Genomic DNA, 213,012 nt, shown 5'->3' on the forward strand with positions numbered 1-213,012 from the left:
AGTGAAAATTATTCTCCCATAGATTCAAAGCTAAAAGGTGCCATCTGCCTGAGCCGGGGCTTCCCTTCGAAGTCCCTGGGAGCTGCAGGGCAGCTTCAGTCACAGCTGGCCCATATTGCCCAGGAAACAACCTGGGGGCGCATCTGGACGTTATTTCAAGGAGCTCCAAATCACACTAAAAGCTGTTTCTCTAAAGTGATGTTCTGGCCCTAAATCCTGACCTTTCTGATCTTTGAGAACCCCATTTCACAACTCAGCAAACCTAGATGTTGCTCCCATAATGCAACAGCTTCATTTAAATCAAATGACATTAATTACTCAAGTAAATACCTGTTATTGGTAATTCTAGAGCCCCACTCTCGTAGGGCCCAAACACATCTGAAAGGCGTTAATGCCTCCATCTCAGCTGCCCCTTGCTAGGACACAGAGGGGTGCTTTGCCACCTTGGCTGGAGAGGTGGTGCCTTGCTCAGGATCACGTAAAGGGAATTCAGCTGGGGGTCTCCTAAATCCTGGGCAGTGACCTACCCTCTGGAGGAGCTGCTGCCTCTTACAAGTTATGGGCTGAATGCTGGAAAGAAACAACCGCCCAGCGAGGCTGTGTCCATACGCTGGTTGGGCAGCTGGCAGCTCACTGTGCCACAGGGGGCTGGTAGCTTGGTCCTCAGCTGAATGCTTTGGCTGAAATTATGACCAGGAAATTGTTGATACATCATGTTTTAATGAGCCGGGCAGCAAGCGAGCTCGCCCATCAGCGAGGCTCTGTTATCAGCTGTCTGCAGCCGTCAGGCACCAGCTCTGCCTGGATTGATGTTGCTCACGATCAGATTTGGAGCCAAGGGCAGATAAAAAAACCTGATTCCCGCTCTGCAGAGCCTGAGAGCCGTGCTGAATTTCACACTTGTAAGCACAGAGAGAGTCTCAGTCCTGATGGAGTGCTTGCACCCGCTGCGGGAGGTCGCGGGTGGGAAGCAGCGATGGGACCCTGTAGGGATCCCTGTGGGGCCAGAGGAGTGGGCACAGGAGAGGCTGAAGCTCTCCCTTCTGCCCCTGGCGCCTGGGAACTGACGCACCCCTGTTTCAGCACACATATGTTTTTGCAGGCCTGTGAGATCTAAAGAATAGAAACTACTTTTATTAAAAAAAAAAAAGTTCTAAAATAATAAGAAATTTTAAAAATTGGAGTGTTCACCTCGCACATACATGCTAATGCATCTGGTATCTTTCATGTGCCCCTTCAAGCTGCCAGCACCGCGCTGATCCCAGCTGGGCATCCCTCTGGGGCCAGCATGCCAGAGCCGGGCTGACAGATTTGGCCCATCATTTCCCAAAGCTTTTACTGCATTTAGCCAGGAGTCATGGGACCGCGCTCCCCTGCCTCCTTCCCCCAGTATCACACTGGGAATGTCGCGGCCCTCCCCGCAGTCAGCTGGGCAGAGCAAAGGCTCTCTGAAGAAGGACAAATTGCATTACTTAGCTCAAGCAAATATTCTTGCAAGTCTGATACTTTCAAATCGCCATGGAGTGTTAAGCTAATGTTAAATTTATCAAAACCCTCTAGCTTTTAGCCCTCCATCGCTTTACGGAGCTTCTTATTAGGTTCTTCAGAGCAATTAGAAGACACACACACATTACATTTCAATTAGGTTGAAAAATAACATTTGAGGCAAAGTTAAACTCATTTTTACATTCAATGCAAAAATTCCCCTGATAAATAACTCGGGGCGGGGTGGGGGGAGCAGTGGTCTAAAGGCACTCCACATAGTCTAGAAGGGCGCAGGAGGCAGGTTTAACTTCAGTGCCCGCTCCCTTTGGGAAGTGGCCGTTTTATCCCGGCCACCTCTGATGTGAGCTGGTCTCACCTAACGCGAGTTGTTCAAACCAGGCAGACCTGCGGGCAGAGCCTCCCGGCCCCCAGCCCCTCCGGCAGCCGGGGGAAAAGAGGGCTGCCCAGCCGGGAGCATCCCGAACCGCTGCCCGGCTCCCTCTTTCCTTCCACTGGCTGCGAGTGCGGGATGACCGCCGCCTTTTCAGGCCCTCAGGATGGGATCAAACGGTGTCACCGGCGGTGCCAGCGGCTGCCGGCCCACCCCGGCGGCCGTGCGAGCTGCCGCTGCCCGCACGGCTGCCCGCACTGCTGCCCGCACCGCTGCCCGCACGGCTGCCCGCACCGCTGCCCGCACGGCTGCCCGCACCGCTGCCCGCACTGCTGCCGCTAGAGGTCAGCGTGGGTACGGAGCTGCGGGCAGCTGCCCGCGCCCAGCCCCGCACGGCAGAGCCGCTGCTGCTGCCTGCCACAGCCAGCCGCAGTCTCCGCAGTCTCCGCAACCTCCGCCCCGGCCTCTCTCCAGGGAGGTTTCCAACCAAGGGGAAGAGCCACGTCTCTGCGGCAAAACCTGGGGCCGAGGCGCTCGGGTGGGGTCCTCCGCAGCCGCCGGCCCCCCCGAGCCCCGCCGCGACCCTGCCGCTGCGGCGCCGGCCTGCACCCACGGGGTCACGGCGAGCGGGTGCCGTCCGAGCCCTCTTTCAGGCGGCGTTCCAGTTGGACGTCTCCCCACTGGTGTACAACAGGCAAGGAGCAGGCTGGCTCGGTCACGCACCCGGGCTGGCAGCGGGCACCCCACAACTCCTCCCGAGGCTGAAATGGCATTCCTGCCATTTTTGACTCATTCTGTTGATCACAAACCACCTCGGAGCCCTCAGAGAAGCGGTTCCTGTCTCTCGGAGCACGGGGGGAATGGGGAAGGGTCGCAGTGCAACTGCGGTGCAGGACATCGCGGTTGCTGGAGGCGTCAGCTAAGGTACTGCTAGGTCATGTCCCAGTCAAAAAAAGCTGAGAGCAGCTCCCCGAGCAAAACGCTGCCCGTGAAAGCAGTTCACTGTGGAACGGTGAGCGCAGGCGAGAGAGGTGATGGGAAATACTAGTGGCCTGCGTGCACCGTGGCTGACTCCAAGCTGCCGGGCAATCGCTGCAGAGGCAGCCGGCTTTATCCTGCACCGTGCTGGGTGCAGAGGATGCGCTGCGCTCCGCTGCCTTCCCTCACAGCGGGGCCGTGTCCTGGAGCGATGACCTCATTTACAGAGGCAGCTGTCTGTCCCCAAATGCCTGACCTTGATCGTTTGCAGTCTTCTCTTTTATTCAGTGGAAAATCAATGAAAATTGTACAACCTGGTGAAACATGACGCATTCAGACATCACCCCTCCCTCTTCCCCCCGCCTCCCTGTCTGTAATTCACTGCTACTGGAGTTAGCACATGAGTTAGGGGAAGACACGGTGAGATGTTAAAACCAGCCCCCCCAAACATAGCAAACTGCACCGAGAGAGACAAACACCGCCTTGGCGAGTGTTGACCTGATGGTTACAAACGGGTGAGAGGTGCTCCTAGTGAGACAACACTTCTCTGAATAAGAAAGTCTGCACTCTCCCCCTTCACACAGAAACCCTTCACCTCTTCACAACTTGTCATTGCAGGAAGAACTACTTTTTTTCAGAAAAAAACAAGCTGAGAGGAGGCCCACAGAGGAGTCAGCGTGACTGGATGAGTGTTAGGAAGCACTGAAGCTCTCGATCGCGCTGGCTGGGGCCTTAAGCAGAGGTGCCTGAATAATTCAGTGCAAATCAGAAGCTTGTGTGTGCATGTGCAGGCCTTCAGACCTCACCGGTCACCTTTTTTCTTGATTTAACAATTTCTCTCTGAGTGTCAGCTACACTCACTCTCCACAGAAGAGCCCTAATCCCAAGCCCAGCCTTCCTCTGCTATCAGCCAGCACCAAGCCAGGCCGCAGCACACCAGTTTGCATCAGGTAAGGATCCAGTCTTAGGCTGTTAAAGCGCAGGGATGCTACAAACCCACCACACTACGCCTAGATTATTCTCTTCTCTGCCTGCCCTCCTGCGGGCACAAGGCAGGGCTATTTCTCACGGCATGCCCTCGACCGCTTTGAGTAGCACAGGCACTCGGTCAGAGGTTTAAAAGATCCATGGGGAAGAGAGGATGCGGGATGACAAAATGATACCACAAACCATACCCTGCGGGCTGCCCTACTGCACATTCACATGCTGTTTGCGGGCTAAGGACCGACACGTGCGGAACAGCAGCAGCTTTAACGTGAGGATGGCGGCGCAATCCAGCTGAGCATCGGACCAGGAACACCACGCTCTCCGTAGCAGGGTTTGGTTTGAGGGCACGGGCATCAGCAGACTGTCAGCTGATGGGGAGGACGCTACCACTTCTCTGCCGCGCCACATGGAGCAGGCCGCCGCATCTGAGCTTCCCCTGCTGTGAAAGAGGCGCAATGAATTTAGTCGTCTTTGAAAGAGGAGCCCCAGCTGCTCTGGATATCACAAACAAAAGGGCATGAAGAATTAGTAACCGCATGAGTAAACAACCTTTTCTCACCTGACCGCAGCTTCTGGGAAGCTCTTCCCCGACTCGCCCTTCGCCCCGATTTCCTCGCGGGAGCGGGCACCATCCCACATTGGACTGGCGTCCGTGCCCGTCCCTCCCCCCTTGAGTCGCCTTAGCCCTAAAAACCCCACGGGGGACGCGAACGCTGCGGTTTCCCCCGCCCACCCCGAGTTCCCCCGGCTCCGGCCCGCGGCTCGCTGGCTGCCGGCGCACCCGGGGCTGAGCTGCCGGCGGCTGCGGCCGGGCGGCTGCAGCACCGCGGACAGCGGCGGCGGAGCAGGGCCCGAGCCCCGGCCGCACCGAGGGTCCCCGGGGAGCCGAGCCCCGGTCCTCGGGGCGGGGAGGCGGGGAGTCCGCGGGGAGCCGAGCCCCGGCCGCACCGAGGGTCCCCGGGGAGCCGAGCCCCGGCCCCGATGCGGCTCCCCCCGGGGGCAGCGGCGCCGCGTCCCGGTTGCGGCGGGGACGACATCCCCGGCGCTGCGGTCGGCGCCCCGGTGTCCCGCCGCGCCCCGGTGCTGCCGGAGCCGCCGCGCCCCGCAGGCGCCTTCTCCTCGGCCCGGCTCCCGGCGCGGCCCCGCTCCCCGCTCCCCGCTCCCCGCTCCCCGTTCGTTCCCCGCTCCCCGCCCGCGCCTCCCTCGCCCCGGCGGAGCTCCCCAGTTCCGGTCACGTTGCCGCCTGTTTACGGCGCGGCTGCCGGCGGGCGGCGGGGCCGGGCCGGGCCGGGCGAGGCGGGGCCGCCGCAGGCAGCGCGGGCAGCGCGGGAGCCCGGCGCGGCCCCGGCCCCGGCCCCGGCCCCGCCGCCGCCGCCGCCGCCGCCCCATGACGCCCAGCGGGCGCCCCGCGGGGCCCCGCCGCTCCCCCCAGGTAAGGGACCGGCGCTCGGCGGGGCGGGGCGCGGGGGATGGCGGCGGCGGCGGCGGCGGCGGCCCCGGGCAGGGAGCGCGCTCCCGGCGGGCGGCGGCGCCCGAGCGGCAGCGCGGGGTCCCCGGCCCGGGGAAGGGATGGGGGGGGGGGGGGGAGTCCTGCGCCTTGGGGGGGGGGGGGTGCTGCGCCCCCAGAAGTTGCCCCCAGCCCCTGCCGTGCCCGTTCTAGAAGTTGCTCCAGCCGGTACCTAAGCACCGAGGGCTCGCTCTTCCTCCTGCTGCGGAGCGGTTCCCGGCACGGCGCGGCTCTGCCTGTGGGCGCCGGCAGCCGCCGAGTTAAGTGTCTGGAGAAGGACTCGGCTGGGGACCAGAAAGCGGTGCTCCGAAATTCCCAGAGTGCGGGATGGCACCGCGGGGATCACCCACTTACGAGGATGATTGATTCAGAGCGTTGAGGGTGGGCCAAACCCCGCTCCTGACGGAGAGCTGAATCCACAGTTAATTCCCGCGGAGCCGGCAGGAGAAAGCACGGCCTTGCTTTCAGCATCTGCAACCGAACGACCACGCTTCGGCTTTGGCTGTTAGTCGGGCAGTTGTGTTTAGAGGATTGCGAGGAAGCACAGTAATTTCTAATCAACGTTCGTACTGATTTTGTCTTTAAATAGATGCGGGTAGATCATGAATAGCACGTAGGACCTCGAGTGTAATCCTGCCGCTGCTGAGATCAGGGAAGGTTTCCCGCTGACTTTCCCGAGGCCGGGATTTCACCTCCAGTTTCTATTCCTGGCATTGCCACTACCTCTGTGACCTTCTGCAAGTTTCTTAGCTTCCTGCTGCCTCATTTTCCTCACATTCGTGGCGTTGTTGCAAAGTTGGTGTTCGTATTCTTTGCGATCGTAAATACTAAGCGGTATAGATTTCTAATACGTATCAGTGTTTATTCCTGCGTATGTTTTAATGCGACGGAGAGGGGGTTGCTGGCAGCCACAGCAGGACAAATTATTGACCTGTTCCGGCAAACCTTGTTTGTGCCCTCTGACTCCCAGTTAATTTGCCATTTATGGGGGAAAATGATTACGCGGATAAGGGCTGGATCTCGGTGTGACGGTGTTTGTGCTGGGGTATGTGTACATGCGATGCCGTATCTGCCTTTCAAATGCATCATCAGGAGCTGAGGTTTTCTCTTGGGTCAAAGTTTGGGGATTCTGATTGGCATTAAACAACAGACATCAGTATAGTTTTGCCCTGGAAGCAAATCCTCAAACAATCTGTCTGTGCAAAGGACATCAGCTCTTAGTAAACTTGCAACTAAATCTGTCACTGTAGCTACTTCAAGAGGCTGCTTCAGTCTTTTTGTTTTGTGAAAGAAGGATTCTGATAAATGGGGATGAAATTACGACTCTCACTGAGGTCTTCTGATAGCACTTTGAAACACCTAGCTGAGATCAGGACTCCCAACGTGCCTTGTCCCAAAGACTGTAGTCACATGGTGTAAAGGTAAGGAGTGAGGCAAAAAAAATGTGTTTTAGAGGCGGGGGCAGGCCCCACAGGAGGGCTCAGCAGTCGAGACCATGCCCACGATCACCCAGCATGGGGAATTGCAGGGGACTGAGCCCAGTGCCGCTGCACCCCACGCCGATGCTGTGGCCGGGTGCCAGCCCACGGCCCGGGCTTGGCCGAGGGACCCCTCTGCCGAGGGACTGGGCAGGGGCAGTGGGCAGGGGGTGGCTGAGCATAGCAGGCATTGCAGGGAAGCTTTCTCTGCAGGGAGCAGCTCTCTGAGGCTCGTTCTGGAGCGTGCTCACCTATTCCTGGTGAATATCTCCCCATGTTCGTGTTCATGGGTTGCATTCATGCGGACTCCCGTGAACCGCTTGGGCTCAGCCACCCAGAAACCTCCGCTAACTTTTCTGGCTTTCACAGTCTCTCTACGTAGATTTGCAGTTGAGGGTTAAGATATGGAAAGTGCATTTTTAAAGCTAAAGATCTGGTCCCAAGTGCTCTGCTGAAGGCTGTCCTGCAACTCCAGGGAGAGGCCTGGGAGTCCTGTGCTCCAAATCTTGGATGGTCAGCAAGGGAGCCTTGTTCCTGGAAAGCTCTCGGTGACAGAGCAGAGCCCCTTGGATGTCCAGTCTCCAAAACTGGAGACAGCCTTTCAGCCACAGCTCCGCAGGGAGAAGGGGCCAGCTCAGACTGTAGGCGTCACCTTTGAATAGGGGCAGAAATCACCGTTCAGCTGATTCTGGGTAGCTGCCTTCTTTCCAGCTCTGTGTATGTGTATATATACAGCTGTCAGAAGCACGAGGGCATAGATCATCCTTCAAGCTAAAGAGGGCTATCGCTTACCCTTGGCTTTTGTTATGGATGATGTTGTTTTCTAGAGTTCTAACCTCATACATAACTCCTCAAAGCCACAGAGTATGTGGTCACTGCGAAGGCTTCCACCACCAGTTGCTTTGGCAAGTTAGAACTAGTCTGGAAAAGAAAAGTAACAGCTACAGCAGCAAGGCAGGCATCAGAGCAGGGTCACTTCCAGCCCCAACCCTACTTGCTGCAGTACAACCATCCTTTTGGGAGCTGCGCTTGCGAGGCTGGGGCGAGGGGAGCTGGTGCTTCTTGGCATCCTTGGGAGTGACAGCCCTAGTCTCTGTGCTTTGGCTCTCGTGCCTCTGGCATAGACTGAAGGTTCCTGCCTTGCTTCGCCACATAGAAATGTGGCTATCATCACTTGCCGGGTGCAGCCCTCGATGTGGGGAGCTTTGGTGTTATTAGCTGGGAGATGCGGTGGCCCTGTAAAGCGTTATTAAGTCAGCCAGCAGCAGCAGCTAATCCTTATTAACTCCCAACACCTCCCAAGTGATTGTGCTGTGTGAAATGACCAAAGGCACGCATCGAACTAAAGGTTCAAATGCTGTTGCAATCTCGGCTTGACTTCCGAAGCAATGGAGGGAAGATATCAGTTGTTGAGAGTTTGGTTCTGAAACCGTTTGGGGTAACGGGTGGACACAGCCTCAGCGCGCCGTGAGTTCATCCGCTGCCTTCTGGTAACATTAGAGACGCTCGAACGGCTTACGGATGCTGTTGAAGCCTCAGGACTAAATTGCAGCTTCGTTAATAGCTCTTGGCTCTTGCATCATCACCTGTGACACAGAGCTGTCTAACCGCTGCGGAGCGGAACGGCACGTTCCTCCCTTCGCCCACGGGGGCTGTGGGGTGGTGAAGCAGCGGCAGCCTCAGGTCACTGCCCGCGGCCCCCCCCGGGCTCCCATTGCAAGGGCCCCAGGAGCCCCAGGAGAGATGTCCCCATCCCTGCTCTCCGGCAGCAGCGCGGCCATCACCAGCGATGTCCCCATTTGCCTGTGAAGGCAGCTCCCGCCTCTGCCTGCCTCGGTGGCCTTAGTGCTGACGGAGTTTCACGCGTGGACAAAATGAGTTGCTCTCCCCCAAACATGATACCTCTGACATTGCTGCCACAAGCTGAGAGCTGTTTCTCAAGGGAAACGGTGAAAGTCGCATTGGACAGGCAAAGCTGATCTAAACCTGCTAAGGATTTCCCATAGCAACTTTGGAAACAGACTCTTTTTTCCCCCCATACACAGGTAAATTATGCAGGCTTTTTATCTTCCAAATCAGAGACAACAAACAGAACTGAATTCCAGAATGTTTTTCTTCGGCTTTGTTTACAGCTTGGTATTTATCAACTATTTATTTTTAGAGGAAAAAAATTTCATTGGTGAAAAAGGGTAATTTCCTACTTAAAGGGAGGAGGGAAAGTTTAATGGAAAATTTGCAGCCATTTCTACTAAAGACATTTCAACTAGACAGAACAAAGTGCTTGAAAATAGCACTACATATCCCCCGGGCTTCGTCCAACCTACTTTCTGACGTTTCCGAGATGAGGTGCCACAACTCCCGTCAAGAAGCTGCTCCATAGCCCAGCACATCGCGCTTTCACAGCCCCCCCCGCAGCCAGGCCTGGCAGGAGGGTATATGCCGTAGTACGATTTGTACTCCTAGCCTACGGCAGATGCCAGGTAACTTCCATAGCTGTTGCACTGGCACAAGTAAATTACGCCCCCCCACACCCTTTAACAAATCCCCATCATTGCCAGCTCTCATGGTACAAAGAACGAATGCTACCTCTCTTGTCTATTAATTACGGTGCCATCAGGAAAGGCTGGGTGACTCACAAGACTTAAAAATCATCACCTTGCCACTCAGAAGAATAGGATGTTAAGTCTAGAGCTAGATATTATTTTTTTTTTCCCCCTGGTTCCACTTTAAAATGCCCAACACTGAGGGACTGCACATCTCTGGTGTTCCTGGAAATGCCTGCGGTTTCCTTGCACAGAGCATGCACACCTTACCTTCAGCTAGGCAGGACTAAGCAGGCTGAGCCAGGGCTATTTTCACTTCTATGACATTGTTCCACAGGGAAGCTTTAAGCCGGTGTAAATCATACCTCCCACAATAAGCGCCTTAAATGAGAAGCAGGATCTTTGTATCTGTTGCTTTTATGTATCACAACAGCCTTTTTCATGCTTTCCCATAGCATTCATGGGGTGAATGTTTGGAGCATTTCATTCCTTGAATAGCAGACCCATCCTAAAACTCAAAATTTCCTTATTTCGCCTCCAGAAACGGCTCCCTGGGACGTGAAAAAGCCCCAGTGACAGTCCACCGTATACGCCAAAGCCAGTTCCCATTACCAATATTCTTACTTTAGGCTTTATGCAGAACCTCCTCGGGCAGACGCACCCCCAGGCTGCAGAGCCCGCCGCGGGAGCCCCGAGCCAGCCCTCCCCATGGGCCAGCCGGGCCAGCCCCCTCGCACAGCTTGCTCTGACCCCCTCAAGCAGGGGCAACAGCAGGAGAACACAGTTTCTATCGTTTCTACTTATTGACACGCCAGTTAGGTGTCGCAGCTGCCTCTGACCACCCTGCCTGTGCACCACCAGCATCACAAGTTGGGGTACCCACCCAGCCCACCCCACACTGGCTGCAGGAGGGGAACGGCAGCACCGGAGCTCCCCAAACGCTCGGCACTGGCCTGGGGGCATTGCAACCAAGAAATCCCCCGTGGCAGCCAGGCCGATGGCTGGCTGCTGGGTTTGCAGATGGTGCAGCAAAGCGGAGCTCCCCCCGCTCCATGCAGCACCCCAGGAGGCAGAGCTGCACCAGCCCCTTGCAGCGGGGGTCGTACCCCAGGAGGGAGGGGGGGATGGCCGGGACAGAGCCGGAGCAGGAGCAGGGGGGCTCAGCCTGGGTAGGGGGGGCAGCATGAAGGCAGCCCCACGCCGCGCCACAGCCCCTTCTCCCCAGCCGCAGGGCATTGCCCCCCTCTCGCCCCCGCGGTGGTCTCCTGTACGTAGGGGCTGACGTTCCCCGTGGATCCCACGGCGGCTGCGGCTACACGAGCGGCGTCAGCGGAGCCGCCGACGGGAAGAGTCACGCAGGTGCCGAGCACCGCAGCCGGTGAGGGTGGGCTGGGGCTGGCGGTGGGGCGATACCGCAGCAGCGGGGCACGGCAGGCGGCACCCCGAAGCCGTTAGTTCCCATTAGAGCCTCGCTGGACCCCCCCACTTCATGGAATAGTAGGACCGTGGAGACCTGACTTTAAGGTTGTCACAAATCTGGGGAGGCTTTGGCAAGAGCAAAGCTTTGAACTCGTGGCACTGCCAAGATTGCTTACTGTGGAATCGAGCTTAAATGCAGTTTGATTTGATTTTGGTTGTGGGAATTATCTCAAAACATACTACATTACCGGGCTGGGCGTGCTGTAAACAGGAGCCAAAGTGCTCGCTTAGTTCCGAAGTTTCTATAGAAATAAAACTGAAGTCAGACGCAGATGAAAGAAGGAATGGAAGCAGCTTCCCAGGGACAGGACGGTGCACGCCGTCCCTCAGGCTTGCTGGCACGATGTCTCCCCACCGTCACCTCGGTTTGCTGTCGCTTCCCCTCCTCCTGGGCTGGGCGCAGGGAGTAAGGACGGATTCCACATCCATACGAAATGGTATTTCCCAGGATTAAGGGTTCTTTCAAGGGTTTATTTTTATCTCCCTGGTGCAGCAGCACAGGTAGGCAGCTTGCACAGCTGCTTTGCTGAAGCCATTAATTAACACGTGGTGATGGACCCCCAATGCAGGCTGAGCCGCCTGGCGCAGGACTGACGGCAGCTCTTGTCTGCCAGGCGAATTACCAGGGAAGACAACAGTCTTCTGGAAGACAACATGACTCTCCTTGCCGCGTAACACTGATCGGGTTAGACGGAGCATATTGTATTTTTCATGTGTTAGATCTCTCGCTGCAGTTACTGCTTCGTAATATGTGGCTTGTCAAGTGAGAGCCAAAATCGTCTCTGGTGCAACTCCCACCTGGGGACTGCGGGGAGCAATCCTGTCCCAGATGCAATCCTGCTCAGTGATAAAACATTTCCTAGGGCCAAATTCAAAATAGAAACGAGCCGTTCCGATGCCAGGGTCCGTGCAGCAGCATTTTCTGCTCATGCAGTCTCTGAGCCTCCCAGCCCAAGCGCCGGCAGGATGGGAGCCGGCCCCGAGAGGCGCTGGAGCGGTGGGATGGCTTGGGGACCGTTCCCCAGGGACCTTCTGAGCAGAGCTGCTTCACCCACAGCCACGTCTCCGTGGAAAGGGTAGATAAGAGCCGTCGCCCACCTTGCACCCGGTGGGCTCTGCCCCTCGCAGGGGCTCTGGGGACAGGCCTTGCAAGCCCAGCGTGCCGCTGCATGTCTGATCACGAGCCATCTCCGCTCCCTGCAGGCCTGGACCGTGAATTTGGTTGCGATGGAGACCGTGTCCCTGGAGCACCAGATCCAGAGCGTGCAGCGGCACATCGCTTTCCTGAAGAAGGAGCAGATGGAGCTTCTCCATGACCTGCACCTGGAGATCCTCCGCTTGCAGAAGCACTGCTCAGGTGAGCGTTGGGGTGGCCGCGGCGCGTGGGAGCTGCGTGCCCACAGAGCACGTTGGGCAGGAAAGCTCCCACTGGCACCCCGGGGCCCAGGGCCGGTCTGGCGCGGGAGCTCGCGCTGGCGTTCGGCGGGACGCGGCGGAGGCGAGCACCAAGCCGCAGGGGATGCTGCTCGGTGTGGGAACGGGGGATCTCCATCTCCTTCAGCCTCCCACTTCTTGCGCCCCTGGCTCCGGTGCCAGCAGCCCCTCCCCAGACCGCGCTACGTGGCCGCCAAATCTGGTGTGGATCGAACTCCCTGAAATCGCTCCTCTGCGGATGGGTGCCAGCAGCTTCCTCCAGCTACAACACTGAAGAACCAGAGCGATTTTTATTCTGGGCATCAGCTGGCCGGGCGGGTGGTAAGACGGGAGGCTGTTGATAATCCATCATTAAAACCCCCTCCCTTTGTTTTCATGCCGTGCTCAGGGCACACTTCTGAACGAGGATTAGCCCCGGTAGCTCAGCACTCTCCCCGGCTGCGCGCTCCTGCACCTTGCAGTAGATGGGCTGCAGTAGTCGCTACCCCGAGGGATTCACTGGTGTAAGGAAAGGGAAAAACTCAGCCTTAGCCAGCAAGATGGTCCTCCCTTTTCCTCCTGTGATCTGTGCGCACAAAGGTATTTTGATTATGAAAATGTACAAGTAGTTCATCATTCCTCCCAGGAGCCAGTAGACTAGGGGAAAGAAAAGGGTTGAACACTGTCGATAACGGGGCTGTATGAGACCGTGCCAAGGCCACTTTCAGAACAGCAGGAAATGTGATTTTCTTGTTTATATTTTTTACTCTTTATTCTCTTGCACACACAGAGAGGTGAAATCTGTTCCTCTCCTGCCGGCCCAGCCCAGAGCAGCCCGGCACGAGCGCCGGTGTCGGAACCCCCTTGCCGTGCTTTTCCGCTGCGGTGCTGAACGAGCGCTAATGCCAGCAGGATCAGCACATCTATTCCCCCGCCCCAGGTTGCTCTCTGCTCTGGAGGGGGGGGGTCCCTGCCGGGCATCCTCAGCAGCCCCTCACGCAGATGCCGCAGGCTCCCAGCCTTTCCCAAGAGTGGGGGCTGTCACCGGGAGCCTGGCCCCTCGGGGAGGGGGCAAACAGCTCCCCAGGGTCACGGCAGCCACTGCGGCGGCCGGCCGGGGTCTGCCCGTCTCCAGTCCCTGGGAAGCACAGCCAGAAGCCTGGCGCGGGGCTCGGGGCCCTGCCCTGGCTGTGGGGTGCACGGCCGCCAGCCCCCCACCCACAGCCCTGCTGCAGCAATGTCGTCCTCCCCTTCAGCCAGCCTGGCAAGAGCGACGGCTCCCGGCCTCCTGCCCGCCACTGAAACTCATTCCAACTTGTGCCATCGCCCTCATCAATAATTCAGCCGTAGCTAATTACTCCTTGTCTTCCAGCCTGTCATCCTCCCTGATTCCTGGGAAACAAAGACGTCTCTGCACTGATAGAATTGTCTATTTTTCCACATCCTTTCGGAGCTTTTGCTGTTCTGTTTCATTTTTTTAATGGCTTCACCTATGGCCTCTCCAGATAGGCGAGACAGCACAGTTCTCGTGCCTGAATTAGGCTGGGGGCTTCTGAGTCCCCAGGGGCAGAAATGAGCCCGTTGCACGGTTGGTTATTAGCGATCTCCTTCCCAGTGCGGCCAGATGACAGCACTGTCTGACCGGACAAGTCACATCCTCGTCTGCGAGGTGTGTGATTCTGCAACGCCGTTCTGCTAGGAGCGATGAGGGCAGAGCCCCTGGTTAGTTTTAAGATGACTTTGCTGATGGTTAAATGCCATTAGCTGGTAGGGCTGTTTGCACAAGGAAAGCGGAGTCGCTACGTCAGGACTTTCCCCGTCGTGGCCCTGCGGAGCTGCTGTTTCAGACCCTGACTTTCGCACCATCCCCTCGGTCTCCCCGAGGCACCACCCTTGGAAATGCCCACCCTTCTGCAGAGCTCTGTTTCTCAGCTGCCACCTACTCAGCCCTGAGAAGCTCCGTCCGCCTGCAGCAGCAGCAGCAGCAGCAGCAGCAGCTGTTCCCAGGTGCCAGAGCCCTCTCCGACGGAGGGAGCAACTGCTCCGAGGGGCAGCCGAGCCGGCTGTGTGCAAGGGAATCCCAGGGGGAGGCACACAGCAAGCCAGCGCCTTTGGATCCGGGCTGGATCCAGCAGCAGAACAGCCGTGTTCAGAAGGGACCTTACTCAAGTCAATAAATCCCCAGGTTTGCTGCCTGTGGACCCGAGGCAGCTCCCGCTGGCTGCCCGCGGTGTCCCGGGAGCCTCCGGCACCAAGCAGCGAGGGCCGGCAGCAAGAGCTGAAAGCGGGACGGAGCCTCCACGTGCTCAGCCCCCGACACCCGGCAGCCTCGTGCCCTTCGCCGCAGCCTGGCAGGAGGAGGGGGCAGATGCTCTGGGCAAGTACCGCAGCCCTCGCTGCGGGGCCAGGGCAGAGCTGGCCCCAGCAAACCCCCACAGCCCAGTGTTCCCGGTCGGAGGCTTTACAGGAAGGTAACGCAGCCCAGAGCCCCGTGCTGTGATTCATTTATTGGAATGAGCCTGGCGTTACAGAGGAGAGTTGGCTTCCCTCCCATTCCCGTTTTATTTGCAAGGTATAAACACAGCAGAAATAGCAATAGATTCCTCTGACTCTTCTGTTTCTCCTTTTACTGGAAGATGAGCTCAAGCCTTGTGGCAATAATTAGCCTGCTTAGCGGTGTTAGCAGAGCGAGGGAGGGAAGGCTGGTGCCGGGAGCAGAGCAGGGTTTGGGGGGATCCCTGCAGGCAGCGCAGCAGATAGCGAAGCTGGCCGGAGGGGCTGTGCCGACGGTCCCTCCGCACCCTCCCACATCGGGGCACCGGGACGGTCCTCCCAGGCAGCAAAGGGGGAAGCCCAGTGTGTTGAGAGAAGCTGTGTCTTAAATAAACCCATTTCTGGATTGCCTATCAGCATCTAGCCCCCCCGAGGGGCACACAGCCACCTCCAAGAGGGTCCCGGACCCTCGGGCAGCTGGGGCTGGGGGGGTCCTGCAGAGCAGACCTCTGTGTCCTAGCCCACGGCAGGGAATACAAACCCCTCCTCGGCCACCTCCTGCACCAGGCAAGGTGAAGTGCATCCCCTGGCAGTGCCCCGTCCCCTGCCCTGCACCGGGGACACCCAAAGCACCGGGGCCGAGCAGGAGAGCCGCTGGGAGCCGGCTGCAGCCGGGGCCAGAGGCGTGGTGGGTGGGATACAGCAGTGCAGAGCAGCTGGATCCGTCCCACAGAGGCTGGGACTGCCTGAGAGCCCTGCGGGGTGCTCTCCCCTACATTTGCCCCTCGGGGGTCGTGGGGACGGTACCGGGGCAGGTTCCCACCAGCCCCTGTGGCTCCAGCACAGAAACTGGGACCCCGGGTTGCGCATCATCCCCGAGCCCTGCACTCGCTCAGCGGGGTGATATCTTCTTTGGAAACAGGCAACTGCTTTAGTTTTCGTTGGGAATATATCTGAGACTCCAAACCTATTATTTTAGCTTCAGAAAAATAACACAGTTGCCATTGATTTCCAATGGGGCAGTCGGGAGTGCTGAAAGCTTTCCAGAAACTGCATTACATTCTCGGTTACTTCTGCCTTCTCACTACAGATTTGTTTTCCAAGACAGACGGGCAGAGCTGCCTGAGCCAAGCGTTTCGTTTCAGAAGGATGGCAGTGATGAGGATTAGAGTCAACATGAAAGCAGATTAAAAGAAAAATGTAGGGCAAAGATTAACCATTTGAACTCATTTTCAGGGGAAAAAAGCCCCAAAACAACTGAATGCTGCTGCCGCTGCCTCTCTCCTCCTCCTCTCAGAGCTGCTGGTGCTTCGGTGGGCTGTGATGATTAATTCAGAAGAGACTGTCTGTAAAAGCGTGCAGGGTAAAGTGAACTCCAGAAAGTCCCTGAGCTCCCTCCCTTGCTGCCCTTTGTGAGCTGGTTCTGTAGCCCGGGGCTAGGCAGAGAGCAGGCAGAGTGCAGGCAGCGAGCAGGCAGCGTGTCAAGGCTGGGCAGGCGGGCAGGGGGTCATGCGATGGGCTCCATCCCTGCAGGACGCTGCCCTCGCTGCTGCTCCCGGGTGCAGCGTGGGCATGGGGCAGCTCTGCCTGCGGCTGCCTGCACCCGGACCCCGGACCCGCAGCACTGTCACCCCATCCTGGGCCCACGGCAGCCGGAGATGGGACAGTCGCAGGGACACTTTGCGGTGCCGGAGGTCTGCAGCCCGTGTCCTGCGGTCGGACGTCTGTATCCAGCGGCCCTGAGGAGCCTCCCTTGGGAGGCTGGGGCCGCATCCTGCAAACAGCAGCTCCTCTCCAGCGCTGCCACCGCCTTGCCCCCCCCTCTGCCCCGGGGAGATACCTGCAGCACCCGGGCTGCTCTCGGTGGCAGGCTGAGAGGGGATTTTGAAGCTACACGTTGCCCCCGGAGCAGGGCAGCATCCTTCTGCGGGCACATTCATGCAGGGACGAGGCCGTCCCGCTTGCGTCACGTGCAGAGGCAGAGATCAGGCTGGAAGCAGTAAATTATGAAATACTCCGGGTAGCAGCTTACACTTTGGTCTATTTTCAGTCCATCGCTCTGCTCTTTGTCCTGATTTAAAGCACCAAAAATGGTTCAGCAACTCTCTTAGAAAAAGAAAAGGCATCACTGGAGAAACGGAGCCTCCCGCTCCGCCGTGGGGCTGGACCCGCAGACACTGCCTTGGCCACGTCGCAGAGGCAAGCGCTGTGGCAGATGCCAGATCCCAAGGCTGCTTAATGACGTATAAATTGCCAGAATCATCTATTTTTGGCTCAGCCTGTGGCTGGTGCTCCGAGATGACTACGCTCACGCCGCGGGCTGGGCAGAGGCAGCACACTGGTGATTGCTGGTGCCCCGGCAGCCCTGGCGGGGAGCGGGGGGAGACACAGGGAGTGTGTGGGACGGGTGGGATGCTCCTTCTCAGTCCTGTTTGATTTCTCTTCCAGAGCTTACCCATGACCTGGAAATAAAAGAGCTGGAAGCCCGCCAGCAAGGTAAGAGCACAGGTTTGTGCACAAGATAAGATAAGGGTGAGCGTGTGTGGGTGCGGGGGGGGGGGGGCACCCAAAGAGCCTGTGGCCGGAGGGGGCCCATCAGGACTGCCCAGGGAGGGGACATGGACCTTGTCCGCATGGGACAGTTGGTCTGAGGGCAGGGCTGCAGCTGGGAAGTCAGGGCGCACATTCACAGGCTGTTGGCAGCCCTGTTAAATGCCTGGGCAGCCACCCAGGAAGGTTTTGCATGGGAAAGCCAGCATCCCGAGGCTGGCTTTGCTAATGCCCTGACACAGACACCCCCCCCACCCCCACCCCGGGAGCAGCTCACAGACCCCCAGGGCAGGACTCAAAGCCTGCAAACCCTTCAGCCCCAGGGAAAAGCCAACAAGGACATTATCAGCCCCCTCCCTCCAGCTCCGCTCACCAGTTGCAATCCAGATGCTGATTCAGAAAATCTCCCAGCTCTCTTGGTTCATTAAACAGTCATATTTGCCCGCAAAATAATCTTTCATATTCCAAAATAAGGGGGAGAAATGTCCTGGTGTATGAAAATGTCTGCAAGCTCCAGGCACCGTCCCAAGCCTGGAAGAAGCAGCAGAGAGCTGCCCAAAAGGCATTTCACAATGCGCTGTGTCCTGCAGCCTCTCCTGGGGCAGCCCTGGAGCTGGGACAGGCAGCCCTGCCCGGCTGGAAAGCCCTGGCAAAGCCCTTCTCCAGCCCAAAGGCAGCCTCATCCACCCGGGACAGGCAGATAGGACTGGGAGTAACTGGAAACCCGTGGGCAATTCCCGCATCGCGAGGCCGTCAGGGGCAGGACATCTCCTGCCAGACCGGCATGGCACAGGGCTCTGGCGTCTCTCGGTGCTGGCAAACATCACGCCGGCCCCTGCGAGCTGATGGCCGAGGGCAGGTTTTCAAACGAAAGCCTGTGCTGAGGGACACAGGAGCGGGGAGCTGCGCTCGCCCTGATTTCGGCTCCTCTCCTCCAGCAACGAGTGCCCAAGATGGGCAGGGGGCCTGGCTGCAGGCTGGGCTGGGCACTGCTCCCCTCCTTCCTGAGCATCCCTCTGCCGTAGCCCCCTCTCCAGAGTCAGATGCTGCCGGTCCCTACATTTCGCGCACACACACACACACACACGCAGCCCTGAGCTGCGGAGCAGAGTCCGGCCAGCCTGGCGCCCGAGTGGGCTGCATTGGGCAACTCTCCGGGCGGTGGACTCTGGCCGCTGGGGCCCACGGGCAGGAGCCGGGTGCTCTCCCGATGATGCGCCCGGCTGATCCAGCCTTCCCGGGCGGCTGCCGTCCCCTTGCCGGCAGGGCTGCGGTGCCCCGGGGTTCCCACCGCCATGGCCCCGCTCCATCCACAGCCCGGCAGGGAGGGGGTGCGTGTCGGTGTCCCCACGGTGTCCCTCTGGGCTCCGTCCTGCCTGGCCTTGCCTCTGTCCCGAGGTGCCACAGGCTGAGAGCACCCTCACCATGCTGCTCCCACGGGTCACCAAATGCCACCGCACGGCTCCAGGTGATGCGTCCCCGTCCCCAAGAGCACCCAGGTCAGGCAGGGGCAGGCAGTGCTGCCTGGGTGCCCGTGGCCAGCAGAGGATGCTCTGTGAGCAGCCCGGCTCCTCTTCCTCCTCCATCCCAGGGATGAAGCTGAAGCTCATCCCTGGCGCTGCCTGGGCACAGTCCCTGGCGTCGAGCTCCAGCCTGCACTTCGTCCTCAGAGCCGGGGCTGGCGGTGGCAGGGTGGGCGGCAGGGCCCCTCTCACCGGGGCTGTCAGGGTTCTTGTCCCTTGGCAGCACCCTCACTCAGTGCCGGAGCTGGCTCCAGGGGGATTTGGTGCTCCCAGTCCCGGGACCATCCCCAGGAGGGGGATGCGCAGCGGGCGATGCATACCCAGCCCCTCTCAGCCCACCCCAGCCCCCGGCAGACCCCTGTTCCCACCTCGCCTCCCTCCTCCCGCTGAGCCCGGGGGTCCCTTCCCCATGCGGTTGGGCTCGCTGCTCGCAGGAGGGCCTGGCATCCAGCCCGCCAGGTGCCATCGGTGTGTCACAGACCATAATGTGCAGTGAGTCCCACCCACAGGTCTCTGCCCATCCTTCAGCCTTTCAATAGCTTACGAAGAGTATGATCACATTTGCCATGTTTATGGGGCAACCACCTAATTTAAGATGCCATCAAATGATTGCTTTTCAAATGCCACTCGTAATAATTACTGCGTGCAACTGCCTCCCTTAAGATCTCATTAGAAAGCATTTTTCCTCCGCAGAAGACACTTAGGAGCTGAGGCTGTAAAGCGGTTGCAAATCATATCGTAAAAAGCAGAGATTATTGCAGACAATGGGAGCAGGCCTGGGCAGGCAGGGGTGAGCGCAGGCGGGTGCCAGCCTCGGCGGGGAGCGTTCGCTCCCCTCCCTGCGCCCCACCAAGGGCTGGGTGCAGGAGCTTGCAGCCGGGGCTGCCAGGGCCAGGAGTCCAGCCGCGGGCAGGGAGGGTGCACCAGGGTGGTCCGGCCCCCCAGTGCCCCTGTGCCGGGCTCACGGCAGGGCCACACAGCCCGGCCCTCCCGCTGCCCGCCGAGCTCGGCTCCTTCACCCCAAGGGTGCGAGTCCCCCGCTCCGGCTGCTCCGGCTGCCACCTCGCACCTGCGGGTGGGACGTGCCCCCCTCCCCGGGCGGCCCCCGTCCCCCAAACACCTCCCAGGGCTGAGCGCGGGGAATGCAGCCGGTCACGAGCTGCGGCAGCCGCAAGCGGAAATCTGTGCCTGGGCCAGGTCCCCGGGCTCCCGTGAGAGCCCCGCGCGAGCGGCGTGCCTTTCCTTTTGGAGATGATAGCGCTTTTGGGCCGAGGGCAGGAGCACTTTGAGCCACTGGCCCCCCACTCCGTCCCACCGCAGGCACACAGAGTGCAGAGGGGAGGTGAAACCCAGCTGCCACCAACACTCCAGTCTCCTCCTTCCCATTTTGGAGCATCCTTCCTAGCGCGTCACCTTCAAGACAGTTTCGCTGTCCCAAGTTCAAGGCCACCACCAGCAGAGGACCGCAAGCCCCCAGGAGCCCCCCAGCACAGCTGTGCCAGCCTGCAGGAGCATTTGCTCAGGGGGGATGCTCGGGCCAGCCCTGTCCCTTTGGGGTGCGGGGGTACCTTCCCTGGTGCACAGAAGTAGATCGCCATGGACCCACACATGGCCATGGGGCAGAGCCTGGGAGCCCTTGTACAGGGACACTTTCAGTGGGCCAGTGTGTCTCCACGGCGGATCAAAGGGTGCCTGGAGGACAGTCACTGTGAAATGAATTGGGGCGGCTGCAATGCTTCCCCTCCACCACTCACCTCCTCCACCCTTTCAAGGGCATTAGGCAGAAGGGATTGGGGAAAGGCAAAGTTTTGTTATCCAAATTGCTCGACAGGTGTTTACTCAATGCAGTCTCTTGATGCCACCATGGCAGTTGGGATGGAGGAAGGAAGGAAGGAAAGATGGGTGGATGGATGGATGGATGGATGGATGGTGGGATGGACGTCAGGCAGGTGTTATCCTCCTGCAGCAGGTGGAAGGGAGCCCATGCAGACTGGCCGGAGCAGCACAGGGTGTGCAGGAGCAGCGTGCAGGGCCCCACGTGAAGTCACACTTTTTCGGGTGCCTGTGCTGTGACTCAGAAGGGCCGGGGCAGGGAGGGCATCCGTCACCCGCCGAGGCGTGGGAAGGGCAGGGAGGGCGGTGGGAGCCATGGGGAACCTGCCGCTTGACACGGCGCCTCTGTTTTAACACGTCCTGTCCGTGCCCTGTCGCTGGCAGTCAGCTGCTGGCAGGAGCAGAAAGATGAACAGGCCAGGCGTTAGAAACCAGAGGTGCCGGTGTGGTGAGCACACAGCAGCCAAGGAGGGCTGGCTGCCCGGCCCTCCTGCCCCCCAGGACGGGCTCCCCCTGAGCCCACTCCTCCCTCCCGGAGTGGAGGTTCCTTCCCTGCCAAGCACAGCCCGAGTCCCAGGGCTTGAGGTCGACCAGCCCTCCCAAGTTGGGCTGGTGGTTTCACTGAGGCCGTTTCCTTTTCTCTCCCTGCCCGTATGCTTCTCTGCGCCCTCTGCATACACTCGAAGTCACTTTTAGGGTGAAAAACGAGTTACCTAGGGAAATTTTAAAACTGCGGCACGAGGCTGCAGCGAGGCAGAGGCGGCAGGTTCCACGGCAACGGCATCCTCCGCCGAAACTGCCTGTGCTGGCACCCCCGCCGCGTTTGGGTGTCACGCATCGCACTGTGCCCGCAGCACTGCAGCTCCGGGCGTTCAGGGGTTCCCGTGCCTGCCCGCCCTGTGTGGGGAAAGGCTCAGGCGGCTCATGGCGCGTTTGGGAGCCCTGGCCCCAAAAAGCACCCAAGCAGCCTCGATGGCACTTGCTGGCCGCGTCCCCCCTGCCCTCGCAGCCACGTCGGGAGAGTGTTGGGACCCGCCGGGGGCGGCAGGCCGAGCCCCTGCTGCCTCCCCCCCGACTCCCTTCTGTGCTGTCGTGGTTTCAGCTGGGATAGAGTTCATTGTCTTCCTAGTAGCTGGTACAGTGCTGTGTTTTGAGTTCAGTATGCGAAGAATGTTGATAACGCTGATGTTTTCAGTTGTTGCTCAGTAGTGTTTAGTCTAAAGTCAAGGATTTTTCAGCTGCTGATGCCCAGCCAGCGAGAAAGCTGGAGGGGCACAAGAGATTGGCCAGGGTAGCTGACCCAAACTGGCCAGCGGGGTATTCCATACCACCATGGGATGCCACATCTAGTGTATAAACTGGGGGCAGCGGGGCCGGGGCATCGCCGCTCGGGGCTAGCTGGGTGCGGATCGGCGGGTGGTGAGCAATTGCCCTGTGCATCGTTTGCACATTCCAATCCTTTTATTAGTGCTGTTGCCATTTTATTAGTGTCATCCTTACTAGTTTCTTCTTTTCCGTTCTATTAAACCGTTCTCACCTCAACCCACGAGTTCTACTTCTCTTCCCGATTTTCTCCCCCGTCCCACTGGGTGGTGGCGGTGGCGGGGGGGAGCGAGCGAGCGGCGGCGCGGTGCTCTGCCGGGCTTAAACCGCGACGTGTGCCTTTGCCCCCGCAGATGTGCTGGACCGGGAGCTGGAGGAGAAGTGCCGGGTGATGGAGGCCCGGCTGCAGGAGAAGGAGAAGGACAACCTGGAGCTGCGCAAGGAGCTGCAGCACAAGGAGACGCTGGTGGCCGCCCTGCGCTCCAGCCTCCGCAGCAAGGAGCGCCGGTTCCTGGAGGAGCTGAAGCGCCGGAGCCACCGCGTCACCATCCTCGACACCGAGCTGCAGAAGCAGACCGAGGCGGCCGCCTACCTCTCCCTCCAGCTCCACGCCACCGCCCAGCGCCTGCCGGGCCCCCGGCCCCCCGAGCGGCCCCCCGCCGCCCCGCCGGCCGACGCCAGGCCCCGGCGCCGCGGCCACAGGCCGCACCCCCGGCCGCCCCGGCCCCGGGACCCGGCGCGGGAGGAGCACGACGCCATGCCCGACCCGGCCCTCTTCCTCTACACGGCGCGGCCGGAGCCCCCCGCCGCGACCCCCCGGGCGCAGCGAGCCCCCCGCGGGGCCGGCCCGGCCGAGGGCGAGCCCGGCAAGAGGCAGGGCTCCGGGCCCCGCGGAGCCCCCCGGGCCCGGGAGTAGCGGGGAGGGGGCCGGGGGGCGGCCCGACCCGACCCCGAGGGGCGGGATCCCCCCCCCCACCCCGCCGCTTCATGGGGGTGCGAGCCGGGGGTGCCGGTGGGCGACCCGGCGGGGCGGCCGTGGACGCGTGGGGAAGCGGCTGAGCGCCCGTCCGGAGCGTGCGGGGAGAGGAGAGGGAAGGAAGGGGCGAGAGAAGAAGCAAGGAAACTGGTGTTTCTGCCCCGAGATCTTCCCGCAGCCGTCGCCCCTCGGAGCGGACGCCGGGTGCGTTTTCCCCGGCCGGGCTGCCGGCGGGCGGGCGTGAAGCGAGAAGCGACGGGCTGGGCGGCACACGGCACACGGCACCGCGGGGTGAGCCCAGCCAGGCCTCCGGCCCTGGGCATCGCCGGCACCGCGCCTGGGATGGGCCCGAGAGGACCCCAGACATCACCGGGAAGGTCCGCCGGGATGGAGGCAGCTGAGCGACAGTCGCTCCCGTGGGTGCTGGAGGGATCCCCCCTCGGTGGGGACGGCGCGGCCGTGGCGGCCAGGTCCCAGACCCTCGCTCCCCTGTTCGGCCGTCTACTTAACACGGATTTCCTCCGCGTTACATTTACACGCAGGACTTGGATGAGGTGGCTGGATGTGAGCCGCGAGCACCAGCCCTGCCGGACACCCCGCACGGCCGCTTGCCCGCCGCAGCCTCGCTCCGTGTGCCGCAGCCTCGCTCCGCATGCTGCCGGAGCAGGGCCGCGACTTGCTTCCCCCGCGCTGGGCGGGTCTCGTCTCGGCACCAGCATTCCGGTTCTTAGTCGCATCCACAGCCAGGTCCGGCTTTGTCGCAGACGACTGAGCAGCCCTCCAGTCCGTCCCCACCGCCTCCATACAGCACGCAGCCTTTGCCCCGCCAGGGCAGCTTTGCCCGATCTCCAAACCAAACCGTCGGCTTTATACATCCATTCCCTGGATGTGGTGAAACAGCAGAAACCGGGAGAGGAGGAGAGGAGGGCTCCGGTGGCTGGGCAGGGCGAAGGTCTCGCTTCTCGGGCACCAGTGGGACCTGTGCTGCTCCGGGCAATACCGAGGGATAGGTTTCGCCCCGGTGGTTTGGCTGCCAGCCCTGGCTGCCCCAGCCGCGCAGGTGTGCTGGTCTGGCGATGCCCAGCCGGGGGCCCCGGCCCCTGCCCGCAGCCAGTGCCCTGCCCGGCTGCGTGAGCAGCAGCCTCCCACAGGACCCCCGCCGTCTCTGCAGCTGGCGCGGGCAGGAGGAAGCCACGGGCTGCGATCGGACCCCATTTCCTTCCAGTTCAGTTTGAAACCTCTTCAAAAATGTCGCCCTTGTAGACCAGTCGGGCTTAGCTTGCCCGAGCTCACCCGTAGCGTGCCCATGCAGTCAGAGGTGTCTATTTTTGTAGTTCAATATTTATATACTATATTAAAATGCTTTTACGAGATTCTCAGCAACAGTCCCTAGGCCAGCTCTTTGGTAAAAACAACCCCCTAAGTGTACGAGCGGCACTGGCAGGACAGAAATTAGCAGCTTTTGTACCTTTTCTTTGGCTGTGATGTGAATAGTCAGGCTTCGGAGGGCGTAAGACCCTTCCTGCTCCCCCAGGGCACCCTCGAGGGTTGGGGTCCCCACTCCCCAGCTGCTACCATGGTCTGTAACGCACCCTTGAGTTTGGGAAGAAGCCCAGCAAAGCCACCCCTGGGTAGGTCCCCCCTGGCAGGGGCCCAGGGAGCCATCGCCTTGGCTGAAGCCCTGCAGAGGTGCGCAGCTCCTAGGGGCAAAGGCAAGCCTCCAGCAGGAAATTTTTGCAATCCCTGAGGCATCCGGCGCCGCAGCCTCGAGGCCGCAGAGCCCCCACCAGCTCCCGCCTGCCCTCCCCAACCGTCACCCCCTGCGGAAAGCTGCGAAGAGCCTGGGCAGGGTGCTCGCACGCCCTGGCTGCGAAGCTGCAGAGCATGGCATGCCCAAACTGCCTTCCCAAGGCAGGTGGGGGTGCAGAGGCAGCGTGGGGCGCATCGGTAACACCCAGCTGGGTTATGAGCACGTGGGTACAGTTGCACAAAGGAGAAAAGGCCCGAGTCTGGCTCTTGGTAAGGCTGCGGGATGCTTCCCACCTGTTTCCCATTACAAAGTGATTTTAAGGCAGGCTGACCCCGTGCCCCAGCTCTGGGGTGGGCAGGGTGTGCTTGGGGCCCTGCTGTTGCCCACCCCCACGGAGGCAGAGCAGAGCAGGGCAGCAAAGGGGCAGTTTGTGCTGCGTTGCACAAGCAGCACCCGGGGGTGCAGCATCGTGGCCACCCAGTTCCCGGTGGTGTCACGCGGGTGAGTTGCCATTTGGCCTTTGGAAATCACCATTTCTCTCAGGTTCAGAGAGGTTCTGCTGAGGATTTGTCTCTAGTCTCTTTTAACATGGAAGAGGGTAATACGTGTCCCCGCGCTGCTTGGCTGTTCCTTTAGCTGTGATGTGCACAGCTGCTTTCCCCTCTCCTTCCTAGACAATCCTGATAGACAGAGTATGTTGCATTTTTATTATAAAATCCTTGTTAAGATCGCAGTGTTCATGACTGACCTGAGCATTGAAAAGGGGAGGGAGAGGTATGATCCTTCTTCTGTGTAAATACCTTCCTAGCAATCATCATTTTTAGTGCCTAGTATGTAAATGGAGCAACCCTGTCTGAGCTGCAGGATCCTTTCCCCTTTGCCACTAATTAGCAGCTTGCTCAAGGAGTTGATCTCATTTCCAGTCCCCCGATTGCTTCTCCTTCCTCCCGGTGCTCCCCGGTGCTTGCGGGCAGCTGGGCAGGCCCTGAGCCCCGCAGCCCTTGGACGTGCAGGCAGAGCTGCCTACAGCGAGGGGGGCTTGTTTCCCAAAGGGACGGAGAGGGAGCACCCCAGTTCCCTGCTTCATGCCAATGTAATGTGCTTGGAAATGAGTCGTCAGGGCGAGCCCTGCGCTTTTTCCCTGGGCACCCTTGCCTCGGAGCAGGAAGGATCAGCTCCTGTGTGCTGTACCTGCTTCAGTCACTGCTGCTTTTCTTGGGGGGGGGAGGGGGGGGGAGGGAAGCTCTAGAGATACTATATATACACTTATATATATATACATACATGCACTTGTTTTGAAGGGAAAACACTGTATGATTGTAATAGAAATGATGTTGAGATAAATTATTTTAATCTTTGTATTTCTATAAAATGATCAAAGAGATCAAAATGATCAAAAAAAAAAAAAAGAACAAAAAGACAGCGTTCCTGTTTTTTAATGAGTAGGCTGCTGTTAGCCACAGCGAGCCCCAGGGAGCAGCGGGAGCCCGGGCAGTGCCTGCCCTCCTCTCCCTGGGCGGGGGGCTCCTACAGACCCCCCAGTCTTGGACTGGAAGTTAGCCCTTAGCCTGTAAGGTGTAACAGGGATCTGTAGGTGCATTTAGTCAGTGCTGCTGGACTCCTTGGGAGTCCAAAGGCTGCACACAGCTTCGACCCGCGCCGTATACCTGACGCGCATAGATGGAGGAGTGTAACCGCTGACACCTATGTGCTTTGTATGGAACAAGCGATGTTTAATGTTGACTCGTAAAGCTTAATGGTTAGACTGGAAATGGATGCATAGCAATAACGCTCGGTTGTTAAACAATGTCTTATGTGTATAAACCACAATGTGCTGAGAGCTTTCTGCGTACAGACTAACAGCCGGGCACCTCTCCCTGCACCCCCGCTTTCGTTCTGCAGCTCTGCAGGGCTCATGGGTTTGATGTGTTGGGCTTGCTAATCTCTCTTTTCCTTGTTGTTATTATTTTTCCTAATGCTCTCTGAGAAAGCGATGTCTCAAATTGTGCAGCCTTGCAGCAGGCGCGGGGCGAGCCGTGGTTAGGGAGGGAGATGTGCCCACTCCACTTGCTGATGCTGCTGCTGTGCCCGTGCCGGTGCCACTGACTCGGTGCATGCTCCCCTGGACTTATTTTCACCCTGGGCAGACCGGTCGGGAAGTTCTCCCTCTTGACCCCGTTAATTAAAAAGCCATATTTTCTGAATGTGTTTGCTGGGGCTAATCTAAGTGCTCCCGGCTGGGTCCCTCCCGTCCCCGCTGTGAGGGTGCCATTGCGAGGGCCTGAATAGCACAGCCGCTCCCAAAAACCCCCTCGGGAGGCTGCACCACCTCCCCTGCTGCTGCACGGCACTGTGCAGCGTCCTGTCCTGTCCGCGGCGGGGCCTCATCCTGCTGCCTTGGGGAAGCTTTGCCTGAGGCAGAGCCCAAGGCTTTCTGGAAACCACCTTAATGCAAGCAAGGTTAAGCACAGGGCACAGCTGATGGGTGTTCCACAGGGGCAGCCGCTGCGGTGGGGCTGAGGGGTGGTCTGTTCTGGATACCCAGGAAAGCTGGTAGTGATGCTGCAAGAAATGTCCTGCCTGAAGTGGCTGGAGAGCTGGAGCCAGCAGTGGTCAGGGATTGCTCTGCTCTGCACAGTGCATCTCTGTGCATGAGTTCCCCAAAATAAGCTCCCAGGAGGCAGAGGAGTAGCAGGACCGCAGCGCTGCCCTGCTAGCTCTCCCCACCGGGAAGGTACGTCAGCAGCACGCCAATGGACTTTCATTTTCGGGACCTAGGTGCGCGTTTTGGGGTCCTCGTTGCAGCCTTGTGAACTGGCTCCTGCTACTCCAGTGAAGCCGCAGCATCCTGCCCTTCTCCGGGAACACCAGCCCTCGCTTCCCAGCGGCCCCGACAAGCCAGTCTCGCTGTAGTGACGCCACAGCTGCCCCGGTGCACGTCTGTTCTTGTCACCCTCTTGCACTGCCGGTGCCTGGCTGCCAAGTCCTATGGGGAACGCGATAGGAGGGGAGAGAAAACTCCCTTATATCCGTAGGTTGCCTCACGCTGTGGATAAAATCAGCAGTGCCGGTGTGCTGGGCTGGGTGAGCAAGAGAAACCTGGGATCACCGAGCACAGCAGCCATGGAGGATCCCGCCAGACGACACGGCCTGTGAAAGCACAAAGATAAAAGTGCTGTGTCTCCTCGCTGGTTACAGCTGCCCTTTGCTCCCCAAAGCCAGGTTTCCGCCTCTGCCTCCTCTCTGCCCCAGGGCTGGCCCTGCGGTGACGCTGCTGTCGCAGCTCCCCACTGCAGCCATGCGAAGGGCCGGCACCTGTGGGCCGGGGGACGCGGAGCGTGACGCTTGGTCGCTGTCACCATATCGGATCCCTCCGTCGCACCCTCCCTCCCCTCACACCTTCGGGCAGGAACAGGGTCGAGAAGCTGCCCGTGTGAGAGGTGCGCCCCACGCAAACCCAAGTGGCACCTGCTCCTCCTCAGGATGCGGTGATGCTTCCTGCCTCTTTCCAATAGATTTCACTGATCTTGTGGCTTCCCCAAAAGATCCCCTTTCCCGTCATTGCGATTATAGCAGGGGTGAGACTATCAGGCCATGGGAATCCCTCCAATCTTTGTATGTCTCAAACCCCAGACCCTTTTGCCCCCAGGGGACGTGGGTAAGGTGCTGAGCCACAGTCCCTTGGGCCTGCAGGGAGGAGCACCATCTGTATTCGCCCGGGTGCTTCAAGGTCACACAGAAGGTCGCTGTCATCCCAGTCCTTGCCAGGGCTGTAACAGGCCTCCTTGGGTGGGGACATCGCCTCTGCCTGGCCAGAGCTGTGCTCGGGACCCCAGGGAGGGCTCTGGCAGAGGGACCGGGAGGGAAGCACCCCCGGGTACAGCTCCCCCGGTCCCAGAGCAGCTGCGGTTTCACTGGAGCAAAAATATTCTCCTTGGCTGAGTTTGCGGAGCTCAGCTGAGAACAATAAAAGCCTGTGCCTCGTGCTGGGGAGAGCCATTGCGGTGGGACAGATGCCAAAGGTTTGACACTGCTCTGCTTTATTTGAATGTTCATTTTACTACATGACACCATTATTCGCCAGGACAATGTTAATGTCGACTTCGCTTTTTAACCAAGTGCTTTTCAAAATGTGTTAATAATACCCAGAGACTAGAGTATGGAGCTGTACTTTAGGAGTTGTTGTAATACGCCTTTTTCTTAATAAAGAGATTGAAATCTGCAGAGGGTTGTACTGTCCTGCCCCAGCACCTCCAGCCGCAAACCACGAACATCTCTGCCTCCGTCCCCAGGACCGACGAACCCCTCCACAGCTCTGGGGAGACCTTCCAGTCCTTAACGGGGGCCTGCAGGAGAGCTGGGGAGGGACTCTTGACCAGGGAGTGTCGTGATGAGATGAGGGGTAACCGTTTTAGACTGAAAGAGCTTAGATTAGGGATTAGGAAGAAACGCTTCACCGTGAGGGCGGTGGGAGGCACTGGAGCGGGTTGCCCAGCGAGGCTGTGGATGCCCCATCCCCGGGATTGTTCGAGGCCAGGCCGGAGGGGGCTTCGAGCCTGGAAGGTGACCCTGCCCATGGAGGGGGCTTGGACCCCAATGACCTTTACGGTCCCTTCCGACCCAAACCATTCTACCCTCCGCTCTACGAGGAACTGGGCCGCGCAAGGCCGGCCGGACCCCGCATCCACCCACGGAGCCGGGTACGCTCTCCGTCCGTCTGTCCTGGAGCGAGGGGCGCGCGGCCGCGTCCCAGCTCCGCCGAGGCTGCGGGCAGCCCCCCCCCCCCCCCCCCCCCCGCACGCCTCCACCTGCAACCCGGCCTGCCCCCGAGCCCCCACTTTAGGGAAAAAGGCTGCTGTTCGAAGTTTCTGCCCGCATTTACTGGCTCCCCGCTGCTCTGGGGAACACCCCGCGGGGCCGGGGCCGGGGCCGGTCCCCTGAGCGCCGGCGGGAGCAGGAGCACGCATGGCCGTGCGTGGGCTCCCCCCCTCATCTCCGGGCCCAGCCCGCCCGGCCGGCGACCTTGCGGCCTCCGGGAAGGTCGCACGCAGCCGGGCGGGAGCGAGCGGCTGCGGCAGCCCGTGACCTTCACCGGGGCCTCCCGGGGCCGCCACCCCGCTGCCCTCGGCCTGGCGCCGGGCCGAACCACCAGCCCGGCCCCGCTGCCCCACATGGCGGCGCCCACGGCGCAGCCCCGTCCCGGGTGCGGCGGCGGCAGCGGCGGCGGCCGGGAGGGGCGGTTCGCGCGGCGCTGCCCCTTTAAGGCGTTGCCGCCGGGCGCGGAGGTTGGTCCCGGGCGGCGTGCCGTAGCGGCGCGCGGGGTCGCGGCACCACGTGGGGCCGGAGCGGCGCTGTCCTTCGCGGCGGGCGGGCGGGCGGGCGCGGGGCTCGGCGTCGGCCCCCATGGTCATTAAAGCGGACGAGATGCCGCCGGCCGCCGTGCCGGCCGCCGCGCAGGGAGGCGAGCAGCAGGAGCCGGGGCCCCGCGGCAGGAGGCCGGCGGAGACGCAGCAGCGCCCCGGTAAGGGAGGAGAGGGTGGGTGATGGTGGTGGGGGGGGCGCTGGGGCCGGGGCCTGCGGCGGGAGAGCGGGCCGGGCCTGGCGGGGCTGGGGGTGCCCGACCCCGGCGGGGTAGTGCCCACCGCCCCCTTATCGGTACCGGGGTTGCCCAGGGCCCGCTAGGGTAGGCCGCGGAGGGGCCGGGGGGGGGGGGGGGGGGGAGCGGGGACCGGGGCCGCGGTGGGGACCGGTTCTGCCAACTTCGGCTGCTCGTCCCGCTCGGGGAGACCCCAGTGGAGCGGCCCGGGCTCGACCCCGACCCGCCTGCCCCGCCGCGGGGTCGGGCTCCCGGCTTCCTCCTCCTCCCCCCCCCCCGGCCCCGGCCCAGGGTCCCGTCCCCCTCCTTCGCCGTTTCTTGCGGGGGAGCCGTACCGGGGCCCGGCGCCCGCTCCGCGGCTCGGGGAGGCCCCGCGGAGCCCGCGCCAGGGCCGCCGCGTCCGGAGGCCGCGGCGCTCGCAGCGGAGCCGGGACGCGTGGTTCCCGCTGCTCGTCCCGTGTCCCGGGGAGGCCGAGCCACCGGGGGACGGGGCCCGGGCAAGCGGCGGGGGCCCGGCCGCGCCGTGCGGCGATCCCGGCCCGGCCGGGCCTGTCCCGGCCCGGCGGAGCGAGGAGCTCCGGGCCCCGGTGAAGGTCACCTTCACCGGGCCGCACCACCGCGCGGCCGCGGGGGGTAGGGAAGAGGCCGCTCCGGGGCCCCGCTCGCTGCCCCGGCCGTCCCCGCCTCCGCCCGGGCCCGGCCCGGCAGGCGGAGCGGGTCCGGGGCGGGTGATCCGCGGGCCCGGGCCCACCCGGTGGGAACGGCGGTGCCCGTGCCCTGGCTGCGAGGAAGCGGCCGCCCTTGCCGTCCGCCGCCCAGGCTGCCCTGCCGCCGCCGGTAGCACCGGGTGGGCTGCGGGGGACCGGTCCTGCTGCCGGGGGCCGGTCGCCGGGCCGCGAAGTTCGGTGCCGGTCCCGGCCGCGTTGTGGATGTCGGCGTCTCTGTGGTGGTGGGTAGGAGAGGGCTGGGTCGTCCTGGGAGTTTGGGACACAGGAGCCATTGACACGTTTGGGAATGCTCCCGAGCAAGAGCTTGGGCTTTCTGGGGGAGGGCAGATGGCTCCTTCGAGACCTCAGCTGGAAGTGACATGTTTTAACGAGTTATTTGCTGGCTGCTCTTCCTTTAAACCAGACCCTGAGCAGCTCAGGCCAGGGAGGAGGTGCAGCCCCACATCCTGACCGTCCCCAGCACCTGGACCAGGGCTCTGGGCCCAGACCCTGCGAGGCTACCCCCTGCTCTGGGTTTTGCTGAGTTTGGTGCGCCGTATCTTCAAGAAGTTACGGTCCCGAGCGCTCCGTCTTGGACTTGGCCTTTTTCTCTGGTCTTTAACGTACAGGAAAAAAGGGTAGAAGTAGCGTGGTTTGTGGCTGGCCTTCGACCTGAGGCACTTGTATCCGCTGAGCGAGTGACCCGCCATTTCCGCCCTCCCCTGATTTTACGGTGGAGAGGTGAATTTTTGAAGTTTGTCACCTAAAGCAAAGTTCATCAGCCTTTGGTGCTGGAGCAGGCTGGACGCAATTCAAGAGTGGGGAGCGCAGTGCTGAAAACCTCCCCCTCCCCCCCGCACGCCCGTTTCTAAAGCCGGCGTCGTGCCTGCAGTGCCAGCAACTGGGTTAAAAAGTTACGCTGTGTAATCCCTGCTTCTCAGGGTGCAAGCTGATTGCCGAAGGAGGCAGGGAGGTGGAAAAATCCTCCCTGTGTTTCAGCGCTGCACGAATGCTCAGGCAGCTCATGGGTCAGGGGAGGAGGAGGAGGAAGGCTCTTGTCCTGTCTGGGAGCCTGGGGCTGAGGCGGTGCCTCTGGCCGCACGGCTCCCAGGTAGAGGTACTGTGCTGCATCGGAGGCGGGGGCAGCCTGTCCACCTTGGCATCGGCAGCGTTACGAGCTCTGGTTCCCAGGCCTGTCTTTTTGCCAGGGCAAATCGGCCTCTGCTCTGGTGTACCCGCTGCTGCCTGTGCGGCTTGCAGAGTACTTCGTCTTGGGCACCCTGTTTTGTCTGAAGGAGATTGTTGGTACCGCTGGGCAGGCTCCGAGGGGCCTTCTTGCTGAGGAGATACACCCCTCTGCTGTGCCAGGTGTCGGGACTTGGGAGTTGTTTTCTCTGCCTCTAACAGGCGAGAGGGCTGATGGCTACTTCCCTCCACCTTCAAACTAGACAAAACTGTTGGGGCCACGCTGTCCTTTGGAGTGCAGAAGCACACAAAACCATGAACAATTGGGGTTCCTGTAATGATTTCTGATGGGTGCAGTTATAGATTAAGTTACCTTTCTTACTAGCTAGCATGAGATCAGGAGACGGCCGTTGTGTGCAGCATTTCTTGGATTATTTCTGTTCCTACAGCTGTCATTGCTTTAGAACAAGTTTCTCTCACGTGCAAGTTTAGCAGTGCTTCTAGCTACCATAAAATGCTTTCCAACCTTGCCTTGCCCAAAGATTTGATTTTTCTAGCTAGGTCCCTCCACCCCTGTTCTTCCCAGCCACCCATATCTTCAGCCATGTCTTCTGTTAAAAAAAGCAGAGAATGCAAGTGTTAATGGAAAACTGCTGTGGAGGCAAGTGTAGCTGTGCATTAGTAGCAAGGTCAGAAGACTGATTCTTAATCTCGGGATTTGCTATCACTGTCTGTTGCCCGACCTTGGAGGTTTGCTGGTGTTTTGGAAAGGGCTGAATTGCTGGCAGTCGGGTTTTTTTAATATGCAGTTGTAACAGGCTTCGGGGGGAGAATCAGAGGAATATTGTGCAAGAGAAATCTGATCACCGCTACAAGGTTAAGAAGAGGAAAGGAGTGTGATAACACAGCATCTGTGCGGCAAGATGGGGGATGGGAACCCAAGGGGATCATGTCCGTACGGAGCAGTTCTGCTGGTGGGCTCAACAGAGTTGAGCTCCCACTAGAAGCTTGCTGCTCTGCCTGAGCAGCCTTGCTCGTGGGTTTCCCAGCTGAAAAGCTGAATTAAGTAGGTCAGGAACATGCACCTAGATAAATCCACCTGCAGATGCAGAACTGCCTCGTGCACACTGAAAACAGCATTGTTTTGCAGAGTCCTGTGTTTGTCTTCGTTGTCTGTAAATGACTAAACTTGGCAGTGCACCCCTCTCCTGGCGCAGCTTTCCAGTGCTCGCTTTGCTTTCTTGCATCATGCTCTATTGGTTGTACTAGAAAGTTGTTATTTCTAGAAGCTTTAGAGGTCTGAAGTTCATGCATTTTTTTTAATCTGCATTTGAGAAGTAAAACCAGTCCACGGGGCAGCGCTTGGACAGAGCGCAAAAGATTAAAACCAAAGCGTATCTACCCCCGTGGTGGCAGTGGCTGTCGCTTTTTGGAAGCAGGTCAGTTTTTCGCCAGTAGTAGCAAGGCTGTCTAAGGGTTAGCGTTTGGTTCTCACCTCCTGCAAGTGCATTGTTGATATAGCAGAGCTTGCACATACCTGTTTGCCTGTTGAGCTTTCTGTTGTGTTCTACCCCTTTAACGTTAATGAGTCTGGGATGAGTGGTTATCTGGCGTTTTCTTGACAATTTGGTATAGAGCCACTTAGGTGACAAACCTTCTCTCTTTGGGTGGGAAAATAGATCTACACTCACAGACGTAAGTTCTTTTCTCAAGCTGAAGAAATTACTGCTGTGGTTCTTGCCAGCTGCTTGACGGGTCCTGAGGGAAGAATCCCGTGAAGCAGGCCACTGAAGTAAGGTTCCCTATAACTAAGTGACATTAGAGTAATGGCACATTTTTTTTAAAAAAGCATTCCTTAGTTTGCCCTTCTCTTTAAAGAGAAAAGCTCTGCTGCGACCTGTTGACAAAGGTGCAGGCTCAGAGGAGTTTTATGCAGTTACTGTCCAACAACATAAAACTGCAGGATCGTGACTCTCGCCCTGCTTACCTAGAGCTCCTGTGGGTCGGACGGACTAGCCTGACACCAGCCCTCCTTCTCAGGTACTGTGCTAGCTACCCTCCTGCTGTTGCGGTTGGACGGGGCTGGCAATGGTAACGTGGATATTGCCTGTTAGTAAGCCGTGTTGCGCAGTGCCCTGCGAGCAGGCGCTGGGGTAAGTAAGGCTCTGTCTTTACCGCCAGCAGCGCTGAAGCTTGCGAAGCCTCTGCCAGCCTGGAAGCTCAGCGTGCAGGTTCGGCTGGGGTTAAGGTGGGTTCTGGTGCCAGCTTGGGTTATGGCACTGTGTAAAGTAGGATGGGGTTGCCTGATGTCCCTGGCAGAGGGGTTTCTGTGGGACAGGCAAGTTTCCCAGGCTCCCGCCTGCAGCACGCTACTGCAGAGCCGTGGGGAGCAGCTGCCCAGCCTGTTTCCCTGGGGCTGTGTGCGGCCCGAGCAGGCCTGGGGCAGCCGCGGGTGGCTGGCACAGGGCTGGCTGGGTGGGAGGCTGTGGGATAATCGGCACATCTGTGCCGCAGGATGCAGGAAGGCAGCAGGAGCTGCTGAGGACAACATCGCAGCTGTCTCATCTCCCCTGCGAACCCTGCTGTCAGCTCAGCAGGTCTTGGGGCTCTCAGCCAGTTTAAGATTTATATACGGCTCTCGGGACTGGCAAAGTTGGTCTTTCCAGGCTTGTGCTGCGTGGAGTTTTCTCCAGAGCTGCTGTGGTTGTGGTGACAAGCATCAGTAGTAGCACAGGGTGAAGCTGGAGTCTTCCCTGCAACACTGTGGAGCTGTGGCTCTTGCCTCCCATCACGGCTGCTTCTGCCTGCAAGCCTGATGTTCTGCTGGTCCCACTGCATGCAAAGTCTAATGGGATAGTTCACTGTCTTGGGCTCTTGCTGTCTCAGTAGCTTTCTGAAACTAAGGCATGCGCCAGAATAAAAAACACGTACTTGGAGAATTATTGACTGTTTCTTGGTATCTGTCTGAAATGCAGTTCCTTCATCTGGCTCTCTTCTCTTGAAATTTGAGAAGCATGCTCTTCCTAACATAGTTGATGTTTTTGTTGGTGCTGATCTTTGCACTTTGCCTTGGGTCCTAGTCTTTGCTCCCGATTTCTGTGATGTTTGAATTGCACGTTGTTGTAGCAGGGTCACCCAGCCAGCTAGTTTTGGGACTAAGGTTCCAAAGTTTTGGCCAGATAGAAAGTTTACAAATGGGTTTAAATGTAGTTCCCAGGTGTGGAGAGCACAGTGTGGGTAACTCGGGGTGCCAAATGCAAAGCGTGAGGCATTTCAGTGGCTTGTAGGTGCCTGAGCCAGCAGCTGTGGGACCCCACGAATGCCCTAGGGCACAGCTGCAATGCAAATGTCCCAGTATCAATAGGAATACAAAAAAGCCAAAAACTTCTAAGTAGGCTGGAATGTGGCTTGAGTTGCTTAGGTCTTTCCAGCCAAATTTTACTGCGGATGCACAAGAGCTAGGAATGAATAATTTCCCCACTTGCCATCCGTGGGTTGTTAGTGCCACAGGAGAGACGTCCAGACCAGTGAGCCTGGAGCCCTTGTAGAGAGAGCCACATGCTGCAGCCCTGCTGCGCTCTCCATGCGAGTCAGTCCCCAGTGTTGTAAAGCTGCTGAAAAATAAATGCAGTGCTTATACCTCTACCCACAGATGGGTTATAACCAATTTGAGTTTAATGATGGCAGTAGAGCAGCTCTAACGTTTCACTGTGGGCCCTTATTAAAAGAAGTGCTTGTTGCACCTAAAGTGCTGAAAGTTGCTGGGAAGCTGTGGTTTCCGCTGGGGAGGAAGAGGGAGGTACCTCCGTGCTGTCTCCCACCTCCCCTGACGGGATGTCCTGCAGAAACGTTTCCACTAGGGCTATCTCTGGAGCTCATGCCTATTCATTTAGTCAATTTATTTACATTCATTAAACTATTTATTTTGTTTAATTTATTATTCAGCTGAAATTTAATTTGCATTTGGTATACTGACACCAGCCTTCACGTGTTAAAGCTAGCATATACCACACTGTTCTGAACTTGCTTTGGCTTGAGTTGAAGAAGTGCTGCTCAGCTGTGTGAGACCTCCTGACCAGGTACTTCTCCAGGAGGAGATTTTGCCTCTTCCCAGGGGCCTCTTGATGGGGAGAAAGAGTTGAAGCTGTCAGTACATCTTAAACTCCTTCAAAAATCATCAGAAAAACGTGAGTTTCCAATGCTGATCTGATCGAAAAGTTGGTGCTGGCTCCTAAGGCTGAAGGGTGCCTGGTCTCGGGGCTCCAAGGCCTGGCGGCTCATGCACCGAAGGAGCAGCCATGGGGGTTCCTAGGGCTCCTTCCTTATTGGGGCAGGAGCTCAAACGAGGTGGAGTGGGAGAGACTTCTCTTCCGATTCCTCTTTTCTTTAAAAGGACAACGGAAGCTAGCCAGGGTTTTCTGTGGAGAGCTTTTGGTCTGTTTTTCAGCCGGTTTCTGCCTTTCTCCTGGCAGGTGGCTTGCTGGCACGGAGGCTGTGGGGGCTGCTCCTGGCCTTCCTGGGGCCGCCTTTGGAGAAGGGATTGCCCTTCCTCTGTGTGTGTTGTGTTGGCATTGAGCAAGTGGTCATGTGAGCTGTGTGGTCTTGGCTTTGTTCTAGTTTTGAGATTTTTGTGCTAGGAACGTGGCGCACAATATTTCTTCCACTCAGTGCAGAGCTGTGCCCCTTCCCATCCCCGAAGCCGCGTCGAGCGCTCGGGAGACTCGCCGAGGAAGCCTGTGCCAAAGCTTGGGCTGCCTGGGAGCGGTGGGGGTTGTCAGGTTTGCTAACCAGACACGAAGGCTTTTCCGGGCAGGTCCAAGGCTGGTCGGTTCAGGCCGCAGCTCTCGCACGTCCCATTGTGTGTTTTAAAGATCTGGCTCTTTGCGTGTGTCCCAGGAAGCCGGGACTGCTGAAGGGACCCCAGCAGCTGAATGCCGAGCGGCGCGTGTGCCAGCGCGGGATGCGTGCCGGCGTGCGGAGGGGCCGTGATGCCTGGCCGATGCCGCCGGGGGAAGGCGAGGAGCGCGCGGCTGCGGTGTGGCCTCACGGGAGGCATGCTGCGGCCTGCTTGGCTGCAGCCTCCTTGGCTGCAGGGGTGCCTGGTGCTTGCAGAAATCTCCAGCTCCGTAATCCCTGCTTTCAGTTGCCGGGATTTCTTAAATTAGCATGGAGAGAGGAGCGGTGTTAGCGGGTTGTGCGTGTGGTTTTGTGGTTTGTTTCTGTTTGATACGGCGGAGCAGGATGAGAAGACAGAAGATTCGTCTGGAAACTACTTACTGGTTCGCTGCCTGGCTGTTTTGTGCTCGCCTGCTTAGTATGGATGGCTGTGCCTGGGCCCAGGCGTGCCATAGTAACTGCCCTCGCCTTGTAATTCAATGCATCTCACTTGCTCACCGGTTTGGCAGTGCTGAAGTGCTCTAGCACTCGTCCCATGCTGCACTGGTGCAGCACTCGAGATCGGGCTATTTATAACCGCCCCTGGGCTGGGGCGGTCGGGCTGGCATCCCTCCGCGAGCGCGCCTGAGGAACCTCTTAGATACGCGTCCCGTTTTCTTCTGGCGCGGCAGAGAGAGGAGAGCTTCAGCCGCCGGGAGCTACTTTTGGGCTTCATGGGTATCGTGATGGTGTGAGCCTGGCGGTCGGGGAGAGGGGCGAAGGTGTGCAGTGGGTGAAGGTCACTGGGCAGCACTTTGGGAGAAGCGCTGTGAGCCCAGCATTTGATTCTGGTGAGGACGCGAGCTCAGGGTGCGCAGGACACCGTGCGGAGTCAGCTGCCGGTCCTCTGCCTCCCGCCACCCTGGGGCCAAGCAGGAATTTTCTTTGGAGAAGGTGGCTGACTGCGTGAGAAGGCGAGCAGGTCTGGGCTGCGGAGGGCGAGGGCTGCTGCGTGGGAGTTTGCCTTGTGGGGACTTCAGTATATGTGTGCAAACAGGAGATTTGCAAACAAAACTAACTTTTCTAATCCGGTGTTGTATGAGCCGGGCTGCTTGTGATCATGGGGAACAGCCTTTTTGCAAACTGCTGCAGGCATGTCACCGATCTAATCTTCCAGACGCGCAGCTTTAACTCGCCTGATGAGAGGTCACCCCTCTTACCAAAGCCTCCCACAAGCTGTGCCGTCTGCCCAGAGGTGCCAGAAGCTGCTCAGTGTGCTGGGCCGTATCCAGACATCATCCCCAGCAAGGCGGTGACTGGAAGCCTGCAGAAATGCACCGAATACATCCAAGACCTATCCAAGGCCAACGGTGAAGAAGGAACAGTGGCTGTCTGTGATAAGAGCTGTTTGAGACCCAGCGTTGGCGCTGCCGGCCCGCTCCAGCAGGCAGAGGCATCCTGTGCGGTGGCTGTCCTTCCAGCCGACCTTGGGGAAGGGCCGGCAGGGCTGGTCAATCACGCTCAGTTGCTTGAGGCCTGCCAGAGCTGCGTGAAACTTGAGGACAGCGGCTTAGCCGATAGATCCTGCCGCCGGGAGGAGCACGTGGCAGCAGCTGACAGGGGGAACGTGGCCCCTGGAGCATGTCCTGCCAGCCAGGGCCACGACGAGGTACATTTAGGCTCAGCCTTAGTGGTTCCAGAAGGTGTGCCAAAACACAGAGGTACTGCACCCTCCCCGGGGAGCCCTGGGACACCTTCCTCTGCTCTGCCAGCAAGTGTGGAAAAAACCCTGCCGGCCCAAAGGACAGTTGTGCCGCCCGTCCCCGCTGGTGAGGTGTCATCTAAAGCTCGGGGCACAAGTACTGGTTTTGTAATGACAGACCCCACTGTCTGCCCCAGCAGCAGGTCAAGCTGTGATCCTGACTCTCAGACGCAGGCACTGCCCTCAAAGCAGCAGAAGAAGAGGAGGAGGAAAAAGAAGCTCACACTTCTAGGTGCTCAGCGACGTGGCACTCTATTGTGCTTCATGTAGCCAAAATGCTGTATGCCCGTAATGAGGGTGGGTGGCTGCGTGTGCCTGTGGGATGGGGCAGGACAAAGGAGAAGGGGAGGTGAGGAAGGAAAAGGAGGAAGGTGGTGAGATCTCACACCCAAGGTGTGTACCACAGAGTGACCTGTCTGTGCTGTGTCCATGTTAGCAAAACAAACATAAGGGGGGGGTTTTGCTTATTTTTTTTCTTAATGCATAAGGTAGATCCTTCTCTTGTTTGTGACTGCAAACATGGCCCTTGTAAAGGATGGGAGTGGCGAGGGACCAGAGCAGCATTTGCTTGGAGCCTTCAGCCACGCGTGGTTGGGAGGAGACGCCCGACTTTCAGGGATGGAGCAGCTCTGTGGCTGCCCTGAGTGCAGGGACGGGATGTTCCTTCTCCTTTGCCCAGTGCATCTTTCCAGCACTGTGGGGACAGCGGGGCTCCAGCCAGTTGCTGCAGCATGGGAGGGGAGCAGCCACCTGTTTGCGGGGCGGCCGCTCGGCTGCATCTCACTTTCTTCCTCTCCCACTTCTCCATGAATTGGCATAGCACGGCTGGAGTCCATGCCAGTCCCTCCGATGTGGCACCAAATGGTAACTCAGAGTGGCTTTTGTCCTCGCCAGGACTTCTAGGATATGAGAAACTCAGATGATTATTTTTTAAGTCTCATGTTCAAATTTTGCCTTTCTATCACTGTATTTTGTTTTTATTCAGTCCCTGTGCAGTGGCTGAATTTTGGTCTCAAATGATGTCTTTTGGTGCACCTTCTGGCATGAGGGGGATGTGTAGGGTGACTGACCTGAGCTGGTTGCTTGCTTTCTGTTTTAGCACCTTGCTTGCTGTTTGTGTGCCAGTGGCGGGTGTTCAGGCTGCAGGCACAGCTGGTTGGGAGACCGTGCAGAAACTGCCTTATGCTGCTCAGAATTTGAAGTACCTTTGAGGAGGGAAAGGCAGAATTTGGGCCCTCAGAATGACACTGGAGGCAATAAGAAGAAATGCGCTCCTAAACTCAGTGATGGAAGAGGTAGGGTTTTAATTTTCAGTTCTGTGCCTCTGATAATCTCTGCTGTTACTCAGTGTAGGGAAGGAAACTCCTCATCTACAGAGCAGTCCCTCCAGACCAGGCTAACTCACAGCAATGTAATGTTGCCGTCTTTTTGACCTGATAATCCAAGAAAAGGATTAGTGACTGACGTTGATTTAGAACGTTTGCTTGAACATTAGTTACTAACTAACACTTCCCATGATCTATGCTGTCTATCACTGTATGCAGCCAGCAATATTCAGGTTCAGGTGTACACCCTCTTTCATGCCGGCATCCTGCTGACCGGTTGGGTTCGCGTGGTGCCTGCCACCTCTACAGCCTTGCTGTAAATAGGAAGCGTGATTAAAACAGGGCATGTCACCTTGGTGTCTGTACTCGTTGTCCAGGTGCAAAGATGAAACTTAATCCTTATACTGATCCTCTCTACCAGGTGCGAGCCACAGTCAGGCAGTCAATTGCTCCTGGTGAGGTGGTGCCTGTGCTGCTGCCTCCCCTTTTCAGTGTTTTGCTTTGCCCATTCTCCTGATGCTTTAGTCTTGCGTGCGCTCGAGATTTGTTCACGCTGTGCTCCAAGTAGCAATGAGAACATCGTGTTACAGCTCGGCTGCCAGCCAGCACAAGCTGGAGCTTAGCAGCCTCAGCCGCGCCTGCGGGTACAACCCGAGGGCCGAAAGGAGGAGAGTCCTTGCTGGGATGCTGGCACATCCCTTGGAATGACAGGGGAGACTGGAGGTCCCAGCCTTTGGTCGAGACCACAAAACCGTGTCTGGAGGCCAGCACGTACCGGGAGGGATCTCCTGCTCCATCTCCAGCAGCGTGAGCGGGGCGGTAAGCGGCAGGAGTGGCCGGGTAGTGCCCCCAAAGCAGGTGAGACCGCTTCCCTGTGACTCAGCCGCCTTCCACGAAACTGTCCAGGGTGCATCGCTCGGCACTTTATCCTGTGGGCAGGAGCTTGCAACTAAATGCCCCACTGGCCCGCTTGGGGCTTAAACTGAGAGTGAGTAACAGGGACAGAGGTCTCTGCAGGTGTCTTCAGGTGTCCCTGTTGCTCTTCCTGCCATCCCGAGTATGCTGAAATCAAGTGCCAGATGCTTTTGCCTTGCTTTCCCTGGTGATGCTGCTGAGGCCACGGCACAGCCAGCCTGCAGCAGGCAGTAAGATCCAGTGACCCACTTTAAGGCAGGCGGGTGAAACTCTGCTTCCCCGCAGGGAGAGCACACGCGGTGAGTCAGCACCCAGCAGGCAACACGTCCTCCAGGCAAGCTTGCCTGTGCTGCTGTCAGCTGGGGTTGAAACAAAACATGCTGTTTTTGTCAAAACATACCCGTTCTGTAAAAACCTCACTGGAAAGCCTTCCCTGGCCTTAAATCAGAGGGTTAACCTGCTGGACAGTTGGTCTTTCTCAGTCCAGGCTTAACGTTTGTTTCTAAGCTTAAGACGGTGCTGGCTGCAGCTGGATCTTCTGGCATAAGGAGACGTGAAGGTGTTGCCTCTACATGTCTCTTCTGTCACTAAGTGTGGAGCTGCACCAGCCTCATCTTCCCTCAGGTAGGGAAAGAGGGATGGAAAGTGCGAATATGTTGTATTTCTGCAGACAAGAAACAGTCTTCTGATTTCTGCAACATTGGTAGTTTGGGGGTCTGATACCACTGAGTAGTGAAAAGCAAAGGTGTGGTCCTGGTTGGTAACGTTCCCTTGCTTCATGCAGGCTTCCCCTGTCTTGCTTTGCTTTGCAGCCGAAGGTGTCTGCTGTGCTTGAGACCAGCGTGTGCAGGGGTTGCTCAGCTGTCATGTGAAGCCTGTCTCCTCCTGGTTTGGTTAGGCCCTATGCACTGCTTTTCTCCTCCCCACTTCCAGCTTCAAGCTGGCTAGTTAATTTGTACTTGCTGTGGAGGCATCTTCTCTGCTGGATCTTGCTGAGAAAAAAAGACATAAAACAAGATCACATTTACTCAGAGATGACAGTGTCCCTTTTGGGAATATTCTGCCAACTGTTGTGGCACAGAAGTAGCTTCAGTGCCCACCTTGCTAATGCTGAGGAGTCGGTTGGTTGGAAAGCATCCTTGGTCAAGCCTTGAGCATGACTACCAGGCACAGGAGTGTGCCTGGAGCATGGCACAGGGCAGACTACGGGAGCGTCAGGACAGCCGACACAGCTGGGAACGAGAGGAGGGAGACAGGAGCTGGCACATCCCACAGGCTGCGCCTTCCACACCTCAATTGCCAGCGAAAGTCCGCTGTTGGTAAGCAGTACCTTGAGCTTGTAATCTGTGATGCTGTTGGAAAAGGTCCTTGGTCATGGGCAGGTGGAGACTGGGGGTCTCGGCGGTGGGCAGCACCGCTGCAGCTGTGCCTGGATGTTCCCCTTGGTGTCTTGCTGCCACAGCGGTTGAAAATGGACTGTTGGGTCTTTGGTCAGTGCTACAGCCTTCCTCATAGCCAAATTCTGCCTCCCTTTTCTGGCTGCTACATCAGGAGCAAAAGTTCAGTGATCCTGCCCTGCTTGGGTGGGCTGAGGCTGGACCAAGCCTGGCTCGGGAGCCTGGCAGGTTGTGCAGAATGTGGTCTAGTAGCCCCAGGTGTAGCTTTTCTGCGATGGCTTTTCTGCTCTCCCTCCTCGTCCCCGTGTGTTCAGGCAGTCCAGGAGGAGTATGGCTCTGCTGGTTGTAGGGTGTGACAAGGGGTTCTCCCCAGCCTTCTGGGCATGGTGTGGTTTTTCTGAAACCACGTCTCTTAGGGCACTCCTGTGTGAAGCTTTTCTTCCTCCTTTCTAGCATGACTGCAGCTTGCTAGAGCCAGAGCCAGACCTCTTGTCTGGCTTGTCCATGGTTTCATCTGTCAAAGAAATGAACAGCTCGCTTGGGGACATATGCAAAGTGACAGGGTACACAAGCAGCAGCTGCTGAGATGCTGAAGGCAGCAGAGGCTTCTTAAGGTAGCCCTGTTACCTGCTGCCTTTTGGAACGGGTGTGCTTGCCTTGTGTTTCATGCTCTCTTTCACCATGTCCTAATTCAGCCTTGACGGTCGTCTCTGAGGCAGGTTTGCTGTTGGCAGTTGTAGACCGGAGTAGGAGTGTGACCCTCCAGGGACGCTTCAGCAGGGCTTGTCGCTGCAGCCTCATGTTGAGCTCCAGAGGCGTGCAAGGGGATATAGCATTTCAACCCTTTTTCTTATACACGGTGAAGGCTGGATGACTTTACTGGGCTGCCAGAGCAGTTGGGGCTGATAGGCGAGAACTAGCTGTGATAGCTCTAGGTCTTCAAGCCACAGCGCCAGTCTGTGTTTCAGAAGTGACAGAGGTTGAACTGCTATCTCCCCTGGAGCACAGCTGGGGCTGGGACTGATGCCTTGCTACAAGGTGAGGAGGAGGAGGAGGAAAGAGACCTGCCAGGTGGAGCTGGCTGGAGGACTGCAGCTTGGTGCTTAGCAGCCTTGGGGCATTATCCTGGCTTTGAGCCGCCCCGACCCTGTGCAGCCTTTTGAAAAGGCTGTTCCCAGTGCCTGGGAAAGCCCCCAACCTGCTCTGTCTGCACTGCCTGCAAGCAGCGGGTGCCTGGGAGCACCAAACTGGAACGGCCAGGTGTGATTTTTGGGAGTCCAGCAGCCCAATGTGCTGGCCGTGCATGGCCGGGATGGCACAGCCATGCTGCAAACGCACCCTGTGGGGTACGACACCTACTCCCTTCCAGCATTTGCTGCCTGGGGTAGGTGGATCAGAGTGGTACCCTGCTCCCAGGCTGGGGACAAGGGAATATCTTCCCTCTCTCAACAGCTGGCATCATCAGCTCTTTCCATGACTCCAGCTTACCCTGGCAGCAGCTCAGTCCAACAACGCAGCGTATCCTCTTTAGCGTGGTCCCCAGCCTGGTTTGGTGGGTGTAGGCTGCTCTAGCAGACCTGCAGCTTCCTAGATCTTATCAGCTCTCTGATCCTATCCACCTTATTGGAAAAGAAAACAAACCATTGTGGGAGCAGCAAAGTAGGTGCATAGAGCTCCCCTGTCCCTGTGACGCATCTGTCTAAATGAGCACTTAAAATGTCGTCACCTTTTTCTTGAATAAAATTGCTTAGGCAAAGCCTCACCCTGGCACCATGGGATCTCGGCAAAGTATTTTGGAAATGCGGAGGGTGGCCAGATGCAGGCAGGGGTGTGGGAGCTGTTTGTGTGCCTGTGGAGTAACCTGGCTGCCACGTGACACACGGCTTAGCAATGCAACTGCCGTCTCTTTCCCCTCCCTTCTCTCCTGGCTGAACAGTAGCGTACCAGGAGGTATGTTAGGAGCTGTGTAACATGTTGGTGCAGAGGTTACAGCTGCCTCCGGGCTGCAAAGCACCAACACACCCATTTCTTTTAATTAAGAGGCTTCTTAAGACTAAGCTGAATGTGTTGTACACTGACCCATCCTTCCTGCTTTCCTTCCCTCCCCTCTCTGCACAGGGTTTGTGGAAGATGCAAACCCCGCAGGCGAGCAAGAGCATGTTAATTATGCTGTGAGGGGAAGGGAGGGAAGGGCCTGGCACACCTATGTCTAGTAAACACCAAGTGCAGAATAAAATTCTTGCTGTCTATTAACCCCTGGTTCACTTCGATTGGCCAGAGGGCAGTGGTGTTGTCCAAACCAGTCTCTCTAGCCACGTGGAGAGGACGGTCCATTTGCTCATATCTTGTCTAAATCCCTCTCTTCTCTCCCAGAGCACCCATCTGGCATGCCACTAATGAATGGCAGCGGCCCGCACGAGAGTCTCAAGGGCGAGAAGGACGCCAGGCAGAACGGCCATGAGGAGACTGACCCAGGAGAAGATGGGAACGACCAGGAGGTCATTGTCATTCAGGACACGGGATTTACCGTCAAGATCTGTGCACCAGGGATAGAGCCCTTTTCCCTGCAGGTACCTCCCTTGGCCAGCTGGGGAGGGGAGCGGAGCGGAGGTAGTGCTGGAGGAAGAGGCTCAAAGGAAATCCTTTGAGCCAGGACATACACAGCACTGTCCTTTCAGCCAGCCAGGGAAGGGGACAGGGGACTGTGCCCAGGGAGGCCCCTGTTAGACCCTGCAGTCTGGACAATACCTTCAGGCTGTTCGCAGCTCCCTGACTTGTCCAAACTCCAATGGGATTAAGTGGGGGAGGAGGCAGCAAAGCGTGGAGGGTGCAGGAAAGAAGCTGCCTGACCAGTGGCTTCTAGAGAAAAAGGAAGGAAGAGGAGATGTGAGCAACATGCCTGCCTAGGCTTTGCAAGGACAAGGAAGGTGTTTTGCTCCAGGTGTGGAGCAAGGGGAGGGGGAATTAGCCAAGGTGTAGCTGCTTCTTGTCCATCACGGAGAGGCTCAGGCATGGAGCTGAGCACAGGGGAAATGGCCTTCCCACTTCTGGGCTGTTTTAAAGGAGGGATGTGAAAACATGATTTCTGGGTCTGACTCTCAGGAAGGGAAAATCCCTTGCTTGCCTAGCAGTTTTGGCATGATGGCATGATGCTCCTTCAGGCTAACCTGGGTTTGGTACAGCAACAGGCACTAGTACAACTCGGGGAGCTCAAGCACCAACCTGAAGATCAAGGGAATGATGTAGTCTCCACTTCCCCTCTGCATGGAGAGCTCTGTGTGTGTCATGTGGACAATGATGTGCTGCCAGATCAGGACGGGCTTTGACATGCCTAGCTGATACTCTGATTTAGCTTGATACTTCGCCAAACACCATTTGGATGAAGTATCTCTAATTTTGGGCAGAGGCATCTGAAGTCTGAACCCAGTGGGAAGTCTTATCTCCCCAAAACTAGCAGAGAGTGCAGCGAAATTACATCCCCCGTGGAATGAGCTGTATCGCAGCCTAGCTTTTTTTCTCCTTTAAATCCCCTTGGCTGTTAGTTTTAATAGGCTAATAATAGCAGGCCATGTTGTTTACAGCAGCTTATGTAAACTACCCTCAGTCCTCCTAGCTTGAGAGCAGTGTCAGTGGTGCTGGAGCCAGAGCAGGGAGGTAGGAGAGCAGCCCTGGTGCACAAGCCGAGGCAGTTTCTTGCGTCACGGGAGCCGTTGCGCTTGAAGGTGGTGTGCCCTGGAGGTGTGGCACTGGCATGGACACGCCACAGCGCACTGTGGATACCACAGCAGATTGAGTGGAGGAAACGGTCCGTTTTCCGCATGCATCATTCAAAGTCTCACCACAAATGCACAGTGTGAATGCATAAGGGAAGAGCCCCTGGTTTCCCCTGCCACCTTCTATTCCTTCACTGCCCTTTCTGCCACCTCTGTCCCATGCCAAGTGCTTGGCACAGCACCAGGATGTGCCACCTCTGGGTGCCAAGCCTTGTGGGATGGAGCTGGGGTGGCTGACCCTGCCAGAGATGGCAGTGCTCTCTCAGCAGGGACAGAAGTGTTCTTCCTGGGAGGGAGAGCTGGAGTGTGCCTTTCCAAGCCTGGAGAGGTACAAGAGATGTTTGATTCTGCAGCAGATGAACAAAGTTTGGCAAGAGCGTGTGTGAGGACAGAATAACTGTCTGGGTTCTTCCCTTCTTAAGGTCTCTCCTCAAGAGATGGTGCAAGAGATCCACCAAGTTTTAATGGACCGTGAAGATACCTGCCATCGGACTTGCTTCTCTCTGCAGCTGGATGGCAATGTCCTCGATAACTTTGCTGAGCTGAAAACTATTGAAGGACTGCAGGAGGGCTCGCTGCTGAAAGTGGTGGAAGGCAAGTTCCTTCAGACTTCAGGAGGGAATGAGTGAGGGTTTTCACAGGGAATGGTTTTGGCCACATGGCAGCCCTTTCCTCTGGTTCCTTTTTGAGATCTGTGTGCCAAAGGAGTAAGCAACTATGTAATTCCAGTTTCTTTCCTTCCTTTTTGCTCATCAGAGCCATATACAGTGCGAGAAGCGAGGATACACGTGCGTCACATTCGGGACCTTCTGAAGAGTCTTGACCCATCAGATGCTTTCAATGGTGTGGACTGTAATTCATTGTCCTTCCTGAGTGTCTTCACTGAAGGAGACTTGGGAGGTATGGGGCAAAAAAACTTCTCTGATGTGGTCAGTGTTTTCATTCCCTTGACTCCTTGGTTTGTTAAAATACATCATAACAGTCAGCTGTCCCATATCATTCAGGAATGCAGAGAAACACTTGGAGCACCTCTGCATTCCTCCTTGAGTAATTACTGGAGGAGGGAATGCTACATTTTTCAGCACTGACCTTCTATCTCTGTCCATTCTAGACAGTGGAAAACGGAAGAAGAAAGGTACTGAAATGGAACAAATTGACTGCACCCCTCCTGAACATATCCTGCCAGGTAGCAAAGAGAGACCCCTGTGTGCCCTTCAGCCCCAGAACAGAGACTGGAAGGTAGAGTTCTCCTGTGTCATTAAAACAGCTATTGGCACATTCCTTGCAGCAAACTGCTGTTCAGGGATTGAAAGATTGAAGTGGACTTTGGGATTTGCTCTGCTTGATGCTTAATGAGCGCTGGAATAGCACTGCTTAGCCAAAAGAATAAAGTCCAATAGCTCATGTGCAAAACACTGGACACCGAGTCTGGACATCTGCAGAGTGTAAAATGGCCAGTCTTGTTGGGAGGGGTGGCAGGGAAGGGAGAACTGCATTTCTGTGCATAGTCCTGGAGACAGGATCTGTGGATCACTACAAATTACCCTTAGCTTTCCCATACCCTCCCACTTGGATTCTGGTTTAGAAGCTGCCATTTGAAAACCAGTACAGCAAGAAATCCATGCCTTGTGCAGCCCAAAGGCCCAGGGTGTCTGTTTTTTCTGATGTCTTATGGTGTGAACGGCAGCAAACTGAGGCAAATTAGTGGACTGCAAGGGGCTCAAGGAAGGCTATGCTCTTGAGAGCAGTTTTTTTTGTAAGCTCTGTTTCTGGAACCAAACGAGGGTAGCAGGTGAAAGGAATCTGGCATGTACATTCAATGGCTCTGTAACTCAAGGGAATTAATACTTGCTGACAGGAGTTGCTTCTGTTGTGTTCTTCTGTAGCCTTTGCAGTGCCTAAAGGTATTGACGATGAGTGGCTGGAACCCTCCACCTGGTAACCGGAAAATGCATGGAGACCTCATGTATTTATATGTCATCACGGTGGAGGATCGGCATGTCAGTATCACTGCATCCACTCGAGGATTTTACTTGAATCAGTGAGTAACTAAGATTCCTCCTGTCCTGCCCTGCAGCAGGGAGCTTGCAATAGCCAACTGGAAAAGAACCCACAAACAAACAATTGTTGCTTTTTTTTTGTGTGTGTGCGTATGGAAAATAGCCTATTTTAATTCACTGCTCACATGGGTTTGTAGGAGTTGCTATACTGGATTGGGCTGTTCAGTTATGCCTGGTACCATTTCTCCACAGTGGATAAATGCCTGATGCTTTAGGGAAAGTTTAAACATCCCATAATGTCATCAGCTAATTAGAGCATTTTGAGTTGGGAAGGAATTCTTTCTTGACCATTGCATCTATCTCACTTTGCCCTACAGCAAAAGCACAGCCTGTCAGAACTGCCTAAGCTGGGCACAGATAGGACTAGATTTTTTTTGGCTTTTCTTTGGTTTTTGTTTGGTTTTGTGTTTGGTTGTTTTGGGTTTTTTTGTTTTTTTTTTTTTTTTTTTTTTTAAATAGTGGCCGTGAGAGACTGTTAAAGGGGCTGTGCTGTGCCTGTCAGAGTGGCTGTATTGAGGGAGGTGCAGGGTCCATCCAGCCCAGTAGCCTGTAACAGACCTGTTGAGTTGAGGGTGGACGGGAAAGAAGTTCAGGGCAACAAACCCTGCTGTACCTGAGCAACCATCAGCCCGGAAACATCTCTGGGTGGCCTTGATCCTGCAGTCCAGATAATTGCCTGGGCAACCATAACTGCATGTTTGAAATACAAGGTTATAATTCACAGAAGGAGAATGAAGCTGCCTGAAGAGAAGGAGAGCTTAAAATATAAAAGATAAAATTCAAGTGCGTTTCCACCTTCTGTCTTATTATGTATGAAGTGGAAGTGCTCTGTGTTAAACTGGTTTGTGAGAGAAATAATTTGTAGTTCATTGTTTTCCCCCAGATCTGTAAAAATAAGTGTTAAAAGTACTAAGTCTAAGGGTACACATCTGAGTGCAGGTCCCAGGAGACCAAGTGGCACAATGAACGTGAAACAAGTTGCCTTTCTGAGTTTGGCAAAACGTGACCCTGAGGGGGAGGATCTGTTGGTGTGTTCCTGGCAGGTTTGGTGCTCAGCCTTCCAGCCGGGAGACAAGGTATCTTGAGAGGGCACCAACTGTTTGGTATAGTTGGTGCCATTACAGTTGCGTTCTCTGTTATGCAAAGGCCGTTTTAGTGTGTTTGGGAAGCTCTGTGAAATCAATCCTTCCCAGCTATAAAAATACAAGCCTTGCTTGAACCTGGTGGTGGCTGGAGAAGGTGTAAATTAAACTTGCTGTGCAATCCATCAGGGCCCAGGTACAGGGTTACTAGCTGTATCTTACGTGGAGAGACTGGAGAGGGCTCTTGCAGCCCATCTGCCCATGTGCCACGTGGTCTCCATTTTGCAAGCAAGGGCACGTTGTGCAGGCCTTTCACGCAGCGCATATATGGAAGGCTCTCATTCATGTACCATGTTCCTAGGGTATGGGAAGTCTCAGGCATGACAACAGCTTGTGACTTTGTTTCTTTTTTCTCTTGCAGGTCTACTGCATACAACTTCAATCCCAAACCTGCAAACCCCAGTTTTCTCAGTCATTCCTTGGTGGAACTACTTAACCAGATCAGCCCTACCTTCAAAAAAAACTTTTCCGCTCTGCAGAAGAAACGGTAGCAGCACTTTTTCCTCTCTTGTTGCCTTGAGTAGTCTGTTGTAAAGTTGCTTGGTGAGGCTCAGCTATGTGGCTGGTTCTGTGGGAACTGGATGCCACTGATATAGTAAGGATTGCAATGCCTGCTTTCTCTGAGCTCACATAGTGGTGGAGTGGTTGGGACATGCAAGTCTATGCAGCAAGGACCACAAAATGCCTGACTAAAGGTCATGGCAGCACCCTGATGTAACTGGCTTTCCCTTGCTCGAAACATGGAGCTGTCAGAGCTGATGTGACTTGTCTGCTGTTGTTCAGCATGACAGTAACAGAGGCTGGTGGAAGCCCAGAGTCCTGATCCTTATCCACTGGATGGTTTCTCTTGGCTGTAACTCCCAGATGACTCTTGCTTACAGCATGTAGATTTACGGATTTTAGTTCTGCCTAAAGCAAAGGGTGGGGGGATGACAGCTTTCTGTTGCCATGGGAGTATCAGTTGTGGGTTTTACCTGGAATTCAACACGTTCTGTCCCTGCTGAGAACCTGAACACATAGGACAATTTGCACAGTGGGAGAGTGTCATGGTTTAACCCCAGCCAGCAACTAAGCACTATGCAGCTGCTCACTCACTCCCCGCTCTACTTTGCCCCCTCCTCTGCCCCGCAGTGGGATGGGGGAGAGAATCAGAAGGAAAAACATAAAACTTGTGGGTTCAGATAAGAACAGTTTAATAGAACAGAAAGGAAGAAATTGATAATAACAATTAAAAAAATGTCAATACTAATAAAAGGATTGGAATATACACAACAAGTGATGCACAATGCAATTACCCATCACTTCTCAACTGATGCCTAGTTAGTTCCCAAGCACTGATCCCTCCCTGGCCAACTCCCCCCACTTTATATACTGAGCATGACATCACATGGATATTCCATACTCTTTGGCCAGTTTGGGTCAGCTGCCCTGGCTGTGTCCCCTCCCAACTTGTGCCCCTCCAGCCTTCTTGCTGGCTGGGCATGAGAAGCTGAAAAATCCTTGACTTAATATAAACGCTACTTAGCAACAACTGAAAACATCAGTGTGTTATCAACATTCTTCTCATACTGAATCTAAGGCATAACACTATACCAGCCAAAACCAGGACAGAAAGTCCAGATGTGGACTGCAGTGTTCATACAAGGGAAACTGCTAATGTGTTGACCAGCTCCTGAGATGTACGTCTCCTTGCTGAGTCTCTGTGTTGGCTACATGCCTCCTGGGAGACTTGACTTCCTAGCTAGCCAGGCAGCAAAGAGTTAATGCAAAGCATGGGCATGTGCTGCAGCAGCGACTGGCCTGGTAACCTGATCAGTAGGTCCTACTCCCCTGAATCCGAAAAAGAGACTGAAGCATAAAATACCAGGGGAGGTAATACATGAGGGCTTTGTGTAGGCTTACGGTGGAGCAAGGATAATTATTTTAAACATGTCCATGCATGTTCATTTTCTCTAATTTCCTCTAGTGCCTATAATAATAATAATATTAATAAATGTATTGTTTTATTCTCCTGTCCTTGCTGCAGGGACCATTTATTCTGCTCCAGGACAGTGGGTCCTGTGCAAAAGCCTGTCATTCTTTAGAGTCTGCTTAATGAACTGCCTTGGCTCAGCAGGGTGCAAATTGACAGGCACATTGTGGGGCTTTCAGGAGCTCTGCTTCTGCTCTCATTAAGAAGATGAAAGTGACACTAGACAAGGGCTGGAAATTAGCAGTGGCCTCCAGCCACCACTGTGACTATCTGGCCATTTAAAAATGATTATACTGTACTGCTTCTTGGGCTAGAAGTAAATACAGATGAGACTCCAGCACCTGCTGAGAGTAGACAGATTACACGAGGGGGCCATTCAGTGAAGGTTGCTTTTTCACTTTGTTAGTGGATGTGTGCTGTAGGCTGGTTTTATAATGCAACCCTTATGGATTGATGTTAAAGCTGAGGCCAGTCTGAGAGGTGGCTAGCTGGGAATGGGCATCCTCTACTTCTGAATGCAGAGGGTGATGGGGATCTCTGGTGATACAACTGAGGATGAAACTGGCAAGGGGGATGGGGAGAGCCCCGGTAATTCTGCAGACTGATGTTGAGATATGCTGCCCATGCCAATCAGTCATCGTGGGCTATAGTACTTGTTAAACAAAAGTCCACTGTGCTGCTTGCGAGGCCTGGTCTTGTTCTGTTGTTTGTCAGAAGCTGATGTTGCAGCAGATGGAAACTTCTCTTAGAATAGAAAGAAATCTTCCTTTGGAAAATGTCTGATTGTTTTCACTCCCAAACTAGGGTTCAGAGACACCCTTTTGAAAGGATAGCCACTCCTTTCCAAGTGTACAGCTGGACGGCTCCGCAAGCAGAACATGCCATGGACTGTGTCCGGGCAGAAGATGCTTATACTTCTAGACTGGGCTATGAAGAGCACATACCTGGACAGGTATTGGTCTTGCTTTGCCTGAGAACGCTGGCAAGAGTTTTGCTGCCAGCTGCGCTGGGAACTGGTTAACTTTTAACAAGTAGACCGCTGGTATTTGTGGAAGGGTTTTGCTCATCAAAGGAAAACTTGCAGGAGTCCTTGTTCTTGACAGTGCCCTTGACTATAAGGGCTATACCGCTCAGGCTGCAACTCCCTGAGCATGTAAAGGTCTGACAGGAGCAGGTTTTGCTCAGGTGTTCACAAATTCCATGTCTCTGCTCTGCCGAGCACCAGTGCACAGAAGACAGAGTGCTCCTCCAGGCCAGTCAGGCCTGGAATGGATCTTGCGTCTCTGAGCAAAGTATTCCAAATGCTTCAGTTGCAGCTTTATAGCATAATATCTTGCAGGCTGTGAGCAATGCAGGGCTGTAACGGCTGCCCATGCGTGGCTGTCTGCCTGTGGTGTGACTACACTGCAGTGTGCTGGCTGATGAAACCTGCACCATGCTCTTCCAGAGGTGGCAAGCTGCTATTTCAGTTAAACTGCGCTGCATGAGCTGGGCTAATGTAAGATCTATCCCAGACTGCTGTTGAATAAAGTCTACTCACAAGCAGTGTTCATTCCTGCTACTAATCCACTTCCTCTGAACTCCACAGCAGCCTGAATTCTTGCCCCTTCCCCTCCCTTGTCTCACAAAATGCCTCATAAAGCAGAAATGCTGACTTGCCAGCTCCTTCCTACACAATGCATTGCTTCCCACAAGGCTTTGACTCTTTCAGACCAGAGACTGGAACGAGGAGCTGCAGACCACAAGAGAGCTGCCACGCAAGAACCTGCCTGAGAGGCTGCTGAGAGAACGAGCCATTTTCAAGGTAACTTCGGGATGTGCAGGCAACTCCTCACGCAGCCCCTTCTCTGCTGCCTGTATCGTAACTGGACACTTCTCTTGGGCTACCCTTTAGAAACTGCAAGAGGAGGATCCCTGTTTGTAAGCTAAGGGGTCTTGTTCTCTCTTGCACGTCTGCCTTCTGTTCCCAGCCCCACAGGGAAGAATTGTGCTCCTTGACCCTGTGTCTCCCTGCTGACCCTAAGGCAGCCTCCTCTTAGTCCTCTGCTGTTCTGTCTGATCCAGTCCTCCTTTGGGTGGGTGGGATGAACAGGAGGAGGGGGGACACGCTTACACTGAAGCCTTCCTCTGCAGAGAGCTAATGAGCCTAAGCCACGCTGAACGCTAATTTCTGGCTCCTGGAGCTTGTATTCAAGCCACTAGCCAGGCTCACAAAAGTAAAAGCCAGCTGACCTGCCTGCTGGAAGACTATCAGGAGGAGAGGAGTGAAGGACAAATTTGCAGGGGGTTTTGAAAGCAAAGTGCTGGGAGGGTGGGAGCCCTTCCCTTGCTTACCCAGATTTCTCTCCACCTGCCTCCAGGTTCATAGTGACTTCACTGCAGCAGCAACAAGAGGTGCTATGGCTGTCATTGATGGCAATGTTATGGCCATCAACCCCAGTGAAGAGACCAAGATGCAGATGTTCATCTGGAACAACATTTTCTTCAGCCTGGGTTTTGACGTCCGTGACCACTACAAGGACTTTGGAGGAGATGTTGCTGCTTATGTAGCTCCTACCAATGATCTCAATGGTGTGCGGACCTATAATGCTGTGGATGTAGAAGGGCTGTACACTCTGGGGACTGTAGTGGTGGATTACAGAGGTTACAGGGTGACAGCTCAGTCTATTATTCCTGGCATCTTGGAACGGGAGCAGGAACAGAGCGTCATCTATGGGTCAATAGACTTTGGCAAGACAGTTGTCTCGCACCCAAAGTACCTGGAGCTGCTGGAGAAGACCAGCAGGCCACTTAAGATCCAGAAGCACAAAGTCCTCAATGACAAGAATGAGGAGGTGGAGCTGTGCTCCTCGGTGGAGTGCAAAGGCATTATTGGCAACGATGGGCGTCACTACATCCTGGACCTGCTTCGCACTTTCCCTCCAGATTTAAACTTCCTGCCTGTTGAAGGGGAGGAGATGCCAGAGGAATGTAAGAAAATGGGGTTCCCCAAGCAGCACAGACACAAGCTTTGCTGTCTCCGGCAAGAACTTGTTGATGCCTTTGTAGAACACAGGTGAGCTGAGCTCCCCCCTTCCTCCACCTGCGACTGGTAATGGTCCAAGTTGGGACCATGCTACGTTGTCCCAGGGACATCACAACAGAGCTCCCAGAATTGGGCAGCTAATTTCCCCATTGCTTGGCTGTGCAGGTGCAACTACAGAAACTTAATTAATGAGAGGTGAAAACAGTAGGGATTCTGACAGGGTTACAGGCAGTCAGGGAAAGAGGTGGTTTGCTTTTTGGTCTCCAGATCTGTTTTTGTTGTTTCCTGTCCAAACATTTAGTTCTTCTTTCCCTGCAGATATCTTGTGCATCTGATGGCTAGGGAATGGGAAGGATTTATGCTTCTTTTTAAGGCTCTCCAGATGTCTTGAATGCTACTTTTTTTTCCTAGAGGCTGAAATAAAGTTACCTATGAGAACTGCTGTAGGCACTTTTGTGGTGAGATATGTTGGCGTGCGGGCTTGCTCAGTGCAGGCAAGGAAGTGGGAGCTCTGGGAGCAGGACAAGTGGAAGCCATGTGGTGCGGCTGTGTGGCGCTAGTGATGTTAATGCTCCTGCTTCCAATGTGAAGGGCTGCAGGTGCTCTGCTATCACAGATGGTCAGAGCCTGTGCTTCGCTTGCCTGAAAGATGAGCCCTCCAGTTGCTGACGGAGGAGTCCTGCCCGCTGAGCAACCAGTTCTGCAGCCAGCACCCTTCCCAGTTCTGCCACATGCCTGCAGGCAAGCTTTGTTCCTCCTTGGGAGAGCTTCCAGACCAGCAGCCTGCAGGACCATGGCCGTAGGGTGCTGCTGCTGCTGCTCCTTGGCTAGCAGAGGCCGGGCCTCTTTCTGCTAAGGTCTCCTGGCAAAATTCCTGCTGGTTTGTGTTTGACTAGTCCTGTGCATCTGGCAGTGAGAGTCTTCTCGAGCTGTCTGCTGATGCTGCGTGTGGAAAGCAATTTGTAACCACTGCAAGGAGATTACTTTCCCCTTGTGATGGGTAATGAAAACCCACGGTTTTTTTGCATCTTCTGATAAACTAATGTGCATTCCTTTGATTTTGGAAAGCTTGTGGGAAGAGAGTGTACATACTGCCTTTCCACAGGGAAACCGTATGGCCTATAATGCTAACTTTGTGAGGTTTTTCCTCACAGAGCAGTTGTGATCCTCTTGGATTCTCCTGCTGTGCTGAATTCCTCTTTTCCTTTACTGTAGGTATCTCTTATTCATGAAGCTGGCTGCACTGCAGCTGATGCAGCAGAAAGCCAACAAGCAGGAGAGCTCAGGTGCGCTGGAAAATGGCGCCTCTCCGGAGAACGGTACTGCAGACAGCGAGAAGTCTGAGTCAGAGGATGGTAAAATAGATGATAACGTGACTGGACTTGATCAGGTGAAAGAGCTTGCTGAGACCATTGCATCTGACGATGGAACAGGTATTTCATCCTTAGCACCAGAAGCAGCCCAGGCCTCCTGCCCTAGCTGGTGGGCTGTGTCGCTGGTAGGAGCTAAGCCAGACTGGGGCTGGTTGGGGTGATTATTTGTTGTTAAACAGGACAAGCACTGGCTTCCTCTGTCAATATTGTCTTCGCTCTTTGCATAGAGCTGTTAACGCACCTGGGGGCCAGTTGGGTAGGTGGGCGAGTGTCTCTGAATGCAGCAAGCCCATCAGCTCTGCCGCAGAAGCGAGAGCCCAGCCAGCAAGCTGTCCTGCGGGGTCAGCAGCTGGGACTAGGCTGCCAGAGGCTTCATGCAGGTGGAGGGGAGCGGGCTGTGGCAGGGCTGGGAAGTGTGATGCAGACACCTTTGGGAATCCCAGGCTTGGATTTCTGAGTATCTGTGGTTGGCGGCGTGGGGGATCCATGGGTTTTCTGGGTCATCTTATGTGCTCTCGTTTAGGCTTTGCATTCTGCAGCCATCCTCCTCTCCAAGTATCTTACAACTGATTGGGTTTTTTTAATGGCTTTCTGCAGAATGTGCCATCATTGCTGCTTTTAGTAACAAAACTTTTATCTTAATTTAATAGCTAGGCTTGTCATTTTCTGAAGTCCACATTCATTTGTATTTTATTTTATTTCCTGCTCCAGTGGATCCCAAAAGCAGAGAAGTGATTCGAAATGCTTGCAAGGCTGTAGGCTCCATTAGTGACACATCATTTGACATTCGGTTTAACCCAGATATCTTTTCACCAGGTATGTGTACAAAGAGCTGGTTTTAGTCCTCCTTCAGAGGATTGCTGTGTCCAGCCAGCCACAGACAAAAAATTGTGTTCTGTAGCTAAGAATATTGCTGGCTTTTGGCTGGCTGGGCATGCTGCAGGATTCTCCATGAAGCACAAAGATACAGGAAAGAGAAAGAAGTGTAATTGATTGCAATGCTCGAGCTACCAAATGTGGGCAGTAAGCTGTCTCCCACTGCTACGCTCGGGGGAGGTCTGCAGATTGCTGCCAAGAATCTTTGTGCGATTCTCCAACATCCCAGCTGCTAGACCGCATGAAAAGAAGCAGAGGGAGGGAAAAAATTAAATTTTATCCTAATGTAGTAGTTTACACAAAAAAAACAACAGTTGTAGTTGAACAACTGATGTTGCGTCCTCAGTGAAGGGCAGGGTTTGTTCCAGTAACATTTTGGTAAGCAGGTCACAGTGCCCTTTCAAATGCATACATCGGTTGCAGGCACGGTATGTAGCTTTCCGTGGCTGGAATCAGTGTTTTTTATTTGGAAATACAGAAGAAGCTCCCAGAGTGTTTGTGGGGGTGAATACCGAGCTGTATGCATGCAAATGGGGAATGGCCGTATAGTTCAATTTAACTTGGAATAAATGTGGACCATGTGTTTTGAAACGCCCAAGCATCTTCTAAGGCTGGTAAGGATTAGTGTTTTGGCACTGACTTTGCAGCTAGAACTTAAAACCTGATTTTAATTTTAGTGTGCAAAACCAAAAGGCTCTGAGTTTCTAGCACTTGCAGTATTTGCTGGTCCATCTGCTGAAATGTTCCTGCTCCAGTCTAGCCAGTTGACTGTTTTGCACTGATAGTGTACACAGCACTTTGCAATAGATAGAATGGATCAGATAAAGAGCAGAATTGGGGCTTTTAAAAGCTGCGTTAAGAATGAATGAGTGGGCAAGAGCAGCACAGCTACTAATCGAGCAAAGCATCTAATGCTCTTTCCATTGAAACATGTTGTAGAGTAGATGAGTTTTTGAAGAAGTGTCTTTAATTCTAGGGAGACAGAATCATGCTAACTTTTAACCTGCTCTTACTATATGCTTTCTGTATATGACTTGTTTCTTCTTTGAGTTGACGTTTTTTATGTTTTTCTCTTTTACTCTCGTAGGCGTCCGTTTTCCTGAATCTAGCAAAGAGGAGGTGCAGGATCAGAAGCAGTTGCTGAAGGATGCTGCTGCATTCTTGCTGTCATGTCAGATCCCAGGTTTGGTAAGGAACTGAGGACCAGCAGTCATGTCCCCTCTGAAAGCTTGCCTCAAGCCTGGCCGCTCTGAGCAAGCACTGACACAGTGGTACGCCAGCTTTACCTCGCCAGCAAATGCTGTCTTCTATTGGCAGCCAAGTTCTGGCACCAGTGGTGAAGTACGGTGAACAGTGCAAGCATAAGAGGGATTTTTCCATTTCCTCTCTTAGATCATGGCACAATTTTCCCACCTCAGTCCAACAAAGAATTTTTGGCACTGGTAATTAACAGCTATTGCTAAGTGTTTGGGACAATAAAGACCACATAAGTCATCCTCCCTAGCCTTGGGCATTCTGCACGACTTACTGTATTATCTGACCCTGATTGTGACTCAATTGGTGACTAATAATTTGGAGTGAACTGGGAAATTGTTCTTACTAATAGCTATTGTAAAACTCCCTCTGTAAGTCTTAAGTGTTTTGGATGCTTACCCATGCACCTGGCTAGGTAAGAAATACCAGCATTTCCTTTCTCAAGAGGCTCTCTAAATTGACTGCTAATGCATATGTTACTGCAGGCACTGTAACTAGGAGGGCAGAATTGATGATCTCCACTCCAAGAAGTTCAGGAGTTGTTGGTCTTATGTAGGAGGGGATTTTCCTTGCTGGAAAGTTTCATCTGAACTCTAAATCCACTAGTTTTGTAGTCAGCATAATCTTTAAGACCAGCTATTCAGTCTTTAAATAAAAAAACAGGGGGAGTGAATCAGAAAAGGGCTTGGTGACTCTTGTTTTACAGGATAGTTGATACACGAGTATATAAACCCAAAATGCTACACAAGCATGTGTGAGGGCAAGTTACAGGCCAGCTGCTGTAAGCAGGGAGTCCTCTGTACTCTGCGTATCCGAGAGTAACCAGTATTACTCCATGACGTGAATTAAGTCACTCTTTATCAGTGCTACAACACAACTTAAAATGCTAGTGCCATATCCCCTTATCAGCTAAGTGTGCACAACTCTGTGTAGTCTTATAATTGGAAATGTTTTTAGTTAGTGACCGTGAAGCCTTGAAGAAGGGTTAGCCTGCTAATTCCACAAGCATTAGTTAAGTAACCCATGTCAAGGGGAAAGTGGTTCTCGTTGCCTGAGCCACAGGAGACCCTCCGAGTCCCTGCTCTGCTATGTTCCTGTGTGGCCTCCGGCAAACCACTGGAAGCTGTATGCTGAATTATGCTGAACGCCTCGCTGGTTGTCTTGGGCCACTTGAGACACTGCATGCTCAGCACTTGGTTACAATCCTCTGTGCTGCTCCACGGGGCCTTTGCCTCTGCTTGTTTTGCACAGGGAATTGGATGAAGCCTGAGTTGTTTTACTATGGCAGTTGATCTCTCAACACCTCAGTTGCCCAATCCTTGTTGGGAGTGCATAGTGCTGCTCCTTCACCACCGAGACATAAAAGTAAAAGTGGTACAAGTGGCAAGGAGCCTGCACAAACTGCTTTGGGCCGTCTGCTGCAGTTGTTGCCCCTGCCCACGTAGCGTGGCGGTCCCTGGTACTGCAGCACTCCACCCACCAAAAGAGCCTTGCTTGGCATAGCTGTTGGCCTTTGGGGCGACCCTGAACCCCAGGTAACAGAGGTGTGTCTGACCAGCAGTTGGGGAACAGCGGTCCTGCCCCCCCGTGCCCTTGCTGCGCTGGGCGGGTTGCCATCCTGTTAGTGCTGGAGAAACAGCTCTCCCTCCCGCTGCTGCCGCGACGCTGCTCCTGCTTGCGGCCCCGCAGTTGCACGGGGGGCTCAGGGCTGGGGCAGCTCAGGGTTTCCTTTGTGCCGGATCCCAGAGCAGAGGAGGCACTACCCAGAGCTCCTGAGGAGTCTCTCCAGGCTTATCCGCTTTGCCAGCTGCGGAAACTACGGCCTGAGGTAGGGAGCACCCGGCAGCCCTGGCTCTGGCTGATCAGTGTTCTGTACTTGCCAGTTCTTGCTGTGCTTGTAACTTAAATGTCATCCCTGGAAATTACCTGCTCTGTAAGGCAACGCCTTTTTCCCTTCCCAGGCAGATAACTTCTTTTTTTGGTAATTTTTTTTTAAATTTAAATTCTTTCCTTCATGTTTGCTCTCAGTAACCAAAGTTTGCATCTACCTTTCAGGTCAAAGACTGCCTGGATCACACGGTGCTCCCAATGGATGGGGCTACCTTAGCAGAGGCCATGCACCAGAGGGGCATCAACATGCGTTATCTAGGCAAAGTGATCAACTTCATCACGAAGACCCCTGGCCGTGCTCAGCTGGATCACATTTTTGTAAGCATCAGGCTTAACTTCAAGCTGTCAATTAAAACTGCCTCTGGCATAATTTGTCCTGTATAGATTCCAACTTGGCCAATTGTTTTCCCTGTGTAAAAATAAACAGCTTCAAAAGTAGAGGAGGAGGGGGAAGGACCTGTAAGTGGTGGGTGGGGAATTTTGCTCCCAAATCCTTAATGGCTTTCATAATGTTAGGGAGTTTGAGTGTCCTTTGGGATAGAGAAGTGCTTCAGGGATTCCCCAAGCATAATAGCAGGTAACACACAGTTAGATTTTAAGCCATGCTTTCTTTAAGCCTTTAAGATCCATTCGGGCTCTGAATCAAACTGGAGAGTGTTGTGAGCGTGGCTGCCCATGAGCATGCACAGGGCTAGTGCTGCAGTAGCTCCTGGATGCACGGTTAGAGCTGAGCTGTGCCGTAAGGGGTGGCTTGTGGCCACCATGCACGGGTGTGCAGGGGGCTCTTCCCCGGCTCCAGGAGTGTTGTCAAATGCAAAACAGTTCTGTGCTGCAGGGTAAGGACTGGAGAATGTGTCTTCTGCAGATCTTGATAAAAGCCCACTTCAAAAGCAAAGTGTATTTTTCATTGTTATTGCCAACTGACTCTTGGTCTCTGTTCTTTATTCTTTTGGGTAGAAAATAGGAATCAGTGAATTGATCACTCGATCGGCTAAACACATCTTCAAGACATACCTCCAGGTATGACCTGCAGTCTGACCTCTTGCCTTGTGTGTCCTCTCAAATGACTTTTTTCCACAAATAGAGAGCCGTTTGAGTCCTTTCTCTCATTAGGCAGTTCATGGGCGTTGCTTAGCAACGGGAAGTACAATCTCATTAGTGCTAAAATAGGTACAGGCCTGTGTGTAAGAGAAAACAAGTTCCCACTTGAAGATAGCTTTCCCGGAGAGTAATCATTCATGCTTTTCTTCCCTAGATTCTCACTCATTATGTTGAAGGCTTTTAAAAGTGAAATCACAGCTTGTTTTCCTTGTAATACCTTTTTCTCTTAAACAGTGTTGCTTTTGCCCTTCTAAGAAGCTTTTTTTAGTAGCATGAACACTAATGCATCCTTATACCTGTCCGTACATAACATAGTAATACAGCTGGCTTTACTCCAGTCTCAAAATCTTCTTTACACTTTCTAGTTTCTCTGTCCCAGGTAGTAGCCTGAAATGGAACTATATATTTGTGTGTGTAGGTATATACTTAGCTCTTATATCTGCATAATTCTGTCTGTGCTAGTTCCACTTGCAAATATTGCCTTCCTCTCCCTCTCCTGAAAGGTTTTCCTGTTTCTGGTAGGACTGGATTTGTGTGAGGCTCAGGGTCGGAGTAGTGCTTGTGTGATGGCGGGTGTCTTCCAGGACTGATTTTGGTGTCTCGCTGTAGGGTGTGGAGCTGTCGGGTTTATCAGCAGCCATCAGCCACTTCCTCAATTGCTTTCTAAGCTCCTTTCCAAATCCCATTGCCCATCTTCCAGCTGATGAGCTGGTCTCCAAGAAAAAGAATAAGAAAAGGAAAAACAGGAACCTTGGAAATGCTGATAACACTGCATGGGCCAGCATGACCCCTCAGGAGCTTTGGAAGAATATCTGTTCAGAAGCAAAGAACTACTTCGATTTTAGTCTTGAATGGTAAGCAGTACAAATTACCCTGTCACCAAATGTCTGTAACTCTTACTGTTCTTTAATAGGACCTGCCTTTTTGACTTGTTTTCTGTTTGAATATACACTTGCACTCTTGAGGGAGTTTTACAGGCTTATAATGGAACGAAATCAGGCACAGAGTAGCAGGGGGAAGTGTAACTGAGATTTGAAATGAGGTGAAACCTCTGAGGCAAAGGCAGCTAAGAAATGCAGAGAGGAGGGGAAACTTTTCCTTAGTGGTGCAGAGGGGAGCAGAAGGCAAGAAGCTGAAGGAGTCTAGTCAAAAGATATTTTTCTATATAGATGATTTAGGCTGAAGGGAGCTTATGTTCCAAAAACATGGACAGCTTCTTCTGTGTCTGAAACAGAGATGGCGAATGAGGCTGCTGGAAGGTGCAGATGGTGAGTGTTAAACTGGAAGCACAAGCAAAGTGGCCCAAGAGAAAAACCATGACTAGTTGGCTAAATCAGTGATCATCCCTTCACATCAGGGACAGCTCACTCTTTACCAAGAGCTGAAGGCCTTCAGACTCTCGCCTAAACTCCGTGGTGAGCTTTGAAGAGAACACACATAGGATTTGAGTAAAAAGTACGGTTGTGCATCTCCGTAAGCTTTAATAGACCATTAACAACCACTGTAATGTTAGTAATTGGTTTCAGTTAGCACCTAGCTGTAGAGGGACCTGTGCTTCAGATCTTCAGATATACCACAGCAGATGGATGTCCTTGAGCAGAAACTTACCTGAGAGCTGAAGCTTGTGTGTGCTTTTTGCAGTGAGAATGCTGACCAAGCAGCTGAAGTATATAATCTACAGAAAATCACCCTGCTTCGTGAAATCTCCCTCAAAACTGGAGTCCAAGTAAGATCCACGTCTTCCCTCCCTTCCCCATCATGTTCTATACTGAGAAACATGAAGAGTAAGTGCAAACTGCTTTGGGAGGGGACAGCCTTTCAGACAGGCAGTGGGAGCCCCTAAAGGTCTTTGTGGTGTTAATGTTGAAATAAAGGTTCCATCCCTGGGGATAGAGATTTCTAATCCAGTTTCCTTTTAGAGTGAACTTGCTGTGCATCTCCCTTGGAAGATTAGCCAGCCTGAATACAGTTCCTGTAGCTTGCTCTGTCTGACAAACCAAACTTGCCTCTGAAGTTTTCATGCACATGCATACTCCCCATCCAAAGAGAAGCAGCTCTTTGGCTGAGCAGAGCAGGACTTTGGGGTTTTCCTTGCTTGAAGAACAGGGGGTTTCCTTCCCCACACCACTGCCTTACTCCTGTGGGGTGCGGGAGTTTGGCTGGATGGGGTTGCCCTGTCGGGGCTCAAATACTGGCACGACTATGCTTTGGCACTGCGGTGTGAATTTGCCACGCACACGTGGTGGTGTGTGCCTACACATGACCTTCTTTCAAAACTCTGTCCCCAGGGAGTGACGATAACAGGAGATGTTTTGACTGTGAATCCGCATGCAGAATTCAAGGCTTACTTTCCCCTCTTTCCTTGCCAAGTACCTATGAAAGTGGTGACCATGACCTCCGGTCTTTTCGGTTCCTCCAGATACTGCTGAAGGAGTACAACTTTGACAACAGGCACAAGCCTACCTTCACAGAAGAGGATATTCTCAACATCTTCCCTGTAGTGAAGCATGTAAACCCCAAAGCCTCAGATGCTTTCCACTTCTTTCAGAGCGGGCAAGCAAAGGTTCAGCAAGGTACACACCCAACATGCCTCTGCCTCTTGAGGTGACTGCTGATAAAAGAAAGAGCAGGGTATGTGTGGCATGGCCCACTGCCCTCTACCAATATACCCCCACCCACCCTGTTTTAGTAGAGAATTGTGGTCTCCAAGACCATTGGAAACACCCATGAGCTATAAAGTTACCAAGGATGAACAAGGATGGATGTAGGGCAGCGTTTTCCGTCCCCTAGGTTTTAGTCCTTACACAAGGCAGTGACCTATGGCTACATATCCCACTACTGTTTTCACTTTGTGGGCAGTGCCCTTCTCCAGTAGCATGAGGGGTTATTTAACATACATACGTATATGAATATAACTTTTTTCAGGTTTCTTGAAGGAGGGCTGTGAGCTCATCAATGAAGCCTTAAACTTGTTCAACAATGTGTATGGTGCTATGCATGTAGAAATCTGTGCCTGCCTGAGGCTGCTAGCTCGTCTCAACTATATAATGGGAGATTATTCAGAGGTAAGCAAAGGCTTGGATAGGGTCTGTTTAGTCCTCTCATTCCTTCCCTATGCTTGCTTGTTCAAGTACATGGCACTCTGTGACTTGCTCTTGGGTCTTCTGTTCTGTTTAGGCCTTAAGTAATCAGCAGAAAGCGGTGCTAATGAGCGAGAGGGTCCTGGGTATTGAACATCCCAACACAATTCAAGAATACGTGAGTACAGGGTGCTGGGAGAGCAGCATGTGGAGTCTGTGAGCCCTAATTCATGTCTGCATCTAGAAAACAGTTGCAGTTCTCCTTCCTTCTGCAATGTTCTTCCCAGAATCCTCCACTTTTAAGTTTTGTATCTTATGATTTTGTAAACTGAATACCTAAGTGTTTGCATTATAAATGTCCTGCATGGTCAGTATTTGTCCTACTCAGTTTAGAATTTTGGGGGTTTGTCTGCTGAATGTTTATTTATAGTCATTAATTCTGTTGGCTTTTGCCCTGGACTTACATCAAAAACAAAGAAAGAGAAAGAATCCTCCCAAAAGCGCAATCAGAGTATCATATACACACAGGTCAATTTTGAAATATTCCTTGAGGTGCGTAAGAGAAACTGAAGTAAAACACTTCAGCTTCCTCAGTGCTGTGTCTTGTGTGATGCCTCAGTGGAGCTGTAAATCAGCCAGCAGATTTGGACTTTTCTGAGTGGTTGAAATCCTTTTTAACCATAAAGGAAGACCTTTTTATTTGTGCGCAGCTGAGGAAAAAAGTAGAAAGGAGAGATTAGTTTGCTTTACAGTGTAGTAAGTAAAAGCCATTAATGCTGGATTACTTCTTTTGTTATAGATGCACCTTGCTTTGTACTGCTTTGCAAACAGCCAGCTCTCTACAGCATTGAACTTGCTGTACCGTGCACGCTACCTCATGCTGTTGGTATTTGGGGAGGATCATCCAGAAATGGCACTCTTAGATGTAAGTAATCTTTTAGATTCTTCAGGCTTCTAATCTCCAAGAAACCTCTTGATCTTTAAAATGCCCATAGTGCTGGCTATTTAAAATAAACATTTAGCACTGCTTCCTCTCCCCTGGGTTACTACCAGTTAGTACTATTAGAAGAAGAGAAAAAAGGAGTTTGACTCTTTGTAGCTGGTGAGGTCAGCCCTGTGTGGCTGGAGCTCTGTGCTGGGCACGCTGGAGACGTGGGTTCGAGCGCCTGTAATTCTTGGGCAAATTCCTCAATTTAGCCTGTTCTTGTTGCCTTTGCATAAAATGGAGAGAGTTCCTTATCTCTCTTTTGTCTGGCTTGTTTGGACTGAGCTCCCACGGGGGAGGATGGTCTCCTGTCATGTGTTATGTGCTACAGAGATATCCGCTGGGGATTTGTGGCTGCTACAGCCTTTTCAACAGCAAAATACCTCTGTGGCCTTGGTATTTATGAAGCAATAAATGCGTAGTTTGAATTTGCTTTCCGAATGCCTACTTGACTTCTTTATGCAGAATAACATTGGCTTGGTGCTCCACGGGGTTATGGAGTATGACCTGTCCCTCCGGTTCCTGGAGAACGCGCTGGCCATCAGCTCCAAGTATCACGGCTCCAAGTCTTTGAAAGTTGCACTAAGGTGAGGCAGGGTGGAGTGCTGGGCTGGGTCACCGTACTGTTAAAGAGAGTGAGTACATTCACTGTGCACTCATAGGGGAGGGATCTGATCTGGCTGTGTCCAGCTGTACCCTGTTAAACTAGAGATTCAGTCTTTCCCCTGCTGTCAGACTCCTTGGGACTGCTGGGCTGCATGAGTCAATGTCATGGTGCAGCATCCAAGGTTGTCGTCTTGAAAGACAGAGATCCCTCGTTTTTAAAGTTAATTGTGGGATCTGCTGTAATGCTGACTGCCTCCAAAATCTGTCAAGATGACCCTGGTCCTTGTAGACTCTCAGCAGAAAAATATATGTGGCAATTGAAGGTTGGAGAGTGAGGCTAATGTAATTATACTGGGAGACTGGGACGATACGTAAACACTTGTATTTAATTGTTTCAGCCCTCAGGGAGCTATCTTTGAGAAGCATATAATTTGCTTTTGTCCTTTACCATAAAGCCTTGTATTTGAATAAAATACTGCATGGCTTCCTTTTTTCCAAGGGAGCTATGAGTGGTCGGCACCTTTAGGATCTGCTCTAAATACCCACTGCTCTTTGGGGCTGTATGCACTGTCCTTGAATGCAAAACTGGCTCACTATCAACCAAGCAGTGGCCCACTCCTAATTACTACTACCACATTGCAACCCATCTGTTCTTCGTCAGGGTGAAAATAAATCTTATTAAGCGCCCACAAGAGTCTGATTTGTTTTCCAGCAGTTGATGGATATGCATTCTGCAGAAAGCATCTTGCCTTCCCTTAGTAGCACTGGGATGCTTGATGAGATTAATCACCTCCCACAGAGTAACACTGCCAAAACCAGAAATCTTTTTTTCATTCCAGAAACACTAAGGAAGCAAAGTCCAAGCCAAGTCAGCTCTCCCAACTAGAGAGAGCCCAGGTGACTTGGGTCCCAGCTCTGCCACTGTTTTGCTGTTTGTTTCTGTGCTGGAAGTTTTTTTTAGTCTGTGAATAATCAAGTAATTCACACGTTTGCTTTCTAAGAAACAAAAAGACCCTATTGAAGGGTAAGGGCTTGTGCCTGCTTCCTTCTTCAGTTAACAAATCTAGTCCCGAGATGTTCCTGTAAATGTGCTGTCTCCATTCAGTTCACTGCTGTGGTCTCCAGCTTTCCTGGGTGCAGGAGGAAAAAATCCCCAGTTCAGTCTTTATTCCTGTAGGTCACTTCTCAGCATTTCAACAACAATCCAACCTAAATCAGTGTAATATATTAATCTCCAAACAGAGTGGGGAAAAGCAACTGCCAGCATGCTGTATTTAGAGTCCAGTGTCTGTCTCCTTTCACACTGACATTAAGACTTTTAGTCTAAATGTTGTTATGTTAAAGTCATGCTCACTGTAGTGCAGAAATGTTTCTTCATGAAAGTACCTCTAAACCCTTTCCCTTCCCTCAGCCACCACTTGGTAGCCCGAGTGTATGAGAGCAAAGCAGAATTCCGGTCAGCTCTGCAGCACGAGAAGGAAGGCTACACCATCTACAAAAACCAGGTAATGAGCATGGGTGCCGTTAATTTGTGTCATATCACTTTACTGCCAGAAACAAGCAGTACCACTGCAAAACAGTGCTACAACTTGGAACTCGGGGAGCCCTTTCTTACAAACAGCTCTGAGCAGATGCCAGGGAATTGTCTTTCTAGGGATGGCGTAGGACTGCTGCCTTGTACAACAATTGACTGCTTTTATGCCAAAAGTGTTTGAATAGACTTCCTGTAAGTTTGTTCTTGCTGTACCTGTGTTGCTGGACAGAAATTTCTGTTGGTGGCATCGCCCCATATTGTGGCATGGCACTGAAAGAACTGGTTTGTTCTTTCCACTTTTTGCACCACCTGTCTTTTAAATACCAGATCAAAACTAGTTTGGTAGTTGAGCTGTTTCATGGGCAATACCTTCTGCTTGCTTGCAGCCCTTGCTGTTGCACAGTGAAACTTCTGCATCAGCCTGGGGTCTGCCTGAACACGTCTGCAGTTGTACACAGTGATTCAGCGCCATCTCACTGGCTGAAAGCATAGCCTGGTAGAGGGAATGCCACTCACCCTGCTAACATGCTCCTACTTGATGGAAATGTGTAATGTTGATAATAATGCTCCTAGAGGAATTTTTTTGTTTGTTTTTTGAATGCCAAGGCAGGTGAAATCCAGTTCTGATGAGTTTCTATAAGGATGTTGAGCTAGCAGAGACTAGGAGTGCACCCTGGTTGTTTGGCTCCTGTTCCGATTTGTAATGTTGTACCCTTTTTTTCTTTTTTTTTCTTTTTTCCCTTTTCTCCCCTTTTCTGATTAGCTTGGAGAACACCATGAAAAGACCAAAGAGAGCTCTGAGTACTTGAAATACCTGACTCAGCAAGCAGTCGCTCTTCAACGCACAATGAATGAGATTTACAAGAATGGCTCCAATGCGAACATCATGCCACTTAAGGTAACCTTTATGCAATGAAAGCAATTGAGGATACTTATCATGAAGGCAGAGATTTGTGTTTAGCTGCTCCTGAAGGACACATGAGTGTATGCATGCAGACATTGCCTATGCAGGAGGTGGTAATGGCTGTGCCAGTTGCAGACCCTTTGCGGGCAGGAGGTCCCTGCAAAAGCAAGAGGCTCAGGCAGACATAGCACAGTGTAACCAATGTGGACTGAACATTTGTCCCCTCCGCTTCTGAAAAGAGTGGTTCTGGGCTCTGGCCCTTTCTCCCGAGCTCAGGCAGATGGGCACAGCTGAGTGCGTTGCAGGGCACCCAGGGAACTCAGTAAGGACGCGCTGGGCAGCTCACAGTGTGGGAGCCTGGGACACCTACACACAAACCTGCCCCTCCGCTGACTCACTGGCTGCGGGCAGGTTGCTCAATCCAAAAGTACTTCAGTTTCCTCATCCTAAAAAATGCTGTCATCTTTCACCAGGTGCTTTGTTCTCCTTCCAAGGGTTTTGTGGTGCAGGGAGGCTGGGCAGCAAAGCGGAGCGTGGGGGGGGCCTGTCTTGCCTTGCCGTACACAGAGCAGGAGCAGATTGGCCTTATTGGGCCAAACCCAGCTGCTCTTATCCGCCTGTGCACCTGGCAGATCACACCAGCCCGGCTGTGGCATATCTAGGGGAGTATGCACTAACTTGTGTGATGGGAGCTCTCCCTGTCATGCTGTGCAGCTGCCAGAGGATTGCAAGCCAGTGGGTTGGGAAAGAGGCTTCCAGCTGCAGAGACTCCCTCCTGGTAGAAAAGGCAGGGAGGATAGTGCTCTGTGGGAGTGGTTGGGTTTTCTTCTCTCTGCAAAGAACTGGGTACAGAACTGAGGAGTTTATGGCAGAGTAATTTGAGCATAAGGACCTTGAGTCAAGTAAACAGTCAAGTCCAGGAAATACTGTCCAGCTAAGAGGCTCAAACACATAAAATAGTAATAAAGATTTTACCTTTGTTACAACACTTGGAGGGAAAAAAAAATAACCCAATACATTTTGAACTGACATCTACACTGCATTTAACTGAAGTCCTGCAGAGTTCAGAGGAGCAGTTGCTCACAGTGACTGGCTGGGTACCTCTGCATGCTGCTTTTCAACTTATAGGTATAAAGAGGTAGAAAATATAAATTATGCCACCTTACAGCTATTAGTGTGTCATATGGGACCTAGGTTTTTCTAAACTGTTCGTAAATGGTATCTGGACTTGCTTAGGAGCTCCGAGTTCTTCTGTCAGGGTTTTGGCTTTTAAAACTGTTGTTTTTTTTTCCTCTTGCGCTGTAGTTCACAGCTCCCAGTATGGCCAGTGTCCTGGAGCAGCTCAACATTATCAATGGAATTCTCTTCATTCCACTAAGGTAGAGTGATACCGCTGGGTGTTGTACCTTTAGAAATCAAGTAGTCTTTTTGTATTATCTTTGTCCCTGAAATAGCATAAACCCATGCTTTCCTCTGCATTGAGAGTCATGTGGCATTTCCAGTGATCTTGGGTACCTTTTCTCTTCAGGCAGCACTAGGCAAATAATGGCAGAAATTGTCACTTCTGCATAAAAACTGCTTTTGAAGGTGCTGGGTCCTCTGAAGGCACTCCTGAACACTTGTGAAGGGATGCTCTACAGCATCCCTGGGCAATCCTTAGTGGCACTATAAAAAAGCTCCTGGTTGGAAGAACATTGCATGAAACATCGGATGTTCCTTTCAAAACTGTAACCTTGAGCTTGTAGCAGCAATCTGATCTCATAAACCCCAAACTGCTCTGTGAAGCTAAAGGAAATCAGGCAAGTTTCCTGGAGAGTTGATGCATCAGTGGGCAAGACCACTATTATGTGACTTGCCCATGGGTCGCTCTGCAAGCAGCTGGGAGCTGGCATCTCCCCTCATTGCCTGTTCTCAGCCTGTCACCCCGGCAGCAAAGGGATTCTTCTGTTTAGCTCTCTTTGCGGAGTGGGAGTTAGTTGAAGCAGTGTCAGTGGTCTCTACCCAAAAGAAATGAAGTGAGCAGTGCTGGGCTGCGAAGAACAGCACTGGCTCTTCCACAGATGAGGCTGCTTAGCAGGGTAGTTGCTTTATGTACATCTTGGAGGTATTCCTTCCCCAGCTCTACAGGATTTGTTTACAAAGAACATTAGCCAAGATCATACTACTAGCTGACTATCATCATCTTTAAGACCACCCTAAACAGCACTACTCTTAATTTTTTTTTTTTCACTTATTATAAATTGTCACTTAGACTTTTAGTTGAAAATTTGATTGGGGTGGTGGTGGAAAGAGATGATCTACGCTGAGACTGTATTCTTCTAATGATATAAGTAATCACCAATAGTAAAAAATGCACCACCAGCAGCCTGGATATAGACAAGATTAACCTCAGTGTCTCTGCCCTGAGCAGCCACTGACAGGTCATGTCCTGGTGCCTCTTGGTTCAAAACTAAGCACAGAGCTTGGCTCAGGTATTGCTGAGACCTGGGACCTGGCAGGGAGAGAGCAAGTGCTAGGAGCATTTTGTATTATACTACCTTGTCTCTATGCTTCATGCTTCCTAAAGCTAGTCTAATACTTGCTACTCTTCCTGGTTTCCCCTTCAGCCAAAAAGACTTGGAGAACCTTAAAGCAGAGGTGCAGCGACGCCAGCAGCTCCAAGAAAGCATAAAAAGTGGCGAACAGCTGGAACCAGAGGACAAAGCTGTGGAGGAGAAAGAGGCTGAGCCAAGCATGCCTTCTGCTGAGATCCCCTTAACACAGAGCTCTGCTTAATGTGTACCTCGCTTAAAAAAAAAAAAAGTTTAAAACACCCTTTTCTGAATCTGACCCAGGGTCTCGGACTCCCCTGGAGCAGCTCCTCCTTTTTTGACAATGTTATTGCACTGGTACAATTAATACACAATGCAAAGAACTAATCTGAGAAATGTAATCTGTCTGACTGAGCTTGTGTCTGCCACGTGAAGGGGAAGGTGGCCAGGATGCAGCAGCATACGAAAGACCCATCCTAGGTGAGCGCAGCCAGAGGCTGTCATGCCTGCGTGTGTGTGTACGTGTTGTGTGTGTGCGCATATCATCAAGTTATTTCTACTTTGTACATATGAATTCCAAATGAACTGTCTTGAGGTATGTAACATTTCTCAGGTCATTTTTATGTTGACTAAGGACACTGCTTTGCTAAAACAGTACAAAACCAGCCCCATCCACTGCTCAGCGTTCTTGTAAAACGTGGATTCCAAGCCAAAAGATTTATTTTCCCCCCCAGTCACTATCCCAATTTGTGCTAAGGAAAACTAAGCAGCCATATTTGTATCGCTCAGATGACTGAAGCCTGTAATGTGTGTATGTAAGTGGGGGAATGTACAGCATTTTCTACATCAGGATATAGCCATTGGATTCCTTTAACCATTTTTTCTACTTTTGGTTGGCAGTTTGGCAATTCAGTGGGGTTTTGTAACATTCACATTCTAATTTTCAAGGTAAAGGTATAGATAGATAGAGAGATATATATATATATATATATATGATACTTACAGTTCCACCTCTGCTCTGCTTGCAGCTGAGTAACTTAGGATACTGTATCCAAAGAGTGAGGGCTTGATGTTTAAAAAAGCGCACAAACTTCCATTACAATGGAAACCCCAGTGCCTAGGAGAGATTGGTAATGGCATCAAACAAGGTCTGAACTGAAGTGATTTAGCAGGAAATCATGGCCCTATTAAAAAGGGGGAGGGGAAGAGGGGAGGAAAAGTCAGAAATAGGGACTTGGTCTCATTTGCAGTAGCAACTGTAACACAGAGCTGATGGACTTTAACCTGGTGGGCAAGTTGAACCAGACTGGAATCATACATTTCCCACAACCTGAAATTACTAGGCTTCGGGGAGGGGGGGGTTAAATTAAAACTAGAATTCCCACAGCACTGAAACCTATGGCTAATACCTTCATAACTAACTTTTTTTGCACACTGGTTTTTGAGATTGTTGCCAGGGGAACGTCCATTGCTGGCAATGGATGTTACTGAAATGGCAGATGCCACTCAACAAATCCTTATGGCCCCTTCCCTGTCACACACATGTCCCGTGGGGGTTGTCAATGGCTAGTGCGTGCTCCCCTGGCCACGCCAGTCACAAAGCAGGTAAGATGTGGCCACTGCGGGCCATGGTATGCCGACAGAGTTGAATGTCCTTTTTTCCAAACAGATCAAGCTGTAGAACAACTTCTGATTGCTGGTCCACAGCCACCCTGTGCTGACAAAGGAGTCCAGTCTCTCTCTCTCTCTCTCTCTCTCTCATGTTGTCTGTCATGGATAGTACCCTGTGCTAATTTGCGTTGCTTCTTTTACTGACCTTCTGGAGAACAAGTGCTGTCACTGTGCTCTGTACCCTTGGTTTCCTGTACTACGTTACAGGTATTTGTAACTCTTGGTGGGGGGGGAGGGAAGGAGGGGAGCAGCCTCCGAGTTGTTAGAGGCAACAAAGCAGGAGGAGTCTTTACTGCAAAAGACCTTGCTCCTATTAGAAAAATTCTGAATTTGCTGGAAAGCAATCAATAAATGACTACAGTGCATCTTTCCTACAAGATTTTTCTTTTACTAGTGTCTTTCAGTCCATTAAAAGGTTTTTAAATTATTTTAGGTACTTTATTTATTGGTTTCTTTGCAGTTTGGTGCAAGGTGTTGGATACCGTTACCTGAACAGCATCCCTGGAGCCACCATTTCTGTTCTTTTGAGCAGGAGCCAATAGACCAGAACAGGTACAGATTAGCTGGAGGCTTTAAACCTGTAACTGTACTGATGCCACATGCTGCAGGGTTCAGTGCCCCAGTAAGCTCCTCTACCCGCACCTATCTGTTCTCTGCGTCTAGTACCCACCTCCCCACAGCTTACTTTCCTTAGCGATGCTCAAGGTTGGTGCGTGCGCGCTGGGTTGTTTTACAGAACTCCTGTGCAGCAGCAGGGCTGAAAGCTCTGGGACTGTTTTGGAAGGTGCTGTAGTTCCTGGAACACTTCAGCAAGCTGTGAACTGTGCAGTTGTGTGCAGATAACCACTGCCTCTGCTCTGTGCACCCTTTAACAAAGTGCCCCTGTGGACAAAGGCATCGACTGCAAAAGAGCAGTAATAAAACTCGTACCAGAATCACAACCACAGTAGCCCCGACCCAGAGAAGCAGGAACTACCGTTGTCCATCAACAGATGCTTCAGAATCACTTTTGCCTCAAGGGAGGGGCACTGCTTCTCCATCTCACTCAGGGGGAGGAGGAGTGAGCAGGGCACAGGTGCTCCATGGATTTTTGTAAACATGCGAAATGAAGCTGAAAGATGCAAATCCCAGCTAATAAGGCTACACCACTAAGCAGCTTGAATGCCATCATTAGTTGTTAAATAAATGCATTTAAGAACATAGGTTCTGTAATCCTCTTCTGGGGTTTGGGTATTCTCAGGTACTCGGTTCGCAAATTGTTAAACAAAAACGAGCATAGAACTGACTCAGATTAGTGCTGAGGACACACCAGGAGGCGGCTGGACGTTCAGGAAACTGTAGCTCTCCCAGCCCTAAAGCGACTCACCTCTGTGAGGCCAACTCTGTTCCTAGTTCGCACAGTTACACGTAGTCCACCTTCTCACCTTCTCAGACAGGATTTAGCACCCCAGGTACAAGTGCCACATAGAAGCGCTGGTCCTGTAACTGGCAGGTAATGGTATGCCACTGCCTGAGAAAAGTAACTGCAGCAAAATGAAATTATTTCAGAGAGATTAAAAACATCCACAATCCTGAAGGAAGCACAGAGAAATACACTATTTTAATCCTCCCTGCTTTCTCTCCAGAGAGGTTTCCAGCACTTAATGTCATCAGACATAGGACAAAAGCTACACCCTTCTTTCAAGAAGTCCCCATTAAACCCTCCCTGCCTATAGTGGTTGTACTGTTCAGAAAGAAGCCTGCTCAACTGAATACATTATCTTCCCACCATTGACCAAAATTCCTGTATGTATTATTTCTTTCCATATTCAACTCTGCCCAAAAATGTAGCACCCATCAGTGCTATATCAAAACTGGAAACAACTGGTGGAAACTAGTCTCATACACTTAGAAAGCTGCTTTCAGTAAGGCACTCACTGCATCATCACGTCACCAAGTTGAAAGGGAAAATGAAATTCTTCAGGTACCCAGATTGCTCTTAGCTACTCACATTTTAGAATCCCTCATCTCTCCCTTTTGATAAGGGTACTATGTTTGAAAAGATATAGGAGGCTTTCCTTTCAAAACCTGCATCCTAACACCATCTCTGTACCGAACGCTCGGGACACCCTTCACCCCAGCTAAGTCATCTGACTGGCACATTACTCTGGCAGCACCTGAAATTCAGTTGTTTTTACCAAATGAAGGTCAGTCTCCCTCACCAGCCTATCCCAGGTCTGTTCCTGATATTCAGGAACACCATGCACGATGCTTACACAGAACACAACTGCTCGGAGCTGTGTTCCATCTCTCCCCCACATCATGGTCAAGGTCACATCCTTGCTCTTCTTCTATCAATGAAGAAATGCACATTTCCATTTTAGTTCACTGACCCAGTTATAAGTAGCACTCAAGGTAAATAAGGCCAGATCACAGGAAAAAAAAAACCAAACTACACACCACCTGAAAGACACCAATATGAAAACAGAGCTTCAAGAATCATTCAGTGCCTCAGCTTTCCAGGTATGCACCTCCACCTGCACAGGACTTTTCTGTTGCCTTAGACAACAGACAGATTACTCCCACGCTGAATCACTCGGGAGGATTCACCGCAGAGCCCAACCTTCAGCGCCAGCAGCTCCAACGGTACCGAGTAAAGAAACAGTGCAAGATGGTTCTTATTAGGTCTGCTGTAAAGGTTCAAGGTAAGGAAAAAAAACACCCAAACCACAACAAAACCCAGGAAAACGCAGCACCGGGACAGGGCCAGTAAAGGAGGGGGGGGGCTCCCCTCACGCACCCCATCACAGAACAAACAAGAGTCACTCGGCCTCCCCGCGGGGCAGAAAGGCTCCTGTGGGGGAGGTCACGACCCAACGCCTGAAATAAATCCTGCCCCAGAGACACCGCTTCACCAAAACCCTCTCCATCAGCTCCCGCTCCAGGCGCGCTGTCTGCGGGCCGAGGGTTGCCGCAGCACTCGCACGGCGGAGGCTTCAGCGAGACCCAGCGCGAGCGAGACGGCAAAGCCTGCGAGCCATCGGCACCGCCGCCTTCTTCACACAACACATCTACGTTCCGCACGGCGCTGGAGACGACGCTCTCCCGGACCACGTATGAACCAGCTTAAGAAGCACGCACAAAGGTTTTTATAAAATCTCACTTCACCAAACTAACCAATAAAACCTCTGACTAGTCTACCTGGAACCAATTGCCTTAAAAATGCTTCACGTTACCTCAGGCAAGCACGTTTTAAATTCAAATTAGATAAAAGAAAAAGCAGGTGTGGAGCAAAATCTGAAGGGTGAAACACCAATAGCTTTTTTCAAAATAGTTTTAATTCTTGCATCCAAGGAAACAAAAACACATCTAGTTTTATATGCATTTAATAGTTTACCAATTGGTACAATAAGATTTTTTTAATATGCAGAAAACATGAATAAATTTTGTTTTACACAGTCTGAGAGCAACAAATCTTACTGTAAAACACAGAGCAGTATTATATACATTCCTTTACTGATTTTTTTTTTTTTTAAATTGTGTCAATAGCTTCAGTTAACTCCTACAGTCTGGGAACTGTTTTCTCCAATTGCAACCTCTAACATAGTTCTTATGAAAAAAATTCAACGTTTGCCTTCATGTCTCATGTCAATGTCAGGATCAACTTCTAAAACTTGAAGATTTTGCTAACTTATCTTCAGAATGAACTTGGGGAAGCCTGAGGGATAGGTAGGACAAGAAAGCAGCTACTTACATGACACAGTGGAAAGATAAAAAGGCCAGTTAAATCCAGTTGTGACTTGTAAATCCAACTCAACCTTCCCCGCTCCTAACATGTTTATCCCTACCATTTTATGCACACATTCTTGCTAGAAGATTCTTGGGTTTGACTTTTTTTAAATACACTGGACTTTATGTACAGCTGGACAGCAAATAACTCATTCTAAGTGCGTTTTTTCCTTCACTCAACTCAGTATTATTTTTTTTTTAATATTCAAATCATTAAAAGGATTATCAAGCCACCACTGTCTACAAAAACAAAGTATAATCTTTTTCTTTTAAACAGCTTTCACGCAAGTCAAAAGCTATTTAAGAGTGGTATTATCAGGCAGTTCACATAAAAACAGGAGGAGGCAAACAGGAGAAGCAGGGTACTGACAGTATAAGTAGACTGGGCTTGGTGAGTCTATAGCCAAAGCTTTCAAAATACTACAGTGCTCCACAGCCCTTGGACAACTTGCTAGCAACTAGATTTTTTTTTTTTTCTTTTTAATTAGTGCCCCGGGCACATCATTGGTCACACCATACACAAAAGCAGGACGGTTTTTTTTTAATCTTCTAAAGTGCAAGATGCTATAAAACATCAACTTCCAGATTATGTCTAAACCACAATAAATGTTGCACTTTTTAGAATGCATCTAAGACTTCCTGGGCACGTTACATTAGTGTGGCACTGGAATGTCTGTCTGGTTTTAAGCCAAAAAGTCTGTATTGTCTATTTGGTAACATGGTCTACATATAGTTACTTTTAAGCGATGCCAATTTTAGTAAGGAAAGTGACAAAGCAGCAGTGAACCTCTTAAACCCTCTAATAAATTTGTTTTGTAATCCAAACCAGTAACCTCATTATTGTATTTATTATCACAGGAAAGGCACAGGATTAGCTGACAGAAAACATTGCAAACAGTGGAAAAAGTTCAACACAGTGTAGTATCATGGAGCGACACTGCAGGAAACCCTCACAAACCCAACTCCTGTGTTGTGGCTTTCACTTTTTTGTCTAAACAGGGCTTTAACTTTTGATCCATTCAGGACCATCCCTGAGATTATTCACTGCTTATTAAAGGAGAAGGTTGCAAATTGCATTGCAGAAGTACTTAGGAGAATGTTTCACACAAGCAATTAAATGCTGCTTACATGACTTCAGTTAGTTGTTTGTCCTTGTAAATATTGTACGCTAAAGGGAAAAAATGCAGTAGACAACTTCCACTTAATAGGTACCTTTAATTTCTCATTCATGTTTATGAATTATGTACATGAGTGTGGTTTACTTTATACTTAAATAAAGTTTATAGGACCTATCAGGAATTAAACAATGTGTTACTTTACAGTTGCAGATACACTGAGGAATTTTAAGATGCACTAACTGTGTATCTGGAATTCTCAAATAGGACAAAAAGCAGCAAGTTTTTCCAGTCCAAGCAGCTAACAAACAAAAAAATACTTTATTTGTGCATGCTTAACTGCAGAAACACACACTGAAAATTACAAACCACTGGATTTAAGAGATTAGCCTGAATCTTAAACTGGCTCCAAAAAACCCCCACATCAGAACTCCATCTCCTCCACCCCTTCCCAGAGGCAAGTCTACACCAGGATCCAATGCTGAAATCCATCTCCTCCACACAGAAGAATGGATCCTTCTGTGGGTGACTGTAGGAAATTAACCACCATACCCCTCACCGTTTTAGTGCGTACACCCTCCAGCCGACCCTATGTTGGTCAAGGATTCTTATTTTTAAAAGGGACAGTTTTAAAAGCCATGTATTAAACAAAACAAATAAAATAAAGCACAAATTCACCTGTTAAAACATCAGACTGGTACTTCATTACATTGTAAATTTCAAAGTGGGTTTTTAAAAAGACCTGGTTAGTTTGATAAGTATTGTAATTCTTAGTTATCTACAATGGAATTTGTCACAAAAATGATTAAAATATTCATTTCTAATATTTCCATTCACTTCAGATCAAAATATGTAACTTTAGGGATATGCAGATTAAAAATTGTATACACCAAACAACATAAATACTAATAACCAAGTTGGGCTAGTTTTGCTGATAGGATTTGGTTTTGTTTTTAAATGTTTACTTGATAGCATCATTCCCACAGATGGACTTTGCTTTGTTGATGGTGTTTTGTTTTCCTTTTAGAAGCCCGTATCAATCTGTATTTGCCATTTTAATCTGATTCTCAAGGTATTTAGTGCTTTCTTTAAAGCATTTAAATACTGTATCCCAAGGTATTTTTCAATATGCAAACCACAGTACATTTTCATTCAAGCCACATTGTCTTGTCAAGCTAAGTATAACCTCATTTTCAAAAGGGTTTCCAAGGAGGCACAAAAGAAACCAAGAAACCTTTGTATACCCCAACCTCCTGCAAGTAAGAGGGAAGTGTACTTTGATACTGTTGTGTAATAGGAATTGCACATCTCTAACAAACATTGAAAGCAAACAGCAAGTTGTACCATGGCAGTCATTTGGGAGATTAAGCTCTATTGGAAATTAGATCACTAAATTCTAGTGGGATGGACAACTCCTCCTGGAAGTTCATCTAGCATTAAAAAAAAAAAAAAAAAAAAAAAAAAAAACAGAAAAAAAAAACAAAAAAACCAAAACAAAACCATTTAAACTTAGTTTAACAGCACAGCTTAACCATTGAATGACCAAATAAAAAATAAATACATTTATCACATCAGCTGCTACTAAGATTTGTTGTCTTATTTCAGGTTTACAGTTAATTATATAAATATACCAACCCTTGCGTGATAGGAGGCCAAAACAAGTGTATTCTGTTGATTTGGCAAATGTTTCATGACAAATATTCCAGAGTTTAATTAAATTTCCATTAATTACATATAAGGTTCAGAAGATTCTGAATTGCAGCCTTATTATCTAGTATTCTTAGAGAAGATTTATTAAGCACACTTAAGTGATGTTACATAGATACACATTTCTGAAAGAGCCCTACAAAACTTTTCCCAAATGAGGTCACCAATTCAGGCACCAACAGACAGCAGAAAGAAAAACAGGTATAATTATCTGACATAGAACGACACTGTCAACTATTCAGTTAAGTGCCCTATTTCAATTATCCAACTTCTGCCTTCTTAGGTCTGATGTGACCAATGCCAGCCCATGTTCTTAAACCTATGGTACTTCTAGACAACGTATGTAAATTTACAGTATACAATTTGGATTCACCATGCATGAATACTTTGTGTGTAACATTTAATAAGCTCAATCTACATCCAGAATAATTTACATGAAAGGACAATATTTATTTAAACAGAGCTCAATGGGTAACCATGGTATCTGAGTGCATCCAGAGGAAAAAGGGGTCAAATGTGAATTCAATCAACGGCACTCCCACACTTTTACTGTTTGATCTACACTTCCAGTAACCACATACGGTGCCGTCTTGTGGAAATCTGCAAGGAAAGAAAAGCTTATGTTAAGAACAAATCCTAAACTTCAGCATTTTCCACTCTCACTGAATGTCATTACTTTTTCAAAACAATTATACCAGCTCAAAGACTGTATTGCAAAGCTCATCATGCCTATAGTTCTGAAGGCAAATTCTCTCATGCTACAATTTTGTAAAGCATGAAAACTACTTTCAGTTCAGTTATAAAGGAGCTTCCATGGAAAAGAAATCAAGATAAAGTTATAACAGAGAAGAGTCCAAAACATCTCAAACTGATAAAACCCTTGAATACTACCAGAAAACAGAATTTATGTATTTACAGAAGAGGTTTCAAGAATCAGAAGTCAAGAAACTTGGCTTTTTCTTTTTGCTGTAGACAATACAGGCTGTGAGCTAGTATTTATTAAAGTAAAAAGTGTACTGTTTCTCAGGAGATCCCAAAATATTTCATAGATACAAATCAATTTTGGACTGGGTCAGCAGACAGTACTGGGAAGTTTAACCAAGAGGAATCAAAAAGCCTCATTGTGTAAAAGGGCTCAGCAAAGCAATCTGTAAACTGAAGCAGCCAATTCCAAGGCTAGACAATCCATGCTAATAGTTTAATGTTCTTCAACTCATAACTTTTATTTTCCCATTTCTAATCAGCTGTCTTCAACAATCTAAGAGGAAAGTGAAGTCAGAAATCCTGCATTTTGTTTAGACCTGCAAGTCTGATTAGGAAACCTTACTAGCTAATTCCAGGTTCACTGCTAAACTAACTTACACAGCTTTACTGAAGGAGCTATAAACTGCCAGAGGAATAGAGAGAAAAAAACCACCCCAACAATAGAGAGGACTCCAGTGTAAAGCTAGCTTTGTTGAATAGGGAGCATTTTGTTTTATTTTTGCCAGGGCAGGGGGGAACTATTATCTACCAAGATCTGGTAATACCAACCAGGAATGCCCAGGAATTCAAAGCATTTTTTTTTTCTGACCATTTTGCTTTGCATCCCCCACCCCCCCTTTTTTTTTTTTGCTGGGCAAGCATTTGCAATACAGCACTCCCCAAATGCCTACAAACTCAGCGGTGAAAGCTTCCAGAACACCCAGGCAGTTAACGCCTTTATCCAGTGTGCGACACTAGCAAGAGAAGTGGAGACATCCAGCACACTCGAAATTCGTATCTGTCCTTGTTTGATTAAAATACGCATAGCACAAAACTTCACTAGAATCCAAAACAGGAATGTCTAGCTTGGTGCTCAACTTCAGCTGGTGACGATGTAGAAACTGTACCTCTGGCTTGGTACTTTGCAATAAGCACTGTAGGACAATACATACCCAAAGAGGTAACAAAGTGTTCGTGCGCATTGAGGGTTTTCATGCATCGTTTGTTCTTGAAGTCCCAGACACGTAGAGTCTTGTCATCAGCACAGCTCAAAATAAATTTTCCCCCAGAATGGAACAGAACGCCACGTACCCAGTTATCATGGCCCACCTTGTGCATAAGGAGAGATCAGTGAGCAGGTGCATGTTTTAAGGCTAAGCATTCTACAATTGATGCTATGGTAGAGTGACTCCTTGCCCTGTTCCTGCAAGGATAGCCTTTAGCTTTCTAAAGCCTATTAGAACTCAAAAATTTATCTTCAGTTTCTATTATTACATCTATATCAGCACTACCAACAATGTGAGTTCCTGTCCTTGAAGTCAAACAAACAGAAGTCCTCATCTCATCTGCACTGATTCTGCTCCCCACCCTAGCACCAACATCCAGTCCAGCCTGAATACAGACTGAAAAACAGCAGTCCATGGCCTGTGGGAAGACCCACACATTGAAAGAACACGACATTTTACAGAAGACTAAATTCAGATGATTATCAGCATTTCTGTAGACAAACCAAGCTACTCATCACAAAAACACCACCATAGTACTCCTTCACTTATAGTATGTATTTTGAGATTCTTGGTATATCTTAGCAACAACAAAATCTGAAATATAGAAGCCAATAAAACTGTATTTCCAGTGTTTGTCTTATTTTAGTAACTGTCTTCTCTTGAAAACATAAACATGTAAGATAATTAATTCCATTAAGAATGGTTTTACATATGCAGCTATGACCACGAGAAAAAAACACCAAGGAACTTACAAGTGTCATAAGGCACATGCCAGTGCTAATGTCCCACATCTTAATGGTTTTGTCTCTGGATCCAGACAGCAGAAAAGGCCCAGGCTTGCCACTCTTCTTAGTCTACAGAAAATTATGTTTTAAGTTATGGCATGTATAGGGCATGGGGGGAAAGAGGAGGAAGGAAGCAGATCGCTTCCGAGTGCTATTTCTTAGTAACAAAATTAGATCATATGACAGCTTACAGCTAATAAACACACAAAGCTGAGAGTCACAGGTATTTTGTTACTAACATGAGAAGTAAAAAAATAAAAGGAATTAAACAATCTGTTAAAAGAAATGGTTGTACGTCCTGCTGATGCACAAAGTCAAATACTACTTTGAATCCACACTTGCCTACTGCAAGAGATCCTCTTTTAATAGTAGACACAGTTCAAGTAGAGTCAGACATCTCAGGACAAAAGAGTATGAAGTTCAGACATACCTTTGTGTTCTCATTCTTCATAAAAAGTAATGAAGCAAGTTTAAGAATTTTTGAGAAGTTCCTACTCTGAACTTGTTTCTATTTGTAATCATGCAAAGTATGAAAGAAAGACTTAGTTCTCAGAACTTGAAATGTTTCAACTGTGAAGTTAACATTAACCTGCTTCTCATTCAAGCTAAGTACTGTAATGTGATGTACATAGTTGATCAGACCAGCAGAGGGCAGGGGAGACACCACTTCAGATAATTATCACTGCAAGAGGAAGTGAACCTTTGGAATTTAATTACATTTAATTAAAAGATTATAAGGATCTTTTAAGGATGCAAGTAAAATGACTGAAATAATCTGTAAAATCCATCACTAGACAAGTCCCTGTCTTCAGTGTATCTACTTTTCCCCTTGGGTATTTCTGTCCTTTCTGAAGAAGAGCGCAAGGCAGAAATGCTTAGGGTTAACTAGAAATCAAGAGTTAATTTTTAGTTCATTTCTTCCACACCTTGTTATCCTTACAAGGAAACTTTTGCTGACCTTTAGTAAGCCTTTCCTGAAGATTTAGCAACAGAGAAGATGTATCTGTGATCACACAAATGGGGATTTATTTTTGTTATAACTTTGTACACTAGGGCATGGCAGTCAAAGCTTAATTCCAGTGCAATACACCCAAGGCAGCTTCATTTCTGCATTCCTGACTTACTACCTCCCCCACAACTTTCAATTGCTTAGCATCCTTATAATCTTCATGTTATGCCAGATAAACTACCTTTCACATTTCTTTGCTGAAATATGTGAAAGTGGTCCCACTCTCAACCTTCTCAGAAATAGAGCATCTCTCCAAAGTTCGCTTTCATTAGTGCAAAGGTAGGGTCCTACTGTTAAAAAACACAAAAGCATGGATCCTATGAAGCCAAGATGGGGGATTAACAGAACACCAGGTATACTCAGCAAAAAATACTCATACACTTGCTATATCTGCCAAGCATTTTGAGAACAAAGCTTAGTTGTTCCAGTTACTATCCAGTAAGTTCTATATAAAGCATAGTAAAAATCTTACTGTATGTGCTTATTTAATAGCATTGGAAACATTACCTCTGATCCCGTAGCTTCTGATATGGTGGAGTACGAGCTCTCAGGAGCCCAGGAAATGCATTCTACCACGTGCTCATGTTCTCGGAGCTCAGCTTTGCATTCCTTTGTTGCTACCACCCAAACACGCACTGTCTGGTCATTAGAACAACTGGCAATTAAGGTGCCATCCTGGTTAGGCCGCACCATGCGCACCCATTCTCTGTGACCCGTGAAAGTCTTCACGCAGTAACTATTCAGAAAAGATAAATACAGTATGACTCAATTAACATTGCAATAAAACCACTACACGTCTTTGAAATTTAAGGACGCTTGCCCTGCTCTTAGAAGATAAAATATTTTAGCATGCACGTGTTCATCCTGGATGATGATGTACAAGGCCATAATACAGTTCATAGAAAGGAAGTTGACATGAGAAAGAAGTGACAGCTAAGAACTGGCAAATCTTTGTTAAGGTAGAAAGCAGGAAGCTTGGGGGAAAAAAAAAAAAATGAAGTTGACACGACAGCTTGCATTAAGTAGGTATTTTAAGAACAAATAGAGATCTACAGGTCTTTCAGATAGCCTCCACCTAAAACTTTTTGCATTGATGAATGAAACAATAAGACAAAACCACTCCCAAAACCACCCACCCCCCCAAAAAAACCCCAAACAAACCCAAACCAAAAGCAAAGTAGACACCTTGATCTGTGTCAAGAAAGGTAATAGATTTCTCCTCCCTCCACTCATGTTCCCTTTAAATTCAGTGGTTAACCACAAGTTTATATTCCTACCTGGTCCTGAGTTAGTGTTCTAGCCTCATAGCACCCAGAAAGATAAAGCCAGTTAGTTTTAATCAGTCGGTACTAAAACCTAAACCCCTGTGCTTAATGATTTAAGGCAGAATCCTTAAGTGAATTACTCTAAAGGGCACTATGTCATACCTCAATTCAAATAATGTTTACTGACATTCCAGATTTATGTGTCCCATTTCCTATAAATAGTGGCTTATGGTTGTTTTGTTTAGGGGCTGATGTTTAGCCAGAGGTGCACTTACCCTGTTTGGACTTCCCACATTTTGATAGTTTTATCCCTTGAGGCAGAAACTATATGATCTCCATTGGGCATGATGGCTACTGAAGAAACATTATGATCATGACCTAAAAACAAAATAAAACCTTTATTAAGTGGTACTGTAATAGTTTTTACAGAGCACACAGGACTTGCTATTCATTCGTCTTGGACAAGTAGCTACAGCAGTAGTGCATGTTTTATGGAACAGTCCAGACACTGAGCATCCTCTAAAATTGTTTCAAAAATTTCTTTAAGATGTTTTAAAAATCAGACACTCACCACTGCAAGCAACACATCTACACAGTTACAAAAGCTGGTAGTTTAGAAGAGAGAGCTGCTACAGTGACTGTCTTTAAAATTATCAGTTAGGCCCAATTACAGTATGCTGATGCACTATGCTGATCTTTAAAAAGGAAAACAGGTCTTCAGTGAGAGGCATGCCCAACCTCACTGCAGAAGCTTAATGCTGAAAGACTGAATGATTCCAGATATCTGATATTAGGTTTTATTAAAACACTGTACTGCATTGATTCAAGAACCAAGAACCAACTGTGTATACATGACAGCAACTTCTATTATTGTTGAGAGACCTGAGAGGAAGACGACCAATGCTGAGTCAGGAAAAACCATCCAGATCATTTCCTTAACACAGACTCTTTATGACCTTGTGTATGTGGTTTCAGCTCTTGACTTTACTCATCCCACAAGCAATGGGACATAAATATAAAAGGAGATAACACTCTGTGAAGACTATTCATTCCCAGTATTACAAAAAAATTAGAACTTAAACTTCCCAAAGTGGCAAAAATAGAATTAACCATTTTGAAATCTTAGTATTACCCAGAACAAGCTATTGGGTAGGGGTTTTTTGACAAGTCCGCTGTAGAAGCTTGACTATAACAGTTTCATATAATTCATGCACTTGTCTTACTTTAAGCTCTGCAATTGTCCCTACTTAAATTGTCGGGATTAGAAATGAATCTTCTGAGATCAGCGGTTTAGAGTATATATAATTTCTCAACAGATTAGAGGCATTAAACAGCGTGCTTCCTTTCATCTGGAGATCTGAAGTTCTTTTTTTCCAAAAAGTTGTAGCCAGTAAGTTCACTAAGTTGCTTTTTTTCTTGTATTGGCAGCTACATTGTGTCTTGCAAGCCACGTACCTAGGATGTACAATTTCACAAATTTCACTTCCATTTTTTCCACTAAGAACTTAGAGCCCCTGGTGAACTCCTACTAAAAAGCAATCACACCAGTGATCAAGTATCTGAAGCATTAGAGAATACTAATTTCAGAGCAAGTATGGTACTTTACAACTCCTCACTGAAAAGATTATTTATTCCTTTTTACTTGAAATTGAGTTGAAGAGATGTAACTGGCAACACACGTGAAGCTAGCTCACCCATGCTCACATTACAACATCCAGTTCATAAAAATACTGCATGTGTGTTCATATATAAATCTTTAAAGGCCAAAAAGCCTCCCCTGTAGCACTACTTTATTTTCTTGCTATCAGCCAGATGCAGCATCTGTTCTTCCTCCACAATAGCATTCTGTAGTGTTTAAAGAACTGTAAGCACAAAAGTCAACACCTTTCTGTTTTCTTTGGTATATATGTTTGTGTGTTTATTTTCGTCTCAAACATTCTCTATTCCTACTCGCCACTTCTATAAGAAGTTATTAAAAGCAACACAAGCAGCAGTATAAAAATGCTTTTACATCGAGACTATAAAATAAATAGTTGCTGTCAATATTAGAATCTTATAGTTGTGGTTGGTTTACTTTCCTATTTCTTCCTATGGCTTCTGAGCCTAATGCAAAGGGCACGTTCATTTGAAATCAGACAAATATGAAAGCAGAAGACTGCACAGTATGTACAGGACACCTTTCACACTAATTGCTTCCTTCCTGAAGCAGTACATCAGGGAAATAGAGAGGTGAAGAAGGTATTTTTTACCAATTTGAAGGCACAGTTTTATTGTCTAGTAAGCATTTAATTTTTAGCACTAAATACCTCTAACTGTCATGTCATTTCAATATCGTTATGGGGTGCTTCCCACAGCATCATGCATAGCAGATTTGAGATGCTATTCCATTCCATAGACACTAAACATATACCTTATTTACAGAGCAGAAAGCATCAGAATAACCCCCCTCTTTCTTTTGGACAATACTCTGGTTTATAACCCCTTTCCACATCAGCAGTTTTCCTGGATTAAAAAATCTCTTCCCTTTACAGACTGCTAAAACAATTCCCTTTATACCTTACCATGCATAGTTCTGATGCATTCAAAGCCCTGGAAATCCCATAGCTTAATGGTCATATCAGCAGAACAGGAGGCCAATAGTTTGCCAGTGTGGTCAAAAGAAATATCTTGCACAGAGTCTGTATGACCCTTAAGGGTTCGTTCAAAGTCTCCCGTCTCATAATCCCACACCTGACAAGTGAACAGAAAATCCGTTAACAGCAACCTATTACTCTTTGTATTCTCCAGCCTTACATTTGCACTCTGCAGGCCAGTCTGGCACCTTATTCAATAATTAATTGAGCAAGAGACAAAGAAAGACAGCCCTAAAAAGCCTAACAGTATAGAAGAATAAGCATTATTTTTAGATGATTTTGTTACTTATAAATTAACTGAATTAATGCATCTTGAAAACTGTTTTTCAGCTAACAAAGCATTATAAGCACAGCAGGAAAATAAGTTCCATTGTATTTAAAAGTCTTAGCACCCAATATACTTAAAAATAAAAAGAGATCAATTTAGAAAACATTGGACAGAACAAATCCACTTTTTACAGATTGTTTTTCTCCATCCCTTTCTATGCTAGTACCCTAACTCCAGCAATACAGCCCATTTTCAGTTGGTGGAGAAAACATCATCTTTAACAATCCCCACCCCCCCCCCCCCCAGACCCTTTCCCAAGCTTTACTATGGCTTCAGAATTTACTTGCTGCTTCAGAACCAAGTACCAAATATTCTGCATTCTAAAAAGCAATATTGAGAATGCATTGGTTTAGGGATGATAATCCAAACCACTCTGAAGAGTTTGACATGCACACATTAGTAGATTACAGAATTTGTCAGAGATTAAATAAACATTTGCAGTTAATAACTGCAAGATAGCATGAAGTCCCCATTCTCACCTCCTAATTAAGTCAGTCTTCTATCACCTAACAGCAAACAAAAGACTTTGAAATAAAACAGGCTCCAACAGATTTTATTGTGTCCGTCTCAAGCACAAAAAATTAAACATTTAATTTTAAATTATATCCTAAAAAAAACCAAACAAAAAAAACCACCAAAAAACACTCAACAACAAAAAGAATCCATCATCCCAATAGATTGCAATCATTGGGAATGCAACAGTCAAATTCAGCTACACAGCTTGACTTCAAAAATAAGGAAATTAATCCAGTGTATCCATAAGAGGGAGCAAAACTAAAGCTAATTAGGGTCCTCCATAACATGTAACAAACACAGAGCTGTCATGGTTTCAGCTGGCCCTATCTGCTTTAAGAAAAAACACCAGTCCTCTATGTTCAAGTCTGCTGCAGAAACAAGAACAGGTTAAAGCTTTTAATGAATTAGATCTAGCTGACACTTTTTATTTTAATCTTCTCCAACAGGTAGCCACTATTAGAACAACTTGCATTTTTAAGCACATTGCTTAATATGCTACTCAACATTTTTCAGAGCAGCACCTTTTCCAAACAGTTTTCAAACCAGTGTGGAAGAGAACAATGACAAGTATCCTTTATTGGGGTAATTCCCTTAAATTGTGATATTCAAACAACAGCAAAATGCACAATCATGTCTTTATTGGATGCTAAAATGAGCAACTACTTGCTCACTACAACAAATCTCTTCATGCCACTGTACATGCCACATTATTGCAGTAAAGGCTTATGAAGACTATTTAAAGTTACTGGAAGTCACAGGGACTTCATGCTACTTTCATGTCCCATTCAGAATAAATGGGAAGAACTAATTTTCAGTTAAGAATACAGCTGCATAACCACTTTAACTCAGCTTTAAAAATAACTTCAGATGACTTGAGGCAACTGTCTTCCTCCTCTTCATCATGTCACTACTCTACACACTATGCCATTCCTTCTCTATTGAGCAGTCAAAATACATTCTCCCCCCACTGATCCTTTATCTATTTCTCTAGTCTCTTAATCCACATTAGCGTAATTATTTCTTCCTTAAGTCAAAGGATAGTAAAATATTCCTGAAGATATTAACTGGACCTATTAACTGGACCAGCATAAAACTAGTATGATGTCCTCTGTAATCTACAAATTCTTTAAAGATCTGTCCCTACTGAAGCTAAAGCAGAATATGAAAAAATCTTCCATCAGTACAACACACATCCAGCTTGAAGTACTGATGTTACATATTACACATCCTCTGACTTGCTTAATTTAATTTTCTGTAGAAAACACATACCTTTATTGTGGCATCCTCTGAAGCAGAGACCATAACACTGAAAACTGGATGGAAAATCACTCGAGTGACAGGACTCCTATGTCCACTCAACGCATATTTCTCTGGAGGACGAGGAATCCACTCTTTAGGGTCTCGTTTCTGACCAAGAGGTCCACCTGATGTAAATTCTTCCTTAGCTTCATTCAGCTTCGATTCTAATTCCATTACCTAAGTTTATAAATTTTAAAGAGACCACTCATTTCTAGTTTTATACAAGATCTAATTCACCTTCACTCATTAATAATCCAAATACCAATTGGCTCCCAAACCCACAGTAAAGCAGATTGCATGGATCCAAACCGATTACCAACATTCAATAGAGTTGGTATTTCTAAAAATCAAACCTAAATTAATCATTTATCCTTTATTCTTTAATAATTTAATCATTAATCATTTATTCTTCTCCAAGTTCCCAAATATTTTGATGGGGAAAAAAAAGTTCTACAAAATCACATTCACTCAAATACTGTACAAATATGTTTGAGCTACTATTTTAACAAACTATTGAAGGAGGTTGTGTTAACAAAAAGGAATGCTACTACCGCAATAATTTTTTGTATCCCTGAGATGGCATGCATGTTAACCAACAGCAGAGAAACCGAAGGTGTAATAAAACCTTAGATATATTAACTTTCACAATAGATAGGTCTTTATTGTTAGCACACAGTTTTGGGGTTTTTTTTGCTTTTAATATACTCTAGATCCATTGAAGCATTACTAAAAAGAGTTTTGTACTGTCCACTTGCAGTAGAATCACTTGCACTAATGCACTGGAGTTAACGGTTTCTTCCCTTTAACGTAATGGCCAAAGACAACTGGCAGCACAGGTTTTTACTTTTCTAAACCAGTCAAGCCTTCTGGAGACAGCTATTCAATCTTTCCACTCACAAACTGCCTTAAGGCACCTCTTTTCCTTTCCAGCTTCAGAAACTGCACATGCAGTCCATAAACTGAAGTCAAGAAATTTTTATGAAGAAACTGAGAGGATGTCTCTGCTAGCACCAAGATAGACAAAACATTTTCTACAACATAGATTTAGCTATTTTCCTGACTCAAGTCCACAAAATTAATCTCTGAGGCATCATTTTCTAAACCCTGCATTTGTCTGACAAGGAAAATATGTAACATTCTGTTCAGTGATGAATGTTCACTTTCAGTCATAACTTTCTATACAAGTAAATCCATCAGATCTCTACTTACCTTCTTTTGTAATCTTATAACAGATGTCCATTTTTTTTCCAGAAGACCAGCATACTTCTTATCTAACTCTTCATTCTGAGGAGAAGCATTTCAATAAATTAATAAATTCTAGTTCTAAAGCCTGTAGAAGTGTTTCATCAAAGGTAACATAAACAGCTCGTTTTAATAAAAATCTCTTGACCACAAAAGGGGGATTCAAGAAAGACTACAATCAGTTTTACTAGTTAAACAATTTTAATAGCTAATTTTTAATTGCTACAATTTACATACACAGAAAACATTCTGAAATACATTTTTAAATTAAAAATACTGCAGCAGTACAGATTAATGATGCTGGATTCTGCAAATAAAATCCCCAAACTAGGGCTGAACTGTTATCTGTGCTGTTTTCTATCTTCATTACTTGAAAGCTTTTTAAGTGCTCTGCATATCTGAGAATGTTGTGTCACATTTTGTTACAGGAGTCCCCCCAAGCCTCTGCCCAAATAACTCTTACAAAAACCAGCAGAGAGCACGCACTGACTGCAAGGACCAAGACATATAGAACTGGTACTTAGTTTCTCAGACATAGCCTCCTTTTTCATATCTACCAAGCAGAGCATTAGGAACTAACAAACTCCCACCTTCAGAGTTAAAAGCGTGCTAGCACTATTACTTGTTAGCACAATGCACCTTTTCTCTTGTGAAAGCACACACTGAAAGTGGCAGCCAGCTGTCAGAGTAGTGTTACATATACTTCATCTCACTTGAAAACCAGTTAGCACCAACTAACTGATTTTTATTTTTTTTTAAACTTGGTTATAGTTAATGTCAATTTACCACCATAATACTGCATTATTTTGTGCCACCTTGTCAAAGGCAAGCTTTAAGTCCACTCTCCCTGCATCTCCAGTAACTGAAGCAGAAAGCAGACTACTACACCTGCCCTACTGAACACCACCTCATATACTGGAGAAATCAACACTGATTTTGCAACTCTAATGAAACGTTAATGAAGAATAATTTTCTTCTGCTAAATATTTTTCTCCTTTGGGCTCTAAGGAATAGCTGAGGAGCAACAATGAACAGCTGATGTTATTGTAAAAGCCAGAGGATTACTCTCTCTTTTTTTTTGCCTCCCACCTATTAACACAAGAAAGAGGAAGAAAAGCAACACAGAAAAACAAACAACAGAGGCACAGAAGAGTAAATGCTGCAAACTTTCTTTCTATGTACAAAATGACAATCTCATACTAGAATAATACTAAATTAAATGGAGAATAACAAAGGCATGGGGAAAATAACAATACCATGCCTTACTCCATAAAAGCTCTGAGGACTGGCTACCTCAGAGACCAGATGTTAACCTACTACTTCAGGGGCATTTGTAAAAGCTGGAGCTATCTGGAGGAATTATCAATACAAAGAAAGAAATCCCTCTTTGTACAGCTACACTTGAATCCTTCCAATTTACTGAAATAATTCCTGCCTTTAACTTTTTTTTTTTTTCATTTTAGTATAGCCCCATCCATTTCAGATTTTCTTGCAAGAAAGTCATGTGGAACTTCTAGCAACTGCATTTTCTATTTCCCTCAGGACCATGTAGCCTATTTAGATTGCCTTTTCAACCTTTGGGAAGAGAAGACTTAATTAGGTTGATAGATAAGGCAGATAAGGGAATGGTATTAGGATTTTCAATTACAAGTATGGTATTCAAATTTGTCATTTCTACTTATTTATTAGATACTGGAAGCAGATTGGAGAATTAAGTCAAACTTCATCCAAGCATTCTGAAAAAAGAATGATGCAAGATTTATCACAGAGAAGAGGCAAGGATTTATCAAAAGGCAGCACACAAGTTTACTACTCAATCCAGCTGTATCCAGAGAAACTTAAATTCAGATGAAATGCACACCTCATATGCTAATAAGGGGCAAGTTTAAAAATTATACCAATAATCATCTGTTACAAAGGCAAATCAACAGAATTAAGTTGTAAGAAATTACCTAAGTCACTAGTATCCATACATTCTAACAAAATAGAGTTGCTTACCAGAGCTGATCAACTTATATTAACTATTTAGGCTTACCCTCCTACTATACAGTTAACCAACTGGTGTGCAACAGTTTCAAGCAATGATTTAACTACTGACCCAATTCCAGTCACAAAATAAGACTTCCACCATTCGCTCTGTATGATAAAGCAGAGGACAAAAGCAATTCTGTTTTGTCTTCCTGTTTCTTAAACATTACCATGTGAAGTCAGCCTCCAGAGCTGCATAGTCTTACACCATTTCAAGTCTGGTTACAAGAGAAGAGTCTTCAGTTTTCTAATTTTGGATTGCAGAAAGTTTATGCTTTTATGCAGAATTCCGTGATAAGAATAAGCACAGTTGAGTTACAGGGAGGGGAGGAGGAGATGGACACAACAGCAGGAAACAAATGTTAAATTAAACACATTCTTCTGAATATTAAGCACAGGATAGTTCAGGTTGGAAAGGACCTCTTGAGATCATTAAGTCCAAACTCCCTGCTCAAAGCAAGGTCAGCTGGAGCAGACTGCCTAGGACTGCATCCACTGAGGTTTTGAATATCTCTAGGGACAGAGACTCCACAACCTCTCTGGGCAACTTATTCCAGCGTTCAGACACTCTCACAGTACAAAAAAAAAGTTTTATATTATGTTCAGATAGAGTTTCCTGTGTTTCAATTTCTGCCCACTGGCTATTGTCCTGTCACTAGCAGCACTTAGGAGAGTCTAGCTCTGTCATCTCACACCCTCTGATCAGATATTTATAAACAACGATTAGATCCTCCTAAGCCTCTTCTTCTCCAGGCTAAACAGTGCCAGCTCGCTCAGCCTCTCCCCATATGAGATGCTCTAGTCCTATATGGAGTTGCTGGAGTGAGTCCAGTGAAAGACCGTGTCTTTTTTTTTAATACCATCTTCTATCACCTTTCTTACACATTCACACTGCCTTTTGTTAGCTTTGTTTTCTAGCACCTTTCATCTTTAAGTATCTAGGCCCTCCTAGGACCCTTAAAAGGCCAACCAGAAAAAATTCAGCATTGTATAGATGAGTGGTAGCTAGACAAAAAAATTTAAAAAATTAAAAATATGCCTAAGTCATTAGTTGAAGACAAAGTTAAGAGTTTTGCTCAGAAATCGCCAAGTCATCCAATGATTTTTTTATTTTATGGCAAGGCAATAAGCTGTATGATTTTATCACCTCCAGTTCTAAAACTACATGAGCTGATAGGTAGATAATAGATATACATATTCAGAATGGATGCAAATGCCATAAAATTACAAACTCTTTACTTAAAATATAGATGAAGAATCTTGTTTGAACTCACCACATCTAACTCAGCTTCCTTTTTAAAAACCGAATATGCCTCTTCATAGCCATTAGAACGAAGGTAATCTGCTATTGCTCGATTTCTAAAAAAACAAAGAACAGTATCTTCAGCCACAACTCTGAATAAGAGTAGAACAATTGGTTTAGACATCTAAGTCTTCAATGCAATACACCACCTAGGATTATTAGGTTTGTCAGAAGCCCAAGCAAATTTTAAATACATTTGGCAAATAGATTTTGCTTCAAAATGTCAATAGCAGGATACACTTTCTATTTTAAGGTTTGGTGAAGAGGGCTTTTTTTTTCTTTTAAGTTATCAAACATTGGAGTAGTATGAGTATACTTATCAATCTGTATCATACATAAAACCCACAGCATATAGAAAAGTGACAACCACATCTACATATTAAAGTTGTTGCTTTATCTTTGAAGGAAAACTATTTTGGGTAGAACAGTTTAGGGCACAAAATTTTACTTCAGTTAAACTTGAATAAAATGCTCAGTTCAAGAGAACAAAACTTAGCTTTGTTTTTCAGAATGACACAATAACTTCTCGTTAGATTACAGGAAGGGACACTGGCTGTGACCAAAATCTACAGTGCTTAAATTTTACATCATTCTTCAAAATATTCCACACTTTGACACAAGACAATTACCAAATTGATCTGTCTGGAACCTCTCTCTCAAGATAACATGCATTTGTTTTAGAACTACTCATAAAGTTTCAATATTATTCTAAGGCTTCAATGAGCAGTCAGAACCTTCTTTTTAAGAGAACAAGACTAAGGAAACACTGCATTATCAAAATTTACTTCAAATGGGTATTTTCAAGTTACACAACAAAAAAAGTCTGCATAAGAGAAGTAAGCTCATCAGCCTCCAGAAGGAAGCCTGGTTTTCTTTTCTTATTATCACTTAGTTTCTTAGGAAGGGATCTGTGTGTGTATACATACATATACAGGGAGGTAGGGAGAAAATATACACATACTACAATATTTAAGTAAGCTGATATACAGATACTTTAAAAAAAAATCAGGTCAACTACACAAGGCATTCAAGAGAAAATGAATACCCTTTGGTAGCTGAAGAAAGAAGCAATAATGACTTTTTATTCCAAAAAGAATTTGCTTTTCACATGAAAATTCTTCCTGTGGCTTCCATCACATTCTTCTTTCCTGCCGTTTACACATATACAATCTCTCCTCAGACATTCAACTCTAAATATAACTCTGCATTCAGGCATAAATTTCAAATTTCTCCCTGTAAACAACATATGCTAAACCAAAGTACTGCGTCCTCATCAGACCTCTTAAAGTAGATCCTAAGTCTCCGGTCATTTCCCATCTCCATTTGTAACAGTTCACTACTACCATCTCCCCATTAACACATGTATTCTTTGAAGTTTTTGCCAGGAAAAAACTTCAGAGAATTGCAAAATAAAATTAAAAAAAAAAAATCACAATCCTGAATGTTTAAACCCCAGAGCTTCTCCAACTCTGATGAGCAGTTGTACAAACCAAAATTTGAAGATAGCTTCTACTCTACTTTAAGAAGTAAAACAACTGTATTTAAGTATATGAAACAGAAAAGTAAAATGCATACTATATTTAATACAAGGGGGTTGAATCATTACTGGAGAAGTGAAGAAGCTGTATTAAAAAAATAGAGAGCTTACCACAGACAAGAGAGACACCAAGTGCTAAATGATACTTGGTCCATACTTTTAAAAGGAATAAAAAACTCCACAAACTCCATGTAAGTTTACGAAACTGGGTATCATGCAAGACCTTGCCATGCTGATTGCTACCCACCACTCGCCCTTTCATGATTTATTACAGAAAAGAAAGCAAACTAAGGCATGGAACTTGACAGCCTATTCCTAGCCTTAAAATCTGGAAAGAATTCTGTATCTTAAATTGAATTAAGGTGGGGGGTTTTGTGATTTTTTTATTTATTATTCTTTTATTTGTTTGGTTAGGTTTTGGTTTCCTTTCTTTTTCCCCTTTAAATATACCCTCCATTTTAAATACAATTTAAGGAGTCAAAGAAAGATTGCAATCACAATGTAGCACATTCTCATCAGAACCTTATCTACATTCAGGAATGAAATAGCAAAAGTGTCAGAATTTACTCAAGATAAAAGTAGAATTCACAAATCAGTTTGAAGCATATATTGCGATGTGCTTGCTGCTTACTGTAACCCATTCATAACCTTGTGACTGAAGTCAAAACAAAATAGATAATAAATTATAGCAAATTTAAGAATTCATTTTTTATGCCATTACTAACTCTGAAATTGTATTTTCACGATTCTATTATCAAATACCCATGGTTGTATCAAAAGTAAGAGTACAGAGATCTAAACAACAATACATGGTACTTGATCAGCATGTGAGCAGAAACACTCTGAAAAATCTATTTAGAAGCAAAAGTTTAAATATTTAAAGTTTAATGAAAATGCAACACAAAATTAAAAATAATGATTCCTTACAGTTCGTCTCGTTGCCTTTGTGACAGCACCATTGTGGCTGCGATGTCAGGTTAACGTGATTCAGCAGTGGTTGCCTCCTCAAGATCTAAAGTCTTAGGAACCCTGGATCCACAATTCAGTCTGCCACAGAGTGGCTTGAATCAAAGTATTTTTCCACACGTGAAATCCAATAGGAAATCCGGAGGCATTCAACACAGAAGATTCAATCCATCTAGAAGGAAGAGAAAGAGACACCATTAATTTCCTTCAAATAAGCATTCAGTCCCTCTGGACTGACATGAAGATTTCTGTACTCAGATTGTGACACCACTCTAGACAGAACAAACTGACTAAAATTTTAAATGCAATTTTATTTTGCTAGTCTGGATTGTGCCCTTATAGCACATCTCCAATCTGGACTGAGTAACCTGGAGAAACTCATACACTTTCTTTATTCCCCCTTTTCCCACCATTAGTCCTTCAAGAAACAGGGAGCTGAAGGAGACATCTTAAGTCACAGCCCAGTTCTAGTTTGCAGGCAACCTCATCACATTTTCTTGTGATGAAAGCAATTTAGGCCCACCATAAACACCCTTTTTTGCACTCGCTAGTCCTATCAAAAAGCTACCCCCCAAAATCCTCTATCCTTATGCTAGATTTTTTTATCTTCTGCAGGTTTCTTGCTTCAAACTAAACCCAGCAAGGTTCATTCAGTTAATTTTCAACACAAGCCAGAAATCATCTAAGGCTCTCGTATATGTTTCAAGCTTTGGAGGAGAATTTAAGGAAAGAAGAGAACATTCCAGAAAGAGACTATGGAAGATGCTATGGCACATGTCAGGCCATAACCAACAGCGTCAAGGCACACTCAGTTTGTCACTGTAGCACATTCATGGCTTTATATCAGTCAGTTCTCTAGGATTTACCCAAACAGCATCTTTAAAGACTACAGCTATAATTCAGCATGTGAACTTTAAATATAATTGTGTAATAATCCACCCGTAGACAAATTACTACTTCTATTCTAGTAACACTATCTGAAGAAGTTCCAAAGTACCATGTTCTAAAAGATAGTACTTGCCTTCTTTTCAGTCAGGTATTAACATGGTTTACCTACAGTTAATCTTTTATCTCATTCATATTTTGGGATATAGAAAATCTTTAAACAGATCTTCAATCTTAGAGTAGCACAATTACTATAGTGCAGAGTTACCACAAGCCTGTTACTTCAGCTGGGTTCAGACAGTGACTCGATCACTACACATCTGACAATGCAAGCTAATTCAGAATATAGCTGAAAGTTGACATATCAAGACAGTGTTCAAGTCAGTCAGAATTTGTGCCTTTCACAAATTACTTATTTTTCCCTCCCACACTATTTAATATCTTCTTATTCAGCAAGATGACCTTCAGTATTCTTAGTGTACAATCTACTTCAAGTGGACAGTTTTAATCTTTGTTAAGGCGGCATCACCAAAATCATTTTAGCAGCACTGCCTTTTGCTTTCTGCACTGCAGGTACTCTTTTTGTAAGCAACATTATGAAAAATGCTGAAGATAGCAGTTCTTGCATACCTGACAAGAGTCTGTATATAACACATAATTTACTCAAGCTGTTTAGCAAGTTTGACCAACCAGCTTTTAGCAATGAGATAAACTGGACACAATAATACACAGGAGACAGCAGTAGGGTTTTCTAAACTTTTACCAACTGCTTCAGGAAACACGTGTCCCACTGCCTCTCCCCTACTGTTTCTCCACTAGATGTACAGGTATACAAGGTTCGCTATAAAAGTTGGGTAACAATTTTGGCAAGGGGCCTGTTGTAAACAAAGGCCTTTCTTATATGAAAAAATTAAAGAAAATACTAAGCTTGTATTATTAACGTCTACTTATCCATCACAGAGGATCAGGAGCTTGTTTCTAAACCTATCTAGGCTCTGTCTGCTTCAAAATAAGCTTAAGTTGCAAGTTGCTTGTATTTCACTCTGCTGGTGGATTTTCCATGGCAAATGCTGTACACTGCAAGCCATTTAGGACAGGAGCACTCTAAACAGGCAAGACATTATTTAATTAGTTTGACCTCTTCTGTAACAGCAATTTCAGAAACAATTCAGTTGAAAACTGATAGCACAGGCTGCATCCTTTCAGAGAACAGAAACAAACATTTCACTTATTCTTGTCCCATACCTCGCTTCCTGACAGGTAAATAGACAACCGGTTTTCAATAGACGCATCTCGTTCACTACACAGTAGGACTACTGCATACAAATTAATGGAAACTTAGTGAATATAAAAAAACCAAACAATTTATTGAAATGATCAGAAGAAGTGCCCTCTAGAGGGCAATGCTGTGATAAATTTAAGTACTGAAAAATAGAGGCTTATAATGGCTGAATCTCTGCACTTCAGTATGAACATAGCAATGCTTTCAGTAGCGATAAACATTGTGGACAAGAACAAAATAAGGCATTTCTTTATACATAGAAGCACTGTTTAAAGCACTGAATAGCAGAACAAAAAGATATAAACTTCAAAAATCTGCTTGTAGTACTATCATGGTAAAAATCATGGCATTAAAACCAGAAGGTGTTTTTTGTATTATGAACTACAACTAAGCAGTGAGCCTTGTAAATTCAGCATCAGTGCAGTAAGTCCAGTAAAAAAATCACACTCCAATATTTTGTCACTGCAGCTAGCAGATGCAACTATAGTACTTGCCTAAAAATAACAGCAACTGTGTTTATAAGGCAATCCTTGACATGTCATCTAGTTAGAAAGGCTTTCCCCCCCCCCCCCCTCAAATGTGAAGTAACCCCAGACTTCTCCTCCTATATCCCTAACACTTAGCAATACCTGGCCTGCTCCATTGCTCTAACTCCGAATTGTTATTCAGAAACAGATCTTGGTACTAGATAAATTTCAACAGCTACTGGGCAAAGCAGCTTTTTCTGCTATTAGCAAATTACAGCTGATCCACAATAAATTACCAATCAACTGATCTATAGTATCTCACTTCTCTGAAAAGTGCCTGTTCCAAGCACCTTTCTCAGTATTCCTGACTTTTTTAACTACCAAGGCACCTGAATATAAGGCAAAGTATTTTTAGGGCAGCCTCCTTCATATATAGCCTTTAACAAGAAACAAAACAAAACAAAAAGAATGAAAATAAACAAACAGAAAAAAACCCAAACCCCACAAACTAACAAAAAAAACACGCAAGCAAAAATGTCAAAAAGCCCAAAAGGACCCAACTTTAATTATACACCTGGACCACTTCTAGAAACAACAGAGAATGGATGAATATTGTCCATGTGCACTGCCCTTTCTCTAGCTAGGGAAGGCTTTGTGACATACAAAACTCAGTGGAGCAAGACTAACCAGTCCTCCTCCATTGCCTATCAAGGTTTATAGTCACCACTGTGTTACACACACACCGGCAAACAACCTCAGTAATGAGAGGAAGCAAGTGTTCAAAGAGAACCCTTGGGGAAAAAAAACCCAACAAACCAACAACAAAACACACAACCAAAAAACCAAAGACAAAGAAACACCACCTGTTTATTACATCTTGCCTGAAATCAGTCATTTTTAATACCAGCAGCTTACTGTGAATAAGGTGGTGTCAAGACAGCGCTAGATCTTATTTGAAAGAAAAGATGTTTTTGTATGAAAATTTTCATTTGTTCCGTATTAAGTACAGGAAAAAAAACCCCTGAACTTAAATACAGCCATCCATGGAGTAACAACTACTAATTAAATATAAAACAGGATGTGCCTTTCATTAATAGCCCCACTAACAAGCCAAAAAGTTTTAGTTTCTAACTTAAAACCTATTTGATTACATATCAATAGCATATATAAAAGCACTGAGTGGCAAACCTCTGCATATGTATGATCTTTGCAACAAAAGGGGGCTACAAGTGTTTTCAACAAGATCAGTTATCTTTATAAGCATTTTAAAAATGGGAGCTAGACTGGCTGAACACATAACACTGGAACAGATATGACAAATGAAATGTTTGCCTCTTACTCCTCCTGGCAGTACACTATCTGCTCAGTTTTCTATAACATACAGGGGCCTGGTGGGAAAAGAAATATAGACATTACCCACTGAAGTTTAAGTAGGCTACTTCTTTATGAAGCAACACAAACCATTCCAAAACTGTATGTAACATCCTCCTCAGCTCCATTAACAGTAGCATATCCTCAACAGACAACTGCACCTCATCTCAACTGCTAACTTTTCCACTTAGCTAGAGATCAGCTTTTATACTTAGGACTGGTAGAAATGTCTGAGCAATAAGGATAAAAGATCTAATTCAATCCTCAAGTGCTGTAAGACTGAAGAGTGGCATATCAAAGCATAATCTTAAAAAAAAAAAAAAAGACAGCCAAGAATCATCCCAGGCCAGAAATTTTTCCCTACACACGCCTCTAAAACATACAGAACTATTCAAAAAGAGCAACAAATCGGGCAGAAAAATCTGAAAAGCAGAAGAATCCCTCCTTGTAAGGGAAGGTAGAAACAGTACAGGTTCTTCTGACTTTCTCATAAAAAAAAAAGTGGAAGACCCTCTGCCTCTTCACGTCTAAGAACCACTTTTCATCTTCCTAAACTGGGATTCAGAGACTCCTTAGCTTCACCACATACAGCCTTTTGCTGAAGCCAGCTGCACTCACCACAAGACTCACCCACACTGCTCTGAGGAGCATTTACTCCTATTGAAATTGTTTTGAGGCTCAGAGATTCTGCCTGACATGCATTTAAAGATGGTCCCACCCTGAAGGGTGACTACATACCTTTTGCAATTGCTTAGTGTCAAGGCACCCAGCTGAGTCTAACTTCACACTTGAAGTGGACATTACAGATCTGATATTGTATAGGAACCACCCTCTTCCTGAGGGTGACTAAGACATCCTAACAATTCAAAAGACAGTTTCTTCTTCCTGACTTGAAACAGTAGGTCCTCATACTGATGTATATCAGCGTGGTTCAAGTGTTTCCTAGATTACTGGAAAACTTCACAATAACTTAACAAGAGAGACCTGCTAACCATTCATAAGAAGCACAAATACCAAAATGAAACAGTTTCAGCGATATTTGTTAGCTCTTTGAGACAGCTACATAGTAGGTATTCAAAGCACAATAGCTGAACAGATATAGTCAAAGCAATGAGGTAGGGAAAAAAAAGAAATCACTTTCAGGTAAGAGATAGCCAGAATTCCCCTCAGTTCATAATACTCGTACTGATAAATGATAAGCCTTGGCTCATGTATTTCTATGATAGTGTTCATAACTGCTTCAGGAGACGTTTCTGCTTATCAGAGTACACTGGATGCTAAAAAGTACTAAAATTTGGTTTGAATACATATGTCTGGTAAAGACTCTGTGCCCTGAATTTGACATTTAGCTTTTATCTATTTCAATCTGATAATCTACTTTGCAAACCTACAATGAGACTAAAGAGAAGTTTTCAAACACATTTGAAGACAGAAGTTCCAAAAATCAAACCCAGCCTTCTTTTAGTTTTAACTACTAAAATAGTGTTTCTGGACTTAACTCTTGACTTATTGATTACTGCTGTTAATTACTGCATAGATACCCATAGATACCACAGTTCATCCAAATATTTTAGAGCAGGATGGAAGTTTTGTTATTTTTTCTGTTTCACCTAAGCCCTTTCTTTTACTGTTGTTATGACTTTGTTTAGCAATTGTAGTAACTCATTACTACAGCTTTAATCAGAAGGTTTTATCTGTATGTGGCAGGGTACCATTCAACTTTTTCAAAGTAACACATATATTGTAATATGACAAAACTGAAGCCATAAATACAGAGGTCAAAGAAACCATCAGCTATGATAAAAATCATACCTTCAGTAAGATGCTACATTGGTCCCTGCAAGGTATTAGTTCAGTGAGGGATTTAGCATCCCAGAAAGAATGAGGGCTTTTGTCCTTTAAACTGCCTTATGGGAATCACACCATGGGAAGGAACTGCACTCGGTGCTTACCAGCTGCCAGCACACAACAACCAAGCCTATAATTTCTCCACTAATGTTGCCATCAACAAGGTGTTTCACATTAAGTTCTTATGAAGCCCTTCCAAATCCAAGCATTTTCATAAATGTATCCTGAGATACCAAACTCTGCCATCAAACCAACTTTATCATCTTCCTCAGTATTTTATCAGCAAGATCAGTTCAGGGTTCTCCATTGTCTTTCCTTTGCTGCCATCAAGTGTGTCAAAAATACTGCTTAGGCATCAACACCATAAACAAATCACTGAAATGGCTCAATAGACTAACAATACCCATTTCTGCTCTTCAGAAAAAGTTAGAGTAAAAATCACTCCCAGTTGAGATATGATCCATCTAAATTGCAGTTTGGCAAGTTAAACAGTTACATATTTTATTAGAAACAACATATACACCAGTAAACATAAATTACATAAATGGGAAATAAAGTTTGCCAAACATCTTTCATTCTGGACGTACGCTTGCTTTGCTAGACTTAGTATGCGTCTGCAGTATGAGCAAGACCCAATCTAACATGCCTGCATTAGGATCAGTGCTCTCCTTTCACTGTGAGTGACTATGTTACACAGCAAAACTATCTGTATGAATGCTCTGTTGACTGGCAGTGGTCTGCTACCATAGTAATAAGGTTTAGGAAAATCTACACAAACATCAAGTAGTGACATACAGACAGAGAGAAGCAAGCTATTCCAAGTTCATTGTGAACCAGTATTCCTTGTGGACATTCGTAAGTTCTAACCAGATTTTTAAAGTCACCTCAATAAAGCTGCAAAGAGTAACGTAGAGAAAGATGTATTACATTATAAGGCCTCTACAAGTTTCAGAAGTTCACTTTTACAGGCTTCTTTCACAGCCTAAGTTACTCTGATTACTTAAGTCAGGGCTCCCGTCATCAAGAAAATCCTCATCAGCACCACAATGAAAGATGGTCTCGCCCACTGGAACTCCAGGCTCAAAATCTTTATCATTCTGGTAATTTAAGTTCTCAAGCCTACAGAAACATTTGCTTACCAGCCACTACAAAAAACAGTCAGTCTTAATATGTTCTTAAGCACTTTTCCCATCTCCTGTAAATCCTACAGGCACATGTGTTCCTCCCATGTTTTATTTTTTCTCTCTTAATTTTTGAATTTTTATGAGTTAAACCAAGAAAATCACTTTCAACATCATTCCTTGGTTCACAACACCAGCAGCAGCAGTAAACAGTTACATCAGCACCACCCCGAGTTCACCCTGCTGCTGCTGTCTAGCAACCTAACAACCACTACTGACCAATCTGTTATTGCAGATTTTGGAATACATGCTCATAGCTCCTCCAGGAACTTAAAAATAAATTAACTAAATTTCTGCAGTTTTAATGACCGTTGCTTAGGTTCCATAAACAGTCTTCCCCACAAAAACACAAGCTACATACACTGAACACATAACTGCAGCTCATTATATCCAAAATTAGAAGACCTAGATGGCATAAATTACAGAGCAAATGTATTAGCAGATACAGACCAACACCATTCAACACTGAAAGCTTATCAAAGAGCTATGCACAGCTGTGCTTTAAGAACAGTAAATTTTTGCGCTTTTTTTCAGAATCCTGATACGTTTATAAACTCAACTAAAAGACCATTTGTTTTCTAAGTATTACTATGACAAAATCATGTATTTAATAATCTTCTAGAAGAATGTTTCTCTGAAGGAGACAAAATCTGAGATCATGTTCTCAGACTGTCAGGTTAGGCACACCTAATACTAAGTACTTGGGTGTTAAAAAGGCATATAAGCTGCTACAAACACAAGGAACACACAACTGGGTTCACATTATTAAATCAGTTAGAGTTTTAGATTGCAAATTGAGTTTTAAATTTGAAGCTGAATTTGAGCAATCATCTAAAGTTCCAACAACCTGTGTAAAACTCAAGACAGTCTTGAATGTCCAGCCACATGCTACCAGCATTCAAGCTGTTTCTCTAACACATTCTACTGTTCTTAAAAGATGATTTACCTGGAAGAAAACTCCTTATGTTTTCTTCTGAGTTTGTTAATGTATCTGAAATCCTAGTTTAGTTAGCTTCCTCTCTTCAGGTAATTTTTCAGTCCCAGTGAAAGGCAAGTCACCTATGAAGTGGTAGCAGAGACCAGAGCCACCAAAAAGACTAATTGAATTGATACAATCAGAACTAAATTCCACAATGCTTTGAAGTGGAGATGATCCATAGAAACTCTTGTTGCATTGTCTCTTGCTACAAGGCTGGCACATTAGTTGGGTACAAAGTTTTTCAACAGTGTATCTTGTTTCACAACATATTAACAAGAGGACTTAAAGTGGTTATTTGTGAGTATTTGCAGGCAATTAGAGCTACAGCTCTTTACGGCAGAACTAGATGAAATGAATCGTTCTCTTATACCTCTAGATTATACTGCTAAATTCTAGCAAGTATATAAGAACACTTACTTTTAATCTAGACTAACTTTTTAATTGTCTGATTCTATTTTAAACCCAGTAAGGAAAAAGCTGCTTTATCAAACTCAAGCCACAGAATAAGACAACTCTTACCACAAATGTACTCTAGAAACAGATTCCATAGAAGGTGCCATTTAAATACGAATCTAATTGAAAAGTGAAGTAATATCCATATTTCTTAAGGATAACAACTATGACCTGAAAAGGTTTCTTACAAATCTGTCTCCATCTATCCATGGGAAAGAAAACCAGTAACCAAATAAAACATCCAGTTCCTTCCCCCCCCCTTCACCTCACCCTCAGTTACAGCAGAAAAGCACATATACAGTATAATCACAAGAGAACAGCCATGCAGCTCTTCTTACAGTGTGGCAAACACACCTTATCCTAGAAAAGGTTAGAATTCATCACCTGCTAAGCCGGCAGGGATGAGTCGAAGAATACAAGAAAGCTACTCATTTATGAGCTGGGCTAATCTTTTCTCCACTTTTCAGCCTACATCAGTAAAGCTAACTGAAGGATTATGAAAAAGTGAGCTCCAACAACTATCTTATTTTGGAAAAACAAAACAAAAAACAAACCTGATCTGAATTACAACTCTGAGCCTTATTTTTCACTCACATGTTTAGTAAGCCTGTTATTCTGCAATTAAGTGAAGTCTTAAAATGCCCATAGGTCTTAAACACAAATGCTTTGCCAAGTATATCAATATAGTATTTCACACAATACAGCATTTTGTGCAGTGTTTGTTCACATTTTGCAATAATTTACCAAAAGTATTTTCCATTTGAGTTGAAGGTTTATCAAAGCAAACATATTTTTAACACAAAAAATTCAAAAGTCCTACATCTGTTTTCTTATCCATTTCACCTACTTTTACAGGTTAATTGAAGTGACTTTACTAACCTGATACTGTAGTTTACTTCTGAAAATAATTCAACAATAAATCCATGGGGAACTAGAAAATAATCTACAGCAGGTCAGATATAGTGCCTATGTTCCAAAGACTTGGAATGCAGGATGTAATTACATCTAAAAAAAAATAAAGCTAAGAATGTCATCAAGATGCTATAAAACAGGAGCAAGTTAACTATACTGCATGCTCCCTAAATAAATGCATTTCTGTCCTAATTAGAGATGTGCATTTTGAACTAGACTTATATGATCATCTACTTTTCCATATTATTCCAAGTTATAATCACTATTTAACAGATCACTGGCAGTCACTATCTGCCTTTAGGACTGTAAAACAACAGAAGACATTTTTGGTCTTGTTACCTTCCCATGCACCAACACTATGTGACTTTTCAATGCATTTGGACCAAATTTGCTAGAAAAATACTTTTTGGAGAAAAGAAGTCTTTAAATTAATTCAATCAACTCTCAGGAGAAACATCTCAAGCACATAGTCGCTGCATGCCATTTTAATGCCTTCTTCCAGGTCAGAGCTCACATTTGTAGTCTACGTGTAGACTTTGGTAGAAAAACAAGTGAAAACATCCTTCTTCTAGCGTGCCTGTTCAGTTCTGTGTGAAAATGCAGGTAAATTTAACTACCATAAATGAACAACCTAGAAAAAAAGCAGACTGCAGTAGAAAACAAACCTTTAAAACATGTGAAAAAGTTTTGGACACAGAACTTGTTATGCTGTTGTTTAGTACGTTGTGATAGTGATATGACAGCAAGGAATTATTTCACAAAATTAGTTTTAAATTCATATTAACACCCACTGGGTTTTCACTGAACTTCACTGGAAACCTAAATGATTTTTTGGTCAGACATGGGTTAGTGAAATTGAGGATTAGGGGGGTGGTGTGTGTGTGTGTATGTGTGTAGAAGAACGGGATTGAGAGAGGAGGGTTAGTGTTACAGTAGGCTGAAGTATTATAAGCTGCTACTCCAAACTTGTTCAGAGAAATGTACAATGCACATCATGGTTTATCTGGATGACTTCAGCAAGACATTTTTCAAAATCATGTTTGCTACGTCAAATAATACATACACATTTTGTCATAGCAATTCTAGAATAGTGTATTTAAGCTACTTTCTCTTAGCCATCAAAAGAAGAGTGCATGTACTTGGACTAGTTTCTTACGGTTGGTCAGCAGTCATGCAGTGGATTTGAACTTTGTTCTTTTCAGATCTTACCCCCATACTTCTCTGGCTTGAAGAATTAAGTAATAGACTTACAACTATAAAGGAGGTCACAGGACTATATCCAAATTTAAATATTTCATTTGGAAATGTGATGTTAAAAATGATTGTGAATTGATTAAATTTATATATGAAAAACATCTGGAAGGAAGCTTGAAGGAACACCTATGTTAAAGCTTTAGAAACAGGAGAAGATCAAAATCACAAAGAAATCCAAATAAAAATTCAGACAGAACTTCCACTCTTCAAATCATGAGAATACTCTGTTAGCACTTTAGCCATTTTCAAAGCTTGTTGACCAAAATGGCTCCAGCATCCCTTCTCAGAATCCCTGTATCTCCTATCTGTTTGCACATGTAGCAACTCTCCTGCTGGAAAGAGTAAGTGCTTTGCGTGGAGGAAGGTCCCACATCTAAGCCAAGAGCGCAGAAGACAAACACAGAATTACTTCTTTTACTGCTGAAATGAAAAACACCTTCCCATGCAGAAGCAATGTCAGGTAACACAATACAAGGCCAAGAAAGACCAGACACTAGGCAGCAGACCACGTTATTCACAACTATCTTAGCACTCATTCTTTTGATGTATAAATTTGTGATTGTGATGTGCTGTGGTACTGGAAACTATCTTCCATAAGTACTCATCCCAGCCTTATAACTTTTTTCATGGTTTTGTCACAGTAAATTCCAAGTTTGCTGGAATAGTGTTAGCTATTCACAAGATTTTATTACAAAAATGGCATGCGTGATGTTCAAACTTTAACCCCATCCTTACTGTCTGCTGCAGATGACTACTAGCATCGGAGCTCCTCTGTTAAGCTTCCCCCAATCTAGTTTGTGCTTACTGCCTACAAATTCAGATGAGCGAGAACCAAAAAATTCTACCATTACTGATTTAATAGACACCATCAGTTTCAAAATACATATACACGCTCACATTAATGACATCAACCTCTTAATAGAACGTAAAGACACTAGCATTTAAATAAACAAAATTGTTTAGCAGATCTTTTTCTTTGCTCCCCAAAACAGGTGAATCAAGCACAAGACGAACCACCAACATCGTTTCTTTATGGAAGAAACAGTCATTTATCCACAGGTAAACAGGCTAGATGTTTCTAACTGATTTTCCTCTAGTCTTAAAGAAGGATAAACTTAACACCTTTGCTTTAGCATTAAGCTACCTCCATGCAGAAAGACAAGGCAGAAGCAATCTGCGGTGGGCGGGGGGAGACTCGTCTAATTAAACCAAAAGAACTTAAGATTTGTGGAGCACAATAGGAACAATTAACATTGATACAAGAGGGAAGGTACACAATCTCAGTCATGAAGGCCACTGTGCTATCTCAGATGTAAGCTAGTATGGCATCATGCCATAAAATCTGTTACCTTTAGCCCTACCTCAAAGGAGGTATGCCAGCTGACTCACCAGCAAGCACTGGAGAACAAGAGGTGCTTCGGAAAAGCATATCTTACAAACTCACTCAAGAGGGACCTGTTTAACAACGGATCTGAGAAAATTACAGGACAGACATTTGCTGCAGCACCACCTATAAACCTCAACCATGATGGATTGTCTTGTAACTGGAAATAACTTTTCAAGACTGCAGCAACTAGTTACCAGTTAAAAATATCAGACAAGTCTTCCAGAATCAACAGAATCACAACCACAAAGATGTATTTATTACATTTATTTAATCCCAATCCTTATCCAAAAGTGCATAAGCAGCCAAGTCAAACTGCTGGGCTCTCTCAGAAGCAGTACCAATAAGGAAGAAATGGCTAAAGTACTTCTAAATGTATTAACTGACAAGTACTTTGAATTCATAATGTTGATTTTTTTTAATATAGTTATGCATGCATCAGTGCTCTTGATACTGCTTAGTATGACAATGCTGTGCACACATGATTTGCTTTCAAGAGGACTGTATGTTTATAGTACTGATGAAATGGATCACAGCATACGCTTATTTTGTAACATTTTTTCTTTGAAATTTCCTTAACACTACATGCCAGCATGAAGTGGTATGATAGGTGGCTTCCATGACAATGAACTAAAAGAAAGATAGCCCAAGTCACACCTATCTAATCCCCTAAAGAGAGAGCATGAGGTTAAAAAAAAAGAAAAGAATGAGCTTTTAAACACGCTGAATGAGACAAGCATTGCCTCATTCAAGTCCTGCCTCAATGACTATTTAGAAGAAAAGGCCCTTCTTTAAACAACTAAGAGAAGATACAAGTTGGATATATACATCTGCTGGAGCTAACCTGCAGTACCTATCTAGTTTGCCAGGTTATAACTAGAAATAAAGTATTCATTAGATAAAAATCATGGTTCTTTCAAATATTTCTAATATGTAATACTCATCAGTAGGTCTCAAAACATGGTAGGAATGAGGAAAAGCATTGTTCTAAAATAACTGTAATATAAGAAAACCAGACATTTAACTCAACCTAAGCTAAGGGCACCACAATGAAGCTGACATAATACAGCTACAGCTCAAATCACACCACTGCATTTTCAGTAATGGCACAAGCCTTCCATGCAGAAGATGACCATGTGCACAGTCCTGCTAACTTGGACAGCATTTATAGTAAGAGTTCTGAAGAAATAACTTCATGTACTTGAAAACTAGTTTTAAACAGGTCAGGATTGTGTCTTAGTGTAAATGCCTATTTTTAAAAACTTAAACTGAGGTGTAACCTACTGTCAGGCAGATCAAAAGACAAAGCAACATCACCCATTAATAAACACGTATGCTCACAACACCCAAAAGCCACATTAGGAGCCCTGTTTTCCTTGTGTCAGGTAATAAAGTAGCTACTGAGAAAGCCATTCAACCCAGGCAAGGCTTAATCAACTGAATACATTTTTAGTAGACAGGTTGTTCTGCCAATGATATTTAGGCTCTTATAAAAAGGGGAAAGAAGAGACCAGCTGTAACGTCAGTAGCAGATCTGCATGTATAAACATAGTACATCATTTACTACTTCTCTATAGTAAATCTCAGAAGAAACCCAGAACCATTTTGATTAACACACACAGCTCTGATACTTGGGAAATATCTTCAATTATCATCACAAATTACATGTTATAGGCTAGAAACTCCCCACACCCTATATGACATCTGAAATAATTATTTATTAATAATAATTACTGATTTTTATTGTCCTATTGATTTCCTAAATTTAGGCCTAAGCAGTTCTTCTTTTCAGGCTGACCAGTATTTCAGTGTTCACTTCACAGACATTTCAGCAGCCCTTCCACAGTCTTTGCCTTTAGTTTACAAAATGGGCCTGAAGTTCACAAAAGCAGGGTAAAACTGATTGAAACAAAACTATTCAAAAGTTGCTCCCCTTCAAACTACAGTAATTCCAGCCACTCTAGTTCATGAATACCAGAAGCAGCTACAGGGGGTTGAAAATAAACTTTGTAACAAACATACACAGTATATATCTGAGCTATAGAGAGGCAGGGGTTTTCCAGCTATTGTTTGCCCAGAACATTTTACAAGAAGGTACAAACACATTTTCATTAGCACTGATGGGAGTTGGTTATAGAGTTCTTGGAAGACAGACAAGGCTGGAGAGTTGGGCAAGACAGTCAACAGATGTTAATTCAATAGCTGTCCCATTGATAGCAAGTTGGATAGACAAAAAAGTTGAGAGCTGACAAAGAATACAAACTGAGCACTCAAGGCTGGGTGGAGCATCGGAAACAGTACAGGCAGAAGAGTCAGAAATACACACAAGACAGACCTCACATACAGTCATAAAGGTAAGTATTAATGTCTTTTTTTTTTTGTAGAACAGAAATTAACAAGTTACTGCTGTACAGAAAGTAACTGCCATCACTTCAAGGACAAAACTCAACCAGAGTTATAAGGAGGCAAGTATTTTACTGGATTCTTCATTGCTTTTAGCCTGGATACATTTTTAGACACAGCCATTTAGTGAACACATCCATTGAATCCTGTAACATTTACTCTAAGTGAATGAACTACATCTTATAAAAAAGCCACTACCCTTTAATTTAATTTTGGGCACATTAAAACCAAACACAGTCTTATCTGTGGCCATCTACCATCAAAAACTGGACTCCAGAACCGAGACAGACCCAAGAAAAAAGCAAAACCTCAACCTGCTTCAGAATCATTCATGTTCAGTGTTGTACTTGCTCTGATCAACACTGAATTCAGGCGGGAATGCCATGAGCCACATCTGGAACATGAGAGCACTTCTATAAGCAGCCCTTTCTAGGTGCTTCATCTGATCCCTATTGTATTCCCCAAATCCTTTGTTCTAGTGCCTTTCCTACACAACTTTAAGTCTAAGCATCAATATTACCCCCATGATGCAGCAGTACCCAAGTGGTACAGTAATTCTGTTAGAGCCATATTGTTAGAAAGGGCTTCCGAAATCTTGAGACGTTATTTTATATGAACTCAGCACATGAAGAAAGGTAATGCAATCAAGTCCATATACTAATAGGAGTTACTCTGCTGTGGTCACCAGAGAAAGCAGGGATCGTCTTCTCTTGTGCGTCCACACATAACCCAGTCTAACCAAGAAGTTACATGAACAAATAATAGCACTAAGCAACAATACAGAAGGTTCTCTGTATTTCAAAGATCTTGTGTGTAAAATACCTGCACAAAAATTACAATTCTTATCAAAAGTGTAAATAAAATAAATTCAACAAGTGAGTATCTACGTCGATAAATTGGTTATCAGACAAAAAAATTCCGGCTTTGCAACAGTGACTGGTCACTTCTCACTGTCAGACAAATCAAGATCCACCCTGCAGAAAAATAAGCCTCAAAACAGAATGCGAGATTTGTTTCATTTCAGAAGGTTCCTGCACCATTAGATTCTTCCCTAAAGAAGAGACTTCATTGTTACGGCAATTAGTATTCCTCCACCCCAGCAAAGAAAAAAAAAAAGCTATGAAAGGGTAATCTAGCCATTTCGCAGCTTTGCCTCCTTACTCCACCCAGTCTCTTCTCTGCTCAATGGCTGCACACAGCATCCATAAACATGGTAATATCAAAAGAAACACACAAAAAATGAGATCCCCAAGAATAAGCTAGAAATTTGCAATAAATCTGTTTAAAAATATTTTCTTTGTTTAGTTCCCTAACATAATTTTCCTATTTAACAAAATGACTCTAAGGGCAAATAACATTTTGATAGCAGACCCTCCCTCTTCCGAAAACCAGCCGAATGCTGCACAATCATTTACGAAATGATCACCACTGAATGTAGGTTCTTTAACCCTCATCTCCTAATACTATAAACAATACTGCCACAGGAATATACACCTAAAAGAATCTCCACATAAATGCATAATTCAGCCAGGTCAATAAGCCCAAATATTTATTTACAGTAAAATAGTGTTTATTAAAGATTTTAAATATAGCTTAGATTAACCTTCCACCATCCCCTGGTTAGGTAATTCATTATGAATTGACTTGACCTGCAACAACCAAGCCCTCTGCTGCAGCACTATCTGCAAGGAAATTTTACCAGTGATACTACGGCAAAGAAAGGGAAGGTGTCACATCATTATTGGTATTAAAGGTCAAGTTTAATTGCATCCACCTTAAACAACAACAAAAAAACCAAACCCTCACACCCACAGAACTGACTAAACCCTAAACTTTTTAAGGGAGGCACCACTCCCACCCCCCAACTTCCATCAAAAGCCCTGCCTGCGTATAACCTCCTGCTGAAACAAAACCTCAAGAGTAGCAATAAAGAGAGCATTTTAGCAAACTCGATTGCTATTAAAAGGTCTTCAAGGAAAGTCTGTGCAATTGTAGACAACTGGGCAGCGATATGACCCCAAGAAGGAGAGATTATTAGACCTCCCTCCCTCCCTCCCCCGTTTTTACTGCAGCTGGTTCTGAAGGTCTGAGCCACCTCCTATCAATGCTTTCCCTGCTAGATCACTGCAGGAAAACAGGGTGGATGTGAAACAAATTCTTAAAATAACACCTACTTCTTTCCCTTGAATTATCAATTCTCGTTTTGTTTTCTGTGCTGCGGCCGACTCTGGATATCTGGGCCACCTCCTGACAAACGCCTGCCTTGCCCTCGGAGAGGACGGGGGAGAGGAGAACAGGAGGAAACCCTCCAGGAGGAATTCGGGGAAGGGATGCTGGGTATCCTCTCCGGCACACACACACCGGCCTCCTCGCCCCAGACTATTTTTTCATCATTATTCGCCTCTGGCCCACCGCCTCCTCCCCGGCATCTTGCTAAGTCACCAGAAGAAACGAAGCGGCCTAAAGGGGTGGGGAGGACACGAAGGCCGGGAGAGCCGGAGCCCACCGCAGGGGCTCCTCTCCGCCTCACCCCACCCCGCTCCCTTGTCTGGCCCACTCCTCCCCCGCGCCCTGTTTTCCTGCTAAGTCACCGGCAGCCAGGACGGCCGCCGAAGCCCGGGAAGGGCCGGCGGAGAGGGGAGGGAACGGCGCCCGGCGGCCCCCACCCCACCCTACCCCACCCCACCCCGCCGGGGCGCGGGGACCGTCCCCCGCCTCGCCTGCCTCCCTCCCGCCCCGTCGCCCTGCCTCCCCCGCCTCCTCCCCGGCTCCCTCCTCACCAACGGGCGCGGCCGCCATTTTGAGAGCGAGCCGGAGAGAAGGAGGGAGGGGGCAGGAGGGAGAGCGGAGGGCGGGGAGCCGAGGAGAGGAGAGGAGGGGGGAGAGGAGAGGAGAGGAGAGGAGGAGAGCCGCGCCGGCCGCACGGCCCGCCGGGCCCCGCCGCCGGCCGGGACAGCCTCCCGCGGGAGGCGACGGCGGCCGGGGGAGGGAAGGCAGGCAGGCAGGCAGGGAGGGAGGGAGGGGAGGCGCGGCCCCGGCCTTACCCGAGCCGCCGCTTCGCTCTGCTCTGTGGGGCCGGCGCCGCCCGCCTCTCCCATTCACCGGTGCGGCGGGGCGGGACGCGGAGGAAAGGGGTCCGGGGAAGGGGAAGGGGGGGTGTCCCGGAGGCTCTCGCCGCTCAGCACCGCTCCGCTCCGCGGTCTGTCAGTGGCGCCCCGGCCGCCAGGAGGGAGGGAGGGAGCGGCGCGGCCCGCCGCGCCACTGCGCATGTGCGCGGCGGCGGCGGCGGCTGGAGGAGGGGGAGGCGGGGAGGCGGCGGGGGGGGCGTGGCCAGCCGCCGGCCGGCCACCATCTTGGGAGGCTGAGGCGTAAGGGCGCCGGTCCCGGCGTGCACTGCGCCGCTCGGCTCCCGGCCTGCCCCGCGCGGGCGCGCGCGCCCCGTGAGGCCTGTGGGGAGCGCCTGACACCGGCGCCGGGCCCCGGCAATGCCGGGACCCCCCGGGACCCGGTCGTTCTCCTTCCCTGGTGTCTTCCCCCCCCACTCTTCTGGTACCAGGCGTTGTAGCTCCTTGTAAGCGTCTCTTCCCAGGCGCCCGCGCTCCGGCTGCTGTGTGGCAACCTGCCGCCCATGTCACACACGCACGCACGCCACCGCGGTGGCGCTGCCGTTCTTTTCTTCGTCAGCGTTTTAATTAGTGACAAAGCTGCGTTGGCGATGTCTGTAAATGGCAAAAAACACCCGCAAATACCAGGGAAGAGGCCAATGCCACCGGAGGGGCTAGGAAGAGAAAGAAAAGGCAGAGCAAATATATACGTGTGTCAGTATGGCGTGGCCTGAAGAATGCTTTGTGGACTGTTGACATCGCTAGCGCTCGTGTGACACGAAACGTACGGTATCTGCATCGGCGCTGTGTGAAGCGATGGAGAGAACAGTGAGATGGGGCCTTGCGGTGCAGGGCGGCACAGCTTTCTGCTCTGGATAGCCATGAAGGAGCTGATGCTGGCTTTGTTCTAACCAAACTGGTGCAACTGCCAAGAAAAGTCTTAAAGTGGAGTTACACTGCTCCTTTCTGTGGGCTGTTGCGTTTGGTGTCGCCACACAGATACGCTGCTGCTGTGGCGTGTTCTGACTTGTGTGGAATCTGCTCCTGAGACAGCACTATTTATAGTGAGTAACCTCGTCCCGCAGACCTAGAGTTACCAGATTTGAAAGAAGCATGTGTGTCATTTGTGACCTTTACCTCTGTACAAGTGGAGATCCAGGAACCTGGTGTGTCCCTATGCATCTTGCTAGTGCACTTTCACGGACTCGGTATGAAAAAAATCGAGCTTTAAACTTGGAATAGAACATTTTCATAGTCTTCTACAAACCCTGCTTAGTTAAATCTCAAAATATCCTTGGTTTAATATGTCGGTGTTTCTAATGGTAAACTGAGGCACAGACCACTGATAATTTAATCCACGTGCTCACAAGAACTGACTGACAAAAGAGAGTACAGAGTCCTGGAGAACTGGACTGCCACCTCCTTCAGTTGCCATTTGACAAGCATAGTCAAGCAACTGTGTGCATCAGAAGCCAAATTCTCCTCTCAGTTTTTGATTTTGCAATCGTTATTGTCTTCAATGGTTTGAGTATTGGTGACAGCAGTCCTTCCGCAGGTGCTTTGCAAAACACTCTCTTTGGTAAATGCCAGAGATGAGTTGGCAGTGGACCCAACCAGTGTAACTGCTTAAGCGCAGTAAATCCAGATGCAAACCAGAAAGAGACCTGCTGTTACAGGAAATGGTTACATGTGTCGCTATCAAAGACCAGTGACCAAAGTCACCTTTAATGTTGGCAGGCATAACAGCATAATACAATGTTTAACGTGGGCCATAAAGTTTTCTGAAATGTTGATTTGACAAAATAAGTAATTCCACATGTAAAATTATCTGTATAGCAAAAACTTGAAGGAACTTCAAAGGACACTGAGAATTTCATGATCAAAAGATGTATAGTTTTATCTCTTTCTATTGCAAGTAGCAACTGAGATTACTCATACCTAAAGTATATGTAATGAATCTCTGTTTATGTACTGAGGGCACTTGACAGTGCTTTCTGTCAACTTCACTGTTGTGCTGTGGCTTATGGTCAGTCACTTTCTCTTTTGTTTATGTTGTTATTTTATCTAGCAGTAGGCAAGAGGGGGCTGTTTAAACTCAATACACAATGCAAAAATGCAAATGCATCCAAGACAAATTTTGACTATGAACCTGCATTTAACTTATTTTTTTAATTGACTAGATTACAAGTTTTAGATCCATTTAAGACTTGAAAATTTCTTATAGTTTATACCCAGAGGTGATGATATCACAGACCTTCCCAAATACACTGGTGACATTCAAAGTGGACTAAAAGTATAGAGTAATTCAGTTTCAATATACTGATTAATATAATTAATGATTAGATAAACGGTTGGATAAGTCAGCAGGCCAAATTCCCAGTGAGGAGGCAACACAGTGTGGATCTGATCCCTCTGTTTATGAAAAACAATCAAAACAGAGCAGCATGTGTCAGTATCCTGTACCAACATTTCAAGGAAATGTTCAGATACTTTACAAAAAAGAAGATTGGATCTGGCTATACTGTATTTTTTTCCACCCAGTATTTCTAAATTTCTGTGCTGACCACTGGCAATAGTACTCTCCTTCCATGGCAGAGATATTCCTGGTTCCCACATGAAGCACATGGCAGTGGTATTTCATAGACACGTCAACATAAGAAATGCAATGGAGCAAAATTGCAAATCTGCATGATCCTTTGTTTCGCCCAGGTATATAGAAAAATAATGTGTCCATCTGAAGATTATTACTTCCCACATTCTAAGTCCTAGGGGGTATTAGCCATTGTTCAATTTTTGCCTCTTAAATTGTTCTCTGCCAATTAACATACTTTTAATTTTTAAACATGTTAAGTAAATTTTCTTATCTCTTAAGAGGCATACAGTCATTGTATGCCACTGTATGTTTTTTAATGTGCTGATTATAAATGGACAGGCCTGGAAGTAGCTTAGAGCCTTCCACTCCTACTCTAAGTAGAGGATATGAGCCCTTTTCACATTCAGGTTAATTACTATAAACATGTTCTCAGTTATAGTTGTGCATGTATCTTACATCCTGAAGTCCCACAGACTTTGAACTGCTGTTCGCAAACCTTTGAGCCTGATGGTTCAGCCATTTTTCCCCCATCTGTACAGTCTACGTGTCCAGTCCATATCTTACCAGTTTGGCTATAACGATACTGGGAGACTATGTCAAAAGCCTTGCTGAAGTCCAAGTAAACAACATCCACAGCTCTCTCCTTGTCCATAGAGCTGGTCATCGCACTGCAGAATATCGGGCTGGTTAGGCTCATTAAGCACAGTCTGCGCTTGGTCAATCAGTGCTGGCTGCTCCCAGTCACCTTGTTGTTTCTTGTGCCGGAACATGGCCTCCAGGAGAGTCTGTTCCATAACCTTCCCAGGCTGGCCAGTCTGTAGTTCTGTAGAAGTGCCCATTACATTAACTGCAGTGAGTGAGCAGGATATCTGCAGAAACAGGGACTGAAATTTAGGGTAAGACTTGAAAATGGTACACCAAAATTACCTTTGCTTTATTTAAGTTTGTTTGCAAAGCAGGCAAAACTGCTTTGACATTCTCAAAATTCTAATATATCAAGTATTTTGGGGTGCATACTCAAGTCATAATTAGCACCTGCCCAAGAAATTAAATCCATTTCACAGAGATTAATGACTTTTCCCAACACTTTTATGACACAGGTATTTTATTCTCCTTTTACAGCTGGCCTTCCTTGTACTATTGTTGCCTGATACTGGGATGGAAGAAAAATCCCAACTCCCAGTACAGCTGAACTATGAGGAGTCTGAGAGCCCATTTTTCTTCATAGTTTCCTTGATTGCCACAATGTACCTTGATAACAGAAAGCACATACCCTCTGCCGTGGCGGGGAAATGCAGATCTTTCTGATTCCAACTTCAAATTTTTCTTCAGGATATTCCTAAAGTAAATGTTTACAACTTGTAATGCCACACTTCAGAGCGAGCCAGGCTTCTTCAGTGTATTTTTTACCATATGGGGTGGCACACACAGCTATATCTACTACACTGGAGATTACATATTTCAAAACGTTACATCAAAGCTTGCTAAAAGATTTCTGCTAAACACTGAAAACCTCATTCATTGATCGTTCATATGTTGCCTATGAATGAAAGTTGTCATTAATATTCTACGTGTGTACATATTTGTGTAGCAAAACATCCGTAGCGACTGTACCACTGTAATCAACTAATTTACATGTTGCAAGTCCATCGCGGTGCCTGACCTAGAAAAGATATGAGCTGTTACAACTACAGAGCTTTGAAAGAGAAAAAGTTGCACGAAAATGGCTCCACAGATTTGAACTGAAAGATTGACTCCGTTTTAGGTCAGGAATAAATTCTAGCGACACAAATACTGTCGTAACTAGGTGCCTAAGCACATACCAAAAGAAAATTAACTTCTAGCTCTGCCTTCCCATTCAATTTAGTGAGTCAATGGGCATGTCTACTTGTGTCATTAACCCTGTCATTGGAGTAAATCACAAGAAGTGAGAGTTTTCTCATCTTTTTGTTCACTAGTAGATAGTGACTTCTCTGTGGCTCAAGCAAGACTGCCTCTAAAACTGCAAAAGTGTCCACTTTATTGTTTTTATAGATGGAAGCACATGCAAAAGTTTCTGCCATTGTATATTTTTGAATTTTAACATCACTTGGGGTTTAACTTAAAGGTCTTGAAAAAATTACTGTTTCTGCAAACAAAACAGAGAGAAAATACCTATGTGTGGGAAAATTTTGTGTTCCCAATGCAAAACATAGCACAAAAGCATTCAGATTCCTTTTTAATGTGTATTCGGATTTTAGAAATCCTACTGCCGGTACTCCTGTGGCTTTTCCTATATATTATCAACGTAAGGATGAGGGCGATCTGTAACTGTATCCCTCTCTACCCAACCTTCTTAATAGCATTAAAAAGAAGAGAAGATAAACAAATCCGGTCTCTAATGTGTTTCAGTATTGAGAACCTTGGCCTTGTGCAAAGTCATCACCCTTCACAGTAGAATTTTTTACTGAAGTGAACCCCTTTTCAAATTTATTATAAAGAAAGTGAAGTGATTAAATTTTCAGCAAGTCTTCCATTTTTACTACTGGAAGTTCACATGCCTATATTTATTTAATTTTGCTTCTCATGTGGCCATCATGCAGAGGTTATAAAGAGTTTTTGCTACTAACAGTGACTTTCTATACTTTGATTCAATAGTCTGTATTTCTGTGGATATTTTCACATGGTTCCTTCTTTAAACTCACATGTTAGTCCAGCAACTACTTTTCCTAGAGCCAAAGGATGAAAGTCCAGGTACAAGTAGCATTTCATCAGCTTATCAGTTTTGGTTTTACTGGCTGTACCCTGACAGAGGACCTTATATAAACTTTATTGTTCACCTTTGAAGTAGGGCTTTATTGGACAGCTGTAAGCCTGGCTCACTTGTTAAGTCACAATTTATCTGCTGGCTATTTTGCGCTTTAGAGAGGGTATAATCAGTGTCTGCTGTGCCTCACATTCAACCTCCTCTGTCCCCACACAGCAAGATATTAAAAGTATCCTTTTTTGTGATGCTGTGAAAACAAGTATTGCATATAATAACCTCAACAAAGTTTTTAACATAGGAGTATTAATTGCAGGTATTTATTGCCATACAAGATGATGTTTTCTGTTCCCAAGTTTTTAAAATTTATTTGAGAATTACACTTATTCAAAGGATTAATATACTTATTTTTAGAACTTATTTAATATTTTCATCAAATTATTCCTTATATCTTCAAAATGCTTTTATGAGTTAAAGTGAATGCCAGTACCATGTAAATTCCAATTAAAAGTATAGTAAAGCAATGCCAAGATAATAAAAGATCCACCTTTCAATCGAATTGGCCATGCACTTTTGCATCCAAAAGATACACACAGCTTTCATGCTAATTTAGAGGTGTACTACAGCAGAACATGCAGATTAGGTCATCATAGAATCCTGTAGCTAACTAGAATAATTTGTGTGCATAAGTACCTGATTTGCATAGAAAACTGCTGCAAATGCACATGCAGATATTTTAGGTCAGATAAATCATTCATCAATCTTACAGATATGTTTCTAAGCATATTGCAACTGCAATTAAGCAAAGTTTGATGTACTCTGAGTGCAAGCCTTTGTTGTACCTCAGCATCACTTTTTCATTCACAGCTAAAACCTTTAGCAATCCCACTTTGGAATGAAATAAAAGAAACTAAGATTGTTGAAAGTACTGATGTAAGGTTTCTTCACAAATTTGTGTATCAAAGCAAAAAAAGCAACTATAACATTGGTAACATATAAGAGTTGGTCAGTATAAGGGTTGGGGAAAATAGTCCAAAGTATATTAGCATAAGGTAGGAGTATTAAAAGAGGGGAGAACAAACTAACATCAATGTATTCTTAATCCATAGTTATCCCAGATTTGGATTAAACTGCCTTCTGGAGGGTTTTTAGGGCCCTTTTTATATTGAAGTGTTTACCTTTAGTCACAGCATTTCTCCTTCTAATGGGTTTATATTTTAAAAAAGACTGAGATAAACTTCTCTGCCAAGTGTATCAATGGAATTGCTGCTGAGTCAAAAGCATAGTTAAAGCAAATATGTTGCTTTTTTAATTCTTTACATTCCATTCCTAATTATAGTAATGTGTAATCATGTATGTTGTTACTGCTGACACTGTCCAACCCCCTTCTAAATTCCTTTCACTATATTCCTTTTCACTTGAAATAATAAAGCACTGCCAGCAATGCTAAATGACATTGTTTGCATTTTATAGAATCATCATACAGCAAAGGGTAGTTTCACTGCACTCAACCTAATATTAAAAGATGTTCTTGTGTTATTTTCTTGCTTTTATAATTTTTTTGTTTATATATAACACATAGAAATCTGGAATTTGCTTCTAAGTTAAGACTTTCTTTCCACTAAATCATTTTCAGCCATACATATTAGTTTGTTATTGCAGAATCGCCAGAAGCTCTTTAAAGTTCTGCTTTTACAGCAGGAATCTGTTGCTCAAGATATTGTAAAACAATAGGGAAATATGGCCTCTGCCCCAAGGATGCTGCAGCATTCTAAACACAATTTTAATTGTACAAGCATCTTTATATTTAGTTGATCCATGAAAACTAGAGAAAGAAGTTATTCATAATGTCATTTCCATTATAGGCATGGGAAATGGAAAAAGCTATGTAGGAACTGTAACTTGTGGCTCTTCTAAAGAAAATTTATCAACAGTCTGTGATCATTGCATGTCTTGTTGACATAACATCTTACTGTTCTAGTCAGGTGCAACAGTAAGCTGCGCTGACTTGACAGAGTTGCTGCCTCTCCAGAAGGACGATGAACTTTGCAGCTGAAGTTATTAACAAGCTAACAGAGGAGATTTATAACATACAGGCTAAGGTATGCAGAAAGCGTGGTCAGTACCTACTTGAAAGATGATTTTTAATCTTATATGTCTTCTAAACAAAAATGTAATTCTGAACAGAAATACTTACCTCTTAAAGGGAAAATTAATGCTCTTCTTTTCCTGACGTACAATCTATGTAACTAATAAACCTTTTCCAAACTTTAATAAACTGACAATCTAGTCCTCCATTAAAATCAGCAACATTTTACAAAAATTAGAGCTATTCAGAATTGTAAATGCCATACTGATGCTTCATTTTTTAAAATTTTAGAATATTTATTATTACCAGAAAATTCAAATTTTCTTTTAGATTAGACTATTCCTAACTATTTTTTCTCAGTAACATCATGAATGTTATTGGTCTAACTAGAAGTCTTAGGAGTTGAAATAGATGTGTGCTGAGACTGCTGTCAACTTCATGCTGATTTAAAAGATGATCCAGGTTTCTTTCTAGTAGAAAGGAATATTGCAGCTTCCCTACTACCAGGAGGTAGGTGGCTCATAACTCCTTGTGATTCACATACATAAGAATGTACCATGAACAACCCATGCACAGATACTCACACGCCCTAATCAAATTATATGTTTGACACATTCTTAAAATGAAACTTTCTGAATGCAATTATACTTGTTAGTTGTGCTGTGATTCAGTATTATGCTACCTAGTAATGAAGTACTTCAATGGGATTTGGCTGTTCTTCATAGCGTATCTCATAAGGAAACAGTAACCTTAGCTTGCTTCTTCACCACTGTTTTTCCTCTGGAGGACAGGTATAATTAATAATGTTATCTAAAATGGGTTGTGAAGAAGGACCACTTAGAGATATCGCCTGTCATAGTAGGTATTTTCTAGTAAATGTACTGAAAATTGTAAATGGAAGAAAAAAATATGAGATTTAAAAGTTTTGTCAGACAGCAAATACACAGAAAGAAGACAGAATGGGGTAGAGTGCTTGCTGTTACTTTTGGGATGCTACACTACTACCCATGTGGAAGTTCAGCATTGAAAACTGTAAAGGGCAGAAGCAGTGAAATGATTCATTCTGTAGTACATGAATACATATATTTCTTTCGTCAATCCCTTCTAGCTGAAACTGTAATTCTGAATAATAAGGCAAATTGTAGAAGGAAGGAACATCTGTTCATTTTTGGAAAAGCTACAAATTCTTAACACTGATATACTGTGATGTTGTCCTGTGCTTTGGTTTCTCAATAACTCCTCTTCTTTTGGGCAAATCATTAAATGTTTTTTGAATACTTCTTGAAACATTTAAAATGCCAACATTATTAATTCATGTTTATGAAGTTTGTTTATATATATGCTTCAGTAAATGTAACCACAAGAGTAATACTAACAAGTATTGGAAAAAATCTCTTTCAAAACCAGTGGTAAAGCTCTAGGTGACTGTGATAGAATTCATCATCTAACTGGTTTGTAACATTTATAGCAGGATGTTAATGGGCATTCACACTCTACTGACTGAAGTGCTTTCTCAGACCTTTGGTATAGTTCTATTATTTGTTCTAAGCATAATTTAGGGCCCCCAGTGACCTTATTATGTTTATATATATAATTAGAAAAAGATACATTTCAGGATGTGACCTTTTTCCGTCAGGTTAGAAAGCGCACTTAATTAAAAATGCAGTGGAAATTAATGGAAAAGATGAATTGTCCCTGACTCTCTACTGTAATTTCTGTATTCATTCCAAATAGGAAACTCTAAGCAAATTTCATTAAATTAATGTGTTACCTAAAAAATCAGTGAAGACTGACTTCTGTGGTTTTAAAAGCTCTCTATGAAAAAAGGGAGTAGAACTTTACTTGAAGGTAAAAAATTAGCATCCAGCTGTGACATAACATTTTGCAGGCAAAACTTCCATTGGTTTCAATTAGAGCTGCACTAAAAGATTATAGTTAGGTAATAGAATGTTTTATTGAATAGTTTCATAATTCAATAAATTATTATATGACTGAAAGAGACATAGGACAGAGTGGTCTCAGCAGATGACAGGACATGATTGTCAGAGTCTTTACCCTTTATTTTACATCAGTACTCCATCCGGCTTATCCAGTAATGACACACAACTTTAACTAGGAACAAAGTGTGAGACTGGAATTATAAAAATTACAATTCAGTTTGTTACCATTTTAATGCATAGAGACATCCTTGGTTAGGAATTGTGTTAATAAATAATGACAATTCTTATTTGGAATTGAGAAGAATTTCTAATTGAGACTGATTTTCTAATTCTTAAAAAAATGGGAATGAACTCCTGTTTGGTTCATTTACAGAATCGCAGTAGATTTCCATTTGGCCTGGAGAGTTTTCTCTGTCCCCATTTTCAGGCTTCATTGTGTTATCTGTATTCACTTCTTTATCTTGTATGGCAGCTTTTTCATTATTAAGTAAGCTCTGTGAAGGATATACTAGATTAGAACAGTTTTGTCATCTTATGGCATGAGACAATACAAAGTACCTCCTAAGATTTCTGACATACTGATAAAGCAGATTTATTGATATGAACTATATCCAATACATCTAATCTGTAGTAGCTTCCGACCTGTTGTATTTACAGAGCTACTCTGGAATTTTTTCAGAAACAAACAAACCATTTGCCTCTTTTAAGTATTTGTTCAGAAGGATATAAAACAGCCAAAGATGCTAACAAGTCAGCAGAGACCAAGAATTGCATAAAAAAAGAAGTTTGGGTTTGCAAAGTTGTTTCTTCCCATCGCAGTATTTCCTAGGACTCTTATTTCTTAGGACTTAGAATTTATCAGGCTGATAGTAAGTAACACAGCTGAAAGAAATATCTTTTCTTTTAAGTTGGCAATGTAGCCATAATTTAAAAAAAGTGGTGGTGGGGGGGGGCAACTGATTGACATATTATGCCAGAATAATTAAGTTAGGTAAGGCTGTTAAAACGAAATTGAATTATAGTGAGACAGTAATAACTACTATGGGAGACTGGACTTTAAAATGTTCAGCTGTAATAGATCAACAGTCAGTTCTGTAAAATTCACCTTTCTATAGCCACCTACACATCTGTATGAACAGGCATTTACACAGCTGATAAATACCAGTCTAAGAGCTTGATTCTGAAGCAAATATATATGCAATTGCCATTTGTCACAGAGGCTGTTGCAGAAGCAGAAAGAAATTAAGCAGCCCAGAAACTGCTAAGAGTTACTTTAGTAAGTTGAAAAGAAAAAGTTATCAGGAAAAAACTTAAATCATTTGGGAAAAGTGGTTTGGTTTTTGGAGGGCCTGATCTTCTTGTATGGACTTCTGCTTTCTCCATCTCCTACCTTCTTCATCTACTGATGCTCAGGATACTTTCACCTTTTATTTTAATGTGAGCAGAACTGGGGTCCATGTGCTAGCATAGCTTTCAGAAGCATTCTTTGAATGCAGAGAAATACTTGTAGGCAATTCCAGCAACACAGCTTTTATTTTAATTTTCTTGACAGAAAAAGACCAAGCACTGAAAACTGCCATAATTACATTTTAATATCCAAAACAATCAGATAAGTTTTAAATGTCTAAGAACAAATGCTCAAGGGAAAATAAAACAAAAAACTTTCCACTTTCAGCCCAGTACATCAGTCTTCAGAGTGTATAACGGGCCAGATTCTATATGTTCACTGTTAGGTACTTTGTACAAACTACCTTTTTTAGTTCAGGGTGTTTTTCCCACAAGGGAATCTTTCCATGCTCCAAGTTAATTATGTTTCTCTCGTCTTGAGTTTCCTTACTACCTAGATATTTAAGCTAATGTAGTCTATTTTAGATTTTTTTAAAGTGCTCAGTGCTATGATATCTATGTACTAATCTAAAAAGATTATAAAAATCAGAATACAGGAAAGTAAAAGGACAGATCGGGATCATCCTAGTTCTCACAGAACATAGTATCTTTTGGCTGGCTTAAATAGTTGTCCTGAAGTAGTACTGCATTATGCTATGCAGAAGGTGTACAATTTAATGAGATGAGTTAATCCCTATATTCTAGGAAAAGACCTTTGATAGCATTATCTGTCATTACTTACGATACTGTGTGTATTAGAGGGCACAGAGCTATTCCTGAACTGCCAGGCCAGTTAAAGAAAAACAACCATTTACAGGGATCTAAAATTTAGTTGCTTACAAGCTACTCATCAGTCACTACAATGAGTATCAGAACCAAGAAATGACTGCAGTGTTTGTGGTGAGCACTAAAGAAGAGCAATGGGGGCACTGGGAAGGTACCAATGAACAACTCACTGGCTTTTGCAAGTTGCAGGGGCTCAGTAGCACTCAGCTCCAATTTGGGCCAATAATAGCAGTGATAGCTAAATAACAGAAAGAGGGCCACACACTTTACTAAGATAAAGCCAAGTGCTGAGGTTTTGTAATAAATCCCTTGCCCCACAATTTCCATCATCCTTGTCCACAGCTGGAAGTCTTCAAAGCCTGTTAGCAAACAGCAACAAGTATTCCACTGACACCCAAGATGGGGAAAATAAAACACCAGCAGTGCTAAATGGCACACATGGAGATGACAATCGTACTTGTTCAGCAGCCCTTTACCAGCTGAAGATTAAAAAATAATGTGGGTTCTTGCTGATGGGATGCATCACCAGTCAGAAAAATGGAACGCACTCTCGGACCAGAAAGAGCTGAGCCAGCTGAATGCGTTGGAAGGAGCTCTGTGCCAGTGAGCTGTTACCTAATAACTTGGTAGTTCGGGCTCTGATACAGTCAGAGAGCACAAGAGAGCTTTTTGTAGCCTGACATTTAGACACCTGAAACAGAAAGTCAGCTAAAATCACTGTATTTTTTTAATATTGGTAGTCCAGTGTTTATGTGAGCTGTGAGACGTAAAGGGGAGAAAAGTGAAGTTACATGTGGCTGTAAAGCCAGAATGGAGAAGTGGGGCCAAATAAGCAAGCAGGGGCCTCTCTAATGTAAATTATGAGCAGTGAGGGTTCCATAGTCCAGTAGTGATGAGACAGTTACCAGGAGCAGATACCAGTACCGTATGGAAGATGATGGAAATGCAGACAAGTCAGCAGGTAACACTAAAAGCCAAATGCACCGCAATGCCTTTTTGTCCCCACTTTTCAAAAGAGCACTGGAGTGACCCGAGAGGCAACTGGCGTGGTGACTGCAAAGGGGAGTGATGCTGCTCTGCAGGAGGAGGCTTCTGAAGGACAGGGAAATTCTTTCAGTGGCTGGTGATGTTTGTGGTTTGGTGTGTGGGTTTCTGACTCACCTATAAATTGTTACAAAGTTTGGCAGTAATTTTATTAGTAGAGACTCACCAGCTAAAGGAGAGTAAACACTGCTCAAAGGTAGTCAAAGATGGTGCTCATGCTGGTAAGGGCTCCCTAAAAAGCAGTAAGCATTTCCTGAAACCTTCTCCACCATGGATGCAGGAAAATCAGTTGCCCAGCTGAAAAAAGGTTAAAAATAATGTAAAGACAGCAACTTGATTAGTTTAACATTCATTCCTGTCTTAATGAACATCTAAAATACTTTCTTCCACCTTTAGACTGTAGAGCGATACTCTTCCTATAATTACAGGGCTATCACGAAAATTGGAAAGAAAAAAAAAAAGGCTACAAAAGATAAGTAGGTTAATTCCAGGAAAGTTCAGAGACATGGAAGCACATAGCTGTTGTACTTCTAAAAAGGTACAAGCACTTTGTCTAAATGTCTGCTTCTGACAGACAGCTTCCCTGAACTGAATTTTGGAAGCAAATTAAAACATGAACATTTTGTCTCAGCTATTGTGTTACTCAGGGCACTAACACTCTGAAACAACTTGTAGGAGGGGAATAAAAGGGAGACAAAGTGACAGATCACTAGAGAATTTGCCTGACCACCTTACTTCCTTTCCTTTCTTTTCTAATATTTTTATCTTGGACCACAAAGTGTAAACTTCTAATAACTTATTAATGCAAATATATGTGTCTATTAATATATTATTAGGCATAGACTCTGTGTGTGTGTGTGTGTGTAAATAATACAGTATAGATATGTACCTTCATGCTTATAATACTGCTAAAAGCTTGAGCTGAGCTTACCGTGTAGATTCAGAAAATTGAACACTATTATTTCATATGAAGAGAATTCTTCAGGATTAACCACATCTGCTACTTCAATATATATCACTTTGCCATTTTTCAGTGCATATTTTCAGCTCATAACATCTTTTTGCTGCTAAACGAATCCTATGAACACTTCCTTGGTGCTGCAGTTATTAGAGGTGAGCTATTTATCTTGTGGTTTCACTGTAAATGTTAACTCCTCTAAGACAGCACTTGCAGCTAAAAGAAGTGATCCCCCCTTCTGCAGTTCCCAACCTCTTCTTTCTGTCCCCATGCTGTTCCCTCCTTTTGTGTGATGACTGGATGGGAGAACAATCAAAGATAAACATAACCAAGAGTGAAAAATGACCCTACTTTTTACGTGCATAAGTTTCATGATGTGTTTCATCATGTGGCTACATGAAAACTGTGGCTGAGACAAATAAAAGGGCTGTATCAGCGTAGAAATGAGTGGATGGAGAAGCATGTGGCTGCTTCTCTCAGCACCAGTGCCAAGCTATATTGGTTTAAACGGTGATGTTAGAACTACACTATACTTCCCTCCAGTACTTGGATAAACCAAAATGTTTCTATTAACTTCAGTTAAACTATGGCTGTTGAAGAATTCAGAAGATCCACCCCCTGGGACACCTTACCTCTTCTTAGCCTCATCCAGTTCTTTAAGCTTATGGAAAGTCCCCCATTAAAGTCAACTGGAGCAGGCCCTTTAAGGTGCAAATGAATCTTTGGTTTAAATTAATGAAGTCATACCAGGAGTGAATATAGCCCTATTCCAATCAGATCTAATTTTTGTACAATGACTGCAATTAACAAAATACATTATTTTCAGATCATTCTTAATGGATGTAAGAGCTTGACATTAGCTATTTACTGTATCCCCCGACCAGCTTAAAAACATTGTAGAATCTCACCATAGTACATTTGAAATTGAGTAGAAAATTTTGGTACTTGTAATACTTTTTTTCTTTAAGATCTTGAAGTAATAAAATTCATTTTCATAGCATAACTTAGGATGTTTCACTGTGTGGTGCTGACAGTACTCTAGAATTCTTTACTGATGTATTTTTGTGCACTTCATTTTCCATTGCCTTGCTCCTTGTAGAGAAATTTACATATATGCAAAATGAATGTAAAAAAAATCATATCAAAATTGTGGCTTTTCTCACTAAGGTTTTGCAAGTGCTAATAATAAAACAGGGTGCAAGGCAAGTGGAGAATCTAGCCCTCAGGCATGAATCTGATTTCACATTATTCTTGTCCCATTCTTTGTTTTGATGTTCTTCTTAATTTTTATCAGTATTTTTACAAATTAAAAAATACACAACAAACTACACCATTCAGAAATTGTTGTGAAACTCATCAGCTAATACAAATTTTAATCTGGAGTGTTGAGAATGATGGTGAGAAGCAAGACAGGATGGAGTGGGGGTAGGGAACTTGGAATAATTTAAAGAAATTGGAGGAGAAGGCGAGAAGCTCATTTTATTCTCATCTAGTAATTAGGGCAGGAGTCTGTCTTCATCCGTTGTAGCAGACAGAGGAAAGTAAAGAGAGGAGGGGGTCATGAGTTGGGTGTTTCTTTGTGAGCATATAACTTGTGATGAGAAAGATGAATAGAGCAAAAGAGAGAAGTTACTGTCAGTATCTACAATAAAAAAATGTCTTAGCAGGTTGGCAATCAGCTTGTCAGAGATTCTGTAGCCCTCGTATTAGCCAGGTGGCCAGTTCCCCACTTAGCCTGCCAAGTGAGTTGATCATCAGCTCGGAGCCAGACAGAGTGCCAGGTGGCCAGATCCATCACTCAGCATCCAATTAACAATGACACTGGTTCAGAGCCAAATGAAAGGCAGCTATGAGACAGGGAGAGGGAGCATCGCTGTACCACCAGTCCAGTCCCTATGTCAGGTCCAGCTGCCTTTAATTTCTCTAGAAAGCTTGATTTTTTTGAATCTTTGCTTTGAGTTGTTTTGGTTGGTTCGTTGGTTGTTTGGGTTTTTTTTTTCCCCAAGCAATAAAGCTGTCTAAATCTTTTGGATGTCTCCAGTATTATTCTTTTACAGCACTTCCTCAGTGCCTAAGAGCAGAACTGTGCGACACTGTACGTGGTGGGTCTGTCCATGCTAGACAGAAACTACCCAGGTCATTTAACTTCTGAACTGCGTTTGAGTGTTAACCCAATTTAGGGAATGTTAGCCCATGACTGGTACTGGCTATCTTGGCACAGGTGGATCTCACCTGATTATATCTGAATTACTTGGCAAGAAATGATCCTCCACTCAGTCCTCATCAAGAATTTTAGATAAAAGGGCAGTTTGTTTTTCATACTGTTTCAACATAATAGAGGCAGTTATCCTTTAAAGGCTTTTCCACTTCAGTGGATTTTGTAAGATGCTTTTTATTACATACACATTACTTAGGGGGTCTACTTTTCCCATTCTGTAAATCTGTCCCATATTTTCCATAGGTTTAAATGGGAGTGTGAAATTCAATGTTTGTTGTGATTATGTGGGTATAATCATGCATTTCCTAAGAAAGCTTTGGAAGACAATCAGGATTTCGGAGGTGGGATGACCCAGTGAAGTTGATAGTTCAAATGATCCTGTGTTTGTTGGGATAGCTGTTGTCCACATTGGGACTGTCTGGTGGTCCCCACATGAAGTGCACGTGGTCTTTTCTTGAGCCTTACTGGTCTGCCATAGGAGTGAAGCCAAAAATTAAAAATGGTTGAAGCCTTTTCCACTCCCTAGAAATCAGGTTGAGACATGTAAGTAGAGAAAATCTGTCTCCTTTATACACATATTGTGAATAAATAGAGGTCTTCAATTTGTAGTATCTTGCATTAAGTACTAGGGTATTAAAAAAAATTGGAGAAAGGGGAGTATTTAAAAATTCAGCTCTCTTTAGGCCTCTCTCGTAGTCTGAAAATAGCTTTCCACCTTTAGGCTGACAGTTAGGGCAAGATAAACACTTTTGAATGAAGCAAGCCGACTGGCCAAAAGTGAGATAACTGTTTATAGAAATAGAGCTATATATAGCCTGAAGGATACAGCAGTTCGAACTATAGTCTCCAGTGACTCATGGTCAACTCAGGGAAGGTGCTGTCACGGGAGAGGCTTGTCCAAGGGCTCGGAGCTGTTGCTGCAGTTAACAAAAATGAAAGAATCCAACAGAGAATGAGTGTCAGGGTTCTGTGGTTCTACCTAGGCAGCTACAAATAATAACATTTAAAACTTAGTTCCACAGGCCAGGTATCAGATTTGTCACATCTGACTGCTTCATTATATATTAGTACAAGGATATGCACATAAGAACAGTCAGCTACATCAAACAGAGACTGTTTAAAAAGAGATGGTGGTTATGTCACCTGATTGATGAAATACAAAATACCAGTGCTCATTTCAAGTTCTCAAATACTTGATTCGGTTAAATCTTGTAACACTTCTCTCTATTAGATTTCTCAGTGATAAGACAGGAATAGCAGTTTTGATCCATAACTCCTTAAAATATCCCAGCATTTTTGGATGAAGGAGTTAGTAACCGATGTATTATAATCTTAAATTGACTTAGAGTAGCTCTGTGACCTTGCGTTAGCCTCTCTCACCAGTTTCCATAGATGCAAAATGGAGCTAACAATGCTTAATTATCCACTTTATCTACTAAATAGGGTTAAGGCTAGGAATGTTATGGCCATTTAATTACTCTTTGTAATGAGCTCTGAAAACGCGTGACTAAGAACCAGTGTTGTTGGAGTAAATCGCATAGCTGGATAAACTTTGGGCGGGTGGGCTGGGGTGGGAAGGCTGCATGCGTCCGGAGGGTTGCGCAGCAGATGCAGATGCAGATGCAGATGCAGCGTGTCACTGCCAGCTCTGCAGTCCCAGCTCTGCACACCCGGTGATGGTGACGGCGTGCAGCGCTGGGCTGTCTCTGGTGGATTCCAGCGCTTCCTCGCCTCTTACGAAAGGGTGCAGTCTAGCGATTGCTAAGCATGATGCCAAGCTCCTTGCATCATCCGCTCTCCTCCCCCTCTCTCCACCACAGCTGTGATAGTAACAATTATGCTGGGAGGAGTGTGTCTATCTGTGGCGTTTCTACCCATTTGATCCCTCTCAGACAATCACATGGAGGTGGGGTTTCCGTCTGGCTTACGTGTCTGTATTTTTAAATAAGCCTCTCCTTGTGCTGCTGCTCTGCAGTCAACATACCACCAGACGGTCTCTGCGCTGTACCTTGTATAGTACAGTGTCTGCATCAGACGATAACAACTTGTGGCTTGCAAACTGCATGCAGCTTTTCACAGACGCCGCCTGCAAAGATCAAATACCCAGACACCCTGCTTGCCTCCAGAGCACCCCGCTATTCATCTCTCCCCCCTCCTTGACTGACCAGCCAATTGGCCATACGCAAGAAGGAGGGAGATGTTCTTTCCGTGCAAGAGAACTTGGAGAGAGAAAAGGATTTATTAGGTCGAGGTTTTAATTATCGGTGGCAGGACAGGGACTCCCAATAGAGGGCATGACAATTACCAAACTGACACTGCTTGCCTCCATCACCAAACACGCTGAGCCTCACGGCAGGCGTCAGTTCTGCCTTTTACTAGTACATGTTTACACAACTACTCCAGCAAACCCGAGGATATCCATAATCTCTGGCCAGTACACAATGAACAAGTAGAACAATTTTAGTCCCTGAAATTGATTTATTTTGAAAACCAACTTAAAATAACAAGGTTTTGCTTCTGGCTAGGTCCAGAAATGCTTCACTATCTTTGTGAAATACAAAGAAATGAGGGCTTTGTGCCTTTTCCCTATATTTTAATGTAACTGCTTTTAGAATACCTCCATCATTTTGGCCCAGAAGAAAGGTGTTTTCATGTCAGCTTCCTAAGGGCAGTTAATTAATGTGGTAGTATGCATGGATGAAAGCAGTGCCCATTCAGAGGAAAAAGGTAGAGAAAGTACTGGCCAGCTTTACATATTTCAAAACAAAAAGTCCCAGATAGGTCCTTCCCCAGATAATTTTTTTCCATTTTAATTAATTCTTCAATCTTTATTGATGTTTTTTACCAGCATCATCAGGCAGTATTTACATTTGTTTATTTTTATATTAGAATGTTGATGAACAACATGTGAAAGAACCAAACCAAAATGAGTTCAAAGATATTATCACTTTGTCATTAATGTAATTTGAGGCCTGTTTATCAACAATCTCACATTCTCAGATGCCAGTTGAAAATCTGCTGAAGGAACGTACAATTGGAATGGACCGTCTGTAATTGAGTCTAGTCAGCTGCCATCACAGGGGATCATATAATCCAGTTCATAAATGTCTGTGACACCACAGAATTCTGTGGGGGTTTTTTACCACAGGAAGATGAGAGTCTTCTCCAGGTTAGAAGAACCTCTCCTGAACTTTTCCTCTCTGGTGGTTCAAAATCCATACTGCCGGCAGGCGACTATCTCCTGGATAGGCGATAGGGAGTATTTTGCAAGACATTTTAAGGGTAAAATTATTTGCTTTGATTGCGGGTGCCTTTCACTGGCAGCACTACTAAATTCATGCTAATTCAGTATGCATTTGATATGTTAAGCCCTATATATTTCTAAGGGTGTAGCCAGCAATTTCAAATTTCCTTGCACCAGTCCCTCCATTGCCCCCCTTGACAGCCACATATCCATTATCTGCCAGGGTAGACATACCATTGCACATAATCTGATCCTAATGCAGCGAGTGCAGCTATATGTGCCTGGCAGCGTGCTCATAAAGGGCCTGATGAAATACAGAAAGCCCCTGCCAGTCACCATAAACAATGTTGCCCCAAGGAAATAAAAAATTGCCTGCCTGTTTTACACCCATGTGCTTTATAGATTAGAATATGGCTTTAGGTATTTAGGTGCTTTAAGCCTGACTGTAAGATTTTTTTTTTACCCCCATAATAATGAAGTTGAACTAAATGATCTATTTTCCAATATGCTACAAGGCTGATTAAATAGGAGGCTGGAAAAGGGGGTTTGGAGTCAACATTTAGCTTTGGGTATTCTTTTGTTTGTTTGTTATTTTTTTAACAGTGGGTTGGAGAAGATTACAAAACCTGAAATGACTATAAATAGTTTCCTGATTAAAAAAAAAAAAAAAAGGCAGAAGAGGACTTAATTTAAACCTTGCCCTAGGGAGCTGGCAGCTCAAAGCCAACACTGTGGACTTGTGTAGTAGAACTGTAATGAGTAATTCCTCACCAAAAGAAAATGAAACTCATCTAGTTGATTTTGCTTCACAGTGTACTTCTAGCCTAGCTGTTTATTGTGCTATTACCAACATATTTGGACTAGGAATTAGGAAACTATTATTTTTAATAGTAGTGCCTACCTAGCTCTTCTCAGCTTCAAAATACTTTCTTAGCACCAAATGATTTCTGCAACTGTCCTGAAATGGCAGCGATCTTCACAATTTTAATAGTATTTATCTGGGAAATACTAGTAAATGTTTCCTCCCAGCACACCTGGCAATAAGCAGCCTCCCTACGCATATATGTGTAACATATGGAGGTACATATGCACTTCATAGACACAGATGCACAGACAGTCTTGTCATGTGGACCTTGCAGTCCAAAGCCCTGATCTGGTGACGGTTCCTCGTCAGCACTCCCATGTCCTCCAAGATTCCCGTTGGCTTCACCAGTTCTGAACTCAGTTGCATGATTGGAGTCAATTGTAAAGTCATGCTCCAGAAAGTTGAGTAAGGAGTACAGCAGAGAGAGGGGGAAAAAAAAAAAAGATGAAAGTGTGTAGGAGTACAGCTGCTAACAGTGTAAGCAGGGAATGAGGGAGATAAATACGGAAAGGAGTGCGGCTCAGAATTGCTGAAGGATAAGAAGTAAACTTCCATGAAGCAAGGAAGGACAGCAGAAAATCCCTCCAGGTGATTCTGAGTTATAAGGAAGAGATTCGCTTTGGCAAAAATATGACAAGTTTGGGTGGAAAAAAACTATTTTAGTCGTGGTATTTGGCATGGGCCATGGTAACAGACCCCATTGTTGGAAGGGCTGATAGAATGCAGGCTGGAAGAACCAGGGAGTCCCCCTCCTGTAGGTGAGGCAATGGAAAGCAACAGCAATCACTACTGAAGCGTTTAAATTACAGTATGAAGTTACTTCAGGTCCTATAATTTGTATTTGAACGATTATATGATTTAGGAATTTAAACTCTCTATCTTTGGCTGTGTCACACAACACTAGAAGTCCTGATCCATTTGGGGGGTCCTGGATTTACTTATAGCATTAATGTTAGTTAATAAATGTAGTAACACTGATATCCTTGTTTTTTATCTGTAAGACTTACATGGGAAGGAAGCTTAAATGTCCATTATTGATAGCTGGGTAGAACAAGGCAGAAAGGACCCGGTAAGGCGTTAGAGCAAGTCAGGAGAGACCAGCCTACTGCTTCCCAACTCCCACAGTGTGACCTCTAGACAAGCTCTTTCCATTCGTCCTAGCACTCAGCTTTTCTGACGAAATCTGGCAAAGGATCAGGCAAAGCATAATGGAAAAGCTGTTGCATACTGCAAGCGACAAACCCCAAAGCATTTTGCATTTATTTTTGTTGCATTTGGAGATGTACTAGGTAATCTAATATGTCTTTTATGTCTTATCTTGTATTGTTTCTAGCAAGATTGTTTAGTGAGCATGCCACCTTTAGGCATTATTGATGAAAAACATTTGAAAATGGAACCTTAACAGGCTGCTTCTTAAGAAATATGAAAGCACAGATAATGCTTACAGCAAATCTAGGGCTACATTGCCAGCCAGCACAAATAGCTGTGATTTACTACCTGCTGAGTTATGCTTACTGAGGATGTAGTCCACTAAAGGCATGCTGTGCTTAAATTTTCTTAATTTAAGACTTTACGTATGAACATATGGTAGAAATACAATGAAGCAGTTTGGAAATATTGGTGGAAAATAATACATCTTTACTTATCCCTATTTTCTTATTTACACATCTGTGCAACCATAAATAACATATAAATGTGTTTGTTTACATCCATATTGCATCTTATATCTGTTAATTAACAGGTACAAAATAACCCTGTCTCTGCCTAGTGCATTAGGAATTGTAGAGGGTTTTTTGACTCACTAATTAATGTAGATTTTTTATCTGTTGAGAACAGGGTTGAAAGTGGACCTAGCAAAAAATGCCCTGTGGTTGGTGTTTTTACTGTTGTTCTTTAGGGAATACCATCCAAAATGTTTCAGCACTTACTATAGTTTGCCATCTCTGCTAAGTAGTATACAAAATTATATATAAATATATAATTATACATTAATTTAACTATATATACACTTAAATCTAGTTTTACAGCACTTTGGGGAAGATGGGGATAACTCTGACCTAATTTTTCACTGAAGTGATTAGTAGTTCTATATGCCTCAAACTGAAATACATTAAAAGGTGCTGCCTTGTTAAAGTTTTATCTCTGGTGATCAAGTTTCTTTGAGAAGTCTACAGTTAACCACTCAAAAATAGATTCACTAACAGTCACTAAGTAATGTCTGAATATTTAGGTCAGTGGTTCTTCTCATTTCTAGTTTTCAGCTTTTGGGACGGAACCTGGTGCAGGTAGTCACTGATTTGAACTCATTTCTGTTTCCACTTAAGTGTGAATTTTGTCATGAACTTCAGCGGCCAGGACTTTTTGTAAAGGCTTTATCTAAAATGATTTTTACAATCTGTTTCCTCTGATCTGGGGGAAATGTTTGCAGTATTGTTCACTTTCTTTAGGAGTTAGAGGGGAACAAATACAGATACCGGATTGTCAGATTAGAAGTTACTGTAACTTTGATTTTCAAGGTGAGAGAAATATATCTATTGGTTTTTTAACCTATTATTAAAAAGTCTTCAACATGTCTGGAGAATCACTGCTACAGGTCCTTGCAGGCCAGCTGCCATGTTGCTTACCACTGACACCTTTCAGAGCTCCGACTGGAGAGGTCAGTAATCCTAACACTGCAAAGCCACTCCCTTGGACTTTGGTATGTTCACATCTCCTCTTCCCAAGTTGCTGTGCAACCTGCAGAAGGACACTGTTAAAAGGCAGTGTTAATGACACTTGCTCAGATTATCTTTCAAGCTTAAATGTAGCAAAATTTCAGCGTTGTTTCCACTGCAGTTGCGTGTTTCGGGACTGATGTATACCTTGCTTCTGTTCAAGTCCAATTGTTTTGGTTAGTTAGGAGTTCTTTTGACTGAAATGTCAGTGTAAACCCAAGATGTTTTAGGTTTTCTGGCATAAATTCTTTTCCTTCCTTTTCTGCTATGTCAACTAGATCTGGACTTGGGGATTTGCTGAGCTTTAACAATCCCATTATAATCAGAGCAATGCAATTTGCCTGTAGACAAGCTCTTAATGTCATTTGCAGTGATTATACCTGTGTTAAAATTACAGTATTGGTTCAGAGGAATCTAATTATTTTAAATAATTATTTCAAAATAACTGTAAAACAAATTGGTCATCCATTTTCATAAGATTGCTTCAAATATCTTTTCTTCAAATACCTTTCTTCTCCTCTTTGATGTATTGATATTATGAGGCCTCCTTGTTCTGTCTCAGTGACTGTCAAGTGCAGCCAAACTCAGCTCGCTTCAGTGTTATGACTATATTGTGCACATCTGGCTAAGCAGAGATGTAATCGATCTGCTCTGAGCTGCTGCGAGAGATGTGTTTGATGCTCAGTCTTTCCTGGAGCATGAGGAGCACTGAACTGCAATCAGCAACCATTCACCACAGAGCGAACGGAAGGCCAGCAAGCCGGCTGTCGCAGGGGCCGTGCAGAAACCCGGTATATCACCGCAATGAAGTCTGAAAGGTGACCTTGCAGCGGCAGGTCTCCTGCCCTGGCTTGGAGTCCCTTTTATGAGCGCTGGTCTTAAAGGGTGTTGTTCTTTGAGATAAAGAGCTTATAATGAAATGGTTCCATATAATGTCAGTTGGATAATTAAATGGGTTTGTATTTTAGGTTGAAGAAGTGTTGAAAAATTGTGCTGTTAATTTTACAGTAGGAAATAAATGCACAGAAGTACATACCATCAGGAAAATGGACCTGATCCTCATTTCATTTATTCTAGTGTGTATCATAGACTGAAAAGCAGTTACCACCATTTTTTTTAATTTTTTTTTTTTAGTTATGAGGGCTGGTAAGAATCAGGTCTGTTGTTTTTAATTTCAAAGTTGTTTTCTAGTGCTTATCTTAATTTCCAAAACAAACCCTAACGCATATGTTAAAAGAACTTTGTCTAGATTGTTTTTATATGTGATTTTGCCACTGGCTGTTTTGTTGCCATTAGTGGGACATTCAAGAGAGATTTTTTTTTGGTCCTGAGCATCATTATTGAGTATTTCTGTATTTGCTCCAAGATAACTACCCTGTCCCTGTACAGGAAGGAGTTAGGAGCTAGCATTTCAGGTTTCTGTTTTGTACTGCCTGCGACTGGCTCTCCTTGCAATATAGTTGGGACCTTGCCAAAATTGAGTTTTATAAAAGTATGATTCACATCACCTGACTGGTAGAGTTGGATTTTTTTTTTCTCCTGGATTTTCCATTTTCATTTTATGCTCTTTGGCTCAGATTCTCCATTACCTTGCACCTTGTTCAATGATTTTATGCTTATTCTGGCTGGTGGTGCTAACACCCTTCAACCTTTGCCAGTGCAACTTTTCTCACCCTTTTGAGAAACAGATCTTCTGGCCTTTAACCCTACAAAGAGGAACATTAGTTTAGTTTATCTGTTTTCTGTAGTTTGATACTTGATACTTGAAGACTTTAGGAGATAAAGAATAAAAGTTTCCCTTTCTCCTCTCCTAATTCAACAGTGTATCTTGACAGCTCCTGATTTGGGACATTTTGTGTAGCTGTGACTCTGGACACGTTTTGATCAGACAGAATCAAATTTGGAATTGAAGATCTCAAGGCATCTGTTGTCTGCACTGAAAGCCAGCCAGCTCTGACACGTCTTTATATGGGCTGTCCATGGGAGGGAGACAGTGAGCTATGCCGGGGGTGTGGAAAAGGTGCTTTCCATCCCTGGGAAAAATCGCAATGTAGCTGGGGCTAATTCAGGAACGCTTTGCAGGATGCTGGAGTCTGCATGCCGGTTCTGCGTGGAAATTCGCAAATGGCATGGGACATGACTTTACTGTCAGGAGAGGAGTGAAATTGAGAACACATGAGTTGCTATCAGATTCATAAATTAATCACTAAAAAAGAAAAAAAGAAAGTATTAAGCCAGGTACTTCTTATACCATATACTGGATAGATATGTGAGACTTGAGCAAATGCTTTCAGCATCTGAAAATATTATCGCTATGTAGTGTGCTCAGATTCATCCTGTCTTTAAAAATTTTCTAATGCCAAACAAATGCTGTTTGGGTTTATGTATTCAGACTAATAGTGACATCCAGTGGCTGATCAACCCAACCACAGGGATGGTAACAATCGTTTCAAATGGAGCGTCCAGAAGCGATGAGCTTATGTTGATTTAGATCAGATGGTGTTTGTAGTAAATGTGTGTAATATGCCACCTCCAAGCCTTTTGTGACGGCCAAAACCTTGCTGCCTCCACTCTTGTTCTTCTGGGAAGATGGCAGTGAAACTGCACAGTGTCTAGACGAGGAATTGCTGTGTGTTCTCCTGTGGTGGTGGGCAGCTTTGGACAAAAATTGACAACTGGTTTAAAAATCTCATTTTATCTCTCTGAATGAGTCTTAGTAAGTGTGTAAGCACTTTGGACATAAGCAAAGCTGATGGCTGTTCTGAGAGCTGCCTAGGCACTGGGGAATACGCAGGGCTGCAACAGCAGTAGTGGCTTAAATTGTGGAAGATTGTTTTGTGTGCTCATGAGTCCTCCAAAACCTTTAAAAGGAAACCACATTAAGAAAATACGCCTAGTAGAACTGGTAGTGCAGTGTCATAAGCAGGGTTAGGGTTTCTCTGTGCCCCTAGAGCATCTGATCAGATTATGTCATAATGGAAGGTTTTATTTATTACTGAGATGTTATTTACTACTGGCCTTGCGCCCAAAGACAGCAACTGGAGCTACTATTGTGAAGACTGACGGCTGCACCCATGGGCATGCCACAGGTGAAGAATAATCCATGGCTCATTTGTGATGGCTGCAGCACCCTTCCTGATGGTAAAATGCAATGGTGGGGTCAAAGTTTGGCATTTCCTAAACCAGTCATCCTTTTATCTTACTGCTTAGTTTCTTGAGAGTGGATTTGTATTTTGTTTCCCAGAGTGGTCTGCAAGTTAAAGGAGATTTTAATGATGCACAATTCACAGAGCTTTAGGATGTTAATTACGATAGCAATACTATGTTCTAGGAACAAAACAAGATATTTCAGAGAAACGTTGCATAAAAATGGTATCATCTCCCAGAAGAAGTCTTCTGATACTAAGCATACAAATAGCTTGATAGAATAAATGGCTGCTTCCAGCGTGAACAGAACTAATTTTAGACAGGAGTGCCTAATGTGCCTGTCAGTACTTAGAAATGAATGATTAAGGATAAAAATAGATTTATTATGTTTTCACTTGCATTGGGCCTCAGATCTGCAGGAAATATGGTATCTACTTGCTGAAAACACCCGTGTAAGACTGTCCTAATGTATTCTGAAAATGATTTCACAGTGTCCATTGAGCACAACTAATTGCATTGTCACAGTTGTAAATGTTTCCAGTCCTGGTTGCAATTACAAGAAGCACCTGGTAAATTTGTTTTGACTTTACTGTCTTCTGGTTAACTTGAAAGTGTCAGGTGGTATAAGTCCTATTTTGTGGTAAACTTCATTTTCCTCTAAGAGGCTGCCAGTGAACTGCACACATGATGAGAAATCTACTCTGTAAATTGACCTGAACACAGATGTTATTTTTTCTTCTTTGTACTGTACATAGCAGAGCTGCAGAGGCATTGCCACTCCTCTCTGTTCCAATCTCTTTTGGAGTCTGGAAGCCCAGGTCCCCTCACTGGTACACTGCAGGAATTCCACCAGCATCACTGGTGTTGCATGGTGGAAACCCGCGTAAGACTGCACTGAAAGCACTTGAAATGTGAACCAGTACTTTATCATCTTAGCTGCAACGGGCATTGGAAATACAACTTGATTTTGCTCACTATGAGCATATCAATAGCACAGGCTTTCATTCGTCTACTTAGATTAGACTTTCTTATAGAAAGATGCATGAGATGCACATTCCAGAAGCACGTATTAATGAATGTAAAAAAAAGGTATTTTCCTTTAAAAAACTTAACTTCATGTGATGCCAATAAAAGGAAATAGGTTTTTTCCCCCTCAAACGTTTAGTTTAGTTTAGTTTAGTTTAATTAATTTCCTGTATAATTGAATTTGTGATGACAGTATCCATTCAGCAAAAATTTTTCTTCTGAAATAATTCTATTTCACTTGCATCTGTCTTGTGGCTTAATTTCTAACAAATATTACCAGAAATAATATATTTAAAAAATCGTAGTACCAGTAATATAAAAATATTGCCACAATATTATTGGAAGCCTTGAACATGTACACTTGTAAATAATATACGCTTCACAAGACTGAAGCATGCCTATGGCAACTCCACCATAAGCATTCTCAAGGTTTAGCAAAAAATCTTTTTCAAAATACCTGACAAGAAGGTACCTCTATCACCCCTCCTCAAAGGGCCGAATGATTTCACTCTTTTTGTAGGCACATAATTTATCCAAAGAGGGCCAAAGAGTTAACAGATCTTGTAGTTAAGTGCTTAATTAGCAACTAAAGAGTAAAGGCAGAAAAATTCAGTTCATTATTTGTCATGGATACAGAGTACATATCACTTTACTATGTAGAGTAATACATTTATATTAAGACTTTACACTTTCAAGGTTCACAGGTCAAGATTAATCAGTTGTGACCTTGGAACACAGCTCTTCTCTTCATGAAGTAAAAGCTGAGTAAGGGAATCTGAAACGAGGGGTCCATACGTTTATATATAGCTCGATCTGATTGAATGGTTAAAATGTAATTGAGCAGCAAAAATAACATTCCTTTGCAGAGGAAGAATTAAAGACCTTTGGAAAAAAGAGAGGTGAAATACAAGTAATTTTTCAGTGCAAGTGACATTATGAATTAATCTCTCACATGACTGAGGTTGATGGTTATAGTGTTCCTTTCTCACTCTAATTCTTTCTCCAGAGCCCTTCTTCCTGCTTAAAATATTCAGCCAAGAAAGATACAAATATCAACATTTTAAAACACCAGGTGCTTTGGTAACAAAATATTTGCTGCCAAACAGAATACATGTTTGTTTCTACATAACATTTTTATTTACAAAAACTTTTAATTTTTTACCTACTTTATCTGTTTTGTAGTAGCAAAGCAGAATATAACTTGATAATAGGTTGTTGCAGTCACTCTAGCAACGTTAAACATCAAGCAAAGGTGCCTCGAAAGTAAGGACCAGTTTCTCTGCATCTGAACTCTGGACTTTGCAGGAGAGCAGGGCTCCTGTCTCAGCTTCTTGGCCCTGAGTTTACAGATCTCTGTATGTGTTAAAGCTGAAGAGGAACAACTTTGATTTATATCCTGACAGTGACTTTTCAGTGATTTTTTATGTAAATAAACTGTCCTCTTTTATGGTCCCCCCCTTTTTTTATACCCACCAAAGCATCTCAGAACTCTACCTTACTGCACCAACGCAGTTTCCCTTCAGAAGGGGAATTCCTCACTCACTGTTTCTGGCTGGTTGAAGGTTATTTCATGCTACTTGTCAGGCTTGGCACAACAGACGTTCTTGACCTGATAGTTTTGATGATTTTTATTTGTGACTCTGGAAACAAAAAGCCTTTATAGTTCCATGCATAATACTGGCATGAAAGTCTGTGTTCTGCTTGTGGTCTGGCTGCAGTGATGCTATTCAAATTGTTGTACTCAGCTCTCCTTACAATCATTTTAAAATTGTCCACTCTACAGTTTAGCAAATCTTCACCTATTTCAACAGATGTAGAAGCAATTCCAAAAAAATAGTATTTTTGCTTAGTTGCGTAGTTTTCTCTGCCCTACTCTATTCTACACATTATCCATTAAGGTTTACACATGCCTGCATAGAAAATGCATGACTGTTACCATGAAGAGTAATTATTTTGAGCCACCTTTCTTCCTATTACCTTCAGGTTTTATGAGCTTCTCTGCCAAGACTAATCAGTATGTAAACCTCAGCATGTTTGTAGCTAGTTTCATCTTTTTATATTAAAAGTTGTAGTTCATAGCTTCCAGGTCTCATAATTTCATCACAGCTTTCATGATATTCACCTTTTCTTTAACTTCTGCAGGCAAGTTTTTTTTTATTTTAAATATTCTTTTTGGTTTTGCAGTTGTTGATTAAAGCTTGCAAATATGACCCTACAGGCTTGAAGATTTCTAGGGACATTACAAAGCACAAAAGTGTAACCATTTAAAATTAGGTACTATTTTAAAGCTTAACTCAAGAAAGTCTTCATCCTGATTCACAGTTTTGGAATTGCAGGACTGTATCTAATCTACTGCTCATTCTCTCTATTATTTTATATTGATGTTCCAACCCAGAGAAAGGAATTAGGAGACACCCTGTCATGGTTGTTGGTAGCCCTGGAGTAGCCCAGCTGTGGTACCTTCACCTCCAGCAGTACACAGTCTGCTTCAGTGGTGCAGATCACAGACCTGCCTCAGCACGTGGGGATGTCTGGCAGCACCAGCATTGCCAAGGGTGACAGTCACTGAGAAGAAGAGAAGTCAGAAACAGAGTTGCAGCAATTTCAGTTCCCATTTCTTGTGCCTAGCACCATGCTTTACAGCTTGATGTGCAGTTTTTACATTGATAAGTATTGTTTGAACCTGAACTAGGATTTCTACTGTCTTTTTATAAATCCACTGAATCATTTATATTTGTATTAAGGTTTGTAATCTTGTTTTTGAAAAAGGAGCACTGACCTTTGGCCTATGTCATTTGCCAGACTTCCTCTAAGCTATGCCATCAGGTATTTCGGGGATAATGAGGTGGAACAATTTATTAATCTGTCATCCCTGAGCAAATGAGTTACATTTGTTTTGAAGCCTTAATGTAGTGGTCATAGGTTAACCATCTTGTAAAATCCCTTAGGCTTTTCTTTTCAGGTATGAATAAACTAGGATCCTACTGACTTACCATATATCAAGGAAAATAATGGGTGAAATCCATAATTAGTGTCAAAACTTTGTGGATTTTCATAGGGTCAAGAATTCACTGATGGCTTCAATGCTGCAATTCATTGCACCTACAGAGCTCTATACTGACTTGAGAAGAATTCTATCCAGCACCACAATTTGCAGGTTCATGATCTAAATTGACAAATATGTTCACCTGGTTTTGACCATAGAGCAGTCAGTGTTTTCAGACATCATACCCATAATTAAGACAATTATTGAACTGTTGATTTTTTTAATCTATACTTTTATAGCCTTACGTATCCTTTACTACAAATTTTATTGTAATTCACATAAAAATAGCTGTGGCATTGACTCGCAGATCTTTAGTGTTACTCAACAATTTGGAAATTATCTCAGAAAGAATAGAGTTTGCTTTTAACATAGGCTCAATTAATACAATAAAATACAATTCATCCCAATACACATTTAAATATTCATGCTGTGCACAAGGGGATAATAATTACGTAGTGTTGGCTAGCAAACTCTGGAAAGTATAGTTTGCCTCAATCTTAAAGCAGATTTGTTCAAAGTATTATTTTCAGTATTTATTATTTTTTGTAAGAGAGCACTGATGACCCAGTGTTTGATACCAGCTGTCTTACTTGACATTTTTTCCTATTAATAATCATGAAGAATTTTATATGTGGTGGACATTTGTGGACAAGCATAATTCTTACTGTCCTCTTCAGGACTAAATTTTCTAGTAGGTAGTAGGTCTATTCCGGTGTTGAGAATTTAACCAAAAATCCCACCAGAACATTTGATGCAAGATTATTGTCATGTGCAGAATGCTTCTGGTCACCTAACTTCTGGTCACAAGATCTTACAGGTCATGCTTTTGGTAGCTGTAAGCGTGAATTTCTTCAGAACAGCTATTCCAAAGTAAGTGTTCTTAGTTGAAGCACAGGAGCTGTTTGTATATGAGGTCAGTGCGAAACTGCTACTCCACAACTAGAATACGAGGGCAAGAATTTTGAATCAATGAAGTCTCCAGTTAAGCCTGCTTGGCAGTTCTGTATGTATTTGTTCTGCATAGAAATGCAAATTTACCATTTGAAAAATGCAAGTATTTGCAGATGAATTGAAATACCATTGTACTTTCTTTCTGAACTTCAAAGCTCTTTTTCATCATCCGTCACACACACACTTGTTTCTGTTTAACATTTTCAGCTAGTATGTGCATAAAGAAAATTTCATCATGAAAACACCTGCTACAAGTGTGTTCTGTTACTCTCAAAGCATGTGCAATTTGAACAGTATGTTATAATCCTGGATTAGCTTCCCTCTCAGCAGATGCTCACTAAACTGCTGTATCCCGTCTAGACCTTGTGTCCCACATGTTCTTGGCTTGCTGAGTCTGCACAGAAACATTTTCTGTTGGCTCTGGGCCTCTCATCATGCACTCCAGATGCAAACCAAGTGTCTGATACCGCTTTTGGCAATGGGACCTACACAGTCTGGTTGCTTAGGCACTATCATTAGTCCTTGCTTTCTAAATCTTTCGTAACAGCTATTGAATATACTCATAATATTTCACAACTGTGCACCCTCTACTTCACAGTTTTCTTTGAAACACTAACAATGGAGAATATCAGCACATTTATGTGCTAATGGCCCAGATAGCAGACGTGATAAAGAAACATATAAAAACCTAGAGAAACTTAACAGAGATCCTTATTTCATTTTTCTTATGTGTCCAAAAATCAACAAAGATTTTGTCAATGTCTTTTGACCTTCTACATGACCTAGTTATCTTTTAGTCTAGAACTATCGTCTCCCCTTTGCCTTTCCGTAAGTCTTCTTTCCAGAATACCACTTGGGTAACTTTTAACTCCTTTATTAGCTAAGCTGCTGCAAGGACAGCAGCCCACCTAAAAGAATTAATTCAATGGGGAATTATGCTGCCTACTGTCTGCAGATTTTCTCATCTGAAGAGGTGATTATCCTGTAACAGCCTCTGACCACTCTACATTTGCCATCCATTGACAGTGCTATAGGAATCACAGTTAAATGATAAGGCATAATTTTACAATCATCTCACCCGCTCTTTTAAAATCAAAATACCCCTTGCAATTAGAAGCTGACACATGCAGCCATATGCTGATTTGTCACATAGTGCGATATGTCCTTCTTTAGGATTTGCTTTTTGGAAAATAAATCTACAGATCCCCTCATCTGAGTTGACTCTCCACAGAGCAGCTGCAGCAAGTCAGTAATGTCCTTACAGTCTCACTTACTATTTTTCCATTTGTTCTTCTGTCTGTCTTCCGACGTGCCATGTCAGTTTTGGTGGTCCGCTCTTTTATTTTTTCTGAGAAGATGAAGAACCAAAAAGTCACTGTCTTGCATTGTACTCGCATCCATCTCTCGTCCCAAATAAACTGAAATATTCACCGGTTCATGTGCATTCTCTTCCCCATTTGAGTTGAACAGAGGGCAGAGCTAACAGCCCTCACGGTCCTCAGCCTTTACCGAGAGTGCTCTGTGGGCCCGTATTTCTCCCACAAGCTGTCATCTGTCTTGCCCACTTGCATGCAGTTGTCCATCTCGGCAGGACTTTTTTTCACGTGCTCTGAATCTGAGGTGGATCCAATGCAGCTGCTCCTTTGCCAGGATCAAGCTACAGCCTGTTTCACAGTCCACGTTGCAGTGAAGTAAGATTAGAGCTTTACCCACCTGATTGCCCACAGCAGTGAGTACTCCCGCAGTGCAAACTATTATTTCTCATTTTGGCAGTCTTCTGGAGTTACTGTGAATCTATAAAACTGTCTGTAGTGTCCACTGAGATATGTCATGATGCCTGTACCGCAAAAACGTCCTCCCTGTTTCAAATCCAAATTAATTATTATCTACCCCAACCTTCCCCATCATAATTCACATAGTCTCTCTTCAGCCCTCATAGGCCAAGCCAAACATCTTGAAATTTGAGATTCTCTCTCATTTACCCCAGGATGGATCTTGTAGTGTTTGCCCAGATTTAGCACAGTCTGTTCCCCAAGTTTCAAGAGCTGATGAAGCTGCAGTTCCTCTGTTAATCTGTCCTGGGTCACCTGAGTACAGGTTGTCTTTCATAGACATTAGTCAGCTTTATCATTGTTGGGGGAAGCAAAGTATTTTACTCCATAGAAACAAATAATCGGAAACTTAAGCTAAAATTTGATTCATCACATTGTTTTCCTCTCTTGATATAATCTAGAATCATATTAGAAGTGACTGATATAATAGAAACTGGATACCATGCTGGATCAGACCACCCAGTTCAGTATCCTACAGCTATTTAATTTCTTAATTTTTTTTGTTGTTTTTCTTATAATGGGAGCACATCTGTTAAAATGCAAGACCTGAAACTTCACTGGGAGCAAAAAAACATTGTATCACACTAGTGATCAGAGAAGCTGCCAGGGATAGAGTTCAGTTCTTCAGAAACATTTTCTGTTCCTGCCTTACTCATTGCAGAGTTTCCAGCTTCCAAAGCAAAGTACACAACCTGCAGGCAAGAGTGTATTTGTTCACAAGAAATCTGATTTAACCCTAGTCCAGTTCCTCCTGTGGATGGAAGGACACATGTACAAAATGCAGAATGTTTATGATTTACAGCATATACACACAGTCAGAAAAGTCTGTGTATCTGGCACCTCAAAGTTTTGTTTATACCCCAGATGTGAAGAAGAGATAACCATGAATCTAAAGAGAGTGCAGAGTTGAGTTCATTGCTACAGTTCAGTGATGAATATGGTGGGATAATCTATCAGCCCAAGGTTTTACCTGGAATTAAAAAAAAAATAGTAACAAACTTCCAGGTTAAGCCTGTGGGTACAAAATACGTGATGACCTAGCCCAGTGCAAGCAGATTGATTAAATCCTGTATGCAAGTGCTTGAATATCAGACAACTTGCGTTTTAAATATCCAATTCAAATACGCGCAGCTTATATGAAGAGTACTACCTATCATATTTGGGACAGAGAGAAAGTCTAAGTTACGATATTGCTGACACCACTATTGTACTGTGATTAAAATATGGCTTTTGATTAGTAAACAGATGGATTTTGATCTGCATCACGAGCCTGAATGAATTTGTTGCCAGTTCTTGAAGAGATTTGTGTTCTTGGAATCAAACTACCAAACAGTAACAGATGTGAGTACATTGAGCTGTCAAGAGCTTAATGAAGTAAAACCGAGATCACTAACCAGTTTTAGAGAAGGGTTAAGGGGATCCCTTTTTGAAAGCTAATTATTTAGGACAGCACACCTGTCATTAGGCAGCAGAAGATACCAAAAATTAACCATTGTCTCGCATGAATTCTCTCTCTGCCACATGTGGTTGAAATGATAGACAGAGTTGTAGCTCAAAATTAATTGAGCTTTCAAATCTGGAAAAAGTGGGAGAAAAAAATTGATCTAGGGTTATTAAAAACAGTTGAAATCACTAGCACAGCATGCCTTCCATTATCATGAAACATTGCCTTTTAATTCTTAATATTATAAAGACATTTTGGTCCCCAGAACACTGATAGTTAAATCCAGCACAGTAAATGCAACTCCACGGAGACACCTGCTTTCAGCATGGTGTGCATGGTGTGGCAATACACAGAAGAGCATGGCCTCGCAGGGAAGGCGATGGGCAGTGCAGGAAAAACACGAGTTTCTGGGTCTGCTCAGGCCTCTGACTGTGGGCAAGTAACTCAGTGGTGAATCTGGAAGAGTAACACTTCCCCTGTCTACCTGGTCTGCGCAGCCTGTGAACTCTGATCTGGCAAAAGCTGTCGTAGTGTTTGGATAGTGCCCAGCATAACTGGGCCTTCATTCAACCGACGGCTTTCGGGATTGATGTTGTGACACTGTGCCAGTGAGCAGAGATCAGTTATATGTGTAATGCCTTTGTTACGTTAGTCTGAATGAAGCGTGAGCTTCATTAGTAATTATATTTCAACTTTGGCAGTGCTTTGATGACCCAGGCCATATTGTTCAGTGAAGGCAGGAGCTGCTTCTTTCACTGACCTAAAGATGTAAACACAAAGTCACAGTTAAAACTTTGAAGATGCTGTCTATTGCTTTTTGTCCCAAGTGAAATGTGATGTAAAAGCTAACCCATGGGGTCAGGCCCGCAGAAGGGCCCAGAGTGCCCCCTCCGAATCTCGCAGTGCACCAGCTGCTCGGTGGCAGCCTCCTCTCGCTTCATGCGAAGCAGGAGGAGCACCAGCCAACGTGGCTGGGGGGGGTAAATCACCTTCGAGCAAGGGACACATATTTGCAGAGCTTATTTGATCCTTCTAGTGTGAACAATTTAGGTTAATCACCAATCTTCATTAATCTTCTTGCTCTTGTAAAAATAACCATTGTGAGAAATCAGTATCTATCTGCTGAATTAAAATCACCTTTTCTGAGTACTTTCCAGTGAGTGGTGCTTCCCATAGTCGTGCACGGAAGAAACATGATCTTTTCCAGTTCTGATTTTTTGAGGGTGTGCAGGGGTGTTGGGCATGAAGCCATCTAGAAAGATACATAGCTGTGAAATAATGCTTCTGTGTAAATCAAAATTCTGCTGACAGAAAATGTAAGTTAAAATTTGTGTCTAAAATAATCTTGTCTCAGTGGAATCCATCAAATCCATATTTCCAGCATGTCTGCATTGTTCCTGTGGAGGCTGGTGACCATGCCAGTGTCTGCCTGCGGCCGGGAGGGCTCTTCATGGTAATGATGGTCTCAGGGGCATGACTCTGTACAGGTTTCTGTATACGAGTAGTTTTACTCGTGTGACTCACACTATTAAAATCAAACACCTACTGCTGGCAAATATAGAGGCTTTAAAACACAGGCATGTCAAAGAGACACAATGGCTGGCTGGCAGTGAAAGTGTGGAAAGGAGAGAAAAATCTTTGTTAGTGTCTCTTTCTGTGGTATACGAAGGATGCACATTTCTGACCTCAAGGTTCCTTTACAGAAAAGCAGGTTTATAAGTCTTAGGAGATTGCTGTATTTTTACAGGAGATTTGGGTGAATGTGTAACTGCCTCCATAGGAGCTTTTTATCATTTAGCATCCTACTGATGTCTGGTTTCCCTCTCCACAGGAGTCCTGCCCCAAAATGATCGTAAATTACCAGGCAGAAATCTTTGATCACTTGCCAATTATTTCTCTTCCTTTCAACGTGTAAAGCTCTCCATATGAGGTAACTCTGGTAACTTCAGTACGGAGAGTAACATTTAAAATCAGCATATTGGGAAGTTGGTTACCTGTTACTTATTCTTGAATATAAAATTTCCTCTGTGGTTCTTGTTTTATACTATTCCTTTCAGTGTAAAAACAAACGTAGTGTGTATGCTTGAATAGCGTTACTTACTTTCTACACCTACTGTTAGAAAGAGTTAAATCTTCTAGCTGGACTTAAATCTTTGGACTTCATAGGTTATTTTGGTGAGAAGTAATACCTTGTCATAAGCAGAGAGATTGAAAGGGAGAGAGGACTCTCACTTCTTATCTTAAACTTTTAAATTTTTTTTTGGAAGATAGTGGGAAGCAATAAAATAACCAAGATCTCCTTCAGCCCACCAAGTAAGCATGGACTCAGCTTTAGCACTGCTCCTGACCTCAAGATCATAGTCCTGTGCTTAAAACAAAGGCACCTTGCTCAGCTGGAGCCTACGTTCTCAAAGGGATCGTATTCCTCATTCATTTTTTAGAACTGTGAAGGGAAAGATTTGCTTTCTTTTTGAATGAAGGATTTCTCAGTTGTAATTCTGCACGATTTTTATATTTTTAAAGATCTGATGATACTTTCCAAATGGCAAACTCCATGTGTAAGGTTGAGATGTCAGTATGTTTTCAGCCAAGTTACATGTAAGAGACTGAAGTCACATGAGAGTTGCCCCTTGAAATGAACTGGGGCAGCAAATCGCTATGCATTGCTGTTTACAGGATTAGGGTTTATGTTTGCAAAATTTTGACCTTCTTAGGTCAAAAGAGTTCAGCTGATTCACGCTACCTCATCAGCAGTAGCTGCTGGATGGGAGGGCAGCCAGCTTCTTGAGCAGAGTGAGGAGCAGCCTGAGAAGGACCATGAGCCACTTCCCTCTACCAGGAAGACGAAGCCAGCATTGCCGCTGGGAAAACACGACGGGGTGGCATCACTTTGACATGCGGGACTTAGTACTCCAGTGCACAGAGCTCCGGCACTGAAATAGCTGCTGTAGCACACAGAGAAGTAGGAATGGGAACCAGCAAATGTCCAGCCTGGGGAAAAAAAAGTGCTGGAGCTGCTGATGTTACATCATGCTTTAGTTCATACTGCATTTACACTTAACTTTATCAAACTTCCCATCATATGAAAATGAAAACCTGTCCTGAAAACAGGACAACATAAACTGGAAGATATTTGCTCTTCACTATTGACATTTTACACTTTTAAGTAACTTCCGTCTATAAACTATTGTTGAGTTTTAACATATTCTCAAGTTCTTATCTTGTAGTAAGTTTAGGACTTTTTTTTTTTTAAACTCTACATTATCTTACTTATTCCTTCCCAGAGGGAAGTGTCCCACATACTGAATCCAGCTGAGTGGCAGCCACAGAATTAGAGTCTTGCTTCCCCTGTGAAAACATTGCAAAGTTTCTCTTGAATTTTGTTCTACTTTTGTTAAACCTATACAGTGATTTTTATCTATAAAAGAAGTTTTACTGACTCTTGCACTCCCAAAGCAGGCATCTAAAAAAGCCAGTGATTATTAACTATCTATGTTACAGTAACTATTGAAAAGACGGGGGATCATTAGTGTTACCACTGAAACAGGCAGGTCATGTCATGGAAGACAAGCGTTCAAGACAGAAAAAAACAAACAGCACCAAAACAAACGGTGGAAGGGTAAACAGAGAAGGGTGAGAAGCCTTTCCCAAGGCCACAGCAGGTCCAGGAATGAAGCCCAGGTGTCACGCTGTGGAAGCGGGTGTATCGTGCCCTGCAGAGCACTGCAGAGACCCTGCCAGCTCTCGGAGGGCTGCCTGGGCTATGAGGGGGCAGCAGGGCTGCTGAAGCCGGGCAGGCAAGCCGCGGAGAAGTGTGGCTGAACTGCCTGCTTTTGCCAGCACAGCGACATCAAGCATGATGTGGTTGATTTTTTTAAGCTGGGCAGTTCTGCGTAGGTGCAATTATGCTCCTATAAAATGGCCTTTGATGCTGTACTTGATGTGAAATCTACCCTAAAAGTTACGCTGACAAAATCTCCTGGGTAAACGCAGCTTATGCCTGTGCTTGTACTGTCAAGCTATGGCAATCTTTTTGTTGGGGTGAACCAAAGTTACCAATTGTCATGCTAGTGGCAATGTTTGCACTTTACTTGTGTCTTTACATTTAAAAATTCATTTAACCATTTTTATGGTGGGGTGAGTACTCATACCAGATCAGTTACAGGGGGTGAGCAGAGTACATTTGGAAGTGGGAACGACTGGGTTCTTTCCAAGGCAGTAACACCAGCATCATTGTAAGAATGTTGCTTTGGTTTACATCCTTATCAAGAATTGAATCCATGCAACCATCATTTTACATTGCTCTCATTGTGGTAGGAGGGCTCTGTGCCATAGAAGAGTACTATTTTTTAACAAATAAAACAGTTCTGTTAGTTCTTTATTCTTCTTTCACTCATTATTTTACAGCAAAAAGAAAACTTTTCCTGCTAGAATGTCTTGAAGTAAATGTGTTGTAGGAATTTGGTTTTTATGGGTATTTCTTCATTCACCATCAGTAGATCATTACATTAAGCTGTCTTTACCTGGAGGGATTTGAAAATCATGTTAAACCCAAAAGTCACATAGCCACTCAAATGACATAGATCACTTGCAGATTAAGATGCTCCCCTCCTCCCCCCAAACCGAAAAGACCTTTTAGAAGGAGAGGTGTTACCATCCACCACCTGTCTCTCCAGCTGTCAAGAGCCTCAGTTAGTTCATTAAAATTGTGCAGCATTTTAAATTATGCACCTGATCATATGTTTCCTGGAGACTATTGAACTGAACTGAAGAATATCCTCTCCGTGCTTTTGGTGGCTGGGTGATACGCCTTGCTCTGGAGGAATATGCTTTCGCCATCATTTTGATCACTTTCCTTTAACTGTTCCTGATGGAGCCAGTGCTTGTGGGCACAGGACTGGCCTGGGGTCAGCTGTCTGCCATCTGAGAGCTGTGTTATCATGGGCTCCGAGAACCCAGTGAGTGATCATATCTGGTGGGCAAAAGCTGCATACTGGGTTTTACACTGGTCTGGGTTGTACACTGGTCTGTGACCAAATGCAGTTTCAAATGTCTCTTCTGTTTGGTTTGGGTTTTTTACCTTAGAAGGGAGTCATAAAAGATTACAGGTAAAAATAGGGAGAGAGTGGATTTTCTTACCTTTGACAGGTTATTTTTATTTATAGTCCAGTTAAAGTATAACAGCCCACTGAATATATAGTAGGCTATTTGCCCTTTATGCAATCTGCAAGGAAAGGAACTCTCCCTTTGTGTACATTTAGAAGTAAAAACCAACAATAACATACACTCAGGGAACAAAATAAACCAAAGGGTTGTTCAGCAGTGATCATTTCTATTCAACTGTAAAAAGTGTTTGCAAAGGCACTTGTGTTTTTTCTAGGCAACAGCCCGTGCAAGGATAACACATCTTCTCATTCAGCCAGCTCCTGGCTCTTCAGCTTTCAGAGCTACCAGCTTGATCCATCGGGTTTTGTAATATTAGTTCTAGTGTTACCTACTGGTGTTGCCTTGATGGAAAACACGTGTGGGTGAGCAAGGAGCAGCAGCTCAGGTGTACATCTATGTTCGTATATGCTGTGTGACCCCTTCCCTCAGAGCATCGCAGAGGGTTTTACATACATGAATGACCCATGCGCATTTCCACCCCACTGAGGTCTCACCCTTGTTTTACAGATGAGAAATGTACATTACAGAGGAAAGGAGTTTCTTTAAGTCAAAGGTGGCTGGAATAATCCAGCACAAAAATTCCATTTCAAGCCCATCACTCTCACTCTTCTTCCAGCCCTCCCTGCCACGCTCGCAGTGTGAAGGCCATGAAAGGATGCTGTCTGGGGTGGGCTTGCAATGCTGGTGCCAGGGGCACTGCCCAGCCCCTGCCCACGCTCCCCGTCAAGGGCTGTGGGGGCAAGGGCATTTCTCAGCTGGGGGCAAAATAAATGCAAGTTGCTCATACAGCCCTGGGACGCAGGCAGGCTCAGGAGCGCAGCAAGAACAAGAGCCAGCTAAGCAGAAATATTGGCCTACATTTTTTTCTCCTCCTGGTGGAAGGCATGCGAGTTTCTATGGCAACTTGTGTTTTCTGTTCGTCAGGCCTACTGACTCACTTCTGGGGGAGCTGCGCAGAGAAAAAAGATTGTTTTCTTTCTCTGCCAAGACAAGCGGCTCCTTTTCTGCAGCCCGTTGCTCTCGTCTGAGTTCGTCTGCTCAGTGTTTGAGGCTGGCATGGCTTTGTAGAACCAGCTTAGGGCCACAAGAAAAGACAGTCAGACGTTACAACATCCTCATCCCCTTGAAAAATCATTGGAAATTAGTTTATCTGCTTTACAAGAGGATGTCAGCCTAGCTAAAACACGGATGCGTTGGGCTGGCTCTGGTGACAGCGCAGGAGGGGAGTGCAGTGGCTCCCGACACACTGCAGTTCGCCTGTTTTGGGGAAAGGCACAAGCTGCTGTGCCTGTGCCGCGGGCTGGACCAGAGCACACACCACGGGTGCGCTTCTGAGCACTGACAGGAGAAAATGAACAGAGAGGCCTGAAGCACAGTGCTGAGAGCGGCTGTCTGCCCACGTGGCTGTTGTAAGGGGATCGGAGCTGGCGAGGGCATGGCTCAGCGGAAGGAGTGGACACGTGTTCAGAGCCCAGAGCCAAGCAGAGCAGAACACATTTGTTCCCAAGTACCTTTGTGGTGATAAGCCTTTTTTTTTCTTCTTCTTTTTTTTTTTTTAAAATACCAGTCCATTTTGTCTTTTACTGACATATGAGAATGTCAGCCTGGCTTTAAAAGCTATACCCCAAATGGCTTCCCCCACGCAGAGCAGTGTCCATTGCTAGAATATTTGATTTATGGCTTTGTGGTGGCATCTTGAGCTTCCTGGATCAAAACTTCTGTGGGAATGGACCAGTATGCCTTCCATGGTCTCACCTGATCACCCCAGTTTTTCTGACTGGGAAACTTCCATAGGTATACAAGCTTGATTTTTCAGCAGAGTCCAGGGATGCTGAGTAACCATTTTTCCTTAAAATAGAGGGGGAGCTTTGCATCTACTTTTCTCAGGCTCCACTGAAAATTCCAGCTATTATACCCTGGAGAACACTGTGAACACTCGCACGACCAGCAATTCTTCTGAAGCTTTTTCTTTTGCTTAATCACAAACATATGGTACACTTTAAGGGAGATTATCTTTACATTGTTAGCTTTAAAATGCAGCCTTCTTCTAGCTTTACAAGGTCACAGCAGCTATCCAGTTAAACGGTAGAGCAGAAATAAAATGTTCACGCAGCATGACCTTGGTCAGTCAGTTAATCTTTCTCTACCCTATTTACTCCAGCAAAATAAAAATCCATCCCCACACACTGCAAAGTGTTTCAAGATCCTGGGGTGAAAGGTACATCATAAGCCAGGGTATTAATTATTTAAGCCCTGATAGTATGCTTGGTACTGGAGGGAATACAGATGAATTTACTATTATTGTCTGTTTATGTATAGCTACTATTTACATTGATTGCAGTGATGCAGCTGTCAGTAAACCATACAGGTTGGAGTTTGCAGACACGGTATATTGCTTCTCCCTTTCTGTGATTCATCCTGCTAAGACTTAGAAATGACAGTGAGGTATGTGAGGGCTCGAGCAGCAACAGTACTACTACTTCAGGGAGCAAGAACGTTTTAAAAGACTTAGGTCAGCATTTTATGTAGAGCTCCTTATTAATTATACTGCAAGGGGGAGGAGGGTTAGGATGTAGCCAGCGCTGAGAGTCACAGTGTATACTGCCAACCCAGCATGTATCCTACAAAATGGTATATGTGCGTAACAGAGGGGAGGCAAAGGCTCGTTCCTCTTGTTCCGTGTTGCAACTGCAGTTTTTGAGGTTTTGTGGGAAAAACCTAATCTAAAATTGCTCATAAATTGCTTTTCTGGTTGTTACATTAAGCTGGGTTACGCAGTATAAAGCATTGATTTTTAGATTTTAGAATGCTGAATAATTTATGTGCACATTGCCTGCTAAACTAGATTGTGGCAGTTTGATTGCTCTGGCCCTTCTCAGAACAGATCCAGACAATGATTGTTTTAAGATACAGGCAAACTTTGAACTCTCTTCCTTTTCAGTGTCTGCTTTAAAAAAAGGGATGTGTGTGTGTCTTTTCTAACGTTATGTTATGTTATGTTATATTCTGTTACATTATGTTATTGAGGTTTTGTTTTATAGTGTCCAATAGTGTTATCCTACTGCAAGTGCAAAGCATGATTTTTTAGAGCTGTTTCTCCTTGAAACCTGCTTTTGCTATCATTCCATTTAGTATGGCCATATATTACCATATAGAAATATCCAATACAAGCATGAGTACGTATAGACAGAAAGGGAAAATTGTATTTTTATGAACCATGCAGGTGTTTATCATAAATCTAAATAAAATTCTTTTCAGAACTTTTGTCAAATTGAATTGGCTTGTGCCATTCAGAAACTTCAATTTTCACATGTATATTGTAGAGTACATTTAAAAATAAAATAGCATGTTGACACATAAGTTATTTAGCTGGGTGTTTGCACTGTCACTGTGCAGAGACTTTGTCTCTGAAGAGCTTAATACACTCCTGTATGGGTTTAAGTCATGTACAGATGTTGATGATGGGTATGTATTTTCTCTAAGAACTTCATTTTATTTTTAATATTCTGCATCTTTACTGACTGTAGCAAACAGGGCAGAATGTGTTGATTATCCTCTTGCGCTGGGTCAGCTTTGGTTAAATCATGAAAAGCAAGAAACATCCATTAAGTGTTCTTTTGCTGAGTCCTCAATTTAAATGAACTTGCAGGAAGCAGCAAATATTTTTCCTCTCATTTTCTCTAGACCAGTCTCTGCGTCCCGCAGAGGTCACAGCCTCCCCAGAGAGGAGCCTGATGTCTGAGAAACGCTGCTCTGAAGAGGTCCAAATGCTGCTATTCAGCCACACTGTAATAATCTCACCTAAATACACCAGCTTCCATCCATCAAATGATTGACCCTATATATGAAAACCCCTCAGTAATTGTCATCACACAATGCCCGCTAGCAAACTGGTCTTTACACTGGCCTTTACCAAGACAGTGCATTATCCTTACACAATAAGTTATTGACACCATGTCTGAGGCTGACATTTATAGCGGGTTTATTGACAGTGATTGTTCGGTGCTGGAAATAGGTGGCTGCTTGTGGCGCTTTGCATCCTGCCCCGATCACGCCTGCCTACCCTTGGCTTTATAAACTCGGGGGCAGAGATCACTGCCCAGGCAGGGATTGCACGGCCGAGGCAGCGGCCAGGGCTCTGCAGGGAAGGACCTAAAGCGGGGGTCAGCCCCTTTGTTACGTGGGGAAAACACAGGGCGTCCTCTCCGACGGCAGCACTGCCCTCTGCGTACTGACACCTTGCTTAGTAAATCAAGACCTGTTTTACAGTACACATCCCTCTCCGTTGCCCAGGCAGATAGGGTTCACTCACCCAAACTCTCGCATCCTCATTTCTTACTTGGCTGTTTCACCAGCATATTCTCTTTTGGTCGGTTTGTTTTTATTTTAGTTGTAGATTTACACAGCTTTTAGTGGTTTTGCATTAAAGACAAGAACTAATGTGGTGGATGCAGACCTCTCAGATGCCATAGATGAACTTAGCGGTCTCAGATAAAAACCGGTCCCCCTGCCTGTATCGCTGCAGAAACCTAAGTGCGGTACCACAAACGATCACCCGATTAGCCGATCAGTCCGGAAATGTTTGCAGAATTGAAATAACATTAGCATGCAACAGTGCTGACATCATGATGGCTTTGAGACAGAAAACGGTGGAACACCTTCATGGTACTAGACTCATTGCTAGTTATCGCTGGATCCCGAGGCCGGTTATTGCCCGCCAGCTAGGCTACGCCTTCCATAGCGTGTCTTTTCAGAGAGCTCTGCCAGCACGACCCCGGGTTGTGCTGCTGCTGCCGCCGCCTGTGATTGCGGTGGTTCCCCCCGCCCCGCCACCCCCGCAGCCCGCAGGGGCTCCCGGCGAGTCCCGCTCCCCGCGGGGGGCGGCCGGGCCGGGATGCGGCAGCGTGGGGGTCCATCTGCCGGCGGCTGCCCGGCACTGCCGGCGCCGGGCCTCGCCTTACGGGCTCGGGTCCCAACGCTGGAGAACCAGATCCCCCCCGAAACACAGCCCCGGGGGGGCGAGGGGGGCTCCCCCGGGGGCTCCCCCGGGCCGTCCGTCGCGCTCGGCGCAGCACCGTGAGGTTGCCCCCGTCCTTGCGGACTCGCCAGGGAAGCACCTTCGGCACCGGGGAGGTTAGGCGGGTCCGTGTTAAACCTTTAGGTTTTTGGGGTTCTTCGCTTAGGCAAGAGAGCACGGCCGGGTTCGGTGCGTCAAAAACCGCTCTGCAGCTTTCTCCGCCAGCGTGCCGTTCTTTGGCATAGGTGATAACACAGCTGAGAAGTGACTCCAAGCGGCGTAGAGGCAAATTCAGTTCTCGAAGGAGAATACTTGGCTTTTTCCACGTGTTTCGTAGATGACACGCCATCATTCCGAGCAGGTATTTTATCACGGACAGTGGTTTGCAGCAGATTGGGAAGATGCGTTTAGCATTCATTCCTTAGTCAGATATTGTTCCCCGAACCCCGGAGACCTCAGCACGCAGGCTATGGACTTCGGATGGACCTCCCCTCCTCCCCGCCCTCGCCATTTATCAACAATTCCAGAAGCACTTTCTGCAGCTGATAGCAGTCTATTACTGCTACACGGCATTTTCTTCGTCTGTCGTGAACAACAGAAGGTCAGGTTTTCACCCGCTTAGAAATCTGCAAAGCTAATATCAACCGCCTCGCACTTTAGCACAGGCCAATGTTGGAAGTTCCAATCCAGATCTGAATGAATGCTCAGACTGCGCAAGTTTGCTCAGATTTGCAGCACGCCCCAAAAAGCCAGCACTGAGTGTGAACATCGGGGGCCCACAAGTATTTCTGAATGCCAGAATGACTTTTCGGTTCAGTTTATCTGAACCAGTCTCTCTGTAGCAACGTATGCCATACGTTGTAGAAGTACTACGAACAGCGGTAGGGAGAATGCGGCCAGAAGGAAATGCGCAGTAACGGCGATGGCACTGTCACGCTGCCGCAGGCCCTATGGGTGGTTGCCTGGGTATCTAAGGCTGGGTTCACAATAATAATTTTACTAACGTACATTGTATTGATGTGATTGACACTAATACATTGTACAGGGCTTTGGTGTCTACAAGAGTGATTGAAAAATGGAGAGTGAAGAAAAACTACCTTTAATGCTTCTGGGAGGGGTTAATATTAATATACCTTACAGTCAGAAACTTAAAACAACTCAGTCTGTTTGGGAGGAAACACAGGGTACTTCTGCACAATCAGTTCCTTAAGATAGCAGAGAAAGCCGTAATGAGGCCGAGCGGCTGGAAGCTGAATTCAGGCTTCTTCAAAGGAAAAACTAAGCACCACTTTCTATTGGAGGGTGTGAATAGCCACTGGGAGAAGCGGAAGCACTGACTTCTCCTGCTCATGGTATTTCCAGGTGACAACTAGGTATTTTTCAGAAGATACACCTCAGCATAATACAAGCTGTCCTTATGTCATGCGGAAGTTACTGGACCAGTATGAAGATTACTGGGTAAAACCAGGAGGAATCTGGAGAGCGTCCAAGACCTTATGAATCCCGTGTCGGCACTTCCCGGTGCTGCCCAAGGGTGGATGTCAGGCACAGCTGCAGGGAAGAATGGGCAAGTTTTCAGCCATATCGGCAGATACATGTGAGACCCATTCATCACATAAGTCCTGCTTAACCACTCTTGATGATTAAATATTTACAATAAGAGTTTATTCGTCATTAAAACCATAAATAAAAGGATTACAAAGTCAGAATGGTTCAGTCGGGAAAGAGCACTAATTATTTTCACCCTTGTGGGTTTTTCTGCGTTCAATACTTTAATTTCAAAATGAAAATATTGAGATAAACTCCCGCTTTCATGTGAGTACAGTTGGTGTAATTTCTTATTCAGTGTGAAGCCTGAAAAAGGAGAATAAACACTCATCTAATCATTTATGTTCAGTCGTAATTTAGGCCCTGAGCAACAAAGTATTTAAGCAGGCGATAAAACTTTAAGCAGTCAAGTATTCCCATTGACTCCAGAAGGATTATTCAGAGGCCCGAAGTGAAAAGTTCTTTATTCGGAGTAAGAGAAGAGCAGAATTCACATGCGCTGGAAGCAGAGTCATGGTGCCCGAGCTGGGGAGATGGATGATGAGAATTTATGATCTGGGGTGCAGAACGCAGACCTGAGTCCCTGCACAGCCACCGGCTTGCCAGGGGCGATTCCTTGGCTAACAGGGGTTTTGTATGATCTAGGAAGAGTCGCATCACTTTGTCTAGAACTGCCCCAATGATCCAACCTGATGCAAGTGCGTGTGAGAGTGTGGCACAAAATCAATTACCCGAGTTGCTCATCCAGTTCTTATTTGAACATTTATAAATAGTATGAATAGTGAAAATGATTTAACTTTAGAAAGTAATTCAGCTGGGTTTCTAAGGGACATTTAAGGAGCTTACCTTACCCAAGGTGCTCTAAACCCAACTATATTTCAAATTAAATACAAATAATTTTGGCTGGGATGTAACTTTTTACCTTGCTAGTAAAAAGCTCCCATTTAGGCATTATTTCTTCTACCAACAGGCACAACTAGGAAGAGATATTCCATAAAAGCTCCTTCCTGATGAGAAAAAAATAGGAAACAGGTAAGTGACGCATGCATACCAGCCACTGCTACATGGTGGGTTTGTCCACAGCCGGCAGATGAGCAGGTAGGGTCAGGGGTGAGAGCGTCAGACAGAGATGTGGAGACAAGGCTGCTCACCAGCTGCAGTGTGCAGGCGACATGGTTTCTCCAGGGCCATAGCACAAGTTGTCAAGAATATCCTCACGTCCGCAGTGCAAACACCCAACAGCTGCTCCTCACCAGCCTCAAACCACCTCCTGCTCCAGGCACCTCCTGCCAGGAAGTGAATGTGAGTAATTTCTGAACTGGGGGGGGGGGGGGGGGAAGTATTAGTGATGAATATTGCCAGAAAGCTAAACTTACTGATGGTCACGTGATGCCAAAATTCTGAGGAAAAGCTGTTTGCTGCATGGGCGGAAAGGAAATAAGCAGAATAACAGGAAGGAGATTGTCAAGTCTTCAGCAGTATCACAGTTATTCTTCCAAATTTGCACAGCTGAAGTTTTTTGTTTGTTTTTTTTTAACATCCATCATATTCCTAGTATAGAATATGATGTTTAGGATATTGGGTGATCCTTGTGGCATTTTGTGTATAGGTGGCATTGTAAAACAGTGCCATCCCCAAAATGGCAATTTTTCATCTCCTTTGAAATCTTGCCTTTCTTTTATTGGGGGGGAATGGTGGATATAATGAAAGATAATGGGACCTATAAACAAGGTTTGTTTTCCCTGCGCTATCAATATATGAATATCACGATCATAATTATATCTAAATAAATCTAAACCCATTCAAACTTTATATAATGCCGTCAATAACCCTGAAAATAAAGAAATGCATTTTACTGAGTATAGTAAGACTTTGCATTTGTTGTGCTATTCAAAATGCTTAAACATTTTTGTGGGATTTTTTTTCCACAACCCAGCTTCATGTTTAAGATATTATCCAAATTCACTGCTGATGGTGTATGGGAGCAATTTCATTCATGCTCAACTCCATTGATTTTAAACTTACTACAGTCAGAATATAGTAGAGATCAATATCTGTACCATCTGAATATGATCCAATATTATCTAAAGGACTGACTAAACAGGAAATAATAAATTGATAAGAAGTTAAAATGCCCTCGGCATTCCCCCAAAACAGGTAAAAAGACACACCTCTGAACCTACATATGCTTGTAAATGAAACAAAAGCTTTAAAAGCTCATCTTGTAAGTTACGTCTAATCTTTGGAGAAGATGAAAAAAAACATTAGTCAAAGGATTTGACTGAAAGTTTCAGAACGACAGCTGGAAAGTGGAGAGCCCTCCTGTCCACCCCAGAGAAGGGCTGGACGCGGGCAGCTCCAGAGCTGCCCCTGAGGAATCGGCAGTGCTTCCAGCTGTGCAGCAGAAGCCGCGGGAGCCCTCTCTCCCTGGGAAGGCTGAAGGCTGTTCCGTCCTGCAAGTGATTCCTGCCCCTGGGCTCTTGTCAGGAGCAGCCCAGATAAAGAAGAGCAGTGTAAACCCAGAGCAGAGTCCATGAGGCCAGGCGGCCTGAGGGGGAGGACGGCTCTGACTTCATACCAAGCCGCTAAGCTTCTTGGTGTCCTCAGCCCCCAAAGTCTGTGTTCGGCTGGGTTGTATAGTTAGCCCAGCGCCTGCTCTTCGCAAGCGTGGGGGCGTAATGGGGTAGAAATTGGACCTCTTTGTACGTTTAGCACATACGCAAAGTTTTAAAAACTCTCCCTAAGTGTTCACAAAGTCGATCCAAATAATTTAAGTGTTCTGGTTTATTGCTGTCCCTAGTAACACGGTCAAATGATTCAGCGAAAACCTTCCTTAGTATAATCCTCCAGAGGTAGATGAGTACACAGTTGATGGATTTTGGATGTGGTCCCAAGCTGCCGCATCGGTTGGGTCCAAAAACTCACAATAAATGAATTTAATCGGGAAACACTGCTCCAATATGAATGTTTAATGGCAATGATTTATACTTTCAGCTGCCAAAGTCAGGAGCTAGCTTAGCAGTCGAGAGCCCACAGAGCTCAAGGTTTCAGAACAAACAACTCTCCTTGGAGATTAAAGTGTTGCAAAAGATGTTACCAGACAGGCAGAGGGAAAGTTTTGCCTCCTACTAAAGCAGTTAACCCAGCACAGGACTAAACTATTCAAACGCATGTGAAAATTTTCTTTTAAAAGCTGTGTTCTAACAAGTATACTCCTTTAGACCGCTGGCTGTTGCATTGTCGATAAGTTCCTCTAACAGTTCATTTTTGTTGTCTTGGTTTTTTTTCTCTCACCTGCTAAAATCCAAGAGTTTGTAGCACTTGCCTGAGTGCAGGTCCAGCAGTGGGTCTCCGAGCTGTGCTATCAAGCTGCAGGCAGGTACCCTGGCTCTCTGCAAGGGCACAAGGTCTGTGGTTAGGAGGTACTGTTTGTAAAGCAAGTTTGATGGCAGAATAGCGACTCCTTCTTAAAACTGAGGCCATCCAGAAGAACACTCTGCAAACCTGTGTGGTTTGTAGGATTATGCACGGTATGAAAGACAAGAGGGAGATGGCTGGCGAAAGAATCCGTGGTTTACTGCATGTACACATGTAGACCTGGTCTACAGAACTGCAACCCATACCATCGACTTAGACCAGAACAGACATGTGTCCCATGTGTGGATTTCAACCCTTGTTCCTCTCAGATAGACAGTCGCAGACACCTTTTTGTTGTTGTTACCTTGTCATCTGAATGCCCTGCTTTTTGAAGCGCCACACCTGAAGTCTGATAGCCCTGTAATACGCACAACAGAAATAGCAGGAGTTGCAGGCTGTCCTGCCCAGCACTCTGCTGGTGTTCTTCAGCTTTGGTTTGCAAGGCGCCAGTTGATCCTTGGCTCCTCTGCTATGATCGGACGAACCTGATTTTTGGAGGTCACATATACAAACATATATGACACATGCAAAATGTATCTAAATATGTCCCCAGGTTACAGAAGGAAGGACTTGGGAAATGTCAGGTTAAGTTTGCCCTGAAGTAGCTTTTACCGAGCTCCTTAAGGGTACATGCATTGCATGACTTACCTATATTGGTAATCATACTATTTTTTATACGGGCCCCCTGCTGAGTTCAGTACACCGCCTGGACGTCCTCTCTAAAGAATTGGGGCTGGGTGATGAAGGGCATTCATGTTGTTAAAACTCTGTCATTTATTGCAGAAGTTGTGAGGAGCGGGTTGAGGCAGTTTGCAGAAAGAGGACAGGTGACTGAAAAGCAGCCGAGAAGCTCCTTGAAGAATGAAGCGCGTCCCTCCATTAGCTACAACCGCCTGGTGGTACCAGGTGAGTAGTTACTTCAGCCTGGCTTTCGCAGCCAGTCGTTATCTGCATCTTCCACTTGTGAGCGATGACGATACGCTCATTAATGTTGTGAGGTATTCAGATAACACAGAGATGAGTTCATGGCAAAGCCCGGGAGGAAATTACTGCTTCCATCTGCAGAGAAAGATCTGATGAGCCTGCCATAAGTGAGGCCATCAGCCACACGCTGAGCGAGGAGGACGAGGCAACGTCCTGCCCAGCTGGTGCAGGCGGTGTGGAACGGGTGCACCTACAGAAGCCAGCCCCAAGCTCCACGAACCAGTACGGCCCAGCTCACGAGGGTTTGGTTTTGCCACCTTCAGTGGCCATTCCTCAGTGTAGTTTTTGGTCTGTAAATTCCTGAATTTTTTTAAGCAGAATGAAAATTCCCACGTGAAAATATTTTCTTTTTCCATCCCCTTCCTTCCGTGAGGAGCACGTTTTTTTCTACTCAGTTTCTCTTTCCTTTACTTCAGCATCTTTTCCCAGCCCAAAACACAACGTCAATCAGATGCAGATGCTTAGCACGGAAAATTTCAGTGTGGATAATTAAAGTTTAATTTAGTTTTGCAAGCTACTGGAAAAAGGGCCTGACAAAGGAAAACGTTAGCTAACGTTAACCATAGGCAGCACTTTCAGCTCTCCCGTGAGGTGCTCCGAAAGAGCGGGCGCTACACGCGATGACTTTCTGTAGACGCTTCTCCGAAGGTTCCCTCTTTCTTTGCTTTTTGCTCAATAGAAAGGGCTCGGCCTTTCCTTTCCGTGCGGCCACCCTGCCCGGCGCGGGGCAGGGGAGATGGGCGCACTTGAGCCCTTTGCCGTCCGAGACCAAGAGCGGCTCGGGAAAAGTTCTGCCGAAGCGGCGCAGCGGACAGAACTTGGAGAAGGGTCTGCTGCCAGGAGAACCGTGCCCAGATCCCAGCCCGTTGGCGATCAACGCTTTCGTTGGCGGGCGGCCGTAGGACTTCAGGTGGGCTCCGGATTTCTATGCCGGCGAGCCACGTCCGTCCGTGGGGGACGTGCGCTTCGAAAAAGGTTTTTTATTTTCTCGACTTCAGGGCATTTGGGGGCAAACCCTCCCGCCGCAGGCAGGCGCTACGGGGCGGCCCCGCCGGAGCCCGGCACCGGCAGAGCGGAACACGGGAAACCGAACCCCCTCGCTCCCGGTCCGCCCCCCTCCCGGGCCCTGCCCGCGTCCCGCCCGGGGCTGAGCCGGCGGCCGCCGGGCCGCCGCCCGGACCGGGAGCGCCGCGCCTCCGGCGGCTCAGCCGGCCGCGGCGGCGGGTGGGGCGCGGCGCGGCGCGGCCCCTTTAAGGCGCGCAGCGGCGGCGCGGGGCGCCCATGTGGAGGTGCTCCATGCCTTGTTGTCCTCCGCGCCCATTGGCCCGCGCCGCCGTGACATATTGTAATGGACCGCGAGCGCACTGCGGGGGGAGGGTCGCCCGCAAAACCCGGCGGCCGGACTGCGGCGCCGCCGGCCCGGCCCGGCCCCCGCCGCGCCCGCCGCCAACCCCCGCCTCGGCCCCCGCGCCCGGCCCCCGCCCCGGGGGCGGGCCGGCCGGCCGCGGCCGGCCCCGCGCCGCCGTCGGGGCCGTCGGGCCGCCCCCGCGGCGAGGCGGTCCGGGGCCGGCCGCCCCGTCCCGTCCCGCCCCGTCCCGTCCGGGCGGCGCCAAGCGGATCCGCGCCGCGTCTTGCCGCCGCCCGCCGCGTAGTAGCGGGGCCGCGCCAGCGCCCGCCTGTTGTGTTTCTGTTGCCGCCCGCCATCTTGTCGCCAGCGCTGCTGCCGTCGGGGCGAGCCGCGGGGCGGCGCGGCGCCTGCGGCCGGGCCCGCGCTACCGGGGAGGCGGCGGCGGCGGCGGCCGGGGCCCGCGCCATGAGCATCGAGACGCTGCTGGAGGCGGCGCGGTTCCTGGAGTGGCAGGCGCAGCAGCAGCAGACCGCACGTGGTAAGGGGCCGGGGCCGCGCCGGGGCCGCCGCCTGACAGCCCGCGGACGGCCGCGGGGACGGCGGCGGGGGCGGCGCCGGCCCGGCCGCGCCGGCAGCTTGTGGAGGAGGAAGGCGGGTGTGGGGGGGTGGGTGTCAGGCCGCGGGCGGGGGCGCGGCCGGTTGCGAGGCGCTGCCGCCGGAGCCGGGGCCCGGCCGGGGGCGGCGGCGGCGGCGGCGGCGGCGGGGGAAGCCCGGGGCGGGCGGCTGCCGCCGCGCGGGGAAGTGACAGGGCGGGGGTGGGGGGTGGGGGGGGGGGCGGAGAAGCGCAAGGCGGCCCCGGCGGGGGCTCCCCGGTCCACCGGAACGCGCTGGGGGTTATGTGTGTGGGGGGGTAGTGGGGGGGGGGGGGGGGGGGCTCCGGCCGCCCCCGCCCCTCCCGCGGGCGCGCCGCCGCCGCGCTCTGCGTGTCCCCGCGCCGGCGGCGGCGGCGGCGGCTGCGGCGGCGGCGGGGCCGGGGGCGGGGCCGCGCCGCGTGACGCGCCCAGGCGCCGCCCGCCACCACGTGCGCGCGGCCCCGCCCCGCCCGCGCGCGCGGGGAGCGGCTCCCGCCCCGGCGGGGAGTCCCGGCCCCGGCCCCGGCCCGGCGGGCGGCCGACAGACCGACCGACCGACCGACCCCGGCGCCCGTCACCCATCCCCGGCCGGGAGCCCCGGCTTCCCTCGCTCCGCCGGGTGAACCCGGCGCGGGGCTGCGGGATCCCCCGCCCGCCCGGGGCGAGCAGCGGCGCCTATAGCCGGGGAAGCCCCCGCGGCGTCCGCCCGGTTCCACCGATCCGCAGCGTCCGCCCCGGCGCCGTCGGCTCCGCCCGCCCTGTCCCTCTCCCCCGCCGGCCCCCGTGCGCGTCGTTGCGGCAGCGGGCGCCGGCCGGCCCTGCCCCGGGCTCCACGCTTCTCCCGGGACCCGCGGCGGCCGGGGCTCGGCGGTGACGCCGCCTTTGCTAATGGCTCCTGGGAAGGATCCCCGCCGGATCGTTCCGTTCCGTTCCGTTCGGTCTGCGCGCTGCAAGGGGCGACGGAGCCGTGATGCAGCATTAGCTCAGTGACACGAGCGTGTACCTGCGGCAGGAGCGGGAGGGAGCAGCAGCTCTTTGTGTGTCACTGCCGGGCTGTAGCTGCAAACCCATTGTTTCAGTGATGAGTCATGCAGGAGATAGTAGATGTTATGGAGCAAGACAGCTCGGAGACGTGCAGGGGCAAGAGGCTTCCTGAATAAGAAACAAAAACCGGGGATTTTTCGGACTACGGGGGTCCTCTTCTCCCAGCCCAGCCGAGGCGGGAGCTGCCCCTGCAGCCCCGAGCAGGGTGGGTGACGGAGCCCCGTGTGCCCCCGTTAAGCCCCTGACGATTTCATCCTCAGGCGTGCTCAGTGGGCTGTTCGTATCTGCAGCTCTGTGGCTCACAGATGGTGGCTGTGCGCTGGGTATAGCAGAGGTTAAACCTTGGACAACTGGTATTAAGCAGGGCCGTTTATTATATCTTCTGCTGCTGGAAAAGATTTTAATTATTATCCAGCTACCCCACACCGTGAGAGCGTTCTGTAAACGGATGCGACAAGTGAGGGTCTGGGACACGTAGGAAGAGGTGTCGATTGCGAGGCAGGAGGGGCAGAAGTGACCGGGCTGCATCGTGTTGGGTGGCCTCTGAAGGCAGAAATTGTTTCCAAGTGGGGTGTGGGCAAGGCAATGCACCAGGAAAAAGAAATCGGGTGGGCTTTCTAGTTGCAAGGAGCAGCACGCGAGGGTGTATGGGGATGCTGTTTTATGCCAAAGCCCGCTCCGGGCAGGAGCTGCCTGGGTGAGTTTGCACAGCACCCAGCACAGCACTCCCTTGGTTGTGACCGGGTGCTTTTGTGTTCTGCTGTGACACACACAGTTACCATTTCTGCTGCAACAGACATGTCAGGGCCGAACTGGCTGGTGGAGCAGCAGCGTCAGTGCAAACGTGGCTACTTCAGGGAAGTCGTGAGCACCAGGAAGATGTGTGGCATGAGAGGGAGGAGCCCGTCGCCTGAACTTTGGGTAACAGGAAGATGTCAGGGGAGAGCACAAGCAGAGAAATAGCTGGGAAAGACTGTTTGGGCAACAATAAAGCGTTCTAGATTGGCTTCCTTCCCTCTCCGCCTTCTTCCTCTCCCCCCCCTTCAAATGTGTGTTCAGAGAAGCTTTACGGTCTGCGTTACACCCACAGTTAGACTGCGTAACTCTGGGGGTGCAGCCTGGTCTGAAAATCCATCCAGTTTGGGAACAACATTAAAAATGTAAAATAAAAACTGGTTTAAGGCTGCTGGGTCGAAAGCTGACGGAGGTGCTGCGGAGTGCTTGGCCTCGGGCAGGAGAGCAGGACGGGAACCTGCTCGGGAATCTCTGCTAACACAACGGTGAGCGTGGTCTGTGGTCATTCCTTGTGGGTCTGCCCAGCTGGTGTGCAGGCTTTCCCGCCAACGAGGTGGTAAAATACCGTAAATATCTAAGCTGCTGCTTTTTTCAAACCTGGGAATAAAGGAGGAAAAAGTCTTCCATTCAGGCAGATGTTCATCACCCTGTCTTCATGAGGAAGAAGACGGAGAGAAGGAGAGACCAGAAAGGTTTTAGAGAGAGGAGAGCAGAATGGCTTTGGCAGGGAAGAGGGTTAAGGTACGGCCGGTCCGCTTCGTGGGGATTCCCGGCGACGTGGAGCGCTGCAGTACTTGCACATGAAAACGCAGTGTGTGAGGCATAGCCGCTCGTTCTGCCTGCCTGGAGAGCGCCGTGGCCACTTCCCAGCTGGACAGAGGTGGTGGAGGACCGTCTCTGTGTGTGGTTTGTGACTGAGGAGAGCTTTCTGAAAAGAAGAGGTGAAGAAGGATTCCCTGAAAGCATACAGCAGTTGGATCTTCAAATTCTCCTTGGACTTGCCGGGAGGTCAGGCCAGCAGCTCTTGTCACTGCTTTGTACTTCTTTTTGTGGTTGATAGTTACTGGGGTGCAGGCTGAATAATCTCAAGCTTTGGGGAGTAGTGCAGGGTACAGCTGCTGGGAGAGCTCCGTGGACTAACCTGACACGAAATCACGTCCTTCGGGGAGGAAAGTGGTGTCTGCAAAGCTGTGAGAACGACATCTACCCTCTCCTTCCACATAGCGCACTGTGCTACGTGTGACACCGGAGACCCCTGCAGCGCCAGGAGAAGGCCAGCGGTGCAGGCAGGGGGGTGCTGTCCCCGGGCACCTGCGTGCTGCCTCGTGCCGTGCATGCTGCATTTTGCAGGTCTGCAAATAAAGCAGCGCTCGACTTTGGAGTCAGGTCCTGCTGTGTTCATCGAGGTGCTGGTTTTCACGAGCGCACACGTGGCGTCCAGGCGCTTTCAAACCTGACACAAGTGCCGCAGAACATCCCATTTCCCTGGCCATGACCGCTGCCTTTGCTCACGTCTGTTTGGTTTTCTGGCAGGTACGCTTGTGGCTTTTCCTGCTCCTTCAGCCTCTTACGCCGGTGGAAAATTAAACCACATCAGCTTTGCATTTCTTAATTTATAAGCAGAGCAAGTCTTGTTCTGTGCCTTCAGCTCTCTGAGGGCCATTTATTGCTTTGGTCGGTTGTTTGCGACACACTGTTTGGGTTTGCCTGCGTGGCTGGGCTGAAGTCCTGCCATGGGCCACTCTGACCCACTGCAGGGAAACCCATGCGGCTTTGAACATGGAGCCCGCCCTGCCGTCAGCCTGTACACAGCGGTGTCACTTGTGTCCCTAGGTATTCAGGGACTGCCTACAGTATGGTTCAGACTGTGTTTACAAGATGTTTACCCAAAAGCTTGTTGAATATTACATATTATATGTATTAATATTTCAGAGAACATCATTTCAAATTGCTGAAAAAAGTAAAGTCTAAATACATCAGCTTGAGATGTACTCGTAACAGCTTGATAGAGTACAGCAACATGGTACAGTTGTGATTGGGACCTCAGGGGCGAAAAAGACTTTAGTGCTGTGGGGATCCTTGAGTTGTGCCGTTCATTATTAAAGCTGAGTTCAGACTGCTAAAACGCTTCCTGGATTTGAAGGACGCAGCACAAGTGATTGGTTTGTTATCTCCCAAGTAAACTGGGAGCAAATGAAATGCAAGTAACAGACTAAGTTAGAGGAAATTGTATGCTTATTAATTAAACAACTACCCAGACACATCTACTAATTTTTACATCTATAGAATCCTCACTCTTGATTACGCTTCCACAACATAAGCATTTCTGCTATTGACTGAGTTAAAATAGTGGGTTTTGGAGGTTCTTCTGCCTATGTGCTCGTTGCACATCCCAGTTTGATCCTGTGAGTATGCTTGGTTTTGCTGCATGCTTTGTGCTGGGCTTGTATGACTCGTAAATAGTTTCTTACAAACGTGTATGACGGATTTATGTAGATATGCAGCAATGTAACGAAAATGAAACTTCAGTGGTTTGGCTCGTCATCTGTATTCCTGTTTATAGACTCAGCAGACCCCTTCTACATGATGACAAATGTTATGCAAATTAAGACACTAGTAATAATGTTACTTGGATCTCATTAATTTGTGGGGGAAAAAACCAATGGATTTGGGGGAGGTGAGTGGGATAGTTAATGCTATGCATTTCTTCTTATAATATTAATGCCGTGGGAATGCAAACAATAACAGACACACCCTGGACGTACACCATGTTGGCCACATACTTCAGCGTTTCTAATTGTTTTGGGAGTCAGGGTTTTGAAGCATTCTTGTCTCATCCACATCTACGCTTTCATGCTTCATAATGTTGCTGCTGCTAAACCTTTTTCTGTAAGCAAGTGGCTCACATGCACATAAATGCATATGTTTGCACATACACAAACCCACAAACTGAGATCCTTTTTCTGTCTGTTACTTGCAAACTCCAGAGACATTTGACTTGAATTAGAGGGTGGCTGGTTTCTTTGAATTTAGGTTAATCCAAGAATGTTTCATGATCTAAGAAAACAAATCTATTTATAATTGCAAGTAATGAATATTTGTTTTCTTAGGGTATTTCCCATAGATACTCATCTACGACCTGCTCAGCTTGCACACTCTGCTTTGCTTGATGCTGCTCAATTATGTTTATTGGCTATCATTTTTTTGAACATTGCCAGCAAGGGTGGTGACCAAACAGTAAGCATAGTTCTGGTCTTTTCCTATCTCATCTAACCGCCGTTTATGGTGCACATCTTAATTGCATGGGATTCATAACAAGATGTGTGGTGACCAGAAAGATTTCTTTTGTCTGTAGTGCCACCCACCTCGTGCCGATGGGTGTGGAAGAGGACCAGCTCACACCCAGCATCTGTGTTTCAGCAACGGCTTGGTGCTGCACTCAGTGTGGTCCTCCTCTGGTGTCTCTCAACAGGTCTCATTAGTATGATGTTGAGACACATCTCCAGAAAATCCGTAGGGCTTCTAAGCCACAGCTGGCTTTTGTCTGGCCAGCTTGGGAGGCTCGCAGGTCCTGAGCACCTCTGGGCACCTGTGGCCATGTCTTCAGTCATCGCTGGTGTGCTGCAGGCTGAGCACATCCACCTGGATTTCTTCCAGGAGAAGTTAAAGCACCTTCTCACAAAGAGTGCGGTGTTTATCTTTTTCCAAAGGTTTCCAGGTACACAAGAGCTATGCTGCAGCTCTGCAGGACACCAGTGCCACCAGGGCAGGTAGAAATAGCTTTGCTAGACATGAACGCAAGCTTCACTTCTGGAGTCTGCATAGGTCTGCCAAAACCACAGAATAAGCTTGACAGCAGGCTGGCTTCTGGAAAATAATTGCCTCACGTAATCCTAACCTATCTTGTTACTCAAGTGCTAGACTAGCTGTTGTGCTCACCTTCTCTCCCCACCCCACCCCCACCCCCCTTTTTTTTACTTTATGAGGAGTGCAAACCTGGAGTAGGCAATTGGGCCTGGTGGTGGAGGGTAAGGGAGTCACACTGGCTGCAGCAGAGGACCCCTTCCAAATCTGATGTTGTCTGCACAATTCATCTCTCCTGATGCACTAAAGTAACTTTTTTATCTCATTGTTTTGGGAGGCAGCACTGCGTCATGGGCCAACAGCAGGGCTGGAAGTTGGGGCACACCAGTTGAATTTGGTCTATAAAATGCTGAACTCCCTGAAACCTGACGAAGCTATATAAACGTCAAAACTTTTTTTTTCCTTTTTAAATTGAAGAGAGCTCTGATCCTCTAGTGGTATCTTGTGGCAGAGAGTCCCACAGTGTAATCATATTCGATATGTGAAAGGGTTTCTTTGTGTTTAACTTGTTGCTTTTGAGGTATTTGAGATATCTAGTGCTGGGGAGCGTGCTGGCTGCCCACCCTGCACGCTGGTTTGAGGGCTCCGGTTCAGGGTAGAGCCACACGTGCAGCTGCAGTCTGAGGGAAGAAGTAAAACTGCACGTAAGTTGTCCTTCATTGCCCATCTTTATCCCCTCCTGTCTTCTCTACACATACAGGCGTCTTGGTATGCTTAGAAAGGGAATGACAATGCAAGTACAAAATACAGCATACAAAGTTTGCATGCCTTCCTTGCCAAAAGGACCCCAAACTTCCCTTCCATTGGCTGATAAATTGTTTCACCAAGGGACATCAAAGCATTTTATAGTCCTTAGTTGAATTTTGCAGCACTTCTGAAAGGTCCCAGGTGGAAGAGCTGAGGTGCCTTGCCTAAAGCTGTGCCTTGATAAGTCAAGAAGTTGAGGTTTCTGGTTCCCTGTCTGCTGTCTAGCTGGATGTGGAGTTTGGAGTGTAGAAAGCCCCAAGACTCGCTGAACATCACAACATCTCCTGACTGAAAGCTGCCTGCATTACATTGCAGAGGATGGGATAGGGATGAATAAGGAGTGTTTTGTACTGAAATCAGGTCTGTCTTATTGCAGATGGTACAATTCACTCTACTTGCTAGGTGAAGATTCCCTTAGGCTTTCCCTGTCTGTCCTTCGGCCTCTGATCTTTGTCATGGCAGCACCTGATAAAGTAAGTCATTTCCTCTGTGTTTCTATGCTCAGGGTTGTATGTAGAAGAAAATTTGGTCACGTTCTGGATTCTGTTTCCTTCATATACCCATCTTGCTTGTTAGAAGTGCGTCCTTGCTCATGAAGTCTCCAGACCAATCTCTCAGTATGTGTGCATCTCAGAAGACACCAGCTTTTCCCACTGCAGCACAAAATGCTCCCTGGTTCAGGATCCTGGCAGGATCTTGCTAATGTGGACATGCTGTAGTTTTAGGCGTGATGGGGATCGAGCTCTTGTCCATTCGCAGGAAGCTGAGCAGCCCTAGGAGATGATACCAAGTATTTTTGATGAGGAATGCACATTTAGTGCGTGCCTGGACCATTGGCAGCTGATGCCGTAGGTTCAAGGTTTTTGTTATGAAGGTGGGCGGAATTGCAGTGATGCTGTATTGTGTGCTGGAGGAGGATGTGGCCTGCTCCCAGAACCTGCTCTTCCTCTCGGGGTACTGGCACGCTGACTCCATGAGTTAGATGTTAACTTTGGGAAGAGCTCTGCTGTATGTCTGAGAGCAATGTCTGTGTGAATTCAGAGATGGCAGGGATAACATCCCTGGTGCGGCCAATTCTGGTGATCAAGGAAAGCTTCCAACTCCCGTGCATGTGTATTTTGCTATGATGGGCAGATACCCTTGGATTCTTACATCCTTTCCTTTTTCAGATATGGAGATAAGATTCTGAAGGGTAATCTGCACGTTTCCATTCATTTCCTTGAGAAGAGAGCTGACTAGTGTGAGCAGCCTGGGAAAACAACCCCTGGCACAGTGCTGGGATGAAGGTGCAGCAGCAGGCTGTTGTTCTCGTCACGGGGATCGAGGAATGTTATGTGAACTGGTGTTGAGCAAATACACTTACCTAACAGACTGGTAATTAACCAACAGATCCGGTTTTGCCATGACTCAGCGTGTGATATGGAGTCATTTAACCTGTCTTTGCTTCAGTTTCTAGCACGTGTAAAATACAAGCAGTGTGTTGTCTGACTTACAGAAGTTTGCAGACCACTTGCACACTGAGGGTCTGAGACCTGCTTGTGAGTGGTGAAGTGGGGTCTTGGAGTCTCTTCTGTGGGCACGTCAAGTGTCTGGGCTTTTTGTTTTGTTTTAAGAGTACATAGTTTGTTTATAATACAGCTTATTAAGTCAGCTCATGTTTACCATTCTTTCCTGACCAGTACATTCCAAGCACGTCATCGTTCGCTGTGTTTCTGCAGACTTCAGTGTGCCACACTGTCCCAGGGCCAGGAGGGGAGACAGCGATTTCCTCCTGTGTGTTGGAGCAGGTGGGGTTGGATCCTGCCTGTTGTCAGTGCCGCTTTTTGCCCTGGGCTGTGACACAGAAGCTGTTCAGCTTGCAAGTAAAGGCTTATCAGAACACATGACTTTGTCTCCCTATTTCTTAAAAATGCCAAAGCCCAATGGAAAAGCATTGAGACAGCATCTCATATAGAAATGGCTCAGCTGGTCGTCTGCCCAGGTGAAGCTCCTCAGATGGTGGAGCAGACTCAGTAGTCGATCGTGCGGTGTCGGTGGCCACTCCACCTGTCAGAGCTAGTGCTTTTCTGCACTTTATCCTGAATTCTGCAGAAAGGTACAACAGGAGTTTTACATCAGTCCAGCCTGCCAGCTTTGGTGCTGCAGCAGAGACAGCGTGCGACATACTCGGCACCTTTGTGGTTTGAAGGCACTGGGGTGGTCTGTGTGTATATAAGGCTGTCCATGATGGTTTTATTTTTTTTAGCAGTCTTGATCTGTTTTCTTTTCCTTTGTAGTACTGCTAAATCCTGGCCCTTTATTTCTTTCTTCTGTCCACTAAGAGTCACTTGTAACTAAAATGCAGCTAAAATGACTGTCTGAAGCTGATTCAGGGTTTCAGTAAGCACTGGAATAGCAAATTAAAGCACAATGTAAATTATCCATAGAGGTTTGAGAAGTTGTTGTTTTGAGAAACGTCTGCCAGGTATTGTTTAGTTATGGTCGACTCTTCTTTGGGGCTTGGCAGATGAACGACAAGATTTCTTGAGGGTCTTTCCAACCTTCCTTTCTGTGTTCCAAGAGCTGCGATGGTTTTGTTGAAAGGAAATACTCACTTCGTTGTAAGCCATCTGTCTCCATAAAGTAGGAATAAAGCATGTCTGCTCCCTAGATTGTATCAGGCAAGAGGATCACCTTGTCATTTCTCTAATTTATTTCAGGTTTGGATACTGAGGTCACTGATTTCTAAGAGTTACAGATAAGCCCATCATGCTGAAACCACTAATGGTCTGTATTGGTTGGTGCTAAGGAGGGATAGTTTATGTGAAGGCTGATTTTCCTTTGCTTTTACAGATATGGCATAAATCTGTCATCATCTTCTGGCTGAGAAAATGGAGATTTGAGTATTTTTGTTGTTAATAGTGAATGGTGACATCATCTACACATAAGGTATGAAGAGTGCGTGGTGTGCCGGTGTAGTGAGGATAGCTCAGCAGAGAGAGTATCAAGGTGGGAACTAGGGACTCTAAAACCCTGAAACTGAAATCCCAGGAGGGCTGGCTTAGCTCTCACTCCTCTGGAGTGTATTACGAGCTTCTGATTTCTAATCATGAAGCATTTTAGTATCCTTTATGAATAGCATGCTTTTAAAATACAGTTTAGCCTTTAAGAAGGCAGTGTGGCCCAGTCTGTGTGAATAGGAAGGAAAATGGGGCGTTTTGGTAGCAGGCTGAAATCTGAACACAGCACCTAGATGAGGAGCAGCAGCAGCAAGGGAGCAAGAGCTCTTATTGAAGAGTTGTTGGGTGCCTTGCGATAAGCTCTTGACCACGGTCTCACCGGTGAGGGCCTGCTGCAGCTGCGGGCACAGCCGGGAGCCTGGAGGGTTTCGGGGAGAAGTGCTGTGTCTCAGGGCTGCCACGTTACTGATGGAGAAGCAGCGGTGCAGAGGGATGGACGCCAAACAAAGTGGTTTTAGCAAAGACGAGGGAGAAAAGTTGGGCTTCTGTTGTGCTGTTGTCAACCAAAATTCAGATGGGCTCAGAGAAAGGGATCACAATTTCAAAGGGGTCTCAGTCCTCCAGCTTGTTTCTAGGCACTTGAAAGTGCCAGCGGCTGTTTGCTGGCGTAGCCTCTTGTGTCAGCAGCCTTAGTTATGAGTCAGAGTTTGCCTGGCTCAGGCTGAGCATTACTGGTCTCCAGTACTGCTGACTCTGTTCTTATCTTCCCTTTCCTGGTTCTCCCCTCCGGAGTCTGGGACCTGTACAAACAGAAGCCAGCCTTCAGGCTGCAGCCTGCCCTTCCTCTCTAGCGTGGGGGTCCCCCTCCTCGAGCATGGCCGGGCCAGCCTCTGAAATGGAAAAAATCTGGAGAGTCTCTGTCCCTAGCACTTTCCTGGTATGAACGAGGAGTGACTCCTGTGGATGACGCTGCTGTAGAACCGGTATGAGTGAAATCCAGGGCCCTCTTCTCCAGGTCTGTTAGCGGTTCATGGTGTGCAGTATAAGCTCCTGGAAGGATTGAATGATTCAGAGAAACGCTTCAGACTATTCTGAAGATTACACCACAGAACTGCTAATGCCTAACTGTTTGTGGAGTTAAGTAATATTCTCTCTCAGTACTGGGGAGGGACCTTTAAGCGTACCTAGAGGTAAGATGCTTGATTATGCAAAGGCACATGCCGTTCATGAATTCTGAGTAGTGTTAGTGTCCCTAGTAAAAAATAGAAGCATTAAAAAGGCACTGAAATTCTGTAAAGGCATGCTCACGCAGTGCTCTTGCAGCCCGACTTAAGCAGGAGGCTCGGTGACGTACCCTGGCCGCTGCCGGGCCACGCTGCCGGCCCGGGAGGCACGTGCGGCTCTGCCTGTGCGGCTGCTCCCTTTGCTGGCAGCACTTGCTGTTACAGATGGGTGGCACTTCCAGGGCAGGCAAAAGGGAGGAGATAAATTTAAACCCGGCAGATTATTAGGTAACAAAGTTAAAAGCGTGCCTGGCACCGTGTATTCCTGGACCATCGGGGCCCTAGAATAGCACCAGTCCACTGGTCAGGAACGCTGACCCTGTTTCTCTGTCCTCCTGTGACAAGATTTGCTGTTCCGTCCTGTTGCTGCTGGCGTTGCTGTTGTCCTCCTTTACAGTGTACCGCCTCGGGAGCTTGGCCGGGAAGCTGAGGTCCCCTGCTCTCGTGACGTGGGCAGGGTGAGGTTCCCTCGGTTGTGGTTCAGACCCCATGATCTGGGGGGATCTCCCTTGTTTTTTTCAGTCCTCTGTCCTTTTGATGAAAGTGTCAAGAATGAACGGAAATTACACGTAATTTCGGTGTGCGTCTGCTGGTTCAGCTGTCCCTCTGAGCCCCAGAAAATGCCCTAAGCCTCTTGTGCTTTCTACATACTGGGCTTGCAGAAGCTCCTGTACCAAGTGCAGTGCATGTGAAAGAATGAGCCATGTGTGTGCCTGAGCACATGGCGCACTGGTTACCGTTCGTTGTTTTTATCGGTATCTGTGAAGGAGAGTGGGTAAACTTATTTCACACGGAAAAACAAAGAGCTCTGGGGGCTTTTTTAAAGCGTGTCTTTAGTTTGTTTGCAAGGTGCGAGTACAAAGTGAGCAGGAGACAGAGATCTTCATAGCTGGGTGGAAGTGTTTCTGTCCTGAGGCGGTGTGTGTGTGTTAGGAAGAGCCGGCTTAGAGACCTTCAGCCCTCTCACTGGCAGGAGGGGTCGATAGCGTGGTTCCCTTTCGCCTGTGGACGAGTCGGACGCAGAGGACGGCGGCTCACTGGTATCAGATTTTGGCTAAAAAAACAATCCTTGAAATAAACTCTTTAGCTCGAGGGAGCTCAAGATTTGCAACACCAAAGGCCTTGTTGGCAGCTTGTCAGCAGCCTGAGGGCTGCACCTGCTTTGCAGAGACATTTACATAAATATTTCTGATCAGTAGTGCACGCTTGTAACCTTGCTTTCCTGTTCTCTCGGCTTTCCCAATGAATGAGAATTACTCATTGTAGGAATTTCACTGCTGACTCCTGGTCGTGCACTGGAAGGCATTGCTGCAGGTCTGTCTCCTTCCTAGATCCTCTCCGCTTTCATGACGTTAGTGCCAGAAGCCAGCACAGGAGTGAATTCAGCATGGGCGGGTTCTGCTGTCCTCGTCGGACCTCGAGCAGTGCCAGGAGCTTCCACTGACTTCTTTGCTGCTGCCCTCCTGTCCAGCACGGTGCAGTTTTATGTCTGGGTGGGAGTTGTGCCATCTTTTGTCGGCGTGTGCCCGGCAGAAGCTGGTGCTGGGTCGGCCCCCAGGACACCCTCCTTCTCCCAGAGGCCGGCTACCTGTGCCGCCCTGGCGCTGGCTGGCTGCATGGCCAAACATGCACATGGAAAACACGATTAGTCAGCAGGTCACCGGGGTTGAATTTCCTCGTGCGTCCTGTGCCGGGGCCATTGCGTTGGCTCTGGCTGCAAACCAAGCAGCAAAGTAGAGCAAAAGAATTGCAGACAAAGGGCTTTTATTAGTTATTAATGTTGTTCAATTCAACCAGACTGAAATCATCGGTAGCTGAGATTTATGTTGTTTATGTCAGGGGATTCTTGCTGGAGTTTTTGCCATCCTGCCCTGCTTTACTTCTTTCTTTAAGGAAATGTTGATAATTACCCTGAAATATTTTGAGAAAATACAGAGAAATACTGCATTCAGACTCTGAGCTTCTCTTTAAACAACCTCACATTTTGGAGTCAGATCTTGAGCTCACTTACCCTCCTCCTTGGTGCTACAAGGATCTGAATTCAAATTTTGGATCTGAGTTTCGGGCAACCATGGAAAAAGTACTCTTTGGATGTGAAATCCTTCCAGATCACTGAATTTCACATGGTGCCTTTCCAAGTGCTGCAGGGTCAGAGCCTGGAGGTGAAGCCCTGGTGCTGGAGCTCAATCCAGGTGTTGCTTTCTCCTCGTGTAGGTGCTGGGCAGTATTTACCCTGTCAGCTGGGTGCTTGACCTCGTTCCTGCTCTCATGAGGCGTGCGTGTTCAGGCTGTTGCTGCAGCTGAGTGTTGAACTAGGGCTGCTAAGGTTTGTAAGGTTTCAAGTTCCCCTCTCCGGCAGCAGGTACGATGCTGGGCTGCCTTCCCTGAAGCTCACGCCGCGTGTTTCTTCGGGGACTCCTCGCTGGCCTCCTCCACCCGGGGTTCTCGGATGCTCTGCTGCAGACCTGGTATGGCTCTGGATGGAGTTGTTCTGGAAACTTGTGAGCAGAGTTGGGCCAAAGTGCTTTAATGAAGGTTGGAGGAAATATGATGTATGCTGTAGAAATCCCGGGCTGGAGGGAACTTAAGGAAATCGCATCGTCTGTGAATCAGGGACAGTGACACTGTGCGGTCGCATGTACCAAAGGTCACTTAGAATCGGGAATAAAAGTTTTGTTCCCTTTATTGCTCTCTCTTGCTCTTGCACTATACCCCTCAAAATCAAAAGCTGGGTGAGAAAGTACTCAAGCAGCTCCATGGCTGGTGAGGTTGCCTTACCAGGGAGGCCCTTTTCCCCTTATTCCACTTTTTGTACTTGATGTAGCTTTTTCTTGAAGATAACTGGGGGGTTGAGCATAATCTGGTGATTCCAAGTTGCAGTATACATGCCTTTTCTACCAAATTCCCTAAATACACACTCCGACTACAGTGTTTAGGTCAAGCCCAAGCTTGTCCTATGGACAAGCTCTTTTGGGATGTTTATTGGAGCTTCCTCTGAATTACCTGATACTGTCCACTATGTAAGACAGGATACTGGACTGTATGCGTCACTGCTCTGATCCCTTGCTTGATGAAGTAAGAGTTTATCTTCCAAATATTTGTATATTACTATGAAGAAGTCATAGCTGGAAGCATGCTGTTGGTGCAGGATTTGTTGTTGCAGCTCCTTGGAGGCTGTTAGGAATGGGATCCACTGAGCTTCGTGGACAGCGATTTTGGAGGTATTTGATTAAGGCTGTGAAATGTCTAGATGCCAGGGCCACTGGCGCCACAGGACTTACATAAATAAATTTCATTTGTGCCATGTTCACACAATTAAAGCTGGAGACCTGGATTGCATTTAATGAGGTTTATTTTGCTAGTCGGACCACACAGATTTCATTTACTTTGTCTAGTGTTCTGAAAACATACAGAAACGTATGCACATCAAAGCCAAGTTTAAGAGCTTGAATAAAATCCACAGCCAGCAATAAAGAAGTGCGCTGTCGGGTTTGTATCATTGTAAAGCCCATTGAGTTAAGATTTACACTTGATAGTGTAAAATACAGGGTATTTTAGCCAAAGAAGCCTGCCCTGCCCTGCGCTGCACGGGTGGTTGGTTACGATCAGCTGCAGCCCTGTGGCTGCTGTTTATCTCTCAGCCGTTGGGTGTCCTGGGTTAGTGCTGGGAGAACTGGGAGCAGGGGATGCCTGGCTCATGAGGTTTCCCTGTCTCCTGCACACTGGCTGTAGTTTAGGAAGCGATCCTGAAATGCACAGGTTTTCCTTGGGATGCTGTTAGTTGAGGCTGTTCTCTGGGTTTGTCCTTACCTCCCTGGACGTGAACGTCGGTGTTGCCCTGGGGCTGTCACAGGGCCAGGGCAGGCTCCTTGTTAAAATGCTCAGTAGCTCTTTGCCAATTTAAAAAGAGAAAAGGAAGAATTGAAAATGTTTTGTTGTGGATTGGTTTCTTCTGCTATACAATAGAACGCAGTGATGTGTTTGCATAGGGACACAAGCAGGGAGAGCTTTGGGAAGGTGTTGCAGAAGTAAGCATCGCTCGAGGTGCTGGGTCCATCCCTGCGGGCCTGCGCAAGGGCAAGCAGGGACTGATCCTGCACCTACGCTGGATCCCTCCGAGGAGCGAGCACGGGCTCCTGGCCGGGTCCTGCCACAGCTCTCAAAAGTCCATTGACCTTGTTCGGCTCAGTAATGTTTGCCCTTGGCAGGAAGGCCTTGCCATTAGTGGGTTTGGACCTTGGGAGTGGGAGGTGACTGGATCAGGCCGTTTCTCTCTCCACGCGGTGCTGGGACGGGGCAGAAGGAGGTCGGTCAGGTGATGTCTTCCTTTTCATCTGCTGCTGCGATCGTGGCATCCCTGCAGATGTTGGGGTTGCTGCAAACGGCAGAGGAGCTAGGCGTTGCCTCGGCAGCTTGGTCTCCAGGGCTGAACGTGGGGACGGTACGTGGTTTATGTTTAAGTAGCCTGGTGCTGGAGCGAAGGGCAACGGGCAGAAGGTGCAGCACGGCTGGGACGCGGGCTGGATCTCCGGGGGCGCGGGTCCTGCCGCGGGCTGGGCTGCGTTACCCTCAAGGCCTCCGCTGCCCTCTCGGAAACGCAGGCGGTTCGTCGCGAGCCTGGCTGGAGGCCTGCGGATGGGGAAGGTCAGGGAAGGGCCATTAATCCCTGTTGGTGTTTCTCTTTCAGAGGAGAATGAGAAGCACGAGAAGCTCCGCCTGGACAGGGAGCAGGAGCAGAAGAAGGCCGGCAAGGCCAGCGCACCGCGGGCGAACAGTGCCGTTCCCCCGGAGGAGCCCCGAAGCGAACTGCTGGTGCCCATCTCCCCCCCGGCCCCGGTCCCCCCACCACCCCCACCCCTGGCAGCCCCCATCTCGGTCATTCCCATCCCCGTTGTCACCAGCCCCCCCCAGCAAGCAGCCCAGACCGCCCTGTCCCCGCCGCTCGTACAACGCCACCAGCCCCTCGTAAGCACTCCCGGTGTCAATAAGGAACCATCTTCGGTCGCGCCGGTCATCCAGAGGCCGCCGGGCCCGCTTCTGCCAGATGGGAAAGCTGCTACACCCCCGTCGGGCAGCCCGAAGCAGCTCCAGCATTATGCGGCGCCGGTCCTGGCCATCTCCCAGCACCACGTTGTTCAGCAGCCCATCCAGCCCCAGCCTCACCAGCCCTTGCAGCACCCGGGAGCGGCCCCGCAGCTCGGTGCTCTGAAGCTGGCTCCGGCGGAAGACACGAAACCAAATGAGCAGAAGAAGAGACCTGGAGGGTGAGTGCTCCTTGTGCGTGGAGGCTTCTGAGAGGGACCAGACAAAAATGGTACCGAAAGCTGCATTGACCTGGAGCAGCTACTGCTGTTGCAAAGAGTTGTCAGATCAGAAATACCAAGATCCGTGGATGTTTGGATGTCTGTTTGGTTTTTTGATAGCAGGGTTTCTTAGCTTGGTGGTTTTTATTTTTCCTCCCTGACTACACACTGTAGGATTCTGTACAAGGTTTTCTTTTTCCAAGCCAGAACTGTATTAGGAAGCAAGTCCCAGCACTGCCTGTCTGATCTCAGGTGGCATCCGGTATTATGTTTGGCAAAAGATCTCTGCTTATACTGGTCGGGGAAATCGTGCAGCAATGCTGCTTGCAGGAACTTTGTTGAAAACTGGGATGTGATCTGGGAGGTTTTATTTCCCAGGACAGAGATCACCTTAGCTGCTGTTTCAATTTCTTAGTGCTGTCAGTGCTAAGGGCCTCCTGCTTGTTCAAAACTCCTGCAGCTGGAAGGGACTGAAGGCTGTTTAATCTGTCCTCACCCTTGGACAGGACTTGTGACTCTGATGTTGCTCCAGGTTAGTGTTTGTCTAACTTGTTCTTAAGGACTTTGGCTGGTAGAGACCGTCTTCTCCTTAGGCGGTCGTTTCCAGACCACAGTATCCTAATACGTAGTCTGGTATTATTTCTTGTGGACTGGGAGAACAAATCGTTCCCTTCTTTGCAGCAAGCTTTTACCTTGGCCCTTCGGTCTTCCTTCCTGCAGGATAAATGACCTGGATCTGTTCAGTCTTTCCTCCTGGGCCATGTTGTCTAGACCTCTGACCATTCTCCCGACTGCCTGCATCTGGTAGATAATTCTTTGCAGTGGTGTTTAAAATGGTACGCTAATCCCACCGAGGCTGGGCAGAAAGTCACTTTGTGCGTCTTGTGTGTTCAGTGCAATAAAGCAAATGTACCCCTGGTTTTAGGGTGGGGTTGGAGATCTGGTCAGGAGTTCAGAGGAGACGCTGCTAGACAAAATGCCAACTGGAGTCCCCCTCTTGCTGTGCAGCGTAGCAGCGGCAGCCTTGTCCCACTCCAGTATGGCTCAGGCTGCTGTGCTGGGTTAGACCCAGCAGAGCTGGAGGCCTTCCTAGTCGCTGCAGTCCACCCAGCCGAAACAAGTGCCAGCAGAAGAGACAGACAAAAGGCAATCCTTTCCGGGCTAGTGACCTGCTTGGGAGAAACATTTTGGCCAGGTCAGCATCTAGCCTTCCCTTTTGCTCCCTCCTCAGTGGAGCTCAGTATTTTGAATGTATCATAAGGTCAGGACATGGGAGTTGGCTTTCTTTTCCCCAGGTCCTCTGGTCCTTACGACATTTGCTTTGAGCTGTAATGCAGAACCACTGTAACACACTTGTGAGAGGAGCACGAGCGCAGGGCTGTGAATTGGTACTGACCTTCCCTGTGGATGGCCTCCATGCAAGGAGTGGTAGTTTCAGTATCATCTCGTGGAAGCAGGGAGAGATGTAAGATGTAGTGGACAAAAAAAGGGTTCAGAGTGTCCTTTGGGATGTAGAGATCCCAAAATGCAAAGAAGGAAACAGCAGAAGTAATGTAGATAAGAATTTGTAAAGATAATGGCCTTTCTAAAATGCCAATATAATTCCTCTAAGATAGATTGTGATCTTTAGAGCTTGTCTATAAAATGCTCAGCTGCAGAAATGATAAGTATATTTGTGCTTTAATCAAGCAAACCTGTCACTGCCGTTGTTGTGTGGGTTCAGACGGGTGTCGAGGGGGTTTCTGATGGCAGGGGGGTACCAGTGGAGCCTGCAGGGAGTTTTGCTGTCCTGGCAGCAGGCAGCGGGCTGACTGCGGCCGCACCAGCAAACTGCTCTTGTGCGTCACGCCGAGCTTTGCTCCTGGGAAGCTGGGAGGGCTGTTGTCCCAGTGCGAAGTGCAGCATCACTGCTGTGTCTGTGCCGTAATCAGAGCGTTTTACCATGCACGATTTCCAGAGCTCTTGGCATAGGCGTGCCAGAAAAATACCTCTCTGATGCTGAGCAAGTTGCAAGGTTTCCTGAAAGGCATTTGGTTGGGTTACCCCAAGGTGCATGCTCCTTTTCTCCCCAGAATTACTCCTTTAGACATAAGCACAGAAAAGATGTCTTTTTCAGCTTGTAAATGTTTCCTGGGAAAAGGCTGTCAAATATTTGTTTTTAAATACCTGAATATTTATTAAATATTAACGTACCTCCTGAAATGCTCACCTCAATGTTGGTGTATTTTCAGCCAAAGGCAAATAATTACTTTGCATAGTGTATGGAAGATACTTGAAATCTCCACATGTCTACCAATGTACTTTACCACCACTGTAGCTGGAAAAGTGAGATAACATGAATTTGTTTGGCTTTTCCTAAAAGTATTCCTCTGGTTCAGAGGGTGGGGACAGACCAGAGCCCCAAAAACCAGAAGCTCGCCCTGGTTCTTCCTTTAGCAGTGACTGGAGGATTCCTGGATTGCTTCGTTCCATATTTATGCTCAGCTGTGTTATTTTAGGCGCAGTAAAAAACTAAAGCGGTTTGAAGTATGTCTGCCAAGTCCCGTACACTTTAATTTGAAACTGCATAAATCTTACACCACAGGAGTGTAGGTGTAGATCAGAAATGGGTCAGAATCTGGGCTATCTAGTACTGTATAAATACATACAGTTGACACTTTGTGTCTTTCCCAGTTGTTAGTAGTAGCCGTGTCCGTGTATATATACACACATTATACCTGTTTGTATCTTGTGTGCAGTATGTGCGTAATGCTTATCCCATCTAATATGCATATAAAGTATGGATTTTATCTTGATACAGTATAGGTAGAAATATCTATGCAACTAATATTAAAGCAGTGGTATCTGAACACCTCTATTGCTTTTTAATATTTACCTATATATCCTAGACACACACATACTGCTGAAAGTACAGGTTGAATGGCAGTAGTTTTAAACCTGACACTGAGTTTATCTTTGTTCTGTTTGGGTTACAGGGTTGGGACCAGGGAAGTACATAATAAATTGGAGAAGAACAGGTGCGTAGAAAGCCAGGGGTTTGATTTTTTTTAATTGTAATTCCCCTTCCTTTTTTTCTTTTTTTTTTTTTTTTTTTTTTTTTTTTTGGCCTATAGTCTGTCAATATTTGTTTGGCTTTGGTGATTTTGTTTGTTTGTTTGTTTGTTAACAACCTGAACAAAATTCTTAGTGACTTTTAATGACTCTTGCAGTATTGCTTTGCTTTCTTATAGCTCAATTCTGCATCTCTTGCTTCCCAGTATGTTTTACTTAACTGTGTAATTGCATTACAATAACCCTGCAAAGCCCTGATCCCGCAAAGTAAATCCCCACGTGCATAATGGTGTAACTTCTCTTTTGATTTAAAGTAATAAAATAGCCAAGATCAGGGGTCAGTGTACAGTATGAATACAGAAGAAAGACCAGTTCCTGATCCAAAACTCTTATAAGTCTAACTAGCAGAAATATGGTGAAAGTGGAAGCAATAGCACAGGGAGATGAAATATTTCATTTAAGATTGTACAGTGGTTTCCTAACAAAGCTAGGACTAGAATCCAGGCGTACAACCCCATAGTCTTTCTGCTGGATTGAGCTGGTTCAGTTGTAAGCATGCAGGTAGTCTTGGTGACTGCTATGCACATGTGTAAGTGCTTTGCTGGATTAAGGCCCAAATTAAGCCTAGCCCTCTGCTAAATTGATTTCTGGTGCATGCTCCCACAAGCTGACAAACCACCTGTGTTTTCTTTAGACGTGCGCATTTGAAAGAATGCTTTGAGACATTAAAACGCAACATCCCCAACGTAGACGACAAGAAGACCTCAAACCTCAGTGTCCTAAGGAGTGCCTTGCGATACATCCAGGTACGTATAGCGTTCGGGTTATTGTTGACGGTCATTCTATTGCACTTTACCTGCTGAAACCAGAGAATGGTGCTAACTGCTTAAGCCAAGTTACTTTTCTTTTTCCTGTAGTGCAAAGGAAAAAGGGAAGAGAAAAACTCCCATTCCTCCTCCTCCTTGTCCTCCCATGTGAGTGTAGTCATTTATAAACTCCAGATTTCCAGAACATTTGAATCTTCTAGGAATGCTAGCTTCATGCAGTCTCCTTATACTAGAATTTCCTAGTTAACCACAAGTCATCCATACCAGTGATGGTTATGCAGTGAACAGATAATACAGGTGATCTTAAAGAGGGATCTCCAGGCTGTATAAACTTAAGCTGCTCCTTTTTGGACTAACATGAATTTTAATCCATATGTTTTGAGGAGGTTTCCTGTTTGCTTAACCAAAACAGACAGACTTCCATGAAGGTTTTGGATGTCTCAAATTTTTGATGAGATGGAGATGTAAGTACAGGTCATTTGCTTGGAGGCAGGGAAAGACTGGAATTTGAGGTTGCAGTGTGAAGCTCTAAGTGGATGGGGTACCAAGAATGAGTCTGGGAGAAAGTAAAGACAAAATTAAGTTGTGGTGTTTGCAGGTTAAGTGAAGTACATGTTAGTGTTTGCTTATTTAATATTTGTAAAAGTGGTTAATGGTAGCACAAAATAAATTCTTAGAGATGTCCTCTGTGACTGTGAAATCAATAGCATGTAAGACAATTAAAATTCATCTGGAAAATGGAAGAGTTGCTAAATTTATAGTGCGAATGAAGAGAGCCAATAGACCTCATACGTGTTGGCTAGAATAAAGGGTGCTGAGGGCTGTTCACAATGGGCTTTTCCACAGTAAAGCATCATCTTTTTTCCTCGCTTAATCTTCCCATTTTCCTCAGTCTCTCTCAAATACCATTTCACTCCTATGTTCAGAAGTACTGGACATTGATTACTTGCATCAACTTTGCTTTGGAGAGTCACTAACTACTTGTTGCCTTTAAGACTTAGACCAGCTCAGCCCTTCTCATCAGTCTTGACCGGCAACTTCGCTTAGAGAGCCTTTGGTTGGGGCAAATTCTAATAGTACCCAGCCACTGGAGGACGGCAAACAAAAGGAAATAAATCTATGTTGCTTAAAAAGGTCATTTTTGGAGACATGGTTGTATTGCAGCCTAATGGGTGTTAGAAGAGATCTGAGCCTTTCATTTGATTTTAGGCAGGCTGGTGTCGGTAGAGATGAGCTTCCATTAGCAGTAAGGGAGATGGAGCGATCTGATCGCCTGCTCTCGTGTTCGGGAAGTTGAGTCTGGACTCACAATGTCATGAACGGAGCTGTTCCTGGCATGGTAGCTGATGCTCTGTGAATATTGATGCGGGTGCAGACCTATCCGTGAGCAGACTCTGCTCTCTGGCAGCATTTTTATTCTGTGCTTTTGGAAGACAGTTTAAAATTCTCTTTGAGGATGTTGGTGGGGATGGCCGATTCTTCCTCTCCCCCTTCTCTGTGAAATGTTTTGAGGCTTAGACGCAATGCAGTTTTGTGCTACCTGCAAGGATACGTACCGACATCTCCATAAATTGCTAGGAATTAAACTCTTGTCACATCCTCTTAGGAAGCGTAGGCTACTTTTATGATGGTCCAGAAGGTATTCACAGATTCAGAACCGCATTTTGTTTCCTTTAAGTTTCTGCCACTCACGGTCCATTTCAGTGGTGCCTTTGAATTGCTTTTCCCAGAATGGATCCATTCTGGGAATCAGAATGGCTGGGATCAGGTCTGTCGACCCTGCTGCTCTGGTGTGCCCGTGCTGTTCTGTGTGCCCACCGTCTGGGGCTGAAGGGGGTCTTGGAGTGGTGTAATTGCAGTGTATTTAATCATTCAGTGAACCGAAAATGCAGAAGTTCTGACAGTTAGCGGTGCAATATTTGCATCCTGGTGTCAGGGACTGTCACGCCAAAGGTGGCTGTATCTGCACAGCTCTAGTTTACCTGCCACAGGCGTCATGGCTTGCGGGAGGACCTGCTGCGGTGACTGGTCTCGGGCGTGCGGTGCCGGTACCAGCCTCTCAGAACCTCCCTCGGTTGCCCACATTCTCTCCGGCCTGGCTTCGGGGAGCACGCGGGGAGCAGCCCTCTGCTGCTCCCACCAGTTTCAGTGCGGAGAACTGAACTCTCTCGTCCAAACCTTGTCTCTCCAGCTTCCCGCTCGCAGGTGGCCTTAAGGGTAACGGAGCTGTTTTTGTGGTGGACACGCCGGGTCGGGGTGCCGCAGGACCCCAGCACTAAGCCGACCCTGCCGGGCGGGAGGGGAGGCCGGGGGGGCAGGCGGTTGGGATGCGGGAGGTGCATGCAGGAGCAAAACCCGACTAAAGCCCCGGGGCTGTGGACTGCAGGCGCAGCACCAGCTCCCCTGCCAGGAGCCTGCCTGGACCCAGACTGTGCCGCAAAGGAGCGCTGCCTCGTCACCCGTGATGGCCCGAGGGTGGCCGCGGCACCGGGATGGGGCCAGCCGGCGTGCCGCCGCGTCCATCCGTCCGTCTGTCCATCCATCCGGCACCGGGCTGGCACCGGCTGAGGGAAGGAGGCGGATCTGTCCGCCAGCCCGTGCCAGGCGCTCGCCCGCCGTGGCAACGAAGGTCACGGTGACCTCGGGCTCATCCCGGCCTCCCGCCCTCCCCTCTGGCTGGGAGCTCCCATGCCAGTGTCCACCTTCCACGTGTGCAGCGAGCACATGGCAAACGCCAGCCCCCGCGTGGCTGGATTGCCTGCCCAGGGCGGCCGGTGGGCTGCGTGGCCGTGCCTGACCTGGCAGCGGGGCCAGCTTGCCGCCCCACGGTCACCGGACACGGTGGGGCTGTGCCGCTCATGTTAACCTTCTTGCCGGCACAGCGTCCGCCTCTCGCCGCGTCTCGCCTTCTCCTCCTCTGGCGGGGCGGTGAGAGTGTCTCTGCCGGCTGCTCGCTCGAGCTCACAAGCGGCAGGGAGTATCCCGAAAGCCGAGTGTTTTCCTTGGCAGCGGCTTTGCCGTGGGTCTGCGCCTGGATCACGGGATGCAGTTGCAGTAAAAGTTTGAGCGCTCTGTTTATTCGCCTGAAAAAAACCCAGATTATTAGAGATCTGATGTGAATTTTGAGAGTTAAAAATGAATTTTTAGAGAAAATAATTTTTAATTCGGTTTGAATTTAGCTTTGAACTGTCTCAACAAAAATAACGTGCATCAGCGTGGATGGGATGAACTGCCTGCAGATGAGGCTCGCTTCTCCCCAGGGGTTACAGAGAGCGTAGGTGGGACCGTGGGCTGGGCTGGGACACCTCTTACCAGCTCAGGCTGGGTGAGATGAAGCCCAGCCTGATCTGCAGACAGTAGCACAGAGTTGGTCATGATTACAAGAGAAAAACAAAAGAAACACTGCCGCCTTGGCAGCAAATCACGCACCAGACTTGGTGTGTTTCACTCGACAGGCTTGGTGCTTACCTCTCTCCCTTGAAAAGAGAACAGGGGAATTGTACAAAGGAGATTTAAAAGTAAAACCTCTTATTCTCAATATAGCAAAGTAGTTTTTCACTAAAGGGGAAAGAAACCGCCAAAAAAACAAGCCCAAATGAGTCTTGCAGAGGAGAGTGCAGCGTGCTGGCCCTGAAGCTCTGCTTAGCTGATGATCTATGCCCGCAAGGAGTATGACAGTGCACTAATTGTTGCAGCCTCTCTTCCTACAAAATCCTTTTTCCCCCATTCCAGCTGGAACTTCTTAGAAACAGGCTGTTTGTTTCCTTGGCTGGATTTAAATATTTGTATCTGCATCAAATCAGATAAGTCAGAAAGTTAAATTCCAAACTTCCCATGGAGCTGTCATTTTAATTTATCCTTAGAGCTGGGCTTGTGCTCTGCAACAGTAAATTAGAATCTCTGCAATTAAACACACTGTTGCACAAAGGAAATTAGGCTGAACGCAGCTGGAAGTTAATAATCCCTTTAAATGGTGATTCAGTTGTAGGCGGTGTAGGCTGTTGTGCCGTGGCTCTCGGCTGAGGGAGTTGTCCCTGCGGGTCACGGCAGCGGGGTGGGCTCCGGTCCCACACGGCAGAGCCTCTGACGAAGCGCGTTTGTTACGCGGGTCACCTCGTTCTTTGCTTTCCTTCCTGCAAAACGTGAGTCAAAATGCCGGGGGCCTCCAGAAGGTTTCTAAGATGCATGAAGTGACGTGGAAAAAACCGCGGCGGGAAGAAAACGCTGTTTGCTTTGAGCGAGCAGAGCCCCGTCCCCTCGGCCGAGGCTGGCCAGCACCTGCTGCCGAAGCAGCGTCCCCCAGCAGAGACCAGGCAGGACAAGTCTGTCGTCTCTCCGCAGAGCCGCGCTGCGAGGGGGAATCGCACCGCGCTTCGCTTCTGCTGGATGAAGGTGCTGCTGGGGTGGCCAGGGAGCAGAAGGCGTCAGACGCAGTTCATAGCCAGGACGTCCGTGCAGCTGGGCGTTTTGATTTGATTCTCTTTGAAGGATTCCTTGGCCCCTAGGAAATGTTGTAATCATCTTAGTTGGAAGCTAATTGAAGCCCTTAAGCAAAACTGTTTTCTCTTTTGTGTTCTCAAACTGTGCCTGTCGCTATGGTACCTGAACACCTTCCAGTTTCAGGGGTTATTTTCTATTGCATATTTAGTGTAAGATAACATCCAGGCGATTTGCTCACCAGGTGACATGGGGACAGCCACAATGAGACAGCTCGCGAGCACCGCAGCCGCAGCCTGGCAGATTTCAGATCGCACTGCAAGTCTTGCTTGTTTGCCAGTTTCCCCACTGCAACTAGAGTCTAATGCTGTCTAAATAATAATGTGCTTACAAAATATTAGACAAATGCTGACTGAATAGTAACATGCTTACAAAATATTAGACAAAGCTGAGCTTCCCAGGGTGTGCAAACGGCAAAGAGTAAAATCCGTTGAAGACTGCAAGGCAGGGCACCGCTGTGATCCAAACTACTGCACGGGCTGCTCAGATATTGCAAGAGTATTGGGGAGGGGGTGGGAATGCTGTGATGATAGATGTTGGGCCCTAGTCTTACAGAGGAGTGTTTGCTCTGTTTAAGAAATGGACCTTGCTTATAAATTCATAGAAGTAATCTAACAGTCCTACTTGCTGCCTACTTGCTTCTAGTGTTAGAGACAGAAAACAGCTGTGATGAACTTACAATTTATAATATGACCGATTTGTCATTTATTGCCTCAGGAAGGGGCAGGAAGGGTAGAATTTCTTTCTCCCCCAGGAGCTAGGGTTGGCACTGTACCCCACATCCCGCCGACGTGGTGGGTATTGGAGCAAGGCCACTGACTGACATGAGCTGGAAACTTGCCTCTTGGGCCATGCCTGTAGTATTCCCAGGAATCACCCAGATGAATTTGTGGTGCAAACCAGTCTTCTGATTTTTGTGGCTCTGTGTGCTTAGAGAAATGTATAAAGGAGCGGCAAAGCCATTTACAAGTCACAAGACTGCTCGTGTGAACAGGCTGCAGGCCTCTTGCTGTCACTTGAACTGTAGACCAGCTAGCCAGAGAAGTATTTTACCAAAGTAAAATAGTCTCCATCTTCATGATGGAAATCTTCTTCTTCCAAACCCAGCTGAGGCTGGGGAGGTGCCAGGCTGCAGCTCCCTCCCCGCTCCCTGCAGTGAGTGGAAGCAGCACCTTACAGTTTCTGTGGTCTGATGCCTTTCTCAGGAGGTAAAAAAAAAAAATGTTCATGCTAAAAAAAAAAAAAAAGTCATGGTTACTGGACTCAAAGTAATTGACATCTCTTTAGATTCCCAAGTAAATTACTGCATTGTTTGTTTTGAGGGAAGTGTGCCTAATTTCCTCATCTGATTACAAACGCGGGCTTCCTCAGCTGAACTGGCTTCACATGGCCGTATTGTGGCCTCAGCTGACCTGCTGACTAGGTCACCGCTGCTCAGATCGATGTTATTTTCCTTTGTCATATGTAACTGCTTTAGATTGAAGTTAAAGTAAGGACAGAAGTTCATAGGTCTCCGATCATTGTCAGATGGAAAGAAAAATAGTAGTTCAGCAAACTCAAAACAGTAAGCATAAAGGGAGAAGTGATTATCCTAGGCAGGAGAATGGACTCTATCCCTTCCTAAACAAAAACCCATAATCCTGCAGTAGAGGACGTGTCAGCATCAGTCATTGTACTTTGATGCAGGAGGCTGGTTCAGTTTTTCACCATTAGCACGTTGGTTATTTCGACTTTCCTTGTGTCTTTTTCCTCCTTTGTCACGGCTGTTTGCAGCGTGTGCTCTTCTGCCACCTCTCCTGTCCGTGTGGTATGTTCTCAACAGTCACCAACTAAGCTGAGAGCACAGGATGCTGTGTAAGACAAACAATAAATTACAAAGCTGATTCCTGACCTCCTGCCAGGAGCAGAAATCCATCGTGAACTGACTTACCTGTACTCATCAGTAATGCTAATTGTTTATATGAGATGTTTAAATTGTTTATCCTCGCTTAGTCTCTTTTGGCTTTTCAAACTGCCTGAAGCAACATGCTGTGCACCTAAAAATGATGCAGTTTCCCATCTATGCCAACAATAAACAACAGAATTGACTCCCTCAAGGGCAGAATGTATACAGAGTACCGTCCAAGGATGCCTTAAATAGTGCATGTAGAAAGTCCTTCGTGCTGTCCTTTTTAAGCTGATTTCATGGACATGTGAACAGACCAGAGACTGTTTTCACATTTGTTAAATTTTCCTGTTGATAACCACAGCATCTCTTCTTTTGGTTTGGTTTTATTTATTGGTTGCTTCATCAGTGCCTGAGCAAAATAATTTATCCCTGTCTAGTGTAGAGGACCAGAACAAGACAGGTGGATTTTTAAAGTCTTATGGTGATGCTTCAGTTAGGGTTTAGGTGTTACGTAGGTAAAGGAGGACACTACAAACATGCCGGATCCTGATGTAGGGAGATGCTGTACTGCAGACAATAACCCCACACATCTGACATTAGTATTTGGTGTTGTATAAAGAATAGAACTCATTTACATTCAAGCACTGTAGTGGCTGGATTATTGATCAAAATGCATAAGCCCAACTGTGATGCTGAATCCAATTAAGTTCTCCACCTTGAAAAGTATAGCTGTAACTTTTTTTTTTTTTTTTTTTCTGTGCCAGCTACTAGGTGAATATACTTATCTTCTATAAAACTTGCCTAGTAAGAACTGGGTCCTTAGTACTTGCAGTGCCTCCTTCATGTGAACAGCACTCACATGCCAAGCAGTGCTTCTTCATGTTGTTTACCTGACCTGATCAATTGATTCTATCTTGTCTAATTAGCCTGAATTTCATTGCCAATAATAAAGGCTTCCAGCAACAATAGGCTGTGGTCATGCAACATGGTGTCATCTGTAGACTTCAGAAAGCGCAGAGAAATAAGACCTTTGAAAAAACAGTGTTTAATAAAGTAAAGCAAGTTGGAAACCGCTTAAAAATGTGAAACAGGTAAGAATTAGGATGTAGGGCTGATCTTCCACTGGAGCCAGTGGGAGTTGTTCATGCACAGCAAGTGCAGGGTCTAGTTCCTGCCCTTAATGGAGTTATTGAAGAATTTATTTTAGCTTCAGAGGCATGACATTGGGCTACATTGATATGGGAGGTGGGGTGCTCAACCTGAGAAGCCAGGAGATGCTCAGAGAGCTTCCAGTCCCTTGGCACTCAGCGTGCCAATCTGAGCCAGCCAGCCAGAGTTTCCACTGTCAGGCATGTTTTAATAGCTTCCAGCATGTAGCCTGGGACTGTGCTTAGCATGCAGTAGCACTGACATTGTTTTCCCTTCGGATGACTTGCACAGTCGTTGAGTAGAAGAAACGTGGGATTCCCATCTTGAATCAGAGAGTTTGGTACTCAAGCTGGCACATCCGCCAAAACTGATGTGGGCTCCCAGGCAGCTGCAGACGTCTGAAATTAAATCCTTTGCCACCCCTCCCCAGCTGCAGCATGATCTCCCTGAAAGGAGGCTCCGTTCAGAGAGCAGTCAGTGGATTTTTATTTGTAGGAGTGGCCACAAAACGTGTCATGCAAGAGAGTATTTACAAATGCCCAGAGTTTGAACCTTGTTGAGTGAGTGGAAGCTGTTTCTTAACCTTTGCCAAAAGGGATGGTGATTTTTTATTTTTTTTTAACAGTGTCTTGCTTGTGACTCATACACGAGAGTTTGGAAAGGGTAAACAGAATTATAAATCTTGTACATGTAGATTCTCTAACAATTAAAAAAACATCTATCATACTGCTGTCATTTAAGTAGTAGTTTAAAGAAGCACTCAAGGTTGTAAAAACCAAAACAACCTGTAAGTGAAGCATAGCACAGGGTTTCAAAATTATGGTTGTGTTGTAGCCTGTTTGGGTGTCATTGCTCGTACTGGTTGTCATCTGCTGTCAGAGAGCAGGAATGGGAGAGAAGGGAGTGCATGTGATGTGATGAAAGCGGTGATAATTACAGCTTGATCGCACAGCTTTATTTTATTTGTAACATTGCAGAGGTCACCTGCCTTTAAAACAAGGCAAAACCCCCAAACAAACAAAATACCCCACTGACATCATAACCGTTCAGTTTGGTTTGTGTTTTAGCTCTTCCCTGAGAGCCTGATAGGGAAGAGGTCAGGGACCCCGTGGCACAAGCTACAAGGGTAGTTTGGATTCCTGTTCTTGTTAGCAGTAGCAAAGGTGTGTGTTGATACTCTTTAAAATTACAGTGACGTAATTATTGATGGATTAAAATTACAAACAAATAGTTGCAAGAAAATAATAATCGTTGCATGTGTATAAGTGCAGCAGACTTCAGCCCATGTTACACAGAGCTTTGCAGTTGTAGATGTCAGTAGCAGCCTTGCTAGACATTGTCAGCTATAAAATAATAAATGAGGGGGATTTTGAAACTGTCTGTCGTAGAGCAGCAGGAAGTTGGTATCAGCTTAATCTCCTGTTGTCGTGTCGATGTTACTCTGATGTGATAGAAATACTGATAAAGCATGCTTTGGAGGATATGGAAATATGAGTAAGATTTTTACAAGGCTTCCTGTCTCAGTTATTTATCAAAAATTAATAGTGACTCTGATCCTGCCTGTGCCTTGGACTTGCCCTGCCAATTCTTGTGGTTTTATCTGAACACTTTTCTGTGTGCAGCTGTGACTTCTTTTTTGTGCCTTTCTCTTTGCTGTCACTGTGGGGAAGACAGGCGCAGGCCATGGGAAGCTGGGTGACCTGGTGAAGCAGTGAAGCTGCTTCTGCACAGGATGATAACACGTGCATCAAATAAACAAGGCAGAAAAAATGGATATTTTTTTCCCCGATTTCTTTTTCTTTTAGCTGTCTTACTCATCTTTTACATCATTATGAGTTAAAATGTCAAGTGTACATTTAGAATGTCCCTTTCACTGTGGAGTTCTTACTGTTTTCTTAAATCCCTCTTGGTGACATACTGTTCCTTTGAGGACAGTCAGTATAGCACCCATGGGAGAAAATACAGTCCGCAGTCTGCTAATGAGGGTGTCAAGTAGGGAATGTTAGTCCTGTAATGCTGAGATACATCTTGATCTGAATAACTAGGCTGCTCAGGTCATCCTGAGACTGCACTTAGGGAAAATTGTGTCTTTGAAAATTATGGCTCTGGTCGAAAGAGGAAGGTAGGTGGCAGGTGACCTGTACAAAGTAGGTGCGAGTTGGGTGCCATCTGTTGGGCAGGTACCTGGTTATTCACTATATTAGCATTTTAGGAGAACAGGAGCTAGCTCCCCGAGGGTGATTGTGCAGTTCCTGCAGCATTAGAAAGAACAACTTTTATTTTGCTCCTCTTCCCAAAACGCTGAGATCTTTGAGTGGAAAGTGTCTCTAAAAGAAGGTTGATTTCATTCTGCAAACGTTCTGCAGCGATGTTAATGTTGCGCAGGTTGGGTGGGTTTGCAGAAGGCTGGTCGATGCTTTCTGTATTCTCTGCTCTTTCAGAGTAGTGTGTGTTGTGATTCAGAGCTCATCGTCCCCAGCAGCTGGCACCTTCCTATCACTTCATATTTCAGAATTTCGTGGGACTTCACCTACTCTAAGGCAATCTCTCAGCCCAGTGGGGCATGCTGTACCGTGCAGCGGAGCTTCAGCCTTGGGACCGCCTTCGTGAGCAGCAGTGGGGGGTCTGAGTGCTGCCGGTGTGCGGGCACGGTGGGCACCGCAGCCACTGTGCCAGCCAGCGCTTGCAGCCCTCAACCCTGTAGCACGGAGACAAAGATTTTCACTCAAGTGCACGGCTTTGATTCATGGCCTTGCACAGGCGCTGGAGTTGGTTTGTATTTAACAACTGGGTTTTACATCCTCCCACTGCCGCCGTGGCCATAACAATGAGGGAGGGAGGTTAAGAGAAATCCTCTGGTGACCCAGATCTGCTCCGTGGGTCGTAGGTGGAGCCGTCGGGATGTGAGTAACTGAAGCTGCCCTCCTTACAAGGATGGAGAAACAGGGAAGAGAGGTGGTGCGGGAGGATGGCATCCTTCTCTGAGTCACCAGGACCTCAGCCTCCCAGACCCGCTGCCGCGGCGTGTGTGCGGTGGGGTGGTGGTCCTCTAACGCTGGGCAGGGTGGTTCTGTCAGAGCTCATGGTTGTTGGCACCGCCATCACCTGCCAAAACCATGTTTTGGGAGGTGTGCTCTTTTCCCAGGAAAAGTCCTCGCCTACCTGCTCTCCCGGGCAGCCGCTCAAAGCCTGGGCAGCATTATGTTCTGATGCACAGCTCGCTGGTACATCTTGCCTGTTGGCTGAGCCCGCATAGGGATACTAACAAAGGGAGCGCTGCACCCGGGACCCGTCCAAAACTCTGCTTTGTCTCCCACAGCGGCTGCTGTGAGATGCCTCCAAGAAAAATACAAGAATACTGCCGCAAGTAGATGTAGAGATAATATGTCTCCACATTAATCTCCTCCTCATCTCTAGCAGTAAGAGATCTGGCTGCAGCTCTAAAGCGTAACTGCTTGTTGCCCTCCAGAACTGCTGTCTGTACATCATCACGTAGGCTCCGGAAAGGCTTGCGAGGGTCCCGTATCCAGCACTTGTGTCATTAATAATAATTGCTCTTTGAAATGCAGCATGCTTTTTTTTTTTGCTTGCAGAAAATTATTACAGTTATACCAAAGATGTATTTCCCACACCAAACAAATTAAAATAATTTGTTTGGAATACTTTTCTGAATAACAAACACCACAGTATTTTGGGGTCTTTGGGCATCCAGAATCCATTAGCATCACTAAAAATGTCTCACTTATTTCATGAATGACAGACTATTTAAAAAAATAAATAGAAAAATCAAAATGCACAACCAAACTTATCACCTAGTCATTGCAAATAATACTTCAGGTTTTTTAACATTGAATTTCTCTTAACCTTGAGAGTCATATCAAGGAATAAACCAGATCTGCTAAACTGTTAGAAGCCAGCATGGTTTTGGTGATTGACCCTGGGCATGGCTATGCCTTTCCCTGGTTTGTGTTTGTACTCTGTGTTCCAGTCACTTGCTGCTTTTTGTTTGTTTTTTTTTTATTATTTATTCCTTGTCTTCCTGATTTGGATTCTTCCTGCCCTCTACCCTAGTAACTGTACTTTCTCCAGGGAGTGTGCTTCAGGAGACTGGGTCCTCTTGGATCTGCAAGGCCAGTGCAAATAGCCATATTTCAGCTGTATTTTTGTTCCAGAGATTATGGCCCAATGTCTTTTTTTATCAGGAGTCTTCAGTGCTAACTGTGCAAATAATAAACGTAAATAACAATGCATGTTCTCATTTCCCCATGAGTTCTCCGCTCCAGGCAGATTTCCCATTCTGTGAAGTATTTCTATCTAGATATTATCTCTTCCCTTGCAACTAGATTGAACAGTGGTGGGCGCACAAAAATGCGATGATGACAAGCCCCTGCCCAGCACGCTTCTCTCGTACTTGCAGAAAAGCCGGTGCAGCCTCTGCAGCAAACGACTGACTTGCTCGTTTCCTGAAGTCACCATGCTTGCTGCGTGCGTGTGAGGGTGAAGTCACCTCCCAGAATACAACAGCGCTTTTTGGCTGCCTTCCTTGTCTGGGGGTTAAACGCATGGAAGAGCTGGGTCACGAGGCTGCTGGCAAATGGCCCGTCGGGGTCATTTGCACCCCGGGGTTCACGCCACGCTGCAGATTGCCTCATCTGCTTTGAAGGCTCTACAGGGCAGCAGCCGTGCCTGGGATCGGATGAGCCCGCTGCAGAGCGCTGGCGATTAGACCTATGAGTAGCGTGGGATGGTCTCAGTTTCACTTTGCAAGTTTTATAGTGGTTTTAGTGCTCCTGTGAAGTGTCAGCTTTGAGAGCTCGGGAGGCTGAAATCCGTGCACAGTGGCAGCCTGAAGTCCTTGTTCTGCTCCTCCCCTCCCTCGATGCACGAGCTGTCACTTCTCCCAACCCGCTGAGAACTGGTCATTGCCGGACCCCTCCCCACGTTTCCCCCAGCCAACGTTACTCGGGGCTTTGGGTCGAGCCCGTCGTGATTTTACGTTGCGTCTGGGGAAAGGGAGACTGTAATCCCATACCGAGCAAAGGCTCTCGGGGGAAACCCACGGAGAAACGGCTGTAGTACACACTGTCTGGGTGTCGCTGCAGGTGGGTGATTTTAGCGGGCGGCGTGCGTGGGAGAGCCGCGTCTGCCTGGGGAGAGCGGAGCGGCAGCGACGTCAGCCGCCGCGGTGGTACTGTTGTGCCGCGACCTGTGTTTTCCCATCGGTGGTACCAGGCTGGCGCATCCGGCACCGCTGCGGGATTTCATCTCCGAGAGCCAGCCGAATGAAGCAGTTTCCATGGAAACCGTGGCTTTGGTTCCCGTGGCAACCAGCTGGGGTTTCACGCGAGCAGAAGGGAGAGGTACCACCGTTACCTCTGCTGATGGCCTGATCCTGCCCGGTGCCGCTTCCCGCAGACCAAGCGCTCCCGTTGGCATCGGCAGGAGCTGGGGTCCCGGAGGTCCGGGGGGTCCCAGAGGTCCAGGGTGCAGGAGCAGGTCCTTTGCAGGCAGGCTCCGGTGGATGCCATCACCTTTCCTGGTGCAGGCAGCTGCTGCTGGTGCACAGGCTCGGTGCGGAGGCTGGGGACGCCGGCCTGCTGCTGGTGGGGGAACTGGCGGCTCTTGGTTTTCCGGCTTTCTTGGGCTCTCTGTTATCGCGGCAGCTTGGGTTGAGTTGGGGCAAGCGATTTCTCCAGATGCTGGGCTTTAAACAAATTGCTCGTCGCACCTGAAGAACTTGAAAATTTAGCGTGATTCAGAGTAGGAGTGCCCAAAATTGATAAAACTAATGCAAAACCCCAAAGTACTACAGGTGAGTGTGGCACCTCTGCCAGCAGAGTCTTGGGGATTTGGGCTGTTTGGGGACTGCAGGCTCCTCAGCATCCCTGTGTCTTCTGATGTTTTCTGCTTGCAACATTTGTGATGACAGGCTGGTGGACTACTCCTGCTGTAGATCTGTTGCACCATGGCAGTCCCTCCAAGGATAAGATCCTTTTCTTATCCTGCAAGGATAAGATCCTTTTCTTAGGATTTAGCTTTTTTTTGCATTTTATATAGGAATCAAAACTCTGTACGGCCTGACCAGCTGGGTTGGGTCTGTGCTGAATTGTGTGGAGATCCTGCAGGTGGGGCAGCTCCTGGTTTGCTGCAGTGGCTGCGATCCCAGTAGCAAAGAGTTAAAGAGTCTGGCTCAAAATTGCAAATCACTTTCATGATTGCTCATTGATGAGGAATTTTTAATCAGTGAATGCCATGTAATAGAGCACAACAGCTGAAATATGCTTTTGGAAGAGCTCGTAATTGAAAGTGTGTTTTAAAATTGCTAATATAATGTTTATAAGGGGAGCTTTTTAATAAGACCTTTTAAACCTCACTAATGCCAACTACAGGGCTAGCATTATTCTTGAGGCAAGCGCAGAGAAAGCATTGGAGGCATTATTTTCAATCTTGACATAAGAATAAGCAATTTAATTACAGCCAGCTATAAAATGGAAAATTCTTTACAGTGACAAATGACTTCTGCTGCGTAGAGACAACAGTAGTTTGTGTCTGGTTTGTTTACCAAATAATGGCAAGTGGGATGCACACAAGGACCAAATAGCAGCTCTGAAACAGTGAGAAGAATGGGCACAAAGGAGTGAAATGTTACAACTGGTATTGCATCGGGTGTTTGCTGTCACTGCAGTTTGTGCTGGTCTTGCTTTAATAATCCACGTGGGTAAAGACTGCTTTGAAGCTGACAGCTACGTGTAAAGGAGGAAAATCAGATACTCAATGGGGAGCAAAAGCAAACCCACGTATGGATTTTAATTTGGTCACTGCTGTTTAAATAAAAGATGAAGGGACTCTTCATCACCGCCCTTGCTTCCTTGTCACCGTTTCCACCTGCATACGGGAGCAGCAGCGGCTGCGCACAGTGCAGATGGCGACTGCCCTGGAGAGGGCTGTGGTCAGAGCCAGGTCCCGGGCCCTTGGTCCTCTGCAGGCATTGCCAAGCAAAGGACTTGCTCTCAGCTTCAAACTTGGCACGTTTTCTGCGGGACCACTCTTGCACTTTGTATTACACACACTCTGAAGTGTGTGGCTACGTGGTCAAAGCACCTTTTAAGTACAGCTTTCACGTACAGAGTTGTTCTTGCAGGGATACTGATTCCTGGAGCGAACGATTACTGTGCACTTTTATTTGGCCTCAGCTCCCTATTTTGCATGTGGTTAGGAGTTAAACTGCGAGAACTGTAAATGTTCGGAGTGAAATGATCACCTCGTTTTCACCAGAGCCAGCAGCTGATTTGCAAAACTTCCCAACCATCAGAAGCTATGGATGGATTCACGTGAAAATAAGGAAATCCATGATTTCCTCCTGGGGTGGATCAGCTTCCCCCATATTAGGGTCAGGGTTTACTGGCTCTTTTAAGTGATGCTCTTGTGGAATTTTTTAAGTGGATAGAAGTGAAAAATAAATCAATTTTGAAGTTGTAGCTTCTCTAGCTTTCTTACACTGCAGAGTAAAAGCTGCCTGGGAAACCAAGGCTTCCAATTTCTTAACATTAAAAAAAGAAATTCTGCAATCATCGCTGCACAAACATAAGGAGAAGGGTCTGTGCTGAAGTTTGTTGGTTGGAAAAGAGCAGTCTTGGGCGGGGAGGTGTGCGTCTGTTGAGCTGGCGGAAGCCATGCTGCCTTCTTTGGTACACGTGGGTTGTGCTCAAGTCAACTCTCACTGGCTTTGGGTTGTGAGAGCCCCGCTGCTTTGTACAGAACAGAGAACCAAAACTGCGGATGACTACACCTTGCCTTCCTCAGGGCTTTGCAGCTCCCAGCGCCAGTCGGTCCTCGCCGCTGTCTGAGGAAGTGGGAAAACAGAAATGCAGATAACTTCAGCAACTTTTCCACCATGAAGAAACAGGATCAGTACTTCATGAACCAGGTTAAGCGGAAGAGTTCGCACCAGGCAGCTGCAGGCGTGATCCCGTCTCGGTGCTCCTTCTCTGGTTAAACAGAGATGCAGGGGGTGGCAGTGATGCTGGCTAGGTGCAGAAGAAGGAAGGGGCTCTGGGTCTGCTCCGACTGGCTCTTTGAGGTCAGTGTTGGCTTCCCAAACTGCAGCATTGTGCTGCACGCAGGGAGGGACCTGTGCATGGTGAAAGCCTGGGCAGTGGGAGCGCTTGCCCACACAGCAGGCTTTCCCTGAGCACTTTCCCTGGATGTGCACGGATCCTCATCCTCGCCAGGGACTAAGTCCATGACATAACATGAATCTAGGCTAAGCATAAAACTTGTAAAGCACATTAACTGCCTATCATGAGGAAACTCAGCTGGATTATTTATTTTTTTTTTGTAATTGTTTCACATTCAGATAATTCAAAGTCAGATAAACTTGGAAATCACACAGATTTTCATCTCTCCTAGCATCTCCCAGCCCAAAGCTGCAGCAGATACAGAAGAGAGGCAGGCAGAGGGTTTTAACAACATTTGAAGTGTAGCTGCAAGGTCAGCGCTGGAATAGGGACCTCCAAGCCTGGACGCAGGGATTACCAACTGGGGACTTATGCTAGACCACCGCTGTTCTCAAGCCTGTATTGTCTCTGCAAGTGCTTGTCCTGTCACCCTGGGTGAAGGGACTGCTGTGATGAGAAAGGAGTCTGCTAGTGGTCCTGCGACGCCCGGGTGTTTGTTGAGCTGCTTGGTGTGTGGCAGAAATTTTTCATCAGTTGATTACAATAACGAGGTTGGAATGGTTTGGGTTTTTTTAATACTATAGTGTTTCAGATTCAGCTTAACCTTGGGAAGAGGGACTCCAGCTGCCTCAGTTATATCTGCTAATACCAGAAACAGCAAAGGCGCATTTTGGTGAGCCCTCTTTCCTGCCAGCTGATTTCCTACTCCAACAGGCAAAGCTGTTTGGTTTGAACTCTCCTCAGGTTTTCTACCTTTTGGTGCAACCAGCCTTAAAGTAGTGACTTCCCGGAGTCTGGGGGACTCCAGATCTGTCCCCTGCTGCGGGGACCATGTCCTGAGAGAAACAGCAAGACAGTCCAAAGGAAAACAGCATCTTCTGGGGAGGGAATTCAGGAACAAGGGTTTGAGTCTTCAGGCCTGGGTCAAACCTGGGGATGTGTATCCTTCAGGATCTTGGCAGGCAGCTTAATTGCCATCCCAAGTACCAGCACCTTATCAGAACCCTCTCTATTGCCATTCCCAGCAGTGGGGGAAGTGGGTCGGATGGCGGTTACTGACCTGCAGCTGTCCAGACACGCATACCTCTGCCTTAATGAAATTTCAGACCTTGAGAGACAGGTGGTCGGGCATTTGTATGAGTTCCTTTTACTGAAATTTCATTCTAAATCGGTTATTTTGTTGTATGTAGTTTCAGGGTCCCTTCTGCCCATTTCAGCTCTAGCCTTGTGTGCCTATTCTGTTGGAAGATCCCAAAGGTTTGGGTTTGGTGAAAGGAGTGTCTGTGTGGCTGCTTCTTATTTTAAAACTGCTGTGACTTTTTTTTTTTTTTTTTTTTTTTTTATTGGTATTGTGTAGGATCCATTGTGATACTGCCGCTGTTGTAAGAAATTCCCGTTTTAGAAGAAATGTACTGGAGACCAGCACATGTCTCTGAAGGTGTTTTCTGTTTGGGAGTAGGTAGGCGAGCAAAGTCAGAATGACTAAGGTTTGGCTGTTGCTGTGGACTTTCTACCGAGTGATGGGAAAACCTGGCACCTGACGTGGGCAGGGTGATTTGCAGAAGATAACCTGTTGGCAGGCAGATGCCAGGTATCCGTCTGTCCAAGGGGCTGCTGGTGATGCTGGTCAGAGGGGACACAGGCAGATGTGCATGCACCCTCTTCCATACTGTCTGCCAGTGGGAAGAAGTACAAAGGCAGGAGGGTCCCTACTCCCTGTCCCCTCTCAGGCAGGTTCCTGTGGCTGCTGCACAGAGGCTGGCGGGTCGGGGTCAGGTTCTTGGCCCCTGCAGGGCACACACAGAGCCCCTGCAGAGCCTGGGAGGGGGCTGCACCCTGCAAGGCCAGTGCTGCAGGAGAGGGAGGAAGGCTCCGGTTAATCACACCAAGTTCGTTATTGGGCCAAGTAGCAGCTCAGCCGGGAGATCTGTCTTTATCGAGCGAGCCACGCTGAACTGCATCCTAGAATAGTTTTTGAAAGATTACTGGTGCCAGCAGAGACTCCAGCCCATCTGCTCCTCCAGCCTCCCCAGCAGCTTCCCTTGGAGAGCACCCAGCCGGCAGGCATGCCGGCCAGGGGGGGCCGTTTGCAGGAGCCCCGGGAGGAGCGTGTGGTCGGGGCGAGTGGCTGCCGGGAGCTGGCACCCCGTCAAGCTGTTTTCTGTCATGGGGGCTGGGGCTGCCGGCAACCCGGAGGGAGGCAGAGCCTGTGGGGCTGGGCTTGGAGCAGTGCCACGTCCCGAAGCCTGTGACGGAGGAGTGGAGCACCCGGAGAGCAACAGAGCGAGCTCCCTGGCCCTGCTCGCTGGGAGACTCATCCTGGTGCTTGCTGAGGGTTTGCCTGCCTTTTCAGTAATTAAAAGTTTGTAACTAATTACCAGCCATCCTCCCATACTTCATAGTTGTGCTTTCCCCTGGTGCTGGGAGTCTTCTCTCGCAGCAGGGAAGGAAGCCAAACGTGCTCAAATATGCTTGTGCTGTGCATGATACGGGTGCTGAGGCTCCACAGATTTCTTTCTTATTCTTCCTGGAAAGCTGTGTTACTGTATTCTGTCCTTTTGTGATCATGCCCTGTGAGTAACTGCATGGAGAACGTGCTTGGAGAGAAACGCTGCAGAGAGGGGCTGGGCTCGTGTGTGTATGCCGTGATTTTAGTCTCAGGCTTTCTCCTGCTAGCTTCTTTGCTAATTAGAGAGTAAAAAGGAAGACATTCAGATGAGTTCTCTTGCACATTTAAACCTGATGAGCACAGGAGCATGCACCTTCCTCGTTGCCTTAGCTTTGCCCTCTGTGTCCCACCTACGTCCCTTCAGCTGCAAGGAAATCAAAGCACACACGCAGCATTACTGTGTTTTCTGGGTCAGGCAAAGTGCTTCGGCTGCACTCAGTAGGATAACAGACATTAAAACTAGCATACGGATTTTGGCTTCAGCCACGTACGAATCTAAACGCCATCTCCAGGCTAGGAGTTGGTGCTGGTGCAGAGCTCAGGGTCCTGGGAGTCCCTGTCCCCACTTACCTGCTTTTTCTGCACCGAAAGACCGTCCCTGCTGCGGACACTCTGCTGTCCCAGTTCTGTCCCTCTTGCTGCTGTAGGCTACAGGTCTGCTGGGGTTTCCCAGTATAAAACCTTGGTATTGAGCAGTTGGCATATCTGCTGCCTGCTTACTGTTTGAAAAGCAGAGAGAGGGACAGAACTGCCCCCTTGGCCTGAAAACTCTCTGTTTGAAGAGGCTTTTAGCTGAGTTAAAGCCAGCTGTGCCAGGAGGCAAAGCGTAAGCCTTGTTGAGAGGAGTTGTCTCTGTTTACACATCTGGAGTGATTGTGCTCTGCTAATACGCATTGTTTGGCCATTTTAAAAATGCTTCCTTTTTTTGTTACATCAGGACAAAGGTACCTTTTTTTTTCTATTTTACTTTTTTGTAAGAAGGCAGGAGCTACCCTAGTCATTGTGTTGGCTTAGGCTAAATTAAAGGCCTGGCTGAACAGGCTTTGAAGTTATTTCTGGCTAACTTTTGAGATAAAAGACCAGCAGAGCCATTGAATCGCGTGAGGTCAGGTTCTGATTGCAGTTGTCCTGGAGAACTTGAGAGAGAAATAAAGAGCACGTATTCAGAAGATCATGAGTCTGATCCTCTGCCGCTCTGCTAAGTGTAAGATTTGCTTTTAAATTCAGTGCCTGCCAGCAGTGAGTGAAAAAGAGCATCCGTGCAGGCTCTGTGGAGGTCTGTATAGCTGGCATTTTCAGAAGTGTGTATGTGATTTAGATTCCCAATGGCAAAACTTAACTTTAGAAAACAGACAGGCTATACATGGTTTTGCAGATTTCAATTATTTTGTCTCTTTTATGCCTATAGTAAGTGCTGACTTGGACTGGGGAACAGGCTCCCTGTCCTGTTACTGTTCAGTGCTATACTATTGTCTTAAAATCTCATAAACCAGTACCTTTTGTGAAGATCAGCTATTGTTTTTCCGCTGCACTGCTCAATAATTAATCCCCATCAGACCTATGTGGTTTATATTTCCCATTAATAGTACTGGATAGTGTTTGGCATTTTGTGTACCATGCTGACTGATGCAGCATCTCTTCCCTGCTGATGAACGCATCGTATTTCCAGTGCTGAGTCGGTATTAGCAGAAGGGGACAATATATACCGTTCCTTGGCATTGACTTCAGGATTTCCCCCATGATGCAGGGTATTGTCTGCTCTTAGCCATCTCTTCTAGGTCAGGAGCTCTTGGTGTGTTGTGTGTTGCTCAGAAGCTAATTGGTACTTGTGCTTTTTTTTTTCTTCTGACCATGTTAAAGTTTCCTTTCTCTCCATGACTTATATGCTGGTTATGGAAACGCACCGTGATTTTGAGTAGACCTACTTGGGCTTGTGCGCCCAAGGCTTGCCTTTTTTCCCCAACTACTGTCAGTTGGTTTAGTAAAAGATACTATCTCTTCCTATGCACCTTGTCTTAGAAATACTTCAATGTGTCTGTGGTTTTACCTTCCTGCATAAGAGCAGAGTTTTCTGCACAAGGTTTCTGTCTTCACGCAAGGATGTGGAGTGTTTTCCACCTTTCTCAAGCCATGGGCCAGCAGTCTCTTGCCATGCAGGACCACTGCTCTCTATGTAGATGCTTCCTTTCCTTAGGGATGCTTGGGAATAGATGTATGTAGTAAAAACTCCATAGCCCCACTCTCCGAGTGGCTAACTGACCATGATCTCTTGTCCTCTCGCCTGGCGATCAGAGGGAACTGCATCCATTTCCCTCCCTTGGCACCCTCCGACCAGTCTGTGATAAGCCCTAATCCTCTTCAAATATTTCATAAGGCAGGTGAAGTGAGGCTGATGTTGGGAACTGAGTACTGACCCCTGTCGCTCTAAACTGATATTGAAGTGCAACAGGGAGCTCCCTTGGACTGAAAGAGAAGAGAGGAGTCCTGGTTTATGGTTGCTGCATCTCCAACAAATACCTGTGTGGGACCTCGGACAGTCTGCTTCGTGGTCCACGAGCGCTCTGCATCCATAGGTCGTTTGTTGGTGTCCTTACAGAGGTTCTTTCTTGCCAGTGTCTGCACACACGTACCATCGGTGTCCGGTGTTTAGCTTAGGAAGTCATCAGGGTGGAAAGTGCTGTGCTGGGAGGGGTCTGGCTTCCATGTTACAGATGTGAGTCATAGTTATATTTCAGCGCTCTTGGTTCTTAATTTTTCAGTTCTGTTGGGAAGGTTAGAGTGGAAGAGGAAGAATGCAGGAAGAAGATTTCATTTTCTGTCTTTAGAGTGGCAGAAATACTTTTTTTTCGGAGAGAAAGCCTTACAGCTATTCCTGAGGAGTTCTAGGCTTTAAACTTACCCTTGGAGTTGAAGGGACTCACACCTGACGTAATTAAGCATTTCAGTTTTGGAGGCTCATCAGTTTTCCTTCAGAAGGCAGAAAGCAGTTGGCCAAAGTAACCTTTTAGGTTTTCATGGTCAGCTCTCGTCCTTTCCCTTTCTGCCTGAGTTTGAAAGGCCTAACTATATCTGATCATGTTTTACACCAGCATAACTGGTAATAAAAAAAACCCGAGCTGTGAACATGGGAGCGACCAGGTTAGTGTAGATTATACTCGTCTTTGTTTTCCTTATATTTCTTTTTTCTTCCCTCTGCCTTTAGACTTTAAAGAGGAAGGAGAAAGAATATGAACATGAGATGGAGCGGCTGGCAAGAGAGAAGATTGCTACCCAGCAGCGACTGGCAGAATTGAAGAACGAGTTAAGCCAGTGGATGGACATCTTGGAGATTGACAGAATTATTCGACAGACAGTTCAGCCGGAGGATGACCAGGCATCTACCTCGACAGCATCAGGTGCCCATAATTTTTCTTTTCTTGTAATCATTGCTGTACATCACTGACACAGTTACATAGTGGTGGTGGGGATCTTCATTTAGCACCATCAACGTTTCTTTACATTCAGAATAAAGTAAAACATTTTCAAGTGGTATGTAATCATTGATGTTGGCCTAATAATACACTGCCGCTTGTGTAAAGTAAACTGAAAATCGTGCATTAACGTAAGGTAGATACAAAGTGCATGTTTGCACAGTCAGTCTGCTGATATCTTACATGGAGATGCCTGCTTTCAAAACTTGGTTTTCCTCTTGCACAACTATGCATCCCTGCTTTTTAGAACTGAGTGGCATATGAGCATCCTGATGTATTTGTGCATGGATGTGGGAGGGTGTTCAGCCACGTAGAGAAGAAGGAATTGGTACAGGAAAGATCACCAGAGCATTTGAACAACTTAATGAGCCTTCACATTGTGTGAAAAGGATTCACAGTGAAGATGAAATGATACTAATGAATATCTGACATGCTGTTCCCAGTAAGAAGTTTTTGCGAGATAGGAGAGTGCATGCTTTTCTCCATACCAGTGATCTGCAGCAGGAAGAATAGGCAGTGCATGGATGTACAGTGCTTTGCTTTCCAGAGATGAGGAGGCTGTAGCAGTCTGTAACCATTTGCAGCAGTTCCTTCAAATCATGACAGCATCTGCTCTTGGCACTTCAGGCAGACGATACAGCGGGTTCCAGGAAGGGAAAACCTGAGTTTTCTGGTTCATTCAGGCTTGTATCAGGCTCATCACCTTTGAACATACTCGCAGCCTCCCAGTGTAGGCTGACGGAAGTTGAGAGTAGGAGTACTTTGTCAATAGGGGTGCCAGCCGTTCACCTCTCCAGCTGGCCTCTGCTGAAAATGATCGCTACTACTAACCACAGAGCCTGCAAAAGGGAAGTGTCTTCCCTGGTTTTCCTGCTGCTTCTATATCTTCTGAGATTTTTAATCTCTGCTGCATGGCTGGCTTTAGAGGAGGCAGTGCAAGGTGCCCTGCTTGTCTTCCTGATCTCTGCAGGGTCAGCATGTTTCTGCATTGCTTCATTAGTTCCTGGACTGGACAAGAGTCCGTTTTCCAGAACCAGACAAGGAACTTGCTGCCATGTTTCTCCATGGCTGTTTCCTTCCTGCTCTGGGAGCAGAAGGGCTGGTACCAATCAGTGGAACAACTGGACAGGAGGGGAAACCGTGTTCCTCTTCCCAGAAGGAGCCCTCGTCAGCCCAGACGGAGTTCAGCCCAGGCGCTCTCCGTCTGCTTCTGCTCACGTTGCTTCCCTTGCCTGCTGAGCAAGATCTCTCAGCCCCAAGGGAGACTTCTCAGCCTGTTGTGAGCAACCCTCTCTAGCCGGGGCTTTGAGCTAGTCTCGCCTGCCTGGCTCTGGGTCGTTGGCCCACAAGCAGGGAGGAGAGGGGTGTGCTGTGCTGTGCTGTGCCGTGCCGTGCTGCCTGCCCGTAGCTCAGTGACTCCTCCTGCTGTTGTCTCTTGTGGCTGTGCTGCCTTGTAGGGAGGCTGGTTGGTCCAGTTCGTGCTCTGCTGTCATTTTTTTATGGGAGTTTCTTCCTTTCGTTTTTTCCAGAGGGTGAAGACAACATGGATGAAGACATGGAAGATGACAGGCCAGTGAACTCATTACCAAAACTAACCCAGCGCCAGCACCCAGAGCTCCTGAAAGCCGTCCCTTCAAACGCTGCTTCCCACCACCCAGCGGTTCTGCCTCAGCACCTGTCCATCCAGCAGAAACAAACCCCAGCCCACGCACAGCCTCCCATCCAGACGCAAGCACTGGTCCAGCCGCAGGCGATCGTCCCTGCACAGACTCACATCGTGGCGGCTTCAACAGTGCAATCGACTGTTATTGCCCACACCGCCACTACCCATGCTTCGGTCATTCAGACTGTCAACCACGTGATTCAGGGTCCACAGACCAAGCACATTGCTCACATTGCACCTTCCACGTCCAGCCCTGTGCAACTTACCACTGCTGCTCAGCCTATCGGCCACATCACTGTGCACCCAGCCACCATCAACCACATGGCCCACCTCGGCCAGCAGCTGCCCATCTACCCTCAGCCCGTGGCCGTCAGCCAGCCCGTGGTGAGCCATATTGCTCACACGATCTCGCACCAGCAAGTGAATGGAACCACAAACCTTGGCCAGCAAGCGGTGATGGCCAAGCCTGCTGTAGGAACCCAAGTTGTCCATCACCCGCAGTTAGTTGGGCAAACGGTCCTAAATCCGGTGACTATGGTAACCATGCCATCATTCCCAGTGAGCACACTGAAGCTGGCCTAGAGGGGATCGTCCGACGGCGAGGTCTTTGTTGGGAACCTTTCCTAAACTCCATACATTCCAACCACGTCCGACTCCACGGGAGGGAAGTGCAGAAAATGCCGAGTGGCGGGACACCGGGCTGGGCTGTCCTCAGCCGCCCAGTAACCAACCTGCCGCTGGCAGCGAGAGACGGGGCCTCTCTGCACTTGAATTTTGCTAATCCGAGAAAACTTCAAAGACAGTTGTTCATGGTGATTTTTTTTCCTTTTATGTGTAATCAGTGAAATATGGATATGATGTTCTTAAGACTTTAATTTTCCCCTTTTATGTGTTGCTTCTTTGTAGAATAAAAATTGCTGATCTCTTTATTGAGACATTGCGTAGAATGGGAAAAAAATCATAGAAGTCTATATTTATATATATGTGTGTATGTGTGTGTATATATATGTATATACATATATATATAAATATAACATTTGAAGAAGGCCTTTTGTAAGGTTGATTATTTTGCAGGATTATTAGACAAAATTCATTTTTGGAGGAAGAAGACAGAGTGTCCTCTCTAAACAAGAAACTTTAAGATAGATGGTTTGGTGGACCAGGGTACATATACAGTGACAAAAAAAGAAAGTTAAACCATGTTAAAGGTATTTCCCGTCAATATATTACATTTCAAAAAACCATCTAAAATCACTGTGACTTGTTATGGCATTTTAAGGAAATTCTCTGTCCTGTCTAATAAAAGGAAAAAGAATACACAACCAGACTTCATTTGTTGCAGTTTTATAAATGATTTTTATAGCTATGTCAAAAAAAATAATGTTTTTTATTATTTTAATGGTTGACAATGTTTTGTTTGGATGGTTTTTTGGGGGTTTTATTTTTTGTTTTGGATTGGTTTTGCTGATGCAATAATGGATTTTGCAGATCTGTGCATGGCACTCCCCCTTTCAGGATTCCTCGTGCCAGTCCCAAGCCCCCAGGATTCTTGGGTTCGTTTTTGGTTTGCAGAGGCAGATGTTTTGTGCTGGCAACTTGAAATATGTTTATCTGGCCTGATAGAGCGGAACCTGGGACAAGAAGACCAACAGAAATTAAGTAGATTTGCTGCATGGGTTACTTTTCTTTGTTAGTTTGTTCCTGAACTGACCACGTTTTAGTGTGGGAGTCAGTGGATTAGAAAAGGGATAAATGTGGATGTGGTTATCTTCCAAAGTGCAAGCAGTTTTGACATCTTTTTTTTCTTTGGAGGGAAAAAAAAATCTAGTCTTGTGTAGGATAATGGTATACTCCAGGAGATCAGTACATATAACTTGTGTCTTACAGACTACAGTGAGACGTGCACCAAAGAACAACCCCTCATCCTGAGTGACCCTCTTGTTCATCCTTTCCGGTGGTTAGGTCAGATCTCACTGAAGTCAATGGCAAACTCCCGCGGAGTCACGAGAGGAGGGATATTGTTTGGCTCTGCGGGTACTTGCCCGCCTGCCTGGGAGGTTTCTTAGGACGTGTTTCATTGCTGACTGAATATTCTGGTCCTTGCACCATTTTGTGTGTAGTACTGCTATTAATGATCTCTTTTCTGTCTTCCTCTCTTTTTCAAAACAAATACTCCATAGTCCTTAATGCAGGCAAATTTCCTGCTGTAGCCAGTGGACATTTTCGTTGGGGCAGGATGGGAGGATGGTCCCTGCTAGCATCTGACCAGGTACGCTTTGGAAGTGACACCCGTTCAGAGGAGGAGGTAAGGTGGGGCTGAGCAGTCACACCTTCACTGTGCTGGCTGGCTACATCTAGTTTGGGGTCAAGATATTCCACAGGAAAACGTGATCCATAGTCTGCCCAAAACGCCTGTTGACTCCAGCAGGACTTCTGCCTGTTTGTGGACTGCTGTGAACAGTGGCAGAGGTTTAATTAAGAAAACTTGCCAGTTCCATACCATCCATCCTATGGCTGAAACTGTGCTGGAGGCAAGAGTAATTACTGCAAACGGAGATCAAGCGTGATTGTGCCTTCTGAGCAGACATGGCTGAGAATCGCATTAAATCTGTTCATAAAGCCCTGGGTTGCTCTGTAGTTAACGCTGCTTTTTTTTTTTTTTTTTTTTTTCCTTGCATCCTTGAGTCTAGGAAGCTCTTGCCAGTGTTGCTAGCACAGTTTCTACAGCAGAATGGACAAATCTTTAAGGATTCCTTATTCTTAAATCACATTTAAACAGATTGTTTGTTCTCACTTCTAGTGCACCATTAACACTGTGGGGTTAGCAGAATTGCCGGGCTTTGTTGTCTCCTTGTACAGGTGGGTGCTTTCCCAAGGACGTTGTGTTTTGTGTGCCAGTATTTCAGAGATCGGCGTTAGATATCAGGACAGTTGCTCCTCATCAGAAACGCTTGAAAACTGAGTCTTTGCAACAGGGTCATCTCCCTTCTTACGAGGACCCGCGTGGCTTTGTCTTCTGTAGCTGCGTTAGGAGGGGGAGGAAGCTTCTTTTTGCCTTTCTTTACTGTTCCAACTCACAAAGTAATAAAATCAAGGCAGGAAGCCTCATTTCTAGTCAAGAGTGGCTGAGCTTATTGAAGGAGAAAAAGCCCGGGTGGGGAAGCGGGGCTCAGCACGCGAGCATTGGCTGAGAGCCCCTCTGTCCCAGCTTCGTCCTTCCCTGTGTGCTGGCCTTGGCAGGACCTGTAGGATCAGCCTGCGTGGGTCAGTCCTGTTCTTCTTACATGCCATTTTGCATGACGGCTTACTTTCTGCATTGAAACCTCTGCTCCTGCCTTAACCCCATTGGCTTCTTATCCCAAGATAGATACTGGTAACTAGCAGTGACCCAGGTATACAGCTGCTCTGTGTTTTCCACAGTAAAAAGCGTAGGGATTGGAAAGAAGAGTTCCCATTTTATTCGATACAGGCTTTCTTGTGGATTATTTAATGGCCTTTACTGTATGGACAGGTGATGCTGCTGACCTCTTCATCTTCTACTCCCTTGTGGTGTAAAGGTAACAGCGTCACTACCCTGCCCACATATGAGTCCCACATCTCTGCCAGTTTTTCTCTCCCCCCTTGGAGTTCCACAATGCTGTTATGGCTGAACCCCTTCATCGGTGTTAGCCTCCACTTGAAGAACAGCTTGTCCTGCTCGGCCAGCCCTTAAGCTGGTCCAGACATCCCGGGTCTCATCTGCCTTCTCCATGGCTACCAGAAATGTTTCTTTGGGGTTTTTCTGTTTGTTTTTTAAAGTCAGCAAACTTCTTTCTGTTCTGTGGGGAAAAGAGCAAACCGCAGCCTTTCTTTCCTCACGTCTGTCATTCCTGCTCAGAAACTTCGGATTTGCGCTAATGCTCTTAGAAATCATGTTCAGTACTGTATAACAAGGGGCACTTTAGAAATGTCTCTCCTCCTTTGATATATGTGTTTTCCCTATGGAGAAAGCTATATATAAATATATATATGTACACTTTGGGATTCAGAAGATCTAATTTGTCCCAAAAAAAATCAATAAATATGAAGTTTACAAGAAATCTCTTCTGTTGTTGAATAATATTAGTTATTGGTAACCGTACCACAGAAAAAGTAGCAAATGGGTTTTCTATCTAGTAGTTTTGAGAAGACTTTTCTGTCCTGCAAAGCCTGACTCAGAGCCTGTAGGTTAGTGGAGACCCTTCCACCGAGGGCAGGCTCTGGGTCTGTCACCTGCGGCACTGTGCTTCCCGACCTTGCAGCCTGCGTGCTCCCTACGGGTCATGTCACGCTACCAACAGCAAAAATGTGCTCAAAAGCTTGATCTGGGCTTAAAACTTCAGCCAACGCAGTTGTGTTTGTTTGAAATGGACACCAGCAGGTCTGTGTGAGCAAAAACCCTCGGACAGCTACAATTACGTGGGAAAATACTGTCTTGCTTTCACAGCTTGGCCAGGCTGGGGAGTTG

The 213,012-nt window shown here is 46.8% G+C and overlaps 4 protein-coding genes and 3 long non-coding RNA genes across 11 annotated transcripts; 4 read left to right on the forward strand and 3 right to left on the reverse strand.

Annotated features, from left to right (window-relative positions):
• The first annotated feature begins 5,203 nt into the window (after positions 1 to 5,203).
• Positions 5,204 to 28,926, forward strand: CCDC92B (coiled-coil domain containing 92B). The gene is made up of 4 exons (XM_049801871.1): positions 5,204 to 5,273; positions 12,052 to 12,205; positions 17,203 to 17,250; positions 22,337 to 28,926. Exons 1-4 carry the CDS (start codon positions 5,229 to 5,231, stop codon positions 22,897 to 22,899), a joined length of 810 nt encoding a protein of 269 aa, XP_049657828.1. The 5' UTR covers positions 5,204 to 5,228; the 3' UTR covers positions 22,900 to 28,926.
• Positions 28,927 to 30,066: 1,140 nt separating this feature from the next.
• Positions 30,067 to 75,434, forward strand: CLUH (clustered mitochondria homolog). 3 transcript variants are annotated; one of them, XR_007506228.1, is made up of 27 exons: positions 30,067 to 30,230; positions 44,845 to 45,041; positions 46,667 to 46,838; positions 47,001 to 47,144; positions 47,356 to 47,483; positions 48,131 to 48,285; positions 49,808 to 49,933; positions 52,223 to 52,370; positions 53,130 to 53,222; positions 53,779 to 54,473; positions 55,659 to 55,876; positions 56,528 to 56,632; positions 57,780 to 57,880; positions 60,002 to 60,154; positions 60,794 to 60,856; positions 61,547 to 61,791; positions 62,579 to 62,663; positions 63,357 to 63,510; positions 63,863 to 64,002; positions 64,115 to 64,195; positions 64,817 to 64,942; positions 65,468 to 65,589; positions 67,020 to 67,113; positions 67,906 to 68,040; positions 69,352 to 69,425; positions 70,653 to 72,800; positions 72,985 to 75,434. XR_007506228.1 is itself a non-coding variant. In XM_049801827.1 (26 exons), exons 1-26 carry the CDS (start codon positions 30,113 to 30,115, stop codon positions 70,819 to 70,821), a joined length of 4,041 nt encoding a protein of 1,346 aa, XP_049657784.1. In that variant the 5' UTR covers positions 30,067 to 30,112; the 3' UTR covers positions 70,822 to 75,434. The 3 variants fall into 3 exon arrangements, 2 of the variants coding, with proteins under 2 accessions (XP_049657784.1, XP_049657785.1); XM_049801827.1 differs by having other exon boundaries at positions 70,653 to 75,434; XM_049801828.1 differs by lacking the exon at positions 30,067 to 30,230 and adding an exon at positions 38,067 to 39,066 and having other exon boundaries at positions 70,653 to 75,434.
• A 163-nt stretch (positions 75,435 to 75,597) lies between these two features.
• Positions 75,598 to 113,397, reverse strand: PAFAH1B1 (platelet activating factor acetylhydrolase 1b regulatory subunit 1). 3 transcript variants are annotated; one of them, XM_049801856.1, is made up of 11 exons: positions 113,183 to 113,397; positions 95,681 to 95,891; positions 93,188 to 93,272; positions 89,853 to 89,927; positions 88,614 to 88,820; positions 86,429 to 86,597; positions 84,143 to 84,245; positions 83,110 to 83,338; positions 81,561 to 81,662; positions 80,755 to 80,911; positions 75,598 to 79,438 (listed from the first exon to the last, which is right to left on the reverse strand). In XM_049801856.1, the coding sequence occupies exons 2-11, from the start codon at positions 95,710 to 95,712 to the stop codon at positions 79,365 to 79,367; spliced, it is 1,233 nt and encodes a 410-aa protein (XP_049657813.1). In that variant the 5' UTR covers positions 95,713 to 95,891; positions 113,183 to 113,397; the 3' UTR covers positions 75,598 to 79,364. The 3 variants fall into 3 exon arrangements, with proteins under 3 accessions (XP_049657813.1, XP_049657814.1, XP_049657815.1); XM_049801857.1 differs by lacking the exon at positions 113,183 to 113,397 and adding an exon at positions 112,919 to 113,136; XM_049801858.1 differs by lacking the exon at positions 113,183 to 113,397 and adding an exon at positions 97,850 to 97,868.
• A 253-nt stretch (positions 113,398 to 113,650) lies between these two features.
• LOC126039170 (uncharacterized) lies at positions 113,651 to 125,166 on the forward strand. Its single transcript, XR_007506233.1, has 3 exons — positions 113,651 to 114,450; positions 120,560 to 120,680; positions 125,122 to 125,166. It is a non-coding gene; the product is annotated as an uncharacterized LOC126039170 (long non-coding RNA).
• A 4,643-nt stretch (positions 125,167 to 129,809) lies between these two features.
• Positions 129,810 to 146,022, reverse strand: LOC126039167 (uncharacterized). The gene is made up of 4 exons (XR_007506230.1): positions 145,267 to 146,022; positions 142,456 to 142,560; positions 133,376 to 133,499; positions 129,810 to 129,916 (listed from the first exon to the last, which is right to left on the reverse strand). It is a non-coding gene; the product is annotated as an uncharacterized LOC126039167 (long non-coding RNA).
• An 11,393-nt stretch (positions 146,023 to 157,415) lies between these two features.
• On the reverse strand, positions 157,416 to 160,420 carry LOC126039166 (uncharacterized). The gene is made up of 2 exons (XR_007506229.1): positions 160,376 to 160,420; positions 157,416 to 160,285 (listed from the first exon to the last, which is right to left on the reverse strand). It is a non-coding gene; the product is annotated as an uncharacterized LOC126039166 (long non-coding RNA).
• A 4,753-nt stretch (positions 160,421 to 165,173) lies between these two features.
• MNT (MAX network transcriptional repressor) lies at positions 165,174 to 212,631 on the forward strand. Its single transcript, XM_049801850.1, has 6 exons — positions 165,174 to 165,286; positions 180,740 to 181,316; positions 184,331 to 184,372; positions 185,101 to 185,212; positions 206,596 to 206,788; positions 208,393 to 212,631. Exons 1-6 carry the CDS (start codon positions 165,214 to 165,216, stop codon positions 209,106 to 209,108), a joined length of 1,713 nt encoding a protein of 570 aa, XP_049657807.1. The 5' UTR covers positions 165,174 to 165,213; the 3' UTR covers positions 209,109 to 212,631.
• The last annotated feature ends 381 nt before the right edge of the window (positions 212,632 to 213,012 follow it).

The sequence above is a fragment of the Accipiter gentilis genome, chromosome 6 (genome assembly GCF_929443795.1).
Source record: "Accipiter gentilis chromosome 6, bAccGen1.1, whole genome shotgun sequence".
In the NCBI taxonomy this organism is placed as follows: Eukaryota; Metazoa; Chordata; class Aves; order Accipitriformes; family Accipitridae; genus Astur; species Astur gentilis.

Bases quoted from the DNA above. Each gene is read 5' to 3' on its own strand.
- PAFAH1B1 (XM_049801856.1), bottom strand. From the start codon at position 95,712: ATGGTGCTGTCACAAAGGCAACGAGACGAACT. The intron at 88,821-89,852 runs GTAAGTAGAGAT...TTATAAACTTAG, and splicing joins TTATAAGATTACAAAAGAAG to GTAATGGAATTAGAATCGAA. The intron at 83,339-84,142 runs GTAAGTGCACCT...TTTTCTGAATAG, and splicing joins ATGTGGGAAGTCCAAACAGG to TTACTGCGTGAAGACTTTCA.
- MNT (XM_049801850.1), top strand. From the start codon at position 165,214: ATGAGCATCGAGACGCTGCTGGAGGCGGCGCGGTTCCTGGAGTGGCAG. The intron at 185,213-206,595 runs GTACGTATAGCG...CTCTGCCTTTAG, and splicing joins GTGCCTTGCGATACATCCAG to ACTTTAAAGAGGAAGGAGAA. The intron at 206,789-208,392 runs GTGCCCATAATT...CGTTTTTTCCAG, and splicing joins ATCTACCTCGACAGCATCAG to AGGGTGAAGACAACATGGAT.
- CLUH (XM_049801828.1), top strand. From the start codon at position 38,193: ATGGGGAACAGCCTTTTTGCAAACTGCTGCAGGCATGTCACCGATCTA. The intron at 47,484-48,130 runs GTAGAGTTCTCC...GTTCTTCTGTAG, and splicing joins CCCAGAACAGAGACTGGAAG to CCTTTGCAGTGCCTAAAGGT. The intron at 53,223-53,778 runs GTAACTTCGGGA...ACCTGCCTCCAG, and splicing joins GAGAACGAGCCATTTTCAAG to GTTCATAGTGACTTCACTGC.
- CCDC92B (XM_049801871.1), top strand. From the start codon at position 5,229: ATGACGCCCAGCGGGCGCCCCGCGGGGCCCCGCCGCTCCCCCCAG. The intron at 5,274-12,051 runs GTAAGGGACCGG...CGCTCCCTGCAG, and splicing joins GGCCCCGCCGCTCCCCCCAG to GCCTGGACCGTGAATTTGGT. The intron at 12,206-17,202 runs GTGAGCGTTGGG...TTTCTCTTCCAG, and splicing joins CTTGCAGAAGCACTGCTCAG to AGCTTACCCATGACCTGGAA.